Genomic DNA, 216,733 nt, shown 5'->3' with positions numbered 1-216,733 from the left:
CTGTAGTACGCGGATCGTCTAAGAAGGATAAAAGATGAGCAAGTGATTACTTAAATAGCTTCAAGTGCCAGGGAAACGCCAAAGGTATTTAGGAAGTTCTAGTGGTTCATCCAGTATTTACATTTAAATACTGTAACCATAGCAATAGCAACAAGTTTATCCTCAATGGCTCAGTTTTTTAAAAAAAGAAAGAAAGAAAGAAAAAACGCTGGTTTTGTAACATTGTCAGTGCAACCCTTGACAAGATATTTAAGGTTAATTTGATCAACCGAGAATTGCTGAATACTTCATTCACCGCTTTTACAGTACCAGGCATTTGAAAAGGAAGAGCTTCTTAAATTTCCTTTTGCACTTTATGTTTTACGCCGTATGAATGTTTGTACTTGGAATGAAGAAATGATCCAGCTTTTTTTAAAAAAAGTAGTGATACCAATCCAGAGCATTGAAAAAGGATCTTTAATTACCATTTAAATACTCAAACTGGAATCAGGGGTAGGCAACCTCAGCTCTTTTATGACTCGTGGACTTCAACTCCCAGAATTCCTGACTCAGGAATTCTGGCAGTTGAAGTCCACGAGTCATAAAAGAGCCAAGGTTGCCTACCCCTGACCTAGACCAGGAGTAGGCAATCTTGGCTCTTTTATGACTTGTGGACTTCAGCTCCCAGAATTTCTGAGCCTGCATAGCTCAGCTTGGAAACCTCTCTCTTTCCCCTCAGCATGGCTGGCTCAGGAATTCTGGGAGTTGAAGTCCACGAGTCATAAAAGAGCCAAGGTTGCCTACCCCTGGACTAGATCAACTTCAAATACAATTTTATTTCTGATAAAATTTGTAGTCAATCAATCTATCAGAACGGGATCTTGGAAATCTTCTAGTCCAACCCCCTGCTGAAGCAGGAGACCCATACCATTTCAGACAAGTGACTGTCCAATCTCTTCCTAAAAACCTCCAGTGATGAAACACCCACAACTTCTGAAGGCAAGCTGTCCCACTGGGTAATTGTCCTCACTATTAGGAAGTTTCTCCTTAATTCCAGGTTGTTTCTCTCCTTGATTAGTTTCCATCCATTGTTTCTTGTGTTGCCTTCTGGTGCTTGGAAAATTAGTTGACCCCCTTCTCTTTGTGGCAGCCTCTCAAATACGGGATTACTGCTATCATGTCACCCCCCCCCCAATCCTTCTTTTCTCTAGACTAGCCACACCCATATCCTGCAACCGTTAACAGAATAACAGAATTGGAAAGGAACGTGGAGGTCTTCTAGTCCAGGGCTTTTCAACCAGTGGTACATTGGCACCTGGCAGGTGGTACGCGACCATCCTAGAAAAGTGGTAGCAGGGGAGGGGAATGAGCTGAACCGGTGGCAGCACCGCACAAGCCTGAGCGAGAGACGGCTGAAGATGCAGGGCTGTCAGGGATCAGCGGAAGGGCCAGGATGAGTGCCAGGCTCCAGCTGGAGCTCAACGCTGATCTTGTCGCTTCTGCTGAGCCCATAAGAAGCATCGATCAGCTGGAATGTTGCAGCATCTCTAGGATCTTGTGATTTACATTCAGATGCTTGGCAACTGATTCATATTTATGATGGTCACAGTGTCCCAGGGTCATGTGAAGTGACCAAAACCTGCTGCAACCACCCAGCAAAGGGGTGTGTGTGTGAATAAAAACCAACACCCCACCCCACCCCTGCTGCCAATCCTCAACAGAAATGCTCACAACAATGAAAACCTCAGACAAGAGGAAGAGTGCCACCGGGCGGGCAGGCAGGTGACTTGCTTGGTTGTGGCCTGTGGGGGCACTTTTTTCAGTGCCATTGTAACTTAGGTCACTAAGCGAACTATTATAAGTCGAGGACTACCTGTACTTCATCACTTTTTTCCTTTTTTTTGGTCATCAAGTTTTTGACACCTTGCTAGGCGACTGGTGGTACTCGGATGTTGCCATATCCTAAAAGTGGTACAGTGGGTGAAAAGGTTGAAAAGCTCTGTTCTAGTCCAACCTGTTCAGATACTTTGGAGAATAGCTTGACTCCTTCTTCTTTCTGGCAACTCCTGAAATATTGGAACACTGCTATCATGTCACCCTTAGTCCTTCTTTTACTGATTGATTTCGTCAGTTTTTGCCAGATAGTACGATTAAGGTAAGAAAATTTTAAATTGTGGCATAAACTCCATAGTTTAGTTGGAATTATGGTGTTATATCATATTCCAAATATAGGTGTTTTTTTTAAAAAAAAAAGTTACATTTCAACTGCAATAAGCAGCAAGTCAAGATTTCCATAGTTAAGCACTGTCACTTTTTTAATAGCTACAGACCTGATATACTGGTGATAACTGGAACTGGAATTTCTATTATTATGTGATAACAATCATGTGACAGGGTGCTGGGACAGATGGAACTTCAAGGACCAATCATAAGGACCAATCATAAGTTCAATGCTGTCATAACTTTGAATGGTTGCTGAACAAGTAATTGTTAATCAAGGGCTACGTGCATAAGATCCAGCATATCAGAAGTCAAGTTGTTTCTGTTAGAACAAAATAGCTTTGGACTTTATATATGATCATTCAGTTCATCTGAAAACTAGTGATTCACTTACTGCTGAGCTTAATAAGATTTGCTTCATGTTGACAGAGCATACTGTTAGAACACAACCACTGAGAACACTCAGTAATGGCTAAAATGGTTTAAAATGATGAATACATAAAGACATGTTGGCTTGCTCGAGAAACCATGGTTAAAACAAACCATGGCATTGCATGCCGAATGAGTCAACTCTAAAGAGTGCTGACATGTTTTTCAAGAAGTTAAGTTGGCTTTCCTCTTGATCCTGATACTGTTCTTTAAACTTATTTGTTTCGACTAAAAACGTTGATGTATGTATGTGTTTCCTGTCCAGTTGAGGCTACCTGTTTAAAGAATATTTAACAGGCTTTTCTAAATGATTACAGACATGTTGAAACTTCAGAATAAATATTGACTGTGAGGAAATGCCAATTTGTTTGAAAAGGAGGAAAAAAACCTTATATATAATAATGAAAGAAAACTATCAACAAGACAGGGGAGTGCATGGTGAATTCCAAAGACTTTGATTTGCTGATCTCCATGATCACTTTTGACATGCCTTTTAATATCTTTCTTGTGTCTGTTGACTAAAACCAAAACCAATATTCTGATTGTACCTCCATAGCAATGGATACCATCTTGAAAGCATGGCATATCAAGAGCTAGTAACATGGCATTCATCTCATACTGTATGTAACAAAACAGTTTAAAACAAAATCCATATATCCCACAAGCATTGATATAATCCATTTTAACCACTCAGGATTCTTTTATTGTGTTACCTTCTCATCTTGAATTTATGGATACAACAGACTATAGCATTGGGGTTAGATGTGGTATATTGTCTAAGGGCTGCTGCTGGGTGACCTCTCAGATGACTGGAGATACCGTATTTTCCGGCGTATAAGACGACTTTTTAACCCATGAAAATCACCTCAAAAGTTGGGGGGGTCGTCTTATACGCCCAGTCGTCTTATACGCCGGAAAATCAGTGAGCCCGGGAAGGCACGCCCTCCCCTCTCACTGTGGAGGAAGCAGGGAAGGCTGGCATCTGGCGGGAGCCGGCAGGGCAGTCCTGCGCACGCACGCACGCGCAGGACTGCCTTGCCGGCTCCCACCCGACGCTCTTCCCTCTTGAGGCAGCATCGCTCCCCGGCTCCTAAGGAGTCCTCGGGGATGCTGCCTCAAGAGCCATGGCAGGCGCCTCACGCTCTTCCCTCTTGAAGCAGCATCGGCGGAGCCGTCCGGCGTCAGGCGGGAGCCGGCAGGGCAGTCCTTCCCTCTTGAGGCAGCATCGCTCCCCGGCTCCTAAGGAGTCCTCGGGGATGTCCTTAGGAGCTGGGGAGCGATGCTGCCTCAAGAGGGAAGAGCGTCGGGCGGGAGCCGGCAGGGCAGTCCTGCACGCGTGCGCGTGCGCAGGACTGCCCTGCCGGCTCCCGCCAGACGCCAGCCTGCCCTGCTTCCTCCACAGTGAAAGGGGAGGGTGTGCCTTCCCGGGCTCACTGATTTTCCGGCGTATAAGACGAAAAATCTTGAAAATCATCTCAAAAGTTGGGGGGTCGTCTTATACGCCCAGTCGTCTTATACGCCAGAAAATACGGTAACCTCGGTGTATCAAATTAGGAAAGATCCATACACAGTCTGGTGCAATGATTGTTGTTTTGTTCACAAGAAAGACCTCATTTGTTCTTGAGTAAGCCCTTCACACTGACCTCAACATTTGAGCTGCCGTAGGAAGAGGTATGTGTAGGAGGCACAGACCAGGTCAAAAGCTGCCTTATGCAATTGTGTTTGTTATGCTGAGGGCTTCTTAGCATAGATCAGTGATGGTGAAACTTTTAGAGACCGAGTGCCCCCAAACCACCCCCGCCCTGTCCCCGTCCTGCCTGCTCCGCCCCTGTCCTGCCTGCTCCGCCCTGCCCCCAGACTGCCTTCACCCCACCCCCCACCCTGCCCCACCCCACTCCCCCACCCCACCCACCCGCAGGGCCACTCACCGCCTCCACGGCCCACTGCAGATTACCCAGGCAGCCCGGCAGTGCCATGGCAGCCACGCCCTCCACCTGTGCCCCACAGTATCATCTGTGCGCGACAGGGCGTGAGGGCAGAGTCTGGTCCCTGCTGTCCGGCTGCCATATCCTTGGCTGTGCTGCTCCATGTAGGCTGCGCCAGGGGGTGAGTCTCTGAGGGTGACTCTCCTCTGGGGGGGCTGCTGGTGAGGAGGGGGGCATGGGGGGAGGCGGGTCTGGGGCGATGGCACATGTGCCCACAGAGAGGGCTCTGAGTGCTGCCTCTGGCATGCATGCCATAGATTCGCCACCACTGGCATAGATTCTTACTTGTTGCTCAGGTAGAAATACTTTGGCAAGCTTCAAACATTATGGTATATATGTTGTGCCTACCCCAGGGTTTTGCTAGAAACTGCAGTAATGTCTAATCCAGTGCTTCTCAATTTTGGCAATTTGAAATATGTGTGGACTTCAATTCCCAGAATCCACACACCCCTGTCATGCTGGTCTAATGCATTATGATGTCATTGCACAATGTCCTCAACTTACGACAGTTCATTTAGTGACCAAAGTTACCTCAGCACTAAAAACAGTGACTTATGACCATTTTTCACACAACCGTTGTCGCTTCCCCATGACCATGTGATCAAAATTCGGACGCTTGGCAACTGACTCATATTTATGACGGCTGCAGTGTCCCGGAGTCATGTGATCCCTTTTTGAGACCTTCTGACAAGCAAAATCAATGGGAAAGCCAGATTCACTTAACAACCATGTCACTAACTTAACAACTGCAGTGATTCACTTAACAATTGAAAGGTTGTAAAATGGGGTAAATTTCACTTTATTGTCTCACTTAGCAATAGAAATTTTGGGCTCAATTGTGGTTGTAATTCGAGGACTACCTGTGTATAATGTGTCAGTGACATCTTGGTATCACAATTTGCATCAGTTACTTCCCTGCCCAACTTTTCCATCAACCCAATATGGATGTCCATAAAGTGGCTGGGAAAGATTTGGGGATGAAAACCCCAGCTGCTCAGAGTTCCTTCGAAACACAAGATGGGGAGCAAACAAATTTGATAATAAAAAAAATGGAAGTGTCCTGGATTTGGCATTTCCTGGAGGAACTACTGAATTATTGAATGTGAAATATTTTGAACATAAAAAAAGATTTATTAATGCCATAAAAGGTAAAGGTAAAGGTTCCCCCGCACATGCATGCTAGTCGTTTCCGACTCTAGGGGCCGGTGCTCATCTCCGTTTCAAAGCCGAAGAGCCAGCGCTTGTCCGAGGACGTCTCCGTGGTCATGTGGCCGGCATGACTAGACGCCAAAGGCGCACGGAACGCTGTTACCTTCCCACCGTAGTGGTCCCTATTTTTCTACTTGCATTTTTACGTGCTTTCGAACTGCTAGGTTGGCAGAAGCTGGGACGAGTAACAGGCGCTCACTCTGCTACGCGGCACTCGGGATTCGACCCGCCAAACTGCCAACTTCAATTTCTATAATAACTTATTTGGTAGATATCTGTATTGATACGACTGCTTCATTTGTACCCTATATATAGATGGAAGATGGAGTCTCAAAAATCCATCATTCTCCATCTTGTTGCTGATACATCTTATGTGAAAGGCAGCTCATCCCCAAGACCACCTTCTGCTCTGTCTCACAGTCACATATAAAACACCTATTCCCCCCCTTTTTTAAAAAAAAAGATAACTAGGCCTGCTCATGGGGAGGGGAACCAATCCAATCACCATCCTGTAGCAAAAGATATTGCCGTACAATGGATTATTGGGTCTTCTTTCCTACCACAATTCTATTTTTTTTTAAAAAAAATATTTTAACATTCAGAAAGGCCCGAAGGATCAATGACAACGCTGAATGAATGAGAATCCTTTTTGCCAGCAATATCATGAAGTGTTTCTAACCATGCCCAAATGAGCATGAAAACAAGGAGAGTTCTCAGAGACACTTGCAGCCATCAAGCCCTCTTCTGAACCATAACCAGAGCTGGCTGGGTGAGTCTTGCTTTCTTGACTTGGCTTTTACTCAAATGGCGTTACATAAACCAGAGGGACCCCTGTTGTTCTAGAATCCAAAGAAGAGTGTGTGTGGCTGGGGATCAAAGATCATGGCTGTCACTGCTGTTTGCTTCCCCAGCCTCCTGCTGCAGAGTTATGCAAGATCTTTGTTAGGACAGCTTGGCCAGCAGCTGGAGTTAATCTAACGCCTGGTCTCTGCTTGCTTCCCCCTCCCAATTCTGCTGCATGGGAGGGGGCTTACCAAAGAACTGCTTCACCAACCTCACCCAAGGTTATTAAAGCTCCTGTCCTCTTCCTGTTTGCTTTAGAACTTAGCTGCTGGGTCTGCGTTTCTCTTCCACAGACAAGTAACTTCTTTAATTATTGGAGCCTCTTTCTCTGGGGATTATGATATACAGAAGATGACCTCAAAAGGTCCCAGTACTACCCTGATTCAGAAAGATGATTTTAGAAGAATTCTAGTACCCTACTTAGGGGGCTTCATAAGATTTATCCTTTCATCTGCCATATGCCTAATAGAGTCTGTTCTTCATCTTTCCTTCAGGTTATTCTGGACAGTCTTCCTTTTCTTCCCCATTATGATTGGTACGTATTTGATTTTTGTTGCAGGCACAAAGGAGCAAGATGTCTTGTAGGAATCCAGATCTTGCCTGGTTGATGCTAGTGGGGTTCTTGGCATTTTTGGATAGCAGATGTCAAGCTCAGCGGGACTGCCAAGTGAGCAGCTTCACAGTACAGGAAAACTTTGATAGACATCGAGTAAGTATCCCGCCCTCATCTTTTCCTTTCTCTAGATATTCTAGTTTGCTCCCCTACAGCCCATTCCTGCTGTTTTTTTTCTTTTTTGCTGCTTCCACTTTCCAAAATCTTCCCCAGTTACACGAAAGAATCTTAGCTGCCTGCAGAGTAAGCCTGATAGAGTAGGGCTAGTCTAGAGAAAAGAAGGGTTAGAGGTGACATGATAGCAGTGTTCCAGTATTTGAGGGGCTGCCCCAAAGAAGAGAGGGCCATCTTATTTTTCAAAGCACCAGAGGGCAGGACAAGAAACAATGGATGGAAACTAATCAAAGAGGGAAGCAACCTGGAATTAAGGAGAAGCTTTCTAATAGTAAGAGCAATTAACTAACTTGCCTTCAGAAATTGTGGGTGCTTCATCACTGGAATTTTTAAAGAAGAAACTGAACAGCCGCTTACTTGTCTGAAATGGTATAGGTCTCCTGCGTGAGCGGGGGTTTTGACTAGAAGACCTTAATTTCCTGCCCTAACCCATGGGATTCTGAATGTGGCTGAACTACAATTTTGTGCAGTCTGAAACCATTTAGAGGGACAAAGAATCTCTATCTTTGAATTCATAACCATACCTAAATATAACTCTACTGCTTCTTGGGTTGCCAAATGTAAAAAACAGTAAAATCCTTTAGGCAGGTGGTGTAATCTTCAAGGTCATGTGTTCTACTGCTGCTAAATGGATAACAGTATTAACATTGCGTGAAGCTAATTCGTGGTTATCTCTCTTTGAAACAGAGAAAGGCAGTTAGTTGTGTTCATTGCTCGGCAAACTGTTCTTCCCATTTATTTTCAGAAATAAATTTCAAAGGGTGTCAGTCTCTTAGAGAAATCACATTTGTGAATTGTGTTACATGTGTTTACATTTCAAATAACAACAGTAACTTGGTTTTACCCGAATTTCCTTCTTGGGATTATGGTTTCTCTAAGACAGCCTATGTATGTAGATATTTCACCTGTATGTAAACTCCAAGTGAGTCATCTTCTATTATAAAGGCTAGATCCCAGGTTTTCTTATTGACAGACTGAGACAAGGGGAAGAGAATTGGCACCACTTCCTCATCCGAATCATTCATGTGTTAATCCCAGAAGGTTCAGTTATCTAACCCAGTTTATCTCTGCTTTATCCGTGCTAGAGATGACAGGAAAAGGAAAAGCTTTCTAGGTCACTTCCAATGGATAGCAATTGTTTTTGATACTGATCTTAATTTTGGCTTGACTTCAACGATGCAGTCTTTACTCTTACATTTTGTAATGGGCCTTTTCAATGCTGTAAGCTGCCTTGAGCATTGTATAAAGGTGTGGGATGCATTCTAACAAATCAGTAAAAATAAAATAGAGAGACAAGTTACTTTATATGCAGAAGAGCACATTTCATGAAATATAAGGCACAGATCTTTAGGACTCTGAAAGGCAACAGGCATCAAACATTTTAGACTTCCTTTTCTAAGATTGCAGAGAATACTTCAACTTTGATTTTTCTGGGAAAGACAAATCTGACATTGGATGTTTCTTACTAGCAGGCAACTTTCCCTATCGCTTTTCCTGGTGTAGTAAGGAAATCAAAATTAGATATGTAAGGAAAAGGTATGGAAATGCCGGATCTAGTGTTTTCCTTTATTATTGGCTCATAATCAGTGGCTAATCTGTGTCATCCCTGGAATGGTGTATATTTATACCTTCCCATTGGTTTCATAATAACGTAGGAACTATCTGGTAAATAAAACAAAGGTTAATTATTAAGTTTTGCAGAGTTATTGTATTTGGTTCACCCCTCTTTCAAAGGAATAGAATAGAATAGAATAGAATAGAATAGAATAGAATAGAATAGAATAGAATAGAATAGAATAGAATAGAATAGAATAGAATAGAATAGAATAGAATAGAATAGAATAGAATAGAATAGAATAGAATAGAATAGAATAGAATAGAATAGAATTCTTTATTGGCCAAGTGTGATTAGACACACAAGAAATTTGTCTCTGATGCGTAAGCTCTCAGTGTACATACAACAACTGGTATGGCTTATATAATAGATGCACAAGATACAACAACAAGTGATAAATCATAGATACTAATAGGAGAAGGTAGTAGGAAAGGAAAGAAGAGAAGATGTGAAGATGAGAAGGATAATATCAATAGAGCCCTACTACATGGGTAATCTTTAGGCCTATAATCAGAAGTATGGCTTGTAAGTGGCACTCACCAACTTAATCTGGAATGTTATTTTAAGCAAAATTAGCTGAGAATCAAAGTTTGTTTAGTTTCGCTCAGAATGTTTTGGGGTTTCTTGAAATATTGAAGACTGGAATTTCATTTTTGTTACAAATGTTAATGACAGATGAACATGGCTGCAATGGAAACTTTCTTCATTGGCATTTCATTTCCTCATATTTGCATTGCATTTCCTCATATAGACAGGTCTGCTAAGGAGTTTTTCCCCCCCCCCTCTTTTTGGCAGTATGCTGGCACCTGGTATGCCATAGCCAAGAAAGACCCAGAAGGACTGTTTCTTCAGGATAATGTGGTGGCCAACTTTTTTTTGGATGAGAATGATAAAATGACTGCCACTGCCAGAGGCCGAGTTGAGCTCTTTGGGTGAGTCTTGAGATCCAGCTTCCTTCACAGAAGGTCCAGTCGTATCATTAGGGAGGATCAGGTTGCTCTCTTAGCTACCTCGGGGCATCAAACTGGTAGGTTTTAGAACGTATTACTATTGCAATAAGGACAAGGCAGGGGAGACAATCCAGTGGTGATGGCGGTGTTAGTTTCCGCCTTATGCCAAAAAATCATGTTTGGCCTTGATTATTAAACACTTTGACTTGTGTTGGTAGGTGCAACACAAGAACTAAAATGGCTGTTACTCAAGTCAGAAAAATCATGCGATCCAGCCTATTATAGTTTTTGCCTCTCTTTCACCTGCTTACCTTCTTTTATTCCTTGATGGACCTTAAATCCATCTCTCCTTCTTTTCAGTAACTGGAACATGTGTGCTGATATGATTGGCACTTTCACCGAGACAGAGGACCCTGCCAAGTTTAAAATGAAATATTGGGGTGTGGCCTCATATCTCCAGAAAGGAAGTGAGTATACCAGGAAGAGAGCTTGCTACTCAGAGCCCTGGCTACCTTGGACTGCTCAAAGTCCAAAATTCAATACATATGGAAAGTGCCAGGTTGCCGGGGGGGAGGGGAAAGTTATGATCTAGTCCAGGGGTAGGCAACCTCGGCTCTTTTATGACTCATGGACTTCAACTCCCAGATTTCCTGAGCCAGCATGGCTTGCTCAGGAATTCTGGGAGTTGTAGTCCATGAGTCACAAAAGAGCCAAGGTTGCCTACTCCTGACCTAGTCTCCTTTACTTTGTGAAGAGATGTTGGTCAAATCTATAAGCATTAAATACAGTAGATGAAAGCAGAAGAAAATCTCCTACGCCTGCCCACAGAAGCTCCAGCTAAATTTAAGGAAGTTGCTCAGAATAGACTGACATACCATTTGAACCATTTTGTTACTTACGTTGCTGAAAACCTGGTTTTAGCGATCCCTTGAAGTCTTCAGAAAAGGCAGGTGGAATTGCCTGCTTTTTTCAGGTTTTTTTTCTCTTTCTCCAGAAATCATCAGATATTACTGGCTATTTGTCTCCAGTTTTTTTTTTTCATCTCCACCTTCAACAGATATTTAACCTTTGGTCTGCCACGATATCACAACATTTTGCTTCCTAAAAGTTCTGGAGTCCAAAGGCTGGTATCCTTGTCTGGTCATGTTAAACACTGAATTTGGTGCATCCTCTGCATTGTATCTTATCAAAAGCTGGCTCCAGTCTTTTAGAACGGAAGCTGATAGAAGTTCTTTCCCCTCCTAAAGTTATTTGATAACTTGAAAGATAATGTGCTCCTAGTGTTGATTCCTATGTAAATTTCAGGACTTTTATCACTTAAGCCTGTCCATTCCACGGATGTTAAACTTTTGGCTTCTTCAGCACAATAAACACCATTAGCAACTTTTCTGAAAACCATTCTCCCTGTTGTGTTCACCAGGTTGACTTGCCATTTGGCTCTGAAATAATGTTTCAAAATCTAATTTCTATTCATAATTTTTCTACATACAGCATTAACATGTATGCGAGCAACTAAATTGCCTGTGCATTTAAACATTTCAGAATCAGTTTTGAATAACTGGCATTTTCTAATACCAAAATAAATCTCCTATCTGATAAAGTTCAGTGCCTGAGCAGCAGTGCTTTTTACATTATTAAGCAGATGCCTACGAAATAAGTTTTGCTCAAGAAGAAAGAGTTTTAAAGTGAGTGACAGTGGATTAATATGTGATGATGAACTAATAGGCTTGGTGGAATTAAAAAAATGCAGGTAATCCTCATCTTATAACTATTTGTTTAGTGACCATTCAAAGTTACAACAGCACTGAAAAAAGTGATTTGCAACCAGTCCTCTCACTTAAAAATATCATAGCATCCCCACAATTACATGATCAAAATTTGGGAGCTTGGCGACCAGCATGAACATACAACAGTTACAGCATCTTGGGGTCTTGTGAAACATTATTAATTTGGACTTAACAACTGCAGCGATTCACTTAACAATCCTGGCAAAAAAGGTCACAAAATCAGGCATGATTCAATAACCACCTTGCTTAGCATCATAAATTCTGGTCCCAATTGTCCTATATGTTGAGGTCTACATATAAAGTGATACTGAATTTTCACTATGCTTTATCCTAGATGATGATCACTGGGTTATGGCCACGGATTACGATACATATGCTCTACACTACTCCTGCCGTAATATTACTGAAGATGGGACTTGTGGTGATAGCTACTCGTTTTTGTTTTCCCGGACTCTAGATGGGCTAACACCTGAAGCACAAAAAATTGTCAGGCAAAAGCAGGTGGAACTCTGCCTAGACAAGCAATACAGGCGTATTGTACATAATGGTAAGGAATATTTTATTAGAATTTACAGGAAATCTGGCTAAGGACAGGATAGAACAGGGGTAGGCAACCAAGCTGGCTCAGGAATTCTGGGAGTTGAAGTCCACAAGTCATAAAAGAGCCAAGGTTGCCTACCCTTGGGATAGAGTAAGAACAAGAAAGGTGCTCATTCTAATGGGGTTAGAATTCTTAGTGGCACACAGATGCCACAATCACCTTAAGATCCTTGATAAAAACAGGGCCTGTCTTCCAGACAGATTGTGGAAGAAAACAACACTATGAGTGAAAGATGGAGAATATATTACATTATGTATCTCCTTGAATGGGCAAAAATTAAGTTCCTAATATATTTGTCTAGATCAGTGTTTCTCAACATCACCCAACCTTTGAGTTGCATGGACTTCAGCTCCCAGAATTCACCAGGCAACATCTTAAAGTTGTGAGGTTGGGAAATACTGGTCTGGATCATCATATGCCTTAAGACTAGCTTTCACCAATCTGATACGTTGGGGTTATTACTCTTAGAATTTCTAACCATGACGCCTTTGTGGCTGGGAAATTTGTAGGTCCAACACAAGTTACATCTGCTTCAAGTTATATTCATGGCAAACCCTAATACATAAAGTTGAAGAGGTGCATCTGACGAAATGATCAGATCTGAGGAGTAGATCACACTAGAAACAAGTTTATAAACCTACTTATCCATCCTGAATGCCATTCTTTCATACAAGGTTCCAGTCAGTTGCTGTGATCTCAGGTCTACCTAGGCCAAAATCTCAGGGGACCAGGGGGAGGGAATTGGAAGGCAAACTGGGCATGCGAAGACTCATGAAAGGGATAAAACAAAACTTGGCCATGAGTTAAACACCAGGTGTTGTTTTTTTTAATAAATGATGGAATTGAAAAAAAAGGAGGCCTAGAGGGATTTCTGCTATCCCATATTAATTCAACATTTACCAGTTTTCTCAAATATGATTTACATCCTTTCCTCTCCAGTCCTTTTGCAAATAGAGGCAATCTGGCTTGTTAATTTAAATTTGGATTATTCTCCCTTTTTGTTAGGAAATCTCTTCCTGAAGTTCTGTGACCCACGGAATATCTGTTTTTCCATCTTGAAATTCATGTCTTTTCCCCACTTCCTTAGTTCAATTAACATTATAGCAGCTGTCATTATAACCATTCACACAATATCACCCATCCTGAAAAAAGCTTTAACATATTACACATGGACGGTTTGTCTATTCCAGTATTTCTCAGACTTGTCAGTTTTAAGATGTATGTATTATTCTTTGTGAAGAGATGCGGTGGCTCAGTGGGTTAGGACGCTAAGCTTGTCGATCAGAAGGTCGGCAGTTTGGCAGGTCGAATCCCGAGTGCCGCGTAACAGAGTGAGTGCCTGTTACTTGTCCCAGCTTCTGCCAACCTAGCAGTTCGAAAGCACGTAAAAATGCAAGTAGAAAAATAGGGACCACTACGGTGGGAAGGTAACAGCGTTCCGTGCACCTTTGGTGTCTAGTCATGCCGGCCACATGACCACGGATACGTCCTCGGACAAGCGCTGGCTCTTCGGCTTTGAAACGGAGATGAGCACCGGCCCCTAGAGTTGGAAACAACTAGCACGCATGTGCGGGGGAACCTTTACCTTTACTATTATTCTTTGAGTCATCAAGAATGAAATTAAAGACATTCACAGTCTGGTAATTTAGCAGGAAGGTTTGTACACATCTGCAGCTGTGGAAACTTACTATACCATATTAAATCAAATCAGTTCCCTTTATTTTGTAATGCATTCTGGGAATTTTAGCATATTTTCTTTCTCTTTTTCTTTCTTAGGATACTGCGGGTAAAGACAACATACTCTATGGAAAGCAGGAAAGCATATTCTCGATAGTTAAAAAAGATTTTAAAATGTACTGTTTTGAGAGACGTCCTTCATTTCATTTCAGTTAATTCATGGATTCATTTGGATCTTAAGTATACTGAATTACATCGTTTATCCTTTCACTGGTTAATAAACTAAAATCAATGCAATAGCACCATGACTGTGTTGTGAATGTGTATTTATGCATTTGGGGTATAGAACTAGCGTGTTGTATTTGCAGTGATTAAAAATATAAATCTAAACTTTCAGTGCTAATTATGTGTTGTGTCCTTTCTCATTCTACAAATGATCCACAAATATTAATGTGCTGGCAGAATTTCATCTCATGGTCAGGGAAAGTATATCCTCATCTTGACCAACTGCACCACTTTTCTTGAGGAAGGAGAAGCTGAAACATAAAAATATTATTGCAATTTGTGCACATGTTGTATCTTTTCTCAAGATACGTGTCCATTTTTCTTGAAGGTATGCTATTGAGTATTTTATATTTTTCATACATTTTAGGTGAACATGATTTGTCAGGGTCCTTTGATCTACAATAGGAACATGAGAAGCTCCCTCACACTGAGTCAGATGGTAGACCAGGGGTCTTCAAACTTGGCCCTTTTATGACTTGTGGACTTCAACTCCCAGAATTCCTCAACCAGCGTGCCTGGGCCAAGTCATACAAGGGCCAGGTTTGAAGACCCCTGTACTAGACCAAAGAAATCTTCAGAAGCCATTGGTTTTTACATTTTTTACACTGCCTTTATGATTATTATTTTAATATAAAGAACTTAAGGTGATGAACGTGCAACATACTCTTTCCTCCTCCTATGTTCCCCGCAAGAACCAGCTTTCTTAGATTCCTGTGACTAACAGAGATCTGCCAAATCTAGGGCTCATATTCAGCCATAAAGACCAAGAGGCAAAGTCTAATCAGACAGAGGAATTTGCTTTTAAACTGGTAATTTCAAATGAATATTCATCAGAATCAAATCTATCCGCTTATGATTCTAAGAGTAAGGATGCTAGCTAAATACACATGTATAATTTTAAGTCAGGGATAATTAATCTGTTCTTTCTACTGGTGTATAGGGACATGGTGGCTCAGTGGGTTAGGATGTTGAGCTTGTCGATCAGAAGTTTGGTGGGTCGAATCCCGAGTGCCGCATAGCAGAGTGAGCGCCTGTTACTTGTCCCAGCTTCTGCCAACCTAGCAGTTCGAAAGCACGTAAAAATGCAAGTAGAAAAATAGGGACCACTACGGTGGGAAGGTAACAGCGTTCCGTGCACCTTTGGCGTCTAGTCATGCCGGCCACATGACCACGGAGACGTCCTCGGACAAGCCCTGGCTCTTTGGCTTTGAAACGGAGATGAGCACCGGCCCCTAGAGTTGGAAACGACTAGCACGCATGTGCGGGGGAACCTTTACCTTTACCTTCTACTGGTGCAGGTTTTCACAGCTGGTGTCAAGCAAATGATGAGATTTGGGACTGAATAGCCACGGTCTATGTTTCTGGTATCTTAACATTTCACTGGTGTCTGTGGCTGGCATCTTCAGAGGCAGAGTGAGAGATTTTGTTGTGTACTTCGCAGCAGCTCACAGAAAACTAAACACAGAACACCGACTGGGTAATTGTGTTTGAAGCTTGTAAACTGATCTCTGGTTGGTCCATGTCACAGGAGTCTTAAGAAAGCTGGTTCTTGATTGATTTGTCTTCTAGATAGACTTCTCAATAGTTCATTTTAAAGAAACTCCAAGAGAATTGGTTCCTGATTGGCCTTTGAACCAGCCTGCTATTAGTCCCTACAAAGCAGACCAATAAAAAGTTCCTTTGAACAAAGAATCAATCAGCAGCCTGGGTCAAGGGCAGAGCCAGGGCTTTTTTTCTCATAGAACGCTCAGAACTGCGTTCCGGCACCTTTTTTTTGCAAAAAAAAACAACAACAAACCAACAACCCAGCTCCCTTATTGGTTTTCCTAAGCCTATTGCAGGGCTAGCAATCTTGGCTCTTTTTTATGACTCGTAGACTTCAACTCTTAAGAGCCTTGGTGGAGCAGTGGGCTAATGCCTCCTTAAGTAACACCAGCTGCCTGCAATTAGTGCAGGTTCGAATCCCACCAGGCTCAAGGTTGACTCAGCCTTCCATCCTTCCGAGGTAGGTAAAATGAGGACCCAGATTGTTGGGGGCAATTAAGCTGACTTTGTAATAATGCCGCTTGGGGCGTGTGTGAAAGCCCTAATAAGCAGGCATATACATAGAATGAAGGCTACTGCTAAGCTTGTAAGCCGCCCTGAGTCTTCGGAGAAGGGCGGGATATAAATGGAATTAAAATAAATAAAAATAAAATAAACTCCCAGAATTCCTGAGCCAGCCATGCTGAGGGGAAAGGGAGAGGTTTCCAAGCTGAGCCATGCTGGCTCAGGAATTCTGGGAGTTGAAGTCCTTGAGTCATAAAAAAGAGCCAAGATTGCTAGCCTGCACTAGGAGGAGGTCGTTAAAATTATTTACAGGATTACTTCTTTAGGAACTAAACTTTTAGAATCTAAAACAGCTAATTCAGAAAAGCCAACAGGAAAGAACCTCACATTTTTCATCTGCTTCTGTCTTTTGGAAGGTAAAATTAGATAACAAAATAATATATTTCTTATGTTAACATCTCTGCAATGAAATCAAAAGTAACAGGAAAGAAATGAGAAACATTTTTCTCAATGTAATATGTCTAATTTAGCTGATTCTAGAAAAAAATAGTATCTTTTGTACACTCTTGAAAACTATTTTGAATCTAAACAATTCTTAAGAATGAAATATTCTTAATTTGGACTTTACTTTTACTGTTTGGGCTGTTGTGTGTTTTGAAAAATAGATTATTTAGAATCTAGTTATGTTGCACTTCAGTCTTTAAATAATTAACCTAGTATATACATAACAATATATGATGTTTTCCCTGGTGAGCTTAACATCAATAACAACATTTATTAAAAAGGCTAAAATAATTTCTGGGGGTATTATCTGTATAGTAAAATTTTGGACAAGCAGTGATCATGTTACATATGTGCATAAGCGTAGTCAGTAGCATATGCCTTTTTAAAAATATCAAACATGCAAAGAAAGAAAAATAAGTCCAAAATATCTGTATTACATCCAGAAATGCCAACTTTGCAACCAATATTTCTCATGCATAACTATGGCACCCTAAGGATACCTGCATACATGCAAATGTTTCTCTGGGATCAGTAACACAACCGGGATTGCTTTTTCCTTCCAGTAACATATACCTAAAACCAGTTTATTGCATTTGGCAATTTTACTAAAAAAAATCTCATTCATTTAATTTGAAATCAAGTGAAAAATTGATTTAAATTATTTTATTAAAACAAATTAATGGCAATTCTTTTATAAAAAGTTGCCTCAAACAAAATGAGTTTGACATGCCTGCTCTAGATAGTTGAATGCTCCAAAATAAATTCTAGACCAGGCCTGTACATGCAGCCTACCAAGCACCCTTGGACAGAGCACAGACTTTTTCTTTTTAAGTAATAAAATCACCACCACTGCACTGAAAGTCATGTGGCCTAGTGCCTCCATGGCTTACCATGACCACAAGCTCCAACACTGTAGATGCTCCTTTAGTCACCAAATCATTGATTAGCCCACCAGCATTCCTTTGCAGACCACAAAGATTTTTAATTTTATCAGAGTGGGCCTTTCCTTTCTACAAGATAATAATAATAATAATAATAATAATAATAATAATAATAATAATAATAATAATAATAATAATAATAATAATAATAATAATAATGTTGGAAGGGACCTTGGAGGTCAATCCCCTGCTCAGGCAGGAAACCTTATACCATTTCAGACAAATGGCTGGCCAGTCTCTTCTTAAAAACTTCCAGTGTTGGAGTATTTACCACTTCTGGAGGCAGGTAGTTCCCCTGGTTAATTGTTCTAACTGTCAGGAAATTTCTTCTTAGTTCTAGGTTGCTTCTCTCCTTGACTAGTTTCCATCCGTTGCTTCTTGTCCTGCTTTCAGGTGCTTTGGAGAATAGCTTGACTCCCTCTTCTTTGTGGCAGCCCCTGAGATATTGGAACACTGCTATCATGTCACCCCTCACCCTTCTCTTCAATTCCAGCAACCATTTCCTATATGTTTTAGCCTCCAGTCCCCCAATCATCTTTGTTGCTCTTCTCTGTACTCTTTCTAGAGTCTCGACATCTTTTTTACATCTGGTGACCAAAACTGGATGCAATATTCCAGGTGTGGCCTTACCAAGGCATTGTAAAGTGGTATTAGTACTTCACGTGATCTTGATTCTATCCCTCTGTTAATGCAGCCTAGCACTGTGTTGGCTTTTTTGGCAGCTGCAGCACACTGCTGGCTCATATTTAAGTGATTGTCCACTAGGACTCCAAGATCCCTCTCACAGTTACTACTATTGAGCAAGGTACCACCTATACTATACCTGTGCATTTGATTTTTCCTGTCTAAATGTAGAACTTTACTTTTTTCACAATTGAATTTCATTTTGTTAGATAATGCCCAGTGTTCGAGTCTGTCCAGATCCTCCTGTATCTTAAGCCTATCTTCTGGAGTATTAGCTATTCCTGCCAGCTTGGTGTTGTCTACAAATTTGATGAGTTCCCCATCTATCCCCTCATCCAAATCGTTGATGAAGATGTTGAAGAGCTGCACAGACCTCTTCTAGATTTTCCCCTTGCCTTTCCGAGTTAACTCTTTGGTCTGTCATTGAGCAAGAATTGACTTTGTAGGGAAGCATATTATCATTTGATGTATATTTAACATATGTTTTACCTTTATTTACCAATTATATAATATTTGTATGCAATCCACATGGCGAGGTTTGGGGAAACTTACAATAGAAAAAATATATTTTTAAAATCATAAGATTAAAACATCGCCTGGCCTGTACCGCCTCCGCTGCCGCATTGCGCAGCCCTGCCATATAGAGTGGGCTCTGCTGCTCCCACAGCACCAGCTGTGCCGGCTCCAGCCCCAGGGAGGGGAGCCTGCCGCCAACACCCTTCGCACCTGTGACTGCAGCAGCACCGCCCCCCCCATAAGTCTGCGGTCAAAAATGTTGAATGTGACTTCCTAGAACAATGTTTCTCAACCTTGGCAACTTGTGTGGACTTCAACTGGGGAATTTTAGGAGTTGTAATCCATGCAACCTAAAGTGTCAAGGTTGGGAAACACCATTCAAAAGGAAAATTGGCATGTTAAAAAGTGGTATAGTCCTACTTAAGTGGTGAAATCTCCCAGTAGCTGGGCATTTATTCCAGTGTATACTCACTCGTATGAAATCAACAGTCTGTGTGAACCTGTTGTTAGGTCATGGATATACGCAAGGAGATCCTGAGGAAATCATTTTAATTAGATTAGGATGGTATAATATGTAGATGCTCCCAGTTAAACTGTTTTAATGCAAGTTTATTGTTATCAGGTTTCTTCATCCATGTTTCTTACCAAAGTAAACGAAACCACAACAGTCTCTACGAATTGATTGTTTTCTCAGCTATTTACTTCAGTTCTTAAAAAACTGTTGACCTTCTTTTTATGAGGAATACCACACAGTTATCTGGTGATAGCAGATACTGTGAAATGTTTTCCATTTTGTTGCTTCAGGGAAGTGTCCGTTGTAGTCTCTTTTTTCCCAAGAAGATTTTGGCAACAGAAAAAGATTTGCCTCCAACCATGTTTAAATTGGACTATATTGTACAAAACCGGGTTGACGATTGAATTGGAAAATGTAAACGCCATTATCCAGAAGAAAACAAAGGAGGCAATGTTCACATCCGGTTTGAACTTCTGTACTAAAATGAGGAGAATGGTGATGATGATGGGGCTCCACATGACAAAGAAGGAAATCATCAGGAGAAACAGAGTACGAAATAATTTGAAATCTTGCTGGGAAATGCGAATGTGATGCCTCTCCGAGTAGGCCAGGCCCTCCTGCAGGCGTCTCCTTGAGGCCTTGGCAATCTGCAAATTGAAACATAGAATATCTTTTCAGGCATTATTCCACAGTGGAAAGTTAAGCCTTGAGAATTATCTCTCTTCTCTCTGAGAAGGTTTCAAAAATTTCATGCTTGGGATTTCTTAATCTTTTAAAAATTTATATTTTTTTCCCTGCAGGCTCACAGAACTTTATGAAGTGAGCCCAAGATGACAAAAAAGGGAAAGACCACACCTGGAATACTGCATCATCACATTACAAAAAAGATGTTGAGACTTTGGAAAAAGTACAAAGAAGAGCAATTAAGATGATTAAAGGCCTGGAGACTAAAACATATGAAGAACGGCTGCAGGAACTGGGTATGACTAGTCTAGAGAAAAGAAGGACTGGGGGCGACATGATAGCAGTATTCCAGTATTTGAGGGGCTGCCACAAAAAAGAGGGGGTCATCTTATTTTCCAAAGCACCAGAAGGCAAGGCAAGAAGCAATGGATGGAAACTAACCCAGGAGAAAAGCAACCTAGAACTAAGGAGAAATTTCCTGACAGAAGAATTAATCAGTGAAACAACTTGCCTCCAAAAGTTGTGGGTGCTCCATCACTGGAGGTTTTTAAGAAGAACTTGGACAACCATTTGTCTGAAATGGTGTAGGGTTTCCTGCCTGAGAGGGGGTTAGACTAGAAGACCTCCAGGGTCCCTTCCAGCTCTATTCTGATTGAAAGGATGGAAGCTGACTAGACCAGCATCTGAAGTAAATGTTATTTCACTAGAGTTGATGGGAAAGGAGTCTCTCTCATGCTAAGCACAGTAGATCATTTAAGAGCAGCTAGAGCAGCAAGCCTGCAACTGAGAAAATGCTGTTGAGGCATCAAAGAGAAAATAGATGGGGTCCTGCCATGTGGTCTCTCAACTTCTGCTGCCTGGTGGATCAATCTCACCATTTCTGTTTCTTGTTACCCTGAAGCTCAAATTATTGTGGCTGAGGAATCTTGATGGAATGTGGAACAGCAAAGAATTCATGCTCATACTACTGCAGCCATGGCAATAATGTAGCATTAAATAGGTATTATCATACCTATCAAACTTATATCAACATAGTATTATAGTTCACAAAGTCATTTCGCACAGGGAACTTTAGACCCAGTCTCTGATATTTACAAAGTCAATATGAAAGAATTGAGACATACTATGCTGTACCGGTATCAACGAAAAGATTTAGCTTTATACATTTAATTAGGGATTAAATGTATTTGTGAGACTCTGATAGAGCTACCATATCTGGGCTGCAAACACTGAAGTGACCTTAGCTGACAGCAAATTGTTAAGGTTTTTTTTGCATCACTGTGCCATTTAGTGACTTTAGGATTTCTGCCAATCAGATATGAGAGTCCTATCAAAGAAGTCCATTCCTTAACAGGTAAGTCCTCAACTTACAAGTGTAGTGGTGCAGTGGTTAGAATGCAGTATTGCAGGCAAACTCTGTCCACAGCCTGGAGTTCAATTCTCACGAGCTCAAGGTTGATTGACTAAGCCTTCCATCCTTCCGAGGTCAGTAAAATGAGGACCCAGATTGTTGGGGGCAATATGCTGACATTGTGAACTGCCCAGAGAGGGCTGTAAAGCATTGTGAAGTGGTATATAAGTCTAAGCGCTATTGCTATAACAAAAATTGGGGCCAGAATTTTTGTTACTAAGCAAGACGGTTGTTAAATGAGTTGCATCTGATTTTATGACCATTGTTGCCAAAGTTAGGCAGATCACTGCAGTTGTTAACTGCATCATGCTGCCATTAAGTAAATCTGGCTTCCCCCCTTGGCTTTGCTTGTCAGAAGCCAGCTGGGAAGTTCACAAACAGCAATCACATGAGCCCAGGATGATTCAAGTGCCCAAATGATGATCATGTGACTGTGGGATGCTGCAACAGTCATAAGTGCGAGGAGCGGTTGCAAGTCACATTTTTCACTGATGTTGTAACTTTGAATGACTGTTAAATGGATGGCTGTAAGTTGTGGGCTACCTGTATGATGATGCAATGCTAGCTTCTGGTCATATTTTTTTTCCTTTAGAGACAATAAGAAAACTTCCATTCTAAGCAGGCAGGGCATGAAGTTCCCAGCATCTGAAGAACGTTTACACTGCATAGGAAAATATTTGCTATGACAGAAAAGGGAAAAAAGGTTCCTTCTACAATCACTAAAGATGCTGTACATTCTAAGTCAGAAAGCTGTGATGTTCCATGAATTGCTGAACTATAGTTCCAGCAAATCCAGCCAGGATGGTCTCTTGTTTGGCTACTCCTTTATTTGGACAAAAAAACCAGAACATCCTAAAGACATGTTTAAAATGGCTCACTTTAAATAATAAAAAAAATCCACTTGGAGCATTCAGTTACAGCAGCCTTTTTTAAGCTGCCACCTCACAGACATGTTGGTGCATCAACATTTCTAAACTGGATGTAAGAGGTCAGGCATACAGCAACGATTAATTTAACTGCACTGATTACCAGCCTACTTTGGACTTAATTTAAGCTTATATTATGACCTTTAAAGGCTAACTATTGGCCACCAGATCTGGGATTTCAGAAATCAGTAACTGATAGCAGAGAGCAACTGCTTTTCGCTGCTCTATGAATGTATTAAAATGTGATTTGAGTGTTTTCTATATTACTTTGCTGCCCTCTACCAGCTGTCTGATTTTTGCAAGCCAAATCTGGTTTGGAATCAACCTATGGGTTAAAAGATTTCCTGCTTACTCATAAATCTACCTACCTTACAAATACAGATTGAGCAGCTTCGTTTCAATTTCACTTCCTACATAGGAATTCTGTTACTGCCCCAAACGGGCCTAACTCCTGCTCTCTCTGCTTTCAGGTAGAGGCTGAACACTTACCTTTTTCCAGATTTAGCTGATATTTTCTCCCATTCTGATAGATTTTTATATTTATAAGCTCGTGCCTTGAGCTTTTTTACATTATAGTTTTAAATGTAGTGCTGCATTTTGAGTTCCATTGCAATAAGCTTGTTAGATTGAATAAACAATTGTAACTCCCATTGATCACTTTGGAATTGGCTACCTTGAGATGTGGAGTTGGGTACTAGCTTGGCTGGCTTCAGAAAAAGAGTCGTTATGATTCACCAAGTCAGGAGGATCAAAGGCTATTAGCCTCAATAGCAATGTGACTGCCTCTGAAGGCCATCTGCTGGGTGACCAATAGACTTCCTTGTGCAGTTGTTTGGCTACTGTGAGAACAGACTGCTAGACTTATTTCCTGACAGTCAGAACAAAAAATCAGTGGAACTACTTGTCTCCAGAAGGTGTGGATGCTCCAACACTGGAAGTTTTTAAGAAGAGATTGGACAACCATTTGTCTGAAATGGTATAGGGTTTCTTGCAGAGAATTGGACTAGACTAGAAGATCTCCAAATTCCCTTCCAACTCTGTTATTAGATATACTGTAGATAGGGCAGGGGTCTGATTTAGCAGAGCAACGCTTATGTTCTTAGATTTTAACAATAAAAGACTGAGATTATTAAGAATATTAAAAAGTCAGTTGTGTGTTGCTTATTGCATTATCAACTTCCTTCGGTATGTTCTTGTGGTCTGCTAAAATGAAAATCTGGTATATTCTTGTGGTCTATAAAAATGAAAATCCATTTGAAATACCACTGTCTGACTTTTTAACAGTGGGCAACTCTTAGCATTGCATTTTTTAAAAAAAGCAAAACCATGAAAAATACCTGTAAAATCTTTGAATAACTAATTACAATGACCAATCCTGGTATTAGGAAGATCACAGTGACAAAGGACACGTCCCAAGCGATTTCTCCTGCAATGCTCGGCCAAACCAAGGTGCAGATATACACTTCCTGTAAGCAAAGAACAAAACCTCCGTAAGCATTACATTGGATTTCAACATAACCTTTCAGAAAAATTCATCTCACTCTTCCGCATGATGTAATTACTCACCAAACATAAGCTATGAAATAGCTAACAATTACAGTATTTGTTATTGTAAATCATGGTAGGTATCCAAATAAAGGTGTATCAACTCCGAGGATTTGAAAAGGAAAAATCAAACCAAAAGTATCGCATCAGTGCAATTGAATAGCTTGGCAAACATTGGAAGTTATGACCTCAATCTTTCTACATTAATAACAGTTGCAGATTATAAATGAAAGATGATACATACTCTTCTCTGATGATTATTGTTTCCTGTTTCTTCTTATGGTCTACACCAGGGGTCCTCAACCTTAGCAACTTTAAGACTTGTGGACTTCAACTCCCAGAATTCTTCAGCCAGCAAAGTTTGCTGGCGGAGGAATTCTGGGAGTTGAAGTCCACAAGTCTTAAAGTTGCCAAGGCTGAGGACCCCTGGTCTACACATCCATCTTGCAGTTCTATAGGGAAGCCTGCTTCTTTATGCAAGAACACCAAATCTTCAAAAGAAACAAGGCTACTATATCTGGCAGCAAAAATCTAGACGACCACTTGTTGGCCGCAAAGAGAAACAGAAAACTCTGACCCAAAGATGCCTTTTCAAGAGGCAACTGGACTTTCTTGTTTTTCTTTGAAGACATTTCGCTTCTCATCCAAGAAGCTTCTTCACCTCTGACTGGATGTTGGGGGATGGAAGGATTTATACTCCTTGCAGACAGCTGGTCACTTGCATTCATTGCATCCAAGTCATTGAGGTCACTTGGAAGTTTATCTGTGTCCTCAAGGTCACCTGAGTGGTGCAAATTGGGTTGGAGCCTTCTTGGAACTGTGGAAAGGACTGTGTTGTAGAATGGAGTTAGATGATGTTCTATCCCTCCCTGAACAGAACATCAACAGAGGGGGATACCACATCATCTATCTCCAGTCTACAACACAGTCCTTTCAACAGTTCCAAGAAGGCTCCACACTCATTTGCACTACTCAGGTGATCCTGAGGACACAGACAAAAGTCCAGGTGGCCTCAGTGACTCTCTAAAAGAATGCAAATGACCAGCTGTTTGCAAGGAGTATAAATCCTTCCATTCCCCACCATCCAGTCAGAGCTGAAGACGCTTCTTGGATGAGAAGTGAAACGTCTTCAAAAAAAAAACACAAGAAAGTCCAGTTGACTTGTGAAAAAACATCTTTGGGACAACTATGACCTGGATGACTGAGAATCTTTAGACAGAAATCTCTAATGCTTTGTTGCCATCAAGTGATTTCTCATCTGGTTTCTGCACGCTAGATATGATATAAGAGGCAGGAATATTGCTCAAGCATGGGAAAGCAAAGATGTTTATAACCTCTAATTATAAATTCATCATAACGCTTATTTTTCTGCACATTTCTCTCTATGCCATGTTTTCTTATAATTGCCAAAGTTTAAAATATGAGTGGGAGAGTTTTTTAAAAAGAAAAAGTCCAGTTAAAGTACTGATGGACTACAACTCACAGCAATCTCAGCTAGCTAAGCTAACGATGAAGAGCTGTGGGATATGCGATTCAGTAACATCTGTAGGAACCTTGGCAGTGGCAGCATTCGTGCGCAATGTCACCCAACATTTCAGAGAAACCCATTTCAAGATCAACAAGTTGACTACAGGTCCATGAAACCCACTTCTATTGGACTGGTTCCTCCACCCATGTAAACTAGTCATGAATCAAGACCATATCATACTACAGGTAATCCTCAACTGTTCTGTTCCCTGCAAAAATGTAGATGAGCCCTAGATGTCAGCAAAGAGACACAGAAAACCCTAAAAGTTTGGACTCTGCTGCCATCTATTCATCATCTAGAATCAGCCCTGATCGAATAGCCCCACTTTTATTAAGCTTGGTCCCTGTCTATCTTTTACATGACATTGTACTATAAGACACTTTTATTATATTTTGCCCTTTTTTCTCTCTATGGTCTTTGGAGAATTTAACTAGCATAGGTGGTTTGGAATCATGAACATTTTCAGTTTTAATCCAACATAAAATCAAGAAATGGACCTGAAAAATTAGAATTGCTTTCATTTTTATCAGGTCTAAAAATGTAGGAGCTATAGGGGTACATATATTCTATAAAACAGAAATTAAAAATAGCTTCACTCTACTTATTTTATTTAATGGTTAAGAAAACTCATTCTGTTCTTCCCTATTGCATGTGAAAATTCCTTACTATTAAATAAAATTGGCTAAGTACAACATAAATGTATTTTGCCTCTTTTATTTTGCCAATAAAATAACCACAACAACAGGAATATTGGTCACCAAAGGAGAAACAAAATCATGTCAATGTTTAGCATCTATTAGTGGACAGGTATAAAGCAGATATACTAAAATCAATTGATCAAATTAGTTAGGAATGTCAATTTGTCTGCTCTAAACATGATGAAGTCTGGATTCTCCCACTCACCCCACACACAGAGCAAGAAGCTCTTGCAGGGAAAATTCTTTCTTCCTTAATATAAAATCAGTCCCTATTTACATCTTGGGGTATTTTTGCATATAGAAATATCTAAAAGCCCTTACATTTTTATTTTGTTTCAAAAAAACTTAATTTTTCAAACTCTACCCCTCCCAGTATCCACCTGAGGCGGCCATCTTTGAACGTCTGGAGATGATATTTTATGTGTTTAAAAGGAAGAACAGTGTGTCTGGGAAGACTATTTGCTTCTGATCAGCATTAAACCTATATGCACAGCTGGGTGAGAGATGTCACATTAAGCTAATCAGGACTGGACCTAGATAGATCCTGAATGGAGACCACCAAGAAATTGCAGAACTGCGGGCTGTAAACTAAGCCCAGGCCCATAAGCAACGCCTAGGAAAGAAATGGCAAATCATGTCGATGCTGTTGCCAGGAAAACTGTGCAATGGTGTTCTTGAAGTCAACAAAAGTCAAGCTCAACTCAAGGGCCATTTTATTTGAAGCCTGTTTAACAATCTGGCTGATGGGAGCCCTAGCAACTTAAAACTGTGAGATTCAGAGGCTGAAGAATGTCCACCTCAACCCTGCTTTTCTTGAGGAAAAGCTTATCCATTTAATGCCTCAATTATCAAGTCAAAGAAAGATTTCTTTCTTCTTGGTCTTTGCTTGCTCACTCATTGCAAGATGATCAAGATACCTTGCATAACTTAAAATCCCTAAATCAAAGCCTACGCAATCTCTTTGATGCGCCTACACTATGTACTCTTAGGACTGTAAAGTACTCAGTGAACCTGATAATAGGCAGCTACGTTAGTCGTATTTTGGGGTGAACAAAGCTGAGCTCTCCAATTTGCAATGCCACATTTTATTTTACTTTTTTCTCCAATATGTAACACTGTGCATGGATCTGAACAAGAAATAGACAGATGGGATCTGTTCACTGTGGATGAATCTCCCCAACTGTCACACTTCTTTCCGTCATGGATCTTTCCTTCATTTACTATAATTGCCGGAAGATCATTAACCCCATTATGATATTGAAGGCATTTATGATTTGAATCATTCTTTAACTGCTCTCCAGCCAACATATCAAAGCAGATTGTGATTGGAACAATAAAATGCAATAAGCATAAACAAACAAAAAATGTCACACACCAGCTGATAAAAGTTTCGGTATTGTGTGCTGTGGGCATACAGACACACATGGCAAATAGCTTTTTTAATCAATTCCAAAAATGAAAGCAAAGACAACCTATGACTATCCTGACAATTCATAATCACAGTATCTCATCTTTACAAACTTTTCAAAGTATTTAAAATTAGTAATCTCACCAATTCTTCCAAACAAATAGAGCTGAGTATGGAACTAAGTAATTGGCCTTGTTTTATAGCAGGATCTGAATGTAGAATAGATTACAATTGGTGTCTATGCTACAGGACTTCTAATATATTTCAGGGGAAGCTCAATTGAAATAGATATACAATGGACAGATAAATAGAAAGATAGATGAGATAGATAGATAGATGATAGATAGATAGATAGATAGATAGATAGATAGATAGATAGATAGATAGATAGATAGATAGATGGATGGATGGATGGATGGATGGATGGACGGACGGACAGACAGACAGACAGAGACAGACAGACAGACAGAGATAGATGATCGATAGAAATAGATAGCAGATGATAGATAGAAATTGACAGAGATAGATAATAGATAGATATAGATAGATGATAGATAGATAGATAGATAGATAAATAAATAAATAAATAATAGCAATAGCACTTACACTTATATATCACTTCTCAATGCTTTACAGTGCTCTCTAAGTGGTTTACAGAGCCAGCCTATTGCCCCCAACAATCTGGGTCCTCATTTTACCGACCTTGGAAGGATGGAAGGCTGAGTCAACCTTGAGCCGATGAGACTCGAACTGCTGAACTGATGGCAGCCAATAATCAGCAGAAATAGCTGCAGTACTGCATTCTAACCACTGCGCCACCTCGGCTCAATATAGATCAGGGCTTTTCAACCAGTGGTACGGGTACCACCTGTGGTACATTGGCACCTAGCAGGTGGTACTTGACCATCCTAGAAAAGTGGCAGCATCCTAATTGGGGAGGGGAATGAGCTGAACCGGTGGCAGCACCGCACAAGCCTGAGCGAGAGATGGTTGGAGCTGCAGGGCTGTTAGGGCCCAGCGGAAGGGCCAGGATGAGTGCCAGGCTCCAGCTGGAGCTCGGCACTGATCCTGGCGCTTCTGAGCCCAGAAGAAATGCCAATCAGCTGGAATGTTGCAGCATCTCCAGGATCTTGTGATTTACATTCAGATGCTTGGCAACTGATTCATATTTATGATGGTCACAGTATCCCAGGGTCATGTGAAGTGACCAAAACTTGCTGCAACCACTCAGCAGACGGGGGGGATAAAAACCAAACACCCCCACCCTACCCCCGCTGCCAATCTTCAACAGAAATGCTCACAACAATGAAAACCTCAGACAGGAGGAAGAGCGCCACCAGGTGGGCAGGCATGTGTCTTGCTTGGCTGTGGCTGGGGGGGGGCACTTTTTTCATTGCCATTGTAATTTTGAACAGTCACTAAGCAAACTGTTGTAAGTCGAGGACTACCTGTACTTCATCTCTTTTTTCCTTTTTTTTTGTTTGGTCAACAAGTTTTTGACACCTTGCTGGGCAACTGGTGGTACTCGGATAGTGCCTTATCCTAAAAGTGAGATAGATAGATAGATAGATGATAGATAGATAGATAGATAGATAGATAGATAGATAGATAGATAGATAGATAGATAGATAGATGATAGATAGATGAGAAAAACAGATGAAATACATGCACTGAATTCACTCCGAATTGAATTCGTCTACATCACACTCTAGAGATAAATTGTAATCTCTATTAAGCAAACCAAACTAATCAAAACATCCAGGGCACTTCTGTATATAGACTGGCATTTACATTGTCCTTCAAAATCATAGAGGTTCGGGTGGGGTGGGGGGAAGAAACATTACATTTAAAATGCTAAGATGGTTGAAGTTAGGCAGCTGACAAGTCTACTTTCAAATCTTATGGACTGATTTGCCAGAGGTTTTCCAATCACACTATCTTGAAAAAGGCATTTGCCTGTGGTTCTCTAATTCTATCCAAAAACAATAATTACAGAATTACCTCTTAGAAAACAACATAGAAAGGTATCTAGCTTTAAGCTCTCTGCATCCCTGTTTGTAATTTGTAACCTATAATTTGGCAGGTTTCCTCCCTGAAAATATTGACATTATTTGTAGATATTATTTACCAAATAGATAAATCAATACATGTACTGGGGGCAGGGAATTATCCTTTTGCATTCCTGGTGCATGGCAGTTTTTATCTGCTGAGGAGAAGCACCCATGTCTGCAAATGTAATGCAATTATCTCCCAAACTCACAGGTAAAGACAAGGCTCATTATAAAAAAAAAGAATTTAACATATTGCCTCCAAATCTCTAGCATGTATGTCATAGAGCCTAGACAGGGTTTATCCCCTCAGAAGCAAGTCTGGGTCTGCAAATTTCACCCCCTTCTATTAGAAAATAAAATTGATCCCTTGTGTCTTTCTTATGAGGATTACTCTGTTTTTGAAATCATTAAATCAAACCTGGACTGGAGCTCGTGACTGTCACGTAAGTAGGCTTCTTTCTCATCCTGGCCACACAAGAAGGAATGGAAGGAAAAGCAATCAAGTGATAGTTCACTTGAGACTCATGCTAATCCATAACGTTATTTGTACTCCCTCAGAAGAGACTGAGATTTGTAAAATTTATTTTAGAAGTATCCTTTACTGAGTCTTTTACTCTTGTTTCAGTATCCTCCACACTGTTCTCCTGTTTAAAATTGGTATCTGGAATATCCATCGCAGGAAACCTCTAAGGTCAAAATGCAGAGATCCCTACATCCTGATCTAGCCAAAAAACAGATCATTTGCTTGCTCATTGTGAGAAGTTTGTTTTGGCGGCCACAGGGGACTAAGAATTTCTAGTAGGTGAGCGAGCACTTTGCAAGAAAAAGATACAGAGGTGCATGTTTTAGCTTGTTTATCAATTCACTGTTCCTCTATAATAAGCTATGGTAAGAAACCTCTTTTCCCCAGCGAGGTCAACATAAAGTAGACTCTTTTAAAAAACATGGGAGAATTTAACTCTTCATCCAGAAACCCAAGCATCCCATGCAGAAGTTATGAGAGGCCAAATACCCAGAAAAGAAACAACTGCAATGAAAGAACATTCTTTGTGTTCTTTGTCACAGGCCTGATGATAAATGGAAGCTAATGAATCTCCCTGCATAGCTAATGCAGAAATTCAGGCTGGTTAGGAATAGATGGAGGGAACCATTCTTCCATCTCTTGTTTATTTCTTTGCTGCACATGCAAAGGACTTCACCTTCTACATATTCAGCAAAGAAACACAATAGATTGGCAGTAGACGTATGGTGAAGATCATCCCTCTGCCAAGCCTGCTTTCTGTGCTCAACACGCAGGACATCTGGCAAGGTCTAAGATAGACAGACACATGGCGGGTTGGTGATCGAGGGACAGAATGATCCAGGCAAAGCAGCTTGAGACCCCAATTTAGCTGCAGCATGTTCTCAACGTACACCCTGAGCATCCAACATCCTGAAGTCTGTGGAATGTTCTCGCTCACCAGAATCTTTTGAATTTTGTGCAATGTCGTACGTAATACAGAATGCGATGTGCGGCCTTACTCTAATGGTAACATGATTTGGAAGGGAAATTGGAGGTTGTTGAATCAGCCTTGTGAAACTACAGCCCATCTGACAGACGGATAGCCCCTCAGCCTCTGCTTAAATATCTCTTTTAAGATGGGCCTGAACTCGAAGTGAAATCTGCTAAGTTGCACTCTTGAGCCAGGTGAACGTTGCTGTTTAGCAATTTGGCTCCAGCCTGACCTAACCCAGGGAAATCCCAGTTCTAATCCACCCTCAGCCCTGAGGTTCACTAAGCAATCTTGACTTGTCATTAACTCAATTGACGTGTGGAGAAATGGAGGAGAGCAAGGAAAACAACCCTATTGGAGCCGAGAAGCTAACTAAAGAAAATCAGAAATAAATGAGTAAAACGTCCAACAGTAGAAGTTCTTAAGAAGAGCTTGGACAACCATTTGCCTGATATGGTACGTAGGGTTTCCTGCCTGAGCAGGGGGTTGGACTAGAAGACCTCCCAGGTCCCTTCCAGCGCTGTTATTCGGTTAAAATGCCCGAGTGTAAGTAAGTGGTGCTTAGGACGTGGGTAGTAGTAAAGTTGTGCCTTTGTACACCCGCCACCACATTTCTTGCCACATCAGGGTCCTGCGGGCCCCAGGCTGGTCGTGTGTGTGGAGGCCACCAGGATCAACTCACCTGGCCCCTGGTGGGCAGCGGCTGGACGCTGAAGAAGAGGCTGAGCGGGAGGGTGGCCAGAGCCGCCAAGACCCAAATGGACAGCAGGCAGGCGGCCACCAGCCGGCCCTTCCAGGGCTTGGAGGGCTTGAGGCGGACGATGCTGACCACCCGCTCCAGGCTGACGGCGGCCAGCGAGAGGATGGTGACGCTGCCGCTCAAGCTCATCAGGTAGAAAAGCAGGTGGCAGACGGCCTCGCCCAGCGTCCAGCTCTCGGTCCAGCGCACCACCGCGATGGCCGGGATGGCGCTGATGAAGAGCAGGTCGGCGCAGAAGAGGTTGAGCACCAGGCAGCTGGCGGCGCCCGGCCGGCCCTTGCGGCGCAGCACCAGCCGGATGGCGCCCGCGTTGGCCACCAAGGCCAGGCTGAAGATCGACGCCAGCACCACCGTCTCCAAGACGCTCAGCCCCAGGCGGACGGCCGCGTCTTTGAAGTCCGAAAAGAAGGGAAAGAGGGTGTCGTTCCCGCCAGCCCCGGCTCCGGGCATGGAGAGGCGGGAGCCCGGGGCATCAGGCGGCCGAGCCGGGCGGAAAAGCAGCAGCAGCAGCAGCGGCGGCAGCGGCGGTTCCCGGTCCAGTCCCGTTAGCCCCGCACCCGGGCCAGGATTGGGGACCCCGATCGGCCGCCTTCTTCCTTCAGGGCGAGTTTGGGGTGGACTGAGCAGCTGGGAGGCTCGCTGCGCCTTGGGCAACGAGGAAGTGGCGGGAGGCGGAGGAGAGCTCGCAGCGCTGTCCCGCCGCTGGGAGGGGAAGCCAGGACTTTACGAGGAGTAGTAAGTGGCGCAGAGTAGCGAGCATCGCTGCCTTCCGTCTGCCATCCGCAAGTTCTAACAGGTTTTCTTCCTTCCTCTTCCTCCTCCTCCTCCTCCGATGGGACTTATGAACGGGCCGTCGCGGAAAAAAAAAAGCGGAAGCGAAAATGCGTCCCAGCCGAGTTACTTTCCATCCCCACCCACACCCCGAAAACGATAGGGGACGCGAGGGGAGCTGATTGAGGAACAAGTAAGGGTTGGTTCGCTCACGTCTAGGGAGAAAAAAAAGAAGGAGCAGGATCGAGAAGGGAATATCCTAAGTCCCGTTTAGAAAGGAGCCTGATTTAGTTCACAGTGGGATTTAATCCTAGGCAAGAATGTAGGAGATTAGTCTATGACAAGTCGCCATGACCAACTCGCCACGGGGCAAGAGTTAAGACTAATGTGGAAGAAACAGCGAAATAAAATCGTTAAAGAAAAGATGCCAAAGGAAGGACGAAGTGAAATGCGAATGACAAAAATTAAAATAATTTTTCAAATTACTTTAAAATAATTAAATCGAATTGTCCTGCACTGAGTTGCCCCATGGCAAGTTGGCCATGGGGAGTTGGCCGTGTCAAGTTGACTTGAGGTGAGTTGTCCCATTCCATCCTAAGATGTGGCTTGCGGTCCCAAAGGGGCTTTTTCAAAAGGCAACTGGACTTTGTTTTTTCCTTGAAGACGTTTCGCTTCTCATCCAAGAAGTCAGCACGCAAGAAGCTTGTTGGATGAGAAGGTGCCTTTTGAAAAAGCACCTTCGGGACAACCATGGTCTGGAGCAGGGGGGTCTTGGAACTTGGCCCTTTTATGACTTGTGGACTTCAACTCCCAGAATTCCTCAGCCAGCATGCACACTGGCTGAGGCATTCTGGGAGTTGAAGTCCACAAGTCACAAAAGGGCCAAGTTTGAAGACCCCTGGTCTGGAGGAATGAGAATCTCCATAGACATGTGGCTTGCTTGTTTTTGCTGCAGGAGAAGAGTGTGCAGCTTTTCTTGACTGCAGGAGGAAGACGGTCTCTTCAGGAAGTCTGTGGGTTTCCTTTGATGTGGCCCCAGCACACCGTTCACCTAGATTACAGTTATCCCTTCAATTACTTCATTGAACTGGTTGCCTGTATTACACCTCACCACTTAATTGGTTCCTACTGCCAGGCAATCTGCTGACTTCCCTTGTCTTTCCATTCACAGTTGAAATCATGCTAAGCTGCCTTCAGGAATCATTCAATTTATCAACCTCTCCTACTTGGTGTCTGGACAGCATACTGGACATTAATGAGAGGACATGTATTATTCCACTTTCTTAAAATGCATACATGTACTTCATTGATCCCACAGTTGCCATCTTCCTTTGTTTCCCATGATGGGAGAATGGTTCTTGCTGGACAGCCATGTCTTTCTGTTATATCTTGAGCACCTCCAAGTAAAATTCAAGTATTGTGTTTAGGATTTAATACCAGCATCTCTACAGCCATTCAGATGACTTTTAAGCATATGAGAAATCACTTGTTTTAAAATTAACAGATTAACAGAAACAGTCTAGTATGCAAAGTGGCACTGAAAGGGTCGTATTGCAATCGCCTACTTGCAATTCAATACGCTTTGCTTTGTTGACCTGAGGTTGCCTAGGATGAGAAACCTAATTAGAATTCATTGTGGAACCTCTCAGTATTTACTTTGCAGAGTGCTTTAATCTTCTAAAGGGATGCGGTGGCTCAGTGGGTTAGGATGCTGAGCTTGTCGATCAGATGGTCAGCAGTTTGGCGGGTCGAATCCCGAGTGCCGCGTAACAGAGTGAGCGCCTGTTACTCGTCCCAGCTTCTGCCAACCTAGCAGTTCGAAAGCACGTAAAAATGCAAGTAGAAAAATAGGGACCACTACGGTGGGAAGGTAACAGCGTTCCGTGCGCCTTTGGTGTCTAGTCATGTTGGCCACATGACCACGGAGACGTCCTCGGACAAGCGCTGGCTCTTTGGCTTTGAAACGGAGATGAGCACCGGGCCCTAGAGTCGGAAACGACTAGCACGCATGTGCAGGGGAACCTTTACCTTAATCTTCTAAACCAATCTTTCTTAGCTTTGACAATTTTAAGACCTGTGGAGTTCAACTCTCATAATTACCAGCATGTCTGGCTGGGGAGCTCTGGGAGTTGAAATCCATAGGTGGTAAAGTTGCCCTGATTGAGGAATACTGATGTACACTATCACCTCACTTAAGACTGACCTGAGAAACAGTTTGAAGCTACATGACTTCAGTTGATCCTGAATACTGCACCATCAAGCTTTCCAATTCTGAGACAATGCAATTTAGATGTCCTCCTAGGCAATTTAGAATGTTGAAATGATTTTAGGGTCTCAATCTCATTCTAAGGAGTTACTCTATTCTGTCATTTGGGGTTGGAATTGCACTTTTATTGAACCCAACCCTCAGTGATTAAACTTTCATTCTGTGTATCTTTATCGTAATGGGTTGACATAATATTCACCGTCTAAACAGGTGTACTGTGTTGTACTGTTTAATGTTTGCAAAGACTGAATTTGTGCTGTTGATTTTTAGTCACCAACTAAGGGCTTTCTCAGAAAGTGATTTAAGATTAAAAGTTTAGTTTCAAGGAACAGGAAATGAAACTTATCTTTTAAATACAGGAATAATACCGAAATAGAAACAGTCTAGGGGCAAATCAATATTGTCTAGATCTTTTTTCTAAGCTGGTGTTCTCTGGAAATTTCCAGAGAAATTCACATTGCCAATCAGATCAACCAGTGGTTTTGGTAACAAGAATGTCAGGAGTTATGTCCAACCTTTCTAGAAGGCACCAATCAGGGCTTTTTTCCTCATAGAATGCTCAGAACGGAGTTCCGGCACCTTTTTTGGATGGAACCTTGTAGGGTAGGCAAGGCAGGTTGTATGACATGTGTGAGTTCCGGCACCTTTTTCTTTTACAAAAAAAGCACTGGCACCAATAAAGGAAAATATTTGTAGCTCAGGATTGAAACGAGGGGTCCTTGGTATTCTCTGAGCTTGGTTGTTTTCTTGCAGATGTTGCAGACCTAACACTGAAGTTGTTACCTAATTTGGGTAATGAAACATCTGCAAGAAAACAATCATCTGAGAGCACCAAGGACCCCTCACATCTAGAAGATATTAGATTAAGTAATTACTTTAATTGATGGTAGATCTCAGAGGTTCAGATGAAGAAGTTTGTGGCCTCCAGATATTGCTGAAGTACACATTTGGGCATTAGTAGTAGAGGCAGCTGAGAGATATTGTCAGCATCCTTCAGTATCTCTTATTGGCTGTGTCTGCTGGAGCTGAAGGGATGAAGGTTCCCTGTGGTTGTGTATGGTGGGGGAACAGAACAGAAACATTATTCACACAATCCAGCAGTACAGCCGTAAACATATCTACTCAAATGTACCCCATACAGAGTTGAACCGAATTAATAAAGGAGAATATTTGTAGCTCAGGGTTGAAATGAAGGGTCCTTGGTGATGATGATGCTACCTAGTTTGGGTAATGAAATATCTGCAAAAAAACAACCAAGCTCGGAGAGCACCAAGGACCCCTTATTTGAACTGAATTGTTGCCCGTCAAAGATGGACAAATGATGGCATTTGGTTTATTTTCAGCTTTTTCTTTCTATCTAATTTTTAGTTGGAGATTAGGAAGCCGTGGGAAAAAAGCAAGCAGTCCTCATTAAATGTAAGTTTGCGTCCTCCAATCATTTGTCAAGCGAACAAAAAACGGAGGGAGGGAAAGAGTCTCATCCCAGGTTTAACATTTAACTGGAAATGTATCTTTTTATCCATTGGGTGAAATATTCTTGGAGCCTTGAAAACATGATGTCCTCATGTTTTATATTCTTTACTGATGAGTGTTGACATATCATTTTTAAATATTTGTGAAGTTCCATGGGCATCATTATTAGTTTGTATAGGAAGTTGAGGTGGTTTTCAGGTGCTCTCAAGTGACCAGTTACAGTCAAGGGATTGTTTATTGCATTTCTTGTAACGAGTATGTATTCCTGTATTTGTAGATGGCAAATAAAAATAGGCTGGCTCAGTTCTTTCTGTCACATTAAAGCAAACAGATGGCAGAGGTTTTATACAGAGAAGCAGATGGATTGCAGTTGACATGGTGACTGAGGTAGGCCGGCAGTGTTTGAAAATAGTTGTGCAGGAATAGAGTTCAGTCACACAGGAGGAAAAATAATTCTGCCACCTCCTACAGTTACTTGACAGAAACTGTGTTTTTCTTCAGCCCACACTTTGATGGAAATATGTGAAGTTCAACCCAAAGACTTGGAGGCCTGCATACTCCTCTGATTAATAAATTTGTTAACAGAACTGCTTTTGATTTAGCAAATTATAAAACAGGTTAATTTATGTTTCTAGGAAACAGGTGTTTCAGCTACAGTAAGTTTACCTGGAAGACAAGTCACTATTTTTCCCTTATCGTTTGATTATGTTCCACTCTTCGTCAAAAGTCTTTGCGTTGTTTTTGCAGAAGAGGTAAGGAACAGCTTACCTTTGAAGCCCAACAGTTGATGATTTTGAGGACTTCAGTTTAACTAAATTCAGCAAGGACACATTTTAGTAATTCCCTGCGTGGGTGAGGAAAAAACATTAACAACTATAAACTGGTTCAACTTGATTCAAGTTGGGATCTGTAATGGATAATGCTGATGGGCGGAATGTTCTAATAGAGAGATGCATTCAATTATGTATTTTTAAAAAGTAATGAGCAATAAATTTATGAGACTCAGTTGTTCAGTCAAGCTGAATCAACAATTACTTGCAGAATGACTTTAGTATTAAGAGAGATGTTTACCTCACTGCCCTACTTAATCTTCCCATTAAAGATTAAGTGATTTCCCACTCTGCTGTATTTTTGTTCTAATAATGTATATGCCTAAAGTAGACATATCCTCAGAATATCTTACCTATGTAAAAATAGAGTAATAAAAGATGTTGAAATCACGCACTGAAATCATGTCCGATCCATGGAAAAACCTCTCTCCACGGAACTGGTCCCTGGTGCCCATTAGGCAACCTAATGGAAGAGTGAATAGCTGCTTCTGCCAGAATACTTGGAAGGCTTTAAGAGATAACAGTAGAATTCTCTTTGTAATCGCTTGGAAGCTAATCTTGTTGTTTAAGGACGAGCAAAGATTTCCCCAGAGCCAGTTTTATAATCACCGTACTGTCTTTTTCAACTCACACCCATTTTTGTATGCTTCAAAATACTCCCTTCTGGAGATGGTCAAGTTCTTGTTGCTTATGAGAGCAGCAGTATCTGCAGCAAATCATAATACCAAAATGATATGACAGTGACGTCGTCACATAAATGCCGCAACAACGTACCTGCATCTCAGGGTCTTAATATAAATACCTAAGTCACGGCAGTTGCATGAGACTGTGCATATTTTATGGTTCAGCTCATTGCTTTCACTCTTGCTGATGCCCATGAAGGGGTGACCTTAGGAGCTAAGAGACTCCATATCCCTGATGATGCTTGGCTGTCTGCTGGCAAAGCCAGGTGGATGTGCGCTTTCAGACTGTAAGGCTGATCCTTCACGGAGAGGGTTACTCTGCATCCAGAAGACCCGAGCACTCTTTTGAACAAACCATTGCTTCATCAGGAGTACTTTTTTATTTTGTTTGAATTCAAGCTTATTGGCCCTCATCCAGCACATTACTGATTTTGGACCCAAATGTAATATTTGTGTTCTATTACCTATCGAGAAGAAATGGAGGTAGGTTAGCAAGCTGAGGACTCGGGTATAAACCTTCAGATGTTACTCAGCATTTTTAATGAATGCTGAATTACTGAACGAAACAAGGTTTCTACCTTATATTCCGAAATTGCCTGGTCCTCCCCCCTCCCCCTCCCCAATAAAACAGCTCCTTGAAAGATCCTGTCCTGAATATCTGGTCTACTTACCTAGAAAAACCTAGCAAACTATGAAACCAAAAGCTGCTGAGAAGTCCATAAGTAATCAATATGGTCTTGCTTCTCCAGTCCGTTTCCAGAACCGCTTGCCCATTATGACCTGTGCGCACAATTCTCAACCATCAAACCTTCTTTGCTTTCCAGAAAGATCTGTCCCTTTTCCCTGCCTTCAGATGAGCAGTCACCAGCTGGCAATGGCAACACTTGTTTGCCTATCGAAATCGGCTGCAGCATCAGAATGGCGTTCACAGGGATGTTCAGAATGTTTTGATTAGCAGAGAAATAGAAAACCTGTCTACCGGATCACCGTGGATTAAAATTAAATCTTCTCCAAACCAGCCTTTCTTGCCCTGGAATCCTGAGAGGGAAATTTACATTCCGACTATCCTCGGCAACACCTGAAACAGTCGGTCCACTAATGAGAGATAGCAAAAAAAGTAACAGGCAGCAGAGAGAAAGCACAAGTACTTAATTCATACTTTGCATCTGTCTTAGTGCAAAAAGAAAACACTACGCAACTTACCAAAAACAGAACCATAAATGACGGGTTAGGAATGCAAATTAAAATATGGAGAAATAAGAGAACATCTTTCAGCTCTGGACAGATTGAAATCACCAGGTCCTGATGGACTACACCCCAGAGTTCTGAAAGTACTGGCAGATGTAATTTCAGAATCATTGAAATATATCTTTCATGGTTTTTGGAGCACCAGGGAACTACCTGAGGACTGGAAAAGAGATGATGTAGTTCCCTTCATCCTACACCCCCCCCAAAAAAAGGGGGGAGGGACCAGATCCAGGAAATTACAGACCAATCAGCCTGACATCAATATCTGGGAAGATCTTGGAAAAGATAAATCAAGCAACAAATCTGCGAACACCTAGAAGCAAACAAAGTTATAACCAGAAGCCAACATGGGTTTGACAAAAGCAGATCATGCCAAACAAATCTTCTTTCATTCTCCGACAAAGTGACTAAATTAGTGGATCAGCGAAATGCTGTGGACATAGCATACTTGTTTTAGTAAAACATTCGATAAAGTAGACCACCACCTACTTCTTGGCAAGCTAGAAAAATGTGGAATAGACAGCAACACCACCAGATGGGTTTGTAACTGATGACAAATTGTACTCAACATGTATTCCTCAATGGAACTACATCTATATGGAGGGAAGTAAGCGGGGGGAGGGGGTACCACAAGGTTCTGTTTGGGGCCCAGTACTCTTCAATATCTTCATAAACAAACTAGATGAGGGAATAGAAGGGGAATTCATCAAATTTGCAAAAAAAAAAAAAATTTAATCCCATTTATATCCCACCCTTCTCCGAAGACTCAGGGCGGCTTACAATCTAAAGCACAAATCAATGTGCTTAGCAATAGCCTTCATTCTATGTATATGCCTGCTTATTAGGGCTTTCGGACACCCCCCCAAGCGGCATTATTACAAAGTCAGCTTATTGCCCCCAACAATCTGGGTCCTCATTTTACCTACCTCGGAAGGATGGAAGGCTGAGTCAACCTTCAGCCTGGTGGGACTCGCATGACACTATGCTGGCAGGAATAGCCAACACCCTAGGAGAGAAGCTCAAGATCCAAAAAGATCTTGACAGACTTGAACACTGGGCCCTATCTAACAAAATGAAATTCAGTGTAGATAAAAGTAAGGTTTTACACTTAGGCAAGAAAAAACAACTGTATAGGTATGGGCTAGGTGAAACTTGGCATAATGCCAGAAAATGTGAGAGGAAGTCCCAGTGGACAATCACTTAAATATGAACCAACAGTGAGCAGCAGCAACCAAAAAAAGCCAATGAAACCTAAGCTGCATTAATAGAGGGATAGAATCAAGATCACGTGAAATTCTAGTACCGCTTTACAAAGTCTTAGTAAGACCACACTTGGAATACTGCCTCCAGTTCTGGTCATCACAATATAAAAAAGATTGAGACTCTGGAAAGAATGCAAAGAAGAGCAACAAGAATGATTAGGCGGCTGGAAACTAAAACATGAAGAATGATTATAGGAATTGGATATGTCTAACAACATCATAATAAAAATTATTAATATTCTAATCTTCCAGGTGAAGTATCAGTTTGGTTTGCAATATATGCACAGAAGAATATCTGGAATCAAACCTGAGGGTATTTTTGCTAATATGGTTTCAAAACAAATTATCTATTTTTCACATTTCTGAACCACCCATGTCCGTCAAAGAGAGGCTCTGGGCAGTGAAATAAATCTAGCAAAACAATTATGTTTTCCTTGAAATCTGCCTTACGAGACCGCTTTAAATTAAGATTGGTAGCATAGGAGTGCTTCTCATAGTGCAGACAAAACAGACCTTCCTACGTGAACGTTACAATTCTGCATTGCGGACAGGTTCAAGGAAACAAAAAGCCATTACTGGATATAGAGGAGGCATGCAGCTTTCTCAAGCAACTCTAGCATTATTCATCCAAAGTACATTACATAGAATTGCAGTTTGGTCTTTTCTGATATAAGGTGTACTTTCCTACCCGGACGCCTTAAATCTGTTCTTTTCTCATCTAGTGTTTCCTCTTAGTAGTTACTAATTCAACAAATGAAACCACCTCCCTTCACCTCTATATGCCAAGTCTCTTCTGTTAAACCCGCCCCCCCCAATATTTCCTATATCCTTGGAAAACAACACTTACTTAATGAAGGCAATCACATGACTTAATGCTTTCTTGACTTACATTATTAATGGTTGGCAGTTTGTCCGAAAAAAATATATTTTGGGCACAATAACCACGCCAGTCTTGAATTTATTATCCTTCACATGACATTTGTCAACATCGATCAAAAAACCCGAGACCTCTAGCTAACAACACGGAGGCATCATGGCAGGGTGCTAGTTTCCAGAACAATTTTCTGATTTGCTTGAAATGATTATATAGTATGCTGGTCGTAAATTTGGTATGACCTCCTTACAATTGCCGATCTCAGAGATCTCTTTTCTTCTCAGGCAGAACTTCTGTATTATTTTCCTGACTCTAACTGCATTCCAAATTATGTCCCTTTTTCAAAGGAAAATAAATTAGGAAGAATAATTATTGGTTCCCATTGTGATAGATTATCTCCTTAAGTGGTTTATGAATAAATCTATCAGCCACGTGGCCTTCCAGATTAATAGAAAAACTCAAAATATGTTACCAGATTATAACAATTTAGATCATATTATAAAATCAGCCTTTACTAGAAAGCATCGCTATATATTGATTGAAGTAGCATTCTGTGTAATGTGTATCACACATTCTATCCCATGAGATAGCCTGTTTGAGAATTTTAGTCAGTTTGGTATATTGCTTAAAGGCACCAGGCTAGAAAGCAAGAGAATATAAATTCTAGTCTACCTTAGGCACAAAGATAGTTGGGGCCAGTCATTTTTCTCCCAGCCCAGGAAGAAAGCAGGAACAACCACTTCCCAAAAAACCCTTGCCAGGAATCAAGACTGACCCAAAGGGATCCTGTGCCCCCTTCCCAAAAGGCAACAGTAACCTCAATTTTCAGAAATTGTGGGTAAAGGCTTCAGAAAAATGGAATTAAACGGTTATTTATCACTGTAGGGCACATATTGTCTTCCTTTATGAAACATTGATTTCATTAATCTTTTCCCCTCCACTAGCAGGATAATGTGGTGGAATTTATAGAAAAACATAATTTTCCATAGCAGATGATTAATACAAAACAGAGTAGTTTTCAGGTGTGATCCTGACTCTTCTATAGCACAGAGAGAACTGGCATGGAGGAACTTTCCACAAAATTTGCATAATTGTAGGCACCCCTCAACTTGCAACTGTTCAGTTAGCACGGACCTACCCCGGAGGCTACTTACAGTCCAGATTCAAAGTCTGATGGTCAAGTCCCTCTGCAGCCACATGATCAGACTTTGGGAGTTCAGCAACCAGGTCGCCTTTATGGCCACTTGCAGTGCCACAGGGTCACAAAGCTGCATTTTATGAGTTTTGCAGAAAACCAGCATTCACTGCCGATTTTGGGGGGAAACCGCACTCATAACGAACCATTGGTTCACTTAACGACCACAGCAGTCATTTAATGTGCCTGGAGCAACCACCCCAAAAAAGGTCATAAAATCGACTTTATGACCATTACGACTTACAATTTTGATGGACAGTCGTAAGTCAAGGGCTACCCGCACCCTATGATTCTGGTAACTGAAATTGCTTTCCAATTGATGTGAAATATCTGTGTGGTGGTTACAAAATATTGTTCTTATTTCATTTAGTAGTACTTTTATAAGCCACCAAGACACAGTGTTTCCTAAAGAAGGGGATACAATCCAATCATATTCTGGGAAGCTTGATTACAGCTCAAATCACAGTGAAGAAATCGCACAGTAGACGTTACAAACAAAAGAACGGCAGAGGGGATTATAGTAAATTCAAGAGGTAACAACAAGCAACTTCATGTACAGTCATTCCTAATATTAAAAAAGACATATGTAGAGGATTGGTGGCCTAGCCGATTCCATTTTATTATTTTAAAAAGCATTTTATTATACAGGTTCCCTGATAAGTTATATCCCTAAGCTTTCCGCTCAGGGATAACAAGTGCAAATGAGAGTATATCTTAAATAAAATGGAAGCAATAGTCAAGACACACCCTGATGTTCTGAATTTGGGACTTGCTTTCTTTTTGCAAAGAAGAGTTCAGTGGAAATTAGAAGTTGTGCTACTTTATATTTGTTTTCCTCTTACATCCAACTGTCTCCATGCATTCCTTCATGTGGACTACATGTTCACAGCTCACTGGATATCAAAAAGAATTTCCTTTTTGCAAATGTCAGAGGGCCTCGGTAAACTGAAATGTCAAAATGCATTTCTGGAGGCAAGGTAAGGTATCATATGTTAATCCAGTAAAGTAAAAACAGCAGTAATTGAACATTTGCATGATGCATTAGCCTACAGAAAATAAGATAACTTTCTTGCCCGAGAGTGGAAATACAATCAGTAGTTCAGAACTGAAGATGCCATGCACAAAGTAGTTTACTTCCTGGTCCTTCATGAACATTAAATTACAGCACAAATGTTTGGTTGAAATATGAACTGCAGTCCTTTAGCATCTTCATGAGTTGTTTTTAAAGAGCTATTATTTTCCATTAAATTGCATGGGTGTATTGAGACAGAGCTACAGGCCTACTCTAGGTCTTAAACTGTACAGAAATCAATGTGAGCTAATAATTCCCTATGCTGGCTTGTAGGATATTGGGTTTTACATTTTGGACACTCCAGGAAACTTTCATCCAGAAGGCTTATATGTTTTGGTGAAGAACGTTTGTCTTGTATTATCAACTTGTCTTCAAATGCAGCATGGAAGTTGCCTAAGACTTCTAAACATCCACCACGTTCTGGAAGCTTCTGGAAAAAAAACTGTTGCATTTAAATAAGATAGTATATAATTTATAATGCGTGCCAACATTATTTCTTTTAGGAGTCAAATATCTAAATATAATTGAATTTTAAAAAAGGATATCTGACTGGATTGTAACAGAATCTAGTAATGTGTAAAGAAAAAAAAAGACATTAAAGTTTTATATCAGGAAAACTCTGTTTTGATATTATCTACCACGTTTCTAAATTCCCCACAAGATGCTGTTTTAAAACCAAAAGCAAAGGTTCTCAGAGGAGTCGGTACAGCATCAAATAGTTGCAACAGCTTATGTGAAATTGTTATAAAAAACAATACACCTGGCAAATAAAATACAAACTCGTCAACAATTGCAGTTCGGTATACATGCTATGTGTGGAAAATGAAAAGGATGTCTTGATTTAAAGAGTGAAATGTGATTCAGAGTCATATTCAGCCTTTCCTCATGACTGAACAACTATCATATCTCAGAAAAAGACTCATTTGGGTTATGGTGTTCCTGACAGATGCTAGAAGTACATGTATACCTGCTGCAAATCTTCCTTTCCTTTCCCATCCATCCAATTTATTGGCCGCCCATTTTATCACAGGGTAACTGTTATTTTGCCTTTCATGCTGGTTCTCTGCACAGGTCTAGTAAAGATTCAGTCTTAATCCATCAATACTTACTGAGGGCTCAAGACGAGTAATTTGGTCTCTTGCCTTCCGCAGTTCCTTAAGAACTTTGTTCAACTGGATTTGCAGGTTCTGGCGATCTAGTTTTTCATTCTCAAAGTCTGATGTGCATGACTGTATCTAGAAGAAAAGAACTGGATGAAAAATGGAATGGTCTCCTGTTTTTTTTTCATATCTGATAATTACACGTTCCATTTAAACATCTGCCCATATACAAAATAAATGTTACCTTTTTATAGCTAAAAATAGTTTGATAAAAGTAAAGACTTGTAAAAGACCACAAAGAGGATACAATTAATCCTGAATGAATTTTAAATTCATATTCTGTTCAAAGCTTAAATATGAGCAGACACTATGACAAATTACATTAATAACTGTTACGATTTCTGGACCATAGAAATGTAGACTATTTCTAAATTAGGACACACTTTTGATATTAAAATGAGGATTAGAGTGGGGGACGTTAGTCAAAGATCTATGCTACGTGTGAGAGAGCATAATTTAGTACCTGTTGTTCCAAAGCTGCTATTCTTGTCTGTTCTTCCTGCTGTTTTATCAAAGACTTGTGGAGCAGTTCAACCTGTAAAATATGAAGAGGCGATTATGTGACAATCAATACATAAAAAGCTTCCAAATAAATCTTCTTCTTCTTGTGCCATATCCATTATCGGATGTTGGCAATCATGTTGGCGATCCTGTTTTTATCAGCAGCCTCATGGAAAAGTGCTGCTGAGTTTTGTCCAAACCAGTCCCTTAGATTTTGAAGCCATGATGTTCTTCTTCTGCCCTCAGTCTTTCCCTGGAGGATTAAATGGAGCATGCCGTATTTTTCTGGGTGTCGCCTCACATGTCCGAAATATTCTAACTTTAAATAATAAATACAAGACACATGGATTTATTTTGCTCTTCCTCTGCTACGCCCTTACTACTACTGTAATGACAGCATGAGGAGGAGCAATGTCTCTTTTTCTTAAACCTTATGCCTCCCAATTTCTTCTCAGTTATACTTGTCCAAATACAGAGATAGTCCTCAATGGCCAGCCTAGACAAGATGCAGGTCTATCCATGCCTTTATCACCTTTGGCGATATTTAAAGTAATGTTAGATGAACGTATTTAGAGGGTGGAAGATGTGCGTGCTACAAATACAGGTAGTCCTTGACTTACGGCCACAATCAAGCCCAAATTTTCTGTTGTTAAGTGAGACATTTTTTAAAGTGAGGTTTGCCCCATTTCGTTTACAACCTTTTTGGCCTCAGTTGTTAAGTGAATCACTGCAGTTGATAAAATTATTAACGCAATTGTTAAAGAGAGTCTGACTTCCCCATTGACCTGGCTTGTCAGAAGGTCGCAAAAGGCGATCACATGATCTCAGGACTCAGCAATGGTCATAAGTATGAACCAGTTGCCAAGCATCTGCACTTGGATCACATGATGATGGGGATGTGTCATAACTGTGAAAAATGGTCATAAGTCACATTTTTTTCAGTGCCATCGTAACTCTGAATGGTCACTAAACGAACTGTTGTAAATCAAGGACTACCTGTAAAATTCCCTTCCACCTGGCCTATTTCACTCACTGCCAAAATCAGGGTTAAGATGTGCACCCAGGTTGTTACCGGCTACTAACCACATTAGCAGAACCGTTTCAAGGGGCTTAATTTAATTTAATTTAATTTAATAATATTTGTATACCGCCCTTCTCCCTGAGGACTCAGGGCGGTTCACAGGGCAGAATAAAATACTAAATACAAACGTTAAAAAGAGATTAAATAGTTGCCCATATTAAAACAGTTAAAATAGAATTCTAAACCACCAAGTTAAAAACTAAACCACCAAAAATAAAAAACCCCACCAATCCCCATCAGGCTAGGCCGGCTTGTACAAACAGAAAGGCTTAATCTTGAAAGTTTCTTTAGACAGACCCAACTAATCCCAACGCTATCTCCCGCCACCCACATGGAATGAACCTGCAATGCCCTGAATTCCCAACCTGCAGGATCAATTTGGGAAGCCTGTAATAAAAAGCGTCAAGGCAACAGTTTCAAAGACCTGAACGGAGAGGGCTTGTGCACGCCTCCTTTCTTCATCCAGCTTTCTCCTGGTCATTTCATGCTCATGTGTAACTCTTTGCAAGAGCTGCCCTTTGAGGTGGCTTTCGTCCTGAAGAGCCTTAACATCAGTTTGCTTCTGCAGCTTCAGCAGACCATCTGCATTTATTGCCTCTTGCTGAATTTCATCGCACTTCCTTTGCAATTCATTACGGTCGGCGTGTAGCTGGGAGACCATTTGCCTTTCTGCTTCCAGATTCTTTTCTGCTGTGGCCAACATCTGCTCATAATATCTCTGCTTGTCTCCTTTTAGGATTCCACCGAAAGGCAAAGGGACACGGAGCAGAACAAAAGAACAAAACGAAGCAAATATGTGAAAATATGAAGCAAAACAGCATGTTGCACTTTTAGACGTAAGCACTGAATTATGGCATCATACTAGCTCACAGAGTAACAGAGTGAGCGCCTGTTACTCGTCCCAGCTTCTGCCAACCTAGCAGTTCGAAAGCACGTAAAAATGCAAGTAGAAAAATAGAACCACTGCGGTGGGAAGGTAACAGCGTTCCGTGCGCCTTTGGCGTCTAGTCATGCCGGCCACATGACCACGGAGATGTCCTCGGACAAGCGTTGGCTCTTCGGCTTTGAAACGGAGATGAGCACCGGCCCCTAGAGTTGGAAATGACTAGCACGCATGTGCGGGGGAACCTTTACCTTTACTATCTCACATGTTGGCATCTCCTCACAGTGAGCCCAGAAATCATGGTAGATTCTTGGGATTTTTTTAAAAAAATTACCACCCGTACTATCATACAATTCAGTTACTTCAAATGACTGAATTTTAAGATATGCTGTTTTGGAACGCTATCTTATGTTCTTGTCTCTTGCTTACAGAATATTAAAATTGAAAACAAAAACATTCAATAATCTAAATATGAAAATTTAACTAAAAGCTGCAGGATATTTCACAGATGCTAGCAACATTAAGCACTTGTTTTGTGATATGTTCTAACGTGAACATAAATTATCTTACAGTACTTTAAACAAACAAGAATATCACTTTATCTGCTGTTTATAAAGTACCCATAGTTCTAAACCAATATGGTTTTGTATGACAATCTGCTCTTTTTGTACAAATATAAGTGTATAAAATGGGAAACTTTATTCAAATGTATTCTGATGTAGACACTTCTTATAGCTTTCCATACGGCACTTTACATTACTGAAATTCTACAGCAGACTCTAAGGGTACTAGGGTGCTTGATGTACCTCTGGAAACATGTTCAAATCCCTAATAAGGTTCATTTCATGACCTTAAAAACCAACAAGCACAAACAGATTAGTCTACAAACTTTTTAAATATTCCTCTGAATGTGTCAGTGATGAAGATCCAATGTTGCCAGTTTCCTCCATGCCGCCATTCCATCCTTGAATATGTTATTATTACGACGTTTCTACTTTGAGTGGAAAGTCCTACTAATATGCTATTTTTGACTACCAAGAGTCTTTCCTTCACTAATTACACATTGTGATGATATGAGATTTGTAAAATGTATCTTGGACACTGCAGCGAAAGTACAAGGCTACAAGCTCTAGTCCACACCCTTATTTCTACCATCATTCAAGAGGAAGAGATAATTTAGGCATGCAGGCACAGTGAGATGTTCTAATCTAACACCTTCCTCTCCTCTGTACAATAAAGCATCTTTAAAAAAACTGGTGGTAGAGCTTGGTAAAATGAAACCAGGTGGGGAGGAGAAAATAACCACTGTTCTTCTCTAGTCTGTGATTACAGCGGGATGCAGGAGAAATCTTGGAGCAGAAAGAACTTGATTCCAGAGCAACTACTCTCAACAGGAATAGGAAAAAAAATACTGGGAGATACTGCTCTAGAATTCTAATCAGTATGTTTCTGGACTTAAGTTTAATATTTTATCAATATTTTATCTTTCTGGACAATTTTAGGGAATGGGGTGCTTAATGTCACAATGCCAATATGTCTCATGGCATACAAATGCTTAACCAAACATCGCAGAGATAAGAAATATAATAATTATTCAGGCACAAAACAAATACCTAATAGCAGAAGAATTTTCAAAAGCAAACGAAGTGTGAAACTTGTTACCAAGAAGTCTTGCCCTCATCTCTGTACTATGGAAGTTGTTCTCAGAAATATTGTAGACTTAGTAGGAACGATATGAAGGTTTAAATCAACTTCTAAAAAGGCGAGTGTTACATGCCAGACCAGATAAACAAATGCTGTTTTCCTATGTATAAAATTGGAAGTCTGGGATCTAAACAATGATCAGAATGTATTTTCTCTCCCACCCTCCCTCCTAAAAATTACAGGGGCACCAGTGGTGGGACTCAGCTGGTTCGCACCACTTCGGCAGAACCGGTAGCTAATTTTTTGTTGCCCAGGTCCAGAGTGAACTTCCGGAAGCGGCATCCACACAGAGAACCGGTTGTTCACATATTTGAGTGGCACAAATATAGCTTTCAGAAGAGCTCTTCTTACAGCTACAATATTTTGAACATGGAAATCAGACCAATATAAGTTCATTTTTTGGTCCTAAGCAGTTCGGAGAATAATCAGTCTATACCAGACATGTCAAACACAAGGCCCGAGGACCAGATCCGGCCCGTGAAGTGGTTTCATGCGGCCCGCGAAGCCATCCTGGAAACAGTGAGGGAACGGCCCCCACTGCCTTGGCCCTGGCCCAGAGACCCTCCTTCTGCCAGAGACCCTCAGATCTGCCCGACTCCTGCCCAGACCCCCATAGGCACCCTTGATGCGAACGATGTAGAGCTGGCCACGCCCACCCAGTAGGCCATACGCACTCTAGCCACGCCCACCCAGTAGGCCACGCCCACCCTGGCCATACCCACCCGGCCCCCTGAGGGCAACCGTAATGCTGATGCGGCCCTCAATGAAATTGAGTTTGACACCCCTGGTCTATACCTTCTGCCCTAGCTTCCTTTGCTTGCTCTTGGATGACAGTTTTTAGCTGCTGTTCCAGATCAAAAATCCTTGCTAAGAGACTCTGAACGTAAGCTTCCCGTTGCTGGTCATATATTATCCACTGCTGGTTTTTCTCTAAAGCCTGTAAAGAGATTTGAAAGTGAGTGAGACTTCTATGAGGAAAAAACCCAACTATTTTTTATACCCCCTTTTCCTGTAAATCAAATATTTGAAATGCATCCTCTTTTGCATGACTTCTGTTAGCATGACATTTCAGTATACCACAGCAGAAGAAAACACAAAATCAGTGAAAAATTACCTCTGTACTTTTTCTTCATTGCCAGCATATTCTGCGGTTGGAAATGATCATAAACTGATGTGGTTCAATATACAGTGGTACCTAGCCACAACTGTGTTTGAAAACCACTTTCAATGTTAACTTGAAAGGAAACAGATTAAATCATACAGTTTCCAAGTAAATATGCACACGTACTCAAAAGTGAATTCTAGATTTAATCAACAAGGCTTCATGCAGACACCCGATGGTTTCCCAGTACATTTGTTACACGTTGTTCCTTAGCTTGTTCAAGCCATGAGTCACATATAAGTGGGACAGTAGAAATGAATTTGAAGAACTGTAACAAACTCATTTATCACAGGCTCCAAATCATACTTTCTTATGTGCAGGCCACATTTAGAATTAAACTGTGCCCTATCACATGCCAAATACATTTTCAATCAACTATTCTAGCACCTTTTGGATGAACTGGGTGCCTATGCCAGTATCGTCGCACACACGTACGAGACAGTTGTTAGTGAAATAAAGTATACGTTGGGAAGGAAGGAACGGTTGCTAAAAATCAGGGAAGGCAAAGAAGAGAAGTGAAAAAGAGAGATGGCTTGAAAGAGAATAAAAAAAGAAACATTTAAAATAAGTGTTTTTATATCTTCCCAAGATATGCAGCTTAATGTTTAAAGAGTTTATAATTTTTCTTTCCTTCACACATAGAATTTAGGGCCAAAGTACACAATGAATTCAATACATGGTTATCCCATATGTTTTATGTTCTGTGGTATAAGAGCGTAGTAGCTAATTTGGTAGAAGGGAAATGTAATGGTAAAGGACAATTGTTTTACACAATTGTCTATATGTGTATTATTTCTATGGTGCCAATGGAATTTTTTTTTAAATTATTACTCATTTCACACATGGACTGTATGACTGTTGTCTATAATTGGAGCCCTGGGGATAAATAATTATTCTGCTTCGTCTTCCTCACCCTTTTATTGATTGATTGGTTGATTGATTGCCTTCAAGTCATTGTTGACGCCTGGTGACTGCCTGGATTGTCCCTGCAGTTTTCTTGGTAAGATTTTCAGAAAAGGTTTGATGTAACCTTCTTTCTAGGGCTAAGAAAGATGGACTGGCCCAAGGTCACCAAGTTGGCTTTGTGCTTAAGGCAGGAGTAGAACTCACGTTCCCATGCTTCCTAACCAAATGCCTTAACCACTACAACTGGCTCTTTGTTCCATATTTTGATCAGCCCATTGTACTTGCTCCAGAGCAGGGGCAGGCAACCTTGGCTCTTTATGAGTCGTGGACACTAACTCCCAGAATTCCTGAGCCAGAATTCCTCCATAAAAGAGCAAAGGTTGCCTACCCCTGCTCTAGAGTAAATAAAACCAGAGCAACTGTACACATTGCATTGAAGCATCTACAATTTGTTGGCTTGTGATATTAGCTTTGCCTAGAAACCTGGACCCAAAGGACTGATCCAGTTCCAAAAAGGATATGAAACCTTTACTTTCAGGTTATTCTGAACTTTAGTATACAAAAACTACCCTCCAAGCAAAAGTACAAGTTTAAAACTAGTAGTTTTCAGAACAAAGATAAGAGATCTCTGTCCAGCCCTCTTTATTGAGTGTGAAAATAATATACACAAGGTGTAAAAAGGTGTTAGTATGCATGAATGGTGTAGCATACAGGAAAAAAAATGCAAACAAGGAACAGTAAATGAAGACTAAAGTGTACTTTTCTTCAAGAAACTTTTGGAAGAACATGGTAAAAGTATGCAGGCCATCTTTTATACAGTAAAGTATGCCTATTTTGAATAATTCCCTACCAAGAGGTTTTTGAAAGCTGTTTAAGTTGTACTTATTTTGTAATTTTTCAATTAATTAACAATACTAAACAAATTATTTGGATTATTAAAAAAAATCTCAGAAAAATATTTCATTATAACTGATATATGCCTACTTATGTATTTTCAACTGAAGATACTTGGAAATGTGTATAGAACTGTAATCTTCTTTAAACATACATTCCAGAAGCTGATTATTGCTGAAATTTTTTTTTAATGAATAGAATGATAAAATTAGGAGCAGGACCTTTTCAGTAGCAAAGCTACCCTAATGTAACTCCCAAGGAATCTATTAGTTCCCTTCAAAGTTATGGCAATGAATTCCAAAACCACACATCTTTCAAATGGAGTCAAAAATGACTTCACTAAATTATTATGCTGCAATATACAAGAAGAATGTCTTTATTTATTTTTAGTAATGTTACATTGTTTTATTAATGTATTCTTTTAATTTTGATTGTTATATATTGTTGTTACCTGTGAAAGATGGCATTCAAAAAGATGCCATACAAATGCATAAAGAATGATACCACCGTTATCAACAAGCGATTGCTTGGTTTTTTAAAAATTGTATGCTCATTGTTCGAAATAAAATTTTCACAAAACAATGCATTTAATATGTGTTAATGTGTAGGAGATTAAAAGATCTTGAGAAGAAATTCCTTATTTTTTTTTACAAATAAAAAGCTTATAACAGGCAGATCAAACAATAATTTAATGGGTATTCAATTCTTAAACTTTATTTGAATCCATACATAAGGCTTTCAATAGCTCAGTGAAAGCTATTCTTTAAATAGCCATCATGTTAAAGAAGTTTTTGAATTTAAGAATAGTTTTCATGAGACATAAAGGTTACTGTTAATGGAATTTAAGGCACTTTCTTCCTAGCTCACAGTACTGTTTCCACGTTCCTCTTTATATTTTTCTTAAACCAGAATACAGAGATAAAGACGAGGTAGCAATATTTAGCAGATGTAATCTAACAATGTCATAGGCTTTCAGTCCCTGGCCTTGTTTGAAGAAAGCAAATTGAACTACACTGCATTTTTGTTTAATCATCCATTCTTAATCGTTACTGGAACTGGATGTGCCATAGCATAAACAGAAAGCCCACGTTTGGCTTTCAATATGGTTTGACCCTCTTTTCCAGCTGGGAAGTGAAATATTGGTTGCCTGCCATACCTCCAATTTGTTTGTTTTATTCAGAAAAGCAGAGAAGTATTATAAATCTTCAGATGTGTGTCAGGAGCACAGACCTAGCTGCTGACCGGATGCTATTTTGTGACTGAACTATAGCAGCAGTTAATAAAGTGGGGGAGACATCACATCAGATCAGGGTTCTGCCTACAGACAAATACACAAATATCTGAATGGAGAAATTGCAATTTAACTTATTTATTGCATGAGGTTTGAATGAGGTAACGTGGTGCTTTCGGAATGGATATACTCCAAAACAGTGAAGATAAAAGGATAATTTCCTCATGACACCGGAGATCTATGTTACCCTACGTAGCAAAAAATAAGGAGTCCGACAGCACCATTTCAGACTAAGGTATTTTAAATTTTACTGATGGTGACTCATATGTAGTACAATGTTGAGCATGTAAAGTTTATGGTGTATAGTTTATGGCATAAACCAGCATGTTACTAGCTTTTGTTGCATAGCATTTTATAATCGGTTCACTTTCATGAAGTCTGTGGAACTAAATTCAATTCCTGCCTCCTCCCTGAATGAAAAAAATGGGGCCCAGTTTTAAATCTGTCTCAATCCAGTATTTGAACTGATGCAAAACACTATTTTAATTGGGAATACAATCCTATGCAAATGGTCCTTGGTTAACAATCATTTATTAGGCAACCATTCAAAGTTACAAGGGTGGTATTATAAGTACAGTGAATAGTACTTCCAACGATTCCTCAAATTCGGGCCCTTCCCAGTATTCCCATGGTCACAAGACTGTGGGAAGCTACAGATCTGATTGCTTACTAAGAAAAATGAAATTTTGTATTTGATCCTAATCTCTCTATTACTGCTATATTCCCATATACTGTTTGTTGGGAAACCAGTGACAATTAGCTCCAAACAGGCTAACATGGGATAATTCTACATTATCTGTATTTATGTAAGTCAAATTAATTCCTTAAATAAAACATATAACGTATTTGATAAAATGCCTTACGTCTTTCAGTTGAATTTCAATTTCATGTAGGTTGACTGGCGTTCCAGCACAGTGCACAGCTTTTTCCTGTTAAAAAAATAGAATAGTGAAAGAGTTCAATTCCATTAACTGAAAGCAGATGTCTGTGTGTTGAAGACAGGAGCAGGTACTGCTACGCTATGCCTTGCAAGCACTGGGCTTCTGTCATTTTTTCAAACTGTTGAAACATTCAAGATTCTACATATCGTATTTCTAGAAATATTTCCTTCGGCTTGGCAAATTTAAAAATACTAAGCTGGATGGAACCTAGTTATATTTAGATGGGAGACCACCATAAAATCCTATGGCTCACATTTGACAAGGAGGGAGGGGAGGGGGGGGAAGGAAGGAAGGAAGGAAGGAAGGAAGGAAGGAAGGAAGGAAGGAAGGAAGGAAGGAAAAGGCAATGGCAAACTGTTTCTGTACCAACAGCAACATAGTTTTTTATGTGAACATTATGAGTTGAGTTACTCAAAGGAGACTTTAATCAATTCCAGTACAGAATATACTGAGCTACCTACAAATAGGAAAGTTTCATGTATTTGGCAAAAGATAACAGAAATTCTAAAAGTATTCGGAGACGTGACAGATTACCTGGACAAGAATCTATTATTTTAAAACTTTGTACATTATAGCTTCAGGATAAGAGAGTATTAGGTCCCAAACCTAATACAGCCAGCAAATATATATATATTTGAATATAACTTATTGCTTATTGTTTTGCTTAATGGCTGATATCCTTCAATTCCCCAATATCTATAAACTTCCTTCCTGATTTGGACAAGCACCTGACTTATCACTGTGGCATTTGGTATTTTAATTTTCAAATTCTATAGGATTGATACTATACTGCCATCTACTTTCAATAAGTGGTACTTCTGTAATCCTTTTCTATAATATCTCTAAGCCAGGGGTGTCAAACTGCCGGCCCACGGGCCGGACGCATCACAACAAAACCGCGCCCACCCCATTGCTGGCAATGGGGAAAAAGCTCCGATATGTCGCACAACGTCACATGACATCGCGAGTTTGACACCCCTGCTCTAAGCTCACGGGTGTCAAACTCGCCACGTCACGTGATGTGTTGCGACGTATCGTGACTTTTTTTGCATTGCTGGAGCTGGGGTGAGCGCAGCCTCTGAATGATGCAACTGGCCTGCCGGCCAGCAGTTTGATGCCCGTCTTGGCTAATCAGGTCAGTGGAATCAAATTTATAATCTGTTCAACTTGAGCTTTAACAGAGTGACATCCACATAAGTAATTTTCAGCATCTAGTAGGGGTGTAAATAGAAATAAAAAGTATGTCCATTTTTCAATCTATTCTTGACTTAGTTACACCGATAATTATGAGTTAACTTTTGCTCAGAAGCCATCACATGGCTCAAATGCTATGAAAACCTGATCTCCCATTAGAAATAACAAGAGGCCAGGGAGAAATTCTAGGACATTTATTCTAGTACCTCGCTCAGCAAAATAATTCAAAATTAAAATATTCTGTGTGGACCACTGTATCTGCCTAGAAAGTTTAAATTAAGGATGCTAAAGACAATAATTTGTTAACTTCAGTATTATGAACACTTACTCAAAATACAATTTTAACAGAATTTCAGTTTAAAAATGGAGCATTGTAAAAATAAAGCATCAAAATATATAGAAATATATATAGAAATTACTACAAAACAAAAGCAATAAAATACATAAGTAGTAATATCTTAGACTAATTCAAACAACTGTAGAGACAGACATAAATATGAATTTATTAGCAGTACCTGCCTGTTAATTAAGATTTTAGAATCATGAAATGTCAAATTTAAAATTTATCCTGAAGGAACATGCAATTACTATTTTATTAATTTAGCTGCTCTCCTGAAAATCATTCCTGAAATATCTACTAGGAGGGAAACAATAAGAACAATATCTGTTTTGCGATGTCTGATTGTTAAGGGAGATGTGAATAAAGTTACTCCAATTTAAATAAAAGGGGCAACAAAGGACATGTGCAGTTGATTCAACTTTCTCTAAGAGACACAGGCATAAACAGTCTTACCCAGGCGTGCGATTGTATCTCTCTTCCAGATGAGCTGAAAGTAAGGCCCTGAGTCTGGCTAATGTAAAAGCTCTTCTCTATGTTCAGCACAAAATGCTGGCGTGTTATACGGCACCTATGAATAGTCTCCCTAACATGCTTAAGTTACAGGGTTTTGCAATAAAGCTTAGGTCCTTTTTAAGTCTAAGCTCAAAATCAGCTGTTTTATTTCTGAAGAGCTTTTTCATAGCCAATCGAGATCAGCTATTGATTTATCTTTGATTTATTTCAGTTAGCCGTGAGGGAATAGTATCTTGTGAAGCTAAGGCAACCAAAGGGCTTTCAAAGATTCGTTTGAGTCAACCTCTCAGAACCCAATGTCAAATTTGGGCTTTAGTGCAGTCAGGCTTACATCAAATAACAAAGAATTAACTGGACACATACAGAAGGGCACTTGGAAATTTTGACCAAGCCGCTTCCAGAGATTGGTACTGCAACAGCTGCAGACCACTGCACCATGAAGCAGATCGCATACCACGGTACCTTAGCTCTGAAGATTTCAATTGTGGTGACGACCTGCCTATTACTGTTGTGGGTGGTGAATTAGAAAATGGCGGTTGTCACTTTGAGCTTTCAAGCATGCAAATCACTAAGCCATCTTGTTCCACTTCCCTATTCTTACGTGGCAACAACTCATTTATTTAATTTAGCTCAGCGCTTTCCCAACTTGTTGGCTCTGAGTGGCTCTCAGCATAAAAAGCAAACAGCAATATGCAATCCAGGTAAAATGGACAGGATGGTGACTTTCGCCAATAGCATCATGCATACATCCTACAAGCCAGGTCTTTAAGACTCTCTGGAACAGGGCTTTTCAACCTTTTCACCCATTGTACTACTTTTAGGATATGGCAACATCCAAGTACCACCAGTCACCTAGCAAGGTGTCAAAAACTTGACCAAAAAAAAAAAAAAGGAAAAAAGTGATGAAATACAGATAGTCCTCGACTTACAACAGTTCACTTAGTGACTGTTCAAAGTTATAATGGCACTGAAAAAAAGTGCCCCCTCAGCCACAGCCAAGCAGGACATCTGCCTCCCCGCCCGGCGGCGCTCTTCCTCCTGTCCAAGGTTTTCATTGTTGTGAGCATTTCTGTTGATTGGCAGCAGGGGTGGGGGGGGTGTTTGGTTTTTATTCCCCCCGTCTGCTGGGTGGTTGCAGCAGGTTTTGGTCACTTCACATGACCCTGGGACACTGTGACCGTCATAAATATGAATCAGTTGCCAAGCATCTGAATGTAAATCACAAGACCCTGGAGATGCTGCAACATTCCAGCTGATCGGCGCTTCTTCTGGGCTCAGAAACGCCAGGATCAGCGCGGAGCTCCAGCTGGAGCCTGGCGCTGATCCTGCGGCATCTTCTGAGCCCTGACAGCCCTGCAGCTCCAGCCATCTCTCGCTCAGGCTTGTGCAGTGCTGCCACTGGTTCAGCTCATTCCCCTCCCCAGCTAGGATGGTCGCGTACCACCTGCTAGGTGCCAATGTACCACAGGTGGTACCCGTACCACTGGTTGAAAAGCCCTGCTCTGCAACATCATTAGGCCAAGAGCCACCCAATCTCGGGGGAACCTCATTCCAAAGGGTAGGTACTATGACAGAGAATGCACATTTCTTTGTACTGCATATCTTCTTCCGTATATTAAGCAGTGGTATGATAGATAGCACTGCTTGATATAGGGAACCTAGAGCAGCAGTCCCCAACCTTTCTAGCTTGGCAGTCCGGCCTGGCGTGGGGAGGGTAGGGGAGCCTAGCATGTGAGTGGCAGGCGCACGCTCACACAGTTCTATTGTGAGAGTGTCGGGCCCGGCAGGCCTGACATCCAGCGAGGCCCTGGGACGACTCACCGGCGGGCCGGCAGACGCCCGCAACCGGCCTCGTGACCTGCCACAGACGCCCGCGACCGGCCCTTTCACCTCCGAGGCTTCCCGGCGAGTCGGGGATGAGCGCGCCCGCCGGGACATCCCAGCATCCACCGGGGCCTTCCGGCGGACCGGGGACAAGCGTGCCTGCCAGGCCGTCCCAGCATTCACCGAGGCCTTCCGGCGGGGCAGGCAAGAGCGCGCCCGCCAGGCCGTCACAGCGGCCGTCTGCCGATTTGACTCGGGGGACATCTGGCGGGCCGGGGGGAAGCACGCTTGCGCAGTTGCCTGTTTTTCCCCGGGGCCTGCAACTGGGTCTGGAGGGCCTGCCTGCGATGCCAGCACAAAGGCCTCCTGCTGCTGGCCTTGCTGAGGAGTTGCGGGACAGGCGGCGACAGAAGACGGCCCAGGCTGTGCAGGCCGCGGCGGTTCGGGGACCTGTGGGGGGTGATGGGGGTGTACGGACTCGGGCCTGCAAGGGGGGTCGCCGTGGCTGGGGGGTGGCTTGCCGTCTGCAGTGGTGGTGGGTCAGGATCAGGGGGGGTACGCACCTGCGGTATGGGACAGTGGTCCACGTGGAGAGCAGGAGCCAAAGGGTGGAGGCCAGAGGGGGTGGTGCTTAAGTAGGGGTGTGTGGGTTGTTGGCTTGTTTGGGCGTGGTGATGGGCGTGGTGATGGGTGTGGGCCTCGCCGGCTATTTAGCAGCGTTGGTTGGGCTGTGCAACCAACGCTGACTTCATTTGTCTTCGGGTGTTTGTTTATGGTGCAGAATAAACGTTGCTCAGAAGAACCAGCTCTCGTTCCGGTTGCATTCTTTTGCCTCGTTGGGTGGGGGGCTGATAGTGAGCAGCGGATAGGCGCGCCGTCCAGTTGCGCAAATGGAACTTCGTAAGTGGAGGGTGCTTTGTGCTTGCAGCGGTGCTTGCGCACGATGCTCCACTTGCAATGAGGGCGCTTGAGTGGAGGGTGCTTGTGCTCGTGCACCACTCACAAGAGCGGAGAGCGCTCGCGTGCAAAGCTCCTTTGTGTGAACGGAGTTTCGCGCCCGAGCGCAAGTACTCTCCACTTGCGTGAGTGGAGCTTCACACGCATGCACTTGCCCATCTCTCCCGCAGCCGTTTCAAACAGACCGCAGCCCAGTAATGGGCCACAGCCTGGGGATTGGGGACCCCTGACCTGAAGTACATCAACCCTGTCAGATCAAGCCATATAGATTGATACGACGGGAGACTGGCAGTCCCTAAAGAAATCGGGCTCTAGGCAACAAATGGCTTTTAGGTGAAAAACCGTATGTTGAATTACATCTGGAGTTTGCTCATGAATCACACACCAGCTGAAGTTTCCGGGTAGTCTTCAAAGGCAGCCCAGTGTAGAGTGCGTTACAGTAATCAAGCTACAAAGTGAAGGGCATTCCGATCTAGGAAAGGGCATAATGCAGGCATGTCAAACTGCCGGCCCGCAGGCCAGATGGGTCACGCCGAAACCGTGCCAACCCCATTGCCGGCAATGGCGAAAAAGTCATGTGACGTCGCGAGTTTGACATGCCTGGCATAATGGGTACACCAAATAAAGTTGTGCAAAGGCATTCCTTACTCAGCATGAGCTGTGAGTTCAGGTAGACCCCCCCACCAGATTACATATCACTCTTAATGGGCAAATACTACCCAAAAGGAGTCCAGTCCCAAATAACTTCCAAATAGCACTAGGAGGAAAAGGCTTAGGGTAACATTACACACATTTTTTTATAAACTCACCTGGGCGATCTGGACATTACTGGCTCTGCTTTCGAGATCTGTACATCTTGCAGAAACGGCAGATATGTGATTTTTCTGCCACTCTACCTCTTCCGAGAGTGAATTTAATAGCTGTTCCCGCTTAGCCACTTCTTTTGTTTTCTCTTCTAGCTGCCCTCGCAGAGAACCCGCATCTGTACTTTTGCTTCTACTCCTTAACTCATCTTTCAGGGCCTGGATTTCTTGATCTTTCTTTCCAAGTTTATTTTTATATTCTTCTGTTTCTGTTTCAAGGGCAAGTATTTTCTATACGAAGTACAAGCAAGCATTTTAATAGGGGAAAAAAAGGTCAGTTTCCAAACTACAAATGCCTGATCGAGTAGAAGTGGCTAATCATGTTGGCAAATATTAATCTATTGGAGAGATAGTAAAATTAAGCTTATGGCACAGGATTTGGAACATGATTGTACTATTCTGCCTAGAAATTGTCCATTTAATTGTAGGTATAGTCTCATTACCTTCCCACCAGAGTGGTCCCTATTTTTCTACCTGCATTTTTACGTGCTTTCGAACTGCTAGGTGGGCAGAAGCTGGGACGAGTAATAGGCGCTCACTCTGTTACGCGGCACTCGGGATTCGACCCGCCAAACTGCCGACCTTCTGATCAACAAGCTCAGCGTCCTAACCCACTGAGCCACTCTGGTGGGAAGGTAACAGCGTTCCGTGCGCCTCTGGCGTCTAGTCATGCCGGCCACATGACCACGGAGACATCCTCGGACAAGCGCTGGCTCTTCGGCTTTGAAACGGAGATGAGCACCGGCCCCTAGAGTCGGAAACGACTAGCACGCATGTGCGGGGGAACCTTTGCCTTTACCTTTATAGTCTCATTAAATTGTTTACATTTTACCAAAATATTATGTCCAGTATGCCAAAGCAGAGACAAAAAAACCTTCCAAAGAACTTAAAAAAAAGCTACAGGTAATTCTTATGAAATCAGGGATTTAACGTTAATATGAAAGCAAAACAAAAATAGAAGAGGCTCCACCACTTTAACTAACCATAAAGAAGTCTCAACAAGAATGCACAATATAAATAACTTCTATGTACATAAACAGCTCAGATGATGCTTTATCTATTGTCCGCTATTTACAATTAACTTTGAACTTAAATAGTTCAAAACATTTCAACTATTTAAATTACACTAATTCATATGGGCTTTCAAATATACAGACTTTATGAACAGAGAAGGAAGGGTAACTAAGCCTTTGGGAAAGAAATACATAAAATCACACATTTCTTCTCTGAAATATAAAGAAATAAATCGTTTTAAAAAGTTACTATGGTTATGTTAACAGTCACAAAAGCAACTGTGAAGGAACCACACTACTTGTCCTGAGTGCTTCATATGCATTAGAACGAAAGGAACTAATATATGAATGAAGCAAACATTTAGCACGCCATGCGATTGTCAGATGTGGTTGTAGTTGCAGAAATCTAGAAGCAATGCTAACAGGCTACACAATAGGACAGAAAGAAAAAACAGAGGTATCTATCACCCCTGGTAAGACATTACAGTAAGGTAGAATGACTAGCTCAGGAATTCTGGGAGTTGAAGTCCACAAGTCATAAAAGGGCCACCCCACCCCTGCAGCAAAGATTAGCTTCCCACTATCAATTAGTTTCATTTGTAATTAGATGAAATGAGAAGCTTTGCTTTACAAAATGCTTTGTCTCAAACTTAATGTCCACATTTTAATTTAGATGCAAAACAAAGATTACTTTGTTAGATTATTTTAAATTTATATCACCTCCAGAAGCCTCTTCCTTTCTTCGGGTGTCATTTTGCTTTTCTCCTTAATGATTTCTTCCAAAGACTTTTTCAGAGCTGCATTTTCTTTCTTATACACCTGCAATTCTGATTCAGATTTGGAATCACCAGACTTGAATCCCCACTTCTTTGATGTCATACTTGAGGTTCTCCAAAAAAGTCATCAGGCACTATTCAAAAAGCAGCCACTTCATCTGCAAGATTTTTTTTAAAAAAAATACCTCTTAATTCCAAATCCACAAATAGTACAAGTTCATGGGAATTATTTTTCTAATATAAATTACAATTACATTTATTCAGTTTCGATGTATACAAACACAGCATTTTACAACCGACAAATAAAAACAGATCAGCTTCTGCCCCATCATAAATACTATGAAAAATAAAAATTCCTTTCAAAACCCTCTGAATATTTTTGTAAAATAGCAAAACTTCCTTCCAAATAGAACATTAAACCTTAAAAATGGGCATTATGAGGAAATTAAAGGAAACAGACACAATGCAATATGCAGGTGCTAATTGTCTTCAACTAGCCATATTAAACCCTATCCCAAAGAGGAGGCCTATGCCAGACAGATGTCTACAGAGACGCTCGGTCATCTAGTCATGGTTGTCCCAAAGGTGGTTTTTTTCCCCAATTTTTGAAAAAAACCCTGGTCATTTGCATTCTTTTAAACTAAGACTCGCTGACGCCAGTTGGAGGCTTATCTGTTTTCTTCAGGGTCACCTGAGTAGTGCAAATGGGTGTGGAGCCTTCTTGGAACTATTGAAAGGACTGTGTTGTAGACTGGAGCTAGATGATGGCGTATCGTATCCAGGGCTTTTTTTCTCATAGAACGTTCAGAACGGGGTTCCGGCACCTTTTTTGGATGGAACCTTGTAGGGTAGGCAAGGCAGGTTGTATGACGTGTGTGAGTTCCGGCACCTTTTTCTTTTCCAAAAAAAGCACTGATCGTATCCAAGAATGCAAATGACCAGCTGTCTGCAAGGAATAGAAATCCTTCCATTCCCCACCATCCAGTCAAGAGCTGAAGAAGTTTTCAAAGAAAAGGAGAAACTTCCTGACAGTTAGAACAATTAACCAGTGGAACAACCTGCCTCCAGAAGCGGTGAATGCTCCAACAGTGGAAGTTTTTAAGAAGAGACTGGACAGCCATTTGTCTGAAATGGTATAGGGTTTCTTTCCTGCCTGATCAGGGGGTTTCCTGCCTGATCAGGAGTAGATGACCTCCAAGGTCCCTTCCAACATCATCATCTTCTTCTTCTTCTTCTTCTTCTTCTTCTTCTTCTTCTTCTTCTTCTTCTTCTCCCTTCCAACATCATCTTCTTCTTCTTCTTCTTCTTCTTCTTCTTCTTCTTCTCCCTTCCAACATCTTCTTCTTCTTCATCTTTCTTCTTCTTCTTCTTCTTCTTCTCCTCCTCCTCCTCCTCCTCCTCCTCCTTCTCCTCCTCCTCCTCCTCCTCCTCCTCCTCCTCCTCCTCCTCCTCATTATTATTATTATTATTATTATTATTATTATTATTATTATTATTATTATTATTATTATTATTATTATTATTATTATACAAGAAAATCCAGCTGCCTCTTGAAAAAGCACCTTTGGGACCACCATGACCTGGAGGACTGAGAAACTCCATAGACATCGGTCAAGGGCCACCACCTGTTGAGGCCCGCTTCCAAGGCAGATCTTTCTTTCTTTCCACAGAGGACCGACATGCTAGGGCGGAAGAACGGAGCTCCCGAGCCCTACTTCCCCACCCCGCCTTCCCCATACACACCTCAGCAAAGCCTCTGGAGCGCTAGATGGACACAGCCCGGCGGAGAAGAGCGCTTGAAGATGGCGAGACACGGCGGCGGAGGCGGCCCTGACAGCACCGCGCCCTCCCTTCCACGGAAGGAAGGGTCGGGACGGTCCGGAGCGGCGAGCAGGAAACAACGGCAGAACCGCTCCGCTTCGAACTGACGGCCTGTCGAACGCGGCTTCCGAGAGTTTGAATGCAGCGGCTGCATGTGACGCCACTTCCGCCCGGTTGCCAGGCTACGAGCGCCGCGTGGATCCAAAGCAGGGGGGTCTTCAAACTCGGCCCTTTTATGACTCGTGGACTTCAACTCCCAGAATTCCTCAGCCAGGCATGCTGGCTGAGGAATTCTGGGAGTTGAAGTCCACGAGTCATAAAAGGGCCGAGTTTGAAGACATCTTGATCCAAAGTGAGGGACGGCCGAACTTGACGGCTGCGTGACGGGACGTGACGGACGGGTTCCGTCGCTGGCATTCGAAATGAAGCGGGCGCGAGGACCGTTAATGAGAGGAACGGGGCGACCGGGTGGATTTTACAACCCCCGGGATAAGTTTCTTATTTTCTAACGAGTGGGGTTTTTTTTTGCACAAATGCCTGGAGATATATGTCTCTCCCCGCCAAGGCTGGTCAGGCAGGGATTCCCCGTCCGCTGTCAAAATTAAGCAATTTTATTTTTTTTAGGAGGGCAAGATAGAATTTAGCTGCGTAAATATGCATTCGTCAGACATATCTAGGAAACCAGTCTAGCACAGGTAGCATGAGTAATACCCGGAGTGTTTGGAACTGTGTGGAATTTCCAAATATTTTTATTACATGCCTGGGTGTTTGTGGATCTGCAACCCCCGGCATGGTTTAATGATGATTTTATTTTCTAACGAGTGAATTTTGCACAAATGCCTGGAGATACTCGTTTCCCCGCCAAAGGCTGGTCATCGGGCTGAGATTACCGCTCGCTGTCAACAATAATCTAGTAATGTTATAAGTCAATTATCATTCGCTGATCTTTTAGGGATCGCAGTTCTCTCCCACGTGGCAAAAGTCCTGGGTCGTGGCAAATAACTCGGAGTAGAATTGGGTAGAAATATATTGGAAATATTATTATGTGGGAGTAATCTACAGTTAGATTCACCGTCTAAGATGGGTGGAAACTTAATAATGCAAGTCCTAACCAAGGATCTAAGAATTATTACTGTAGTGTCTAAGAATATAGGCAGTTCCAAGCAGGTGGGTTTTTGTAAAATTATGGTGTTTGGTCTGATAAATTCCATATTTCCAGCTACTGGGTAGATACCCAGAATATTTATTAATATTGTTATAATATTTTTAATTCTTTGTTTCCATAGTGAAGTCTGCTGAAAGTTTTGATGTGCCAGGTATTACTCTAATAAGTAAATAAATTCAGTCTTTAAATCATAAATTGGCAGTTCCTATGCATGTCCACAGACTGAGGTGCCTGCTGGAAAAGTGGTGCCTGCAGCCCAGGGACACCTCCTCTGACCCCACTGCATGCCAGTTATTGGAAGCTGAAGATCCATGGTTTTACTGACTCCACCCTGATATCATTCTGGGGGATGGCCCTTGTCTGCTTCTCTCCCCTTCCTGCATCTTAGGCAGTGGGTTGCAAGGTTACAGGGGGAAGAGAAGAAGAAAGGGCTACATTGCTATAAGTTTTCTTTCCCTTGGAATCTTTGCTCCATGGAATGGAAACTGGTGTTCTGTACCAGCCTGCTACCGACCCTGCAGAAAAGGCAGGGACAACCCCTTTTACAAGAAGGCAAGAGGCTGGAACTAAGCCTGCCAAATTTATGGACACAAAAGCAAACAGAACAAGACACAAACCATGAAACAGGAGCTATTCAAGCGGTTGCCTTCAGCAAACCAGCCCTCCCACGCATTCCCCTTTTATACAGTTCAGGGCGTGGCTTCTCTCTGCCTCCTTCCGAGGTGCCCCATTGCCTTCCTCTGTTTACTCCTGATTGACTTCCTCCTGCGTCGGGCGTCCTTGAACAGGGCCAGCTGTGGGTCATCTTCATCCACGCTGTCAGGCTCACACAGCTGGGTCTGCGTCGTGACCAGGTGGGAGGGGCCTGGCTGAGGGCTATCAGCAAGCTCTCCAACCCCCTCAGCAACCTCTCCAACACCCACCTTCTCCTCCTCTGAATCATCCGACCCAAATGCCGAACCCACAGGCTGACCCTGAATCACAACAACTGGTATGAAGTTTCCTTTTGCTCTGCATCTTTTGCTACTCAAAAAAAAAATGCGGGGGGAGGGGAGAGATCAGTTTCTCTACTTCTCATGTCTTCTTTTCTGACAGGTGGCAGGAGAAATGGGAGAGAGGGAGGAGGCACCAGTTTTTTTGGGACTACCTCTATCCCATTTCTCTTTCCCTTGGAAAGAAGAAGTGGGACAAGTGGCTAAAGACTTCTGTGGTTGGGGTGGGAAGGAAACTAATGGTTTTAATATTGGGAGAACTGGCGCCAAAAAGGATCAGCTTTCCTTTTTTTGTGCCCCTACTATATTGCTACTCCTGCACCCATGGGAAGAATAGAGTGAGAGACAAATGTTCTTTGCCCCCACTTCTCTTGCCAGTAGAACTGAGTGTAAGAGCCCCCCATCCTTTTATCCAGTAAAGCTTCCTCCTTATTCACCCACCCAGGTATTAGGCACTGCAATGTTAGTCTGCAGGTGGGTGTGCGTTTATGAGTGATGACCAGCAGGTTAGAGTAAAATAAAATAGAATGGGAATAGGAATAGAATAATTAATGTCACTTTAAATGTACACTAATCAGCACACATTAAAATTTACTTTCAGCTCTCAAATGGTAACCATCTCCAATATAAACTACATAAACATGACATGTTTTATGACAACTGTGTAGCGCTAACTGGGCGGTGGTAAGGCACTGCTTTGTAAGGGCCAGGTGTACAGCTGTACCCTTCCCTTCTCTTTACAGCATTCTGATCCTACAGATATCTCCCTGGGATGGGATATTTGGTTATCCCTCCCCCAACGTATTCTGTCGCCGTTCCTCAATCTTGGGAATCTGCTACCAGGTCTGGCAATGTTGCCAAGAGAAATGGGGAGATAAGTCCAGGTGTGTCCACAGGAAGGTTTCAAAATGTGAAGAGGCCAGCCTCATCTTTTGTGATCAAAGTTCCCCCCTATTTTACAGTCCATGTGTTGTGATTCATGTAAAAAGTGACAGGACTTTTGAGTGCATTATTGGGGCTGCCATCTTGATTCTTTGGCGTAAGTAGCAGAGTTTCTCCCACTCCCCAAAGGTAAAAACCTGAGAATTAGCAGTTAGGAAATGATGGGTGGCCTCATATTTTCATTTTGTAATCTTGGCCAGAGCCTTCTAATAACTATATCATGAGAAAGAATCAGCATTGCTAACATACTAATTGGATGCGTATATTGTACAAAATCATAATGGGGTTTTTAAAAGGTATGAATCCAGCAACTGTAGGTTATAGCCCATAGATTAAGGTTTAATGTCAAACCTGTCATTTGTTGCTTACTGAATGAAGCATGAATTTAAAAGTATGATTTAGCTGCTAAATTTTAGCATAATGTGTGATTTTAAATAGTGAATGCCCTAGTATGAGGGCTTCAAGATATCTCACTCTGAATTAAGATCCCTATATATACACTGAATGTAAGTTGAATTCAGTTCAAACCAATCAGGAAATGCTCTAGAATGTTCTTTGTAGCAGGAAATGCTCTGGATTCTAGAAATTAATGCTATAGGTCTGAGCTACAATCCTGAGCCAGCACTAGAGGGCAGCAAAGCGTTACAAAGCCTTGAATAACTTCTTGCCTTGTACTGATTGTTTGAATTTGTGCAGCTTGGCAGTCATGTTGTAAATAATACAGCACAGGTACCTTTTCCAAAGCGATACATCATAATTGTGATAATCTATTTGTCCCATACTGCGCACACACAAAAATGGTGGGGGTGGAAGGGCAGCAGCCATGGTTCTGAGAACCGAGTGCCTCAGCTGGTTTATTCGGGCTGCCTCTATACTTGGCCTTTGGCATAATATAGGCTGGTGCAAAAGGTCAGGAGCACAGCCTTGCAGAAGATGTTTGGCAATGGACTGGGTGTTGTCTCAGATCTCCCAGAGACATGAGTAGTAGGAGAGACCCACCCTCATTGTGGGAAATCCCATTGGCCCACTTCCCCCACTTGGTTTTCCCCACCCTTTACTTGTTCAGGAAATGATTGTGGTTTTGTTCTAATGTAGGAACAAATCCTTGCAGAAGCCTCCTTGCTTCTCTTTATGGTTACTGCTGATCTGCTTCCCCCTTTCTTCAGAACTAATCTCCACCATCTCTGAACTATGCGGTGCCTCAGTTTCTTTATTTATGTGCTGAGGGAGAGCAGGTAACAGCCAGCAAGGCCAGAGGGAAGATTGACAATAAGGGCACCAGCAGATGTCAAACTTGGATGCTAGCACTGCCGCTCTTTTGGCCACCTTTCCTGTAACAGTTTCCCTGTGATCCATATTAATTCTGCAGGATCCAATCTGGGTTGGTGACTGGGACCAGAGGTTTTGTCTTCTGAGCTTTCCGAGTCCAAAAGCTCAGAAGACTAAATCTCTGGTCCCAGTCACCAACCCAGATTGGATCCTGCAACATTATCCTGGAACACGCGTATTTCACCTTCATTCATATTAATCCCAGACAATACCTAGTGTATGCCTCGAATGGAAGACTGAGCCTGATTTCACAATTTGTGCATTTGCACATAACTGAAAACGCAGAATGCTTCCAGAGTAGACTTTTATTCTCTCCCTATTTTATGTTAAGAGTGGTTTCTCCTTTCTCTCCTTTCTCTTTCTTCGTGCTCTGATCCTTCTGATTCTTTTTGTTTTCTTACAAAGCAAATGTTTTTTAAAGGAGGGCAAAATAGAATTTAGCGGCATAAATATGTATTTATCAGACATCTAGGAAAGCAGCCTAGCACAGGTAGCATGAGAAGTACCTGGACCTGGGGTTTGTGGGGGAGGGCAGAGAAAACAGGTCCAAATATGTTTTATTACATACATACATACATGGGTGTCTGTCTGTCTCTGACTTAATCTGGAATCCTAGCAACTGCCTGGACAAATCCTTGCAATTTGCATTTTATGAACTGGTTTGTACTTTCTTCTTCCTTGGGCTGAGAGAGAATGACTGGCCCAAAATCACCCAACTGGCTTTCTAAGGCAGGACTAGAACTGAGTGTCTCCTGGTTTCTAGCCTGGTGCCTTCAAATTTTACGAAGGATATGATGAACATGGATTCCATTCGAAACCTTCCCAGTACGTTTCACTTTTCCCATTCTTTTTCTGAAACTGTTTAGAAGGAAAACCTGCAAGTAAGTGGTATAACACCTGGAAGTTCCCTGCAGCACACCGTGTGGAAGAACCAATCTGCTATTCTAGCCTCAAGCAGGATGCTGAAAAGCAACTTACTCACAATTTATCTCTTTGGAGTTTGATTCTTCTCTCTTTTTCTTACTACAAACCCTGACTGCACAACGTTTAGAGATGACACTTAAAATGTATGTACAAGGTTGACTTTTGCAGAAGGGGGCGATCTAAGACCGACTGGAACATTCCTGACTTAAAAAGAAGGGAGAACCATATTTAAACCACAAACATGAGGAAAGAATGTACTTTTAAAGGAAACGTTCCTGCTTTTTTTTTAAAAAAAAAAAAGTCGATTTTTGCCATTATTTCAATAGGCATAAAAAAATTGGAAAGTTTGCAATGGATTTTGAATGAACGATTCATTGATTCGGTAATTATTTAATGCAGGCTCATATTTCTTCCTCATCATTTGCATTGAGAGCATTTCCCCCTTTTTAACCATCAGGCTTTGTAAATTCTTATGTTTGAATTTCAGTCCATATCAGTTTTGTTATTTAATGGACAGGAGCTGTGAATGATGGTATGTATCACTTTTCTTTAGCTTCGGTAATGAACTTGGTGATTCCACCGTGATTTGCCCATTGTTGTAACAGAGCCATTCCTTCTGGTCTCCTCCCCCCCTATCCTTCCTCCTCCTCCTGGCATTTCAGCCTGGAGGCTGCCGAGTGTCTCAAGTATTTTCTTTTTTTCTCCTGAGCTTTCTACTTCGAAAACAGCTTCTTCTTAAAGTTGGCTTGAAACAATGCTTCGGGTAATTGTAGAATCAGCTGCAAATATCCCTAAAAGTACCTTTGGGAAACCAGATCCTATTGTGTCCATTATTTTTAAAGGTAAGGAAAACTAATTTTAGAAGATTTTTCTTTCTTTCTGACAAGACGGCATGATTAGAACAAGATTTGCAAAGAGCTTCTAAAGTGTGTCACTTCTTTTTTTTTAACGATGAAAAACAATCTGGAGATGTCTTGAGGTGCCTCTACAAGCATATTTCATTGCACCTGCCTATGGGAAACTCACCTTCAGCTTTGGTGAAAGGGCAAGTGAATTATATTGTGGCACATAAATTATTTTCCTGTCACAGAAGATGTCTGGTTATTAACCTGCTATACGGGAATGCTAGCAATGATTGATTGCCGGTAGGAAGAGTACGATTTAAAATATTTAAATTCGATTTATTTACATTATTAAATAGAATTTTTCTATGACCTTTCCTGTTTGAATTATTACTATATTAAAAGGAATTAAAGGAATACATTAAAAGCAATAGGATTTGAACTGTACTTGCAAGTTTTGCAGTGGACTTTATGTTGGTCTTTGGTTCACTGTTTAGTTGGATGTGTTGGATGTTAGAAAAATGAAATCACTTTTTGCTCGGTATATATATATCAGTTTGGAATACAAATTCCAGTTATATTGGTTGTACTGAATGAGAACACTCATTTTATTGGAAAAAATAGGACTACCGAGATTGGACTAGAATGTGATTTCTATATTTCTCTGTTGCCATCTAGTGACCTTCTGGATTTCTGCAGCCCAAATTTAATGGAGTTCCAAAAGGTGGCCTGTGGTTCAGGCCTTAAAAAAAGGAAATAGCACGGAGGGAAAAAGTATTTATTTTGTTCTTTTTAAAAAATGATTCTTCCCTAATATAAAGTCTTTATCAAATGAATGCTTGAACAAGGAATGCTTGGCTTTATTATCCCTGATCTCATATGTTAATTAAAAAGTTAACTGCACTTTTTTATTTCAAAATTAGTCACCCAGAGCTTTATAAATATATAAATCAATAGATAGATAAAATCTGGGACTTTAATTTGTAAGAAAATGAAGCCTGGTGATTACTTTTGTAACTTGTTTATGAATCATTCATTCATTACCCAAAGGCTAGTTTTCCAGTTTCCAGTTATATTTCAATGGGGCTGCAAAAAACTTTTTCCAATTTGAAATGTGTATTTATATTTTTGCTCACAAACCTTTCTGTAGCCATAATTAAGATGCTTAAAGGGCACCAACAGAAATTAAATTCTATGTTTAGATGCTGTTTTCAATATTTTTCATCCCCTCTCTAAAGCTTCTAGTCATATGCAACCCGTCTCCCCAGAAAATTAGAGGAGGTGCATTTGGTACATCCATCATGTAGTTGATTTTGTTGTTTAAATTTGAGTAAGTATCTTGAAACAAAAGCTTGGAAGAAAGTCAAGAGTTACTGTGTGATTCATGGTTTTTCCCCATGGAAAATGTGAATTGAAGCCTTCAGTAGAACAAACTTTAAACAAAGAAGAAACATACTAAAGATGCAGTCATGCTGGACTTCTAGGAGGATGGGTTGTAGGTGGTGTTTAAAGGCTTAGAATGAAAAGTCTCTGTGAGCAGAGACATTTCCACAGAATAAAACTAGAACACCCTGCAGAAAACAAGCATGGGAGACTGGCCTGTGATAAAATATTTAGAAACAGTGTCTTGGTTCTATTTATTTAGGGATGTTCAGGTTGTGATGTTGCTAAGTACCCAAAATACACCCACTCACAAGGGAGAAATATTAGCAGGCCTGAAGAAATCTCTTGAGTTTGCAGAAGTACAAAGATCGTAGGAGGAAAAAAGACATCTTGGAGGAAGCGTAGAAAGAGACAAAGGCAAAGTGTCCTTCGTGGCACTTAAAGCTAAATGAAAATGAATGGTCAGAATCTCCAAAAATAGCTGTTTACAACATGTTCCAATCCTGGTTGTATATGCTATGAACAACTTGGAAAGTACAGGTTTTGCTGAAATATAAATCATCTTTATTGGCATATCTTTAAGGAACTGAATATTGTTAGAGCCATGGAATAGCAATTGAGGTCATTTCCCCACTAGAGACTTATAGCATTATATAGTTATCCTTCCACTGTTGTACCAAAATGAGTATAATAAAGACAGGCTTCATATTACTTCAGTGACGGCTGAGTAATGCTATGAAGATGCTAATGAGGAAATGGCTTGAATAATGGAAAAGTTAGGAAGGAGGGGAGAGAATGGAATGGAATGGAATGGATATCCTGAATAAAATAATAATTACTAATATCTGTACTTTAGAGTTGGCCTAAATTCATATGATCAAGTTCAGGCTGAATCAATTTCAAATGTTCATTGCAAGGGATCAGTTCAAAGTGATCTGTCCCCTCCCTCCAGGGAGAAGAGGGTATCAGGGAGGAAGGAGACAACACAAGCCAAAGGTAAAGTGAACGCCTCCATTTTAGTTTTATATCTGGCCCTATCTAGTGCTTGCTTCGGCCTGACCTACCCATTGGCTAACATGAAGTGATGCTAGCCATGGATGGAAACCCCATTGGTCCAATCTGCTGATTGGCTAACATGCATCTGCACTAGCCATTGGGTAAGGCATCCTTTTTGAAATTGTTCCAAGTCAACTCGAAGCACTCTTTCAGAGAGAAGCAGCTGGAGTTTCTTCACTTTTGTACCCTGATGGCTTGCCCGTAGTCTGTTTCTACTTGTTCTTGTATTCCATTTTGCTGTGACTCATCTTAGAATATCAACCTACTTTTGGGCCCCTTCCACCCTACTCACAATGCACTAGCAGGTATCCTTGAACGAACATATAAAATGTAGCCCTCCATGAGAGAATTTAATATTTTGTTGTATTTCCTACTTTTTCTCTCTATTTTCTAAACTTAGCTTCTAAAGCTTCCTTGGAAAGCAGCATTAAACTTGAAGGAATTATAGAGCAGAGTTTATATGGGATTTTTCAATGGGGGGGTGTCTTCCTCCTATCTCCCAAGGTTAATCCTACAAACCATTATGGGGACATTGCTCAGGCTGAGGAGGAATAACTTACTGAGTATGGATATTTACTTGTAGTGACAGTAAAGCTAGAGACTCAGGTACTTTAATAGTTTATGGAACTGTGAGAGCTTTCTATCACCTACCTGCTCCTTCATCACAGAGAAAAGGGTTCAGTTCTTTGCTGTTCTCTATTTTCCCTCTTACATGAAAATTATCTAACATTACGATTCTTCTATCTTCAATACAGCCACAAGGAATAAATTGGGTTTTTTATTGCTGATTAATGCTGGGAAAGATTGAGGGCAAGAGAAGAAGGGGACGACAGAGAATGAGGTGGCTGGATGGAGTCACTGAAGCAGTAGGCGTGAGCTTAAATGGACTCCAGAAGATGGTAGAGGACAGGAAGGCCTGGAGGAACGTTGTCCATAGGGTTGCGATGGGTCGGACACGACTTCGCAGCTAACAACAACAACAACAACAACAATTGCTGACTAACTAATGTGCTTAAAGAATTTCACTAAAACAAAATAAGTGAAGATTATATGACAGTGGTGGTGAACCTATGGCACGCATGCCAGAAGCGGCACTCAGAGCCCTCTCTGTTGGCACGCGCGCTACTGCTGCCAGCAGCAGGTCCATCAGGCCACCACCGCCGCCCGGAGCAGGAGCCCCGCCCAGCACAAAGGAGACGAAGCGGCCGACTAGCAAGCTTGAGTAGAGGTGGTGGAGCAAAGGTCACCAACCATTGTCGATTGGTGGACTAGAAGAAAAGGGAGGGGGAAGCATTTTACATGTGTGCATGTGTGCACGGGGCCGTGAGCACACACATGCTGCAAATAGGGCGGAGCGAGTGCCTGCGTGATACTCACTAGCCATTTTTGCACCCCCAGTTTTTGCATGCCAGAGGCGGCACTCAGAGGTGCCTCCCTGCTCCCCCTGAGGGCACCACAATGCTGATGTGGCCCTGGCACTTTGCGATAAATAAGTGTGTTTTGGGTTTTGGTTTGGGTACTCAGTCTCTAAAAGGTTTGCCATCACTGTTATATGACAATGGAGCTCACAGTGTTGGATGAGACCTCACATGTTCAGCATTTACCTCAGTAAGACTTATTCTTAGGTAAATATACAGTATGTACAAATTCAACTTAAATTTAGCACTTCTCTTCAAAAAATATGTGATAAGGTCATACTTTGAGATTGCAAAGTGTCAGTTGTGGAAAATGTTGGGCCCAATTCAACTGTAATAGTGTGCTAATATTAAATAATGGTAAAATCTAATGGGATTATAATACTGTTTAGTTTATTAACCGCCCTGAGTCCTCAGGGAAAGGACGGTATATAAATGCAATAAATAATAATTTGTTCAGCAGGACTTGCAAATCTTTTGTGGACTAGCCTGAGCTAGTATCTTGCACACTCCTTTTTTTAAAATGTTAATTCCTGTCACAGTTTTATTACAGGAATGTGAGTCACTAGTTTCCACACTGACTAAATAAGAACCAATTGTCTGTTCCTCCCACACATATCTAACAGAAGCAGTAGGTTCTGTAATTGAATTTCATGGAAACTATGAAAATATATATCTAAAGCATCCTTTTTTTTAAAAATCACTATTAAATCCATCATGATCCATTATTTTTTAAAAGAGATTTAGTGCAATGCATGCTATAATAGCTGGCATATTTGGAATAAAATTCCTGCATTTGAGGGTTTTTTTAATTTCTGTTAGAGATTCTACAGATTGAAAATATGGACTTGATTTAAAAAGTGCTGGTTTTCTGTGCAGTTTTTACCTATATTTAGTCAATGTAAATGTATTGCTGAGGTTAAATGTCTATATTTTGAACTGATCAGAGCGTCCTTCTATTACCACAACTAAAATATATTAATAATGATTTAGAGCAAAGTTTCTCAATCTCAGCAACTTTAAGATAAAGATTAACTTTTAAGCATGAGTGACTGGAAAATTCTGGCAGTTGAAGCCCATATTAGAGTTGTTGGGCCTGAGAAGCAATGATCTAGCTCAAAGTTAATACAATTAGAACACCTGAAAAAATAGCTCTAATCTGAATTTTACATGGAGATTTCTCCTTGCCATGACCAACTCACCATGGCCAACTCACTGTGGGACAACTCGCCATAGCTAACTCACCATGAGACAACTCACTGTGGGACAGGAGTTACACTAATGTCAAAGAAATAGTGAAATAGAATAATTAAAGAAAGGTTGCCAAAGTGAAGAAAGGAAGGGGAAAAAATGAATGAATGTGAATGACAAAAGTTAAAATAATGTTTAATTATTAATTATTTTAATTAATAAATTAATAATTAGTAATGAATAATAATTATTTTATTTATTTATTAATTATTTTAAATAATTGAATTGTTGAATTGTCCTACAGCAACTTGGCCTGTGGCAAATTGGCTGTGGCGAGTTGGCCGCAGTGAGTTGTCCCATTCTGCCCCAGATCACACTTTAAAAATCAATCTCAGATAATAGTTGATTGTCATGACATAGAAAAGAGAATTAGAGGTAGGATAAAAAACATCAGTAGGAAAAGAAATATCCGCTTTTCTGTCAACATAAGGTCTGCTAAGTGAAATAAATATTTTAAAATTTCTCAATTTTAATTTCTTATATAGTAAATATCAATAGCTATAATCCTCATAAACCAAAGCTCTTTGGGCTCCTCAATCATTTAAAACTGTAGAAGTATTTTGAGACCAAAATGTTTGAGAGCCATTGCTGTAAAAATGTCAAAGCTGAAAAGATTTTATACATTTTACAGCTATTCTTATGTAGTGTTGCAGTAAAAGGAAGCATTTGGAGATGTTGCAGGTCTACCCAGGCCCACATGTAAAGATGTACAGTACCAATGAGTTATTATTATAGCTATGAAAAATGTTTTTTTAAGTGTAATGGAATTTTTAAAACTATTTTTTCCACACAAGTAAGTGCATATCTTTGTTTATTTCCAGATGAGAAGAAGAAAACAAAGAAAATTGATAGTGAACTCAACCCGGTTTGGAATGAGGTAAATTGATTTTTCTTTCTCTATAATGTTGGAAAAAGCACAATGTGTGTAATAGGATTCAGTCATGGGCCCTATTTCATGACTTTGGGTGTTGCAAACAAGAAGACAGTGGGAAACACAAGTGTTGTACGTGTCTTCTCTGTTCAGAAGTAGAATTTCTTCCTGTCTTGCCTAGGTAGTAATTAGTGGCTAGCAGCCTCTGCAGCAGACCAGAGACTACAAAATGATGGTTTATGTGCAATGATATGATTATGCAAATGCCACTATTACTGTATGTACTTACATCCCAATATTTGATGTAATTTACTGCATTTGCATAATACCTCATTAAGCACATGTCATTCTTTCCGCTCTCCTTTGGTCTCCCTGTGGATGCCCTGGAGCCAGTCTTTTTACAGTCAAGGAGCATATTTGAAGAGTTAATTATTTTTCAGACTTCAGGACTGAAGTGGGGGTGTCAAATCACATAACAGTGTTTTGGGATCTTCTGGTCCTTGGGGATGGTGAACCATAGTGAACCACTGATTTGCTTAACGACCACCACAAAAAAAGATCGTAAAATTGGGTTGGTTACGTGGGTGACCCATTTTACAGCTGCTGCAACATATGTCCTGTGATGCGTAGGGTCTATTATGGTCATATGTCAAGGACTACCTGCCTATGCCAGCTATAAAGAAAACCCCAAAAGCTTCCATGCCAAAGTGCATAGTTTGTTTCCACCCTTTTTTGTGACCTTCAGCTCTGTTCTCTTCCGAATGCTAAGCAGAGCCCTTAATTATTAATTAATTAATTATTAATTAAGGTTATCCATAACCTTCTAATATAATTGATTTATTATCATATCATTCAGTAGCTTGTATATCCTTTCCAATAAGATTAATTGTTAAGAATTTGGTCATTCTTCACGTCTTGGTCGGGATCACATGGAGGCCTTGTTCTAAGCCTGAGAAGTTCCAGGTAGCCAACCCTGATGAGCTGGAAGCCCCCAGTGATACCAGTGGAGGGACTTCTTCCTAACTGAGATACCTGTTTCTGAGGTTTTTCTATACGTAGGAGATAAATTCCCCCTCACCTAATTCCAGTGATTATTAACCTGAATTGTGAAAAGCAAAACAAATTTGCACAGTCAATTCAAAGACGTGTCAGATTTGGAAGTTACGATTGGGGTGAGAAATCACCAGGTGACTCCTAGAATGTTGGCTAAGAAGAAAAAAAATCCCAAACAAATCAAAGAATTCCTGTATTCTTCTCCAGAGAGCTGCATCGACCAGGAATTAAGTTCAGCTTGAAGGCATCATAACATATATTTTTTATTAATAAGGCAGGAGTTAGTATTAAAATTGAGCAGTCTAACTTCAAGCTTATTGTCATCATTCTAAGAGCAAATGCCAGTTAAAAATAAAGGAACAGTCTCGGTTAATATCTTCCCTCGTCTTCCTTGTGGTTTATTTATGCATTTCCTTTCCAGGGCTGTTCTTTTGATAAATGTTAATCTAGGCTAGTCAGACCAGAGCACTTGAATACTTAAGAATGCTTAGATAGGCAACATTCCCATTCCCATACAAATTACTATTTTGACCTCTGCACCAGTTCCACAGTTACACCTTCTGGGAATCAAGCAAACCAACCAATAATTATTGGGAATCATTCGCCCTTGTTGAAATGGGTAAATATTGCATATGTGTTGAGCAGAAGCAGGCAATCTTTCACCTGGGGTTTTTATGACTTGAGATAGCCAAGGTCTGCAGGCCTGCAGTTGCCATGGTTTGGGTGGCTGTTTCATTTAGTTTGGATTTGGGGGACGGGGTAATCTGAATGGATTGTTTTTTCTGTCCCTAATGTTTTCCCAAAGCCATGGCAAACCTAGACAGCACACTAAAAAGCAGAGACATCACCCTGCCAACAAAAGTGCTATGGTCTTCCCAGTTGCAATGTATGGCTGTGAAAGTTGGACCATAAGAAAGGCCGAGCGCCAAAGAATTGAAGCCTTTGAACTATGGTGCTGGAGAAGACTCCTGCGAGTCCCTTGGACTGCAAGGTGATCAAACCGGTCAGTTCTAGAGGAGATCAACCCTGACTGCTCTTTAGAAGGCCAGATCCTGAAGCTAAAACTCAAATACTTTGGCCACCTTATGAGAAGGAAGGACTCACTGGAGAAGAGCCTAATGCTGGGAAAGGTTGAGAAGAATGGGACGACAGAGAATGAGGTGGCTGGATGGAGTCACTGAAGCAGCAGGCATGAGCCTAAATGGGCTCCAGAAGATGGTAGAGGACAGGAAGGCCTGGAGGAACGTTGTCCATGGGGTCGTGATGGGTCAGACACGACTTCGCAACTAACAACAACAACAACGTTTTCCCAAAGTTGGAATTCTCTTCCCCTCTAGAATACAGTGCAAAATCATACCTTGCTAAAGTTTGCTGGGTGTGGGATTGGGGCTGTAAAAAAAAACACAGCATGTGTCAAGATAGTGTTTCATACTATCTCACATCTTAAACGAACTCTAACCCTAATCTTAAACTCGAATGGCTGAATGAAAGGGAGGCAACATAGCTAGGTGATGGGTGAAATAGCGTTGCAAGGAGGAGGGGGGGCAGGTTCTTTGCTGCACAACTTCACTTGTGAAATATATCTAATGTTTCTTTCCTTTCTGCTTATCCATTCCAAATATCACAACTGTCTGTCTACAGTAATCCTAAAATATTAGGAAGAAGAGCAACCAAAAAACCCATCACTCCCCAACTTGTTTCTCAGTTGATTTAAAAAACAATACTCCGCGCATGTTCAGTTTTTTATTTTTAAATTACAGGTAATCCTCAATTTAACGCCATTTGTTTAGTGACAGTTCTAAGTTAAAATAGCACAGAAAAAAAGTGATTTGTGACCAGTTTTCACACTTAACGACCGTTGCAGCATCCCCGTGGTGACATGATCGAAATTCAGGTGCTTGGCAACTGGCATGCATTTATGCTCTGTTTGTAATCTTCCCACCTGCCTTCCGGCAAGCAAAGTCAGTGGGGGAAGCCAGATTCGCTTAAAGACCGTTTTATTTACTTAACAACTGCAATGATTTGATTAATGACCATGGCAAAAAAGGTTGTAAAATTGGGCACAACTCACTTAACAATTGCCTTGCTTAGCAACAAAATTTGGGGGGAGGGGTTTAAATTATATTGAGGATGTTGTAAAAACAGGTGCTTTAAAGAAGCATCACATCAACAAAATATTGTCCTCAAGATAATCTTTTCTATACAAACATAATGGAGTCCAATAAATTCTAAATATTAATTTTAGTTGTATAAATTATAGGTTAGGCCAATTGACTAGGTCAGGGCTTTTCAACCAGTGGTACGGGTACCACCTGTGGTACATTGGCACCTGGCAGGTGGTACACGACCATCCTAGAAAAGTGGTAGTGGGAGAGGGGAATGTGGTAGCACCGCACAAGCCTGAGCTGAAGCTGCAGGGCTGTCAGGGCTTAGCGAAAGCGCCAGGATCAGTGCTTCTTTGGGGCTGTCAAGACTCAGCAGAAGCACCAGGATCAGTGCCAGTCTCCAGCTGGAGCTCGGTGCTGATCCCAGTGCTTCTGCTGAGCCCAGAAGAAGCACCAATCAGCTGGAATGTTGCAGCATCTTCAGGGTCTTGTGATTTACATTCAGATGCTTGGCAAGTGATTCATATTTATGATGGTCACAGTGTCCCAGGGTCGTGTGAAGTGACCAAAACCTGCTGCAACCACCCAGCAGACGGGGGGAATAAAAACCAAACACCCACCCCACCCCCGCTGCCAATCCTCAACAGAAATGCTCACAACAATGAAAAGCTCAGACAGGAGGAAGAGCGCCGGCTGTTCTGAACCAGCCTGCTACCGGCCTTGCAATAAGGCAAACCCCTGTTCAAACAGTAGAGACTGGAGAGCGTCTAAGGCTGGAAAGCGTCTGCCAAGATTTATTACTCAAATAACAGAACAAGAAACAAAAACACTGGAACTTGAATCCTCAAACGGAAGGGTCGCTTTCAGCAACCAGCCCTTCCCCAAACACTCCTTTTATTTAGAGATCAGGGCGTGGCCTCCCTGTGCCTCCTCCCGAGGAGTCCCACAGCCTTTCTCTGTTTGGTCCTGCTCGACTGCCTCCTGCGTCGGGCGTCCTTGAACAGGGCCAGCTGTGGGTCATCATCCTCCGCACTATCGGGCTCACGCAGCTGAGAAGAGGGCCCCGGCTGGGGGCTCTGCGAAGCCTCCAAACCATCATCAGCCGGTTCGTCTTCCACACACTCCTCCTCCCCCTCATCTGAGTCATCCGACACATCTGAGCCGGCTGCCGGACCCACAGGCTGGCCCTGAGTCACAACACCGGCAGGCAGGTGTCTTGCTCGGCTGTGTCTTGGGGGGCACTTTTTTTAGTGCCATTGTAACTTTGAACAGTCACTAAGCTAACTGTTGTAAGTCAAGGACTACCTGTACTTCATCACTTTTTTCCTCTTTTTTTTGGTCATCAAGTTTTTAACACCTTGCTAGGCAACTGGTGGTACTCGGATGTTGCCCTATCCTAAAAGTGGTACAATGAGTGAAAAGGTTAAAAAGCCCTGGACTAGGTGTAGAAATGAAGACACTTTCCCATTGTCTAGAAAATAGGAAACTCTAATTCTTTATTCCACTCATCTCTTGCTCTCTCAATATCAAACTAATTTCTTGATAATAAATATTTATAGAAACTAATAGTAGGGGTTTTTTTTTTAGTTTTAAAAGATTTAACCAGTTGTTGTTAAAGTACTTTTGGTGTCTGAGAAGCTGAAAATGCTGCTGGTCTGGTCTGCTGGCTAATAACATTAACATTTGTTAATGTTATTAAAAGACATGTAGCTGTAAATTGATAGATGATGTTTGTATCTTAGCCCAACAAATGTTAAAAATTCATCCTCATGTGATACTGAATTTTTAAAAAATATCTAAAATATTTATTCTTGAAACATTTTGATTTCTTACTTGTATATGTTTAGTTCTGGGTTTGGTCGGTTTTAATAACTGCTTTAATTGTTTTCACACAGATTCTTGAATTTGATTTGAAAGGATTACCACTGGATATTTCATCATCCCTGCAGATAATTGTGAAAGATTTTGAGACTATAGGGCAGAACAAGTAGGTTATTATTAGTGCATTTATTTCTCAACAAACATTTCATTATTTTAAACTAAACGTATTACTTTTGCAATGCTGTTTATGTCATAAAGGTTTGAAAAATCAGTTATGCTATTATATGCTTTTTTCCTTTATGAGTAAAGCAAAGGTATTCCTTAGTTAACAGTGTTCAGAGACCATTCAGTTACAATGGCTCTGAATGAGCTGTACTTATGGCCAATGCTCAAAGTTCCATCCATCACTCCCTCCCACAATCCTGTGATTGTAATCTGGGCGCTTGGCAATTGGCTTTGTACTTATAATGGTTGCATGAATGAACCTTTATTATCAAAGTATAACATGTATACAGTGAGATTGGCCTAGCCTCTCTTTGTGCCCTCCCCACCACAACTCACAGTGACAACAAACCCACCATCTTGTTACACCATGTAAGCTTATTGCACAACACACCGGCCTTGCAATTCAATCATGCATAGAGTTATTTCCCGTTCAGGAGCCTGACAGCCCAAAGATAGAAGCTGTTCTTCAGCCTGTTGGTATGGCTGGCTATACTTCTATATCTCCTACTCCATAGTAGGAGAATAAAGAGGTACTGACCAGGGTGTGAGTCGTCCCTGAGAATTTTCCTCACTCTTCCAAGGCAACGAGCCCTGGCGATGTCATCCAGTGGTGTCAGGGGACAGCCCATGATGTTTTGTGCTGTGCTCACCACCCGCTGCAATATCTTCCTATCAGCAGCTGTCAGGCCAGCATACCAAACTACAATACAGTGCGAGAGGACGCTCTCTATAGTAGACCTATGGTCTTGTGATCACCATTTGCAACCTTCTCTGCCACTTTCCCCATCAGCAAAATCAATGCAAAAGTCAGCAGGGAAGGGTTAGGGTTAGGATTAGGTCACTCCTCTAAGTTACTGCCACTCCCACCAGCTTCCTGTGTGCCATCCCATCCTCCGGAGGCACATGCACATTGGTCTGCAGCAGCCACCTTTGTGCCTTCCTGCCTTCCGGACTGTCTGCCCACCAGTACTTGCACAGCAACACAGCATCCCACACCATCCAACTGTACTCTATAGAACTCACTCACTTGCTGGCGTGCTTGCGAGCCTCCCGGGACTTGTGGCATGCTGCTGGCTTTCCCTGCCAGCTTGCTTGTTGCAAGCTGGCAGGAAGTTGCAAGTTGCAGTTAATTGAGGTTTTCACCTAATAATCTATGATCCTCACATAATTACTGTGCAATGAGGACATTTGCTGTTGATAAGCAATGTGGTCAGGTGATATTACACTTTATGACCTCCTCACTTAACAGTGGAAATTTTGATCCTAGTTACTGTCATCAATATTTCTTATATAAGAGATGAGACAGATAACATTAGCTATCTATTTGGAAGGCTGAGTCAATCTTGAGCCTGTCAGGATCGACTCCAGATTGTGGGTAGAGTTAGCCTGCAATATTGCATTGTGACCACCGCACCACCAAGGCTCCTATATATTTGACTTAGAAGAGTATTGCCAAAAAGAACCAAAAGATGAGGAACTGCTATGCTTTAAAAATGTCTTTAGTAATATTTGTGTCAGCACTGCAGAAATATTATGAAGCATTTTTCATGTTGCAGGGACCAAATGATTGATCTGATTTTTGGAATGCTGCTTTTAAATTCTCTGTTTGTTTAATGAGATTGTTTATAACTGATTTACAGTACATTAAGAGTTGTCAGATTTTTACTTAAAATAGAGAAAGGCATGCCTTGTGTGGAAACGTCAGTGGGATCCAAGCAACCTAAGGATCACAAACAGACAGAACTGAGGTTCCTCCAGCTGGTTGAATTCTGTCTTAGAACTCCAAGAATGTAGAAGTCTAACTCAACATCTTGCAAAGTTTATATTGTGATTCATATGTAAAAAATTTACAATCCTAAGGATTGATTCAAAGTTAACAGTTCAATGTTTATTTAAGGAACCATTTCCTGCAAGCACTTTTCCATTTTTCTTATGGTGACTTCCTGTATGGCATGTTATAAGCATGTTTTATTTAACTTTTTTGTTGTAGAACTAAATTATAAAATACTTTTTTTTCCTGAATGGGAAAGAGAGTTCCTATATAGTTAGTAAAATGTAACATCTAAGATCAGAGGTGAAGATCAATAATTGAATATGTTTACAATATTTAAATATTTTGCTACTAGAGACAGTAGTATCCTACATATGTCTGCTCAGAACATCTATAGTAAGGACAGCAGGGTGTAGGACGTTATATAAAGATTTAAAAGGTGATAATTTTAGCCCTAGGGGTAGAATGAAATGAATTAATGGTTTGGACACTTCCGGTTAAGATTATTTTTGTCTGCTCCTCTCATCCCTAAAGCTTCATTCCACATTGTTCAAGAAGGTCTTTTTGAAGATGCATTTGTGCTAGTCTAATGGAAGGGGAGAAGAAAAAAGCGGACGTTCCTCTGACTTCCTTAAATAAAGTTCCAATCTAACAGCATTTCCATCACCACCCTCCAGTTTTTCACAACAGAATTTGATATTGACCAATGATCAGATTCACTTCTGCCAACTTCCAAATGCACTTCCAGTCCATAAGTCACCCGTTTCCTCAGCCTATCCAACAAAGCAGTGGCAGACTACACAAATATTATCCTGTCCTTTGACTTCCACCTGTTTTACAGTAACAAAAATTCCACTACCCATTTCCATTTTTTTAAAAAAGCTGGGTGTTTCCTCCCTCCCCCCTATTTTTCATTAGGTATATTTGTATGTGTTAATCTGGTGGTTTGCTAATAAAGATAAGCCGTTCTTGGGCAGAAACAAGGGGAAGTCAATCACAAGATAAAAGTAAATTAAAGCATTTAACTATAGTGCTGCGGAGTGCTTCAGATCTGATTCTAGGGAAAGGTGTATTGGAGCGCAACTTCATAAACCAAACCAACCTGTGGATCTCACAGGAGTCCAATTTCAATCTTCCAAAGGTTTCCTGATAATCTTCCATTTAAAAAATAATCTCAGACTTGAAGCTGAAATGAATTCATGTTGGTGTTGATAACTTTCCAGTAAGACGTTTCCCAAGTAGGTGTTATCATGGTTGTATGATGCTGGAGGAGCTGAATTGGAGAGGGAGGATTAATTATGAGGAGATAAATTCTGAACAATGCATACTTAAAGAAACAAGCTCCAGCAGCAAGATGTAATAGCTGACTTCACCCCAGGAGCTAGGAGCAAAGATGAAGCAAGAATTACCATCAGGAAGTAAATAGAACATCCAAAAGGTGTGCAGACCAGCTGTAGTTTCAGACAAACCAAACAAGACCTAATAGCATCAGTTTCAGAGTTAAGCCTAAGTGATATAAAACAAGGGTCCCCAACCCCTGGCCCATGGACCTGCACCAGGCCGTGGCATGCCAGAAACCAGGATGCGCAAACAAGCAAAGCCCCATCCGAGGGCGCAGGCAACACACAAAACCATGCCCCCTCCGGTTCGCAGAAAAACTCTCCACAGAACCAGTCCCTGGTGCCCAAAAGGTTGGGGGCCACTGATACTGTATAAAACACATTGCACACATTATTACTTTTAGTTCTGGTACAATTTATCTAATGCTACCTTATCTGGGCCGCAAAACAAGTTGTAGTTTTTCTGTAACTGTTTGCTGTGATCTGCTGGTTGTCCTGAGTGTTGCAGGCTAGATTTGGTAGCTCCAATTTCTTATGGCAATTTAAAATCAGAAGCTACAAAAATACATTTTGGAAGTTGTACTCAGAATGTACCATGTAATGTAATGGAAGCCTGGAGGCATATGCTGTTTTGAAATTCTTTCACTGAGTAAAGTATGGAGGAATGTTCCTTAGATCACAAGAAAGATATCTTCTTATTTGAACTCCCAAACAGGCTTAGTCTAGCATTCCAAACTACGATTTCAGGTGGTTCTGGTTTTCGTCTCAAACGGTGTGTCTGAACAGGCTTGTGATGTATTTTCTGGTATCAGCTGTGTTTTTATTTGCATTCTGCATAATAGTCCAGTGCTGATCACTATAAATATTGGCTCTATTCTTTATGGCCGGGGAGTTGGCTTTCATGCCCAGTTCAAATAATAAATGAATAAACAAATCCTCTTGAGAACAGAACAATAGTTATAACAGGGTTGCCAACTGATCAGAGGTGGGAAAGACACATGCTGGCTGTTCCTGTAATTCTAGGAACAAGTGAATATTTTCAAAATATGGGAATAAACTTTTTCACCAGTGTGTTAAACTGTTGTAACGAGCAGAGTAAAAGCTGGCATAAAATCTATCAGTTACCACCAGCGTTTCCGACTGCTCTCGAAGTGTTTGTGTGCCAGATTGCTTGAGAGTTAAGAGCAGTTAACATAACTGCCCTGCTGTGTAGAAGAACAGACCCAGATTCATTCAGGTAATGAGTAAATAACTGGTATGTACAATAATTGAATAGGTATTGTATTTGATAGTAGGGAGCAAATTTATAGCCAGCAACACTGGATGACTGGAAATACATTTCTTGTGGTTATGTACCTGATATGTAGTGTGAAAGCAGAACTAAATATCCTACTAGGCCAGGGGTAGGCAACCTCGGCTCTTTTATGACTCATGGACTTCAACTCCCAGAATTCCTGAGTCAGCTGACTCAGGAATTCTGGGATTTGAAGTCCATGAGTCATAAAAGAGCCGAGGTTGCCTACCCCTGTACTAGGCCCATAGAACTATTCATCAAATCTGTCATCTTCCAATAGTGGTGAATCAGGTACTTCCAGAAAACCCATAAGCAGGGCAAGAATACAGTATACATTTTGTGCTGCTCCTTCCCAATAATTAGGTATGGAAAAGTACTTCTCAATCTTATTTATTGATTCTTATTATTCCTGTATCTGCTTTAGTGCAGTGGGAAGAAGCAGCAAAATACTTCTCTCAGAAGTATTTCCTGTTTTTTCTCTCCTCACCACACACAATCTTATCAGGCCAGGCTCTACTGAAGTTCAACAATTGGGATTAAAAAAAAAGCTTATTCACAGTGACTGTGGTTTGGCTCTTTGTGCATTGCTTCTGTCTTTAATAAACGGAGAAGAGAGATATAAGTGGAGAATTCTAATGCATTCTCCCCTCCTTCTCATCTCTGCCAAAGGTTTAGAGAATGAAGGAAGACAATTTGCACAATAACAGCTCCAGCTGGAAACTCTTATTAAATCACCTGTCGATTAAGAATATACAAGACTAGTACTGGGGCTGAATTTGTACCTTGAGTTTATAAATTACATAGCATGGATGTTTATAAGTCTTCTCTCAAATCTTTGCTGATCTACTTCCAGTATTTTCTTTTAGCAGCCACTCCAGTGTCTGATAATTGTAGGAACTACGCAACTAAATATCTTAAGTAGCAGCACGCTTATGGTAGTTTCAGTCAGAATAAAGTTCTTTTTAGTGAAAAAAGTACAAAAGAAAAGTTCTCCTTTCCCACTCTGTCAAAGTCCCTGTCATACTTGTTATCTCTAGACATAATTTACTGAAAAAGTTACCCTAAACAAGTCCCTTTCTTGTTTAAATGACTTTTATGTGTGGTGCCCAGATGATAAGCAGGATATACCTGCTGAAATTCCTTTTGATTATCATTTTGGGGCTTGTTTTACTTCTGGCCATGGTACGCAAAAGACTTTTGATAGGCTTTGCGTAGAAAACATTGCACAGGACAACTTTTCGGTGAATTTTGTCCGCTGAATGCAAACAGTGCAACATAGGACATACTAGGGCACTGAATTTTTATTTGTTGGGAGCCAAATGTTGATTAAACTAGAAGATACTCCTTTCACGAAAAGAAAAAATGGATTTTCATTTCTGTTTCTCCAGGTTTTTCTTAGTGTTTGAGTTTGCTCTCAAGTTTGGTAACTGCTTTTTTGCAGCCTTGCGTTGCCAGCAAATGATTCATTGTTCTGGCATGTCTGTGTTGTCATATAAAGCTGAGAAAAATGCTGCCTCTTTTTTTTTGTTTTCCGGGGGATAAGATTTTTGCAAGCTAACTTGCTTTAACTTGTAGAAGTCTTATCCTACATTAAGATCAAACCCGACAGAATGGACAGTTGTTATTACTAAGGTTTAGGTAATTTGGAAAAAAATAGTGTTAACAATTCTAGGTTGATGGTATAAAGTAACCACAGTATGAGCAGAACCTCTAGTCCACGTGACAAATTGCATAGCTGGATTTTCCCTTGTAAGGAAAATAGAAAAGTAAAGACATCTGTTTTCTGTTATATGCTAACTTTTTTTTTTGATGGCTCTAAATTTATTCAAGCTTTTTTAAAAAAATATTTAAAATATTTAAAAAATATAACTCTGGAAAATTATGTGCTGCTACTGTATATTTTAGGGACGCGGTGGCTCGGTGGGTTAGGACGCTGAGCTTGTCGATCAGAAGGTCGGCAGTTTGGCGGGTCGAATCCCGAGTGCCGCGTAACAGAGTGAGCACCTGTTACTCGTCCCAGCTTCTGCCCACCTAGCAGTTCGAAAGCACGTAAAAATGCAAGTAGAAAAATAGGGACCACTCCGGTGGGAAGGTAACAGCGTTCCGTGCGCCTTTGGCGTCTAGTCACGCCGGCCACATGACCACGGAGACGTCCTCGGACAAGCGCTGGCTCTTCGGCTTTGAAACGGAGATGAGCACCGGCCCCTAGAGTCGGAAACGACTAGCACGCATGTGCGGGGGAACCTTTACCTTTACCTTACTGTATATTTTAGAATACTGTACATTGTCATGCTACAGGAAATAAATCAAACCAAAGTTTATATAAAAGGATCTTATTTCATAGGTAGGGAGTGAAATAATTTTCCCCCTTTTTCCCCAGACATGGTGTGGTTTGGCATTGGAAATAGATGGGGAAATAGCAGCTGCCCAATTTTTCATTTTTTAAAAAGACCTTAGAACGTAGATTTGCAGATAAATTCTGTAACTATTATGCAGCTCTCATCACATGCATTTTTTATTCTTATATTGACTCCATAGTAATTACAAGATTTACCTTCAGAGGTTTTGGGTGCTCCAACACTGGAGGTTTTTAAGAAGAAATTGGACAGCCAATTGTCCATTTGTTATAGGGTTTCCTGCTTGGATAGTCTAAAACATGGACTAGAAGACCCCCAAGGTCCCTTCCAACTCTGTTATTCTGTATTCTGAAATGCTAGGCAGGGTACAGAGTACGGATAATTAAAATTAAAGTAATTGTCACTGCTGCAAGAAAGTTTGCACAACAGTCTTTTACTCTGATTATGGAGATGAGGATGGATTCCAGACCCTTGCAGTGATGAAGTTATCTAGTTGGATAATGAAACTTCTGCAAGCTCAGAGATTACCAGAAATTCCACTTTTCAACCCTGAGCTATACACAGTCTCTTCTATTGGAATAGTTGTTTTCTGCAGAATTCTGCCCAACACCAACTGGCCATTTCTAGAGCACCAGTTAAGTCTCTTGTGGCCTTATTTACATGGATTGCAAACTATTTTGGAATGCTACAAGATTTGTTTTTAAACACTATACTTCATGCCACTGAATACTTCATGCCAAGTGTCACCTTCTCCCTGTTGAAATAAGATTTTGGACACACCTCACCATCGCAGTAGAAGAAAACCAGGATGTGACATAATGGAAAGCATGGAAAGTTATACCATAAACAGACTGGTAGGAGACTCAGTTAGCTTCCGAAATGGGAATTCTGCAGAAATTAAAGGATATCACTTAGAAGGAGAAGAGAAATTGATTTTTTACACATAAATACTTCTTATTAAAGACTTTCTTTCCTGGTATGCTGCAAGTGAGACAAGGCAGTGTAAATCTGTAAATCTGTGGTCTGAAAAAACTTTTATTGGCTTTGTTCCCATTACCATAGCAATTATGCATACTAGCTGGGATTACGCATTACAGAAAGCTCATAATATGGTTTGCTTAATTTTGGCTTAATGTATGCACTACTGCAAATCCAATCTACTGCAGTGTATTTTAGTAAATCAATGTTTCTTAACCTCAGTAACTAAGATGGATGAGGTTCAACTATTGTCCAGCTTGCTGGCTGGGGAACTCTGGGAATTAAAGTACACCAATCTTAAAATTATCAAGGCTAAGACAATAAAGAAACCAAAGCTTAGCATGATGCGCTACCCTGGCTACAGTGCCAAAACAAATGGACAGTCTAAAACATCTTTAGTTGGATATTTCTTGCATTCTATGCCTCAAATAAATATTTTGGAGAATGAAAACTTTTTTTCTTTTATAATTAATACTGGTTTACTTGAAATGGTTTGAAGTCATCCTTTCTGCAATCATTTTGCTTTAAAAGTGAAAGAAATGAAAAAGGAAATACCATTACATTCTGTGATACTTCCTTCAGAAGTATCATTTGACAGTTTAATATATAATATATATATTAGCATGCACTTCTGTTAGCAGTAGATACGTCCCTGCCCTGAATGAGAAACGTAGACATTGCAGTTAACATTATTGGATAACAAATCATAATGGCAATTCATATCCACACATAAACTATATAAACCATATTATAATTTTACGCAGTTTGGGAACTAAATCTATAATTTGACTCAGAGAAACAGAAGGGAAAATGTGGGCAGAGGTATAAACAGGTGATAGTTATTGTAAGTTGACGCTACCCAAGTCATTTTCTATATATGGTGAATGGAAACCATAGTTTGATTAACCAAGGATTGACAAAGCCACAGTTGGCTGGGTTCACATCCCTATTTTAAATATAAATCATGGATTAGGCAAATAATACCCAAACAAAAAAACAAAGCACACACTGTAAGGTCCTTGTTATCATTTCAGATAACATTTTTTGTTAACTATTATATCAGTTGCTGATCTGCAGAAAATTACAGAGCCAATCACCATAATTATTTTGAATAATAGTACATGTTGCCAAAGAAATTGCTCTCCCTGTTCTCCAAAGAAAATGAAGAACAAATCTCTTTTTGATATGATGGCAGGATATGACCTTGCTTTTGTTGTTGTTAGCTGTGAAGTCGTGTCTGACCCATCGCGACCCTATGGACAACGTTCCTCCAGGCTTTCCTGTCCTCTACCATCTTCTGGAGTCCATTTAAGCTCACGCCTACTGCTTCAGGGACTCCATCCAGCCACCTCATTCTCTGTCGTCCCCTTCTTCTATTGCCCTCAATCTTTCCCAGAATTAGGCTCTTCTCCAGTGAGTCCTTCCTTCTCATTAGGTGGCCAAAGTATTTGACTTTTAGCTTCAGGATCTGGCCATCTAAAGAGCAGTCAGGGTTGATCTCCTCTAGGACTGACCGGTTTGATCGCCTTGCAGTCCAAGGGGGTTGGCCCTAGGTTTCCCGCCAAAACTAGGTTTCCCGCCAAAACCGTCCAGGCCAACGCCCCCTGGTGGCTGTTGCTATGCAGATGACTTGGATACATAACAATGACAGCTTTGTATAATGTGGCAGATCTGACTAATATTTGCAATCAGTAGTGATTTTCTAAATCTCAGGCCTAAACTGGCAGCTGCTCAAAGGAAAGCTTGTTTTTCTTATAACATCATAAGTGTCCTCTTGATAACAGATTTCCCTCTTTTCTTGCAGGCTAATTGGCACGGCATCAGTAGCGCTCAAGGAACTAGTAGGCACGCAAAGTAGATCTCTTCCGTACAAGCTCATTTCCCTGTTAAATGAAAAGGGACTAGAAACCGGAGTAAGTGCCCTCTTTATTTTTATTATTTAGCTAGACGAAATGTTTCAAAACCAGGGGGAACTTTTCAGAAGTACATGCACAGCTGCAATGGCTGAGAGGGAAAGATCAGAATTGGCAAGATGATTATTAATGAATGTATTTATGTTAAAGCCAAAATATACATGTTAAAAAGCAAAAGATCTATACGTTAGTTTTTTAGTTATTCTAATATACTGCTTCAGCCACTACAGCATTCTTCTGAAATACAGCCCACATTGCAATGCATTTAAGTACTAAATCCCTAATATTAATGTTAAAGAGACAAAGAATTGGTGAGCCCAAATTTGCTCATACAGGTAGTCCTCAACTTATGACCACAATTGGAAACAGAATTTCTGTGGCTAAGCAAAGAAGTTGAGTAAGGCATGTTTGATTGAAGGCCTTTTTTTGTCACAGTTGTTAAGTGAATCTGGCTTTCCTCATTGACTTTTCTCGTTTGACATTGGCACAAATGGTGATCACAGGACCCTGCTTGCATTGCAACCATTGTAAATACATGCCACTTGCTAAGCACACAAATTCTGATCATGTGACCACGGGGATGCTGTGACCGCCGTAACAAGATCCAGTGGTAAATCACTTTCTTCAGTGCCCTTCTAACTTTGAATGGTCACCAAATGAATGGTTGTAAATCAAGGACTTATACTGTAAGTACAAAATAGCTTGTAAAATTTAGAGAATCTGTTATAGAAGAAGTGGCCTGCAGGTCCATAGAACCCTGTTGTGTACATTCAGTGAAGCATTTGTAAGTTCTTTTTTCTTTTAATTTAGGCAACAATTGATTTGGTGGTAGGCTATGAGCCACCAGCTGGGCCTCCAAATCCAAATGACCCAGGGGGAACTAACCCAGAGAGCACTGAAGGTATGCTATAATCACTATTCCCATTCACTCTTCCAAAAACAAAGGTAAGCCATAAGTTGTCCCAAGATATTAGCTGCCTGCATTTTAGTATTATATAGAGGAGCTTTCTACTTTTTCCTCCCCCCCTCTCCTTTGGCAGCGCTATGAGAAGATCAAAAAACAGCTTTTGTTTTTAAAACAGCACTGATAATGCTATCTAATTTGGGTAATGAAATTGCAAGAAAACAACTAAAATCAGAAAGCATCAAGGACCCCTGGATTTAAAATAACTTGAGATCTCTACTACAGCTGAACTCGAGGAAAGGGAAATTCGGTTTGGCTTTAATTGTAATTAAAGAAGTAATGGTTTGAAGTTGGCTTGTTCAAACCTTAATGCCGTATAAATTTAACCAGAATCTTTCCAAGTTTAAACATAGGTAAAGGTAAAGGTAAAGGTTCCCCCGCACATGCATGCTAGTCGTTTCCAACTCTAGGGGCCGGTGCTCATCTCCGTTTCAAAGCCGAAGAGCCAGCGCTTGTCCGAGGACGTCTCCGTGGTCATGTGGCCGGCATGACTAGAGGCCAAAGGCGCACGGAGCGCTGTTACCTTCCCACCGTAGTGGTCCCTATTTTTCTACTTGCATTTTTACGTGCTTTCGAACTGCTAGGTTGGCAGAAGCTGGGACGAGTAACAGGCGCTCACTCTGTTACGCGGCACTCGGGATTTGACCTGCCAAACTGCCGACCTTCTGATCGACAAGCTCAGCGTCCCAACCCACTGAGCCACCGCGTCCCTTTAGTTTAGTTTAAACATAATGGGAAACAAATACCCTCAATGACACTATGGAGTAGGAGATGGAAGGGGGAATGATGGCTATGCGACAATTAACTATACTGTAGATTCTACAGTGTGCGCAATCCTGAATGTTGTTTTTACTATTGTGTATTGTAAATTGTCAGCTATGCAAGGCCAAGATAGACGGAATAAATGTGTGACACAGAGATAGAATGGGAAAGGGATCTTTAGGGCCTCAAGTCTAATCGTCTGGTTTAGTGTTTCTCACTAATTCTGGCAGTGAGGCCAGAATTCTCCAACTAACAGGATAAGTTTTAATCTTGCCATGGTTGAGAAACACTGGTCTGATTTGTAAAAAGCAGCTCTTTTGCCTCTGCTTGAAAACATCCAGCAAAAAAAATGCTCATAATCTTTCTTTGTAATTTGCTTCATTGCTGAAACACTGTTAGGAAGCTTTTCCTGACATCCAGCTAAAGTCTATCTTCCTACATGTAGGGAATGTTATTCTCGTTATAGCATCCTTCTGAAATCTAGCCCAACTTCAGCTGAAGCCAGACCTACTAGTAATTAATAAAAACATGAGGTTTACTTTTTGCAACAGCAAGGGTCCAAGGAAAAGTAAAGAGCAATGTCACCCAGTTTATGGGGAATTAAAATAGCCTCGATTTTGATAAGTTGCAAAAAGTATGACTCTTTCTGTTAATCAACAAAATCTGCTGAATCACATGCCTTTTAGTGTACATTTAGGGCAGACTAGAGTCTGTGATTTCCAAACTCCCATTTCCTTAGGTAGATTCATATTTTGAATGCCTAACCACCTTCAGCATTACTGTATCACCTCTCTGACTGCTGACAACATGGTTGGCTGGGAAGCTGTCAGAAATCCAAATTATTGTACAGCATAAAGAGAATATAGATGAACAGAGTTTAACGAACCACACAGTTTAATTTTCTGCAGTTCCACCTCTGGGCATGATTTCTCAAATGAGTAAGTGAGTTCAAGATCACATATGTATGTATGTGCTTTCAAGTCAGTTTTTGACTGCTGGCAACTGCCTGGACGAGTCCCTGCAGTTTTCTTGGTAAGGTTTTCCAGAAGTGGCTTTGCCACTGCCTCCTTCCTAGGGCTGAGAGAAAGTGACTGGCTGAAAGTCACCCAGCTGGCTTTGTGCATAAGGCAGAACTGGAATTCATGGTCTCCCAGTTTCAAGTTTGATGCTTTAACCACTATACCAAACTGGGTCTCTCAAAGTTGGGTAGTCCTAGATGTACAGCCAAACAGCTTGGCTAGCATGCTATATTCGGTCTATGGATTGGCATAAATTGCACAACCCTGAATGCCGATTCCAGTTCTGCTAAAGTAACAAGGCTGGTGAATGATACTCTTTCTATAGCTTTAAGTGTAAGACGACTATTGCTAGATTGCCCTGGATAACATATATAGTTGCCATCCCTGCACCACAGATGCTAAGGAAAGTAAATGATAAACTGTGTATCTGTTAAGTGATACTGAATGGGAGGGAAATGCTATAAAGCAATCTAGTAATAGTTATCCTTCACTTAAAGCTATAGGAAGAATATCACTCGCCAGTCTTGTTACTATATATAGCAGTGTGTGTGTATATATGTATTCATTCCTCAGGACATATAACACAGTGCTTTCAGCCTTCAAAATGGAATTGAAACTGAAATCATATGTTTCACATTAGCATTTGCAATATACAACTGCCGCACCCTACCACAAGGAGTAAAATTGTAACGGGGATCTACTGTAATACCTTAATACGACCTGTATTGCCCAAACAAAAGATTTCAAATAAAATTATTCCTCTGATGTCACCTCGTGTTATAACGTTGAAGTGGATAAGTAGGAGTAGCATTCTATATTTCAAAATCAGCTTCTCTCAAATTATTTTTTTTAAATTTTCAGATTTCCCATTGGACAAAAATCAAATTATTAGAAAAAAAGAAAATTTGCTTATAAAGATAACAGGAGACAAGTTGTTATTCTAAGAGCTTTATATAGTCCCACATAAATAGTCAAAAAGAAAATGTTCTTTAAAAATGCTACTTCAGGCTCCAAATATCATAGTATTATTGTATTATTGTACCATAGGAATATATGTCATTCAGTAATAAACCTCTTCTTTCTAGCCCACCTCTGAGATTTTGCATTGCTATTATTGTGATTTTGGTTAAAAGAATAAATTGCTCCCTTTACTTAACTTGTCCTGTGTTTAGTTAAAAACTAAAGAGCCAGTGTTATTTTTTTACAATACAATTTTAAGTTTAAAGGTGACACCAACTGGAAAAACTAGTTCTTTGTACCTTGGGGTAAGGTAGCGCTGTGCCCTTAAAGTATATTTTTCTATTAACAAAGTTTTGTTTTCTCACCTAGGAATTAAGGTAGTATGTATTGGCTATTCAGCAGGCTCTCTATAAACTAATAAAATGGTTTTCTTAACATTAAAAAAACATAGTTTTGGGAGAGGCTTTAAATCATAGTAGCAACTATTTTGGTCAGTTACAACTGGAACAAGGAGCCTCAGGCCTTAACCTGATTTATAGAGACATGAAGTGAAAGTGGCTGTCATTGTTTCTTTCCCCACCCAGTTCTTAAAGCAGCAAATTTGATAACCAAACTGCAGCACATAGCAGAATTGTTTCTTTCAACCATCAATCCTGCATAACTGGAGGGGTAACAGCTCTCATATAGAGTTTGTAATAATCCAAATTACTGCTAGATGGCAGCACAGAGAGAGAAAACTCTCATTCTTTCTTGAGGACTGATGGTTGGCCAGATTTTTGCAACCTAGACAGTAACCCTATTTAATTTTTGTGTGTGATGTAACTTTTGTTGAGCATTCTGTATTGTTCTATAATGTACTAGATAACCTGTGATCTGATGGGTCATTATTAGAGATATTTCCTTTTCCAAACAGAGAAACAGAAGGACCACAAGCAAGTGATTTCCAATTTCCTGTCGCCTTCCTCATTAAGTATCCTTGTGAGAAGCTAACAGGGAGCATTAGATTTTTCCTTTCTCCCTTCCCTCCTTCCCTTCTTTCTGCCTCACCAAGTTTAGGCTTCCTGCCTTCTTCCCCACTGACTTAATTTTTTAAAAAAGGTGCCCTGAGTGGAAGGTGTAGAGCAGGGGTAGGCAACCTTGGCTCTTTTATGACTCATGGACTTCAACTCCCAGAATTCCTCAGTCAGCTATGAGTTGAGGTCCATGAGTCATAAAAGAGCCAAGGTTGCCTACCCCTGGTGTAGAGGGATATGGTGAGTGTCAGGAAGGGTGTGGCAATCACAACTGAGTTTACAGTTTCTGTCAGCAACCTTCTTGAGTTTTGGGGAGTTGTCAGGGAGCATTGGAAATGATGAGGTGACTAGGTGGCAGTAATGAAGCAACCACAGATTTGCCAAATTTCAATCCCATGGGAGTCAGGGTTTCAAATGTTGAAGCATTTGAGGTACGTTGTTGCCCTATGATGCACCGTTTTGCCCAACTGAAGATTAGAAACAAACAGACGCATGAATTTTAGTAGTAGATAGATAGTTTATGCTTTGGGTTTGGTGTTTTCTTACGATTACTTTTGACATTATTTAATGTCCAACTGCTTTGGGTTTCTGTAATGGCTAAATTGCTGAATCCCACTTAACAGCACTTTAAATGCTTCAGGGATCAGATTGTGCTGCTTGGATCATTGTTACGTATCTTTTCCAAACTTGATACTCTCTGCAGTCCAGATCTGTTTGGCTACCATTCTCCACAGCCAACCTATCTGGGGTAATAAGCCACAATTTAAAAACAAAATCTAAATGTTTAAAGACATTCCCATGAAACATTTTAAAATATTAATTTTCAAATTATGCACCTCTACTTTTTGAGGGACATGTCCTCATGATGTTTCCTTGGTCTTGTCTTCAGCTATCTGCTGAGGAAGCCTAAAACTTGGTGAGCCTTGGTGGAGCAGTGGGCTAATGCCTCCTTAAGTAACACCAGCTGCCTGCAATTAGTGCAGGTTCGCATCCCACCAGGCTCAAGGTTGACTCAGCCTTCCATCCTTCCGAGGTAGGTAAAATGAGGACCCAGATTGTTGGGGGCAATAAGCTGACTTTGTAATTATGCCGCTTGGGGGGCCCGAAAGCCCTAATAAGCAGGCATATACATAGAATGAAGGCTATTGCTAAGCACATTTGATTTGTGCTTAGATTGTAAGCCGCCCTGAGTCTTCGGAGAAGGGCGGGATATAAATGGATTTTTTTTTAAAAAAACCTGCCTTTAGTAAGTTCAGCTGAGAAGTGGTATTTTCATTATTTTCTCAATCCAAAACTTCTCATGAAAACTGTAATGTATTGGGCCTAGTTTGACTAAGTTGTACTATGTGGGTTTGGTTGCTGTGAGATTGCTTAAGCAGGGAGCTGGGTAACGGTCGCCAGCTCCTCAGACAGTCAGTCTCCAGGACTGCCATAGGTTGGCTCTAGGGCAGCAATAGGTTGCTTTAAACCTATTGGCCACCACCTAGTGGCCAGAGTATAAATAGCTGCGTTGCAGCCCTGGTTCTCAGTTCAGTTCCAGCCTTTCAATAAAAGCATGAACTCTCTCGCCTCGTCTCCTGTTTTCTAGCAAGAACCCAGTACACAACAAAAACCATCTAAACCAATGTTTCTTGACCTATGGAACTTTTAAGAGGTGTGGACTTCAACTCCCCAAATTCCCCTGCCAGATTATTTATCTTGGATATAAGCTTCTGGATAAGCTGTAGCGATTATTTGAAGTTATGATGGACTGCCCCCAAAGCTACTTATGGACCGGTTTCAAAGTTATGGCCACCGCAGCACCCTCACGGTCATTCGCCCTAATGATTAACTGCAGGGACATTGCAGTGCCCCAACCTATCTCCCCCACCCAATCACTGAGACCCTGCAGGCCTTGGGTCTGCTTGGGTCTACTTCCCCTGCAGCCCACTCAGGGATTTGCACGACTCTGCCTATTGCCAGCCCACCTTACCTTTTTGGGATTTTTTTTAATAGCTTATGAGAGAGCCTCCCAGCCAATGCAAGGCTTAGCTTTCCTACACGGGCAATCTCGTGGCAACCTCATACTATTCTGTAAGCAGGTGTGATCCTTTGCAAACCTCCATTTTTTTAAGGCGGCTCCATTTCAACAGTTTTCCATCTCACTTATTCTGCCCTGGAGATAGTACTTTCAGAGATCCATATTAGTGCTGGGATCTGTCAGCTTCATTTACTCTTGAGTTTTTCTTACTGTGATTTCATGGATAGTAACATTTGAAATTGTTGAACAGGTGATGAAGAAGAGGGTGGTGATGAGGGTATGCCTGATGGTGGAACTGGAGTCGTCCCCCCAGGTGGTCCAAGCGGTTCTCGTGAAGTTCAGCTGGCTCGGCATATTACCAAAGGAAAGAAAAATCGCAGGATCCTTTCCAATAAATCTCAAGATTTCCAGGTTGTAAAATAATGAATTTTGTCACTTCTCTGTATTAGTAATAAAGGTAAAAAGGTAAAGGTAAAGGTTCCCCCGCACATGCGCGCTAGTCGTTTCCGACTCTAGGGGCCGGTGCTCATCTCCGTTTCAAAGCCGAAGATCCAGCTCTTGTCCAACGACGTCTCCGTGGTCATGTGGCTGGCATGACTAGACGCCAAAGGCGCACGGAACGCTGTTACCTTCCCACCGTAGTGGTCCCTATTTTTCTACTTGCATTTTTACATGCTTTCGAACTGCTAGGTTGGCAGAAGCTGGGATGAGTAACAGGCGCTCACTCTGTTACGCTACACTCGGGATTCGACCTGCCAAACTGCCGACCTTCTGATCGACAAGCTCAGCGTCCTAACCCACTGAGCCACCATGTCCCTTATGTATTAGTAATACACTAATCCTAATCTTAATAATTTACCCAAGAGTAAACACTACTGAAAACAATGAAGTGTGTATTCTTACATGAAACTTACTTCTACATATAAGGCGTAGGCTTGCATTGTGGTTAGTACAGTTCGGGCAACATATTTATTTTCTATTTAGAAATCTCTTCTAGAAGCTCTTATTTAAATCTTGGAAGGTTCTTTACTCTGGTGTAATGTTTTTGGCTCCAGTTCATAACAACAAAGGAGTGTATAAATAAATCTGTGAGCTTAAGAATAAAGACTGGGAATACTTGTTGCATTCCAAGTAACTTACTAATATCCACTATGCTAATTATGAAAAACACCAAAGTATTACTTTCTAAATCGGAGATTTTTAACCTTTTTGAGATATGGACCCCTTTGACAGTCTGGAGAATCCTACAGACCCCTTCTAAGAAAAATGTATTTCAATGCAGAAAATAATTATTTTAGATAATGAGATGTATTGAAATTCACATATTATCTAGTGGCTGTAAATTACCTTGCTATTATTAAATTAAAAATTCAAGTGTACTGAAACTACGGTTGTATTTAGAAAAATGCCGTGTCTGTATGAACTTCCTTCCCTTAACACGTTAAGAGTACAACTTGGAGAACGTATACATTAGAAGGCAGTATGTTGTTGAAGGCCACTCTAAATATTCATCATGAATTAGAGCAGAGGGGCATTTCTTTAATTCTGTGGGGAAACATGGATTTTTTTTTAAACACATAATGGACGTTCTCATGATAGGTGTGCTCCAGAAGAGGCTTGCCTATTTCCAAATTGCAGCCATGGTAGATTAAGTTTCCTAATGCTCTCTTCATATTCTTTATCATACTATTCTGCCTTTGAGGACATCCTGCGGCTTAATTAAGATTTGATGGCGCTAGTGCATGATAGATTCTGATGTGCGCCTAGTCCTTCATAACTGCAGGGATAGCCACCCTTCTCCTTCTATGTCCAGAGATATTCCAGATGTACCATGATCAGGTTCTTCATGAACATAAATTCCTTGGATGAATTGGGCTCTGTGTATTATTTGGAACTAATAAAACAGAATTTTGTTCCATTATAATTCAATAACTGACAACCCCATTAAGTTTATTTTAACAGGAAAGCGCTCGAAGCACATTCAGTTGATAACAGCCAATTAATAGAAAATATCACCCATCTAATAAATGTCATTCTATTACTTGTTACCAGATTCGTGTTAGGGTCATTGAAGGCCGTCAGTTGTCTGGGAATAACATAAAGCCAGTTGTAAAAGTACACGTTTGTGGCCAGACTCACAGAACAAGAATTAAAAGAGGAAACAATCCCTATTTCGATGAGGTAAGTATAATATATATTTTACCAGTCTCATTCTTCAAATTCATTTTTTCCTTTCTAACTGAAAGATATATCGTTATTGCAAATGCTTCTTTTCAGCTGAAATTTTACAGCAAAACTACTGTGTACTTTATAAGTTTAGCTACTATATTTTATGAAAATGGTATTTACATGCAGATAACCTTTGGAATGCCAATTTGGAAGTAAATCTTGTGAAATTGGTGTTTTCTTTAGTTAAGTATGATTAGTAAAGTCTCCTTCAACTCCACATAGGTTTCTTCTTCTTAGCAGTAGTACAGAAATGGTTGCTGTTCACCCCTTTAGAAATATTTTTCTAGTCTGTTCTATAGTTCCTGATGGACTTCTGTCAAAATACAAAGTTCTTATTCTATTAAGCTGTTTTGATCAGCTAAGGTTAATGAGGTGTAAGTATCTACTGTAAATAAGTATGATTAAGTCTAAGTAATAAAGACATGACTAAAAGAAAGGCAGCTAAGGGTGGAATATACTGCATGTTCACCAATTAATTCAGGTACATGAGTTTATCAAAATGCACCTTCTAAACTGCGAATTGCAATCCACTGTGACAATTGACTTGAAGCCATATGAAGAAAAGTGAAAGAATTTATGCTGGTTCAAAGTTGTCATTTATGCACAATATCCTCATGAACCAATATGTTTCTAAGGTAAAGGTAAAGGTAAAGGTAAAGGTTCCCCTGCACATGCGTGCTAGTCGTTTCCAACTCTAGGGGCCGGTGCTCATCTCCGTTTCAAAGCCGAAGAGCTAGCGCTTGTCCGAGGATGTCTCCGTGGTCATGTGGCTGGCATGACTAGACGCCAAAGGCGCACAGAACGCTGTTACCTTCCCACCGCAGTGGTCCCTATTTTTCTACTTGCATTTTTACGTGCTTTCGAACTGCTAGGTTGGCAGAAGCTGGGACGAGTAACAGGCATTCACTCTGTTACGCGGCACTCGGGATTCGACCCGCCAAACTGCCGACCTTCTGATCGACAAGCTCAGTGTCCTAACCCAATGAGCCACCGCATCCCTATAATATGTTTCTATCAGCCCTTAAAGATAGACGAAAAACTTGAACCTCAAAGTCATGTATGCTGAAACTGCTTTTTTCATAACTGTCAGATTCTTGCAACTCATCGTGTCTCCTTCCTCCCTGCCTTTATTCCTTAGAGACGTAGAGAGGGTCAGGTCTACAGTAAAATGCTTTGTCAAATACCATTCCTGAGTCAGATTTCTCTTATCACAGCCATTTCCTTGGCTGTGATTTTTCTGCCTCTTTTTTCTGCCTCTTCCTCAAGGTTATTCTTGCTTGCTGCTTATTACAGTGTGTGCCTTGGGTAGATTATCTGAGACTCGAGGGCCACCGTACAGTAGCTATTCAACATCTTTACAGAGCTTCTGGTGCTGGGATTGCCAGACACTAATTGCAAAGTTTCGGGTCAAGTTGAGATAACAAACATTGAAAATTGTAAACTCAATATGAGTTAACATAACTGAGGCATCCTCCCTAAGGATGCATCCCGAAATAGGGAAAACAAAAAGTTTCCACATACATGTGGCCACCCACTCTGTATCCCCCCCCCACTTACATAGTGCGTCTGCCTATGAATATTCATATGCAGCAAGGTATTTGGCAAAAATGTTTAGTCAAATAATTAGGACTTCTACAGAAGAATATTCCTCAAACCTCCCTGTGGGATGTCTTGAATCAACTATCTTCAGTCCGGTTCCATCCAGATATCTTCTTTATATTTCCATGAAGTTCTGAAAGGATGGGCGAGATAAATATGAGATAAATACAATCAGTGGGTTAGGGCTGAAAGATCAGGTTCATACACGAAGGTCCAATTAAACTGATTTATTGCTACTCGTGCCTATGCACAGGACTATTCTTAGTACCTGCTTGAGTTAGCTAAGAGCCAACAGAATTCAAGGGGGATTGGACTTAGCCTGCTTGTCCTTATATAGAGATTCTTGACTGATCCCCCTTTTAATTCTGCCCCCAGGTTCTGCCACTTCTTCCCCTACTACACAATGGGATTCAAGAGTTTAGCCACATACTGAAATTTCATTTGTTTTAATGGGGGTCACCATCACACATCTCTATGTTACACCACATGTTTTTCCTGCAGACTTAATCTAAAAGTGTTTCCCTTTCTTAACAGATGTTTTTCTACAACATACACAATATGACACCCTCCGACCTCTTTGATGAAACCATAAGCATTCGGGTAAGGCAAATGAACGTTTGTCTTTATTATTGCTTTACTTTTTGTTAAGTTAAAGTTATAACTTATTCTACTTCTTTCATTTCCTTAAAGGTTTACGATTCTTACTCTTTGCGTTCTGATAGTCTGATGGGGGAATTTAAGGTAAGCATTCTTGATGTTCCACCATAAATTCATTTGGAGCTTACTCAATATGAAATTAAAAGACAAAGAACCAAAATAAATGTCCTATAAATGCAATATCTCTTTCCTTTTTTAAAAAATTTTGGAAATGTAAATGTGTGAATAGGTATCCTCTTGCCAGTCTAGAAAGAAAGAAGTGGAAAAATGACTTCAAATTTTTATTCCTTTTTCTTTTCTTACGCCTAGAAATTATTTACCCAGTTCTGATAACTGTAAAGTATTATCTCTGCCTGAATTAATGTGAAAATACTCCATTGGATTTAAGAACAAGAAGCAAAATCTGGGTTCAGCATTAGGCATATTGATGTGAGAAGATTATTATCTTTAACTGGTTTTGGCAACTGATTATGTAGCCACCATAAAGCATTAGTTTGAATATGGCTTACTTTTAATGTAAATATACTTCAGTTACACATATTTAAATTTAGATCCTGTACTGCATGTGACAGAAGAGGCATTCAGATCTGTGACTGAAAGCAAATGAGCTTTAAAACCACTTACAGAGTGTATTATATTTATTTGATTACCCTATCATTAACACTATGGAGATAATATTAACATATTTCTATTACAGATTGATGTTGGTTATGTCTATGATGAGCCTGGTAAGTAATCTTCAGGCAAAATATCCTAGGTTGATTGATGCTTTGACTAGGATGGGTCTAATTTTTAAGACTTGAAACCCGGCCGCGCAAATGATGGGCAAACGCTCGCAAAGCTCCACTTGTGTGAGCGGCGGGCCCTTGTGCTCACGCACGAAGCTCCACTAGAGCAGGTGGAGTGCGCTTACACGCAAAACTCCCTTCGCATGAATGGAGCTTTGTGCACGAGCACAAGCACCCTCCACTTGAGTGCCCACTGCTCGTGCAAGTGGAGCTTTGCACGGGAGCGCAAGTGTCCTCTGCTCATGTGCAAAGCTCCATTTGCCTGAGTGGAGCTGTGTGCGCATGCTTGAGTCTGCCACTCACCCAAGAGAGAACGCTGCTCTTATTTTTAAATGCATGCCTAGTCATCTTATACATCCAAGTACACAACATTCAACATAATGTCCATAACTGATGTCAGCTCCAGCTTCACATCTTCCTTTCCCCATATCAGCACCAGGAGCAGCAGAAGAAACTCTTTTTCCCACCATCACAACTTACAAAAGACTCCACTCTTTAAAAAAAAATCAAATCATGTAAACGTGATTGGTGATTTGGCTTCAGTGTTCACGTTCTGTGTTTTTTTGCTTTTTCAGGCCATGCAGTCATGAGAAAATGGCTGCTTCTGAACGACCCCGAAGACACCAATTCAAGTCCGAAAGGCTACTTGAAAGTCAGCATGTTTGTTCTAGGAACCGGAGATGAGCCACCTGTAAGTTTATTAGATGTGTATATATATATATTTTTTTCCTTCCGATACATCTTAGATTGGGTACTTCATTTTAATATCCGTGTGAAGCTTTACATTGAATGATAGAAGACACTCAAAGAATAAACCGGCTGACCCTTTGTTTCTTTTCCCCAGTTCTGCTTATTCTGCTACTTTCCACTCTGTCGCCGCCCAACTTCTCTTCCATGGCCTTCAACACCACTGCTTTTTGAAGGTACATCTCCCCTTAACCTTTTTCTCTTTCTCATCTCTTGGGTGCAGCTTCTCCTTCCTCGTAACGCTGCTTTATTCCTGCTGTTTCATTCAGTTGCAAAAGAACACGTGAATATTTTGGGGGAATGTCCAGGATTTCCCCACTCTAGAACATTCTCATGTTCTGTACACAATTTTCGTAATCATTCTCTCAAAAAGGTCAGCGTTTTGTGCCTAGTTAGAAATCAGTGTTTAAAGAAGACAAAATAACTGGGAGGATTCCTGCTATTATCTCCAGTCCCCAGGAAGCTCCGTTATTGTAGACAACTTATATATCTTTTTTTCTTGGCATGTCAGATATATTTCCAAATAAAATACTGGACGGCAGCCACATGTTTTTATTTTCTTAGACTAGCTATGCAGTTTAGACACATTTTTTTGTGGCATCTCGGCATACTCTTAGTAATACATGTTGTGATTAAAAAGGGAGTAAGGAGTGTGATGGGCATCTATGGGAATATTTCTGTGCATAAGACGTTTCCCCATGTCGGTCTGTTAATGAGACATGTGGTCTCCAAAATTGAAATATAAAATAAATATAATAAATAAACGCACATTACTTACTCCTGTGCTTTATTCAGCCTGATCTTTACATTGACCAAGATTAAAATGAATAAAGAATCCACCGTAGGCTGGCTGTTTGTATTTTTTGGTGATGATAATGTATTTTGCATATTTATAAACTAAAAACTAATCATGTTTTAGTTAAAGCTCAGCAGCATAAACTACCGTGTGTGCAAATTAGGAACTGGAAATTCATATTTTTTCATAAATAGTATTCACAGATAGTATTCATATGATCAGTGTCAGTCAATGTAAGATCCTGAAATAGTCTTTAAAGTGAAAGATTCCTTTAAAGGTGTAATGTTTAAATAGGATGGAGAAACTAAAAGGAGATGTAAGATATCTGTAATTTCAAAGGTACTGTTAATGTGGAAATAAGCTATATAATTTTGTTTAACAAATAACTAGCAGTCACTTGTTATCCTGACTTTTAAACAGTTCCGTTTAAAACAGGAATTAGCTATTCTTATCCAGAACACATTATCAAATGCCAGGTCATTATTTACAAAGTATAAACATCGGGAAGATACATGAATACTGAAGGGATGATTAATTGCTCAGTGCACTTCTAGCTTCTCCTGTGATACTAATATATTTGCCAATCTTCATTAAATGCTACTAATTCTTACTAATGCTGTTATTTGCAACAATCTCAACCACAGATACTGCTGTGATAGCCAAAATCTAAATCAGCTGCATATATGAAATTAAACTAATAAGGTTAGGAAATATCTCATGCCCTTGCTCTGCATTCTTCTAAATTATTTCAGATGATCATGCGGCATTCATGCCTTATTGACAGTGACATGTCTATATTATTTAGGGATGGAGGACAACACACTTTGTAGTGAGAAAGGAAAATGGAAGAGATATATAGGTAGTCCTTGATTTACGACAGTTCGTTTAGTGACATTTGAAGTTACAATGGCAGTGAAAAAAGTGACTTATGATCATTTTGCACAGTTACAACCATTGCGGCATCCCTGTGGTCATGTGATCAAAATTCAGATGCTTAGCAACTGAATCATTTTTATGATGGTTGCAGAGTCCTGGAATCACGTGATCCCCTTTTGTGACCTTCTGACAAGCAGTGTCAATGGGGAAGCCAGATTCATTTAATAACCCTGTTCCTAACTTAACAACTGAAGTGATTCATTTAACACCTGCGGCAAGAAGACCATAACATGGGCCCAACTCACTTAACAAATTTTGGGCTCAATTGTGGTCATATGTCAGGGATTACTAATCCACATTTCCTCTAATCAGGAAAAAAAACAACCACCCCACTTTGCAATCTTTGCAAGCTTGTAAGGTTTCCCACTTAGCCTCACAGTTGCCCCAGCATTACTCAGGAATTTAAAAGAGCCAAAAGAAACACCTGAGCCGAGGTTTCAGCAAGCAAACAGCTTTTATTTTGATCAAAATAGAGCTGGGTAGCCACATCTCTCTTCGTGGCTGGCAGAGAGATGAAGGCAACAACCAGGAAAGATGTCTTCCACCTTTTATACCTTTCCAGAACAAAGAGATCTGGTCTTGGTACTAGGAACCAAAAGGTACAGAAAAATAATTCCAAGATGATGACTCATACACAGCTCCACCATAACTCCTTTCCCCCCTCCCCTTACCATGCTCTTTTCTTTAATTATTATTATTATTATTATTATTATTATTATTATTATTATTATTATTATTATTACATGTAAGCAATCCCCTGTACCTAAAGCATGAAACCTTTCCTTTTATATAACTAATTTCCCAATATAAAGCACCTACAAAGCTGCTTGCACATAAACAAAGATACATATACATGATTGCAAAGTATCACTACCAATATCAACCTTAAGCGTAATAAAATCCCTTCAAGCTGGTTGGAAAGAAAGGTTGATTTTTTTAAAAAAAAGAAAAGAATAAAACTTAAAATATATCTCCAACAGGTGGAAAACAGAGAACGGGAGAATGAAAACGATGATGTGGAAACCAACCTATTGCTCCCAGCTGGGATAGTCCTCCGATGGGTTACTTTTATTCTCAAAATCTACAGAGCTGAAGATATTCCTCAGAGTATGTATCATAGTTATCTATTATTAACACGGGAAAAATGAGTGCATTTATTATGTTGGATAATTGGAGAGAATCGTTTGTAGATTTCTTAAACTGCTGTTACTACTGTTGCTGCCAATAGTAATATTTGACTTCAAAGGCCCCCAAATCAGAAAGACTTACTGTAACTAAACCTGCACCTAGAATGCACCACATTTGTCTTCAGATGAAAACATCTGTAATATTGCTAACTAAATATTTATATAAGTTCAGAATTGGCTGTCTCCAGGGGCATTTAATGGTTTTTGCTAAAGGGAGCATACCATGGAAAGAATTGTGATGCAAAGCAGGCAAATTTAGAGAAAGGAAGATTTTCTGATTTTTTTTTCTGACTTGGATGGCGTTGCAGTATTTAAAAACAGCATTTTAGGACTTACATTGCATAACACTGCAGGTTTTTTTATGATTTTCCTTCTATAAATAGTGAAAACTTTAGTGAAGGCGAAAGGCGATTGATAACACCTGTAAATATGTCTGTTTAGCAAATAGGTTTTCCTGTGCATGTGCAGAAGAAGATTAGGGTAGCAGTGGTTTATTAACCTGACATCAACATTTCATGTAAAAAGACTTCTGTGTGGAACATTCAGCTATGTGAATTTTCATCTGGTGTTTGAAGGGGTACATCCCAGCTAAAGCTCTGGAATAAAGTGATGGCAGGGTATTCGGGAACCAGAATGGGGGAAAGTATTTGTTTTTTCAAAGGGTATCAAAATTTGCCATATTTGCACACCTTAGTCATGGTAACATTTGTAGTTCCTGAGAGGGAATCGTTGAGGACCTGGCCACCTTTGCGTGTTTTTTTTTGTTTATTAGATTTTTATCCCATGTTTATTACTCAAGTAACTCAAGGGAACAAACATACCTAATATTCCTTCCTCCTATTTCCCTACAACAACAACCTTGTGAGGTGGGCTGGGCTGAAAGAGAGTGACTGGCTCAAAATCACCTAGCCAGCTTTTATATCTTGGGCAGGACTAGAACTCCCAGTCTCCTGGTTTCTAGGCCTGCACCTTCACTACTACGCCAATTGTAAAGAAGGAACTGAAAAGTCAAAACAATAAGTGGGAGCTGACCTGTAATCTTCTCTAGTGACGATGATTTTCTCTCCCTAAATTTGAAAGAACGGTACTTTGGCCTGTACTTTTTGTTGTGTCCGGATCAGCGACATTAACAGCGAGACAGAATGCGATTACATTGTTTATTGCTTACATGTGGTTAGAACTGGGAGTGACCCGTACCGGTTGGCTATATATATGCCCAGTAGCCGCTGGACGCTAGCCAACCCCCTGGCAGGGATCTCCCGCCTTGGAGTCAATACCCAACCCGGTGTCCAGGAATTCCCGCCGGTGGAAAGACCACTCCCAGGCTGATTCTACATACATAACACTTTTGGTTTTCCCCATGCCCCACCAGCCATGATTAAACCAAATCTGTCTCATTAAATTTGCTTTCCTTCTAACGCTGGCTCAGACATAGATGACGTGGCAGCATTTGTGATGGTCCTAAATCGGCTGGCTGAGCAGATTATGCCAAATCCTAGCAGTAGATTCTCTTTCGATCATAATTCTGCCTTCTCGTATCCACCTAGTTCACCCCTTGTGAGTGAACCACTCTAAGGTGCAAAGAGTCAGAATCACTGAACTACTGAATATCTGAAGAAAAATAAATCCTAAAAGGAAAACTCGGAACAACTCGTCTTTAATAATAAGTGGAACAAAGCATTGACTAGGGGGCAGTGATAGAGTGTCCTAGCGAAAGCAGGGATGGGAAATCAAAACATGGTGACTGGGGAAAAAAACAGAAAAGGAAGGGAATGTAGTAGATTAGCTGAAAATGTCATCTGACAAAAATACAATGTCACTGATTTGGACAGTTGACATCAAAAGGATAGCTGACAGTAGGAGTCAGGACAAGTAAGCGAAGAAGCTGGAAAAGGAGGAAACAGAAAGAAACAGAAACTGGAAATGCTGAATAGGTTCGTTCTTAAATTATAATGAACATTTATTTCAAAACTGATCAAGTATAATGGGTAAGGATACTGCTTTAACGTTGGAGGGGAAAGAAAAGAGGGAATGGGATAGAATGGTTGCTGCTGCAGCTGCTAAAACAATGCAACAAGCATTGTCCACTCTAATAGTTTATTGCGGTATTTCTCAAACGTAGCAACTTAAAAATGTGTGGCCTTCTACTTGCAGAATTCCCCAGCCATTATGCTGGCTCAGGAATGCTGGGGGTTGAAGTTCATACGTCTTAAGTGTTACCAAGTTTGAGAATCACGATTCACTGAATAGTTTAAGCATCTGTGGCATTTAGTGCTCAACAACACCATTTTTTTAAAAAATCCCATTTATATCCCGCCCTTCTCCGAAGACTCAGGGCGGCTTACAATCTAAAGCACAAATCAATGTGCTTAGCAATAGCCTTCATTCTATGTATATGCCTGCTTATTAGGGCTTTCGCCCCCCCCAAGCGGCATTATTACAAAGTCAGCTTAATTGCCCCCAACAATCTGGGTCCTCATTTTACCTACCTCGGAAGGATGGAAGGCTGAGTCAACCTTGAGCCTGGTGGGACTCGAACCTGCACTAATTGCAGGCAGCTGGTGTTACTTAAGGAGGCATTAGCCCACTGCTCCACCAAGGCTCTTTGCACGTTCAGAAATATATAACCATGGATGCAAGTTTTGAGCAATAGAAGATAACTTTTTTCATTCTCTGTCTTAAAAATATCTGTCCAGTGGATGACGCCTTTAGTCAGACAGTAAAAGAAATATTTGGAGGAGAAGCCGACAAGAAAAATCTTGTGGATCCCTTTGTGGAAGTTTGCTTTGCTGGGAAAAAGGTACTTGGTGCTAATAACAGTATTGTATTATATAGTCATGGATAAAGTGTCTGATAACTACTCTTGCATAAATTTGTTTTCACAAAGATGAAATGACAAAAATCTGTTGTGGTTTGGATAAAATTACATTTACCGGTATTTAAAAATGAACAAAGTATGGTTTGGTAATATATTATTTTTATGTTTTTAGTGAAATCATTGTGTGTTACCATTAGTTATATGTTAAACACATAGAATTGAGTAGAATTAATTCTTTCAACTAATATCTGAAACTACAAAAAAAATCATGTGGAAATATATGTATTTTTTGTTGCTTGAAAAGACCTTGTCTATTGAAACCTAAGTGGAATAACTACTTGGATGGAAGACTGCCAGTGAACACCAGGGCTGTGGGGTAAAATGGGAAGTCAAAAATTATCCCAGCAAAAGGCATTTTCAGGCTTTTTGCAAATTGTGGCTGAGAAAAGTACATGACAGTGTCCATGTACGCATCAGAAGTAAGGCTCAATTTATGCATGGCCAATCTCTTTAGGATCACACTGGAAAAGAATTGAAAAGATTAAACTTTGTTGTATTGCAGTATTTAGCAGAATTTTTCTCCTCTTGGCCTATCTATCCTTTAGATGGGATGGTTGGGAGCTTCTAGTATTCCTAGTCCTCATTGCTCAGAATGAAAAGAATTGCAATTTAACCAAGATGGAGGGTATTAGGTTGAGGATAGCTAAGCTGATATTTAGATCTGTACAATAATTCGTTATCAGAGGGGAGTGTCTGATTCAGAGCATTCAAGGCATACAGTTTGCAACTCACACCTGTTGAGCACCTTGTAAACCAAAGATATCTCTTCCAGGATGAATTACTTATGCTAGCTCTATGTAGGCTGCTCTATGTAGTTCTTGGCAGGTGCTATCTGCAGGACTACATACACTCTAGATCAGAGGTCCCCAACCTTTTGAGCAGCAGGGTCTGGATCCATGAAGAGAGGTTTTTCTATGTACCACAGGGGGCGTGGTTTCATATACTGTCTGCATCCAGTGGATGGGGCTTTGCTTCTTTGCGTGGACCGGTTTCTGGCATGCCACGGCCTGGTGCCAGTCCACGGACCGGGGGTTGGGGACCCCTGCTCCAGTCTAGATGACATGTTTCCCTTTGAATCCAGGTGTTTGCAGTTGCCCTATTGCCATTCAAGAATTAAGTGCCTTAGATCTTCTTCCAGGCTCTGAGTTAGCTAACATTAACAGGATGAGCAAGTCTAGTAATACGAGTTAGGTCCTGATCTTTCCAGATAAAAAAAGATTAAGGATGAAAAATAGAATTGATTTGGTTTAAATAGAAGTGGACTTTTTCTTTGACAGGTTTGCACCAATATAATTGAAAAAAATGCTAACCCCGAGTGGAATCAGCTTATTAATCTTCAGATCAAGGTTTGTTCTCTGGTACATTATTATACAAATAGGCTTTTGTATTTAAGAAATCAGACTTCAGTAAATAACATAGTTTCCTTTTTTCTAGTTTCCTTCAATGTGTGAAAAAATAAGGCTGATGGTCTATGATTGGTAAGCTCTTCCTTGTTATGTAGCCAGTCTTCTACAAAGCAACAGTTAGAAGCAACTGTTAGAATTTTGAGAGCAGATATTTTTGCATAAGCTGTACATACGTTTATTGTTTGTTGTTGTTGTTGTTAACTGCGAAGTCGTGTCCGACCCATCGCGACCCTATGGAGAACGTTCCTCCAGGTCTTCCTGTCCTCTACCATCTTCTGGAGTCCATTTAAGCTCACGCCTACTGCTTCAGTGACTCCATCCAGCCACCTCATTCTCTGTCGTCCCCTTCTTCTCTTGCCCTCAATCTTTCCCAGCGTTAGGCTCTTCTCCAGTGAGTCCTTCCTTCTCATTAGGTGGCCAAAGTATTTGAGTTTTAGCTTCAGGATCTGGCCTTCTAAAGAGCAGTCAGGGTTGATCTCCTCTAGGACTGACCGGTTTGATCGCCTTGCAGTCCAAGGGACTCGCAGGAGTCTTCTCCAGCACCATAGTTCAAAGGCCTCAATTCTTTGGCGCTCAGCCTTTTTTATGGTCCAACTTTCACTGCCATACATTGCAACTGGGAAGACCATAGCCTTGACTATACGCACTTTTGTTGACAGGGTGATGTCTCTGCTTTTTAGTGTGCTGTCTAGATTTGCCATGGCTTTCCTCCCCAGGAGCAAGCGTCTTTTAATTTCTTGGCTACAGTCCTCATCTGCAGCGATCTTGGAGCCCAGGAAAATAAAATCTGTCACTACCTCCATTTCTTCCCCATCTATTTGCCAGGAATTGAGAGGGCCGGATGCCATGATCTTGGTTTTCTTAACGTTTATTACATTTGTGCAACTAACATTAATGCAATGTGTAGTTCCATTTTATTTGCAAGATTGCCTTAAAATAATTGGTTCAAAATTGACATAATTTCTTTTTCATGCAGTCACTGGTAAACTCTGTTTATTTATTAAATTTAGATAGCCGCTCATCTCACAATGTGACTGGGAGCAGCGTACGTAGTCAAAAACAAAAAATTCAAAATGATTAAAAAACAAGGATCATTAACCTACAGTTAAAATAATTTAAAACTTAAAAAAAACAACACCACAGGAGAATGCTTTCAACTTAAACGCAATGCAACCATTTAACGGAGCTCTACACTTCCATGGGATTCCCCAGGCCCTGTGACAAAACCCAGTTTTAAGACTCTTCCGGAAGGCCAACGTGGCTGGGGCCAATCTCATCTCATGGGGGTGTGGGATGATGCTCCAAAGGGAGGGTGCCAGAGCAGAAATGGCTCTCTTCCCTCCTTGGTTGACGGGACCTACAACATGACCTGATGGCACAGGTAGATGTAACCAGAGAGAGGTAGCCCCTTGGATAAGCTGGCCCCACGCCATGTAGGGCTCTAAAGATCATAATCAGCACCTTGAAATGGACCCAGAAACAAAGTGACAGCCAGTGCATTCTGTGGAATAGAGATATTTATTTATTTATTTATTTATTTATTTATTTATTTATTTATTTATTTATTTATTTATTTATTTATTTGATTTGTATACCGCCCTTCTCCCTAAGGACTCAGGGCGGTGAACAGTGACATAAATATCAGAATGCACAAATACAGATATTGAAAACAAATTAAACCCTAATTTTGCCCAAATGCAGAAGATAAGTTACCTTAAAACAATAATTACAACAGAACCCGTCAGACCAGACCGGATTGCTCAAACAGATAGGTTTTTAGGTCGCGTCGGAAGGAGCGAAGGTCGGGAGCCATCCGGAGCTCAACCGTGTACAGCTCTAGAAGCTCAGATAACTAACTGCCTCTGCTGCTACATTTTGCCTCAGCTGAAGCTGCTTCCAGATATTTTCTTCAAGGGCAGCCACATCTTGAGCGCATTGCAGTAATCCATTCAGAAAGTGACCAGGGCATGAGTGACTGAGAGTAAAGCCTTGAGTCTTATCAGCACAATATTTGAATAGTTTTGTGGTTAATTGTGCTTATTCCTAGTTGGTAGTTTAGATTGTGAGGAATGAAGGAACTGAGATAAATTCCTGCTCTAAAAGAAATAACTGTGGCTGATGTCTTCTTTTTGAAGATTGCACATTGTGCCATCTGCTGGCTACTGGTGGAAGTGAACCCTTCCTACTGTACATCCATAAGATATTAGCTATGACCATCTGCATTTTCTATACTGTTGTCTTACTAACCAATATCATTATTGTTTATTTAATCAACACTCAGAATTTCACACTATTCATATAAGGAAATAGGATTGATACATAGTATTCTAAATGGGAACATTAGAGATAGAGTATTTAAAAATAATGTGCATTTAAAATGAATATTGATGCATTTAAATCCTTTATTATATTCAGGGATCGTCTTACAAAAAACGATGTTGTAGGCACTACATATTTATGCCTTTCCAAAATAGCTTCCTCTGGTGGAGAAGTTGAAGGTAAGCCAGTCTCTTTTCTTACAGTAGATGCTTCCTCAAAATAACTATTACAAACTCAGAACAGAAAGACGGTGAACACAAAGGAGAATCAGTGGTATTTCCTTAGGTATGGTGCAGGACAATCAAAGACTTGGTGATGTTTGCTCTGGTTTATCCAGATTTAGTATTAACAAGTCTAAACTGGAGTAATCATGCTAATTAGTACGACGCACATGATGGAATTCTTTCTTTAAATAAAATACTACTGATGCCCTTATCTTTTCAGAATGATATTTAATGTTCTTGCTTTGCTAAATTTAGCACTGTGACTGATGTGTGTTGATTTTAGTTTCTGAATTGTTATTTTGTATATTCTAAATAGTTATTAGCAATATACCTTGTCACACAGAAAGAAGCAAGATATACTTCTAAAACACATCGAACAATAAATTATTTTGAATGTTGTTTTTTTGGAGCTATCATGCAAGCTTTCTCCATTATATAGGAACCTGATTTGAAAACTCAAGGGATGGTTGGCCTTATTCAAATTCAAACATGCAAAAACATTTGCGTGCGCACACACACACACACACACACACACAATATAAATATTGTATTATCAATATAGACATAGAACTATTGAGAGAGCTGTTCAGGTAGAGAGATATTTGTATACATTCATATATACAAAGTTGAGGTAGCTGACAATGTGAAACCCTACCAATGGGTAGAAAAGGCTGAGCCAGAGGCATTGATCATAGCAGCACAAGTACAAGCACTAAGCACTAGATCCATAGAAGCAGAGGTCTATCACACTAGACAGGGCCCAAGGTGCAGACAATGCAGAGAGTCTTCAGAGACAGTCCAATACTTAGTGGCAGGCTGCAAGATGTAGGCTGGAGCAGCTTACGCTGAATGGCACAACCAAGTAGCTGGCATTGTGAACAGGAACATCTGTACAATGTATGGACTAGAGCCTCCCAAATCCAGATGGGAGATTCCACAGAAGATTGTGGAGAGTGATGGCTAATAGTCTGTGGGACTTCCAGGTCCAGATAGACAGGTAGATACTGATCCAGATAGACAGGTAGATACTGACCAGTCAGACATTATGGTAGCAGACAAGGAGCAGAAGACAGTGGTGGTGGTAGATGTAATGGTGCCAGGTGACAGCAACATCAGGAAGAGGGGAGTATGAGAAGCTGGAGAAGTACAAGGATGTGAGGGAGGCACTAGAGAGGATGTGGAACGTAAAAAACCAAAGTGGTCCCAGTGGTAATAGGAACACTTGGGGCTATGACTCCTAAGCTGGGAGAATATCACCGACAGATCCCAGGAACCAACAGATCCCAGGACACAGAGCTCTGTGTCCAGAAGATTGCAGTGCTAGAAACAGCTAACATATTGCACCAAACTGTCAAACTTCCAGGTCTCTGATAGAGGACCTGAGATTGTAGATAGATAGATAGATAGATAGATAGATAGATAGATAGATAGATAGATAGATAGATAGATAGATAGATAGATAGATAGATAGATAGACAGACAGGCAGACAGACAGACAGACAGACAGACAGACAGACAGACAGACAGACTGTTAACATTGTTTCTTAGCTTATTTTAATTTCTGTTTAGCAGGATTCTTTTACTTTTAATATGAAATTTTTATTCTTGAGGAAAAGGCATACTGTTTAAGTATTTTATTTGTCACGATTAATTACACCAGTTCTTCCATATAGTCATATGAAATCTGTTCCAACTTATGGAAATAATCTGAAATCTGTTTTAAATTCTATATAGTTTGATTGAATGTTTCTTATCAATAATATCTGTGATTTGTATTAGCCACTGAGATCAGAGGTGGTGATGGTGGTTCAGTCTTGTTCATATTTTGTCTCTTGTTTAAGTTAATGGTTAAGTCTTTTAAAATAAAACAATAGTAGCAACAACAACAACAAACCTAACATAGTAGGAAATAGTAGTTTTGTTGTATGTATTGGTGGAACAGATGGAAGTTGCTTAAAATAGCATTCTGTGGACTGATTTTCTACAAATCTCATTCAGGTCTTCCTAAGTAATAGTGCTTGCTCACATCATTGCATCCAAAATCATTTTAGTTGTCTGTAATTAGTAGAAAAAATGTGAAAAACTCAAATTCTCCTAAAATTCTCACTAATTAATCATCTCCCTTTAGATAGCACATTAGCTCCATATTTTATAAAGACCTGCAAATAATTTTCTCTCCTGATTGATAGGGATCATTTCAGGAACATGTGATGAGCTTGTCACTATGCATATGGTTTATGTGTATCCTGCCAAAAACAGATTATCATTATCTAGGGACCAAGAGCATCTGTGGGCAGGTGGAGCCACCTAAGTCAAGATGGCAGCAGCAACTACACAATTGAAGCCACAGTGTTTTGTAATGGGCAATCCCAGCTGCCATCATGACTTTTTTTGGTCCTCTGTGGAGATCCTTGCTAGAGACACTTTACATTTAAAAAGAGTAGATAGGATTATTTTGATGTGCTCCTCACTGTCTTATTTATTGTAGTTGTACAATGATAATATAATGTACAGTTGTATGATTATCTCCCTAATGATAGTGTAAGTAATTGGTGTAGCTCTTGTTAAGTTCTTATGAGCGTTGACACTCCCAGCTTATTAAGATTTAAAATGTTTGATATGTTTACTGCGAGATTGAATATCTTTACTGAATATATTGTTTTATTTGCTAAGCAGTCTCTTGTCTTTTTATAAAATACAGAGCTTTCACCTTCGGGAGCTGGGGCTTCATCATATGAAGGTTCATAATCATACCTTGGAATGTAATATGATTTGCTTTGTTTCATCCAAAGTAATATATCTTTTAAATCAAAAGAATTAACCAGATTATTGCTTAAAGTTGCATTAATAGCTGCAGCGATGCATTGACCTTTGCGTAAATAACATTAATCAGCTTGGCCTAATTGAAAAAAAAATGCTTTTGGCTTTTGCATGACTGTATATCAGAATTTTAGTGCAATTATTATTTCAGCGATCTGGCATATCTACGCTGCTAAAGGAGCTGTGGCTGGTTGGTACTTTAAATCTCAGTGCTTCTCTTGGCTTAGTGAAAGTACAAACGCGTGAAGAATTAACCATCAAAGGTATAACATTGGACAGTCTGGCCATTGTATGGTGTGATTTTGCAGAAAAATACATTGCAATGTATCTCGGAGGAAAATGAATGCAAAAGTAAAGGAATTGCTAGGAAAAGCAGTTCACCCACCCAGCTACTGAGATTGCTCAGATATATATCAGTGAGTGCTGGGCTAAATAGGTTTTCCAGCTCTATGATCTTGGAGGTTTGGGTTTTGTCTGTGGCGAGTCTATGAATAAAGAAGTCCTTGTTCATAAGTAGCTAATCAGTCATGTTTATGACATAAGTTTGGTCAGTCATTGATATTTTGCAATAGGCTTCCTTGTGTGGCCAGTTTTGGTCTACGGATTGCCACTTCCCAACCTCAGGCATACACTGGAATTGGCTTGAACAGCTGGAATTGGTAGATGGGAATGACTATATATAGATGGAAGTAGTCATTAAAAGGGACGCGGTGGCTCAGTGGGTTAGGACGCTGAGCTTGTTGATCTGAAGGTCGGCAGTTTGGCGGGTCGAATCCCGAGTGAGCGCCTGTTACTCGTCCCAGCTTCTGCCAACCTAGCAGTTCGAAAGCACGTAAAAATGCAAGTAGAAAAATAGGGACCACTATGGTGGGAAGGTAACAGCGTTCTGTGCGCCTTTGGCATCTAGTCATGCCGGCCACATGACCACGGAGACGTCCTCAGACAAGCGCTGGCTCTTTGGCTTTGAAACGGAGATGAGCACCGGCCCCTAGAGTCGGAAACGACTAGCACGCACGTGCGGGGGAACCTTTACCTTTACCTTTAGTCATTAAGGTTTAAACTTTCTCCCTGTAAGTAGAGAAAAATGTTCTCATGTTACTAATCATTAATATTTAACATTTTACCTTGCTATTAACTAGATTCACTTATCATGCTGTGAGCCTTAATGTGTCCTAATCATGATGTTTGCTTATCAGCGAATACTGGAGAAACCGAAGTGGGCTTCTTACCAACATTTGGGCCTTGTTACCTGAACCTTTATGGGAGTCCAAGAGAATACACTGGATTTCCAGACCCATATGATGAGCTAAATTACGGAAAGGTTGGTTCTTGCATATTTCTAGAGAAAATATAAACTCTCTGCACTTTTGTTTCCACCCAAATGTTTTTGAAACTATGTTCCTTTTTGTAAGAAAAAAAAAGTCTGAGTTTGTTTTCCAAAATTATTTTTAAGTACTGAAATTATTTTATTTCAGCTGTTATGAAAGTTAAATGTGTTGACATTTTTCCCGAACATTTAATATGAAAAGGAAACCCTATGTCAGGACCCACCCCAATCCACGTCTTAGGAAAACAAAAACTCTTGGAGTCAGCTCTAGTCCAAAAGGAATTTTTACTAGGACATGTTTGGTTGTGGAAATACAAGACAGGACCTGGTATTGTTTTACAGATTGAAACTTTATAAAGAGTTCCCGGTTCAACCCCCCCTTCCCTCAACCCCATTTGGTCAGCCCCCTATCATTTACTTCGTGTCATCCCTTTCATGGGAAAAAGGGAACTTCGGATCTTTTACGGTTATTGCCTTCTTCCTTTACAGATTCAAATGGAGACACAGGCCAGATGCCTCCTTCCCTAACCCTCCCCTTTGTTCCCCCAATTCAAAAGGTTTCCCTTGGTCTTTGAAATAACCTAAGGCAGGCTGAATCCACATTCGCCCCTCCTTCCTCGGGAGATGGCAGAATCCAGGAAGGGGGGGGATAATGTTTTAAACATACATTTATGAATGTGATATAAATGGATTCTGACACCCTATGTATTATGAACTTGCCAATTTTTTCACATTTAAAAATGAGTGCTGTGTGTGAACGAAGAATACGTTGCAATTCTAGGCAGCATAAAAAAATGCATCTCTTGATAAAAGACAATTGGATTTGTTTGCAGAAAATAACTAATTTATAATTTCTTGCTTCATTGTAGGATACGATTTAATTAATTATGTCTCCTGTGTTCGCTGCATGTTTTTTCAAAGATTTCAGTTTTAAGATTTCAGTGTTTGAACTGGAAATTCATGCACTGGATATACCAGAAAGCTTCTAGTCTAATGGAATATTTGCATTATTATTTCCCAGTGTCTTGCTGTAGCACCATACAGTGCTTATTTATTTACTTACTCCCATCTCAGCCAAGTGACTGAATGATGAACAATCCTAAGATAAATTATTAACAAGATTTCCATCATAATGCAAAAATTAAAATATATGCAGCTGGCAGCCAAGGAGAATGTTACAATTTATGGTTGTTAACACAAACGGCAGATGGAACCCTTTACATGTTATGGCAGCAGCACATAATCAGTCTTTAGAGGCTTATGAAAGGCCAGCAGGGTTGGGGACATCCTGTATCTCCTGGCCAGTGGGACCTGGAGCATGACCATCTTGCCTGACCGGATTGGACAGCTAGAAACTGAAAAGATGATTCCTCAGCCTCAAGTCATGAAAGGCTTTAAGAGTAACAACCAGGACCTTGAATTGCACTTGAACCACACTTGGGATACTACATCCGGTTTTTGTTACCACAATATAAAAAAAAATGTTTGAGACTCTGGGAAGAGAAGGCAAGACAAGAAGCAATAAATGGAAATTAATCAAGGAGAGAAGCAACCTAGAACTAAGGAGAAATTTCCTGACTGTGAGGACAATTAATCATAAAGTAGTGGGGTTGCATGTGCCAAGTAACTGATACCATTTACTTGCCATGCAGCTGCATTCTGCGCCAGTGGAAACTTGCAAATACTCTTCAAGGGCAGCCCCACATAGAGCTCTATGTGGGGCTGCCCTTGAAGAGCAGTGTGCTTCTGGGTGCGGAATGACAGAATAACTATCTCCTGAGCTTCTGTGTGTGGAAAGTAGTGGGAGGCCTCTTGTGCGCCTCCCTCTGGCTCGTATAAATAGGACCAGGGAAACTTGTCAAAGCAACAAGGTTGTGTGTGCATATATGTGACTCTGTCTCTCTAGCATAGGAGGTTATATTCTGCATCCCTATGCACACTTGAAATATTTGCCCTTTTATTATTTTATTTTATTTATATTGACTTGTTCACCGTGACCCCTGCCCATGTGACGTCCTGTCTGGATAGTTACAATCCATGGCTGTTAACAAAACCAGGATAAGAGAGTCATTTTTAAATAAATAAACCAAAATTCAAGACTCTTTTAAACCTTTTCAGGCTCGAAAACACCTCCCATCTTATGATACATGCTGAAATCTCTTTTCTGGGTTTCAGTAGCAAAGCTGGAACTCCACATTATCAATGTATTTATAAACCAAAGAGCTCCTGTTATTCCAATCCATGGGATTCAATGTCAGTTGAAGAATATGGTGCTGTATTTGTAATGTAGAATATTAGTCCAACGATACATTGAAGTAAACTGCTTGGGTTGCAGGGAGAAGGTGTCTCTTACAGAGGCAGAATCCTGGTTGAACTTTCTACAGTCCTTGATAGCAAACCACACACTAATAAAATTGAAACTATACCCAGTGATGATGTATTAATTGTAGAGGTAAGTGGTATTTTGTTTCTCAGTAAACAACTATCATAGCAAGAAGCATCATCTAGCTCAGACATGTCAAACACAAGGCCCGGGGGCCGGATCCGGCCCGCAAAGTGGTTTCATGTGGCCCCCGAAGCCATCCTGGAAACAGTGTGGGAACGGCCCCCGCTGCCTTGGCCCTGGCCCAGAGACCCTCCTTCTGCCAGAGACCCCCAGATCTGTCCCAGTCCTGCCCAGGCCCCCATAGGCACCCTTGATGCCAATGATGTAGAGCTGGCCATGCCCACCCAGTAGGCCATACGAACTCCAGCCACGCCTTCCCTGGCCACACCCACCCAGCCCCCCGAGGGCAACCACAATGCTGATGTGGCCCTCAATGAAATTGAGTTTGACACCCCTGATCTAGCTGATCTTTCTTTGGAACAGACTGGTGCTTAGACACCATCAGAAAATCCTTTTATAAGCTAGTTTGGACAGTCTTTAAAAAAATCTGTATATGCTGCCCATATACGTGGCTTCAGAACATAAAGTGATAAATAGAACAGCAATTCAAAATTTAAAACTACACATATTTTTAAACCAGAACCACCAAGACAGATGGCACAGAGATCTTACCCTATCAATCTTCTCCAACAATAAGTGCCCTCCTCATGGCTCAAACAACAAAACCAAGCTTTGCCAAGAAAACAACCTGGTTGTTGTTTCTTGTTTTTGCAAAGAAAACAAGGCACGCCATGATGTTAGCAGGGCTACAAACCATCCCATCAGATTAACAACTAAACTTATTGTGTTACAAAGGTGAAGTGGGTTAGGACGCTGAGCTTGTCGATCAGAAGGTCGGCAGTTTGGCGGGTCGAATCCCGAGTGCCGCGTAACAGAGTGAGCGCCTGTTACTCGTCCCAGCTTCTGCCAACCTAGCAGTTCGAAAGCACGTAAAAATGCAAGTAGAAAAATAGGGACCACTACGGTGGGAAGGTAACAGCGTTACGTGCGCCTTTGGCGTCTAGTCATGCCAGCCACATGACCATGGAGACGTCCTCGGACAAGCGCTGGCTCTTCGGCTTTGAAACGGAGATGAGCACCGGCCCCTAGAGTCGGAAACGACTAGCACACATGTGCGGGGGAACCTTTACCTTTACTTTACCTTATATACCTGGAAAAGCATCAGATATACCTCCTAATAGCTGCTAAAATTGCCAGTGAATTATAATTTAACTTGTTATTATTTTGACCATTGGGATATAGCAGTCAGAATAGATAGATAGATAGATAGAGAGAGAGAGAGAGAGAGAGACAGACAGACAGACAGACAGACAGACAGACAGACAAACAGACAGACAGACAGATAATATAGAACACAGTGAAGTGCTAAGAATATACTTACAATTTATTGCAGTCAGATGCCTAATGAAGTATTCTGTCCCAGGTTTCTCTCTCTCTCTCTCTCTCTCTCTCTCTCTCTCTCTCTCTCTCTCTCTCTCTCTCTCTCTCTCTCTCTCTCTCTCTCTCTCTCTGTACACACATACACACCCTTATAGAACTGCAGTTTTCATCTGCAGGAAACCAAAATGGCAGCAGCATTGCATGAAAAAAGGGGTGAACCTTCAATCCTAAGTAGCACAGCAAATGTTTCTCTCTTAGGGTGCAAAGACAAAGTATGTGCTGCAAACTCCACACAGGCATCATGAAAGGTATCTGGCTAGTAAACCCTTAGCTCCATTCAGCCGCTCTGTATTTACTCTGAATAGGGACTAGAGCAGGGGTGTCAAACTCGCAACGTCACAATGTATCATGACTTTTTTCCCATTGCTGGCAATGGGGTGGGCGCGGTTTCAGCATGACGCATCCGCCCCGCAGGCCGGCAGTTTGATACCCCTGGACAAGAGGGTCATAAAAAGGGATGTTTTTAAATCTCACTATTCTCCATGTTGATGGAATGTATCTTATGAAGTTTTTTTCTCTCTCTCTTAATAATTAATCCATTAAAACCTTAGGGTAAGATTCAGTCAGTAATACAAGTAAACCAACATGTTTGTTGATCCTCCAGAAATACCAGCGCAGAAGAAAATACAGCCTCTGTGCGGTGTTTCATTCTGCCAGCATGTTGCAAGATATTGGAGAGCCCATCCAGTTTGAAGTTAGCATTGGCAATTATGGCAATAAATTTGACAACACCTGTAAACCATTGGCATCAACCACACAATACAGCCGTGTCATATTTGATGGTGAGTACTGCAGTGGCAGATCCTGTCATGGTAACCTATCTAAAGAGGAAATATTTTTACATTTTGTTATGTAAATCAGGGCTGTGGTCAAAAAAGCCATGGCGGTAAGATGCACTTAAAAAGCAGGCAACATTTTGATGGCACACTTTGTGGCTACCAACTTGACTTTTTGACTACACCCCTAAATTGTATGAAATATCTCCCTCCCTCCCTCTCATTTCCATTTGATACTCCATGGTTTGCTTCCAATTTTTAAGCTACAGTATTAGTTACAGCATTGAGATGGCCTTAGCTGACCTTGAAAAAAGCTTGCAGGTCAAATTTACAATGAGAAAACACCAGGAAGTCTAAATGCACTAGCTAGGCTAGTGTTTCTTAAATCCCACAACTTTTAAGATGTGTGGATTTCAACTTTTAGCTCAGGGGCCAGTCCTTCTCTCTAACCCAGTCCTTCTCTCTAACCCTAACCCAACCTACGTTGTGGGGGAAAACTGGAGAAGGAAATGCTGTGCATGTATATTACTTTGAGCTCTTGAGGAAAGGTGGAATATAAACCTCATGAAAAATAAATGATTATTAATCTATCAATGTTTCATCTTAGGAAACTACTATTATTATTTACCATGGGCGAACACAAAGCCAGTAGTAACATTGACTTCTTACTGGGAGGATATAAGTCACAGGCTGGATCCTTTAAACTTGATTCTTACCATGGTAGAAAAGTTGGTAAGTAGTTTGAACTATTATAATAAGGTATTATTAACTATTTAATGTTAATGCATGTATTATGAATTTCCAACATTAGATTTACAGTGTATCCAGTTTCTAAGAATAGGCTGGTAATGCAGCATCTTTATGTTTTGGACTGTCTATTACCTCTAAAGTAACTATGCTATCCCCAGTTACATTCAAGTTAAATGAAAATTATTACAATTTCACAACATTTCTAAACTATACATGAGAATGCCAAAATTCTACCTGAGATTTTGTGATATTTCAGAGTTTTCATCAAGTATAAATCATAGAAATCTTGTAAGATTTCAGGCAAGGGGAAAACCACTGAGGGCTTTAAAGGTTGCTGACTTCAGTCCTACATAGAGATGTGCACAATATTTGAAATAAACTTGAATAACTGTGATAGGGCTTTCCAAAATCATATTGGTCAATTACAAAAATGAAGCTGGCATTAGCTATTCAATTCTTTCCATTCCTAGCAAGCGAACCTAACGGCTTTAAAATCAGGAATACAAGCAAAATGGGCAGAAAATCAATTGGCAGAGATATGGCTGAAGCTGATTGATGAACTTATAGTGGACCTAAGGTAAGTTATCCTATATCTTTCTTTTCTGTGACTGCCTCAAAATTCAGATTGCTAAGTATATATTTCTATAGTGGAGAGCCAGTTTGGTCTAGTGATTAAAGTGCTGGCCTAGAAACCGGAAGATTGTGAATTCTAGTCCCTCTTTAGGCATGAAAGCCAACTGGGTGACTCTGGGCCAATCACCAGGAGACTGAGTTCTAATCCCTCCTTATGCATGAAAGCTTGCTGGGTGTCTCTGGGCCAAACTTTCTGTCTCAGCCTACATGAAAAGGGACATCCCTTCAAAAAATACATTTTGGGTTGTCAAGAGAGGGACATTCCTATGTTGAGATACAACTGAGTACTTACTACTCTTAAACAATGTGCTGGATATTTGGAAGCACAACGAGAGAGAGAGAGAGAGAGAGAGAGAGAGAGAGAGAGAGAGAGAGAGAGAGAAGGGAAGCGCAAGTGCCTCTCTCTCTCTCTCCCTCACACACACACACACACACACAAACACGCTGAGTGGGGGAAGAGGACTGGCAGACCAAGGGCATAAAGAGAGAGAGGGAGAAGGAGAGAGAGAGAGAGAGAGAGAGAGAGAGAGAGAGAGAGAGAGAGAGAGAGAGAGAGAGAGAAAGAGAAAGAAAGGAAGTGCAAGTGCCTCTCTGTTCTTCTCTCTCTCTCTCTCTCTCTCTCTCTCTCTCTCACACACACACACACACACACACACACACACACACACACACACACACACTGAGTGGGGGAAGAGGACTGACAGACCAAGGGCAGAAAGAGGGAGAGGGACTGAGAGAGAGAGAGGGAGAGAGAGAGCGAGAGAGAGCGCATATGAATATATGTGGTTGTCCTTACTGGACTTTTAGTAAAGAATGTTTAATGCAATATTTTGATGGTTTTTTTTAAATTAAGAGATGAGGTATAGGGATAATTATGCTGTATTTAAAGATGGTAGATAAGCTACTAAAATTGTTTTCACCTGTTGGGATGAAGGAGAAAGAGGTTTTTCCCCCCCCCCCTCTTTTCTCCTGCATAAAAATTTGTTTCCTTTGTAGCAGTTCATTGATTTTATAAATGCAACACACTATAGTTTTATATATATATACATAGCATAAAGGTAAAAAACAATATATGCAGTGTTGTCTTCATTTTAGATGTCAAAAGGGTTTTGCGGCTCCCAGTGTTTTCTTTTCTGTAGGAAACGAGTCCAAGTGGCTCTTGGAGTGTTTAAGGTTGCCGACCCCTGATTTAGGGTCTCTCTTTCTTGTAAAGCAGGCACGAAAGAATTTAATAAACATGGTTGTCTTCAGTTTTGTGCTCCTTATTCAGATTGAATGCACAAGGGCAAATACAACTCTCTCCACCCCCTCCCATAAAAACACAGCTAAGATTGTGCTCTTGTGGGGAAGATTTTATCAGATTTACAACTCACATGCCTGTTACACTATACACCTACTTTATAACTTCCTATCTGGCAAAATACTCAGATAATTCTGACACCTTATGTACAGTTACTCTTATAATATCAATGTGATTTCATTTCCTTCTATGTGCTTAATGATGTTGTACTATTTCTAAAACTAGGCAAGCCCAGATCTCCTCATCTTACCTCTACTTATAATTAAAACTTGCCTTATTTTATTTAGAATACAGGTAAAGGTAAAGGTTCCCCCGCACATGCGTGCTAGTCGTTTCCGATTCTAGGGGCCGGTGCTCATCTCCATTTCAAAGCCGAAGAGCCAGCGCTTGTCCGAGGACGTCTCCGTGCTCATGTGGCCGGCATGACTAGACGCCAAAGGCGCACGGAACACTGTTACCTTCCCACCGTAGTGGTCCCTATTTTTCTACTTGCATTTTTTACGTGCTTTCGAACTGCTAGGTTGGCAGAAGCTGGGACGAGTAAATAGCAACTATTTATTTTACTGTAACAACTATTTATTTGGTTACTGTAGAATCCTGGTCAGTGACTGTAGCAAAGATTCAAACTAATAAAGACAATCCCTGTTGGTTCCAAGTGGCTGTAAATATAACTGTATACCTTTTTGCTATAGAAAAAAGAAGTCAGTGTTTAATATAATGTTAACATATTTAATAAAATGTTTAAATAGTTGAGGTTTTTACTTTTTTAATATATATTTTCACATCTATATTCACACATTTTCATTTGAAGAAACTTTCCCAACAAAAGGAATATTACTTTCTGGAATGCACCAGTCATAAATCCTGCTGTTTTTGAGAACGGTTTTTCACTTGTACGTTTGTTGCATTCAGAGTTTTCCATCATGGTTTCTTAAGACCCCCTGGAGCATTGCTACGTTGCATTCATTTGTGGCGATATTCATGACCTTCTAAGTATTTGCTGAATGACATTTAACTGCAAAAATATTACTGGCATTTCCTTTCAGTAAGGAGTTGCCTCGCTTAGAAGGCAAGCAGAATGTCACCATCCTTGACACACAGATCCTCAAGTTGCGGCTCAAGTGCCTCCATCAGATTCAGGAAGCAGCCATTAGACTCAGGAATGAAGCCATGGATGTGAAGGCCACTCTGTCAGAGATCGAGGATTGGCTGGACAGATTAATACAACTAACTGAAGAGGTGAATGGACTGAATGCTTTCAGGGGGGGCGGGGTTTGCACATATACACACACATATTTACTTGGGCACCCATGGACAAAGAACAACATGTGCATCATGATCCCATGACATAAATGACACGGCTTACCTACTTATATCAATCTGCCATGATGCTGGTAACATTATTGTATCGTTGGATGTTGATGTCATGAGCCGTATGACATCACTTTGGCATAACTGTGGCTTGTACAGACGGTGCTGCCAACGCAGGCATATATTGTAAAAGTGAGTGGCATTTATAAGTGTCTATGACAGTTTTGCAGCCTCTGCTCCATTTCATCTGTCCTTGAAAACAAGTTGGCCCTTTAGAATGGGCCTGTTCACTGGTGAGGTATTTCCAAGGAAGCCTACAAATAATGTTGGATATTAGCAAGACTAATAAAGCTATTTCACTGTTCTCTCCTTAATTGAAAAGCCACAAAACAGTGTGCCTGACGTGTTTATATGGATGATCCGAGGAGAGAAGAGACTGGCCTATGCACGTGTTCCTGCTCATGAGATTTTACATTCACCAGCATGTCCCGAAGCATCTGGCAAATATTGTGGGAAAACTCAGACCATCTTTTTAAAGGTAATGTTAACTCCATGCGTATCTGTGAGTCAGTCCTTTCTAAACCAGGTTTGGTGCAATGTTTGGTGAATGCAAGTTTTAAATCAATAGATAGGCCCAGGATTCTTTTGTTTGTGAAAGTATCTCCTTTCTCTAATCTGTCTAAACTATACTTTTTGGTGACATTTCCTGGTATCCTAGTAAATTAAAGTAAAAACAGCATTTTTTCTCAGTCTGGTAGAAATCCTGTACAACACACCCCTCTATAGATAAGTCTGCTTTAGATGACTGCATTTTTTAAATTTGTTTGTTTGCTTCCCATTTTACATATTGTTCAAGGAGGCAACACACCTTCCTCCTCCTATTTTCTCTGCAACCACAACCCTGTGAGGTGGGTTGGGCTGAGAAAGAGTGACTGGCCTAAATTCACCCAGCCGACTTTCATGGCTAAAGGGGGACTTGAACTCATGGTCTTCTGCTTTCCAGCGTGGTGCCTTATCCACTAGACCAAAGTGTTTCTAACTGATATCAGCCTATTGCAGAATAGTTATTTCTGTACTTAATGATACCATCATCATAGACATAAGTTGGCAATGTCCTCCAGGTAGCTATGGTATTTTAGCACAGTGTGGGCTCCAACGCTAACTCCCTCTATTGCGAACTCCCATTACTAAAAACTAAGATCAGGAAGACTCTCCCCCACATTGCTGTTGATTCTGTTAGGCCAGCTCCTTCCCAACCTTTTCTATACACCACACCCCTAGAATGCTTCTGACATATTCTCGCACCCCTTACAAAAGTTTGAAATAATTGCAATGAATTATGCATATACACTATAATTTTGAAACTTCTAAACCCAAGCTTTTGCACCCTCTGGAATATCGACTTGCACCCCCAGGGGGTACAAGCAGTGGTGGGATTCAGCCGGTTCGCACCAGTTTGGCAGAACCGGTAGCTAATTTTTTGTTGCTCAGGCCCAGAACAGATTTCCAGAAGCAGCATCCACACAGAGAACCAGTTGTTCGCATATTTAAATCCCACCACTCGGTACAAGCACCCCCAGTTGGGAACCCCTGTGTTAGGCCACGAGCCAGTCTTGTATTCAATCACTTTTCTCAAGATTATTTGCCATCATTACCATCGTCCAGGGCTGATCCCTTGCATTCTAGAGGAAAATTCAGAAAAATGACTGAAACAAAAATATGAGAACTGGCCCCTGTAAGGACATGCCATTTGTGTTTTTTAAACTCTAAAGCAGAGGTAGAAAGCCTGTGACCTCTCATTTCCATCTCCCTGGCCAACCATACTGGCTGAGACTGATAAGGGTTGGAGTTCAGCGATATTTGGAAGACCACCTCTGCTATAAAATTCAGGAAGTGAGACAAAAACATGCTTCCAATTTCAGTTCAGAAGAAAACAGTGTCTCAATGGGTATGGTGTCTCAACATAACAATGCTGATCTTCAAGCTGCTTATAATAAGGAAATATCAGCAGTGATTACAATCTTCATTCTCGGAACTGGGTTGTGGCAAAGCATTGTAGGGTGACAATTGGGATTGGAAAAACAGGAAATAGATTAACCATCTGGCTGTCTTTGCTTCCTCTTAAGTCAAATCAAGGACAAGTTTATACTTTGAACCTCTCTTTTTTTTTCATTTTCTACTCTTTTGAAATAGCCTGTGATAGAAAAAGCACAAGCTACACTATGGAGCACAAGTCATGGAAATCTGTACTGTATGCCTTTATTGTGATGGAGACACACTGGAAGTGACTGTTTCTTTTTCTCTTTCTTTGCTCTAGTACCCACAAGACAAAAACAACAATGTCAAAATACCAGCACAGCTGCGAGTCAATTTTTGGCTTGGCTTGAGTGCAGTCGAAAAAAAATTCAATAGCTTTGCAGAAGGAGCATTCAGTGTTTTTGCTGAAGTGGTATGTGTCTAATCATTACTGTGTCACTCTGGGAACTTGAGTTTTGGCCCCTTACACTAATATCCTGAAATCAGGCTCCAAGGATTGTTTTTCTTATTCTCCTTTCTCACATCTCCCGAGGACTTGAAAAGCTAGAATGAAAGAAAAATTTACTTCTGCAATGTGTTGTACAGCTCTGTTCATTTTAGTGGGACATACCTGGGAGATATTTACAATGGATTCTGCCATAGATGATTGATCAAATTGATAGTACAACTATATTGTTCCAGGGCAAACCTTTACCCTTATTAATTAATAAGTCTATCGCTGGTATTGCACATGGCCATCTGAAAACATGCAAAATGTGTTGTTCTGTATTCCTCTACCTATTCTTTTGTGTTACCGTGTTTCTCTGAAAATAAGACCCAATCTTATATATATTTTTGGAACCAAAAGATACATTAGGGCTTATTTTCAGGGAAACATGGTATCAAGGTGATCTGCCTGGCTGGGCGCCCCACCCCGGCACACGCACAAGAGACAGTGAGCGCACAGGGGCTGGCAGTGTCCGGCAGCACCCACAGCCCATGCAGCACAGTGAAGTCTGAGCCCTGAGGCAGAGGCAAGGGGGAGGCAGGCGATCCAGATGTGCTGTGCAGCCACCTGGCTTGCAGGGGCTTGCAGGAGGCTCGTGCAGAGGCAACAGCAGGCAGAGGCAGAGACATGGGGGGAAGGCAGGCAATCCCGTCGTACCGCCCACTCCATCCCACTGTCTCCCAGCTTGCCCACGGCCATGCCAGGGCAGGCTATCCTGATGCATCGCCCACTCCGTCCCACTGTCTCTTGGCTTGCCTGCAGCTGCGCCAGAGCAGGTGATCCCAACACACCACTCACTCCATCTCACCTTCTCTTGGCTTGCTTGTGGCCATGCCAGGGCAGGTGAACCCAATGCGCCATCCACTCTGTCCCACTGTCTCTCGGCTTTGCCCGCAGCCACGCTAGGGCAGGCAATGCTTGGGGCAGGTACGGGCAAGCCGAGAGACAGGGGAATGGAGCAGGTAGCGTGTCAGATCGCCTGCATCCCCCCCTGAGCCTCTGCCTCCAGGTGGCTGCACAGCACATCCAGATTGCCTGCCTCCCCCTACGTCTCCATGCTGGGACTTACCTGTACTGTGTGGGCAACTGCTGCTGCTAGACACCATTGGTCCCCGCGTGCTTGCCGCCTCCTGTGCTGACCATGCCCACCCACCCCTGGCTTATTTTTGGGGTAGGGCTTATATTAGCTGCACCCTAAAAAAAACCAGGCTAGGGCTTATTTTCTGGGTGAGTCTTATTTCTGGGAAAACACAGTAGTTGTCTTGAGTGCCCATGAATATAAAGGTAGGAAATTAAGTAATAAACAATTCAGCAGAAGCCATGTAATAGATAACTTTTGTACAGCTTCGTAGCTTTGCATGATGTCACCCTTCCCGTAGTTTTGAATTAAAGGACTTATTTCAGCCTGCTACACTCCAGAGATTGATTTTGAAAGTAGCAGGGGCTTCAGCTCAGGTACAGCTGTTATGCATGGCAGGCAAATATTTTGTGATGGGAGGCTACACTTTTTTGTGATGCACTAATATTATCAGAGAGGATGGGGCTGAAACCTCATCATTTCTTGGAGAGAATAAGCAGAATTGGCCCTGTACATAAATTCAACTATTTCTTCACAAAATTAATCAGCAAGTTCCCATGAATTCAAGGGGAAAATCTAAGGGGCAGTTTTATAGGCCACAAAAACTTGGCTGGGGGCCACTATCGAGATCTGCAGGCCATATAGGTGGGTTATATTTGGATCTACTGCTATCATTAGAGAGAAAGATTGGTGAATGTGTTCAAATCTTCATTTAATCTATAGTCCTAAAGCCTCTCCCTAGCTAAAGCTCTACAGATTTTCCCATGCCTTTAGATTAATTTGAACATTGCTCAGGCTTTATTTTTTTGAGGCCAGCATCCTGGGCCTCTTCCATGATCTGCATGAATTTTAACTCATTCTAGAAGTTTTATTTTTGAAGTAGTTTTAGGGCTTCTCCTGACATTGCTCACAGACCTGTGATGAACACAGTGGGATCTTTGTAAAGCCCACGAATATTACTAGGAGATCTTCAAACAGTTTGTAAGGTGACGAGTGAAAGGTAGAAGAAATGTGTGCTTTTATGTTAAAAAAAAAAGTCTGCTGGGGAAGTTCCTTGAACATTGATGTATGAACCTGAACGTTTTTTGGGCTGGGAAAGAGGCGTAATGGAGATGTGTTGGGTAGAAAAATACCAAGATCTGTTTTTGACACCTAGAATTTTAGAAGGGAGAAGGGAGATGAGAAGAGCAAAAACAACTTGGAAACCCCCTTGACTGGGAATTATTTCTTTATTAAATTTATGTGCTACCCATCTCATCTAGATGGAGATTATGGAGTAAATCAGGAAGTGGCCAAATAGGGTTTTCCTGATTGAGCAGTGGGTTGAAGACCTCCACAGTCCCTTCCGACTCTGTTATTCTGTCCTGGGAAAGGCTGGAGTGATGAAACAGACTCCGCATAAAGTTGTAAACGTGTACCTGACTTTTTGTTTCGATGGCTTTGAAATGGTGACAGGTGAACAGCTTCATTTTTTCTAAAGTTGTATTTACCTTTTTTTTGGCAACAGTATGAAAACCAGGTTCTTATGTTTGGAAAGTGGGGGACCAGAGGTCTTGTTGGACGCCACAAGTTTTCTGATGTCACAGGAAAAATCAAACTGAAACGAGAATATTTTTTGCCTCCCAAAGGATGGGAGTGGGAAGGCGAGTGGTTCGTTGATCCTGAAAGAAGGTCAGATTTTGGCTTGGATTCTCCTCATAAAATGGAGCGGGGAGGAAAACTTATGTCATTTCCATTGGAGGAAATCTCATAAATTTAGCAGGAAGAAAGGAAGGCAGGAAAATGCTAACTTCTGTTGCAAAGCAGTTCTATTAAGGTCTCCTGCATAAACCTGTTTATGCCAAGGGAAGGTAGCAACATAAAGGCTGCCTTAAGAGTTATGAATGTTGAGAAAAGGGCTGATGAGTGCCAGCTTGTTTTGAGACTTCTGGAGAAGCCAACCAGGTTATATTGTATCCCGGGGAGTTTTACTAACTATGCTATTTCAAGGGCCTCCCAAAGATTTTCAAAGGCAAATTTAAGTTTCGTAGGGCAGAAAAGGATCTTGTCTGAAACCAAGTAATCTACGGAATGTAACTTGGCCAACAGACCACTCTTTCTGAAATCTCAGCTGTCAGCAGATGGAAGGAAGGATTACATTTTCTCAATAATCAGTTTTAATAACATTTTGTTTACTTTTTGATGTATTTACTTTCACTGATTATGAAACCTATGATAAGGTAGAAGATAAGTGGAATCTAGGTGCATACCTCCAGTTCTGAGGCATACTTGTGAGTCTTGGGCAGATTCTGTATAACAATATTCCAACTGTAGTCAAATTACTTATTTGTGATAGAAGATATAGAAGATATTTCATTCAGGACTTATTGGTAGGAAAAACGCATTCAGGAAACTCATTGGTAGCCTCACATTGCAATGAACACGGTCACTCATTCAATTTTGCAGCTACTAAGATTGATGGACGAGTAGGCACAAAAACAGCCAAGGAAATGATTGAAGCCTGGGAAACGGGGCCCCTCATCAGTCAACAGGAGTGCTGACTTATCACCAGCTTATCAAGTACTTAGGAGGCCAGGGCTTGGTAGCACAAGCAAACAGTAGCCAATGACTTAATAGCCAGCCATCAACACCCCAATCAATATCTAAAAAGCCACATACAACAGTCACCATATAAATGCCACATGCAGAACAGCTCAAAGCGCACACACTGCTCGAGAGAAGTTCCCTGAAGATGGGCTCTAGCATGAATCTGAAAGCTCAGAAGACAAAACCTCTGATGATGGTAACTGGCCCAGATTGGATCCTGTAACATTATCCTGGGACACGTATATTCACCTTCATTCAGGAAAATGCTTATGTTTCATTCTTGAACAAATCCACTTTTTTTCTCCTGCTGTATATAGATACGAGTGCCTAAACAAATTGAGAAAATGTATACTAAGAAGCCTAAACACTGTGCCTGTGGGTAGGATATCCAGAACAGCTTGGCTGTTGCTTGAATGTTAACAACCGGATCATCTCAGCCACCTCTTTTTCCATCATGTTCTGCCATCCACCAATCCTCTTTTGACATCATCTCCTTCTATTCTTTTGCTGAACTCACCAACTTTTCCTACTTGTCTGCTTTCTCGAGTTCGGTCCCCAACCATCTCAGTTCATCTACTGTATCCACTCCCTTTCAACTGTCTTCCTTTGTAGTGCTTTTTACACCCACCACCACTACTTCCTCCAATTTTCTCTTCTGCTTTTAACCAATGCTGCTTATACATTCATTAAACAAATGTATGTGATTAACCAGAGGAACCCTGGAGAGTGAACAAGGATAAAAACATAATTATCCAATTGATTTAAAGAAGAAAAAGAAAAATCAGAGCCATGAAAGGATTTAAAGGTGACAACTGACATCTAAACTGCACCTCTCAGCTGGCGGGGAGCTAGTGCAGCTCACTTAGCAGCAGTGACCTGGAGTTCCATATGTGCACATTATATTTTACTGCGTTCTGGGCTGAAATTTTGAATGGTCTTCGTGGGTAGCCCCATATACAGCCTGTTGCAAATAATTAAGAACATGTGACCTAAAACCCAAAGCCAGTCGGTTTTCTCAGGATTGAGCCAAAACCAGTTCTTCCCCATCCAGACCTACATAGCCTCCAGGCCCTGGGAAAATGCCTTGACTGCATCACTTGGATGGCCTGAGACAGAGATATATAACTGACTATCATCTGATGATTCTTGACTCCATAGGTAGCCTCATCCAGCATTTTCGTGTAAAGGTGTGGGATGGATGTGCTTCACCCATCCAAAATCCACCTTCGTCCACAAGCATGACTGATGTTGTTTTTGGTGACATAACTTGGTCTGAAACCTGACTGCGACAGGTCTAGATAATCAGCTGTAGGCCTACTTCCTTCTGAACAACCAGAAAGGGAAGATTAGCGACTGGATGAAATTCTCCAGTACTAATGGATCCAGTGATGGAGTCTTGAGAAGAAGGCAGAATAATGCAGTCATCATGGCACATGGAATGGCTCCCTCCAACCAAGTAACATTTGACACAACTTGGCCCAGCCACATATCACTTTTTCAGGAGGATATGGACCTAACATAGCTGTGACAGTATTCAATCACACAAAGACCCTGCCCGCTTTCTTGGGAGTAACCGGATCAAACTCATCCCAGATAACCAGAACATTTTAATTTTACCCCCAAGCTCTTCTATCAACTCACTGCTTCTACTCTTCTAAGTTTATCTCAACTTTTCCTCTGCCTCTCATGGGGCACTTTCCTTCCCCTCCCCCCTCTTTCACTTAGTTTTCTACCTGGTTTTATTTTATTTTATTTTTGTTTCCTAATGTTCCATTCTAAAGCAAAGAAACACATTGTTTTCCTTCCGGTAGATGGAGCTGTATGTCACCAATATGTGCATCATATCATGCTTTACTAAGTTGCAGATTCATTTATTGCTGTTATTATCAAAAAAAAAGTTCAGACAAACTAAAAATAGCTACCACAGCTTTATATTAATTAAAAATAGAAATAGATAATATAAATAGTTTTTTTAAAAAAAACCCTGGTAAAAGCCTTTTAAAAAGAACCATGCCCTTTAGTTTATACTATAGGGCAGTGTCTTTTGTTGGACATCTCCTGTTATCTAACGGTTTGAAGTCTTCCTTCTGGCTCCACAGCTTGCTGACAGAAGCAGATGCCGGCCACACTGAATTCACTGATGAAGTATATCAAAATGAGACCCGTTATCCTGGAGGAGAATGGAAAGCAGGTGAAGATCAATATACAGATGTGGTAAGAGCTGCTTCTGATGACTTAGCAGTTTTAAGTGCTGTAGACTTTTTATTCCAGGTATAGATGACTTAATGCGTTTGGTGTGTGTATTTGTCTGTGTGAAAGAAAGACTGCAGCTAGATAATGAGGATCTGCCTGGAACTAAGCAATTTCTTTCCAATCCCATGATAAGAGCCGTGGTGGAGGAGTGGTTGGAATGCAGTATTGCAGGCTAATTCTGCTGACTGTTGACTGCCAGAATTTCGGCAGTTCAATCCTGTCCAGCTCAAGGTTGACTCAGCCTTCCATTCTTCCGAAGTTGGTAAAATGAGGACCCAGATTGTTGGGGTCAATATGCTGACTCTGTAAACTGCTTAGAGAGGGCTGTAAAGTGCTGTGAAGCAATATATAAGTCTAAGTCACATGTATCAAACTCAATTGCATCACATGACATATTGTGACATATCGCAACATTTTTTGCCTTTGCGGAGCTGGGCTGGGCGTGGTCTGCACATGACGCATCTGGCCCACAGGCTGCCAGTTTGACACCCCTGGTCTAAGTACTATTGTTATAAAACCTCATTAGGTCTAAGCTATAAATAAAGTTTCCCCTAATACTAAACCATAATGTGGTTTATTTATTTTGGCAGAGTATTATCTCTTCATTATGGCTTAGCATATTGAACACTGGTTTGCTCATCAAACCACTTTTAACATCCTGTCTGTGCCCCTTCAGCCATGGAAGCGCTCCAGGTGAAATTGGGTCAGTCTTTGACTCTTGGCCCATAGTTGTTTGCTAGATTATACGGAGAAGAATTGGTGGAGAAAATGTTGCCTTGAGCTCTTGAAGGAGATACATTTTTTATTATTATTTCTGTTTAAAACAAAATGTAAATTGCAATGTGCAAGCAAACTAAAATGTGTGTCACTGAGTCGTAAAATGAACTGTGCATCCAGAATTGATGTGTGCATCCTTTAAAAAGTTGCATATAACTCTATTGCTAGCTTACAACTATTGGATCCTACTTTGCTGCTTCCAATTGTACAACAGGAGGAGTCAAATAGAAAAGAACAGGTGTTAGTTTTGCTAGTCTGGTGCATCAAACCCACTCAATAGTATTATAGTACTTGAAAGGTTGAAACAATTTGGGACATAAATTTGCAGAGTGGAGCCCCATTTGTCTCTGATATTAAAATTAGTGGTCTTTTAGGTGCTCTACTTTGTAATGGGTTATTATTATATGTAGTGGATTCCCAAAGATGGGGTCAAAAAAATCAAGATGTTGACCCACCTACCAGACTGAATTTTTTATGTGCATCATGAAAAGAAAATGGGACAGAGTTTTGATATGCAGTTGCAACTACTATCTTGATTTTTTTAAAAAAACCTGAACATCCCTGATTATACGCATATATATCATTCTACTAAATGTGAACATAATTCTCAGTATGCTTCTATGTTTCAAAGAATGGAGAAAAAGCCCCCCCACCAGGTGAAATAACATGTCCTCCTGGCTGGATGTGGGATGATGATGCTTGGATATATGACATCAACAGAGCAGTGGATGAAAAAGGTAAGTATTAGAACTTGCAGGCTGCTTTTTATTTCAAATGTGAATGTAACGAGTCTTATGAACGTTGGCTTATGAGAAAAAGATGAAAAAAATGAGAACATTGGCAAGCTTGTTTGGAACCAAATATGAACTGATTTGCCTCAAAGGAGGATATCGTATGAATTTTAACTATGAATTTAGAAATATTTTGTAAAGCGTACTTTGCAAATAATATATGCTGGTTTTGATGTCTTATTCTTTCAAGCAAGCAGGATGTTGGAAGGAAATTATACAGAGGGATTCAGGACTCTGTCCATCTGAAAGTTATCAGGATAATTCTCTGAAAACAAAATAGGATAAGACACATTTGATATGGGCAGGGAAAATGACAAAGAAAGTTGTCCCAAAGGTGCTTTTTCAAAAAGCAACTGGACTTACTTGGAGTTTTTCTTTTTTAAGACGTTTCGTTTTTCATCCAAGAAGCTTCTTGGATGAGAAGCGAAATGTCTTCAAAGAAAAACAAGAAAGTCCAGTTGCCTCTTGAAAAAGCATCTTTCGGACAACCATGAGCTGGATGACCAAAGACACCTTCTCCACAGACACAAAGAAAGATGGTTCAAAAATGGGCAGATCAGGCCTGCAGTTATGGAGGGGAAAAAGCCCTGATATATCCCTACTGGAGATTCAATTGGTCCATGGCTTAGAATGTTAACAACTGTTCAGTTCTAAGCCGTCCCTCCTCCTACTTTGGGTCACATGACTCAGAGTGGAACCTATGCAACCCATTCTATACTTCCCAGTGCACACATGGACACAAACACAACATGAGGGGCATGCATACAAAAATGCAATACATTACTTTATTCCACAGAACACACAGATTCATCCTGTGATCACTATGGTAAAGTTGTTGGAAAGATTTCCAGAAGCCATGCTTTGTCTGCTTTCCGTATGTAGCATGTTGTGTGTGTGTGGTTTTTTTTTACTTTTGAAGTGGATGTTATTTATATTAACTGCTGTTGTCCTTAGCTGCCACTCTATGTGGCAATTGATTTGCTTTTTATTGAACTTGGTTAAAGTTGGCTGCCCATCTTGCAACATAAACTTATGATTGTGCTGATGTGTGTGTGTGTGTGTTTGTGTGTAAATAAAACTAATGGGGAACAGAATAAGCAAGTGATAGGTAGAAAGAAAAACAATAGAAACTGTTGGTATATAATCAAAGTATTTAAAATATTAATGACAAAAATGTTTTCGGACATGACTAACAGATTGCAGTTATTTTGTAGCCCCAACTTCTCCATTTCAAACAGAAGCAAGGAATATTTGAAATGGAGGGGAGTTTCTAATGTAGTGACAATGTGTAGTGGATATTTATTTATTTTATTTATGCTGCCTTCATTATTTTTATAAATAATTTAAGGTGGCAAACATTCCTAGTACGCCTTTGTCCCTCCCATTTTACCCACAACCACCACTCTGTGAGGTGGATTGGGCTACTATATAAAGCCCTATGTGCATATGGCCAGGTTGTTTCCAGGACCTCCTGTCTCCTGTCACCTCTAGTCACCTCACCAGAACTGGCAGAGATGGGCTACTCCAGGTCCCATCTTTTAGTGCCAACTTGCAGGACCTAGGAATCATGCCTTCTCTGTCACTATGACTGGCCTGTGAAACATCTTCTCCCAGATATCTGGAAGGTCCCAATCCTGTTGGCATGTTTTAAGCATTAAAGATGTACCACAAGCTTTTGGGATGGGAGACCAAGTTAATCTGATTGGTAGGTTGCTTAATTATTGTTTTAGTGATAAGGCATTGCTTTTTTAACCCCAAAGATGTGATAGATGTTGGGTATTTTGTATATTGTTTTATTAATTATTCCTTTGGTTTTCATCTTAGTGTACTATGTAGAGTCACCTATATAAATTGTGTAAATAAATGCATGAATACATTTGTCTGAGTTACCTAGGAGATGTACTGTACAAGATACAGGGATAAGCAATTATAATTTATTTATTTATTTATTTATAATGAGACTTGTATGCCGCCCTATCTCCCGAAGGACTCCGGGCGGCTAACAACAATAAAATACAAATGAATACAAATATTAAAAAAGAATTAAATTGTGTCAGTCCCACTAAAACCAATAAAAACATTTAAAATCATAATTTAAAATCCCATTATCATCAGTCCAGGTCGGCCTGTTGGAAAAGATATGTCTTAAGGTCATGGTGAAAGGACCGAAGGTCTGGGGCCATCCGGAGCTCCCGGGGGAGTTGATTCCACCAAGCAGGTGCCCCAACAGAGAAGGTCCTCCCCCTGGGGGTCGCCAGCCGACATTGTCTGGCCGACGGCACCCTGAGAAGGCCCTCTCTGTGTGAGCGCACAGGGTGATGGGAAAACGTTCCTGGCAGCAGACCAAAGAATACCAAATACCAAAGAATTAGATTGATGAAGGCCATATCATAATAAAATATTTAAACTGCAGGCTGTGAATCATAGTTTTCAGTAGCTACTATATTGACTAGGGAAGAAGAGTCCAGTTCATCAATTCTTCTTCTTCTTCTTTATTTATTTAAGGTTGGGAATATGGAATTACCATTCCTCCGGACAATAAACCAAGATCCTGGGGTGCAACCGAAAAAATGTATCACACCCATCGAAGGCGAAGATTGGTTCGAAAACGCAGAAAAGATCCAAACCAAACAATTACATCAAAGGTAAGACAAAGCAGTTGCAACCAACAATGAGTGTCTGTTGAAAAGAACGGAGGGGGCAGCAATGTAGAAAACAGAAAGTAATTCTATGTTTTGTCAAACACTTATGTTGAACTGCTTGTTTTGATTGTCTTTTAGGAAACTGCGTCGTACGAAGATCAAGAAGGGTGGGAATTTGCCTCTTTGATTGGGTGGAAGTTTCACTGGAAGCAACATAGCTCTGATACTTTCCGCCGCAGACGCTGGAGGAGAAAAATGGCTCCCTCGGATACATATGGGGCAGCTGCCATCTTTAAACTTGAAGGAGCTCTGGTATGTAGGAATAATTTGCCTTGTCTGTTATCCCTGAATGATCACCTCAAGGGGGGTAACCTGTTATTTTAAAAGTGCACCTAGGCAAGTGGATAAAAACTGGCCCTCTCAATTCTTTTTTCCCCTTGTCACAATCCTAATGATCTTCCCTTCTGCAAATGCTCTTTAACATAGCAAGAAAGTATTCTAAGCAGGGCAATTGTTCAGTGACTCACACCCGATTTTATGACTGTTTTTGCCACAGTCATTAAGTGAGTCGCTGTGAATTTTATAGTTTTTAAGGAAATCCGGCTTCCCCCATTGACTTTGCATATAAGAAGTTGGCTGGGATGGTTGCAAATGGTGATCCTGTAAGCCCAGGTTGCTACAACTGTCATAAATACATGCTGGTTGATCATGTGACTGGTTGCTGTGATGGTTGTAAGTTTGAGGACGGGTCATATGTCATCTATTTAGTGCCATTATAACCTCAAACAGTTGTTGTACAAATAGTAAGTCAAGAATTACCTGTACTATATTATGGTTTGGGGATTTAGTAGTCTGCAGCAGATAGGTGCAGTCAGAGAGAAATACAGAAATTCTTAGAATTCCTTTTTTCCCCAAAGGGGGGTAGGAAATGCTGCAAAAAGACTGTGAGTATCATTGTTTTGAAACAGTAGTCTAAATACGCTTTTCTGTTCTGAGAAGTAAATTTTTCTTCTCCATTTCATTGGAATAAGAAGTTATAAGAAGTTGCCTGAGTCCTACGGGAATAGGGCGGTATACAAATTCAATAGATAGATAGATAGATAGATAGATAGATAGATAGATAGATAGATAGATAGATAGATAGATAGATAGATAGATAGATGGATGGATGGATGGATGGATGGATGGATGGATGGATGGATGGATGGATGGATGGATGGATGGATAGATAGATAGATAGATAGATAGATAGATAGATAGATAGATAGATAGATAGATAGATAGATAGATGAGAATTAAATGCTGACTTAGTTTTAAAAAATTCTGTTTCCAGGAAATGTGATCCATTAAATCAATTCTTCACTGACATCATTAATTTTAGGAATCCTTATAGCTAAGAATGGTTGGCCATGTTTGCCTTCTCTCCTTTCCTTTCCCTTTTTCTTTTCATGTTGGTTTTTTATTTGATAAGCCTGATAACAAAGACCATTTTGAACCTATGGATTTAAACTAAGTGTTTTTCTAAACTTCGAATAATTACTCTTAGGGAGCAGATTTTAGTATTGAAGATGGAGAACGCACTTCTGAGAAGTCTACAGATTCAGCAGCAAATTTGTTTGGTGCAAACACTCCTATTGTTTCTTGCAACTTTGACAGTAAGTCAGTTTAAATTGTTTATTCAAATGGTGATGGGATTCCTTGGTTTTTCCTCACAGCTGCTCTTTTATTGCAGTTGATATATTATTATTATTATTATTATTTATTGCATTTATATACCGCCCTTTCCCTGAGGACTCAGGGCGGTTTACAGGGAGTTAAAAATCATATACAGTATACACTCAAGCTGGCAAGCAAACCCAATACTCTTTTTTAGAATCATCTGAGCCCTTTCCTGCCAAGAAGACTCTCTGACCCCCAGGCCTGATGTAAGGCCTCCCAAAATGCAAATATTGGCCCCACACTCCAGGGCAAATTACTCTCAATGGGCAATAATGGGCAATGCACAAAAAGGAATAGAGTGAAGTGAGAAGAGGAATAGATCCACATCATTAACCATGATCCTTTAATGTCATTCAGTGTATTGCTCCACTTTAACTTCCGGCAAGATTTAGTTAATAATCATTTTGACCATACAATACAGTTGTATTTCATATTACTATTACAAAATAAATACTGATAGAAATAAAGAATTATAACGAAAAGTTAATTCCCATTTATTTGATCAGTCAAGGAAACTAGTCCAAAATATAGGTATATCCCATATGACCAGTCTCATGCTTATTAAAAATTGTACTACGTTTCCATTCCATTTTTGATCCTGCTCATAGAAACGGTCCTAGTGGACGATTTCTTTCAACACTCTGGAAACCTACAATCCAAAAACTTTGGAGGCAGACAGTGCTTATATTAGAAATAACAAATGCATTAGCTGTTCTTCAATGTTTTCCTGACATAGGATACTGTTGAACCAAACTGATCCATTTATTTGTGGCAATAACAGATGAAGAGAATGACTGAAGTGTTCAACAATCTTCAGCCTAACCAAACAATAATAATTACTGTACAATTAATGAAGACCAATACATGCTAAACAATGACTAGAAACTGGGAATTATTGACAGCTATAGCATACAAAATACAGATGGGGGAATGACTACAGAGCCTCATACCAACATAGACAGGATAAGGAGGAGGATGAGTGTATATAAACTGTCAGTTTTAGTCCTGCCTTAGGGACGCAGTGGCTCAGTGGGTTAGGACGCTGAGCTTGTCAATCAGATGGTCGGCAGTTTGGCAGGTCGAATCCCGAGTGCAGCGTAACAGAGTGAGCACCTGTTACTCATCCCAGCTTCTGCCAACCTAGCAGTTCGAAAGCACGTAAAAATGCAAGTAGAAAAATAGGGACCACTACGGTGGGAAGGTAACAGCGTTCGGTGCGCCTTTGGTGTCTAGTCATACCGGCCACATGACCTCGGACAAGCGCTGGCTCTTCGGCTTTGAAATGGAGATGAGCACCGGCCCCTAGAGTCGGAAACGACTAGCACACACATGCGGGGGAACCTTTACCTTTACCTAGGGACAAAATCAGCTGTGTAATCTTAGGCCAATCACTCTCTCTCAGCCATAGGAAGTAAACTGGAGGGACTTGTCCTGTTCAAAGGCATGCACAGACAAAGAAAAAGATTGTTTCATTTATACTGACTTGTGTTTTTGTTGTTTTAGGAGTTTTTAGTTACCACCTTCGATGTTACATCTATCAGGCAAGAAATCTTACAGCTTTGGACAAAGACAGTTTTTCAGGTACAGAGAACGGAAGCCATGGAATTAATTCAAGGAACCTGTATCTTTTTCTGAAATTTTTTTTTATAACAAACAACTTGAAGAGCCATGGAAATAATCTGAGCATTTTCTATTCAGCATGTTATGACTAATCAAAGATTTGCCTAATTATTTAATAGTGATATCTATTTATTAAAATATTTGTAACCCAATGTATACCTGAAGCACTCTGGTCAATTAGTTCAAACAATAAAATAAAGCACAGAATAAAAAGCAATTTAAAAGGAAAAAAGCAGCGCATGGAAGGAACGTCATGGAAATGGAAGCACCAATTGTGTACCTCTTGTGTACTTCACTCAAGAAGAGCTGTTATGTCTCTATAAATGAATATCGCTCCAATAAAAGGAGCGATGTAAAGGAGAAACCTCCAATTAATGAATATTAATCCTCAATCAGATTGCTATTCAGTGTATTTCTTCAAATATCATGGTCCAATGCTGTAATTAGGAATATTACGCTGCATCTTATGCAGCATCCTTTTTTTTCTTTTTTCTTTTTTGAGCATTTGAAATTGTAAGATGCATTTTGTGGTCTTTTTGAACCTTTTTGATCTTGCTTCAGTAAATAGAATGTCGTAACATATATAATGTAAAACGCATTACAATCTGCTTAGGCTGAAATCCTATGTGGGGTTTGATAATCACAGCTTTAAGATTTTTTCATTAGCTTTTAAAAGCTACAAACCCTCAGTTCTCCAGGTAGTTTTCATTTAAAAGTTACACTCTTATTATACAGAGATAAATCAGGACACCATAAACATTTTCCAGGATGAAATTTATATTATCGGAAAGAAAGAATTGCTTGGATAAACATGGGCCCGTGAAACCTTTTCTTTAGTAACTTTATTAAGTCAGTCTTTCTACAGACTAAAGTTAAAAATGTGTAGCACAGCCACTGTGTGTCTTGCAAGAGAAATCGGAGGGATGATCTTTGAATGATACCAAGTCATAGCAATTTGTACAGAAAATGATATCCTACCCTCTTATTCAGAGGCCCCTTATGATTTTAGAAGGGCTTTTTAATAGTAGGCCTAAAACTCATTTGCATCTAGTCCTGAAAAAGGGGAATGATGTAAATTGCAGTTTTGAAATCTTTTGGAATCTTGCAATGTGGATTATAATGACTCAGTACCAGGGTTAGGGCTACTTTTATGATATGGAGAACTGTTAAGTGAAGCAAAAAGAGTAGAAAAATATGGAAAAATATAACTCTAAATAAATGTATGTCAATATTCCCTTGCTGTGCTCTTTCAGATCCATATGCTCATGTTTCATTCCTTCATCGAAGCAAAACAACTGAGATTATCCATTCAACACTGAACCCAAGCTGGGATCAAACTATTATATTTGATGAAATTGAAATTTATGGTGATCCCCAACTGGTAGCACAAAATCCTCCTCAGGTGGTTGTTGAACTTTTTGACAATGACCAAGTGGTAGGTACCAACCTTTTATGTCTTATTTTAGTTTAATGATGTCAGATATATGATAATTTTGTTATTTGGGATTTCAGGGAAAAGATGAATTTCTTGGAAGAACTTCTTGCTCTCCAATGGTCAAATTGAACCCAGATATTGATATCAATCCAAAACTTCTTTGGTATCCAGTTAAGAATGGGGGCAAGGTTTGTGGAGATGTTCTTTTAGCTGCTGAGCTTATACTGAGAGAAAAGGTAAATAAAAACGAGTTGACTTATTTTGGATTTAAGATACTGTAATGATATAATATCCATGTTTGGTCTCATTATAAATTATAGAAACATGTATCTATGTCTTTAAACAGGGTGGCACCAATCTTCCAATTCTTCCTTCTCAACGGGCACCAAATCTATATATGGTGCCACAAGGAATTAGACCTATTGTGCAACTGACTGCAATTGAGGTATTATGATTGTTGCTTATTTGTTATCCAAAGTGACCTGTTAATAAGGCATTTGGGCATACTTGCTTACACAAGGCCAAGTGCTAGCATAAAATCTTAGTGTACTCTTCATGTTTAATAAATAGTTTAATAAATAGTTTAATAAATCAATTGTTTAGGCAACTATCCCCTAAAAATGGATTATGTTTTATTTTTGTTGTGCAATGTTCATCCGATTTCAGATTTGATGTCATTAATAAAAGCTTTAATGATGAATTCAAAAATCCTTAATTCCTATCCGTCACGAACCTGGTCTCAAATTAACAATTATATCTCAATCTTGCATCTAAGGATTATAGTGGGCATCCAAGAACTACATAGGTGAACTAATTTGAGCACTTTCAAAATATATTATGGGAATGCTGAATATTATGAAATGCACCTGGTTTTATGAATAACGTAGCATTACATTCATGAGAATAGATTACCCTGGGAATTAATACAACATCCTGGAAAAAGACAATGGCAAAACACTTGCATACTGATGCCAAAAAACCTTCATGGCTAAATCCATTAAGTCAGCAGGGCTCAAGTTTGAGTTGAAGCATACTTGACCTTTATGTTTTTTGGATCTGCTAGAGATGTCTATGCTCATCACATAGGAATCATCAGAAATTATATTGAGCCACATTTTGAAATCGTCAACCTGATTCACATCTAACTAAATAAGTGTGCAGATAAGAATGTAGCATTGTTATCATGTTCATCACCATTATTGTCAGTTCCTGGAATTTCCTTGACCATTAACCTTGTTAGGCATATGGTGTTAGCCTACAATGTTGGGTTGAAAATATATTAACCATAATGCTATGGCTTTAAGATGTTAATTGGCCAATGGGTGTGTAAGTGTTCTCATGGCCATAAGAGGAAGCTAGGAACGTAGCTTCTCTCTCTCTGAATTCACTGATCTCTACTATTACTGTTTTTGCTCTGCTGTTGGTTTACTACTGTTGTAAGCTGAACTGTGTATTGACCTCTGGACCGGTAAGAAGACTTTGTATTTTGGATTGCTACTTGGACTGTTTATTTTTGACTGTGCATTTTTGTTTTTACACCACCTCAAAGTAAAATACTTTTTGCTTTTAGAACTCAGTGTATTTCTGTGTGTGACTTTTACTGCTCTCAGTGCCCTTCCTTGTCTGTGCAACTCTTTGGTAGCACAAGGAGACCTCTGCACAATAAATTCCTTAACACTGGTTATGGGCCCAGGCCTGTACTGAGAGTAAGTACACACAGTATTCCTAGCTGAGTTTGTATTTGGTGTAAAATGGCACAAGAACTGTTGTCAGGCATCTCCTGGATAACCCGGTTGGATGGGACAAACTATGTTTCCTGGTCCACAAAATGCTGCTTGCTTTTGCGCAAGGAAGGACTATGGGCTGTTGTAAATAACCCACCAGATACTACTGCTTGGGATCCAGATGACGAAGAGGATGCAAAGAAGTTAGACGACTTTAAACGTAGCAATGAGAAAGCTCTTTGCATTATTGGACTAACACTGAATGACCAGCAGCTTGTCCATATTCGTGGTGAGGAGTCTGCTGCTAGGTGTTGGGGCGTTTTGCGAAGGCTTTATGTTCGTGACAGTGTGGGTGCACATATACACCTTACACGTAAGCTGTTTAGGGCTCGTCTGCAGAAGAATGGAGATATGCTGACCCATTTAAATTACATGAAAGCAATTTTTCAAGAGCTTCATGAAAAGGAGCTGATTTTTTCAGAGTTGCATCAGGTCTACATTATTCTGTCATCTTTGGATGAGAGTTATGATGGATATGTTTCTTCTTTGGAAGTCCTGACCAGAGAGGAACTGACATTGACTAACATTACTGGGAGACTGCTGGAAGAGTCCAGAAGGAGGCGTGACAGAGACCAGCTGAGAGAGACACAGCTACAAGAGGAGCAGCCATTCACCACTGCTTACAACGTCAAGAAATGTTATTCTTGTGGGGCTAGAGGGCATATAGCCAAATTCTGTAGAAAGGGTAAAAAACAGAATGTAAATAGCAGTGGGAAGGCTAAGAAGGGCATTGGTTTGGCTATTTCTGGTGAACCAACATCCAGAAATAATGAATTGTGGGTTGTTGATAGTGGGGCTTCACAATGCATTACTAAAGTGAAAAAGAGGTTTATTACTATGAAAAACAGCAACCAATATGTTTCACTAGCAAACGGTTGGAGGATGAAGGCCTCTGGTGAAGGTAATTCCTATTGTCCATGCATTGATGAACAGTTACCTATGTTATATATACCTAAACTAAGATTCAACTTGTTATCTGTAAGGGAATTGGTTAAAGTTGGGTTTGTGGTAACATTCAGAGGGGAGCAATGCACTATTGAGAGGAATGGAACCTGTGTAACTGCTAATTTGAAAAATGGTTTATTCGTTCTCACAAGTAACCAGGTTAGTACAGTTAAAGCTAACTCAATATGTGAGAACAAGAAGCCACATGATGAATGTATACATTTATTGCATAGGCGGTTAGGGCATGTAAACTTTAACTCACTACGTAAAACAGTGGAATTAGTAGAGGGAGTTAAACTGAAGCCATGTAGTAAGTATTTGAATTGCAATGCCTGTAATCAGGAAAAGAGTAAGGCAAGTCCGGCAAACAGGATAAACAGCTTCAAAACAACTGTACCTTTGGAAGTTGTGTTTGCTGATTTAATTGGACCCATGAAACCAAGTTTAGGAGGGTCATGTTATGTTTTAAGTATATTGGACCACTACTCTAGATATGGTTTTTGTTATCTGCTTAAGTCAAAGGCAGATACTTTCCAACAATTTGCAAACTGGCTGAAGTTCGTGGAGAGAAAAACAAAGAGAAAGGTTCAGTGCATAATTACTGATAATGGTACTGAATTTACAAATAAGCGCTTTGTTGATATGCTACAATCAGCTGGCATTGAGCATAAACATTCAGCCCCTTATAGACCTCAACATAATGCATTTGTTGAGAGACGTGGGCAAACGTTACAAGCCATGATGAGAACCATGTTAAGAGATTCTGGCTTAACAGATAGACTGTGGGGGGAGGCAGCAAAATGTGCAAACCATGTTCTGAATATAGTTGTTAATACTTCTACTGGTAAAATACCATATACTATATGGCATGGTAGAAGACCAAACCTTGATTACCTGCACACATTTGGCACCCCAGCTTGGGTCCACATTCCTGCACAACTCAGGAGTAAAGGCCAACATAGGGCTAGGCAATTATACTTCGTAGGTTACGAAGCTAACCACAGATCCTATCGTTTCTGGGAACGAGGCACAACTAATGTATATAACAGTGCTAGTGCAAAATTCCTTGAGCACGTTGGTTGGGATAGGTTAGAGCAAGTAACTGTTAATACTGATCCTCTAGTGTTTGAGGACTCCTCTGATAACGTAACTAGTAATGATAATGCATCTCCTGTAAATATAAAAGATGAAGAGGAGATAGGGGAGATAAAAGAGGAATCAGAGGAAGGAAAGGAGTCAGAAACTCAAAACCCTGTAATTCCTTGGCGTTCAATGCGTATCAGACATCCACCTGATCGCTATGAAGCTAGTATAATATGTCAAGTTAGTGTAGAGCCATCTAACTATGATGAGATCAGGATGTATCCTGAAAAAGAACAAGCATCATGGAAAGCTGCAATGAACAGGGAGTTGAATTCTTTGCAGGATCTTAAGGTTTATGTGAAAGCTAAACTGCCACCTGGTGAGCAAGCTATAGGTTGTAAATGGATATATAAGTTAAAGAAGGGTGTAGACGGGACTGTAACCCATAAGGCACGTTTGGTTGCACAAGGTTTTGCCCAAACTACTGAGGATTATGACGAAGTGTTTGCACCCAGTCTAAGGGCAACTACTTTAAGAGCAGCTTTAGTATGGGCGGCTAAAAACCAATATATGGTTAACCATGTAGATGTTGAAACTGCATATCTACATGCTCCATTGCAACATACTATTTATTTAAGAATACCACCAGGATTGACCAGTGATAGAGACCATGATTGTTGGGAATTAAAGAAAAGCCTCTATGGATTGAAACAATCAGGCTATGAGTGGAACAAATGTATAGTTAATGAGTTAAGTGCATTAGGTTTTGTAGCCAGTAATGCTGATCCTTGTTTGTTTAGAAGAGAACACAACGGAGCATTATCTTTTCTCTTATTATTCACAGATGATATTGCAATAATAACAAAAACTGAGTTAGAAGCACAAACTATCATTTCAAGATTGCAAACTAAATTCACAATTAGAAATCTTGGGGAAATAAGCCACTATTTGGGGTTAGATATTGTGAAAACGAATAGGGGTTTTAAGGTGTCACAAGCCAGTAAAATATCTCAGTTATTAAAGAGATACAATATGGAAATGTGTAAACCAGCTAAAACTCCGATGGCTATGGATTTTAAGGACACTAATGTTGAGAGTCCTGTATTTGATAAGACTATGTACCAATCTTTGATAGGAAGTCTTATGTATCTGAGTAATTGGACTAGACCTGATATTTCTTACTGTGTAAATCAATTAGCTAGGTACAACAATAATCCAACTGTTAGACACTGGCAATCAGCTAAACGAGTATTAAGGTATTTGAAGCAGACTATTCACTACTCGTTATATCTAGAGCCAAATCGTGAGTTAATCCTTACTGCATATGCAGATGCGAGTTTTGCCTCTGATACAAGCACTCGTAAATCTACTTCAGGGTTGGCTGTAATGTTGGGTGATTCTTTGATTGGATGGAAGTCTATTAGACAAAAACACATAAGCTTATCTACAATGGAGGCTGAATTTTCATGTCTATCAGTGTTATGTACAGAACTGCTAGTGTACAAACAATTATTGTTAGATATGGGTTTAAATGTAAATGATCCATTCATTGTGTATGAGGACAATCAAGCTGCGATAAAGATGGCTAATAATGCTACAGTAAGAACAAGATCTAAACATACTGATCTTCGTTATTTAAATGTCAGACAATGTGTCAAAGATAAATTAATACAGCTAGAGTATTGTTCATCTGATGTAAATATTGCAGACCATTTTACGAAGGTACAAACTGCTGTGAAACACAATGCTAATTGTGAAAGAATGTGCATAAGATTGTAAGAGTTATATATTATTCTACCCAAAGGGGAGAATGTTAGGCATATGGTGTTAGCCTACAATGTTGGGTTGAAAATATATTAACCATAATGCTATGGCTTTAAGATGTTAATTGGCCAATGGGTGTGTAAGTGTTCTCATGGCCATAAGAGGAAGCTAGGAACGTAGCTTCTCTCTCTCTGAATTCACTGATCTCTACTATTACTGTTTTTGCTCTGCTGTTGGTTTACTACTGTTGTAAGCTGAACTGTGTATTGACCTCTGGACCGGTAAGAAGACTTTGTATTTTGGATTGCTACTTGGACTGTTTATTTTTGACTGTGCATTTTTGTTTTTACACCACCTCAAAGTAAAATACTTTTTGCTTTTAGAACTCAGTGTATTTCTGTGTGTGACTTTTACTGCTCTCAGTGCCCTTCCTTGTCTGTGCAACTCTTTGGTAGCACAAGGAGACCTCTGCACAATAAATTCCTTAACAAACCTCAAGAACTTGATTGAGGACTAACTGAGTTTGCACCCACTTATTCATTTAGTAGTTAGGGTGTCTGATTTTCACTTTATGAATATTCATAGGGAATAGAAGTCTTTCATAGGAGTTTACAGTTTTGTTGGTGAATGCACTGGTTGTTGATCATTTTCCTATTAATCTTTATTTACTGGGATTTGAGCCAATTGAATTATTTACAATTATTGACTTTTGGTTTTTCTATTTATTTATTTATATTGTACTTTGGTAAATACATCTCATATGTATTGTTATTCTTATTCAAATTTTTGTACTGTAATGCAAAAAACTAGAGACTTAAATTCTCCTGAACTAAATGCAGATTAATGTAAAAATAGAATGGGATAGATTTCTGAATCAACTGTTCTGTACCAATTTGTATGGTATAAATTGATCAATAAGAAAAATATATGCTACAATGCCTGATTAAAATGTGGCTCCCCCCCCCCCGGGGTGATGACAATTCACTGCAGCCAACTCACTACGGCCATCTCGCCACAGCCAACTTGCTGCAGTCCAAGAGTTACACTAACATCAAAGAAATTATGGAATAGAATCATTAAAGAAAGGATGCAAAACAAAGGACAAAATGAAATGTGAAGGACAAAAATTAAAATATTTTTATTTATTTTAAATAATTAAATTGAATTGTTAAATTGTCTCATGGCAAGTTTTCCTGTGGCAAGTTAGCCCACAGAGAGTTAGGCGGGGTGAGTTGGCCATAGCAAGTTGGCTGCAGTGAGTTGCCCGCAGCAAGATGTGCCATTCCGACCCCACCCCTTCTTTTTTTTTTACATTAATTTTGTAGCAGATTATGTTTCCCTTCCTAACATGATGTTTTGGTTGCTTCATTTGTTTTAATAGATCCTTGCCTGGGGATTACGGAACATGAAAAACTATCAAATGGCTTCTGTGACTTCTCCCAGTCTCATTATAGAATGTGGAGGCGTAATGGTAGAATCTGTAATGATCAAAAACTTGAAGAGGACACCTAATTTTCCTGGATCTGTTCTTTTCATGAAAGTGGTATGATAGTACAAAAAATCTCATAGCAAAGATGTATAGTACATATTTACGAGTGCCGCGTAACTTGTTACTTGTCCCAGCTTCTGCCAACCTAGCAGTTCGAAAGCACATAAAAATGCAAGTAAAAAAATAGGGACCACTACGGTGGGAAGGTAACAGCGTTCCGTGCGCCTTTGGCGTCTAGTCATGCCGGCCATATGACCACAGAAACGTCCTCGGACAAGTGCTAGCTCTTCGGCTTTGAAACGGAGATGAGCACCAGCCCCTAACACACATGTGCAGGGGAACCTTTACCTTTATATGTATACACACACACACACACACACACACTTATACCTATGCCTATACACACACGCACACACACACACACACACACACACACACAGAGTACATACTGGTTCTATTTTTTTATGATCAATATGTATTGATTTGGAAACTGTTCAGAACAAAAATTTAAGCATTGTAAATGAATCCTATTTTTAAGTTTGCATGCAGCTTCAGTTGCAGTATGGTTATTTTCTGTATCCTCATTCAGAAGCAGATGGGAAGATACATGAGTTGGAATGTTGAATTCCTATAACACAAATATCATTATTATAAACATATGCAGATGCACAGCATAAAGTAGGCATATTGTAGAATATCAAGCACTCCTTTCCCTGCTAAATGCTTGATTTCATCCCTTGCTAAATTCATTATCTTCTACATCTCATCCCTGAACATAAGACAGTTTTTTGTGAGCTAAAGCAAAGAATCACAACATATTCTCCCATCCGAATATATAAAACTGTATTAATTTGTTAGCTTCTTTGGTGCTTAATATTTTTCTATCATGTAGCAAAATGGATTGACCCAATTTGCTTTCAATTTAGCCATTTCTTTTGAGAACCAAGCTGGGAGAGATGTAAGAGGTCTATGATTGGAGTCCCCAAAGTTGTTCATTTTGACTGTAGAATGTGGATCTTAATTTTCACCGGAGAAGAAAGTTTGGGAAGGCATGTAAAATGTTTACTCTCCCTGTCTTTTGCGGGGATACTCAGGGGATTTAAAAACAAAACAAAACAAGAAAACAGCTGCAACTTTGTCAAAAAGCTCCATCAGATTTTATATGTGTTGATTTACAATGGTACTTTGGTAGTCATTTTTAATTGGTTCCGGGATAAGTACCAAAAACATTGAGTACCAAACAGATTTTCCCCATAAGAAATAATGTAATAATAATAATCACAAGGCAGCTGACACCGAGAAGTTCTAGCTTGTGCTTTGAGTAGCAAATGATGAGTACTGGGACAAAATTTTTGCATCAAAATGTACCAAATTTGATGAGTTTCAAAGCAGTTGAGTACCAGGGTACCTCTGTATTTTTAAAAATAGACGTAGCTTCAATTATTTTAACTTTTTCTCTTTTACACACCAGATGTTGCTATGTTATATGTATTTTTTATAATTGGTTTTAAATGTAATATATGTAGTATGTATTTTGCTTGTTTTTACTAGCTGTTGCCCAAAGAGGAATTGTACACTCCATCACTAGTTCTTAAAGTGATAGATCACAGGCAGTTTGGCCGTAAGCCTATCGTGGGACAATGTACCATTGATTTACTGGAGAGGTTTCGCTGTGATCCTTATGCTACTGAAGAAGATATTGCACCACAGATGAAAGGTATACTGTAGTTATAAAATAAACATATATTTTTTTTCCATTTATTGCTCGCCCAGTTTTGCTACTATTAAGATACAATAATTTATTAACAGCACCTTTACACAAACCTCACTGAAATAAATAACTTAAACTTTGGTGATAGTTATAAAAGTACATTATTATTTTTCATATTTTGGGGGGTCAGTGAGAAGAAAATCAGTATGCATTGAGAAAGAATGAAACCAGATAATTGACAGCCATTAACCTTCATGGTTTTGTATATATACCAAGGATGAATAAGATTACTTTCGTTACTCCTACTATAACTTTGCCCCACTTTTTAAATTCTAGCATATAGTTCTGCATTTAACTTCATTAAGGAGGAATCTCAACCAGAATGTTGCAGTGGGGATTCAAATACAGACCATCCATTTCACTCCCTTGCCCCATGAAGTTTTCTGATTGTTCCTGAGTGCTGAATGTGCCTCCTTCTACCTATAAGACTTTGGGGTGCCTCCAAGCTTGATGATAGTTCCATCTTGCAGGAATGGGGTATTCTGGCAACACAAGCAACTGCATTTAGAGCTTAAATACAGAAAATGTTCTTTGCTCTAAAATAAATACTAATTTATATGCTTAGATTCTGCCTTTTGGCAGCCAGTGTCCTGAGCAATTTGACTTGGCAATTAACTCCCCCAAATACAGTTCACTTAGAGCAGGGGTAGGCAACCTCGGCTCTTTTATGACTCATGGACTTCAACTCCCAGAATTCCTGAGTCAGCTGATATATTGCCAAGTTTGAAAAACACTGATTTAGAAGTAGGAAAAATATTTTCTTCCAGTCTTAACAATCAGCAGCCCAGTTCTCTAGACTGTCCCATCGATAGAAGCAAATAAAAGAGCAAAGAATTAAGAGAAATAAAAGCTGAAGTTATGAATCCTGAATGAATTGCAAAACTGGCTCTTAGTGCTTCTTGGTTTAATAAATTGTTTTACCTGCAGTTACTATTCTAGCAGCTGCACCTTGCCGAGATGTTGTAATTGAAGTGGAAAGTGTGCAACCCTCACTAACAGCACAGGTAAACTTCTTGTTTACATTCATTTTTCTGTGGCCAGTTCATTTGTTTTTTTGGCATGCAAATCTTAGCAATTTATTCGTAATAATTGTTGGAAGCTAATATGTTCTCTTATGTAGCTAGCATGTGTGTCAATCTGTGTTTTTCCATTGGTTTTGTATGTGTAAGTCAGGTTTCCTTACTTGGTGCTCTTCAGATGTGTTTGATTTCTTCTGTCAGTACGATGATAATCTGATGGGGTCTTATGGGAACTGAACACCAACATATTTGGAGATCATGAGCTAGGGAGGGCTGATATAAATTATTGTCTGTCTTCTGTATGGCTGCAGTTCCTGAGTTGTCTGCCAATAATTTTAGATTATATCTGCTGTCCAGTGAATAGACTGATAAATTGAACTGGCAGTTTGAAGGCTTATCTTCTGAAATCATCATCTAAAATACGTATTAAATTTGGCTAAATGTGGTAGTACTCTCCCTGTCAGATACCATTGGAAAAAAATGACAGCTGCATGACAAAATGATTTGGGTGAAATGGCACAGCATAAATTTGAATTGACATAGATATATTCAACCTTCAAACATATTTCCTAACAATATCCTCCATATTTCTGTAAAATAATCACTGTTTAACTACAGTTAAACAGATAATTGCTAGGTTATCACAGACAGATATGAAACTAAACTCTGATACTAAAGGGATTGTTTTAGTTTGTGCAGCTAAACAATGAAAATATTTAACATTAGATATTTAATTCAGAAATGTCAACATTTCAATTCAGCAATCTATTCATTTTCTCTCTGTAGTTCCAGGTTTTTAAAACTATGTTCCTCTTGCTTTAATAATTCCTCTCCCCGTCCTTTTCAATCTGTGAAAAGAGAGCCAGTTACACTATATTGTTATTCCTAATATTATTCATTCATGTATTTGTTAGATTTGTTTGCCACCCATTTTTGCTACATTTACAAATAAGAGTAGAAGCTGTACTGTAATTAAGTTGTACAAGATGTAATAGAATTAATTTCAGTAATGTGTGTGTTCTTGCAGCTAATCCATTTCTCTGTTGTGGTATTTAGTCTCTTCATTCACCACAGTTGAATGTGCTGACAGTTACTTTGCAATTGTTCAAAAGAGCTATTTACTGTCCACATTCAAAATTCCAACCACCACCTCCTCAGAGTCACATGACCACACGTTTTGTGCTTGGCAGTCAGCCTCCATTTACATCCATTTGCAGTTTCCTCAGTCATGTGACCATGATTTATGTCATTTGTGCTGGAACCTGGCATTTATTTCCAGTTTCTGGCGAAAAGTACATCGCAGCAAACAATGGGATCACTTAACAACCATGGCAGTGGCTTAACAAATGCCATGTTTACAACTGCCACATTCACTTAATCTCTAAAAAAAGATTGTAAAAGAGGTGAGGTCACATGGTGACACCCTTTGTGACTGTCACAACGTATGACCATAATTGCGGGCTCAGTTATAGTCATAGGTCAAAGACTATCTGTAGAGCAACTAGTAGAGATTGATCTTTAATATTAAGAAATACTGAGTGCTACTTCACTGTGCATTCTTATGACTGCTACTTTTTATTGTTAACCTTGCATTTCACCTGAGGGCACATTAGAATTATGATGGAAAGCAAAGATGTTATATACCCTAGTTATTCTCCTGGGGACTTTAAGCAGCAAACAATGTAAGGACATTTTTCTCTATAGAAGATTCCAAAAATCTAAGATAATTTAAAGGCTAAATAGCCAATTTATACAGAAAAGCTCCAATATTTTCTTGTGCAATATTTTAGAAAAAAAAGCTAGACATAGTTTCCTATATACTAAATCAGATGTTTGCATATATTACACACTGTGTAAAAAGATGCTGAGTTCAACTCATAGCATCTCAAACTATTTTATAACGATTCCAGGAGAACAACTGAAAAGATTCCTACTTAAGCTTCTGTTCACTACTAGTCAGAATAGTAATACTTGTAAAGCAATTTAATATGCCAAAGTGACATAGAGATTAAGTACAAATGGCATCTACATACATACTTACATTAATGTATTACATATAGGATACCTGAAATAATTAAAGACAAGATAGTAAACCATAGTGCTTTATTTAAATGAAATAAGGATCACTTTAAGGTACTTCAAGAAAGCATAACAAATAAATAATTTATTAAACTTGGAAGGCCAATGTACATTACTGAGTTCCTTTTAGTGAGAACCATTGATATAAATCTGCACCAGAAGGTGCTGCCTAATCTTTGCGCTATATTTCTAACAATTAATGGCAATTGTAACTATAGGAACTTTTCTAGATCTGCAGCTTCAGGCACAAAGCAAATTGGTCAAATAATTATCATTAATGGTTATATTTTGTTATGTAGAATATCTTGACAGATATCTAGCCATCAGCATATGGAATTAAGATGTGGAATTCTGTGTTCATAGTAAAAGTATTCAAAAGCAAAGGGATGCTTAAATCTAATTTTATATATTAGTTTGCTTGGAGCTGAATGTTCCTTTAAAGATGCAGCATTCTAATTTTTACTGAGACAGAATGGAAAATAAAGACTTCTTAGAACAAATGATGTGCAAATCTCAGACTAGAGTGACAGATGCAGAACTTTCACGAACTGCATTCCAATTTCTAGTGCATAAGCAGTATGTCAACTGCACTCAGCAAAATGGCTTCTCCGAGCACAGTACATGTATGTATAGATGAAAAAAATGCATGGGGATTATTCACCTTTGATGCTTTTATCATTGAGCTTTCGTGCCACATTTCAATATTCTATACAGGGAGGTTTTGGAGAAAAATAAAAGTTCCAGTTCAAAGCAAAATTGAGAAACATTTCCATTGTCACCACTTTGAAGCAGCTGAAAACTATACCTTTCACTGAGAATGGGAAAAGTTGCTTTTGCACAGATGTGTTGCCACTAACATGTGGCATCTGATTGGCTTACTAACAGTAGAACATTATGTGTGCGTCCTCAAAAATGTATCCAGTGAATTCAGAGGGATAGATCCCCATCTAAATGGACATTGGATTGCAATCAATAAAAATAAAATTGCATTTGGAGAACAAAATTTGGTAGTGATTATTTTTACACACTTTCTCCAAAATCTCAAAGCACTAAGTAGATAATAAATTGATGAAACAACTTTTGGTGGTCAGTGATTGCTTATGGGTGCTATCATCAATTCCTCCTTAGAAATTGCAAGGGTATTTTGCTGTGAAAGCTCATTTAAAGACTGCAGCATAATCTAAGAAAATTATCCTTTTCAGAAATAATTACCAGAAATAATTTACAGAAGATCCTTCTTTTGGTAATAAAATTCTAAGTAGCCTTCCTCATAGGGATTTTGTTGTAGTGAAAAAAAATGGAGGGCGAAAAGGCAGGATATAAAGTACATACATACATACTCTATTCTACTTCCTGTTCATGTGGAAAAATTGAGTTGTTTTTTATCACTCTCCATGAGCCAGAATTCCTGCCTTGTCTGAAACAACAGGCAAGCTTAAGGGCATGGGGCAAGCTACTTAGCTGCTGTTCTCTAATCTATGTTCCCCTTAGTGCCATCTATTACAATGCATAGAGACAGGAAGCTTAAACAGTCATCTGTAGTGTAACAGTTCTGCCCCAACAGGATAATTTTTTAATAAACATTTAGGGGGGGAAAAACTTGTTCTTTACTGTCATTCAATATTTCTTACATAACTGGTTTTACATATTTAAGAATAATTTAAATTACATGTTAATTTTGTTTCCAAATAAAGTTGTATAATGCTTTTCTTAAAAGGTAAACTGTCTTAGCTATAACAACAGGAAAAAATAAAAATACTCGGGGAATATGTGTTAGATTGCAAATTTCATACAGTGTTAAAATTATAAAAGAAAATAGCTGTGGACCCTTATCTGGAAGTACATTCTGTCAAATTCACAGGGAAAATGATTAATAAATTAATAGAATTTTATGTAAATTATTCAAAAAGGTTATTGTAGGATGAAACGTAGTCAGAGGAACAATACAATACAAGCTGTTTGTAATTCCTTTGACACATAAAAAGTAATGTCTATGAAATTAAAGATTAGAATAAGATTATTGTGCTCCTAACTCAAGTCCTCTTTCAGAGAAACAGACTATAGGTCCAGTCTTAATTTCTTGATGTTCCTAAACAAATCAATTAATCCTCTGATTCTTGGGCTAATCCAGAGGTGCCCTGGAGATAATTTCAAGACATGATTCCTCTTTATGTTCATTTGCTAAGACTTATGGAATAATAATTCATCTGGTGGATCCTAATGAACTTCTTCACTTCATTAATTAAATACATGGGCAATGTACAGAGAAAAATAAAATATATTATCTGAAAAAGTATCCATAAAATCATATTTTCTCTTCTATAATGTTGCATCAAAAACAAATTTTTGATTTGGTTTTTTTTAATAATTCTGTTTTGGTTTTCCCCACCCACTCTGCACGGGTTTCCATGAACAGCTCACTGAAAAGGTAATTAAGTCACATCTTATGTAGCTTGAACTATTAATGCTATAATAATTTTAGCATGCATGAATTTAATATGCGCTACTTAATTGAAAAAAGCTGCCAGAGTTCCTCCATTTGGGAAATAGCTTTACAGGCCCAAAGGGTTTAGAAGCTTCTTTGTGAAAAATAATGGAATTGAACTAATTGAATATAACCCTACAATGTATGCTATAGTATAATGTATGCTATGTTTTATTTTTCACAAAAAAGCTTCTAACCCTAACTTAGGGGTGGGCAACCTTGACTCTTTTATGACTCGTGGACTTCAACTCCCAGAATTCCTGAGCCAGCATGGCTGGCTCAGGAATTCTGGGAGTTGAAGTCCACGAGTCATAAAAGAGCCAAGGTTGCCCACCCCTGCCCTAACTCTAACCTTAACTCTGTACCTCTTCAAACAAGCCGAGGATTACATCAGTGGAAAAGGGAGGGGTTGGGGGGGTGGCTTAAGGAATTGTAACCAAAAATGGCAGGAAGAAACCAAATGGAGGAAATTATATGTACAGTATAGCTAAAATAATTATCCTAGAGACTGTTGTTGCTTCCTTTTAATTGTCTGTTTTTTTATACTTTAGGAAAAAGAGGTTGTGGACTGGTGGAGCAAATTTTATGCTTCGATAGGCGACACTGAAAAATGTGGACAATATGTTCAGAAAGGATATGATACACTAAAGGTATTTATTTTATGGATGAGACCAGCATCGGTATCTAGTTTTAAAAAATAACTGTTTAAAAATGACTAGGTTTTAGATCGGTGACCGTTTCTTAGCCCAATCCATCCTCTCTAGAAAAAAAATATGTAGTAGAGGCTTTATATCTATTAATGATAATCTGTAGTGTTACAATGCTGTTATTTGTTTTTATTTGGGGGTAGTACTTTTGTGACTTTAAGGCATTGTTGACTCCTGGATAAGTCCCTTCAGTTTTCTTCATAAAATTTTTCAGAAATGCCATTGCTTGCTTCTAAGGCTGAGAGGGTGTGAGTGGCCTACTTACCTAGCTAGCTTTGTGCCTAAGGTGAGACTAGAATTTAAAGTCTCCAGGTTTCCAGACTTGCTGCCTTAGCTGCTAGACCAAAAATGGCTCTCTATGCTATTACTCATTAATTTACTATTTGAATAATCTGGTGGGGTTTTTTTTACCATTATTGAGAATTATTTCACAAATACAATTAAATATTTTTCCTACATCGTTATATTTGTTTGGAGCTGGGAATATTTTTCGCTATTTTAAATTTCTCAGCATCTGTCATCGATGTATATGCCCCATGTTTTTTAATTGTGGCATTTCACTATTGTTTGTAGGTTTATGACTGTGAACTGGAGAATGTACCTGGCTTTCGGGGTTTAACAGACTTCTGTGATACTTTCAAGCTGTATCGAGGTAAAAGCGAAGAAAATGATGACCCTACAGTTGTAGGAGAATTTAAGGTATAATGAAAGCAACAAATAAATTATATTTTCAATAGCAAGTGGAATTCATTGGTTTTGTCTCTCCTCATCAGCCCACTGAGAACTAAACAATGCAATTATTCCATATTTCCTCATGAACAGATTTGTGAAAAGAAAAAAAACTGAAGCAGAGGAAAGACGATGGATGTAAATGATCAACATTATTTGGGCCAATAGCAAAACTTCTTTAACTGAGGAATGGCTCTTTCTAGAAAGATCAAGAGAAAATAGGGGTCTGTGAAATGATTGCATGATGTGAACAGTGTTGATCCATTCTCCCATTGCCTTATTTATATTTTTGTTTAATTGTATCTAATGATTATTTTAGACATTTTTAACTGTTTGTTTTATTGTATACACCAGAGTCACATTATATGAAATGGATAGCTATATAAATTATATAGATGGATACTGGATAGATAGATAGATAGATAGATAGATAGATAGATAGATAGATAGATAGATAGATAGATAGATAGATAGATAGATAGATGGATGGATGGATGGATGGATGGATGGATGGATGGATGGATGGATGGATAGATAGATAGATAGGAAGGAAGGAAGGAAGGAAGGAAGGAAGGAAGGAAGGAAGGAAGGAAGGAAGGGGGAAGGAAAACTGGAAGATACAAACAAAGCTTCAGAAAGAGAATGGGAAAAAGCAAAGAAAATGAAACCCTCCCCATTCTTAGCTTATCACTGACTTCTTCCACAATGTATTCATATTCTTGTCAGATTGTCTCACAGCTGTAGTACACAGCTGTAGTACAGCCCCACAGGATGAATGTCTGGATTCTGTCTCAGAAATGCCTGAGACTATACATTCTGGCCCAATATTGAATAGTTGTTTGGTAGTTACTGCTGTCACCCCATATCTTCCTTTGGCATGCTCATACCTAACTTGGTTCATGAAAGAAACAGGACTGCCACAACTTATGTTGTCCTTATTTACAAAATATATGCCCTGATGATGCTGTGTTAAAATTAATAAACTGAGATGGGTTCTGTTTTCAGATTAAATTTCAGCTCACATGAAGTTAAAAAATGAAATAAGCTTCTTGGCAGCAAATGCATATTCCATTAAATGTTCTTTTTGTGTAGGACAAAAGGATTTAACTAAAACACACAGACACAAAAGAATATCAATTTCTAATGTAGTATTCTAACTCAGCTGGATTACTTATTAGCTACTTCTTTTTAAATAAAATCCTCTCAAGCAAAATCCTCAGCTTTTTTCCCCATTTGAACTCTCCCAGTTAGACTTTAGATGGCTAATAGAGTTATTGGGGAGATGTTATGCCAACTCAAATATAGCTTCATCCTCCATTTCCCAGGAATTTGATGGAAATCTAAATCTTGCAAAAAGGAAAGATTTCAGGAAAAAGTGTGTTTCACATATGTGATAGAGAGAGTATCTGTCCCTCTGAATATTGATTGAAATATTGATTAGCAAATGAATGCAGTGTTTTTATTCTACACATTCATTGCAGCATCAGTCAAGAAAAAGAAAGTTATCCAAATATGTTCTAATGTTCAGCTTATAGAAACTAATACTTCCAAAGTCGTACTTTCTCAGTGCAAAATGTTAATCAAAATGAATTCACATTTTGTATTCAAAACAATACAAAGAGATCACGTCACATCTTGCAAACAAATACTTTTTAATGAAAATAATGAAGTGTAATTATATACTATGGATGGATACCATTTTAATAAGTGACTAAATAAATGAAATATATATTTTCATACCACCCTTGCTTGTAATAAGATGTGTTTTGGATTATTTACTAGTATCCATCTGATTTATTAGGGCTCTTTCCGGATCTACACATTACCAGATGATCCAACTGTACCAACTCCTCCTCGGCAGTTTCGTGAGTTACCAGACAGTGGGCCTCAGGAGTGTATTGTACGGATTTATGTAGTACGAGCCTTAGAACTCCAACCTAAGGATAATAATGGACTGGTAAGTTATTGTCTCCAGCCAATAGCACTGATTAGAGCAGTGTTTCTCAATTTCAGGAAGGTTAAGATGTCTGGACTTCAATTCCCAGAGTTCTTCAGTCAGCATGCTGGCTGGATTATTATGGGAATTAAGAGTCCAGATATCTTAAAGCTGTTGAGGTTGAGAAACACTAGATTAAAGCAGTAGCCCCAACCTTTCTGGCTCCAAAGACCGCTTGACAGCATGTGTGTGTGTGTGCGCATTGGGAATCGTCTTGCGCATGCAAACTAGATCCCACACATATGCAAATGACGGTTCATGGACTCACATGCCATTTGCACAGACCGGTTCCCAACAGGCCGTAGACTGGTACCGGTCTGCAGAACGGTACTGGTCTGCGGCCCAGGAGTTGGGGACCCCTGGATTAAAGCATTGTGGTGCATTAACTGGGAAATGATGAGTTGGAATGTAATTGACAGGAGTGAATAAATATACAATGATATGAAATGTTCCTCAATAAATGAGTTTCAGTAGAGGTTTCTGTAAAATGCCATTCATCATGATCTGTCTCATAATGATATGGAGGAAATGAATAAGATAAAGATTTTGTAATTACAGTAATGCCTTAATGGAGCAATTAAATGCAACACAAGTAAATCCCTGGCAATTAATTGAAAGGCTTTGAGAACATAGCCGCCATCTCGATTGAAATCTGTGGGAATTTAGAATTTTTCTCTGTCCTCAACAGCTATGAATTTAACATTTATAATCTATTTTTGACCAGTCAAGCAATGAATGTTAACATCTTTTTTAACATTATTAACATTATTATTAACACTAACAACTTATTTGTTTATTTGTTTCCAAATAGTGTGATCCTTACATTAAGATCAGCTTAGGAAAAAAAATTGTTGAGGATAGAGATCATTACATTCCCAATACGCTGAATCCAATTTTTGGCAGGTAATTAAAATGTTCCTCCTTCCCTTGTAATTATAACATGCATACAGAATACCAGCTTGGGATCATTCTATTAAAATAGTAAAAGAAATTGTGAATTTATATGCAAAAATAGGTAGAGGGGGAGTGTGACATATTTTCTGTTTTTTTTCTGTCATTTCTGTTTATTTTAGCTAGAGAAGATCCTTAGTTGGATTAAAACTCAGAGAATAATTGTGATAGAATAGAATAGTTCCCAAATGAGCAAAATTTCCCTTGTTTTAAATGTTCTTCTGATACTTGTAGAGGTACTCTGAAAAAAATATTCTGGAAGTGCAATTAAAGATTTTGAAAAACAATGGAAAATTTAATTAATTTAACAAATGAGGTATATCTGCACACTCTGATAACGTAAGAAGTATTTTTCATAGAATCATAAGGTTTTCAAGGAACTTTGGAAATCTTCTAATCCAACCCCTTTCCTAAGGCAGGGATTCTTACAATTTTCCAGACAGATGGCAGTCCAACTTTCCTTGTAAATGTCCAGCAGTGCAGGACCTATATCTCCAAGAGCAGTTTTTCTCACTGCTTTCTCACTAATATTTCTCCTGCTCAGGAAATTCTTCCTGATTCTGAGTTTGGATTTCCTCTATAAAGCTTCAGTTCTTGTCCTGCCTTTGGACATTATGTAGAATAAATCTATATCCTTGCCCTTCAAGTACTAGAAGATCATCAATATTACTCTTTTGTTTCAAATAACAGTTCTTCAAACTACTCAGTTATGTGAGCAGTGCTAATTACTGTATATGTTAGTGAGCTTTGTTTATCTTTTGAATAGCACTTTTCTGGAATTGAAATTTACTAGCCATTTCTTCATTTAGAATGTATGAACTGAGCTGCTTCTTGCCTCAAGAGAAGGATTTGAAAATTTCTGTGTATGACTATGATCTGCTGACTCGAGATGAAAAAGTTGGTGAAACTACAATTGATCTGGAAAACAGATTCCTCTCCCGCTTTGGATCACAGTGTGGGATACCACAACAATACTGCACGTAAGTCTTTCCTATCCCAATTAGTCTTCCGTGGGTTCTGCTAAAAACCAAATCCTGGCTTAATCCTACGGCATAAGCCACCTAGAATGTGACTGACTGACACACTAGTCAGTCAATTATCCAATAAATCAGTGATTTACTCATAAAAAATCTAGGTGGGTTAGCATTTATCTTTATCTTTCTCTTATTTAATTTTTTTAAGATGTGTAGTATCATTGGAATTGCATTTATTTCTCTGTACGTATGGAAAAAAATGTATAATATAATTTCTGGAATTCTTTCCAACTTCTTTCGGACTCCAGTTGCATCTGTATTTTCTTCAGTATAACAGTGTAGCATCTTTTATTTCTATGTGTATTTCTGTTCTTGTGTTGGATTTATGTGCTTCTACCGTATGTATATATTCACTGGGAAGCATAGTATAGAAGCAACGTGTTACATTGGCTATACAAAAGAAACTTAATAATTAAAAGGGGTATCCAAATAACAAATGGAAAGAATGACCTGCATAATCTTCCAATTTGGATTTACAAAAAAAGGCTTGTTTAAGCTTTGAAGAATTTTGTGAGAAGGGACAAAGACAAAATGAAAACAAATCATTTTTTTTATTAGTCTCCATTAGTTTTTGCGATTGTAATTTTTAATAAGTTATTTTTTTAAAAAAAACCAGAGATATGGAAACAACTTGAAAAACACAGTTATTAGTTTTTTTTTTAATCTAAGCTATCACCAACTAAACATTTGCACTACAATTCTGTAAACTCAAATAGTGTTTTCCAAGAAATTTCATTTATAAACTCCTTTGGAATATAATTTAGAAAAGCTCCCTTGTTGAAATCAATAGAAAACTTTTTTTTGAGTAATTCCATATATGAATCATTGTTTCTCTAAGTTTCTGGAAAAAATGAATTTAAAACAAACTAAGAAATAGTTTTTAGGATTTTTTAAATTTTAAATCTTACATTATTTGTCATTTTGATGGTACCGCTTTGCTTTTCTTTTTCTTCCTTCCACCTTTTTTTTTCAAATAGTAGAATTTTACATCAGTCACATCTAAGAGTAATCAAAGTATGCATGTCCGAAACTATAATGCATTTATTCCAAAATGTGTTTTGTTTTCTATAAAGTTCAGGTATCAATACTTGGAGAGATCAATTAAAACCATCACAACTTTTGCAAAATCATGCCAGAGTTAAAGGCCATCATACTCCAGTCCTCTCTGAAAATGGAAAAAGAATTAGTTATGGAGGAAGGGACTATATTTTGGAAGAATTTGGTAAATCCTGATCTATTTACTGAGTGTTACTGATTCACATTTGTCAAATCTCCATTGTGCTTTTAACTGTATCAATGTGGATTGTAGGGTTGCATTTATGGGTAGTCCTAGTTTAGCAGTCACAAATGAGACTAGCAACTTGGTTGTTAAGTGAAGTGGTCGCTAAGTGAAATTGTCACAATACTTATTATTTTATTTCAGTTTTCCTTTGCTTTACAGACCTGTGAAGATTGTGAATGCAAGCATTGATCACAAAGTTACCTTGTCATCATTGTCATAATTATGAACAGTTGCTAAACAAGGACATTGCTTAACAATGACTGCTCATATATTGCATCAGAGGCTCTGATTTGGGATGCCAACTTGACAATGCTCAATGGACTTTTCTCTTGTACACTAGGGAAAAGTGAAAAAAATGTTTACATAAAATGTAAGGGGTCCTTGGTGCTCTCTAAGCTTGCTTGTTTTCTTGCAGACGTTTCATTAACCAAACTAGGAAACGTTATCAGTGCTAGTAAGAAATGTGGTTTGCTGTCAGTTTATATTCTAGTGGCTTGCCCTGTCAGATTTGGTGGGGGCGATCTTAGAGATCCTTTGTTTGGGCTGTTTACTGTTGACTTCTTTGCTATTATGTAGAACAAACAGGCAGAAGACCGGCAGAACGCATCCATGAACACCAACTAGCAGTTAGAAGACATGATGAAAACTCCTTCATATACAACATATAGACCAGGGGTGTCAAACTCAATTTCATTGAGGGCCGCATCAGCATTGCGGTTGCCCTCAAGGGGCCGGGTGGGTATGGCCAGGGTGGGTGTGGCCTACTGGGTGGGCGTGGCTAGAGTGCGTATGGCCTACTGGGTGGGCATGGCCAGCTCTACATTGTTTGCATCAAGGGTGCCTATGGGGGCCTGGGCAGAAGTGGGACAGATCTGAGGGTCTCTGGCAGAAGGAGGGTCTCTGGGCCAAGGCAGCAGGGGCCGTTCCCTCACTGTTTCCAGGATGGCTTCACGGGCCACATGAAACCACTTTGCGGGCCGGATCCGGCGCCCGGGCCTTGTTTTTGACATGTCTGATATAGACAGACTTAACCATAGTTTCAATTCGGAAAATGTGACCATCCTAGACCAAGCCAAGTCCAAAAGCACTAGGGAATTTCTAGAAGCCTGGCACTCTGACAAATTAGCCACCAATAGACACATAGGCATTGACAACATCTATAGACTATGCAAAAGAGACAATCAACAAGCCAAAAAGAGAACAAAAAGACCCAGGCACTTCTCCACCAGCAATCACCACCTAGATCAGCATAAATTAACTCCAAGATTAACATCAGACCAACAGTCAAGTAATCAAGAAATTGCCAAAGAAGTCAACAGTAAACAGCCTAACCAAAGAATTTCTAAGACCACCCCACCAATACCGCAGGGCAAGTCACTACAATATAAACTGACAGCAAACATCACTCCTTATTAGCACTGATAATGTTGCCTAATTTGGGTAACAAAACATCTAGAAGAAAACAAGCAAGCTTACAGAGCACCAAGGACCCCTCATTTCAACCCTGAGTTACAAATGTTCTCTTTTGTTGGTATGACATAAAATGTGCCAAAAATTTGAATCCCATATATTTTAGATTTAAGGCATCCCATGTAGATATACTGTATTCTGAAACCAATATGTACATGCAGTTGTATGTGAGAAAGACGTTGAGAGACGGGGCAAAGAAAGGATTAGTAGGGAAAGGTCAAGTAAGGGAGAGCATAGCCCACAGCTGTACAATGGGTGGAGAAAGAGACCCTCCCTAGCTTTCCAGGCCTTTAAGGAGACAGCAGGAGATTTGCACTTTCAGATTTGCAAGATTCTGTAAATGTACCCTTACAATAAATTAGCTCATCTGATCATGTTTCCTGTCAGGTCTATTTAGAGAGGTTGACAGCAGCTGGGAATGTCTCCTTTCAATGATCTATAGTGAGTTTCTTGTGATTTTCATTGTTTCACTTGATTTCAGAGTTAAACAAAACATTGCACGAGCATCTGGGGCCCGTAGAAGAAAGGCTGGCTCTTCACATTCTCAGAACTCAGGGCTTGGTGCCTGAGCATGTGGAAACCAGAACCCTGTACAGTACTTTCCAGCCCAACCTTCCACAGGTATTACTATTTTTTTTTTCTGTTTGTGCGAATGAAATCCACAAAATAGCTAGATACAAAATGATTCCTATAATGGTTAAGTACGTTTCTACTCTTGCATCCTTTTTTTGTCAGTAATATAAGGGTATGATAATTTTTTAGGGATATTCAGGTGTATGTCTAGGAAAAGCGCATTAGGAAACGCAGCATGTAAGTTAAATAAATAAGTTGTGTTCCATAACATGGTCTCCTGCCATATGATTTTTCTGATGTAGCTGACTACATAACACTTGATACATAACACTTGAACCTTCGCTCAGGTTCGCCTGGTGCGTCAGTTGCGGCCCTATCTAGACCGGGATGCCTTGCGCACAGTCACTCATGCACGCGTGACCTCCCGTTTGGACTACTGCAATGCTCTCTACATGGGGCTGCCCTTGAGGACTACTCGGAGGCTCCAGCTGGTGCAGAATGCAGCCGCGCGAGTGGTGGTGGGGGCTTCCCGATGCTCCCATGTAACACCTCTACTCCGTGAGCTGCATTGGCTTCCGGTTGCCCTCCGGGTAAGATTCAAGGTGCTGGTTATGACCTATAAAGCCCTAAATGGCATGGGTCCGGGTTACTTACGGGAGCATCTGCTGCCGGCATCAACTTCCCTTCGTCCAGTGCGCTCCCACAGAGAGGGCCTCCTTAAGGTGCCGTCGGTCAAAGAGTGTCGACTGGCGGCCCCCAGGGGGAGGGCGTTCTCTGTGGGCGCGCCAGACCTTTGGAACCATTTACCGGTGGAGCTCCGGACGGCTCCCGACCTTCGCTCCTTCCGACGTGACCTAAAAACATATTTATTTGAACAAGCCGGCCTGGTCTGATGGGTTTAGGGGTATTTTAACGTCTTGTATTAATCTACTGAATTGGGCTATTGTATTTAATATTTCTTTTAATTTTTATATATTGTATTTTATTGTATTGCCCTGTACACCGCCCTGAGTCCTTCGGGAGAAGGGCGGTATAAAAATTAAATTATTATTATTATTATTATTATTATTATTATTATTATTATTATTATTATTATTATTATTATTATTATTATTATTATTATTATTATTATTATTATTATTATTATTATTATTATTACTTCATTTCATTCAGCTAGGGGGACCTGCATTACAAGGTAATACGAACACACCTTGTAATGCTATTTTTTAAAAATAATTCTTATAGTGAAATATAGCAGACACAATTAAAAATGGTAGAAATATATAATAATAATCAGATTATCACTATGGGAAGTACCGTGTGAAGGATGCTTCTGACAGCTAAAGTGAGTGTAATTTCAAAGCCATCACACCGTGCATTTTATTATGACTTGTAGAGTCTAAAGGGCTGTTTGGCGTGTGTCCAACGAATGGTTTTCGTTTCTTAGAAGTCCTGTTCCCCATTCTCCTGCATTCTGCTGCAAAATGCTTTTGAAAAACCTATTAATTTTAATCACAGTTTGTCCTTTGAAAATAAAAGAACTAGGTGGAACCCCTGTTTAGCACAATCCAGCCAAATATGATCTGGGTATGCAGAGTGAATTCTTAGGAGAGTTGCATCCAGGTCATATCATCAAATTAGAATGCTGATAGGTTAAGAGATGGGTTTTCTTTTCTTCTTTATTTAAAATAAAGTCTGACATGATCATTATCTTACTGATACAGGGAAAGCTTCAAATGTGGGTGGATGTTTTCCCCAAAAGCTTGGGCCCTCCAGGTCCTCCTTTTAACATCACTCCTCGCAAGGCTAAAAAGTGAGTAAGCTTGGCTGAGGTTTGTAGCATGCTACTTCGTGGGCCAGAAATACTGATCCTTTCAAGACGAATAAGAAGTTTGCCTTGCATTCTGTTCTCTGCTCTTGCCCCTTGTCGCCATCGATTAATTCAGAGGGAAGCAAACACAAGACCGTTAAGCCTTACCACTTTATTCTTTCCATCACTTGCATTACAGGTATGAACTACGAGTGATAATTTGGAACACCAAGGATGTCGTTCTGGATGAGAAAAGCATCACAGGGGAAGAAATGAGTGACATCTACGTTAAAGGGTAACAATGACTTTGGCAAGACTTGTTGAAAATAGGGAAGCATCTTTTAATGTTACTGACCCTGGTCACCTTGCCCTGCAATCAGTTGGAAGTATTGGAATGAATATCATGCAACATTCACGTTGCATCGTTTGGCCCATTGTCAAAAAGCATAAATTTGGATGCAAGGCTGTACAGTGTTCTTAGATTAGAAAGAACAGTCCAGTGTTCTTAAATCTTGACAAGTTTCAGATGTGTGGACCTTATCTCCCAAAGTTTCCCCACCAGCATGGAGAACTGGGAATTGAAGTCCACACATCTTAAAGTTGCCAAGATTGAAAAACACTAGATTGGTCAGTTCCATAGACTACACAGCCCAATCTGCTTGTTTCTGCCTTTCAGGTGGATGCCTGGCCACGAAGAGCACAAACAGAAAACAGATGTCCATTATAGGTCCCTCGATGGGGAAGGGAATTTCAACTGGAGATTTATTTTTCCTTTTGATTATTTTCCAGCGGAACAACTCTGTACAGTTTCAAAAAAGGTACGGACACTAAGGACAATTTTGCAGTAACTAATGCAGACGAGAATGAGCCTATAAGCTCATATTTGTTTTAATGAAACTGTGAAAACCACTGTACACAGATCTGTAGGAAGAACCATGGGGTATTTTCAGCTTGTGCTGCTTCTCCGGTGTACTCAACCACTTCTTCATCCATGGGGAAAAAGAGATTATGAATTAATATTTTTCCCTAAGGATGGAAAAGCAAGGAGATGGTGTATGGGAAGGGCAATTTTGAATAGGAAATAGAAAAGAAAGGAACACTGCTCTTCCCTTTGCTGTGTTTTTTCACCAAAGGCTTTCCTCTTCTATGCCCATTTTTCATTTAAAATAAAAACGATCAAGTATGCTTGTCATGTAATGTCTCATTTGAGAGTTATTACATGGTACAATAGCCTAGAAATATAAGACAAATCACTTTAAGACTGATCCTCCTAATTTTCATTCTGTTTTGCATAATTTTGCAAAATGCAAGGGATGCACCTGATGCAAGGGATAGGGACCACATAGTGTGCTGAAATTTTAACACAGTTCAACACAGATTGTTAGTGATTTACCAAGCCGAAATCATGGAATTGCTCCTAATCCCTAACAGGTCCACACAAATTAGAAGGCAAAAAAGGGTCACACATGTGCCACCTATCTGCAACACCCTAAAACAGATCTATGTTTTCCCAGGATTTTTATTTTTATTTATTTTATTTTAATTCCATTTATATCCCGCCCTTCTCCAAAGACTCAGGGCGGCTTACAAGCTTAGCAGTAGCCTTCATTCTATGTATATGCCTGCTTGTTAGGGCTTTCACACACACCCAAGCAGCATTATTACAAAGTCAGCTTAATTGCCCCCAACAATCTGGGTCCTCATTTTACCTACCTCGGAAGGATGGAAGGCTGAGTCAAACATGAGCCTGGTGGGATGCGAACCTGCACTAATTGCAGGCAGCTGGTGTTACTTAAGGAGGCATGCAGCATTGTCACAGGTTCACAGCAGAAAAAATAAGTTGTCAAGAATTTGTGCAAGATTGACTGAATCTAGTTTATGTGTATGTTCCTTGAATGCAAAGTGTTTAACCAGCTTTCAGTGGTCAGAGTATCACTGGCTTGAAATACAGAGAACTGAAGCTAGTTGATCTTTTTTAATCTCTGCAGATTTTCTTCAGTCAGAACTGAAGTGCTGCTGATAGAAAGTGGTAGATGGGTCAGGCTAAGAGCACGTTTGCAAAAATGATGAGGGAAATGCATTATAAATTCCTTCCTTCTGTTCTGATTCTGGCTCTTAGGAACACTTCTGGAGTCTTGACAATACTGAATTCAGAATTCCACCCAAGCTGCTTATTCAGATATGGGACAATGATAAATTTTCTTTGGATGATTATCTGGGTATGTATAAAGTATTTTGGGATAGGGAAAGTTATGCCCTGAAGTTCTGTGTGCTGAAATATCCTGAGATAATAACAATGTTCTCTTTCCCTGACCCTTCGCTTTTCCTTTAGGTTTTGTTGAACTTGATTTGCATAACACCGTGATGCCAGCAAAGGTTTCGCAAAAGTGCAGTTTAGACATGATTCCAGAATATAAGCCAATGAACCTGATGAAGAATGTTAAGACTGCTTCACTCTTTGAGCAAAAATCCATGAGGGGGTGGTGGCCATGCTATGTTGAAAAAGATGGTTCCCGTGTTTTGGCTGTAAGTTTCTGTTAATACTCTTTAATCCTTGGGTTTTCATTTCAGAATGGGACACGTCGCTGTGGCCAACTCACCATGGCTAATACACCACAGGACAACTTTCTGTAGCCAACTCAGAACAACTGTGTGGGATAACTCAGCAAAGGGACAAGTGATTTGCAGCAGGCCTTGTCTTGCTTTAGGTTTAAGCCTTCTCAAGTTAGAAGTCCTCAGGTCCAAATCTAAAGCAAGACAATGGCCGCTATAATTCACTTCTCTCTCTCTCTCTCTCTCTCTCTCTCTCTCTCTCTCTCTCTCTCTCTCTCTCTCTCTCTCTCTCTCTCTTCTCTCTCTCTCTCTCTCTCGTTATCCCACATTGAATTGTCCCACAGTGAGTTGTTCCATGGCGATTTGGCTGGGGTGAGTTGGCTGTGGTGAGTCAACTGGGGTGAGATAACTGGGGCGAGACCCTTTCATTCTGCTTCTCAAACTTTGACTGCCCTTCTTCCTCACAATAGATTTGTTTTTGAAGGGGAGTACTGCACACAATGTTTAGTAAGTAAGTAATTAAGTAAATAACAGTTCTACACTTGGAAGCTCTTTCCATGGGATTTTCATTTCATTTGTCTTGAGATTTATAGTTCCAAACTATAATTGTGCTTTATAGAATCCATTCCACTTCTGCTCTTCCCATTTCTTTGCCTCCAAAGTAGACCCTGATGAAGGGACAGAATCCACAAGCTATTTAATAACTGTTTCTTGCCCCAAATATTAAAGTAGTAGAAATTGAATTGTTATTGCTTGACATTATGAAGATTAATTCCCAGAAGCACCAATATGAAGTGAAAATCAGTGCAAATAATGCACACAACACACACCCATATCCCACATTCACAAAATTTGAACGTAATTTTCCCCTGGTGGGGAATTCTCCTGGGGAGAAGCTGGTTGGGGCATTCTGGGAAACAATCCACACATTTTAAAGCTTCTGAGGTTGAGACACTCTGCTCTGGATCACATTTTAGGATGGGACTAAAATCTGTTCATGTATCATTGAACATCATGAATAAAAACGTTAAGCTGCAGCACTGTAAAATTCTTGATAATATTTTTATTCATTTAAAGGGTAAAGTTGAAATGACTCTGGAAGTCCTTGGTGAAAAAGACATTGAAGAACGACCAGCTGGTAAAGGAAGAGATGAACCTAATATGAACCCCAAACTAGACCAGCCAAAGTAAGATATTTTCCTCTTTTTTATTTTAGGGTTAATATTCTGTAGATTGGCTTCCCAACATGTTGATATGTTGGTTTAAAGTATTGGGGATGTCTTGAGAATGTCAAGTCCATGGAAACTTAAAGGTTTAAAAAGAGAATCATTTCAGTGAGAACACATGCTTAGTTGGCTCTTTGTGGTCCAGTGGCCTTTGCTTTCATGCATAATCTAGCCGAAAGGTTTGCCTTTCATGGAGACATTGGAATTCATTTCTATATTGCACAACTGTAACTTGAAAAATTACACTGAGATGATCATTTGATTTCCTGCAGCTCTTTCTCCTCCAATCATCAGTTTTTTCTTTGAGACAAATATGTCTGAAACTTAGGAGCAATTGAATTTGTGCCAAGCACATAGTTGTGCAAATCTTACTTTTAAGAACAGTACCGTATTTTCTGGCGTATAAGATGACTTTTTAACCCATGAAAATCACCTCAAAAGTTGGGGGGTCGTCTTATACACCCAGTCGTCTTATACGCCGGAAAATCAGTGGGTGGCATCTGGCGGGAGCCGGCAGGGCAGTCCTGCCCACGCGCGCACTCCCCGGCTGCTCCTTAGCAGCTGGGGAGTGCGCGCGTGGGCAGGACTGCCCTGCCGGCTGCCGCCCGACGCTCTTCCCTCTTGAGGCAGCATCGCTCCCCGGCTCCTAAGGAGTCCTCGGGGATGCTGCCTCAAGAGGGAAGAGCGTCGGACGGGAGCCGGCAGGGAAGTCCTGCACACGCGCGCGCACGCAGGACTTCCCTGCCGGCTTCCGTCCGACGCTCTTCCCTCTTGAGGCAGCTGTTGCCTCAAGAGGGAAGAGCCGGCTCCCGTCCGACGCTTTTCCCTCTTGAGGCAGCAGCTGCCTCAAGAGGGAAGAGCCGGCTCCCGTCCAATGCTTTTCCCTCTTGAGGCAGCTGCTGCCTCAAGAGGGAAGAGCCAGCTCCCATCCGACACTTTTCCCTCTTGAGGCAGCAGCTGCCTCAAGAGGGAAGAGCGTCGGATGGGAGCCGGCAGGGAAGTCCTGCTCCTGTCCGACGCTGCGCTTCCACCGGGCGGGGCTGGCCGAGACAAGCCAGCAGGCAGCCGCCGTGAGCGCGGCGCTGAGGGGCAGCGGCAGGACGGCCCAGCGCCTGCAGGACGGCCAGCAGCCCCACGTGCAGCAGCAGCCGCCGGCTCAGCAACAGGTCCGAACGCAGGAGCCGCACCGCCAGGCTGCCCAGGAAAAACAGCCACACCGAGAGGCTGCACGCCCAGTCCAGCTCCATGAGGTGCAGGGCGGGAAGCCGGCCGGGAAGAGGGACCGGGAGCCCGGGCCGAGCGCGCCTCGGCCGACGGTGAGAGGGAAGTGGCACATGAAAAAGAGGCTGCGGGCGGAGCTGCCCCACCCTGCACCGAATGGGAGAAGTTCAAGGCCTGGGGGTGGGGAAGCAGGAGGGGTGCCGGCCATGGCGGGGTGGCGGCTGCCCTCCGGCACTGCCTGCCGCCCGGGAAACACTGCGCCTCGGGGGCCGGCAGAAGCGCGGGAGCAGCGGGAGGGCCGGCAGGGCCAGTCAGGCCTTCGCCTCTGCGACAGACAGGGAGGGCAGGGCATGTAAGTATTTTCCGGCGTATAAGACAAAAAACCTTGAAAAACTTCTTAAAAGTAGGGGGTCGTCTTATACGCTGGGTCGTCTTATACGCCGGAAAATACGGTAATAGAAACAGTAGTGGACATTTGGAGATGAGAGGGAGAGAAATAAACATTCTTTTTAAGCAGAAAAACTGGAAACGTTGAACATTTACACAAATATGCAGGTAAGGCTCACTTACTGATCATTCATTCAGTGATCCTTTAAAGTTATAATGGTACTGAAAAAATAACTTTACAGCCCATTTATGACCAGTTATGACTTGGCAGGGTCCATCAGTCACATAAGCACTATTATAATCAGTATGTGTTGTCCTGTGCCTGACCTCTGGTTTTATTTTCTCCTCCCAACTTACAAAGCAGAGAGACTGAAGAGGAGAGGGATTGCAAGAGAGTAATCCGTTTGCTCTTCTACACATCAGACGCAGTGCAATTGCACCAGCAGCCCAATGCATCCTACGCAAGCAACTTACTCTCTTGAAATCTCTTCCTCTCCAATCTCTTTGCTCTGCGATGGGAAGGGAAGAAGCAATTTCTGTAGATAGTCTCTCATTTGCCTGATTGTTTAATTTTCCTGCTGAGAGAGGGATTGGAGAGGGATTTCAAGAGGATAAGCTGTTTGCTCAGAGAATAATGTGATTACACTAGTAGCAGGAAAGGGCCAGGCAAATAAGAGATTGCCTATAGGTAACATTTGCTTTTTCCTCCCCTCCCATGTAACTGTGCATAGAGTGGAGAAAATGGGATTTCAAGAGTGCTATAAGTTGTTTGCATAATGCACCCACATCTTCAAGCCCAATGATGGTGGGGGGGATTATTGCATTGCTTTCAGTGTGTACAAAACAATAACCTGCACTTGGAACATCCCAAAGGACAGGGGAGTGGCTAGGAGGCAAACAAAACCCAAAGGTATAAAACGGAGTGGTCTTCTCTTTCCAGCCAGAAAGCACATTTGCAAACACCCAATTTTCCACTTAGCTACTACTTCTCTTAGTGACAGAATTGCCCATCTCAATTAGGGTCATTAAGCAAGGACTCCTTATGTCATTAATATCTATAGGATTCTTATTTTCAACAGATCAGTAATAGTATTCGGTGTATTTATACTAGATTTTTAAAGTTATGATTTGTGCACACACACAGTCAACTACGGTATATAAAAGCCATGCACCAACTATATACCGTCTTTCCTTCTTTCCTTTCACAGCCGACCAGAAACGTCCTTCCTTTGGTTCACAAATCCATGCAAGACAATGAAATTTATTGTGTGGCGGAGATTTAAGTGGGTCTTCATTGGCATCATCATCCTGCTGATTGTGCTTTTGTTTTTAGCAATCCTCCTATATTCCTTGCCAGTATGTATTTTCTGTTTGTATCTTGTTAGTTTCAAGTTGTTAGGTTGAGCTGTGGTGGTGCAGTGGTTAGAATGCAGTACTGCAGACTAATTTTGCTGACTGCCAGGGGTTTGATTCTCACTGACGCAAGGTTGACTCAGCCTTCCATCCTTCTGAGGTCAGTAAAATGAGGACCCAGATTGTTGGGGGCAATATGCTGACTCTGCAAATCACTTAAGGCTGTAAAGCACTGTGGTGGTGTATAAATCTAAGTACTATTGCTATTGATAATCAGATTATATACATGTGCACTTGACTGCAGATAAACATCAGTTTCAATAGGCACTGATGGAAAGTTATATGTTTTCAATTTTATTAAGCAAAATGAGTATTTTTAAATGGATTGAAATCTAAATCAATTCATTGTTGCTTTAATTAGGCAATTATTTTATACATGTTCAAAGTATAAGATATTTTAGCGATATTTTTTTCTTTTGTTCAATTGTCCTATTGTCAGAGACTTCCTGGACATACCCGCTACAGTTTTCTTGGTTTGCCCTAGCCTTTTTCCTAGAGCTAACAGTAATTAGACTATTTAGATTTACAGTAAGTAGACTAATTAGAACGTCTTTGATTCTGTAAAACTATACTTATAGTACTTATCTTACAATCCGATTTTACGAACGTTTTTCCTATGGTGGTTAAGCAAATCCATTGTTCACTATTTATTTATTTATTTTATTTATTATATTTGTATACCGCCCTTCTCCCGAAGGACTCAGGGGAGTTTTTGCTTAAAACTAGAAGTAAACGTGATCCTGTGGGCACAGGAAGTTGCAGATGGCCATAAATACAGGCCGGCTGCCAAGTCCCTGAAATGCACTCACATGACCTTGAGGGGGTGGCCATTGGGCTTCGGAACCAGGTCATAGGTATCTTTTGGAGGGGATTTGTTGTAACTTTGAATGGTCGCTAAGCTACCAGTCGTAAGTCAAGGACTATCTATAACAGTAATTAGACTAATTACTAATTATTGTAGCACTGTGTAAAGATCATATTAAAGATCACTTCCATGCCACAGTATCTGTATATACTTCTCTGAAAGCAAGTTAAGTGTATCGCCAAAGCAAGAGTTTTTTTCAATCTAGGCTGTGAGTCAAAAAGGAGCCGATATATGAAGGAGATGATTGATACAATATGCGTGTTTTTCTTTAAACTATTTTGCAAGGATTTTAGTTGAACACTTGTGAATTAAAAACCATCATGCATGTTTAAATATGAAGAATTCATTATGGCTTCTTTTTATTTTTGTAGAACTACATTTCAATGAAGATTGTGAATCCTCTTTCAGGTCGTTAAGGCAGACATTATTCTTAAAGCTTGACTTTGAAATGAGGTTATACAACTTTTGGGCCAAATTGAACAACACCTCAAATTATGTGTCTGTCTCTGATCTCTTGAACTTTGCATCAGGAAAAGGACCATTTATGTGAATTCAACGGCTATCCAAGATGTTTTGAGAAATAACAGCAGAAAGTTACTGTGATGTCTGAATTACGACTTTAATAGATTACAAAACAATCTTTTGTTTTTAAACATTTTTCTCAATCTACTGTTCATTATTTTTTTTTAGTTTTACTTTGCTTTTAAAGATGTGCTCTATTTACACTGTAATTCTATACATGTCTACTGGCAAGTAAGCCCCTTTGAGTTTCACAGGGACTGACTTCCAGGTAAGTGGAAACTTCAAAGTTTTATTTTAATTCTGAGCAGTTTGAAATGGTGCCTCTTAACTTTATGAGGGGAAAACAAAAACAAATGCTACTTATTCTTACCAAAAAAAAAGGGCTATAAAATGGTTCACCAGTGGCATGAAAAGGATATTTTAAAAGGGCATAATAATAGCACTAAGCTTCATTTTGCTATGGTTCTGTCTTGTAAACAATGCAGTGAAATAAAGCCAAACAATTTTCAGTTTAGTTTTGTGGTTATTGCGCTTATCAAAATACAGATTTGTTTTTTATTTCCTATCATTTTCCCTCAAGTGCAGAGTCCGCTTTTGTCAGGGTATGGATTATTTGGTTGCAACAGGAACTGACTGACCAGCTTGTTGCTCAAGCCTGACATCATGGGCTGAGAGAGAGTTACTGGCCCAAAGTCACCGCAGGTTGGACATGCCTGCTCTAAAGTAAACTCCCCAGAGTCTCAGAGTCAGAACTGCCATGACACTCGGGTTTCATTTGCCTTAACCTTGGCCCAGGTAAGGGGGGGTTGATAAATTTCACACGCTGTACGGGCAGAGAGTGGTCAAGGAGTCTATTTCTCTCATTATGGCCTATAGAAGGCAAGGAGCAGCCATGAAAATGGGCAAGAGTCGATTTCCAGACCTGGGCAAGTGCTAAAGGTAAAGGTAAAGGTTTCCCCTGTCCAGTCATATCCGTCTCTAGGGGGAGGTGCTCATCTCCCTTTCTTAGCCAAGGAAGCCAGCATCATCCAAAGATGCTTTCCGTGGTCATGTGGTCAGCACCTGAAATGCTGTTACCTTCCCACCAAAGTGGTACCTATTTATCTACTTGCACGCGCATGCTTTTAAACTGCTACATGGGCAGGAGTTGGGGCAAGTAACGGGAGCTCACCCTGTTGCACAGTGCTTGGGTCTCACAGCTGACAAGCTCAGCAGCATGTTTAACCACTCAGCCTTGGCGCCTGCAAGCAACTGCTAACCTGCCCGTAAGATAGACATACATCGAATGCCAACAAGTGGGAACGGAGTGAGGAATATTTGTCTTCACCCCATCAAAAATCATGGTGTACTGACATGGTCACCATGCTTCATCAGATTAATCTTGAGGGCTTTGGTTGTTTAGAATGTCTCTTCCCCGATTAAATTGAAATGAAAACAGGCCCACTGAATGTGTTGCAATAATTCAGACAGATAATAGTACACTGTCCTGTCCTAAATGGAATTCAGTATTCCACATAAATCAAGGGATTCAGGATGGGGAAGCAGGTTAACTACACAAGACTATCTGCCCATTCTTCATATGATTCCTAACTTGTACTATCATCAGAAGATAAATTGTCTCACAACAAAGAGTTATACCACCCATATCATAATAACTATTGGTATAATTATAAAGAGTTCTCAAAGCAAAAACAAAAATTCTAAGCATGAATGCATTTTTATAGATACTGGAAATTTGCTACAGTTGCTCATGTCATCCCCATGATCTACCATAGTCTCCATGGAGACAATGGCCATAATCACAAACGTCAAAACTAATTAACTCATAGATCTGAGAACCTTCCCCTTTGGCTGTGTTCACATAACAAATAAACCTAATCTCAGGCTAAAAAAAATGCCATTGCTAAATTCACAAAACGTGCAGCAACTCCAATAAACTGTATTGTCACTTACCATCATGGCTTGGTTCCTATCACATGCTGGACTGCAGTCTATCAAAGCCCACTTTAGCTTAGTCAAGTGTTTTATGAAGGTCAGGTGTTTGCGTGAAGTCACCATTTAGAAAGCACAAGTTCCTTTTTAAAAAAATGAGCCATCCATGCTTAATTGTCAAACAGGCAATTTAAGACAGGAATCTCTTCTGCAGAGGACTCAATTCCTAACATATGTTTATACTTAGATATGAAGCATGGTTAGGATGAAGAAATCTAGGATTCTTGCTCATTGGAATGCAACTTGCTCAATCATTCCCAATAAGTCCATGGCAGCTACAGAAATTAGAAAATTCTTGCTTCTCGGTGAGTCATGACAGGGCAACCTTTGAGTCTCTGTGAAGCTTATAGAAGTTGCTTATTTTTCACCTTGACTGGGTAAATGATAATGGTCTAAATTTGCTGAATAAAACTAATGGCTATAATTCCACAAAATCATTTCCATAATGTGGAGCGTTACATGTTAGAATGGAACAGTTTTTCTGTCAAAACATAATTGCCCTTTATTTGGGAGTGGTAAGAACCAACTTGAAAAGTGTGACCTAAGAGCAATGGCTCAGGGCTGGAACTAATCAGAATCCAGATGGACTGCTATTTAGTGACATAAACCTGCTGGAATATAAGTGAACATTTGATCACTTCTAGTTTAGGTAAGGCTTCAGTCAGTGCCACCATTAAGCAAAGAATGAAAATCACAAATGGCGGGCTTTTCATCCAAGAGCTGAAACGTAATATACTTTAAAGTTCTTACTAGAAAAAACATTTCCCTTAGAGTATAATTTGAAGAGTATAATTTTAAGAAAATTAAAAATAGGTTGTGGAGAGACCTGGACACTCATGTTCACTTAGATTGCAATTATATAGAGATTGGCTTCTATGTTTAACAGTGCTCTTTCCACCTATGATCGTGATAAGAATTAATTCTGAAATTCTTAAATCCAGTGAGGTAAAAAAGGGCTCTGGGAGGATTAAATCAGAATAATATGAGGAATTAAGGAATTAATTAGGAATTCTTTAGTGAGATCCAGCATGGATACTTGTGAGTCTGTGTGTCTATGTTTGTGTTTGTGTGCAAATTTCCAAAGTACACCCCCCCCCCCCACACACACACACACTTACCTCTGGTCTTTCCCAAACAATAAAAGAGAATGTCCATTACTACTTTTCAATTATAATCTCTGACATTCTTTGCTTTTCTTCTAAAATGTTCACCTTTATAATAATACAAAAGACAAATAAAAACTTTGAGCACTTGAAAAGAGTTTGGCAACTGTTTATTGAATATAACAAACACTCAGACATATTAATTCCAAACTCTGATTATCAATTATTTTATTTTTTAAGTTACTACATGAATGTTTCACTGAATTTTACTGTTTATTGCTCTTTCTTGGTTACTCTGTTGTACTTGCTACCTCTTTTATGACAAGAAGATAAGGCTATGTAAAATTCAAGGTTATTATGAGTTCCAGGTAAAATAAGTAAGGAAATAGTAATCATATCTGCATGAGAATTGCCTTAACACTTGTTACGTAATCAGAACTGCTTCATGACAGGAACCAAAGCTGCTGATGGAGATATGGAGATATGATTTCTTAGTATATTTGGTTTTTTTCCCTTCCACATAGACAAGTATTTATTCATTAAAACATTTTCCAACTTTTCTGTCAAATTACTCATAAGGAGGAACTTGATATTGCTTTTAAAACAATGGAATAGCCATTGAACATAGAATTCAAAAGCCAAAAAGATTAGCAATCATTTAACCCAGCCAAAAGCTTGATTTTATTATTATAATTATTTTTAAAATGCCCCTGCTGCTTGGTCCAAATATAACACAGCATTTCTTCTGTCAGTCACAAGAGGTCAGTGTAAGTATTCTCTTTCTAAGGTCTCCTTAAGCAAATCTTTGTAGGTTCCAAATGTTTGAGTAGAAAAATGATTGGTAATGTTAGTCTTATCTTTTTATAGACCAGTAGGAAAATTAAGAGAATTATGATGTAAACTTTCCAAAAGTACATCAGAACAAAGGTGAAAAATGATTTAATTCTAATGGAAAGAGATTTAAATAATTATGAAAAATGCAATCAGTGTAGACTCAGCAACATCTGGCAACTTTATTCTTTCATCAAAAAATAATAACATCATATTTCTGTAATTTGAAAATGCTTTTGCAATTCATTGATAAGACAGCAGAACTATTTTTTATATACCCAGGCCACTGTTTCAGTTAGAAGATCTATACGGGAGGGAGGGAGGGAGGGAGGGTGGAAGGAAGGAAGGAAGGAAGGAAGGAAGGAAGGAAGGAAGGAAGGAAGGAAGGAAGGAAGGAAGGAAGGAAGGAAGGAAGGAAGATTTATGAATAAACATTACAACCTGTCTTTACTTGCCAATTGCTTTCTATGGGTTCTCTGGTCAGTCTGCTTAGAGTAGGGAAGGAGTAGGGAAGGTGTTAAAAGCCATCAGATTTAATATGGGCCTCTGTCCTCTGTCCCTTAGAGGTCTGAACATTTTATCAATCCGTATTGAGCTCATCTATCTGGATCACTAATTGTATCTTTTTCAATCAGCAACTAGAGCCAGTTTGAGATAGTGGTTAAGGCATTGAGCTAGAAACTGGGAGACTTCAATTTGCATGACTAGCAATGCTTTTTTGATGTGATCAAAAATATTTAACTCGCTTCATTTATTCACTTCTTTATTTTTAAATCTGAGCTACTATTATTCCAGAGAGCCACTCTGATGTAATGATTAAGGTCTAAGGATAGAAATTGGAAGGCTAGGAGTTCTAGTCCTGCCTTGTGCACAAAGCCAACTGGGTGACCTTGGGTCAGTCAATTCCTCTCTCCTTCCTAAGAAGGAAGCAATGACAAAACATTTCTGAATAATTTTGCCAAGAAAACTACAGGGACTTATGCAGGCAGGCTCTTGAAAATTGGACATGACTAAATAGAAGAAAAAATCAGCACCTACTACAACAAATGTAGAGGCCAATGGACTTGAAGAACATGTTAGAGTTATTTTTATTTCTTTAAAGTATGGTAGGAAAAACATGCATAATATTTTTTTTCCTCGCTGAGATCTTTTCTTTGTTTTTTTATTTATAACGATTTTAATACCACCCATACTAAAGAAGCTGACTAGCCGTTCTTTATCATAAATTGGAAGGGATCTTGGATAAAGGAGCCCCATAGAGTTGTGCCCAATATCCAGAAACTGCTTCCTTCCACCATGAATCTTAACTTTGACCTTCAGCACTATATTTACCACACAAAGGCTTAAAACAAAAAAAAAAGGACAAGATTGAAATGATATGTTAGTTCAAGTGTGGGACCTAGAATAACCCAAGGAAATATTTAACTTGTTTTGTTTTTCTTTTGACTGGTTGACATCTTGAAGCAAAATGTCAAATGCTTTGGATTCTCCCTTAAATTTTTTAAAAAGTGCACTAAAGCTTAGAGAACTACAGTTCACCCCCACCTATCCGCCCTTCCCAAAATAAAAAATAAATAAAATTTCCTGCCTCTTCTTTAGAAACCATTATGTATGAAATATTCCAACTTACAATTCATCATCTTTTCAAATGGTTATTAATTTTAGTACATTCAGGGCAAATAGATGTGACATTTGATACCTGATATTCTGAGCGTTCCCTCAAGATGTGGTTATGTTGCCAGGGTGCCAGGGACTTGTTGACGGGGCTGTTTTTATCCTCTCCTCTACTATGGTTTGTATTTTTGTCTTTATAATATTTATTACTGTGTTTTTTCAGATTCTTACCTGTTCTTTTTATATTGGCTGCTGTATCTATCCTTGGGTGCTGCCCAGAATTGCTTTTCGGTGAAATGGGCAGCTGTATAAATTTGATAGACAAATAAATAAATAAATAAAACATTTAAAGGGCCAATAGATTTATGTTGAAGGGCTCATGAAACAAATTTAGCTTTGACAGCCAACCAAACCTGAACAATATGAGTTTCATTAAAATAAGAATCTTTTGCTTGGTAAATATCTAGTCCACCAGCCCCCTCAGCTCACCACCCCCAGCAGGACACCGAACCAGCTAAATCCTTTTTCGGTGCATTTGAATAGCCCACAATCTGCCCTCTCCACATTTTGCCATTCAAATTAACGTCCATTACAATGGAAAGAAAATAACCCTGAAAACAACTAATTTCCAAGTGTAAAAGCTTCATCAGAAAACAACTTTTGCATGTAAATTAGGCCTCCACCTTCTGGTCTTGTTTAAGGATGACTTGGAAGCTGGTTTAAACATCCAACCCCCATCACACATGGTTTTAAGCTCAGGAAAAAAAATTAAAAGATGAGGAAAAATATAAAGGTGAGGAAAGAATAAGGGGCGAGTCCAACAGGGTCCCTGCAACAATTCTTTTCATGAAGCTTCAGAAGGACAGACAATAATCTTTCACACATTTTTTGAGCCCAATTAGGATGAGGAGCTGAACAAAGGAACTCACTGGAAGCCACCTTTTTAATTGACAGCCACTCCTGGAATTAAAAGATACCTTCAGAGGTGTAGAGGAGGTATATTTAGAAGTACAGGAGCTCTTCACCACATTCTCTATAATCCCTTCTCCCTTCAGAGAGTATAAAAGAGTGAAATAAGCTTTTTCTCAGCCTTCCCGGTTTTAAGCTGTCAGAAATGAACCCTTCCCATCATCTCACTCAATTCTCTTAGTGGTCTTTCAGACAGATATGTCAGGAGTGTGTTAAAAAAATTTTAATAAAAAAAAAGCTAAAATGGTGGGTGCAACTGCACAATACACATTTTTTTAAAAGGAGTGGGACTTTGGTCATGCAGCAAAACCCATTCTTCTCGACTCTTTTGACACTGCCACCCGCTTTGTGGACACCCCTGTGTGTCAAACCGTCTTTGCATTATAATTTTATAAGCTTTACTTTTCCATATTGAATAATAGGGAAAGATCAATAGTCAAGGATAACAGCTAATTACATCAGTGTATCAAAGAGGCAGATTGTTTTAAATTCATTAAAATTTAAATTCATTAAATTCATTTTTTTTTAAAAAAAGGATAAAAACAAAAAAGATCTCAAGCTGAGTTGGAAACCTGGTGATGTAGTTTTTTTGTTCCTGACTTCAGTCAGGTTCTTTTTAATTCCTAGTGCAGACTTCATCCTTGAGATTTTCTTATGATCTCATAATCATGTCCTGTTTAGCTACATGCTACTACCAGAGCTGAACTAAACCTGGGTAGTCAACATCAGCTGGAAGACAAATCACTCAGGAACAGTAATATTGGAAAATTGCATTGGGAGATCTGGATGTCTGTTCAACATGACTCCAGTCAATTACTTTTTGGTGTGTATGTGCCTTCATTATCAGTACTGACTCCTGAAGACTGCCTGGACTAGACCCTGCAGTTTTGTTTTGTTTTTTTTAAGTGTTTTGCCTTTTCTTTTTTCCTAGGACTGAAAGAGAGTAACTGGCCCAAGACCACCAAACTGCTTTCTTGCCTAAAGCAGGACTAGAACTCACACTCTCCTGGTTATTTTTAAGCTAATATGTGCCTGACCATTACTTCAGTATGGTGATTTGTACCTCATATTGCCTCTGTAATATACATAACAGCCCCAGGTCCTAGGTCAATTCTCGGTTTTTGACCTCAGGGGGAGATATAACAATGGGGTAGAATTTGATCTCAGAACTAGCTAAGCCAATGCTTTTCAACCTTGGCAAAGTTAAGATGTGTGGACTTTAGCTCCCGGAATTCCATTTCCCAAGGTTGAAAAACACTGGCTTATTTAATAATCGGTTTGAAACACTTATGGATGACCTTGGAAACATTTAAGGCAATAAGAATTGTGTTTGGCAGCCACCTCACAGTATAAAAAACAAAATCGGTAGCTTCATGGAAACCTGATCCAGCCTGTCTTGCAACTTTCTCTTCAACTCAGATGTTTATGGTGCTAATTCAATAAGAGACTGGATGACAAGGAATGAACGAGTGATGAGAAACATGGAAAATTAACACATTACAGGAAACAGAAAGATTCAAATGCTTACGGCAACATGCTATTTTTAATACTAACTTGCAGCTTCCAGGCATTTGGAGGTATATCAAAAAGAAGATTGAAATTTTGATGTAAGATCTGCATCGTTCTTGGGAAATATGGTATTCTGGGAAAAATAACAAGCTTAACTCAAGATCATTCTTGTTCTAGGAGTTAGATCCATTTCAAAAATAATTTTAAAATAAGAATGGGAAGGACAATCGAGCCATTTTCCAGTTAGCTATGATTACACTGTCTCATGATCCACAACTACAAACAATGCTACTTGTTTTGGACTCTATATAGCACAAATCCCACCTTTAGATCCTCTTAAATATGAATATTTGTTCCCAATTTACAGTCATTATTGTGGCTGCCAGAAAAGCAAGATGAAGTGGCAAAGAATTTACAGTTCATGGTGAAGGAGAGGAAGTGATGAAGGAAATGAGCTGTGCACATATTTTGAAATTTTGCTAAAAAATTATCATACTGTCTCATCCCAAAATACTTTTTTTCTAACCTTGTCTTCAGAACTAGTAATACGGTTCTACATTATTCTAGCACAGTGTTTCTCAACCTTGGCAACTTTAAGATGTGTGGACTTCAACTCCCAGGATTCACCAGCAAGCATGGTGAATTCTGGGAGTTGAAATCCACACATAGGGTATGATCATAGGGTTTTTTTTTTTTAAGGCATGGAGCTTTATATGGAAAATAACTATTTCCTGGAAAACTCAGGAACCGTGAAATCTTACATGAATAAAAGTAAAGCATATGATCTCTGGCTTCTGTACTGAATGTCTATCTATTTTTCCTTGCTGTTCAAATTTTAAATGTGGTGGTTTACAAAATGGTGGTGTGCTCTTGTATTTCTTCCTCTCTCTGAAGTTGAAAGTATGCCATGTTGATGTCCAGCTACAGAAATCAATTGGATGAGGAGTAACCAGTGGAACCAAGAGGAAATGTGGAAGTTTCCTTTTGTTCTGGGGGTTTCAGGAATACAATAAAGAGAAAGAGAACTATAGATAACAGGAACAATTGACTTAGTTGATTTTATAGTGTGGAACAGGTTTTTTTTTAAGTAGGCAACTTTTTAGTGCGTTTTGTACCATATCTGGGTTCCAGCAACCCAGATAACAAATAGATGGCTGGATTAGATGCATTCCCTTACTAAGTATTAAAATAATATAGAATAGAATAGAATAGAATAGAATAGAATAGAATAGAATAGAATAGAATAGAATAGAATAGAATAGAATAGAATAGAATAGAATAGAATAGAATGGAATAGAATAGAATAGAATAGCTGTAAGGGACCTTGGAGGTCTTCTAGTCCAACCCCCTGCTCGGGCAGCAAACTCTATGCTATTTCAGACAAGTGGCTGTCTAGTCTCTTCTTAAAAACCTCCAGTGATAAAGCATTGAATATGAAAATATTCAATGAAATATTAAAAAATATTAATAAGATGTAAATATTGCTAAAGACTTTGCATGTAGTTTATATATTATATTACTGTTAAACATCCAGCTCAAGAATTCATCAAGAATTGTCATGTTTCTAATAATAATAGATCGTCGATTAATATTTGAAATGTGCATTCAGAAAAATTAAAATCAACAGGGCAATTTCATTGAATGTAGAAAAAGGTCTCTGATAGTGCAATGAAAGTTTTGAGCCATGTTTCGCCTAAATACGGATTTCCTCCCATTTTTATTAAGTGGAAGAATAAGTCTGCTCTGGTCTCTTCAAGAGAGTCATTTCCAATGGTATTATCTTCTCATCTGTCAAATATTTCATGGAATTAATCTGATTTCTAATTTAGTTTTGGAAGTACTGTTCTTATTTAAATGTACAGAGGACATTGTCTTAACAATGGATGAAATTGATGCAAATTGTTATTGTGAGTCCATGATACCTTACTAATGGTTATGCGCTTTCTATATCATGTAGTTCCTATTAATTCAAATTTTCTATTTAAACTTGTTTTAAAGGGCTTTCAATTATTCAATTTATTCCAAGCAACCATTTTTGGATAGAGATAAATGATTGACAGATGATAGATAATACATAGATATCTGATTTAAAAAATGATACAAATAGATGGTTCAAAATCCCATTAAATTTGTGGGGGAAGACAAGTGCTACAAAAATGGGGGGGGGGGAGAAATCAACTTATATTTGCCTAAATGCATTCTTACCCTAGTATACTATAATTACCTTTAAGATTATATTAACCTTATTTTCCCATGGGCAGAAAACCCCTAAAAAATTTTATACTTAAATTATGGCTACCATATAATGTTTCAGGGGGGTTTACCTTCCTTGATTTGCAACTTTAAACACTGTGCATATATTTTTACATTACATACAGTCATGTGATTGGTTAAAACAAATCCATTACATGCATAATTAGAGAGTTACTACAGATAGTTCTCAACTTACAACCACAATTTAACCCAAAATTTATGTTATTATGCGAGGCAGTAGTTAAGTGAATTTTGCCCAATTTCTTGCCACAGTTGTTATGTGAATCAATGCAGTTATTAAGTTATCACGGTTGTTAAGTGAATCGGGCTTGCTCGTTGATTTTGATTGTCAGAAGATTGCGAAAGGTGATCACATGTCCCCAGAGACACTGCAACCATCATAAATATGAGTAAGTTGCCAAGCATCTGAATTTTGATCACATGACCATGGAAATGCTTCAATGATCGCAAGCATAAAAAAACAATTATAAGTCACTTTTTTCGGTGCCGTTGTATTTTTTTTAATATATTTTATTGATTTTTTTTTAGAATAATAATCTTTAGTACTTAGTAAACAACATGTTGTCTGGTTCACATATTTAATATCAGTCAATAATAATTAGTTTCTGTACTTTCATAATCAACCTATTAACTAGAAATACCTTTCCTTGGTCCTCTCTTCTTCCAATAATGTTCTCCTTTTACCAACATTAAGCAAATCTAGTTCTTAACACTATCGATACATACAAATTTAAATATAAACATTTTTCTAATATTTAACAATAACATCAATATGTAATGTCTTCTAATCAGCTTATTTTACAGTTGCATTTGCAAAAAAAAATCATCTTATGTAAATCCCTAGAGCAGGGGTGGGCAACCTCGGCTCTTTTATGACTCATGGACTTCAACTCCCAGAATTCCTGAGCCAGCATAGCTCAGGAATTCTAGGAGTTGAAGTCCATGAGTCATAAAAGAGCCGAGGTTGCCTACCCCTGCCCTAGAGGTCCTGTTTTCAGAACTCTTATTTAAGCTTAGTTTCCCCTCAGTAATCAAGACATTTCTTATCAGTTATAGTTTTCTCAGAATTGATTATATTTCAATATCCGAAATATTACATACATTTAAATCATCCCAATATTTTTATATTTCTCGTATCATAAAGAAAAGCTTTAGTGACTGTAATTTCTAACCATTACTAAATGAAGTCGAGGATTGTAAGTCGAGGATTGCCTGCCTGTCGTGTCATGGCAAGAAGGATGGGGGACTATATTGTTAGCCACACTTCCATCGTTATATCCTGCATTAGAGGCTACAAGGCACATTTGGAAAACTCCCCGACTGATGTATAATTTTGATTCTTTTTTTTTTATTAAAGAGTTTTACAAAAACAAAATTTTACAATATATCCCCAAATCCCTCCCACCCCAAACCCACCCACTTCCCCCCCCCACTTCCCAGAGCTAAATACAGGATTATAGTTACAATAATCATATTCTAAATAAAAATTATGCATAATATACAATTAACCAAATTCATAATGCGCTTTAACTCTCTTTTAACATAACTACAAACAACGTACCAATAACAATATCCCACTAAAATCTACTCATAAGCTAAATGATACTTTTTAGTCCCATATTTGTTTTGAATATAATTTATCCATCTCCTCCAAACTGAAATATATCTTTCCTGTGAATGATCCTTTAGATAAGCAGAAATCTTAGACATTTCTGCAAGATTCGAAACTTTAAACACCCATTCTTCTACAGTGGGCAAACTATCCTTCTTCCAATATTGTCCCACCAGTAACCTTGCTGCTGTTATCATGTTCAACATCAAATTAGTTTCTTTAATATCACAATCTACAACAATGCCCAATAAAAACAATTGCGGGGAAAACTTTATCTTTCTCTTAAAAATCTTTTGAATGTTCCACCAAATTTTAATCCAAAAAGCTTTTATATCTCTACAAGTCCATCACATGTGAAAATAAGTAGCTTCTAAACTGTCATGGCAAGAAGGATGGGGGACTATATTGTTAGCCACACTTCCATCGTTATATCCTGCATTAGAGGCTACAAGGCACATTTGGAAAACTCCCGGACTGATGTATAATTTTGATTCTTATTCACACAATAAACTTACCCTCTGGGAGAAACCCAGTTTGAAAATAAAAGGAGTTGGTTTGGGGGATTTAAGGTGCAATTGGGAATAAATGTGCTAGACTCGCCTTATTGCTCATCAAATTTTTAACCGTTTGAATTATTGAAAAAGGAAGCTGGGCTCTTTGAAACTTTACGCTGACAGTATATTCAGTTAAAACATCTACAGGTAGTCGTCAGCTTACAGTATTTCATTTAGTAACCATTTAAAGAGCCTTGGTGGAGCAGTGGGCTAATGCCTCCTTAAGTAACACCAGCTGCCTGCAATTATTGCAGGTTCGAGTCCCACCAGGCTCAAGGTTGACTCAGCCTTCCATCCTTCCGAGGTAGGTAAAATGAGGACCCAGATTGTTGGGGGCAATTACGCTGACTTTGTAATAATGCCGCTTGGGGGGTGTGTGTGAAAGCCCTAATAAGCAGGTATATACATAGAATGAAGGCTACTGCTAAGCTTGTAAGCCGCCCTAAGTCTTCGGAGAAGGGCGGGATATAAATGGAATAAAAATAAATAAAAATAAATAAATGGCACTGGAAAAAGTGACTAAGAGCAATTTTCACACTTACAATTCTTGCAGCATCCCTAGGGCCACAACCACGTGACTGGAATTTGGAAGCTTGGCAGTATTTATGATGGTTGCAGTGACAAGCAAAAGCAATGGAGAAATCAGCTCACTTAACAACCATGTTACTAACTAAACAACTGTAGTGATTCACTTAACAATGTGTGGCAAGAAAGGTTATAAAATGAAACAAAATTCACTTAACAACTGTCTTCTTTAGCAATGGAAATTTTGGCGTAGTTGTGGTTGTCAGTCAAGGATTACCTGTATTGATTTCACAATTTGGCCTTCAATGCATTTACAGCATATAAAACCTTTTAATTACTGTCAGTATTGGAACATGCTTCAGATAACCCTAGACCTACAACATTTGTTTTATGCACAATTAAAAAGTATCACTAAGATAGATATTAACAAAATGCATGTGATCTGGATCAAAGAGTTGGGATATCCAAATTAATCATATTGCTAAGGTAAGGATGTTAAAAATATTAAATATGCTTCTTGTATTCTTAAAATGATACTAATTGAACAAAAAAAATTCACATTTACTAGGCATTCCAGATAATGCATTAAAAAGGCTGGTGATTAACAGTTAGACAGTTAGAACAATTAATCAGTAGAACAACCTGCCTCCAAAAGCTGTGAATGCTCCAAAACTGGAAGTTTTTAAGAAGAGACTGGACAGCCATTTCCTGCCTGAGCAGGGGGTTGGACTAGATGACCTCCAAGGTCCCTTCCAACTCTATAATATAAAACTTTGATTCATAAAACATGAAACTCAGTCAACTGAACACTCAAATTGACTGGCACTAGTGGTTGACACGGGTTGCTGCCAGCATCCTAGGTATCAACCAGGTATCTCCTTAAAATGTAAGATGTTCCGAGTAGCACAGTTTTTTGTAGCTTTGCTGGAGTTATTGCAGGAAGCTGCAATTTCTTGATGTATTTTGCAAAGTTTTTGGACATAGTTCCCAGTGCCCCGATGACAATGGGTATCACTGTTACACGTTTCATCCATAATCGCGCAGTTTCGATGGCTGGGTCGCGGTATTTCATAATTTTCCCCAGTTCTTTTTCTCCGACTCTGGCATCTCCTGGTACAGCAATATCATTCAACTGTATGCTTCGGTTCTCTATTACTGTGCTATCTGGCGTGCTGTGTTCCAAATGTCCCTTCCAACTCTATTATTATTATTGTTGTTGTTGATGATGATGATGATGTAAAAAGGGTATGGAGAGAACACTTCTTCATATAAAATGGGGGCCATTTTGATCTGATATTAATGTTTGTTAATATGATATTTTTAAGTGCCTTCAAGTTAGCCTTGATTCCAGGCAATTTGTTGGACAAATCCCTGCAATTTTCTTGGCAAAATTTCAGAAGTGGTTGGCTATTGTCTCCTTTCTTGGCCTGAGAAAGAGTGATTGGCCCAAGGTCACCTAGCTGGCTTTCATGCTTAAAGCAGAAGTAGAACTCGTGTTCTCCTGGTTTCTAGTCTGATGCCTTAACCATCACACAAACTAGCTCTCTTTAATATGATATTAGAAATATTAATATACTTTACAGTGCAAATGTACTTTTGAACTACAATATATAGCAAAACCCTGGACCTTATCATTCTATCAACAATTTATTGAGCAAGGAGACAGAAAAATATCACTTTTAATGTAGGAAAGACAGTGCAATCCAGGTTTAACACTATTGGATTACTAGCATGTATTTCCCTTTTATGAGCTGGCTAGTTTCTATCTGTTCATAGGTAGAAAGATTTTTCCCTTCTTTTCCCTTCCGTCTTTTTGTACATTAAAAAAAAGTCTCATTTCATTTTATTCAAGAGGCTCTCCTTCCCAACCTATGAACAGGTAGAAATTATTACATAGAGAAAGAGATTAGCTTCATTTCCCAGCCACAATATCCTTATCTAGTTCAGAAGGATGAGTAGGATATATTTTAATTATAAGCTTTACAAAATCTGGGTGTTCCCATGAGAACCTGGATGTAAAAGAGAAGGTAAATTTTTGGGTGTGAAGTGTCTCAATGTAATCTCCTTAATCTTCCTTTTTGTTGATTGCATAGCCTCCATATTCCTTCTGTGCAGTTCTATTTCTTCCTGTCTGCTGAATTGCTATATGTTTGTTCGTATTTCTTTGGGTCTTCTTCTATATGGGTCCACTCATCATTAAGCCATATCTGTTCATAGTTTTTCAACAGAAGATCAAATGGAAACTTTAGCCCAAATCTCCTTTGCCTTGTATTGATTAGGAAAAGTAGCAATTCGTTCTTTTAGGAATCATGGAGTAAATGATACTATGATGAGATCCAGGTGTACTTTTAGACCAGATCACATTTCTGCATTTTCACCTTCAGGTTTATCTCTGGAAACCCCCATGAATGGTATTCATGGGGATTTCCAGGCTCATTTTTAAAAAAAACAACATATCCAAATGGTATTACTATTCAAAATCATGCCCTCTTGTATCCTGTAACTAAGACGATGAATTGTTTTAGAACAATTAAATGATACATCCTTCTGTAATAGGAATGCATTATCCATGGCTAATTCAATAGCAAACCATATTTCTAAATGTTTTCCATCAAGCCTCAAATCCCATCTCACCTTTCAATCAAAGAACACAAGTCAAAACTAATATATTTTCTCATCCCTCTCATTCTTCACATTGATCTTGATAGTACAAAGAGGACACATGTGCTAACATAAATGGGATCTGCTACAAAATTCTCATCATCTTACAGGAATGATACTAGTCAGAAGACCAGTCAAATATGCCTCCTTCCAAGATATCATAAGCTATAAGAATAGTGCCAACCTCTTATTTTATGTTTATCATTGTTTTCATCAAATCTTTTGTGAACCACCAGCTCAGCATGACATTTTTGACCTTTTTAATGTAATCTATGGTGACAGAAGTCAAGCTTATATAACAAGGAATATTAAAAACACATTTATGTCTCATAAGTCAGCAAATATTATATTTATATAAGTCAATGTGTGAATCAAATTTTATTATCAATAATAATTGCTAGCCTCTGAGTTAGAACAGACTCAGACAACCAAATTCTACCATTCCCCAATGTTTACTTTTCCAGATAATGTTCCATATAGTATTTAGAGGGGCCTGACTCATAACGTGGAATGCTTTTGTTGGAAGAATTATCTTCTTAGGTTATATATATATATATATATATATATATATATATATATATATATATATATGGATCTTTGGTTATTCAGGTTTTTCCCCGCGTAGAACTAAAGTTGTAGGGGCGACGTTTCGACGGAATCCCATCATATATATATGTTTTCTGAGGTTTTCGCGGGTGTTCGTATGTGGATCTTTGGTTATTCGGGTTTTTCCCCGCGTAGAACTAAAGGTGTAGGGGCGACGTTTCGACGGAATCCCATCCGTCATCATCAGGCTGGTGGCTTCTGCTTCCTTCTTCTGGGAGAAGCATGTGGCTGTTTGTTCCTCTTTTTTAAACTGCCAGAGGGGGTGTGTTCTGTGGGTGGAGGTGTGCTCTCATTGGGTGGGAGTTTAAGTGTGTTCTGATTGGGTGGGAGTGTGTTTTGAATGGTGGGTGTGTTCTGATTGGGTGGAGGTGTGTTTTGAGTGGATGGGCTGGTCTCAGCTGCCAGCCTTAGACCTGAGCTGGTGAGTTGTGCTGCTTTTGTTTGGCTTCGTGTTTGTGGTGGTGCCATGTTTTTATAGTGGGTGTCAGTTTGCTTATTGTGTGGTTTGGAGGGGTTTAAAGTGGCTGATGTTGCAGCTGTAGTTAGGTTTCTGTTTTGTGGTTGTGCCTCGTTATCATTGTGGGTTCGGATTTGCTTTTTGAATGGTTGTGTGGTGGTGATGTCATGTGGTGTTATCATGAGTTTGGGTCTGGTATCATTCTTGGTGGTTGGGACTCGTCTGTCAATCAAGGCGGGTTTCCAAATGGGAGGAGGGCTTTGCCATTTTCTTGTTCTCTGTCTTGGGTTTTTGTGGGTGTCTCTCTTCGGATTAAGTTGGTAATCATGTTTCTTTGGAATCCATTGGCTGTTAGTACATTAGTGAGAGTGTGTAGTTCGGTTTTTTGGTGTTGTTCGTCAGCTAGGTGTTTTGTTCTGGAGATGAGTGTCTTGGCTACGGAGTTGATCTGTGCTGGGTGGTGGTGTGAGAGTGCGTTCAGATAGCGGTTTGTGTGTGTTTTTTTATGGTAGATAGTGTGTCCTAGGGAGCCGTTGGATTTCTTGTAGACTAAGACATCAAGGAAGGGAAGTTGATTGTTAGCTTCTGTTTCCATGGTGAATTGTGTTTTGGGGTGTAGGCTATTGAGGTGTGTGAGGAAGTCATCCAGTTTTTCTTTGCCGTGTGGCCAGATTACGAAGGTGTCATCTACGTATCTGAGCCAGAGTTTGGGTTTGTGGTATCTGAACCGCTATCTGAACGCACTCTCACACCACCACCCAGCACAGATCAACTCCGTAGCCAAGACACTCATCTCCAGAACAAAACACCTAGCTGACGAACAACACCAAAAAACCGAACTACACACTCTCACTAATGTACTAACAGCCAATGGATTCCAAAGAAACACGATTACCAACTTAATCCGAAGAGACACCCACAAAAACCCAAGACAGAGAACAAGAAAATGGCAAAGCCCTCCTCCCATACTTAAAAGGGACCACAGACAGAATCAGCAAGGTCCTCCAAAAACACAACATCAAAACAGCATTCTACACAGACAGAAAAATATCCACCATCCTAAGAAACCCCAAGGACATAATTGGCTTAGAAAACCAAGGAGTATACGAAATCCCATGCACCACCTGCCCCACCACATACATCGGACAGACCAACAGAAGAATAAGTGCACGCATTGAAGAGCACAAAAACTCACTTAGAAAGGGAGAACAAACTTCATCCCTGGTCCAACACTTTGAAGCCACGGGACATGAAATTGATTTAAAAAAAACCAAAACTATCGCCAAAATTGAACATTTTAACAACAGAATAATCAGAAAAGCCATTGAGATAGAAAAACGCCCCCACAGCATAAACAAACAAGATGATACCTCTCGCCTACCAACCATTTGGAAACCCGCCTTGATTGACAGACGAGTCCCAACCACCAAGAATGATACCAGACCCAAACTCATGATAACACCACATGACATCACCACCACACAACCATTCAAAAAGCAAATCCGAACCCACAATGATAACGAGGCACAACCACAAAACAGAAACCTAACTACAGCTGTAACATCAGCCACTTTAAACCCCTCCAAACCACACAATAAGCAAACTGACACCCACTATAAAAACATGGCACCACCACAAACACGAAGCCAAACAAAAGCAGCACAACTCACCAGCTCAGGTCTAAGGCTGGCAGCTGAGACCAGCCCATCCACTCAAAACACACCTCCACCTAATCAGAACACACCCACCATTCAAAACACACTCCCACCCAATCAGAACACACTTAAACTCCCACCCAATCAGAGCACACCTCCACCCACAGAACACACCCCCTCTGGCAGTTTAAAAAAGAGGAACAAACAACCACATGCTTCTCCCAGAAGAAGGAAGCAGAAGCCACCAGCCTGATGATGACGGATGGGATTCCGTCGAAACGTCGCCCCTACACCTTTAGTTCTACGCGGGGAAAAACCCGAATAACCAAAGATCCATATATATATATATATATATATATATATATATATATATATATATATATATATATGTATATGTATATGTATATGTATATGTATATGTATATGTATATGTATATGTATATGTATATGTATATGTATATGTATATGTATATGTATATGTATATGTATATGTATATGTATATGTATATGTATATGTATATGTATATATATATATATATATATATATGTATATATATGTATATATATATATATATATATATATATATATATATATATATATATATATATATATATATATATATATATATATATATATATATATATATATATATATATATATATATATATATATATATATATATATATATATATATATATATATATATATATATATATATATATATATATATATATATATATATATATATATATATATATATATATATATATATATATATATATATATTTCAAATGTTAACTATTTAGATTACCTTGCTAGGCCCCAAACATGGGGCAAATCTTTATTTCCTGTTTTCAGCCTATCTTGAAGGCTATCAAACAGGCAGTAGTCACACCGGACAATTCATATATTTGTGTAAATTACTAACAAAGAATTAAAGGGAAACTGAGATGCATTTCTGACTCCTTAGTCGTCATCAGTCAGCTATACCCTTCTGAGATTCGAACCTGGGCTGATTGTATATTAGGCAGTGTTATTTGCCTCTGAGCCACAAGGTCCCTCTCGCTCTGTTAGCTTTTTTCTGCAAGGGAAGATATGTTTCAAATGTTAACTATTTAGATTACCTTGCTAGGCCCCAAACATGGGGCAAATCTTTATTTCCTGTTTTCAGCCTATCTTGAAGGCTATCAAACAGGCAGTAGTCACACCTGTTCTGTACCAGCCTGCTACCGGCCTTGCAGAAAGGCAACCCCTGTACAAACGGCAGAGGCTGGAAAGCGTCTGAGGCTGGAAAACGTCTGCCAAGTTTATTACACAAACAAACAACAAAACATGAAACAAGATACCGGAGCTTTGATCCTCAAACGGAGCGGTTGCTTTCAGCAACCAGCCCTTCCCCAAACACTCCCTTTATTAGAGTTCAGGGCGTGGCCTCCCTGTGCCTCCTTCCGAGAAGTCCCACAGCCTTTCTCTGCTTGCTCCTGCTTGACTGCCTCCTGCGTCGGGCGTCCTTGAACAGGGCCAGCTGTGGGTCATCATCATCCGCACTGTCGGGCTCGCGCAGCTGAGTCTCCACCAAGTAAGAGGGCCCTGGCTGGGGGCTCTGCGAAGCCTCCAAGCCATCATCAGCAAGTTCGTCTTCAACACCCTCCTCCTCCCCCTCGTCTGAGTCATCCGAGTCATCCGACCCGGCTGCCGGACCCACAGGCTGACCCTGAATCACAACACTATCCCGCACCGCAGGGCCCTTCCCCCGGGGCTGCCGATCCAGATGCGGTCGGGATGGGAATTGTTCGTGAAAAGCAGTCACCAACGCAGGGGCATGAACGGCGGTCGCGTCTTCCCAGGTGAAGTCCTCCGGCCCGTAACCTTTCCACTCGATCAGGTACTGGAAACTACCTTTCAGCCAACGGGAATCCCTGATGCTGGCGACCTCGTACTCGGGGGTGCTGCCTCCATCACGAGGTCCTGATGGGGGAGGTTCCGCTTGGCGGAGTGGACAAGCCGGTTGCTCGGGGACCAACAGAGACCGATGGAAGACTGGGTGCACGCGCAGGGAACGTGGCAGAGTTAAGCGATAGGCGACCGGATTGATGACAGCCTCGACTGGGAACGGTCCTAAATATCGGTGATCTAACTTCCTCACCGGCCGTGTGGACGGTAAGTTCCTGGTGGACAGCCAGACCCGATCCCCCACCGATAGTGGAGGCGTATCCCGTCTTGACCGATCAGCAAACCTTTTGTAATCGGCCTTGGCCTTCTCCAATTGCCGTCGCACCAATCGATGGATCGCCTGTAACTCTGCCAAGAAGTCGTTCGCTGCCGGCTCCGGTGAGTCCACGGGAGAAAGGGGGAAAAACCGGGGGTGATAACCCACATTGGCCAAGAACGGTGTCATCTGTGTGGAGGTGTGCTGCGAGTTGTTAAAGGCAAACTCAGCTATGGCCAGATAGTCCACCCAATTGTTCTGCTGCAGATTGACGTAGCAGCGCAGATACTGTTCCAGGATACCGATGACCTTTTCGGTTCCCCCGTCAGTTTGAGGATGATGCGCGGACGAGAGGCAAACCTTGATATCCAACGCATGCATCAACTCCTGCCAGAAGCGGGCTGTAAACTGGGCCCCCCTATCGGAGACGACTCTATCGGGGAGGCCGTGCAGCCGAAACACCTGTTGAATAAACATACGACTAGTGGCGCGAGCTGACGGTAAGCCGCGACAGGGGATGAAGTGCGCCATCTTGGTCAGCATGTCCACCACCACAAACACTGTCGTGAAACCAGAGGATGGGGGTAAATCCGTCAGAAAGTCCATGGACACAGCCCCCCAGGGTCTTTTGGGTGTTGGCAAAGGCTGCAGTAATCCAGGCGGGGCCCCTGTCGCTGACTTGGCCTGCCTGCATGGGATGCAGGAGGTGACATAAGACTGGATGTCGTGTCGGACTCGGGGCCACCAGAAGGTACGGGAGACCAGGTTCAGGGTCTTGAACAGGCCAAAATGCCCCGCTGCCGGATTATCGTGACACTGGCTGAGGACGAGTCCCCTGAGTGGCCCTCCCGGAACATAGAGCCGGTCACGATAATACAAGAGTCCATCCGTGACCGTCCAAGGCGAATCTGGCCCCACCTCCTCCTTCCGCTGAGCCACCCACGCCTCCTGCTGCTGTGCCTCCCGGATCCGAGCCCGTATATCAACCGGCTCCCGTACCGCAGCAAAAGACTCGACGGGGATCACTGTCCTGGGCAGAAGCTTGTCTTCCACTCGGGTATATTCGGGTTTCCTGGACAGAGCATCCGCTCTCTGATTGTGCTCGCTTGGTATGTACCGAACCCGGAAGTCAAACCTCGCAAAGAAAAGAGACCACCGGATCTGGCGTTGGTTCAAATTCCGAGCGGTCTGCAGGCTTTCCAGATTCTTATGGTCCGTACGGACCTCGATTTGATGCCGCGCTCCCTCCAGATGATGCCTCCAGGCCTCGAACGCCGCTTTGATGGCCAGCAGCTCCTTCTCCCAGATGGTATAGTTGCGCTCCGAGGGGTTCAATTTTCGAGAGTGATACGCGCAAGGGAAAAGGGTACCGCTGGGCGTCGTTGCCTGGAGTAACACTGCCCCAATGGCAATGTCGGAGGCGTCCGCCTCCACGACAAACGGCCGTTGCGGGTCAGGATGCTTCAAGATGGGCTCCTTCATGAAGGCGTCCTTCAAAGCCTGGAACGCCTGTTGTTCTGGTGCGTTCCACTGGAACCGAGTCTTCTTCTGCAGGAGCCGGGTGAGGGGGGCTGTCAAGGCAGCAAAGCCAGGGATGAAAGTTCAGTAGTAGTTGGCAAATCCAAGAAGTCGCTGAACATCCTTCACGCGACGCGGGGGTTGCCAACTCTGCAACGACTCAACCTTACTCGGCTCCATGGCGATGCCCTCAGGAGAAATGCGGTGACCCAGGAAATTGATGGTCACCCGGTAGAACTGGCACTTCTCCAACTTGGCAAACAGCCGATGTTCTCGGAGTCGCTGCAGGACCTGACGGAGATGCTGATGATGCACTTCACGCGACGGGGAGTAGATCAGGATGTCGTCCAAATAGATCATGACAAACTGGTCCAACAAATCCCGGAAGATGTCGTTCATGAAATGCTGAAACACAGCGGGAGTGTTGGTCAGGCCAAACGGCATCACCGTGTACTCAAAATGTCCATAGCGAGTACCAAACGCCGTCTTCCACTCATCACCCGGCCGAACTCTGACGAGGTTGTAAGCTCCACGCAGGTCCAGTTTCGTGAAGATCTTAGCCTCCCGGAGTCGGTCCAAGAGCTCGGGGATGAGGGGCAGCGGGTAACGGTTGCGCACCGTGATGGCGTTGAGTTTCCGGTAGTCGCAGCAAAGCCGTAATTCGCCCGACTTCTTTTTGACGAAGAGCACGGGTGCAGACACTGGCGAGGACGAGGGCTGGATGAAACCGCGAGCCAAATTCTTCTCCAGGAAGTCCCGCAATGCAGCCAACTCGGGCTCCGACATGGAGTACAAACGCCCCACTGGGAGAGGCGCATCAGGGACTAAATCAATGGAGCAGTCATAGGGCCTGTGCGGGGGTAATTGATCCGCCTCTGACTCGCTGAACACAGCAAAGTCGGACAGTTCGGGAGGCAAGGAAACCCCTGGGGAACCCTCCACCTGGCCGGCACAGATATGGCGGGAGTGGTCCACGCACTGCAAGCTTGGGAAGGTGACCAAGTTCTGTGACCAATAGATCTGTGGGTCATGCGCCCAGAGCCACGCCAGTCCCAAGACCACGGGGAAGTGCAGATCTGAGGTGATATAGAACTGGATGGCCTCCACGTGGGAACTGATGACCATACATACTGGTTGCGTGGCGGCCGTAATAGGCCCAGACAGGAGCACTCGACCATCGATAGTCTCCACTAACATGGGCGGATCCACCGGGCACTGGGGAACAGCCCATTTGGCCACAAAGGCTGAGTCCATAAAGTTTGTGGTGGCCCCAGAGTCAATTAAGGCATGGACTGGAATCCCCTCTGGCTTGCCAGGAAGGATCAGACGTGCCTCCAAAATCAAATGCCGTGGAGGTTCACAGGCACCATCGGAAAGGCGTCGCTCGGTGTTGTTGTTGTGGGACGCCCGATCTCTCACACCGTCTAGATCGGGCTCGGGGCGTTTCCCGACAGCAAAGTAGGGGACTGTCTCGGGGCAGGCTTGGTCACTGATGCCCGCTGACGCTTCTTTGGGCAAAAAGCAGCCAAATGTCCAGGGTCCCCACAGTAAAAACACAACCCCCCCGATCGTCGTCTGTTCATTTCAGTCACCGATAGACGAGACCTGGCGGCACCCAGCTCCATTGGCTCCTCCCTTTGAACTGGGGGCTCACGCACAACAGGGGCGGCAGGGGTCTGTGGGGTGGCACGGCGACTCTTTCGCTGCTGCAACCGAGCATCGATCCGCAGGCAGAGATGGATCAGCCCATTCAGGTCTGAGGGAATATCCACACGGGCCAGCTCATCCAACATCTCCTCCGACAATTCATCCTGGAAGGCATCCACGAGCGCAGCCTCATTCCAGGCGGAATCCTGGCTAAGCAGCCGGAAATCGCTGATATAGCCCTGTAGGGGGCGTTGACCCTGCCTCAGAGCTTTCAGGCGTCGAGTGGCAGTCTGCGTCTTAATTGGGTCCTCGTACATCAGACGCATATGGTCACAAAACCCCACAAAGTTGTCCAACAATGGGCTAGGTTGAGCCAGCAGAGGCGTGCCCCAACGAGCTGCATCACCCGAAAGAAGGCTTAACACAAACCCCACCTTATCCCGGTCAGTGGGGAAATCAGCTGCTCTCACGCTGATAAAGAGCTGGCATTGTCCCAGGAAAGCAGGAAACAGTTCTGGAGTACCTGTAAATTTATCCGGCATTGCAACTTGGCATTTTCTCCTGGGTGGGGGTGCAGCATGAACCTGAGCTTGCAGTTGAGCCACCTGAGCTGCCAGCAAAGTGAGTTGCTGGGTGAGCTGAGCATTCTCAGCACGTAGCTGCTCCATAATAGTAGTAAGGGGTGGGAGGCTGAAAGCAAACTGTTCTGTACCAGCCTGCTACCGGCCTTGCAGAAAGGCAACCCCTGTACAAACGGCAGAGGCTGGAAAGCGTCTGAGGCTGGAAAACGTCTGCCAAGTTTATTACACAAACAAACAACAAAACATGAAACAAGATACCGGAGCTTTGATCCTCAAACGGAGTGGTTGCTTTCAGCAACCAGCCCTTCCCCAAACACTCCCTTTATTAGAGTTCAGGGCGTGGCCTCCCTGTGCCTCCTTCCGAGAAGTCCCACAGCCTTTCTCTGCTTGCTCCTGCTTGACTGCCTCCTGCGTCGGGCGTCCTTGAACAGGGCCAGCTGTGGGTCATCATCATCCGCACTGTCGGGCTCGCGCAGCTGAGTCTCCACCAAGTAAGAGGGCCCTGGCTGGGGGCTCTGCGAAGCCTCCAAGCCATCATCAGCAAGTTCGTCTTCAACACCCTCCTCCTCCCCCTCGTCTGAGTCATCCGAGTCATCCGACCCGGCTGCCGGACCCACAGGCTGACCCTGAATCACAACAACACTGGACAATTCATATATTTGTGTAAATTACTAACAAAGAATTAAAGGGAAACTGAGATGCATTTCTGACTCCTTAGTCGTCATCAGTCAGCTATACCCTTCTGAGATTCGAACCTGGGCTGATTGTATATTAGGCAGTGTTATTTGCCTCTGAGCCACAAGGTCCCTCTCGCTCTGTTAGCTTTTTTCTGCAAGGGAAGATATGTTTCAAATGTTAACTATTTAGATTACCTTGCTAGGCCCCAAACATGGGGCAAATCTTTATTTCCTGTTTTCAGCCTATCTTGAAGGCTATCAAACAGGCAGTAGTCACACCGGACAATTCATATATTTGTGTAAATTACTAACAAAGAATTAAAGGGAAACTGAGATGCATTTTTGACTCCTTAGTCGTCATCAGTCAGCTATACCCTTCTGAGATTCGAACCTGGGCTGATTGTATATTAGGCAGTGTTATTTGCCTCTGAAAACAGGAAATAAAGATTTGCCCCATGTTTGGGGCCTAGCAAGGTAATCTAAATAGTTAACATTTGAAACATATCTTCCCTTGCAGAAAAAAGCTAACAGAGCGAGAGGGACCTTGTGGCTCAGAGGCAAATAACACTGCCTAATATACAATCAGCCCAGGTTCGAATCTCAGAAGGGTATAGCTGACTGATGACGACTAAGGAGTCAGAAATGCATCTCAGTTTCCCTTTAATTCTTTGTTAGTAATTTACACAAATATATGAATTGTCCGGTGTGACTACTGCCTGTTTGATAGCCTTCAAGATATATATTGTTCTTCTGCGTAACTCAGAGTTTACTCATTTTTTTATTTATTTATTAATTAGATTTCTATACCGCCCTATTCCCGAAGGACTCAGGGCGGTTTACAGGGCAAAGTTAAAAACAGTTAAAACAGTACAAAGGTTAAGATAAAATTAAAATTAAAATAGGATTAAATAACAATAGCCCAAATTTAAATTTAAAATTTAAAATTTAAAAATTTAAAACCCCTCAGTCCAGGCCAGATAAATCAAACAACCAGGTTTTTAGGTCCCAGCGAAACGAACGAAGGTCGGGGGCGGTCCAGAGTTCCACAGTTCCACTCATGCAGTTTGATAGCTCTCTCTTGTTTCTCAATGTTTTGCTTCGACTCTCATCCTGTTGGTACTCAAACATAGTGTATGATCTGCATGATACTGTGATTAGCTTCACTTGATGCCCAACTAAGATATGAGATTTAGGTAGTAAGGAACTCTGATCACTGGGGAATCATATGAATCATCCTAAATCATCTTTTCAAGGTGTTTTGGATACTATCTTCTGTATTTTGGGTACTGTAGAGACGCGGTGGCTCAGTGGGTTAGGACGCTGAGCTTGTCGATCAGAAGGTCGGCAGTTTTGCGGGTTGAATCCCGAGTGCCACGTAACAGAGTGAGCGCCTGTTACTCATCCCAGCTTCTGCCAACCTAGCAGTTCGAAAGCACGTAAAAAATGCAAGTAGAAAAATAGGGACCCCTACGGTGGGAAGGTAACAGTGTTCCGTGCGCCTTTGGCATCTAGTCATGCTGACCACATGACCACAGAGACGTCCTCGGACAAGCCCTGGCTCTTCGGCTTTGAAACGGAGATGAGCACCGGCCCCTAGAGTCGGAAACAATTAGCACGCATGTGCAGGGGAACCTTTACCTTTACCTTTAGAGCAGAATATCCCATTTTCTGCAAGCTGGGGTTTGGGGACCCCTGCTGTAGAAAGTGAGGCATGTATAATTTCATTCCTATATTATCAGTCTCTGAAAATTGAACTCTATCCTGGCTTCTGGTTTCTTGTGCCTGACAAAGGATGAGCAAATCTTTTTTTATGTAATATATTTTTATATGTGTTGTATTAGGGATCTGAACAACCAGTTTGCCACAGCATAGTACAAGCTATTGACCATTTCTTGAGAGCAAAAATACATCACGTAGTCCTCCACCTGCTCTTAGCACACCAGTAAGACAACCTCCACCCATTTTTTTCTGCCCTGTATCAAAAGTAGTGTATTCCACCTTTGGCTGGCTCAAAGCTTTGTTGCTCATTTCATTGTAGGACAACTTCTGTATACCAGTTAGTACCAGGTATTGTGGCATGAATGCCCTGTCTTCCCAGTCATTGGCTATGGCCCTTCACAACTGTGTTTTTTGACATTTTCACTTCACAGTTCAAGATAGATTTTTTTTTTTAAAAAAAGGGGATGATATCAAAAGTCCACTTTCCCCTCCTGGCTTAACTGAATGGGAAAAAAATGGCAAAACTGTCCCCCACCCCACTTATTTTTTTTAACTGGTCTAGGATGGATAATGAAGGAAGGAAATCCACCAGCCAGAGAAATGCACCAGAATCATAAATTCAGGTCTTTCCTGTAGCCTAGGGGTGTCAAACTGCCGGCCCTCGGGGTGGATGCGTCTTGCTGAAACTGTGCCCACCCTATTGCCAGCAATGGGAAAAAAGTCACAATACGGCATGACACGTCACGTGACATTGCGAGTTTGATACCCCTGCTGTAGCCCAAGCAGGGGAAGGGTTAAAATCTGGAAGAAGCTTTTTAAAGCCAGCTTCATTTACATTTGGTTTACAGATGGGAGATAAGCAGCCTAAGGATGCAGGGCAGAAAGGCCATTGGTCTTTAAATACTTTAGCTGATGAAATTGGCAGATATGTTGCTGTTTGTTGCTGTTTTTCTGTAGGTTTTAAGTACGGGTGGTCCTCAACTTACAACAGTTTCTTTAGTGACCATTCCAAGTTACCATAGCACTGAAAAAAGTGTCTTAGGATTGTTTTTCACCCTTATGACCGTTGCAGCATGCCCAGGGTCTTGTGATTTTCATACAGAAGCTTGACAACTGGTTCATATTTATGACAGTTGCAGTGTCCTGGGGTCATGTGACACCCCCCCCCTTTTGTGACTTTCTGACAACCAAAGTCAATGGGAAAGCCAGATTCACTTAAGAACCATTTTACTAACTTAACAACTGCAGCGATTCACTTAACAGCAAGAAAGGCCACAAGATGAGGCAAAACTCACCTTAACAAATTTCTCCCTTAGCAATATAAATTTTGGGCTCAGTTGTATGAAGACTTTTTTAAAATGTGCTTATTTGTTATTTATTTAGCGTGTGGTGGATTTATGGGCTGTGCACTTATAGTACTACAGTGTATGATTTATTTATAGAATGTAAGTTCTATAAGTAAATAAACCAGGCAAGCAAATGGACAGCTATGTATTTTGGTCAGTAGGTGGCAATGGACTAAATTGCATGTGAGTGAATTGGTTGTTTTCCCTGGCTATTCTATTTGAAGTGGTCTCAACAATAGAAACCTTGTTTAGCTTCTTAGCTGTTTTATCTTCTCTGAGCCTTCCCTGGCAGACTGTATTTGTGGCTCCCCCAGAACAACACAGCTGCCTCTTTGGAAATCATATAAGGTAAATCCCATTTTTAAAAAAAAGACATGTGAGGGCCCTGGTGAGACTCCAGAAAACATCCATTTACAGGAAAGCACCTCCAATTCCTTTGTTATCTACTTGCACCACTGTAATCCATTTATCGGGATTTTGAAGCAACTTGCAAAGCCAGCAAATCATTAAACACATCATTACTCATGTAATTGCCAGAAGAAGTGGACATCTCTTCAGTTGGGTGGCGTGCTGGTGTAATTCTCTAATTCTTCGTTTGAAGTAAGCAGCCGGCAATTATTTCCTTAATTTGCAAAGAAGTGGGGGGTATTACAGAGGGGAAGCAAAATAGGAAGACATCAAGGCTACTGGCTTTGAAAGTTAGTGAACAGGTGTCCTAGCAAGCTAAAAGGGTTGTGAAAGCCGTCTTTACTTTATATCCCACTTTACAAGAAGACCCCAAGCCAATTCTTTAACTTTTAGGCTTTGGTTGAGTGTACATAAAAGAGCCAGTTGCAGAGATTAATAAGACATTAGTGTCACGCTCATCTGTGATCAATCTAGAATATTGTCTAGAGTATTGCTACAATAGCAAAGGTAAATCTCATCTTCCAGTTCAGCAATTTCTCAGAGTTTGTTCACAACAATATTGAAACATTCCCACTGCCTACTCAAGTTGGCTTAATCAGCATAGTATAAGTCTTAGATTCGATTCACCCTTTGCTATTTGCCTTCCTCAGTAAATTGCTAAGCTGATCACCCAGATCCCATAAACTCGTCATCAATTTGTATTTTGCTTGTAAATAATCTATAAAATTACCACCATTTCAGGAATAAGAATGTGAGGCCTGGAATAACAGATTAATAGCAGAGTTATAGGGATTGCTAACACAAAATCTAAAGCTTCATAACATTAAGGTCTAAATGTAAGAACCGTAAACTACTGATATTAAATGAAATGATATAATAAATTTATAATAATAAATTTAAATTAATAATATTAATAAAATGACAAAGACTAATAGACCAGTAGACCGTACTTCCTTGGATGTTGTTGAATTTTGCCATACAGTTGTTAAACCTAAGTAGGAGTTGACATTCCCTAAGTATGTTTTTTGGACTTATGCCATTTCACTTTGCTTAAGGATAAAGCTTTTATTTTAAGTAGTACCATTATTTCACTCTCAAGTTTTAGGTTATTCTTAGGTCAGGTCCTTTGGGTTTATTATTAGGAATAGCATGCTAGATGCATTTATAGAAAGTAATCAAAATCCATGTTCTTCATATTGTGCTGTCGTTAGATTATTTCTGTTCTGGTTTGGTTTTGTTTAAATTCTTTTTTTTCCTTGCCCAAAATAAAGAATTGATTGACTTATTGATTAACTAATATATGATGATACCATAAAATAAAACAGCATAAAAGAAAAGAAAAGTATACTAGAATGGTGAGCAGTTCAAACCATCTGAGCTATATTATCATCTTCTCACAGATTTCTTGATGTAAGTAGTTTATTGATGCAATCAGCGGCTTATTTGAAATTATAGGAATACGAATTTAGGGTTAGGTTGTTGAAGTCTAATATCAGCTCTTTCACCATGTCTAATTAAATCATATAACAGGATCAGCCACTTCCTCTCAGCTTCTGTTTCTCTGCTTCCTGTAAACCAGACAGGATCTGCTGGGGGCAGGGGTGGCTATTTAGCAGGATGGGAAGATCAAAGAGTTGTTGAAGTGGTTAAGAGATGACACTTCATTGTGGACAATTATTAGCCTCTTCCGAGCCTTCCTCCCAAACTACAATCTATTATTGCTCCAAAGCTTTCATTATTTCTCTGCTTTATATCTCTTACTAATTCCTAACCTCTACAAAAGAAAAGAAAAAGTATGGGAGGATATTTAGCTTAAAACAGTGTGTCAGCTTCTTCACAACAAGGAAAGAACTTCCTAGGCCATTTTCTAGGCTCCCCCCCTGCCTCCCCCTCCCCCAGATTGTTTTTCGAGGAACCAAGAAGGGTCCCTAAAAAGAGAAGGACAGGAAAGCTCTGCTGGGGGAAGACAAACTCTGAATCCAGTCTAGGTTTTATCTTCTGGAAAGTACTTTTTTCCTCAGATTTCAAGCCCACCAGACCTCAGAACCTGTAATTTATCGGCAGGCTAATCAATTGACTCAATTTATCCAGCTTCTGATCAAACCTGCACAGGCCAAGCACAGGGGAGACGTTTGTCTCCGCTGTGGCTCATCTGCTGCATCAGGAGTTGAATGAATGAGCCAGGAACAAGTTTGTTTGTTTATTTGTTTGTTTATTCATTTATTCATTTATTCATTTATTTACTTATTTACTTATTTACTTATTTACTTATTTACTTATTTATTTATTTACTTATTTATTTACTTATTTATTTACTTATTTATTTATTTATTTATTTATTTATTTATTTATTTATTTATTTATTATGGGACTTATAAAAGGTAAAGGTAAAGGTAAAGGTTCCCCCGCACATGCGTGCTAGTCGTTTCCAACTCTAGGGGCCGGTGCTCATCTCCGTTTCAAAGCCGAAGAGCCAGCGCTTGTCCGAGGACGTCTCCGTGGTCATGTGGCCGGCATGACTAGACGCCAAAGGCGCACGGAACGCTGTTACCTTCCCACCGTGGTGGTCCCTATTTTTCTACTTGCATTTTTACGTGCTTTCGAACTGCTAGGTTGGCAGAAGCTGGGACGAGTAACAGGAGCTCACTCTGTTACGCGGCACTCGGGATTCGACCCGCCAAACTGCCGACCTTCTGATCGACAAGCTCAGCATCCTAACCTACTGAGCCACCGCGTCCCTATATGGGACTTATATGCCGCCCTAACTCCCGAAGGACTCAGGGCGGCTAACAACAATAAAATACAAAATACAAATATTAAAAAAAATTAAACTATCACAAAGCCCCACTAAAACCAATAAAAACATTAAAAACATAATTAAAAACCCTTATCATCAGTGCAGGTTGGCCTGTTGGAAAAGGTATGTCTTGAGGTCACGACGAAAGGACCGGAGATCTGGGGCCATCCGGAGCTCCTGGGGGAGCTGATTCCACAAGGCAGGTGCCCCCACAGTTGTATACCTTCCCTCTCGTTTTCTGAATAGCACATAGATGTCCCAAGCATCAAAGCTACAATGCACCATTTTTTATACGGCATCACAGGTTGGGCAATGGCAACTCTCCATTCTCCTTGTGTTGATGTTGCAACATGGGTTTTCCCAAACTGGAGAATAGGGCTCAATTTATTTATTTTATTTATTTTTATTTTAATTCCATTTATATCCCGCCCTTCTCCGAAGACTCAGGGCGGCTTACAAGCTTAGCAGTAGCCTTCATTCTATGTATATGCCTGCTTATTAGGGCTTTCACACACCCCCCAAGCGGCATTATTACAAAGTCAGCTTAATTGCCCCCAACAATCTGGGTCCTCATTTTACCTACCTCGGAAGGATGGAAGGCTGAGTCAACCTTGAGCCTGGTGGGATGCGAACCTGCAATAATTGCAGGCAGCTGGTGTTACTTAAGGAGGCATTAGTCCACTGCTCCACCAAGGCTGTTTAGTTTCTGCTCAAATAACTCTGTTGTACAATTTTTTCCCCCCATATGGCAAATAGTCAAAAGAGAGAGAGGCAATAAAGAAATAGAAGGACCAAAAACAAATTAAAAAATTAAGACTGTACTTGGATCCCATCCAGTTCCCACATCTTGGATCAGGAAGTACAGCTTGATACATTTAGTGACTTGGTCTTTCAATGAGTCTGTGAACAAATGTACCTGTAGGTGAGATGCTGGAACAATTATACTATTCTAGCATTGTTCTTGTTTTTTCTTCATTTGATACCAGTCTCTGTTGATCAGGCATTTTCTGGAAAAAAAAAGTCACAAAATGTTGTGGGCGTGTGATGTGGCCTCTTTCAAAGTACTTCATTCTATTCTATCCCCACCTGTTGTTGGCTTTGTTTGTTTTCCTTCAACAGACAGCCAGTATTATACGATCACTTATAATACATTATATCCTCACAGAGGATTAGGGGAGGTGGGTCTTCTGATTTGGGGAGATCCCTAATCTAGTGTGTTGATTAAGTGGTATCCTCCAGATTTAGCTTTTCTTTCTGTAAATATTTTGGTCCTTTTGCAATCCTTGATTGCAGTCTCTCTCTCCTCAGGAGAATCCACATGTATGTCTGAATCTCAAATAATCAAGGAAGGGATGATGTGCATTTGATTTACATCTCTATAAACACATTACTTTAAAATGGAGAGATCAAAAATATTTAACCCTAAGAACTTTACCCTGGGACAAACATTTGGGAAGCTGTGCCAAAGAACTGAATGAAAATTGGAAAAGTGTAAAGCAACTTTAAATCATGAATTTTTGTTTATTTTTTTTTAAAAAATCAGCATTTCTAGTGGATGCTTAAACTTGCTCTTGTTACACATCTGAATTTGAGATTACATTTTTCCCCTTCTGGTCTTTAACCCATTCCCATGCTTTCTCACAGAACAAGGAAGGTAACGTTTGTAGAGATGTGATTGACTGGTATTAGAGGGAAATGCATCTTTGGCGTTTTCTCAAGATTTTCCTCTCTCTCTGCCCCCATAGCAAACCTGACCTTTATATCTCTGGAATATAATCAGGCTGCCTATGTAAAATATACTCAGATCCACTAGCTAAGCCAACAAGAATTAGTCCTGGGTTAAAAACTTTATGATTGTGAAATAGGTTTTGGTATATGTCCCTCCACTAAAAGAGAAAGGAAATTACAATTCTTTGGAATATTAATTGTATTCCTTCAATAGAAAAACAGATTCCTCAGTGAGTGTTCAGAAATAGTTGCTTCAGTCTTGTTCTAATACATATCAACTCAGGAATTGAAAGATCTTCACAACAAAATGCCTTTTGAATAGTTCTCCATGGTTCTCCATTGACACTTCAACTCCAAAATCTATGTTAAATTGCTGTCATAAGGATAATGTCACAGTTCATCTAAACTACTCCAAAAAGTATTATGGATATGTTCCAGATATTTAATCAATTACATCATTAGTCTGCTTTCCATAAAAGTCCTGTTTTTGTGAGATAAGTTAAATTGAAAGCAAGAACGTGCCTCCAAATCAAGAATTTAAACTGATATCTACCTAGGCTAGGGGTGTCCAACCTTACCAACTTTAAGACGTGTGGACTTCAACTCCCAGAATTTCCCATCCATCCAGAATTGAAGTCCACAAGACTTAAAATTGCCAAGGTTGAACACCCCTGACCAAGGTCATGTCCACCTTTGTTTCTAAAGCTAACCAGCCAAGACTGGCATTGTCTCAAAAGGAACTTTTATTACGGGTTAGTGACAGTAGGGAAGTCAAGGTGAGATCTGGGGAAAAGCCCACTTAAACGGTATAGTTAAACTAGCAATCTTCCTCCTCCCATGAAAGTCATAATGTCCGTTTGAAATCCAGCCAATCCACAGGTGTATGATGTTTGGGTAACTGACACAGTTGGCGCTCCCCTCAAGGTCTTCTCCAGTTTCGTTTCACCATAGCTGTCTCCCTGATAAAGGAGAACAGTCTTTTCTCAAGTGTATAGAGGCGAGAGAGGAAAAACAGAAAGCAAAAGTTATTCCAAGCAAAAGCAAACTCTCCCCCCCCCCCAGCAGAATGGCAACCCACCCAAAAAAAGCACATTTGCAGGGAAAACATTAAGGATTTGGGGACCTGACACTTAGGTTCCAATTATTAACATATATACTTGTTTACAGCAACTTTCTTCAACCTGGTACCCCCAAGTGGACTCCTAGAATTCCCGTGATCCACCTCAAAATAATATTTCCATCTTGCTCCAATGTATTGGTTCAAGATGGTATGTACTCTCTCTATTACCTAAAAATGAGAGGTATACCCAACTTCTCAAATAACATTTTTCCTGCAATTTTGACTGAATATATGGGTGAAATAAATTTTCAGTTAGTATAGAACAGAAGGATTGCCCTCCGGCACCACCTTCTGAAATTGAACTTCCCAGTATGAGCAGAGTCACTGGAAATCCTGACAGCTACTCAAAGTGGTGAGAAGTCTGAAAGAACCAAGGGAATTTCATTGCATCATTTTTCCTGGCATGAATAATTCAAGAGAACAGGATTTTTTTTCTGCCAAGCCACACTTGAAACTGGATCAAAAGAGAACTAGAAAATCACCTTTCATCCAGGATTGTCAGGAGTTGATTAAGTACCAATGTAGACCATTTCTGACACTAATAATAAACAAAGTAAAGTCTCCTTCATGTTCAGAAAAAATTCAAAGAAGACTTTACAACAGCAACTAAAGGTGGCAGAGATGAAGGCTTCTTTGTCAGTTGACCCATACACTGGGCTATGCACCTGTTTTTTTGTGCACAATATCCAGTTAAATTTTCACAACTGAATGGGAGTGTTTGATGTGTGGAGTGTGACCTGGCATCTCCACAAACACAGAAACCTGGAATAACTTGGCAAAAAATTACTCTTCCGGTTTAATAAGTGGGAGATAGTTGTCCTACACCATTTTGCAAGGTTGCGAATTACTAAAGCAATAGCTCAAATGTAAATGAGAAACTCCATAATCTAGATCAGGGTGTCCAATCTTGGCAACTTTAAGCATGGCTGATTGAGGAATTCTGGAATTGAAGTCCACAGGTCTTAAAGTTGCCAAGATAGGACACCCCTGATCTATGTCTTGTCTAAAATCATGTGATGGACCATGGCACTGCCAGGAAGCCACAAATAGGGTCTCCTGGCTCACCCACCAGTGAACTCCATCATGCCAAAAGCCAACACATTGATTAAATTGCTACAATGGGTTTGGTAAAAAGAGTAAGCCACAGGACTACCACACAGTCAAAAGATTTGCATTCATCTTTTAAGGTCCTTGACTTCACTGTGTATGGTAACACATTCAAGAGGCAAAGAAGGGCAGATGATAGTAACTGAGAGTTACCAGTCAGTCAGCTACTACTTCAAAAGGAGACGTGTTAGAAAAGCATAGTGATTACCTATTTGCCAATTACCTTTAAAAGCCTTTATTTTTCTGGAGAGGTCACCTTTTTTCTTGTAACAAGATTTGTAGGGTTACAAATCCTCTCTACTCTCTCTACTCACATGGACATGCTTGATTTGAAAGAAGTATGTATATGTGAATGAAATTCCTTTAAAATCTGTTCTACTTTTTTTTTAAAAGGTCAAGCTAGACTCATGGAGTCTTCATGGACACATCCGTGCTGTTTTCTTGGCAACAAACAGACATACTTTACTAATAACAACTTCTATAATATTTCATTTCCCAGCTTAACTGACAATCTTTTTATTTCCTGGAGGTCTATTAACCAACCACCAATGAGGCCTAACTTTATTTAGCTCCGGAGCCCAAACAAGGTCAGCCAGATGTTGCTACTACTGACCTATATTAGCCTTTGCACACCTGGTGCTCCTCAGAAGTATTAGGGCTCAATTTCCCAGAATTCTGAGCAGTGTTGACTAGGAATTCTGGGAACTGTAAATACAGTATATCTGGAAGGAGGTATGGTGGGGGTTACCTAGGTCTGGGACCTAGTTTACAAAATATTGTCATGCCACTATGAAATTTGGCTAAAATACTGAAAAAAATTAATACCTAATACCCTCTAAAGCCTTGATTAAACTCCATCACTGCACATCAGGGAACGGATGCATCTAACATTCAGGGATGGTTGCATTGGTATTGGTATTTATATTTCTGCACATGTTTCTGGCAAGGCAAACAGCAAAGCCCAGAACCAGGAGTCAAATTGACCAATCAGCATGTAGGCTACGTACCTCCGCACAAATGCAATTGGGATTTGGGAGCTATGCACATTGGCCCGTCTGCAGTCATCTGCAACCTACGCTTACCCATCAACCCCTTCGCAGTGTAGGTATGCAGCTACATGCAGTTGCAGGCAGCTTTAAATCAAGGTTTAGTCTGCAATTTTAGTTACAGTCTCATGGAACTGAAACTTGTATGATTTGCTTCATAAGGAGGCATAAAGGTAAAGGTAAAGGTTCCCCCGCACATGCATGCTAGTCGTTTCCGACTCTAGGGGCTGGTGCTCATCTCCGTTTCAAAGCCAAAAAGCCAGCGCTTGTCCGAGGACGTCTCCGTGGTCATGTGGCTGGCATGACTAGACGCCAAAGGCACACGGAACACTGTTACCTTCCCACTGTAGTGGTCCCTATGTTTCTACTTGCATTTTTACGTGCTTTCGAACTGCTAGGTTGGCAGAAGCTGGGACGAGTAACAGGCGCTCACTCTGTTACGCGGCACTCGGGATTTGACCCGCCAAACTGCCGACCTTCTGATCGACAAGCTCAGCGTCCTAACCCACTGAGCCACCGCGTCCCTCTAAGGAGGCATAGAAGAGTGCTATAATCAGGGAGGGGTTTAAGGTTAGTTGCAGTTAAAACGATCAGTCTATTCAATATTTTTCTTATACGCTCCCTTTGTCTTACACTCTGCAAGCCATTAATATTGCATTCAGGTTCAGCATGAAGTCAGCTAAGAGCATATATATGTATATGAAATGCACAGGCACTTCCTTGTTAAATTATTACTGTGTTACCCTGAACTGTAAATGACCCTTTTTGCTTATAAAAGAAGCAGCTGTTCTTGCAATTGAAACCACGGTTCATTACAAAATGACCTCAAATCCTGGGGTAAAACTTCCTTCTTTTTACTATTCAGATGTCATCTAGCTAGATATAAACAATAATCAACATCAGGATGAAATCCGACTGGAGGGAAACCACCCCATACACTCATTTGACAAAATGAAAGTCGTTCTTGAATCCCAAAGAGTGAAGCAAATGCTTAAATGACTCTCAAAGAGGTTCGTAGGAGCTGGATTGCAAGCTCTGAATCTTTAAACATTGTACAGTGGAGAAGTACAAATGAATGCAATTCTTTCACGTTAAACATTGAGAGAAAATAAGCTGTATTATTTTGACAGAGGAATATTTCTTAAGAAGGGCAAGTGATTTCAACTGAAAAAAACAAAAAAACAACCTTTTATTTCTTATCATTGCTGTCCCTGTATGCTAAACTATCCTTAAATACGATAAATTGGAATGAACTCTATTGCTGCATGCAGTTATGAACACATACATTGAAGCACTGAGTCTATAGCTAACATTATGTTAGCTGATTCCTTCAAATTTTGAGTTGCCTTTCATGCCAGTGGATCCGTTTCTGGAATCACTGGGTTGCTTCTATGCAAGGCATTTGTTATATAGTCTTCTGCCCAGTGGTGGGATTCAGCCAGTTCTCACCACTTCGGCAGAACCGGTAGCTAATTTTTTTGTTGCCCAGGCCCAGAATAGACTTCCGGAAGCGGCATCCACACAGAGAACCAGTTGTTCACCTATTTGAATCCCACCACTGCTTCTGCCTCATCACAATTTTACCGGGAAAGCAGAAAAGAAGACATGTCATTTGTTCTCTGCCTATTAATCTGCTTTCCTTTTAATTGTAAATCATTAAGCAAGAAAAGAGTCATTATTTGAGATGGGCAATCATATACATTGAATAAATAAATAAAAAAAGAGCATAGAGAGCCAGTTTGAGGTAGTGATTAAGGTGCTGGCCTAGAAACTAGGAGATCATGAGTTCTAGTCACATTTAGGCAGGGAGGCTTACTGGATGACTTTGGGTAAGTGGGTGACTGGGTGACTCTCTCAGCCCAACTAGGGTTGTTGTATTTGTGAGAAAATAGGAGGAGGAATGAATATTAGATGTGTCTATCACCTTGACTTATTTATGCAAATAATAAAAGCAGAATATCAATAAATACATAAATAAAATACGATCGCAAGAGCCCTTGATCCCCATTGTGCCCCTACTGCGGCACAATGGGGGTTGGGAGTGGGGGGCACCGTTTTACAGTGGTTCTCCTCCTACCTCCTGGGCCGCTCGCAGTCGGTGTTGACGGGAGGGCAGAGATCCGCCCCGAGGCCTCTTGTTTGTGCAGTTCCTCAGGGGTTGGTCCTCTCTCCCCTCTTGTTCAACAGCTATATGAAACAGCTGGGTGAGCTCATTCATGGTTTCGGGGTGGGGTATCATCAGTATGCTGATGATACCCAGCTCTTTCTTTCCCCCCCCGAACCAACCCAGTGATGCCCTCGATGTGATGTCCCGTTGCCTAGAGGCGGTCCGGGTTTGGATGGGGAGAAACAGGCTTCGACTCAATCCCGCCAAGACTGAGTGGCTGTGCATACCAGCATCTCGGGAGAACCAGCTTTGTCCATCGCTAACTATGGGGGGTGAGGTGTTACCCCCCCGTTGATAGGGCTCGCAACTTGGGCGTCCTCCTGGATTCACAGCTCATGGAAGATCATATAGGAGCCATGACCAGGGGGGCTTTTGCCCAGGTTCGCCTGGTGCGCCAGTTGTGGCCCTATCTGGACCGAGATGCCCTACGCACACTCACTCATGCGCTCGTGATCTCCCAGTTAGACTACTGCAACGCTCTCTACATGGGGCTGCCCTTGAGGACCACTTGGAGGCTTCAGCTGGTGCAGAATGCAGCCACGCGAGTTGTGATGGGAGTCTCCCGATACTCCCGTGTAACGCCTCTTCTCCGCGAGCTGCATTGGCTTCCAGTTGCCCTCCGGGTAAGATTCAAGGTGCTGGTGATGACCTATAAAGCCCTAAATGGCATGGGCCCGGATTATCTTAGGGAGCACCTGCTGCCGGCATCAACTTCCCATCGTCCTGCGTGCTCCCATAGGGAGGGCCTCCTTAGGGTGCCGCCGGTCAGGGAGTGCCAGTGGGTGATCCCCAGAGGGACGGCGTTCTCTGTGGGCACGCCTGCCCTATGGAATGATCTGCCTGTGGAACTCCGGACCGCCCCTGACCTTCGTTCGTTTCGCCGGGACCTGAAAACCTGGTTCTTTGATCTATCTGGCCTGGACTGAGGGGTTTTAAGTTTTTAAACTTTGTTTTAATTTGTTGGGCTATTAATTAATTTAATTCATTTTAATTCTATTTCTATTTCAACTTTTATATTGTCTTTTAAATTTTGCCCTGTAAACCGCCCTGAGTCCTTCGGGAATAGGGCAGTATATAAAACTAAATAAATAAATAAATAAATAAATTATGTCAAAAATTCACCCTCCTCTTCAGCAGAAGGGTGGCATAATGGCTCAATGGTTAAGACGCCAGGCAAAGCTGACAGCTCTGGTTCGAGACCCAACTATCACACAACAGAGTAAGCTCCCATTTTCACCTAGCTCCTGCCCACCTAGGTGTTCAAAAGCATGTAAATGCAAGTAGACAAATAGACACTGTTGTGTAGTGAGTTCGTTGTGCAGAAATGAAGACGAGGTGAGTGAGTTTATTTATTTATTTATTTATTAATGGGACTTATATCCCGCCCTATCTCCCGAGGGACTCAGGGCGGCTAACAACAACAAAAATTAAAGGTCTCTGTACAGTAAATTAAAATTAAAAATTGAAATAAATTAAAAATTAGAGTTAAAATTGTAAACATAATTAAAATCCCTGTCAGTCCAGGTCAGCCAGGTGGAAAAGGAGTGTTTTGAGGCCGCAGCGAAAGGACTGGAGATCTTGGGCCATTCGAAGCTCAGGGGGGAGCTGGTTCCACAGGGCTGGCGCTCCCACAGAGAAGGCTCTTCCCCTGGGGGTCGCAAGCCGACATTGTCTAGCCAACGGTACCCTGAGGAGGCCTTCTCTGTGTGAGCGTACTGGGTTCAGCAATGGTCATATTTATTTGCTTGCAGGATCTTAACTAGAGAACTGGGCTGCAGCTTGCAGCAATTTATATTTAAAGCAGCC

The 216,733-nt window shown here is 40.4% G+C and overlaps 4 protein-coding genes across 11 annotated transcripts; 2 read left to right on the top strand and 2 right to left on the bottom strand.

Annotated features, from left to right (window-relative positions):
* Positions 1-4,602: 4,602 nt before the first annotated feature.
* Positions 4,603-14,210, top strand: RBP4 (retinol binding protein 4; the record flags this gene model as incomplete). Its single annotated transcript, XM_081328593.1, has 6 exons — positions 4,603-4,734; positions 7,225-7,374; positions 9,863-9,999; positions 10,378-10,484; positions 12,139-12,351; positions 14,182-14,210. 6 exons carry the CDS (start codon positions 4,603-4,605, stop codon positions 14,193-14,195), a joined length of 753 nt encoding a protein of 250 aa, XP_081184719.1. The 3' UTR covers positions 14,196-14,210.
* Positions 14,211-19,637: 5,427 nt separating this feature from the next.
* Positions 19,638-32,529, bottom strand: FFAR4 (free fatty acid receptor 4; the record flags this gene model as incomplete). The annotated part of the gene is made up of 3 exons (XM_081328266.1): positions 19,638-20,222; positions 23,934-24,062; positions 32,002-32,529. The coding sequence occupies 3 exons, from the start codon at positions 32,527-32,529 to the stop codon at positions 19,815-19,817; spliced, it is 1,065 nt and encodes a 354-aa protein (XP_081184392.1). The 3' UTR covers positions 19,638-19,814.
* A 10,690-nt stretch (positions 32,530-43,219) lies between these two features.
* Positions 43,220-61,916, bottom strand: CEP55 (centrosomal protein 55). 3 transcript variants are annotated; one of them, XM_081329607.1, is made up of 8 exons: positions 61,701-61,916; positions 59,914-60,198; positions 54,199-54,264; positions 49,878-50,019; positions 46,920-47,224; positions 45,377-45,448; positions 44,863-44,988; positions 43,220-44,195 (listed from the first exon to the last, which is right to left on the bottom strand). In XM_081329607.1, the coding sequence occupies exons 1-8, from the start codon at positions 61,857-61,859 to the stop codon at positions 43,974-43,976; spliced, it is 1,377 nt and encodes a 458-aa protein (XP_081185733.1). In that variant the 5' UTR covers positions 61,860-61,916; the 3' UTR covers positions 43,220-43,973. The 3 variants fall into 3 exon arrangements, with proteins under 3 accessions (XP_081185733.1, XP_081185734.1, XP_081185735.1); XM_081329608.1 differs by having other exon boundaries at positions 43,220-44,183; XM_081329609.1 differs by having other exon boundaries at positions 43,220-44,180.
* Positions 61,917-69,614: 7,698 nt separating this feature from the next.
* Positions 69,615-176,997, top strand: MYOF (myoferlin). 6 transcript variants are annotated; one of them, XM_081329870.1, is made up of 54 exons: positions 69,615-69,771; positions 75,698-75,753; positions 80,801-80,892; positions 90,496-90,604; positions 91,415-91,505; positions 97,593-97,753; positions 99,395-99,523; positions 101,705-101,770; positions 101,861-101,911; positions 102,525-102,555; positions 103,191-103,306; positions 106,075-106,201; positions 108,978-109,081; positions 110,437-110,505; positions 110,594-110,637; positions 112,981-113,063; positions 115,810-115,848; positions 117,125-117,249; positions 119,591-119,707; positions 121,746-121,923; positions 122,525-122,649; positions 123,138-123,244; positions 125,647-125,839; positions 126,294-126,449; positions 128,229-128,360; positions 131,021-131,184; positions 134,199-134,313; positions 135,761-135,866; positions 138,426-138,565; positions 138,701-138,874; positions 140,109-140,217; positions 141,785-141,862; positions 143,155-143,336; positions 143,414-143,572; positions 143,683-143,781; positions 150,294-150,455; positions 151,953-152,118; positions 153,100-153,176; positions 157,687-157,698; positions 158,307-158,405; positions 159,036-159,161; positions 160,993-161,148; positions 161,999-162,090; positions 162,948-163,118; positions 164,246-164,394; positions 166,406-166,545; positions 168,222-168,310; positions 168,507-168,602; positions 168,984-169,125; positions 170,427-170,526; positions 170,640-170,833; positions 171,938-172,047; positions 174,903-174,977; positions 176,344-176,997. In XM_081329870.1, the coding sequence occupies exons 1-54, from the start codon at positions 69,684-69,686 to the stop codon at positions 176,357-176,359; spliced, it is 6,087 nt and encodes a 2,028-aa protein (XP_081185996.1). In that variant the 5' UTR covers positions 69,615-69,683; the 3' UTR covers positions 176,360-176,997. The 6 variants fall into 6 exon arrangements, 5 of the variants coding, with proteins under 5 accessions (XP_081185996.1, XP_081185994.1, XP_081185995.1 ...); XM_081329868.1 differs by having other exon boundaries at positions 174,903-175,050; XM_081329869.1 differs by lacking the exon at positions 115,810-115,848 and having other exon boundaries at positions 174,903-175,050.
* Positions 176,998-216,733: the final 39,736 nt, after the last annotated feature.

The sequence above is a fragment of the Vipera berus genome (genome assembly GCF_964194415.1).
Source record: "Vipera berus genome assembly, chromosome: 5".
Taxonomy (NCBI): domain Eukaryota; kingdom Metazoa; phylum Chordata; class Lepidosauria; order Squamata; family Viperidae; genus Vipera; species Vipera berus.
The sequence above is the reverse complement of the archived record's forward strand: the minus strand, read 5'-3'. Positions and strand labels throughout refer to the sequence as shown.

Bases quoted from the DNA above. Each gene is read 5' to 3' on its own strand.
- MYOF (XM_081329868.1), top strand. From the start codon at position 69,684: ATGCTTCGGGTAATTGTAGAATCAGCTGCAAATATCCCTAAAAGTACC. The intron at 113,064-115,809 runs GTAAGCCAGTCT...TATAAAATACAG, and splicing joins CTCTGGTGGAGAAGTTGAAG to AGCTTTCACCTTCGGGAGCT. The intron at 168,603-168,983 runs GTAACAATGACT...TCTGCCTTTCAG, and splicing joins AGTGACATCTACGTTAAAGG to GTGGATGCCTGGCCACGAAG.
- CEP55 (XM_081329607.1), bottom strand. From the start codon at position 61,859: ATGACATCAAAGAAGTGGGGATTCAAGTCTGGTGATTCCAAATCTGAA. The intron at 50,020-54,198 runs GTAAGGCATTTT...ATCTCTTTACAG, and splicing joins TTGAAATTCAACTGAAAGAC to GCTTTAGAGAAAAACCAGCA. The intron at 45,449-46,919 runs GTCTTTGAAACT...CATATTTTACAG, and splicing joins CACAAGCCCTCTCCGTTCAG to GTTGAACTGCTCCACAAGTC.